Consider the following 288358-nt stretch of genomic DNA (forward strand, 5'->3'; position numbering starts at 1 on the left):
CATCTGGAGTATGTAATAAAATAATTGCAAATATAAATAAAAATGAGTTTCATCAGTTACTGATGTTAATTACATTCTGACTGATGCTATTTACAAATAATTGCTCTCTAAATATAGAAATGTAAAAACATGCAATTTTTTTAGGAAATAAGTATCCTACTCAAATTCCTGGAAGCAATTCAATGAATGTATACAGCAACCCTTCAGCTCCTCAAACAGGGTACAATCAAACACCAAGTGTGTCTACATTAGCAAGTGGGTATAATGTTCCAGCAGCATCAGGTACATTTAATGGAGCACCTTCTATCCCATCTTTTTCTGGTATGCAAGGTCCTGTTATACCTAGTGCGGTACCTGTAGCGCCTAATCCAGTACCAAATCCTGCTGCTCAACAATATATTCAGTATTATCAGGTATAAACTTTAAATAACAAAATTAATCAAATTCACTTAGTGTTTTTACTATACACTTAGTATTTTTTATTAAATATAATTGTTTTTCTTATGTGTACTTGTTTTTCTTTAATTCTTTTATTATTTTAGCAATGGTATGCATCACAGATGGTATGAGTTTTTTATTTTATTTTTTTGCTGTTGTTGTTAAATGTTTGAAAAATATTTTAAAAAAAAGTTTTTTAGGCAACTAACACACCTGAGTATGCATCATTAATGGGTCAAGTGTCGTCTTTTGCTAACCAATATTTTAGTCAAAGTTATGTTCAACCTGCTACATCACAAAGCCAAACTGTTGTTACCCAGGTATCCTTTGTTAAAATAAAGTTCACTTTTGAAATGTTTGCAAAATAGAATTAATAATTTTTTTTTAAAAATAAAATGCACAATATTTTCTTAATTTCTTTTAAATATTTGCATTTTTTGCCTTTAGTTGATTTTTTTTTTTACTTTATTTTTCTAATATAGGCTGTGAGTAATTCAACAATGGGATCAGCTGTAGCAACATCTGTACCAAATACTGCTACCTTTGGATCAATTCAATCATCAGCTATGTCACAATCTTCTACAAATCCTAGCATAGTTAATCCAAGTCAAACAACATCAGTTAGTTACAGTCAAGCTCAATCAGTCATACCCCAGATGCAACAACCACCTGTTCAAGGGTTTAGCATGCCGAATCAATGGCAACAACAAATGCAACAAACTCCATATCAGAGTAAGTAAATTATGCATATATATATACATATATATATATATATATATATATATATATATATATATATATATATATATATATATATATATATATATATATATTTATTTATTTATTTATTTATATATCTTATTTATAATTGTTTTCATTCATTTGTTTTAAAGTTATACAATATCACATAAACTGCATCACATGCAATCACTTTTCAGGTAATCAGTTACAAAGTACGCCAATGCCAACTGGTAAGAATATGTATACTCCAGCAGCTCAACAATCACAAGCTGTTTCACAGCCACCACAAGCTTCTCAAGTATGATTTTTACTTTTCTGCTGTTACTTTGATTTATTATTACTACAACTAGAACTTATAATCATACTCATACTTTATCACAATTATTTCATCATAGTTATTTTACCATAATTATCTTAGCGTAATTATTTTATCATGATTATATATATATATTCATGATTATTTCTTCATAATTATTTCTTTATAATTCTTTTCATCAGAATTATTTTAGCATAATTATTTTAGCTTAACTGTTTCATTTTACCAAAGTTTTTACCATACTTAACCATTTTTTTTCACATTGCCATTTCCCCTAAAACCCATGAATCAAAACTTTTATAATAAAAATTGTTTTAAACATTTTCTAAATTTATTTTGAGTTGAATCTCTGAATTTTTTTTTTATAAAAACTTTCAAAAAAAACAAAAAAAAAAAAAAAAACAAACAAAAAAACAAAAAAATATTAAGAAAGAAAAAAAAAATGGAGCTCAAAGAACATTTGATAATTTAGTATTCATTGTCACAGGACAATTCTACTTTTATTTGAAATTTTTTTATTAAAATTTTTTTTTTTTTTTGTAATAAAATACTCAAGGTAAAACAAATGCAAGGTATACTTTTTATTTGATATAAGAATTACCTATTGATTTTTTTCTTCTAATAACCAACCAAAAATCCAAAGAATTTCCTAACTACAACTACAACGTTTTTATTACAAATGCATCATATTTTTTCTTCGTATCTTTAATTATTATATTATTGTGTGATGATCGCCTTGTTAACCCAGCTAAACATCAAAGCTTTTCTAAGTTTTAAGAATATAAAAATGGTGAATAATGAGGTCGAAAAAAATTGTAAAAGAAATGTTGCTTTGGTAAATATTTTTAATATCGAATACTTTTTTAAGATGTTAGATAAATGTATTTCTTAAAGAATTGCTGATCAGGATCAGGTAATTTGGAACCAGCAAATTCTACACTCAAAAATTCAATGCATATTTGTTTATATTTGCATGTTTTAAATTCTTGTCGATGTGTTGTAACTAATTTCTTGCATCTTGTGTTTTTATTTGCACAAAGCAAGTTTTTTTAAAGTTTTTGCTTTTAAGGTTTTTAAATGTGATTTTTTTTTTTCCTTTTAACTAAAAATACAAAGTGAAATTTTCATTATTTCATATTTTTGTTGAAATGAAGAAAAATTTGAAAGGTTAGTTGCTAAAACTGAGAAAAGTTTGTTTAAAATCAATGAAAGTTTTTAAATTACTATGTTTGGATGTTGATGGCAGAATGTTTAATTGTGATTGGTTGCTACTAATTTGTTGAAAAATTTTTTTAATTAAAATTTTGACTCAAAAGTCATAATATGCAAAATAATTGAAAAACAATAGTACTGAAAATACAATTATATAATTATTGTTATTGCAATTATTTAATTGTAGAACTTAAATTTTTATAGAATCTGATTAACAGAAATCTCTTTCAAAATGTTAAATTATTTTCATGTTCTTTATCATAGTAAATTTGTTAGTGCAATTTTACTATTTAAATCTTTTGAAGAAAATCAATGTTTTGTTTCAATGTCCATTTCCAGTAATCAAACTATTAAGTCAATAATTACTACAATTACTGTTGCACAATTGTTCCAAATTTGTTATCATTCATCATATGCTTGTGAAATCTTTACAGTCTTACATTTTATTTGTAATGTCTCATGCTCTTCAAAAAATACTTTTAAACATTTGATATTAATCTAATAATTTAATTAAACAATGTAAGAGAGGGAGAAAAAAAAGATTGTAAGATTGTGCTATAGTTTTACCTTACTAATGTTGATGGTTTATATTGCTCTGTCATTTGTCTTTAAAAATTATGCTCATACCAAAATAACAAAATACAGGTGTTAATATTCATGGCCATTAATGTTTTTCTATTTTCAAAGAACAGCTGCATTCATTCAAATTATTTCTATCAAAAACTTCAATCCCTATCACAGTCAGTATTTTTATCATCATCATTTATTTTTCCAACTAAAATCACAGTTTTGTGTTTTATTTACTAAAACCACACTTGTGTGTATTCAAATAAAAACATTTACTCCATAGAATTCAGCTGCAGCGGTCTATTATCAAGAGAATCAAGGTTATTCCCAGCAGACAAAAAGACCTCGCTATTGAAACTAACAAAAATGAGCGCTTAAAAAGAAAAAGCAATCTAAGCTTGTGCATTGATTTAAATTGATTCTTGATGTTGTATTCATTATTGTTTTAAGCACGGAAATATTTTATATTGTGTTTATTTTCTGAGTTTTTATGATCATTGATTACTCATTTTTACCATCTTTATTACAGCCACCCACCCATCAAAAAAATAAAAAAAATAAAAATGGTTTTTTTGTGATTATTTCCCAGGATTCTTACTTTTAAAGCAGTTTTTTTCTTAAGCATATTATAGGATTTATTAGGATTCTATTTTCTTTTTTCTTTTCTTTTTTTTTTTTTTGTATTATTTTTAGCACCATTTTATTTCACATGCAGTTTTTGAGTTTTGTATGACTCTTGCCTTTAGATTTTATTTTAGCAGGTCAAAAACACAGGATTGTAGAAATGTGTAAAATATATCTCTTTGCAAAAAACTTTATTTTGCTATTTATAATCAATAAAATCAATGAAAAACTTTAAAAATTTTTAACAAAAACAAAAATCCCAATTACTTTACTTTTTTCCTTATTGCATGTCCATTGTAAGCCGTTTCTAGGTATTTTAGGTGATACAGTTCATTGTAAAAACTGTGGTGACACAGTGAACATTAAAAACCAATATAAACATGAGGAATTTTAAAAAGTGAGTTTTGAAAAGTGAAACTGATATATTATATATTATTATTGGTCTTTTTTAAAAATTAAACCTTTGTTTTTATGTGAGAAAATAATAAAAAAAAAAAGAGTTGTTTTTAATATTCTTTATTTTTCCCGCATTTTCAATTAAATGTTCCTAAAAGTTATATCTTTAAGGCACTGTCACTGACTGCTATGTTGGATTGACAGATGCTCAAGTTGCAATTTTTAACTTATAGGTGCAGTTTTGTTGTTCTGTTTAAATTCTAAATTAAAAAAAGTACAAAAGAAAACTAAATAGTAAAGAAAAATATGACAGTATTTGAATTAGCAAATGCTAAAAGCTGAGTTTAAATATTTTGCTAAGTTAATTTGTTATTATCACTGTAAAATTCTAAATAATGTCTATTTATAATTTATGCTTGGTAGGATGAATAAAAGAAGGAAGGATTTTGGTGCTTCATACTGTCTTTTTACCAATTTTTTTTCCATCAGGAGAACTTTAAGCTGATTTATTCATTCGTTTTAGTTCGGTTAAAATTTAAAATTTTTTATCTTTGTAGAAGAAACTATTACATATAAATATTTTAAGGCAAAAAAAAAAAAAAGTTAAATACTTGGTTTAAATTTCAAATTCAAATTTATTTTTAGATCAAAATTGAAAGATTTTTTACTTAAACCAAGTTTAGGTTTTAACTGTTTTAACAATTTTCAAATAGCTACACACACACACACACACACACACACACACACACACACACACACACACACACACACACACACACACACACACACACACACACACACACACACACACACAGATATACACACATATATAGATATACACACATATATAGATATACACACATATATTTATGTTCAAGGTTTATCAGATTGATTGAGATGTACAGATCTTTAGTTTTCCATATGCGTATTGTAGCATTAGGCTGTCAACAAAAAATCCCCTAAACTTTCAGTTTCTTCAATTTTTTGCTTTTTACTAGTTTCATGAAATTAGCAATACTTACTGCAGCTGAAGCCAAAGCAAGCTTAACATCAATAATTTTGATTTATAGTTAGGTCTATTTGAGGTTGTTTTTGTTGTATTTGTTGTTTTTGTTTTTGTTTTTTTTTACTTTAGGAAATAAATAATAAAATTGTTTTTTCAGGCATGCATGTTGTGTTTTTTATTATTTTTCTCCTGTAAATGATTATTTGCTACTGTGGCATATTTGAAACTATTACTAGTTTTTGCAGGTGTTTTAAAATTGTGTTTTAAAAACCACTTATTCTTTTTCTACATAACATAACTTGAAAAACTGCTCATCATCAAAGAATCATTAATTCAGATTATATATTTGTATTTGTATTTCGCTGTAATTAAAATTTTTATTTGGTTTTTAAGATTCAATCACACCAGAATGGATGCAGAGCTAGCTAGCCAGGTATAAGTATTTTGCTAGCTAAATATATCACACCTACCAAACCGCTAGAAAGGTAGGTGATATTGAAACCAGGCGGATATAAATTAAATTTAAACTATATGCAAACATTGATAGTTACCTTAGGAGCCTTTAAGCATTTTAAAGTTATTTTCATTTTAGTTTTCAGTTTTTAAAGGAGCAACAAAGACTTCTTATGTTGTTGTAACATTAATGAAAAATGTTGTATAGCTTTCTGCCTGTTTAAATTGCAAAAGTTATTTCAGTTTGTGAAGCTGTTTGCTCTTTTTGTTTGAGAAATGATACCAAGCAGTTGTACATTAACTTTATCTTGCAAATAAAAACTTTTCAGTAAATAGCTTTAAGTTGCTAAAAGAGAAGAAATTCCATAAGAAGTGTAAAAGTTAAAGAAAAAAATTTTGTGTTCACTATTGTTTTGTGTTCACTATTGTTTTGTGTTCACTATTGTTTTGTGTTCACTATTGTTTTGTGTTCACTTTAGTTTATAATTAGCTTATACTAGCTTATTTTAACTTATAATTATTTTATAAGTTTATAATTAAGGAACTATCTTCTTTTTTTATTATTCTTTTACTGTATTATGTTTTTAAAATCATTTCAGAAGAAAGTAGATAAAAATTATTTATTAGTAAATTACAGGTTATAAGATTTTTTTGAATATTTGAAGAAAGAATTTAAAATTTTTTGTTAGCAGATTATAAAATGAGCTGTTTTTATTATTACTATTATTATTATTATTATTATTATTATTATTATTATTATTATTATTATTATTATTATTATTATTATTATTATTATTATTATTATTATTATTATTATTATTATTATTATTATTATTATTATTATTATTATTATTATTATTATTATTATTATTATTATTATTATTATTATTATTATTATCATTATTATTAATGAATAAAATACAGAATTAAAACTTTAATGTAAAAAAACCATAATTACAAGAAAACAGCAAAATATTTTACTACTATTGTTTGTTTATCTTTATATTTGTTTTTTTAAACACCTAACTAGGAAGTTATCTATTTGAGTTTTTCAAATCACAATTTTGTAATACAAAAAGTATTACTAGTAATTGTATATCTCAAATCCATCCTACTCCAGTTTCAATCCACATTTTCAAAAACTTTTAAAGTATAATATCCTGATTTACTGAATGATCACTTACTTGATCACTATTTGAGTTAATATTCATTGAATGCATGGTCTCAAAATAAATTCTTAAAATTTTTTAACAAATTCTGCAATTTTATATCATAAGAACATTTTTAATAATTTTAATGATGATCATGATCTTGATGAGGATGATCATGATGATCATCATTATGATGATCATGATGGTGAGAATGACAATGATGATGATAAGGATGACAATGATGGTAATCATGATGATCATCATGATGATCATGATCATCATGATCATCATCAAAATATAAAAATGCTTTTTGTTAAAATGCTGTTTATTGATCAGTATTTTTTTGGACTTTTTTTTTAAAAAAAAAAAAAAGAAAAATTGTCACCATAGGTAATTAAAACTCTGAGAAGCAAAAAATTGATTTATGATTTATGATAATTTATATTACTTTTTTGCTGTAATAACTACTCAGATTAGATAAAAATATGTCATTTAAAAAAGTGGCTCCAAGACCTATTCCAACAATAATTAGCTCTGTTTCACCCATAAATAGTCGCAGTAAAGATAACTTATATAACTCTTCTGAATTTGATGATAAAAGTTGTACAGAAGTGCGTAGAAAAAATTCTAATGACACCAGTTTTGCTGCTTACAATTGTAAATCACCTGCAACTACACCATCCAGTCGTGACAATAAAGCTGGATGGTTTGAAATTCACCAAAAACATGCTGCTCTGGCTATTAGTTCAAAATCAGAAATTATCTTAATGGGTGATTCTATAATTGCTGGGTTATCTCGTTATCATAATGTGTGGAGAAAGCATTTCAATCCTATAAGGGCTCTTAATTTTGGCATTGGAGGAGATCGCACTCAGCATGTACTATGGCGTGCAGAGAATCTTACTCTAAACGATGCAATAAAATACATTGTTATTCACTGTGGTACTAACAATATAGATCGAGACCATCCACAAGATATTGCTAATGGTATTGTATCTATTGGACTTGTTTTCCAAGAAATTAATCCAAATATTAAAATTATAGTTACTGGACTTTTACCTCGAGATTCTTGCCACCGTTCTTATCGGCGAGAGAAAATAACAGAGACAAACAAATACCTTAAAAAGTTGTGCAGAGATAATTTAAGGAACTTTTACTATATGAAACAAGATATTGATTGGACCCTTGAAGGTGGTGATTTAAACGAAGAGTTGTATTATTCAGATTGTTTACATTTAGTGGAAACTGGAAATGATAAGCTTGCTGCCTCGATAGTATCCATTTTGAATAAAATACAAAGAGAGGAGGATGTTACATATTCATCAGATGATCTTGAGGCTGAGAGCAGTCAAAATTTGTTAAAAAAGAGACGACCTGGTAAACGCAGAAGAAGTTTATCGCCAGTTACTTTAAACCACAAGCGTCTTCGAAGCTATGAGTCTTTTCATGAGTCACCATCAAGACAGTCATCTGGAAATGAGAAAATTGATAAATTATTAGAAACCCCAAACAAATGGCGTTCTGTACGCAAACTTAGCAAAGTATTCAAGTCTAAAATTCATGATGCAACGCTTAACTTAAAAAAAGATCACTCAAAGTTTGCTAGTGTTGCAAAATCAATTGATATATCTAGTCTTGATGATATAACAAGGAAAGAAGCACGTTTGGCAAAGTTTGGTACAGATAGTTTTGACCAAAATCATTCAAACAATAAAATGCAAAACTCCATATTTAAGTCTAAAGTTAAAAGTACTGTTGCTTTAGCAAAAGATGGGGTGAAAAATTCTTTAGTTAAATGTATTAAAAACAATGTACAATTGGCAAATTTAGCATTACAAAAACAAAAGAAAAAAGAAGATCTTCAAGATGAAAATATAGCAACAGGTAAAGTTAAATCTTTTTCTGATACTTCTGGAAGTGATTTAGAATAACAGTTTATTTTGAAATATCAATCCTATATTTATTGTAATTACTGCTATTTTTTTAATTGTTTACAATTTTTTCTTTAAAATCTTTTTCTTAGGTTTTCAATTTCTGTTTTTTGAAATATTTTTAAAACTATACAAATAAGAAGTTTAAAACTTTTTATGTTTTTGGCATAAAAAAATTTCCATGCTTTAATTTTTTAGGTATTTTAAATATTTATAATTATTTTAAATTAATTTGGTTTCAGTAATATATACAATTATATTATGATAACATATTATATAGTATAGTATTTAATATGTATATTTGTATATGTAAAGCATACATTTCCATATATTATAAATTTTTAATATAGGTATGTATGTATATTATGTTTAATATATATAAGTTTTTGTATATTGCACATGCAATTTATCTTGCATAAAGTATGTTTTTTGCCAATGGGCAGAGTGGTTATAGGACCTAAAGTAGGGTCTGGACTGAATGGTGATGTGAGGAGTGAAGTCAATACTTCCCCTAACTATCAAATTTTATATTCTATTTTTATAATTAAATATTTGCAACTGTTGCTTTTGTTGTTCTCAAACTTTTTTTGTTTATATTAAGGAAGTTTTTAAAGATCTTATTTAAATTTAGTTTTCCTTCGTCTGTTCTTATTTTTAAAAGAATTTTAATTTTTCAACATAATATTCTACCCAGTGCAACTGTGTATATGGTGCAACTGTGTATATGGTGTTAATATGTATGTTATAAAAGTAGTTAATGTTAAAGTCATTTTAACACCAGTATTGCATATTAAAATAATGACGCTATATTTTTAAAAATCTAAGTGCAAATTGTAAACCAATGAAATATACCATAAAAGTAAAAAAACTTAGGTAAAATCAATTTATGGCCCCAATTGCACTTTTTTTATACAGCTTTAAAGATTCCTGTGACCATTTTTTTTCTTTTTTTTTTTTTTTTTTTATCATTTTTAGCTTTAAAATGAGTTTTTATTATAACTATGAGAAAGCTAGTATAATATATGATGAAGCTCGTGTTGCTGATGGTGCTGATTTTATGTGTGCACTATTTGTTGGATTATTGAAAAAAGATTTATCGCAGGTGAAGTTTTAATTGGTTGGTTTTTTTCCTGTCCAAGAATATTTAGTGATTCAGTCATTGAATCTCACAATGGCATGCAGCTGTTTTATTATAAAATGCAGTTGCACTCTTGGTTTTTTTGTTTGTGTTTATTTAGGATTTTTTTTTTTATTGTGTTTAATTTTTAATTTGTTAATTTTTAGTTTGCTAATTTTTGATTTGTTAATTTTTAATTCGTTAATTTAATTTGTTAATTTTTAATTTGCTAATTTTTGATTTGTTAATTTTTAATTTGTTAATTTAATTTGTTAATTTGTAAATTTTAAGGTCATAAACTTCATCGAGTCAAAAAGCTGGTTAACCAGGTATCTTAGCAAATTTATCTATTATTTAAATATTACATTTTTAATTTCTAGATCAGTCTTTTAGATGCTGGCTGTGGCACTGGTAATTATGGTGCTGCTTTTTTAAGAAATGGTATTGGTCGTTTGACTATGGTTGATGCTTCAAATGGAATGCTTGAGTGTGCAAAAAAAAAATGCAGTAGTTATGAAGGCAAAGTTGAATTCAAATTAACAATGTTACCAGTTTTAGATTTTCCATCAGCCCACTTTGATGTTGTCACCTTCACTCAAGTACTTCATCATTTGGATTCTCCATCTGTAAGCAATCCTAGTTTTTATGATTATCCTAAATGTGTAGAAGCTATACGTCAAGCCTATCGTGTTTTGAAACCTGGGGGATTGCTATTAATTGATGCTATGTTTGATGAAAATCTTGACAGTATTTGGTGGGGCTCTTTTTGTCCAGTTGCTTTTAGTGAGATGAAAGCGCTAAGAATGAACAAGCGCAATACCATCTCTCTTCTTAAAGAATGTGGTTTTTCAGATATTGCACATATTTTGAGACCAGCTGCCTGTCTTGCAGATCCTTCAGTGTACCATAAAATAGAAAATGTATCAGATGAAAAATGGAGATCTTATTTTTCACAGTATAAGCTTATTGAAAAAAGTGGTGAGTTAAGTTCACTGATTGATATAGTTGAGAAGCATGTTTTTGAAGGGACCATTGATACTTTTCGATCCAAAGTTTTTGAAAATTTTAGTTTGTACGGGGACCATTCAGTAATTGTTTGTAGAAAGTTGTAGTTCTTATCTATTTCCTTATCTATTTTTATACAATTGCAGCAGCAGTTTGTTTTATGTTGTTGTTGATTTTTATAACCTTACAATTATTTTGATTTTTAATCTTCACTAAATTTTACTTGTTTATAATTACTTTAATTATTTTTTACAAAAATAATTTTACTTTATCTTCTTTTTTTACTTATTGTTAGATGATGTATAACAAGTTTTTTTCTCGACATGTTTTTAGACTCTTGATTAATTTGATAAAAAATAAATTCCAGCTTATACATATGCATTCTTTCAATGTGCTTTTACACAATATGTGTTTACGATGTGTGTATCTCATATTATAGAGTATGCTTATTAATGAATATAAAAATTTAAAGTATAAAATGATAAGTTTGTTATTTATTGCTTTATAGTTTTTTATTGCACAGATTATAAACAAAAAATGACAACATTCAATCAAGACTTAACTTAGTCAAGATTATTCATAGAAACTTGCAAAGATTTCTTCTATGGAAGGTAAGATTTCTTCTATGGAAGGTAAGATTTCTTCTATGGAAGGTAAGATTTCTTCTATGGAAGGTAAGATTTCTTCTATGGAAGGTAAGATTTCTTCTATGGAAGGTAAGATTTCTTCTATGGAAGGTAAGATTTCTTCTATGGAAGGTAAGATTTCTTCTATGGAAGGTAAGATTATTCTTCTATGGAAGGTATCTTTTCAAAATAAATTTTTTTTAATAAAGTTTTTTTAAGAAATTGTTAAATAAAAAAAGGAAATTTATAGTTAAAATAGAACATGATATAAAGTGTAAATAGAACTAAAAAGATATATAAAATAGAAGTAGAAATAGAGCTATAAAGTCAAACAGTTTTTATATTCATTTTCACTGTACTTTTAGAGATGGATGAAAGAAGTTTTCAAAATGGTGAAGGAATGGAGTTACTATTTTGCTTTAATAAAAAGGTAAAAAATGTAAACTCTATAACTTTGGGTATTAATGATTACCAATACTATAGGTTTCATAATTCAGATAAAAACCCAAGCTGTAATATTGGTAATAGCCATGCATAAATATCTGACCAAATTTTAAACTTAACTATCCAGCTTAAAGTATTAGTCATATGATCCAAGTTTTATTTATTTATATGATGTTTATATACTGTCTATTGATTTGTTAAAATTTTTAAATATTTGTATTGAGTAGCTTGAAGAGAAAGAGGAAAGTTAAGGAATTTAACAAATTTAATGGTTAACAAATTTTTGAAAAACATCCAAAGTTATGCACCTGTGTCACTCCAATGGGGACGTAAATTGTAATTGATATAATTGATGTATTAATTACAATATTTTTGTGTAGATCAGCCCAAAAAACATTTTGGACTATTGGCCCATGGGGACAAGTTCCCGTGTCCCTATAGGCCAACCTGCCCCTCTCTGTGCCACATTCTATTTGCCACAGCAAACGTTCTTTTTATCTGATTTTGTTAAAAAAAAAAAAGAATTTTCTAAGGGCTGAACCATAAAAGCAAAGAATTATTTTTAGCAGCATTAGTTACAGTGAATGCTGAATTTATTGTTAAATATTTATTTCTTGTATAGTTTTATTTAATGGCTTTTAATTTTATTAAATGCATTTTAGTAACAGTATAAGGTTCTTTTTATTATAAACTGAAAGTAAGAAATCATTTTGAAGGCCAAGAATTTTATGTTAGAAAACACTCAAATCAACAATCAACAACTGAGCCCAAATTACCTTCAATAGATAATTCAATTTATAGTTTGTATGCTTTACTAAATCCAGAAAGAAATGCAAGCTCCTTATGTAGTTGTAAAACATGTTTAACAAAACTAGGAAGGTAATGACCAATGATTTAGAAATCAAGTTTCAAGTTGCAAACATTCAAGCATTTTGTTTACAGTCTAATAATAAAGTAAAATTTGAATCCAAGTTTGCAACCAGCTTTTCAAGCTGCGGCTTACCACTATGGTAGGTTATATGTTTTTTGTTCTATGGTTTTTTAACCGAAGCTGACCATAGTGCTCACTGTGATAAGATTCAAGTTATTATTCTAGCAATTCAGATGATGAAGATAGGATAAAATGTTTTTCAAAGTTCTTTTGTTATAAGAAACCAATGAGTATTATGCGCAAAGAAGTTAACAAAATGTCACCATTTTTTTATTTCAGTTTTTATAAGAAAAAAACTAAATTTGCATTAAATCAAAAATGCTATTGATAGAAAGATATCACTATTTTTGGTTAAAAATTTCAATTTATATAATGGGTTTAACTTTTACCCATATATAACTTTTAGTTTTGAATTATTTTGCAGGCAAAAGATGAAAAAAGCTATGAATTTTTCTGTTTTCCTTGTCAAAAGTTAATTACTGGACTTAATGAGTGTTCAAAACATTGTAACACAAGAAAGCATAAGGATGAAATAGTAAGTTTTTCTTTTGTTTTCATCATAAAATCTTTTTCTAATACTACTTTTGAATATAGATTTAATTTAATTGTTATTAAATTCTACTACAAGAAACTTTTGTAAGATTATCAAATAGTTTTTATGTTCCTTCCCTGGTATGTAAATGCTAAACAATATAATTTATTTCGTTTCTCTGAAGAATCTGGCATCAAAAACAAATTTTTAATTTACCATGACTTCTTTATTCAAAATTTGTCAATTTTGAATAAAGAAATCATGGTAAATTAAACTTTAATTTTAAAACAAGATATGTATTGATTCAGGATCGCTACAGTAAAAAAAAGAAGCATCTCTACAACTTTAAAGGCCTCAATAGTGATTGTGAATTACACCTCAGCAAGGTAATAGAACAACAGCTCCTTACACCACAGTTTCTGACAAAAGATGACTTATTGTTAAGGGAACAAGTTTGTAATCAATTTGAAGAAGTATTGAAAAAAATGATTGCTCCAGGTTTATTATATTTAAATATGGAATGTTTTCGATTTTTCATTATCATTATTAGCATTTATTGTTAATTATAGGCCTAAAAAATTTTCATAGTTAAATAAAAAATTTTTAAAATCTCTTTTAGAATTTATTGGCCATTCAATTTATAACAAAAAGTATTATAGTAACTATTGTAAATAGGATTTGATAAAATTTTATATTTTTTATTACAACATATACTTTGATTCTCAGTGAAAGTTTTTGATTTTTTTTTTTTAAAGATTTATATTGTCGATTGTATGGATCTTCATTGACATTGGTTGGATTTAAAGATTCAAATGTTGATATCGACATCAAATTTGATATACAGGTATGTTATTTAGTATCAATATCAAGTTTGATCTTCAGTGTATTTAATGTATTTGATATGATTTTTTTTTTATTATTTCAAACGAAGGACAAACTTTATCTTTATGTTAGGTTTATTAATGAAGTTTGAACCATGGTTTTCAAAAAATCTTTGATTTTTCTGTTGAATATGCTTGATTGTTTTATCTACTATTCTTGTTTTAAGTCTGCTATATTTTGGTTATTTAATGGATTTTATATTTTATTTGATAATTTATCTTAAGCAAAAGACAAACAAAAAAAAAAATTTTTATGTTAGATTTGCTAATGAAATTTAAACCATGGTTTCATATTTTTGTTAAATTGCTACTTAACACATGTTTAATCACTGTAAAAAAAACTCTTTCATTTTGCTGTTTATTATGTTTGATTGTTTTGTCTACTATGTTTCCTTGTTTTAAGTCTGCTATGTTTCGGTTGTTTCAGAAAGTGAAAGAGTTTAATCCATTAATAGCTGATCTTCCAACTTTCTTTTTTTTTGTGGTGGAAGCCATTCATAAGCAGACGAGTAAGTTTGCTCCTAACAATTTTTTTTTGTTTGTTTTATTTTTTGAATGTAAGATGATAAATTAAAACTTGCATGATTTTAATTTATTTGCTGCCAAAATAATTGGCAAAAATATCTGTATATATCATCTGTTTTAATTAAAGCAACTTTAATGTACTTGAGAAAAGTACTTGGGGAAAAATTAAAAAATCATTTTTATGAATTTAAAATAAGAGATAAAGAAAATAACGTAATGTATCAGAAAGCGTTAAAATAATAACTTGGTAATGGTGTTAGAAAATGTAAATTGCTGTTAATTCTTACAGTATGTGCCCTTAAAATTGGCACTAATTTTTGAAAATGGTAGGTCATAAAAGCAAGTAAAAAAAAGAAATACTTTTAGCAAAATAATTTTTGTCATTTTTTCAAGAATTTCAAATAAGTTACTCAATGTATGAACAATTAGCCTTTATCAATTCTAGGTCTGAACCTTTTACATGTCTTCAGGACATACCCCTTGGGCATGGGATTCCACTGCTTGATGATAGAGGCCTTTAGAGCTGCAATTCTGTTGTGTGGAAATGCACAGGCCTTTGACTCAACATATATGCCCATATACTTTAATTCAGAGGGTTTAAATCTGTTGGCCACAAAACTTTCTCTCAAAAATCCAGCATGTTTTTTCTCGTCGGAGTCACTCCTAGGTTTTTTGGCTGTATGAAGTGGAACCCCATCCTGCTGGTACACAATTTTGGCATGAGGGTTGAAGTTGATCTATGGCCGGTCTTGGTCTTCCAAGAATTTAACATACACACCCGTATTGATTTTGACCCCTGAATCAATAAAAATGGGAGGCATCTTCAGGCTATTAGAGACCACAACTCCAAACATCATCACAGTAGCAAGATGTTTGTCCTGAATTTAAACCTAATGGGTTCTGAAACATCTTCTAGCTATAAAGTGTTAATATAGCAATCAGTCCTGCTATTTGTTACAAAATCCATCGTAAAAAGTTTTTCATCTGAAAACAGAATTATTGGTTGACCTTTCTTAAGGATGGGCATAAGTGTCTTGCTTCCCTTTACTCATTTAGCCTTGAATTCTCCAGTAATGAGGTGCCTTTTGGATCTAGCTCTAGACTTTGCTTTCAGCTCATATTAAAAACCATTTCTGATTGTGTGCTCACTCACCAAAAGTTCCTTGTCTACCTTCCTCATGGATCAGACAGGATTTTGCTGAATATGGCCTTTGACTGCTTTAATAAATCTTGAAGTCCTCACAGTCTTTGTTTTCCACTTCCTGGTTTCCTCTCTATGCGACCAAATTTTTAAAATCAACTTAAAATATCATACACAGGTTGTTTAGCCTTTCCAAGTCTTGGGCATGAAAACCTAGAGATGAAGGTCAATCACAATCTTTTTTTAGGCATTCTTCATTAAAAAATCAAAATTTTAATTTTTTTAAAATTGTTTACATTTGTACATATAAAAGATTCCAAAACCATAAATCAAAACAATGATTCCTACAAAAAAATTTTAAAAAGGGCACCATATTTAGTGTTATTTATATTGTCACCTAGAGGTAAGAACTTCAAGCTTAAACTGATCTATGTGCCATGTGAGATGATTCATGATCTGTGGTATCTTGCATTCTTTGATCAATAGCTAATTTATTTCAATTGTGATTTAAAAGAGGGTATATGCTTTTGCTGATTAAGTATGTTTCTGCCTGACTCATTTGATCAAATAAATCCAGTTAAAGATTACCCTGACTTATCAGAAATAGATGAAAAGTGAAAAAGTTATTAAAATACCATTTGAACCAGTTTTAAACTGCTAGCATAGTTTCTCACATTTTGATAACAAAATTACCTGACTGAAATCCATAACTTGTTTGCACTTCAGGTACCTTTACATCTTAAACATCTTAAAGCTCCATTTTTTTATATAAATTCATCATCTAAAACATTAAAAAAAAAAAATTATGTATTATTGTCTTGTGCAATATTTATGCACATACACATACACACATTACATACATTACATACATTAAACACATTACATACATTAAACACATTACATACATTACATACATTACATACGTTACATACATTACATACATTACCTACATTACATACATTACACACATTACATACATTACATACATTACATATATTACATATATTACATACATTATATACATTACATAAATACATAAATACATAATAATTTCTACAAAATTTTGAGAATTGGGTCATTATCTTCTTGAAAAAGGAATGGTTCTCCAATTATTACACTTTCTGAAAATGCACCAATACACTTCTTTTGTTATTATTCCGTCTATTTTATGAATATCACCAGTATTATTACCAACAAAGCATTCCCACACCATGACACTACTTCTGCCATGTTTTACATTTGGCACCACACACTGTTTCTTCATCTGTCTACCAATTTTTCTGCTCCACAAATACTCTTCTTTTAAAACAAATTTGGAACTTTGAGTTGTTGGTCCAAAGAACATATTTCCAGTCATCAACAATCAATTTTTACCCACTGTAGTTTTTCTTTCTTATTTCGGGGCCAAAGAACTGGCTTCCTTGTGGCTATTCTACCACCAAGTATTGCTTCCATTAATCTCTTCTTCGTTGTTGTCACAGTTATTGGAGCTTCTCAGGAGCTATTCATACTATTTTTACTTTTGGGACAGTTAATAGTCAATTTCTTTTACTAGTGGTAGCAATTCTTCTGTCTTCATTAGCAGAGGTAACTTGCTGACATCCTGATCATTTCTGATTGATCACACTTCCAGTTTCTTCCTTTTTTGTAATATTCCATACTATTGAAATAAAAATTTTAAATTTTTGTTGCAATTTATCCCATTTAGTATTTTTCTTGCTGCAATGCAAATATAATTATGGATAGTAGTGTACATACACACATGTGCACTTACACACTCAAATGCACATATAAATTTCTCTGGTCCTATTATCTTAAAATATGCAGAAAAATCTACAAAAGCTAAACAGTACTTGATTTAAGAAAACCCACTATTAGGTACCATCGGTTCTATAAATAAATAAAAACTCCCATAAATGAATATAAAACAACTACGTAAGCAAATAACTGCAAATTTGTGGCTAAAATTATAAACGTGAATTAATAGAAAAAGAAAAAAAACTTGTGATTGATTTGATTGGAAATATAGCAGAGTGAGTAATTGTTTCATTTTGAATTGATAATCACTTTAAAGTGAACATAAGTTTTTGGGTTTTGATTGTTAAAGATTTTTGTATAAAAAGATAAAACATTAAAATTTTTTTAAGTTCAGATTTTTTTTAAGTGCATTTTTAGATTTAGTTCTTTAAACTATGCACCTCAACATTCTATAGGTGTTGATGTTGATAGGTAAATAAGTTTAGATGTATTGAGCAATCTTCGGTGAGCATCAAAAAGGTTTATAATGATCTAGTCTAGACATTAGGATGGTCCAGAATTGCATAGTAAAAATTAAAAGTGTTTCTAACCACTCTCCACAAGGCTAACTTTGTTCTACTATATATAAGGAATAAAATTGCAAAAAGTTGGAGCAAGTTGAGCAATTTTAGGGGTTAATAGGGTTTCAACATTTTGGGCAAGCACCTAATTTTACAGCATGCTCGTAGCAGAAATCAAATTGTTGAGTGTTTATACATAATTTTTAGTTTTGTTTTTCTGAACAGCCCTTCTGGGACACCATACAAAGTAATTGTTCTAGTTCTTTGTGCAATATGTAAACAACAGACATCTTGCCATCAGCAAATAATTTTTAAAAATTGAAATTTTTTCAAATATATAGTATTTTTGAATTTTTATTCTGACTACAGAAGAAAAGCTTAAAAGGTTTGTAATATCAATTTATCAGTCACATATTGAGGCCTTAAAACAATTGTTTTTAAAATGAAATGAACATTGAACATTTGAACATAACATTCATGAACAGTATGACAATATTTACTATTTAGTATTTTTTTTATATCCACAGGCAGGTACCTAATTACCTAATGGCAGCTGCAACAAGAAGTTCTTCTGAAGTTTGGCTTATTGGCAAGGCCACCAACCAATTCTCTTCAGCAAGATTGGCTACGAATGGTGATGCCATCCGCTGCCTCCTCCTTTACCACCTCAAAGAACACCTCACTGTGAAGGACAGTAATAATTGCACAAAGATATCAATATGATTTGGAGCAATACAAGAATTCCGACTCAGAGGATTGATTCTGGTGAAAGAAAACTAAAGAAGTTGTATGGTGAATATCAACTGTTGAAGGTGAATAGGATGAAAGCATATGAAAGCTGCAGATTTAAAGAGCAAATGTTCAAATACAACCTGATGGGATTTTTTGACTTGGCCACAAAGAATGCTTTGGACATCATCACGAACAATAAAGATAGACAATTCCTAATGATGCAGAGAGAAGATGTCACCAGTTCAAGCATTGCTGGAGTGGATGGTAATCTTGCAGAGAAAGAGATGAAGAAGAGAGCTTGTGTAGAAGCTAATGAAAATTGAAGACTGAAAGAGACAGAAAAGTTGCATCAAATAGAAACTTCTGATCCTGTTTTGGATATCAGTTCTTCTTCTAAGTCTGAAGATGAAGACTTTAGAGTTCCATCATCATCTGCTCAAACTTCCTCAAAGCCTAAACAACTGAAAAGAGTGATAGCAATTCCAGAAGTTGCAGTGGTTTTAAATAGAGAAAATCTTCCTGATCGTGGAGCTATGTATGTTGTTGTATCAGTAGCAAAGGCTTTAGGCCATCCTCTTGATGACCTGACACTGTCTAGGAGCACCATCAGAAGGTCACAGATGGCTACCCAAACAAAAGTAGCTGAAGCAGAGAAGAGTTCTTTTTCAACTGAATTTACTCTTCTTCTCCATTGGGATGGGAAACTGGTTGCAGACATAGCTGGTGCAAAAGAAACCGTTGATCGAATTGCTGTGATAGTCACTGGGATTGGTATCGAGAAGTTGTTGGCAGTCCCAAAAATTGTAGGAGCAACTGGGGAAGAACAGGCTGCTGCATGCTTAAAAGTACTAGTTGACTGGAATCTACAAGAAAAAGTTCAAGGTCTGATATTTGATACAACTTCCTCCAACACAGGCATCCATTAAGGGGCATGCATTCTTATAGAGGAAGCTATTGGCCATGAACTTGTAAACATTGGATGCCGTCATCATGTCCTGGAAGTCATTCTGAGCAGTGTCTTCACAGCTGTTTTTGGTGGGACAAGTGGACCAGAAATCGGTCTTTTTAAGAGGTTTCAGAAGAAATGACCATACATCAGGCAAACAGAGTATTGAAGACAAAATCTTCAATGAGGATACCAAAACTCTTCGGATGGAGATGTTTGTCTACTACACCAAAGCCATAAGACATCAGCAGCCTTGGGAGGATTACCTTGAGCTCCTTCGTCTATGTCTTGTCTTCCTCGGTGGAAGCAGTTTTAAAATGGAGTTCCAGTTCCGAGCTCCAGGAGTAATGCATCATGCTCGATGGATGTCGAAGGCCATCTATTCTCTAAAAATGGTGCTATTTGAAGGCCAGTTGGAATTGACTGCTAAAGAAAAGCAAGGTCTAAAGGAGCTGGCACTCTTCGTTTCTCTCATTTATTGGCGTTTCTGGCACAAGGCTCCACTGGCTTCATGCGCTCCCCTGAATGATGCAATGATGATCAGGCTTCTCAAGAAATATCCAAACTGTATAATTGCTGATGCAGCTTGAACTGCATTTGCTCAACATCTCTGGTTCTTCTCAGAACACCTCTTGGGTCTAGCTTTTTTTGACAACTGAGTACCTCTAGATGTTAAAAGAGCCATGATAGCCAACCTCCAGCTTCCAAAGGCTCAGTCAGCTTTGAAGAGATTAAGCACGTGTGGCACAGACTTCAATAATCTTGAAAAGTTTGTGACTCAAAGAACATTTCGTCTCTTCAAAGTACTTAGTATCACTGGAAAGGAGGAGGCCAAGAGTTTTATGTTGAAAGATCCAGAAGCATGGGAATCAGATGCTTGCTACCAAAATTTGAAGGATCAAGTCGACAAGATGTAGGTTGTCAATGATAACGCAGAGCGTGGCATTGCTCTTATCCAGAAATATAATGAAACCCTCATCAAAGGCGAGGACCAAAAACAGTTTCTGCTTCGTTTTGTCCAGCAACATCACTAGATTTACCCATCCTCCTCTAAGGCAGCCATGATTGCGGTAGATGACATTTGATGGGGCAATACTTATATGTCATACTTTTGAAATCAGTATTATAACAATTTTTTATTTTAAATTTTAAATATTTAAATATGAAAATATCTAATGAAATTTTTACTATTTTGACTTTATATATCCGTATACATGAAAAGTCAAAATTTTTATTGACCCCTAAATATTGTCTGATTTGCTTCAAATTTTTACAGAAATTCTCTAATATTATATGAACATGATAAGCCTTGTGGAGAACAGAATTTCCAAACTTCATTTTTTACATACACTGCTTAGTCTTGACCAGTGTAAGTAAATGAATTCTTTTTTTCAGGTTTGTATTCAGATGTTGAAGACAATCTTTGCATGAAAAATCCAATAATCAAGTTCAAACATAAAAAGAGGTTGAACTTTAGTTTGTTGCCATAAAAAAAAAAAAAAACACCCTTTATAAGTTATGAACTGTTATAAAAGTTTTTGTGTTTGTTCTCATTTTGGAGTTTAAGTTCATCTCTGTTTAGTGGTCTTTCATGCTGCATATTGCCTCTTTACAATAAGGTATGTTATTTTGTTGTTTTTTGAATAATAATAGAAAAACCCTTCTTTTTTAAAAAGTTGATCTTTTTGCTATGGTTATGCAATTTGTATAAGATTTATATAATTCTCTTGAGGACTAAAATGGCAATTCATAATGGTAGATCATAAATTAAAATCTATTTAATGTAGTTGGACCTTTCTTATAATAGACTTAGGCTGAAAAACTTTCTGTGCTATCTAAATTAATTTGATTTTATGAATTGACAATGAGTTAATAACAGTTGTATAAAGTAAGTTGTTTAATAAAATAGTTTTATGAAATGATTTTTTTTTCATGTGTACTATGCATCTAGTATGTACATGTATTTTTTATATACACTTAATTTATAATTTTTGATAAATTTTAAATGTTTTTTAAAGGATTTAGGTTTTATTAAGTTCTCTTGGTAATCATAACTAGATGACTATGGTGTTGAGCTCTGCCTTACTTTTAATTAACATATTTAGAAAAGAAAAGGTTGCAGTAAGATTCTCTGTATGGGGTGCTATTTTGGCCCTCAAGACTATAGTGCTATCAGTAACCTCAGTTTACCAACCTTCTATACTAGTTTAAAGATTTAACAAGAAACCTTTAAATTTATGGCTGAAAAAGTTTTCTTTTCTGACTTTAGTGTTTTCATACATCTGATTTAATCAAAAAGTACATGGATGCAGAGGTGAGATGTGCTAAACTTGCGCTGCTGATTAGAGTTTGGGGTAAGGTAAGAAATGTGTTGTCAAAAAAACTTTTATTTTATACTGAAAAATATTTTTACTCATAAAAAGAAAAAAGCCAATTTATCAGTTGTTTTTTTTTTAGTTAATATCATTATTTTATTGTGTTAACCTTTTATATAAAGAAATTGCCTTTTTAAAAGATGTGTGGTTTGGACAATGCTGATAGTGGAGGTTTGTCACCATACTGTTTTGTAATTATGGTCATTAATTATCTCCAGCATACCGTACCACCTGTTCTTCCTATAATAAAGGTAAGTAGCAATTAGTTTAGTGTTAATCTCCCAAACATTAGGTCTTTATAAATCCTGTTTCATTTTTGTATGAATTGCATCTTATTTGCTTTAGATACCTGATCTGGAATTTGAAAATCAGGTTTTAATTGATTTGGAGGAAGAAAAAAGTCATTTAATAAGTTTTAATAAGGTAGAAATGTAATATCATCATATCCTTTTAAAAGTTAGAAAACCAAGTTTAGTTTTTCTTTTAAATTTTTTAATTTTATAGGAAATCTTCTGAATATCTAAATGCTACTAAAAATTTAGTTCAAAGTAAAGTTGAAATTTCAATTTTTGTATGTCAACTAAGGTGTTTTATTGGAGTTTCAACGACTGGAAGGCGCATGTTCTGCTTTTAGGCATAGGAAAAGAGTCTCAAAGATTACTTAAAAAGATTTAGCAAAAAGAAGGTACTTGCGATAATGTTTCATAGAAGAAGAAATGTCAGTTGAAGAGTACAATAAGAAAAAAAAAACTAAAGATTTTTCAGTATATAATAAATTTAATGAAGAGTATTGCTTTGGAGTAGGCAAAAACTTCACTCAAGGGTTTGCAATTTAAAAAGTGAAAATGAACCGTTCATCATGATTTTTTAGGTAGATTAATAGAGATTTGTTTCTGTTAAGGTAGTTTTGACTTTAATTTTTACATTATTACTATTTTTCAAACAGAGTCAGCACTGGAGAAGCAAGAACACATCAACCATCACTGTTTTGTTTATTGGCTTTTTGCGGTGAGTTGTTCTTCAAAGCAAATATGCATTTCATTATAATTTAATTCTATTGAAATTTTCTAATTATACTTTTGATGTGCTAAACATTAATACTATTTCACTATATTTACATTTCATTACATTTATTTTATAGTTCATTATATTTATAGTTCATTATACTTTTATTACATTTCCTTACATTTAAATTATATTTATATTTATAATTCATAACATATTTTGTCGTTTTGTAATACAGTTCAGTATATTTAAATTTTATTTCATTAAATTATGGTTTATTATATTTATATTATAGTTTGTTACATTTATGTTATATTTTTTTATATATTATATTTTGATATACTTTTATTATAGTGCATTGTATTTATTTCACCTATAATACACATAGGGCATTTGCCTCTATAGTAATAAAAGGTTTTTTGTAATTATGATAAAAGTTAAATTTCAATTTTCGATGATTTTCTAACAAAACCTATTTAGCTATTTTTTATTATCATTTCACCACAAAGCAATGGTTATAAATATCAGACAATATGCACCTGTGCTACGTGATGTCAGAAAATTTGGAAATCGTCGACTGATTATTGAAGGTAATCAAAGCTCTGTAAAACATTTTTTGTTTTTATTGTAAAAATAAAGATTTTATAATTTGTTATGATAAAAAATGAAAATACTTTTTAATTATTTTTGAATTAAATTTTTTTTTTTTTTCCAAACTAAGAAATGATATAAAAGTGAGATGATGAGAACCATTTCTGAAATAATAAGTATGCAAAACCATACCTGTATACAAATACACTGTCTAGTGTATGTCTAGTGTTACATTACACTGTCTAGTGTAATGTAATAATGTAATAAAGGCTTATTTGGGCAAGAACTTAACTGGAATTTTTAAAAAATTCTTTGTAACCCTGCACATATATTGGTGATAATTTGATGTCCTACATCATGTGTCAACTAGAATATGCAAAAGAGCTGCAAGTTGTTACCCTTAGCAGCAAAGCATAATTTATAAAATATAAATAATTTTGTTTATAAACAGTTTTCAATTAGAATTAAGTTTTACTGCACTAAAAAAAATCCTGAAATTTGTAGCTATGTACTTTTTGTTGCTACGTACTTTTGTTGCTATGTTATCATATGCTATATTATCATATGTTATGTTTTGATGTTTATGTTATATTTTTAAAATTCCATTTTTGGTGAGTTGTGTAGAATTTACAGTTATAAAATGCTAAATAGTATCATTTGATCACAGTATTTTTTGTAATTGATATAAGATCAGCTGTCATATGATCACAGTATTTTCTGTAATTGATATAAGATCAGTTATCATATGATCATAGTATTTTCTGTAATTGATATAAGATCAGTTATCATTTGATAACAGTATTTTCTGTAATTGATATAAGATCAGTTATCATATGATCACAATAGTTTTTGTAATTGATATAAAATCAGTTATCATTTAATAACAGTATTTTCTGTAATTGATATAAGATCAGTTATCATATGATTACAGTATTTTCTGTAATTGATATAAGATCAGTTGTAGAAGTTTAGCATACTTAACATTATGAGATCACTGTGATGTAACATATATCCAAATGTACTTTTATAAAAAAAGCTTTTGTTAACTATTTCTTCTCCTAGGGAAATTTATCACAAATACTGACCAAAAAGTTGTCTATCAAAATGTAAAAAAACTATCAAAATGTAAAAGTATTTCTTTTTAAAAAATGTTTGTTTTTTCTTGCATTTACCAGTAAAATTATTTTTTTCTGAATTTGCTTCACCAACATTTTGGTGAAGCAAAAATTATGTTCAGCAGTAAAAACTGAGCAGTAAAAACCGAGCAATAGTGAGCAGTAAAACTGCAAACTTTTGTGATACCCATTTTTGTCTACCTATGTTTTACATGAAAAAGAGTCAGATAAAAAGGTAGAATTCTTTTTCATATAAAGCATTCTGTGCAAGGTACAAGTACTTGCTAATCTTCCTCAAGTTATCTTAGTTTTGACCTTTACTTCTTCAAAAATTAAATGTTTTCAATATATTTTATACCCTGCTACCATCTTTTGTTTTAATAGTCCTTTTTTTTTTTTTTATAGTGTGTAAGCTAACTTTTTTTGATTTTGTTAGGTAAGCTAACCTTTTCTTTTTAGATCCATTCATCTCCAACCAAAATGTTGCCAAATCTTTAGGATCACAATCTGGTATCGTTTTTTGTAATAATAACTATTGTAATAGTTACATTGTATTGTATTGTTGGAAAAAAAATTTTTATCCTAAAAAACATTTTTTTTTTTTCAGTGATGAACTTCCTCATGGATTGTATAGAGATAACTTACAAGTACTGCACCTCCTTTAATAGTATGTCTGCCTTAAAAAAACGATTTATAAAAACTTGTTGCTGTTGACAAATCAAGATTCGTTTGAAATTTTAAAATATAAGTTCTTTTGAAAATCTCTAATTTTTAAAAAAAAAAATCGTTTACCTTGAAAATTTAGAGCCCACCTAAAATAAATCCCAAAATGTCACAAAATGATGAAATATATTTAGTTGTATTATTATATTTATAAATATTTAGTTGTATTTTTTTACAATTTGTCATGAATTTTTAAATTTTGTTTGCATCCTCTTACCAATTTAATTTCACTTTGATGAATCAGGTGCAAAAAAACTGGAAGCTCAGAAGTTAAATTCAGAGCTGGAAACCAAGCCAAAAAATGCAACAAAAGATGATCACCTCTATATTGATCACTGCCAAAGTGTGTTAGAAGAAAATACAATTCAAAAGGTTGTAAACGAAGTTTTGACGACGTTGCTGGACACAGTTGTAAATGAGTTTTCTCTTCTGGATTGTTTTCAATTTCATGCAGCGAAATTCACACCCAAAAATCCATTTCCAAAATTTTGCTCTTCATGTAAATCAGATGGTCATAGCGCCTCCAATTGTGTTGTTGAGAATTTCATAATTAAACCGTTGCCTCCTGTTAACAAAGCCGCTATGAATATTCTTGATCAAGTGTGTGCACAAGTGATGGCTGACTGTGAGATGACTGGTGAAGAGTTTGATTCTCGCATGAAAATCTTGAAGAAAACAGAATCTCACTTTAAGGAAAATTTTGATGGTAAATATTTTTTTTTTATAATTTTTTTTTACTTAGAAACTGTTTTATTCATCTTTATGTTAAAATTTTTTTTCGTTTAGATACGTGCCGTCTTACATTATTTGGTTCTTCTGTAAATGGTTTTGGTTTCCGAAACTCTGATTTAGACATATGTCTTCGATTTCAATCTGATACACCACCGAAAGATCTGAACTATCAACGTACGGTTGGTTTCATTGCAAATGTTTTAAAGAAAAATCCTGATTTTCATAATATAGTATGCATAAAGTCTGCTAAAGTGCCTATTGTTAAGTTTCGTGTACGTCGCAGTGATATTGAAGGAGATATCAGTTTATATAATTGCTTAGCGCTTGCTAATTCAGAAATGTTAAAGACTTATGCAATCGTGGATAAAAGAGTGCGCATTATGGGATACTGCATCAAATATTTTGCGAAAGTTAGTAATCTTATAAAATGATTGTTCCTTTAATTATTAATGTAGTTGTTAATGTTAGCAATAAATCAGTTTAATTTCGTTTATATTCTTTGTACTTTAAATGAAATTTTTACTGTGTTTGCATCATTAATGTCTGCGTAATAAAATGAAGTAATTTTTTAAATAAATGACGTTTTACTGTGCTTGCATAATTAATTATACTGTGTTAGGATAAGTTTCTGTATGCACTTTTTAAACTCTTTTTTTTTAGCTGTGCGAAATAGGCGATGCATCTCGTGGCAGCCTATCGTCCTATGCATACATTCTGCTTATGCTGTATTATCTACAACACTGTGAACCTCCTGTTGTTCCTGTTTTACAAGAACTAGGAGGTGATAAACATGAACCGTTGTTAGTTGAGGGGAGAGACACCTGGTTTTATTCCGATATTAAAAGTCTTGTAAGAAATCTTTATATTTGTTAAAAATACTTTTTAATTTTTATTGGCAAAAAAAAAAAACCACTTTTTTTTTTTTTAATTTTATTTTTAAATCAACTTTTTTTATTGCAGCCAACTATTTGGAAAGACTACGGAAAAAACAAACAATCCATTGGAGAACTTTGGATTGGATTTTTCAACTTTTACTTAGAGAAATTTTCTTTCAATCGCAACGTTGTATCCGTTAAACAAACAAATCCACTTTTAAAGTTTAAGAAGTCATGGATGCGTTACGTCATTGCTATTGAAGGTATTAACTTCCATTCCTTAGTATTTTTAAATTGATAACCTTTTTATCAATTCTACTGTATGGTTGTGTAACTTGTAAATGGGAATCTCTTCATACTATTCCTAGTATTTTTACATTGATAACCCTGTTATCATTATTTTTGTATGTTGGAGTAATTTATAAATAAGATACTCTTTATAATTTTATGCATCGTTGCGTCTTAGATCCATTTGACGTAGACCATAATTTGGGCGCTGGAATTAATGATAATATGTTTAAATATATTATATCATGCTTCAGTCAGGCGCGTCTTCACTTTGGCTCGTCTTTAACAAAAGTTCAGAAGCGGTCTATGAAGGAATATTACTTTGATCCTAATTATCTTAAAAATGAGAAGAGTGTTCCAACTGATAGGTTTGGTTATCATATATTCTTACACCCAAAATATTGTCACTTAACTGCCATGACAACATGCACATTTATGAACTATGAAACGTTTTATTTTTTAGATGTTGTCGTCGATGCGGTAAAATTGGACATGTGGCATCAAGTTGCAGGGAAATGAGTGATGACGATGAAGAACAGGAAGTAGATAATTAATTTGTTTGTTGTTTAGAATAGCTTGAATATTTTAATTCTTAGTTTTTTTATGTTTTTTGTTTTTTTTTGTAAGGAACATGACGATCATGTTGCGCGATCACCAAGCAAAGAGGGAAATTTAAGATGCTATTTATGTAATCAAAGAGGGCATCGTAAACAAGATTGTGTTGTTTCTCAAAATCGACGAGAGAGATTCAATAGCAATTCAAAAAACCAAAAAAAAATTGAATCTCGCTCCCATGAAGGTATCTCAAGAAAGCAGAATACAGATGAAAAGGCAACAAGTATGACGCTAACAACAAGTATAGCGCCAACAACAACCATAGCACCAACAACAAATATGGCGCTAAGCCCAACAGTTAAAAAGAGTGATGAAAATAGCATTTATGAAAATGCTCGTGCTACGAAGGGTCATGCAAAAAATAATAACTATGCTAAAGATTTACATGCAACTTTACCAGTAACCATTACAAATAATCATCAAAAACAAGCAAAAACTAATTACTCTGAAAATCAGTCTCCTGCACGACCGCCTTTTCCTCAACAGGTCTCTTCTCTTGGGTTTTCTCACGGTTTTCTTCAACAGATGGCGAACCTTTCTCAACCTACTAGTAATCTAAACCCGGGTTTTTATTTAACAACACCTCAACCTCCTTATAACTTCAATTTCAATGGTCACCAAGCAAATGAGAAATTTCAATTCGGCAAACATCATGTTTTACCATCAGATTTTGACATTTCATTTAACGACCTTAATATTGCAATTAACAACCAAGTCCCATTTCCTAACCAATTACATGCTGTCGGCGTATCAGATCTTGTACTCCCAAAAACCACTTTAGTAACTGATTCTGCTTCGAACTTACCAAACAAAGTAATACCTCAAGTGCTCCTGAATTATCAATTACATCAGTTTCCAAAGTCACAAACTAATAATTTAAGCCCTAACACAATTAAGAATGGCCAGACTCTCGACAAAAAAGAACGAAATATTTTAATTCCTAAACGATCTTCAAAATTGACTGAAAATCCAAATTCAATGAGGGCAGGCGTAAGTATATAGAATGTTGGCATATTGTAAACTCTGACAGTAAGTCCTGAGCATAAAGTTTCCGAAAGAGAAAGCATAGATATAAAATTCTTTTTTTAAATTGAATTGTAAATCCTCTTTAAAAACTTAACCATAAACAGTGAGGCTTTTATTCAAGTATTTCTCGAAAGAAAATATCAAGAAATTATTTCTCGAAAGAGAAAAATATAAGAAAATATCAGTTTATATAAATTCATCACATGTTCAACGTCGGTGAAGATTTATTATTTGTAAAATCCTAAACTAATAATAAGCCTCGTATATAAACAGTCTGAAATAATTATCTTTTCTCGTATCCGACGGGCTTACGGATTTTCAATCGTTTGAGTTTTACAATACTCGATAATATTTTTTTACAGAACTTGGTAAATTTGTGTGTGTGTGTGTGTGTTTTAGCTCTGTGTCCTTGCAATATTTATTTTTGTTTGTATTTGGTTTATTTCCGTTGTTGTTATAGGTCTCTGGGTTGTCCTTGGAGGAATCTCACCGTGAAACTGCGAACTCGAAGAAGCCTTATTATTATGTTAAAAAAGGTCAACAAAGTGATAATGACAAAAATAAGAAATCATCCAGCAATCTACATGTGCATGACGGTAGACATGACACTAGCGGTGCTAAAGAAGCACTTGGTTCTAATAGTGATCAGGTTCTGTCAGGATTTACTTCATCAAGTTCCAATACGAGGCGTGATAAAAGTAATCGTGGAAAGCATCTTAAATAGTTGCATAAAGCATGTGACTTTTTTTTTTTTAATTTTTAACTTTTACCATTATTCTTAGAGCACTTCAGGGTTTTTATAAGTGCAGGAAGCCTTTTTTTTTCCCAGAAGAGTTCATAGAATTTTTTTTTTATTAATTTTTGTGCCTGAAAATCTATACCAATGACAAGTTCATGAAGATCTTTAAAGCCGAACATATCTTGAGTCGATCCTGACCTTTTTCCAATTCGCAAAGCTGAAATGATTTTTTTTTTTTCTCTCGTACTTTTGTTGCGTCAACGAGAACAACTCTTGAACGAAATTTTAAAAACATTTCGTCGAATGCTTATAACGGAGAATCTTTCCTTTGATATTAATGCTTATAACGGAGAATCTTTCCTTTGATATTAATGCTTAGAACGGAGGATCTTTCCTCTGATATTAATTGCATTAACATTAAGATTTTTTTTTTTTTTTTTTTAATTTTGCTCCATTTAATTTGCAGGTTGCGCACATTTTCAGAAATCGACTTTTATGAATTCGCTTTCAGACTTCTAAATCTCCTTTTTATTTAGATCAAAAGTTTTATGTAATGATTTTATTTTTGCTTTTTAAGTGATTCTAATGAATCAAAAGCAAAGGTTCAACATTTGTTAGCTTTTATTAGGTATATAACTTATTACCTATAATACATATAAGGTATATAATTTGTTAGGTATTGATGCTGTTAGGTATACAATAAGTTATTATATTAGGTATATAATAAGTCATTATATTAGGTATATAATAAGTTATAATAGTTTCTGTTAAAATAAACATCCAATATCGACACTTCAATCATTTCTGAAGTTTGAACAACGATCAAATCTTAGGTATTCATTAGTGTTTGTGATTTTTTAGGTATTCATTAGTGTTTGCTTTTTTAGGTATTCATTAGTGTTTGTGCTTTTTTAGGTATTCATTAATGTTTGTGCTTTTTTTTTTTTTTTTTTTCTAAATGTGTTTCATGCTTTTTGATTGTTGTTGGACACAAGATGTTTTTTGAAACATCAATTTAGGGTTTTTAGGAATACGCAAATCCTTCCTTTTGTTGCTCTATTAACAATCTCTTTTTTAAAAACTTTAATTTTAAAAAAAGAATATTAATTTAAAATCGTTTTTAGCCATATTAGCTTAAAATTTACTTAATATAAATAAAATCATTCAGTTTAAGTTGGGTGAATCCATTAGTTATTGGCCATGCATTAGTGGTTGCTCAGTTTCAAATTTACGCACATTTGTTAAGCAATCCGTTTTTTGAAAATAATAAAACTTTGATTCTTATAAATTGTAGTTCATTTGGTCAATTTCTAAATCCTAAGTGGTCATGCTAACTAAAACCTGGTAAATTATTTACAAAAGTAGTGTATTCAGCTTTAATTATTTTTGTTGTTCCCAAACTGCGTTCAGCATTTAATTCTTACAACCAAATGCTTTAGTAGAACTGGCTCAGTACTCAGCAAATCAAGATGTGGCGGCCATCAAAGGAAAACGATTGATCAAAAAAAGGCCATGAGTTGAGAAGCCAAGAAAATCAGAATGATTTCACCAACGAAATGTTTAGCAAGCAGCGAAGGATATCTTGACGTTCAATTGTAAACAAAATTCAAAAAACGATTTGTAAACAAGTGGTTATTATGACTGAACAGTGCGAAAAAACGTCTGGCCTGTAAGACCAAAATATTTTCTTTGAAACGTTGAGTACAGCGTTAAAGTCAAAAAACTTAACGGTAACGATTAAGCATAGTAGTGGTTCCGTGATGGTTTGAGGCTGTATGGCTGCTTTCTGGTGCAGAAAAGCTAGTTTTAATCGGTAGAAATTGAACAATGTCAACAAAGGCATCCTTGAACAAAATTTACTCTTGGATGCTCAATATTAAAGATTGAAATATTAAAGATTGAGTACAATTTTGTAATCCAACATAACAATTCTGTCAGAAAACATCAAAGATGTTCTTAAATTGGCTAAGATCTCCAAATCTTAATCCGATTCAACACCTGTGACATCATTTAAATCAAAAAAATGGAAAAAAGAAAGGGGTCTGGAGCTGATATCCCGAATGAAGTTAACAAAATAAAAACGTCTGCAGTTTAAGAAACAAAGGAAATCCGATAAAATATTTAATATTGTTTCTGCATTTTTGATTTTTTAATAGTCAGCTAAACACAAAATGCTCATAAAGTCACCCCAATTGTGACTAAATTAGCGCAGTAGCTAAAACAGCAATTTGCTAAGATGTATTTGCTGTCAGATGTATTTGCTGTCAGATGTATTTGCTAAGATGTATTTGCTGTCAGATGTATTTGCTGTCAGATGTATTTGCTGTCAGATGTATTTGCTAAGATGTATTTGCTGTCAGATGTATTTGCTGTCAGATGTATTTGCTGTCAGATGTATTTGCTGTCAGATGTATTTAATTTGTCAGATGTATTTTAAAGAGAATATTTCGAACTTAATAAGGTCTTTTTTTATACAAAAATAAAAAAACCTGGTAAAAACTATTTTTACCGAATGTACCTCTTAAATGACACCAAAATGCGTTCATTCAAGATGAAATGGTCTAAAATCTTTTAAATACTTTATACCTGTATAGATAAATACTTTATACCTGTAAATACTCGAATTCGTTCAATAATGAATGGCGTTTTATTGTTAACTCTAAGTTTGTTTGTATATCAATTAAGAAATAATTTGTTCTTACCTTTTTTAATAAATATTTGGAAATCTCAAGTACAGTGATTTACAACTAACTTCAATCGAAACAAGTTGTTAGCACCTAACAAACATTGAAATAAAGTCACATTTTTCGACAGGTCTAACTTACGTGTAATTTTAAGTATAAAAAAATGTTTCCAAATGAATATTTCTTACCAAAACTTGATGCAATTCAAGTAATCTATTGGTTGAGGGAATCTGCAATTTTTCCCTGAGATTCTGTCCCATTAAATATGCAAAAAATTCAGTTTCATTAAAAAAACTCAATTGCGAATAAATATGATAAATACGAATATTGCCGAGAGTTGATTAGCATTTTGAAAAATAGAGTTAGCTGATCTAAGCCTACCAAATATTGTAAATACTAATTAATATTAGACAGACTTTTTAGCATTTCAATCTGTATGCTTTCCACTACTTTACCAAGACAATATTTTGAAACGTAATTTTCTTTCTCTACTCAGCTAAGACAATTTGGTGGAAAAAAATATTCCCTTTAGAAAAAAGGACCATGTAATAAAATTTTTTAAGTAATTTTAAAGCCAAGTAATCATAAAATTTTTTAATTATCTCAATCGCAAACAATTTAATGACTGAGATCACGAACTTAGATTGTAACAGAGAATGGTGGTAAATTGTAAATAGATTTTGCTTCTAACATTTATATCAGTGCGTAGTGAAATTTTTTATTTCAAATTTTTTTGTTTTTAGGCGTAAGTCTTAAAGTAACTTTATAGTCAAAAATCAACTTAAAAATTTTTAGGGAAACTTTTTAACTTGATATTCTTAAGATACTACTATTATATGATTTCAAAAGAAAAGCTGAAAGGTTACCCCGATGGACGTCAGTTTAATGAAATCTAAGAAAAGTGTACATTACAAAGTCCGATGAAATCAAACAGTTGACAGGATTATAAATATGATTGACTTAAGTGAAAACTATAAAGATAAACGGAACTTTATACGTCAAAATTGGTTTTTATGAAGCTTCAGTAAAAGTATTTACAAGCAAAAATTTGGTTGCCATAAGCTTACCGAAAGACAAAGCAAGAAGCCTCTTTAGCACAGCACCTCTTCTTTTTGAGAGTTGAAAACATTGACTTTTGAATAAAGCTTAAATGTTCTAGTTGCCATTTTTGCAGACCTGTTCACCTGAAGCATAAAAGAGTGGGATGAGAGTTGTGTTGAGAGAAAGAAACAAACTTTCAAACACAAATTGTTCAGTTTAAACCTTTCTAAGAAGATTTGAATATTGCTGGTAACTTTTATAAGGCTACCTTTAAAATTGACGTGACCATGTTTAATGGGAAAGCATAAATTAATTTACTGACACAAAGTTAATATCAGTACCAAAATTTATATATTTCATGTTAACAAAAGTGTTACAAAAACACAGGTCATTGAAAATAGTGTTTCGCTAAAAAAATGCAAGGACCTAAATAAAATGAAGATAAAAATATTATTAGAAATAAATTAATCGTAATAAAAGCGATCAATGTCTTATGATGCGATTAAAAATAAATGTTCTGATTATTTTCACAACATTTATATAATCGCACCCATTGAACAAGTTTAAAAAAGATAAGTAATAATTTAATTAAATAATATAATGTATTCACCTTTATGCATATACAAATATACATGTACACAAATAAAAAAACTCTAAGACGTATATATACATAGAGAAAAAAGTTAGAGGAGTTAAGAATGAAGTTAAGCGCAACTTTCTAAAATCGCTTCACTTAATAGTATCTTAAGAATATCAAGTTGAAAAATTTCCTTAAAAATTTTTAAGGTGATTTTAGACTAAAAAGTTACTTTGAGACTTTTATGCCTAAAAACAAAAAAACTTTCCTTTTTTGTATGGATTTTTGCCATTTTTAGCTTAATCTGGGTCACTGCGGGACGTCCTTTTTAGGAAAAAATGATGGAGTGACTTTAAGAACAGATGCTTATACCTATGGATTTACTTTTAACGTGTTTTAGTAGGGTGTTGTAAAAAAAGATTCACTAATATGTGATGGAAAAATCCCATGTTTAGTTGTCTAATCGTTAAAGTAAATATGGAATACGGTTGGAAAGAGAGCTTCTTGTTACTCCCAGACAAATAGTTTAAAAGCTAGATTAGTTTATAGAAACAAAGAATTTTGGATCTAAGGTACAAGACATCACAAGGGAAATTTTTTGAACAGAAACAAATTCCTATTGCTCTATTTTGAAGTGAAGCGATTTTAGAAAGACAAAGTTTTTTTCAAAAATTACTTTAGATTGTCTCCAAACTTGACATGCATATTGTGGTTGTCACCTGAAAATGAAGTGATATATGGAAAGTAACGTTTCGAAGTTAATGCAATGTGGAACTTTTGTAAAACATCCCGTTTGAACGGCTCAATTTAAGAGTTACGTCATTGACGTATGTTTTGAACGGCTCAATTTGAGAGTTACGTCATCTTCGTATGTTTTGAATGAAAATTTCTCTTCTATTAACAAGATAAGTTATATTACTAAATAAAGACAGACCACTTATTTTAAAGTTCAAGTATTTTTGAAGATTCGTGTTAGTTTTCTCGGGAAAAAATTACTTTTTCTGTTTTTTTCAGTATTCAATAAAATTTTATTTGCTCGAAACCATTGAACAAGAGTTGGCCTAAGTAGTATATTTATTTAGATTGAGAGATCTTGGTATTAATTGAAGATGAGTATCATCAGTAAAATGATACGTATCTGAATGTTTGATAGAAAGGTTAGGATCATTTACATAGATAGTAAAGAGAGGTGAAGCTAATATGGATCCCTTAGGTATTTCAATGCAAACGCTTTTAATATCTTAGTAGGTGCCATTCAAGACTGCTGACAATTAGAAATATATGATTTAAACCCCTACAAAGATAATATGCGTGCACGGTCAGAGTTCTACTTTTATGGGAAAACTTGCTGATCTATGGTGTCAAAAGTTTTTTTACAAATCAATGAAAACCACATAAGAAAAGTTTCCATTCTCAAGAGCAACTCTTATACTTTATGTAACTTTATATAACTCTTATACTTTATGTAATTCCGATAAAAGAGCGTGAGCCGTAGAATGTTTTTTATGAAAACCAAACTGGCGCTTATTCAAGAATTGATTTTGATTTAAGAAGTCGTGTAATTTATCATACTTTACGTTTTCAAAGATTTTGCTAAAATTAGAAAGAAGAGAAACTGATTGCTGGTACAGTCAACCATAGATGCTTTTTTGTTAGACTGGAATAACCTCTGCCATCTTGAGAACATTAGGAAATGTTCTTTTTCGAAATGGATAGTCGTTTAGGTAGAATTCCTGACACCCAGTTGAACAAGGTTTTTCATTCTTCGGTTTTATGATTTAAATAATCTTTACAAAATTTGTTTTGTCTGTTATTGACTAGAGAATGACTTTCGTTAACCGTTTCATTAACCGTTTCGTTAAACGTTTTTTATTAGAACAAGTTATTCGCGTTTTCGTTAATAATTTAAAATTCCAAATTTGAATTATTTGACCATAAAAGCCCCTATTTTGATGTATAATAATTGTTTAGTAGACATGCAACTAATAGTTAGGTAATTTATGCCGCTTTTAACTTAATCTGGGTCATTGTGTGTTCCAGGAAAAGTTCATGGATGCGTGCGCCATCTCCCCCTCTAAATACACTCCTGCACTTAGCCCTACACCTCTAAATTTTTTTCAACAAAAAGTACGTAGCACACATAAACTGTCGCGAACTCAATATAACGAGTATACCCGTACGGGATCAGACTTAGCAATAAAAATACTATACCGAGAGTAATACAATAATATATCAATAAAAAGAGATTACTTCTTATAGCTAGGCTTTTTCTACTACTGGAAGTGTTAAATATATTTACAAAAGTAACCTCAACCTTCATTCTTTAGCAATCATTGAAATTGCAGTCATTGATTAATTGATACTAAGGGGAACTTTAGTATACTTAACTTATGAAAATGAGTAGTTTTAGAATCTGCCTCAAATAATAGCTAACCTTGTTAAAAAAAGACAAATACCTTGCTTAATCTTGGGTTATCCCCGACTAAATTTGTAAAGTGGTGAAAACGTAGTTTTTAAAATACAAAACCTTTTTTTTTTTCCATAAAGAATTATTATCTACCACTCCTTTACCAGTTCACTTTCTAGAGTTCTGAAAGTATTTGGTAAATAGTTTAGCGCTCCTGTTTATTAATTCGCCCTACAAGAATAGAGTCAAAGTAAATTTATGTGAAGGAGTTTATTGTTAAACTGTCCAAAAGGTCCACAAACTAAAAAGACCAATAAAAACCTTTCTTAAAAACAGATTAACAAATACATTTAGTTAAAAATTCTGTAAAAAATGTTTCTATATTTATGGGATATAAAAATTACATTATGAACATATAATATGAATATATTAGCATATAATATGAATATATGGGATTTTTTCTACATACTTTTTTTTCTTATAGGTACTAGTTTTTTTTCACTAATAGAATAATTCATGATATATGATATAATAGATTATGAATATATTACATTAGTGAAAAAAAAAAAAAAAAAAAAAACTCGTTTGCAAAGTGTTATGACAAATAATTTCCTAAACTCAGAAGAGGAAGCTGAGTTAAAGCTTCGTATAAATGCTCTAAAATCAGCATCACGAAATGGTCATGGAACTTCACATAACATAAAAGATGAAGATCCAGAAAATGAAGATGAAAATAAGTTACGTGAAATGGCACTCAAAAGTATTTCTAAAGACTCATCAAGAAAAATTGACAATAAAAATCATGTTTCTGTGGTTGAAAAAGGAATAAGCAAACATGACAGTGACGATTTAAAACTTCGACAAGTTGCATTAAAGTCATTATTGCAAAAGCGCTTGTTAAAGACTGAAGATCTGCTTAAAAAAGCAAACAGCAAGGTGTGTATTCTATTAATAAATATTTGTAAAGTTCAACAAAATGCAGAGAATCTAAGTCTCAAAAATTTTGTGTTCATATTAAATCCTAAATATACTGTATAAATAGATTCAAAACCCTATAAATATGTTACTTTTTATGTTTTTTATTTTATAATCTGTTTGTTATTTTAATATCTATTTTGAGGGTTAATAAATGAATTGCCTTAATTTCGTTTGAGGCTTAAAAACTTAATTTTAATTTTTTATATGCTTGTATTTATTATCTCCAGGTTATGCAACAGAGTTTTCAAAACAGAGCTGGGAAATTATTATCTCCAAAAGAAAATACTACAAAGAAATCACTTATGAAAAAAAAGCCACATATTACTGAGTGTATTGTAAAGTATCGTAATATTGTTGATTTGGAGCAGGATGAAGAAGATATTAATTCAATTAAAGAAACTGATATCAGTGATTTAAGCAAACAATGTGTTTTAACATCTCAAAATGAAGATGATCAAATCTCTCTATGTGCATCAGATAATGATGGTAAAGATTTATGCCTATCAGACCATGAGTCTTTGATTGATGATTTATCAACATCAGGGAGCAACCGCAATTATTGCAAAGATGATAACAAAGCAATTACAAGTTGTGATGCTAATTTAAAAATTCATGATTTTCAATCTTCATTATTGTTAGAAAATTCTTGTGATAAATCCCAGTCAAATATTGAATGTGGCAATTCTTTGAATACATTAACTGGTTTGGAACCTTCATGTCACTCAACTATTGATGTTAATGAAGATCTACAAAGTGATACTTTATCTGTATTTCCAGAAGTCAGTTTTGTGGAAGATAATAAAGATTGTTCAAAACAAAAAGAAATATTAGAAAAAGAAAAAGTGAGTATGAAAGAGAACTCTCTTGAAAATGACACTGTAGAGATTACTGTAGATAATGAGGATTTAAATTTATGTAAAAAGCATATGCAAGAACCTGATAAAACCAGTTCTTCAGTTTCTAGCCTTTATTTGGAAGCTAATGAACCAGGTCCTAGTGGTTACAAAAAACCATGCGATAAAAGCTATGATTCTGATGCTGAGGTTTCTATTATAGAAATTACTCCTAAGAAAAAATCTCCACTTGTTATTGAATTATCTAGTGACTCGGATAGCACTTTTGAAAAAACTGAACAAAAGAAAATCAAGAGGAAGTCAAAACAGAAAGTTATACAAGAAGAACTTAGTCATCAAGTAACAAAGTCACCTGGAAGAGAAGATATGAAGGATAGCATATGTTCAATCTGTCTTGGTCCATTTGAAAACAGATCATTTCTACTTGAATGTTTCCATATCTTTTCTAATGATTTTTTTTGAGCGATTTTTTATTTTTAAATCCTTTTGAGAGTTTTCTAACTGAAAATTTTTGTATAACTTTATTATAGTTTTTGCAATTTACAAAAAGCAGAGGGGGCGACCAAAGCTACGAGATATTAGTATTTTTTATAGATCTTATTTCTTTGTTTGCAATTTTCTTAACTGAGCACACATTCTTTTTGTCATATATGTATCATACAATGGTCAGAATTATCAAGAGCTTGTCCACTTTGTAAGACAAAATATAAGTCTCTTATCCATTCTGTTACGAGCGATTTAGAGTATGATCAGGTATTCTATTATTTTATTATGTTTCGCTTTTAATCTGTTTGTTTTTTTTTTGAATTTTATTTCATTGATATTTAGTTTTACTATTCCATATAATTATTTTTATTTTTTGTTTTATTGTGTTTTTTTTTTTTTTTTTTATACATATAATTTCAAAGTAATCTTGTAATGCCTTGCCATATTTAGCAGCAGATTTATACTCTAAAAATTGATTTCTGATGCTCCATAGTTTATTATGGAGCATCAGAAATCAAATTTTAGAGTATAAATCTGAGTACACTCAGATCTCATGCGCAAACAGTATTTGCATGAAAATCACGAAGATCACTTATAACAACAATTGATCTTATTAGAAAAACTTTTGAAATCATGTGCTGGAACTTTCAACATGTGAAATAAAAGATATTTTAACAAAGTTTTTAAATGAATTTAAAAAAAAATCCACAATGATCATGACATTTCAATCAATAAAATATCATTAGCAACTTTTTACACATTAGATATAATATGAGTTGCTGGCACTGCTTCATAAAGAAAAAGAAATTTTTTGATCCATCTTGACATTTTCAATGATGATAATTTTGATGCAACAGTCTGTGACATTTATGCACATAAGACTTGGCTAGCTTTCATGAGTAACCTAACATGATTTATATTACTTGGTTGGCTACACTCTAGAAGCTCCATCATAGTTCCCCCACTAGGCATCCTGAGGTGAATAAGTTTCTTAACCATACCAAAACATACAAGGTGCATTTAATCTAAAACAAACTGACTAACAAGACCAATATCTGTATCATGTAAGGTGACTAGCCACTATGATTTCTATTATTATTAAGGTTATAGAATAGTACATTGATTCTTAGGGATAATGAATTATTAACATTTACTGAAATATGACATAATTATCACATTACTCCCCTTTTTGCAAACATCACTTACAGCCCTGTATGTCCCTTGATACATTTAAAAAATGCTTTTGCAGGTACATTACAAGTGAAATGTCAGTTAGAGTAAAGTTCGAATACTAACCTTGAAAATGTATACCTTACCCATGGATCAAAAGTCCATAAATGACTATTTACAGAATTAAGGTTAAATTTTCCAATGAATATGCCTAATATTAACACACCTAGCATGGGTATTTCTTTTAACATTCCTAAGATTAGGAATGTTAAAAGAAATACCCATGCTAGGTGTGTGTTATCAGGTCAAATAGCCCAGGTAAAAAATGGACAGGGCCTATCTCAGTTTGTTGTAGTAACTGGGGTAGGGGGCCTAGGTAGTAACTAAAATGTAATCATTTTTAGAATCACTTTATATTTTCAGCAATGAAAACAATATGATAAATAAATATGAAAATAATATTTAAAAATTTTTGGTTCAATTTTATAACGACAAATAGTGTGTATATTGGAGGTTTCTCATGTTTGAAAATAATTTTTTTTACATCATTTCTGATTTTCGCTTCTTCTTCAGATAAAGATAGAAAACACTACTCAATAGCCAAGTGTTGACAGATAACTTTTCAAAGTTTAATTTTAATTTGTTTGATGTTTAAAACCTAAATGCTTAACTTTCCATGCCCCATTAAAACCCAAAAAAACATTTAAGGGCTTTTTAATGTGGTATCAAAACTGAATGTTCCAAATATTTAAAACACAGGTAAAATAAACACGAGTATAAATGCTTATGGTTTTAAGATTGAATGTCAGAAAATGCTGTAAGATATTATAAAGTTAGTAAAAAATTTTAGAAGATTTTAGTTTTAAAAAGATTTATTCTAATATTATTTTTCTTGTATCTAGTACACTTTTCCTGAAGAATCTAAACCGATCAATCAAGTCCAAACACTTAGAGTTCCAAGTGAAAACATGCAGGATGGGAGAAGGTTAGAAGATAGTTTTCACTTAACTAATTGATATTTAATTTTGATATTTTTTGTACCAAAATTTTCATTTAATTTTAAAAATTGACAAAGTTACAACTTTCAATCGACAAGAGACAAAAAGATCTTTTGAACAAAATTTTATTTGGATGCCACTGAAAAACTTTATTTGGATGCCACTAAAAACTATTTTCAATTTAATTTTACAGTAAAAATCTTTACTCTCATTTTCCCTTATAATTTAAGATAAAATTGTCAGTGATTTTGAAAAATGATTATCGTGAAGGTACTTAACCCTGTATCTGATTATGGTTCTTTTGCTCCATTAAAAATTGCTTAGTGTATGTTCTGCTAAACAAGTGTATTTGGCAAAACAACCTTTCCAGAACAACTATAGTTACCAAGTATACCTTTTTCACCAAGTTACCAAGTATACCTTTTTCACCACTATGTAGAATGCTGTCCTTGTTTACTAACATTTAAAATGGAGTTTATGAGAAGTGTTTCTCTGCTAGCAAAAAATGTGTTTAAAGGAATTTTTTTTTATTAAAAGTAGTTTTCATTTCCAAATCTAAAAAATCATATACTTTTGTTTTATTACTGATTTACTGAAGGAATCTTTGTTTTTCCACACTAAAATCATCAAAATATAATTGTAATGCAGTATGGCTTAATAAAAAGTGAAGATTAAGTTCATGTTAACTGAAAGGCACATTTACATAATTATAGTAATGATATAGTTCATAAAACTATAAAGTTGTATTGTAAATTACATGTAAGTCAATTCATTTAAAGTTAAATAAAAACTAGGCAAAGGATTTCTATTCAGTTATTTGGGTTGGGCAGGGTTTAAGACAAATGATCTAAAATTTTGAATGCATTCATATTTTGCCAAAAGAAACAAGATAAGACTTTCATCATGTAATTAAAAAAAAAAATTTTTTTCTTTTGCAATGGTCTACTTTATATTCTTGAATATTTAACAGTTATTATGTTATTTTGTTGTTGTTGGTAATAAATACTGTTGTTATGGGTTCTTTACTGGTGTTTCCATTCAATGTCTTCATTTTGACTAAAATTTTTTCAGGTTTCGTTACCAAACTACACTTGTTGATTATCAGACCTGGGCACAGAGAAGAGCTGAGCGCGAGAGAGCAGAAAAAAGTCTTTCACTTGGTCGAGAACAACGCAAAATGACAAGAAGATTAAAGTGGTCTGCTACAAAAGATAGAAGAAAGTATGAGATGAAGAAATTATGATATGATTAAATAAGTGTCGGTCTAAAATTTTATTTGAAAAAGCTTATATAAGAATATATGCATTCAATAAATCATTTGAGAAATATTTTTTTCCTTTGTTTTTTAGGGCTGTTTATCGTCTAAATATGAAAGTAAAAGAAGTAAAGCAGAGAGGGCGACCAAAACTACGAGATATTAGTATTTTTTTATACATCTTATTTCTTTTTTACTTTTTTCTCTTTACATAAAAAGTGATTTATTGTGTAAAATGCAAAGAACAATAATAAAGAGTTCTAATTCTTTAGGTTGTGAGTTTTTTAGAGAAAATCCTGCACTAAAGCATCGTTTAGTACCGTGGCTGTTGAGAGATTTGAATGTTCTTCTTGGTGATAATGATGAAAATATTAGATTTGTGATGAGCCTGATTTTAAATCTTATATCCAAGTAAACTTCTAATTTTTGTTGTTTTATTAAGATTACATTTAGTTTGGTGCTCTTTGTGTTTGTTTCGTTGCCTTGTTATTGATTAAGCGCTTATTTATAGAATTTTTATAAAAACTTAAGCCATCTGTTTGTGCTGTAAAAGACACAGATGTCTGAAATGATTTTTTTTCCTTAAGTATTAGAAGTAACTCCAAGTTAATAGTTAAATTATATGAAGATGAAAAATATTTAGAAAGTTGGAATCAAGTTTGTTTCGTTTTTTAATGTTGTGAACAGGTGCTGTGCATCCTCTGAAACTTTTGTGAAATTGGTTTTTTTTCTTTTTTAATATTCCCAATTTTTTAAATTTTTTTTAGTGTATCATTAGAAAGTGAAGAGTTTAAAAAACAGCTCTTCCCGTTCCTTTTTAAAGAAACCGAACATTTTATTGCAGAGTTTGCAAGCTTTGCACGCTCACCTTATGATATTAAAGGCTATGATGACAATGTTGTTTATGATATACCAATCCAGAAAAAGACTGATGGTGGGTTTTATATAAGTCAAATCCTTTTTTTTTTTAATTTTGTTACAAAAAAATGTTAATGGTGCAAATTTGCACTTTTTATTCTTTTGCGATTCATCATTTATAAGTCATTTGTGAATTCTATCTTTTGTTGTTGATCTTTCATAAATTATATTTTGAGTTTGATTGAGAAAAAAAATTCTAGTAAATGCAGTGAGCAATAGTTAAAGTAAAATAGGGGGTAAATTTTGTGTTAGAAAACAGGGGGTAAATTTTGTGTGAGTTTTGAAGCAGCTGCAGAATGTTGTTTTTGTCAGAAAGACTGAAAAAAAAAAAGTACTTTTGATTCAAATATTAATAAAGTTCATTTGAAGTCTTTTTGCTGGAGCTAATAAAAGTATGAAGTGAGATCTTTATTTAATTAATCGGGAATGTGAGTTGATGGATGTTGAACTTTTGAAGTTGACCAAAGTTTCCTGAAGTGTTATTGAAGTGAAGCATTTGCAGTGTGAATGGCAACCCATGGAAGTTTAGCAATTGGATCAACCAACGTAACAGAAATCTTCAGATATAACTTTAAATATAAGAGACCTTTAAAAACAGTATTTTTTTGGGTTTTTAATTGAATTTTAATTGAATTCTATTCAGTTTTTGCTACACCTTAAATTTTTTGTTTGATTATATAATTATTGTTAATTATTATTGTTAACAGGTAATTTTTTTTGTTAGTTTAGCTTTCTTATAACTTATTTTGTTTTTGCGTTCAACTCCTTCAGTCCATGTGATCGAAGATACGCTACATGAGCGACTGTTACATGAGGTTTTTAATGAAGGTGAAGAAAATGAAGCAGGGAATACTTCTGCCGCAAATAATGCTGTTGGTATGTTATTTTATTCCGAAACTTTATCCAATCAAATGCTATAAATTATTTTGTTTTATTGAACTTGCTAGAGGTATTTTTTTTATTATTATTGTTATCTTTTTAAACTGTTTTCAAGTTGGTTACCAAGAAATTATTCTTTAAAATGATCTTGGTTATGTTGTAATATTTTTGTAGTTTATTTTTATTTTTAAGAAAACACAGAATCAACGTCGGAAGACTCTCATTTGATAAGAGAGAAATCACCGGAGGCACCTGTTGAACCAGAAGAACCATTGGAGGGTAGGCTTTGTAATATAAACGACAACCTATTTTTGATTTGGTTCAATCGGCCATTTTTTAATTGGATGCTTCAATTATGCAATCATATTGTTATAATAAGATAAAACAGACTCATTTTTATTTTAACATTTCTTAGAAGTTGAGGAAAAACACTCAGAAGCAGATAATGCTGATACCTCCCATAGTAAGAAAAAGAAAAAGAAGAAAAGAAAGCACAAGAAAAGGTTTTAACAAAATTTTTATAAGATGTTTTCGTGTGTCATTAAAAAGTTTTTACATTTTACTTAAATTGCTGGTAATTACCTCACTTTAGCTCAAAAGAAGAAAGCACTAATGCAGTTGAGTTTGATGTTGATAATGGTGGTGGTGGTAGTGTTGATGCTGATGTCGATGTCAAATCAAACTCACGCAGTCATAAACATAAAAAACACAAGAAAAAGCACTCGAAGCATAAAAAAAGACATCGTAAACACATTACGGAAGATGAACAACATTTTTCTGAAGAAGCATCGAAACGTAAAAAAAAAAAGGAAGAACACGTGGATGATTTTGACGATGATTATAGTTCGCGTCATTGTAAAGACGGCAATCGTAGAGATCGAAAATCCTCTGATCATATTTCAAGAAAGCGTAAACGTCACGTTGATGAAGTTGATAATTCTACTTTTGACAAAGAAAAACTAAATAAAGAAAACTCATTAGGTCAGCATGAAAATGAAAAAAGGCATCGTACGACTGAACGTAAATCAGATCAAAGCCATAGAGAAAACTCATTAGGTCAGCATGAAAGCGAGAAAAGACATCGTACAATTGAACGTAAACCTGATCAAAGTCATAAAAAGAAATCAAAAAAGCACAAATCAAAAAAGAAACATTCAAAAAAGAAAAGACAAAGGAAAAACGAAGACAAATCCCCTGAGAGCAATTTTGATAACAATTTAGCGAAAGTGAACGATTTGCGTGAAACCGAAAAAAAAATAGAGATGCTGTTTGCAAGCATTTCGAGACGATACGATCTTCCTTTGACCATTTCTTCGGAAGAAAGGAAACACGAAAGAAACAATTTTGAAAAGGGACCCTCCAGGATAATGGATAAAAAAGCGAGGGAAGTACGCGACTATATTCATATTTTGAAACCTGAAAAACTATCTGTACTTGCAAAAGACAACAACATATACAAATCGCGTGTAGATATAGTTCGAGAGTTACTTCGAGTGGAAAAGGCGCTCGTAAAAAAGAAAGATCGCAGAGAACAATTTCTAAAAACAGAAAGTTTAAAACCTACACAAGCGGCTGCTGATAGCACTGTCTGTAACGATGACGTAACAGAAACAGTGACATATGAGCCAAAGAAACCGTTTCAACATGATAAAACCTATATTGCGTTAATGAGCGAACTACAAGAGATTGAGGGGCGGTTAAACTCATGCCGCAGTTCTTTTTTAAAGAATGACCAAATTGTTTAAGAGCGAGAAAAAAAAAAAAACTTTTTTTAAATAGATACATCAATAAAGGTTTCTTATTTTTGAATATTTATTAAAGTCTTGACAACAATCAGAACTTATCATTAGAATAATTCCATCTTAGTTTAAGCAGGGCCGTGCGACCATGTTCTTCAAATTTTTAACTTTTAAAACTCTTATTAAATTTAGATCACCTTGAAAATTTCAACTCCAAGATGGAGAGCCATAATTATAATTTACCTCTTAATTTCCTGTAACCTTCGCCGCCTAGAACTTTGTTAATAAATCTAGGTATCAAATTATAAATATTTTCTCTTTTTATCTGAAAGTTTGTACCTGGATGTAATTTAGGATGAAGAATCATTGGAATCAAGTTTTTCAATTTTTAAGAAAAACTGAAAAACTTGGAGCTCTTTATGCGGGAAGTTCAAATATGGCGTTGAATTATAATGTGCAATATAATGAAACAGTTTTCGTCCGAAATTTTCGTCCTAATTCCTAGTTTGTGAACAATTTTTTGCATAGCTTTAAATTTCAGTCTGAAAATCCAATTACGGTAAGAAAATTTTCAGAACATTATGAGCTATCCAGAGGATAGGTTTGGAGTGCCTTCATTTGATCAATGTGACAAATTATTAAATCGCAAGGCTGACCATGTGTCAATGGTCTCACCATGACAGTTTTGAAGTCATAAAGCACCTTCTCACCCTTACTTTTTTTTCCTAAAAGAACTCTACAGGAGTTGCATATTCCACTTTGTGCCTTTGGGTCAGAAAAGTTAGATGTGAAAGAAAAAGACTTTGATTTGTTCAATCAAAGGATTTGTCAATTCTCGTAAGCGTTTGCTCAAATAAAGAATACAATTAGTTTTCCTACAGTCTTCATGTTTTTTGGAATCGTTCGGCATTTTTATTTTGAGCATGGAAAAACAACTTTTTGAGAATGATGAAAAACCTGCCTTTTCCCGGAATTTAAGAAACTTATGCTGTTCAATATTATTAGAGTTGTGTGAAGTTTAAAAAAATATTGATGTTAGTCTCCCACAGTATAAAAATTTATAATGTAAATTCTTATTGAAAATATATGCTGCAAGAACCTCAAAAAACCTTTAGATTTTTAAGGAAATAAATGAGATTATTCCCTCTGTTATAATGAGCAGATAATGGAATTCATGTTCCGTTGCATTTTTCCTTGAAATTTTGCGGGCGCGATATAAGCAGATAGTGGAAATAATTCCTCGAATGTCTTCTGTTTTTTTATTTCTTAATGCAAAGCTCTACTAAAAAGCAAATAATTTATTCAGCATGGTCATTTTAACTTTAATTTTCCCGAATAAGTAATGCTCCTAGAAGATTTAGTTTTTAGCATAAAATCTTCGAGGTTTTTGTCTTGCTTCCTCGAATGTCTTCTGTTTTTTTATTTCTTAATGCAAAGCTCTACTAAAAAGCAAACTAGATAGTTTTTGGATTGGCACCAAAAAGTCGCAATGGTCACTTTTAATGGAAACTAGTTGAAAAGTCACTTTTAATGGAACAAATGAAACTTTGGACAATTTGCTTGTTACTTAACTTCTGCGTTGGTTTCAGTCTGCAATAATATTTTTAATGTATGTGCATTGGGATGCTCCACTCGTCTCCAGCTTTTATCTAGAAACTTTTGCTTGTTCGACTATCATCTAAGTTCTTTAGTGATTTAATACTACGTTGCAAGATTCTTTAGTGATTTAATACTTCGTTGCAAGATTCTTTAGTGATTTAATACTTCGTTGCAAGATTCTTAAAACAGTATGATTAACCAGCTTTTGATTATGCTTAAAGAATTTCGCTATGAGCTTGAATCTTATTTGAAAAAATGATTTTAATCTTATTTAAAAGTTAAAGGAAATCACTGAGTATATGCTATATATACTAAATGTATGCTATAAGTATTGCATTCTGTAAACGCATCTATCAATATGTAAGAGGCTTATAAAGCATATTTTGACAAAGCTGTGGGCAATCAAGGCAAGCTCCGGGCGCGTCATTTCTCTCGTGAAATTTGCAAGACAACTCTTGAAGATAAGTTAATCAATCCAATTGTTACTCTTTAGATTATTTTACTCTTTTTTTTTTTTTTTTTTTATTTTTTATTTTTTAGAATCTCGAGAACAAAATTTTTTAAGTTTTTCAACAAAATTTTAAAAAGTTGGATTCAAGAAAATGTATGCAATTTTCAATGTTTCCAAGGAAACAAAATTTATGCTCTATTATTTTATTGCACAATAGTTGAATTTCATGTTACTTTACATGATTCTATCTGCAATGTTTACACTGGTACAGAGGAAAAAGAATGGCTTAAAATTTACTATCCCAAGGAATTTAAAAACAAGTGAAATGAGAGAAAGCTATACATCCTTAAAGGGAAGGATTTCAACGATCGAATGAGGATCTTGGTCTCACCGAATCCAATGTTGAGCTTCTGACATTTCGACTCAAGCAGTGGAATTCATTGGATGAAAGATCAAAGAAAGTGTTACCAAATTCTTTCAAAACACTTCAGTCAGCAAAATAGGCGATGCTTGTTCAACATTTAACCAGTCTGTTCGAGTCTATAGGAGTTAGGCGTAATCTGAATAAACGGGGTCTATTCGTATACAGTTCATCCAGGAGCCTCAAAACAGTGCTTCTTCATAACAGGAACAAGTACCATTTCTCCCTTTGAATCATTCAGTACACCTAAAAGAGAGCTACAGTAGTTCAAGTCCCTTAAAGTGTGAGTCATAAAAGTATTAAAAATATAGCTAGGATGTTTTTGGAAGCTTAAAAATAGTCCCATTCCTAATATGTCTTTAAGGCTATTCACTTCATTTTCTTAAAACGATACAAAACAAAAGAAGAATTAACGATACTTTATACATACTCTTGCTTCTGTTTTAAAAAATGCGATACTTTACCAAAACTTTCAATAAGAAGACTAAACAATCATTTTTCTGAGGTTCAAAATGAAACCAAATGTACGTCACCAATACTTTTTAGGGGACAGGAGCAGATTACATTGGAAATGTTGTTAAGTGATTTTTTTTAAAATTTGTTAGAGTTTAAAGTTAGTTAAGCTTCAAATTATAACAAATTAAAAAATAATCAATTGGATCTCCATTCAGACAACTTTTAATAACCGTACGCGCAGTTGCATTCCAAAATAAGATTAAGGAGATTAAGATAGATAAAAATGAAGATTAAGGAGATTAATATGAATTTTAAATGCAAGAACTATTATCCATAATAGCTATTGTCGTTTAGTGACTAGACTTCACCAGTTATGAATGACGTTATTTACAACAATTATTAAATATCATTTCGACCAAACTGTTGATATTGATTTTGTTGAAAATAATTTGAAGAGTTCTGGAATAATGCACAACTGCAAAATGTTACAAGTTTAAAATATTTGCTCTGATGTAAAATATGTGTATTTATTATTCTTGTTTTAAAGCATTCAAAGATTAGTTTGGCTATTTCTCAATCAAATATTTTAATAGATTACTCTCGTTTGCAATTAAAAAAAATGAGACGAGATCAATTATGCCTCAGTTGAAAAAGTCACATAACAGTGCTTTTTGTTTCAAGACCCAGACTCTTACTGTTTTTAAATAAACAACGTTTTTCGTGAATATGAAATTCTTACATATATATATATATATATATATATATATATATATATATATATATATATATATATATATATATATATATATATATGTATATATATATATATATATATATCGCTGGTCTCAAAATTTTTTGAAGCCAGTTTTGGCCTCTCAAGATGGCGGTGGAATTAACAAAGGGCTATATGAAAATTAAGAGGCTGATGATAATGTTTTACATCTCATGTTCATATATTGATAAATATATTGATAAATATATTGATAAATATATTGATAAATATATTGATAAATATATTGATAAATATATTGATAAATATATTGATAAATATATTGATAAATATATTGATAAATATATTGATAAATATATTGATAAATATATTGATAAATATATTGATAAATATATTGATAAATATATTGATAAATATATTGATAAATATATTGATAAATATATTAAATATATAAGTTTTAAGTTAATATATTAAATATATAAGTTTTTTGTTGAACATAATAAAATTTTTTCTTAATAATAAAGGAATATTACGTATTTGCATAATACAATTTCCCTTCCAGAAAAATGTTAAAAAAATAGAACGTCAAATTTTCAAGGCCGAAAAGAAAAATGCACGGATTAACAATATTCTTATTTGAACTATTTCCATTTTAGAATTCTAACGTTAAATTTAAAACAAGCATTAGTCAAACTTTTATAAACAATCAAAGTTTAATATTTTATAGTTGTTTAGCAAAATTGACAAAATATATATGTTTTGCTTCAGCTGCATACCAAATGCTTTGTACATGTTTTAAATAGGATTAAAAAATTTCCAACGCGACGCGACGTTCATTTATTACTTTTTAACTTTGAGAAACTGACTTTCGAGAGTTTCCCCTTAATGTTTCCTAAAACTATTTGCCCTTGCCTAAAATGTTTTGCAGCAATGTTCTCATGTTCTTTCTTGTTTATGGCTGTTGAACCATCGTTATATATTCTTGAGATTGCTAGACAATCTGATGATGTTGGTTCATGATGCTCTTGTGGCAAAGTTAAACCATCTTCTGGTTTAACATCACAAACGGTTGGCTGATATATTTGATAATTTGAAGCGATCTCCTGATCGTAAAGAAAGGAATGATAAGAAGAAGACTTGGACCTACAAGAAGTGCAACTTGAACAATCCTCGTAAGATAGCTGATAAAGATTCGGTTCCGTATCATTAGATAATAATCCGTCTAGTGAAGCATGTTCAAGACGGTTAGAAAGTTTCTCTTTCATTTTCACATTTCGCAAATCGCATAAGCTATATGCTTTTTGAAACATTTCCGTAACCTGCTCTTTTTTTTTACTCAAAGATGTCATTTGAGGTTTAATAACAAGATCTTCAAGCGACAACGGCTTCTCCTGCAATTTGGAGTCCAATTTAACAATCAGATCTTTACCGTTTTTTGATTCTTCGTGAAACGAAAAAGTCCTCATTCCAGCATTTATAAAAGATTGAGATCTGTTCTTGAAAGAATTTAGAGCTGCAAGCCTCTCAGGTTTAAAGTAATGACTAAGAGCTTGCGGACCTTCAGGACAACTACAATTAATAGCACGGCTGGTAGATGAATCTGCATCGATTTCAATTGAACTGCCAGCAGAAATGAAATGAACTTGTGGGACGAAAAGCTCTTTATACGAAGAGAATAAACAATCGCTTTTATTATTGTTGCCAACATGGTTCCCGGAATCTTCTTCAAGATTTAACAGCAGCTCGTCTTCCTTCTTGTAATCATTTGTATTTTTTGACGTTATTTCTCCAAACTTAAGGTTTTCGTTTAAACAAATGCAATTTTTTTCGGTGTCTAATAATAAGTCTAAAGTTGGATGAACTTTGTTTGACGTTATTTCTCCAAACTTAAGGTTTTCGTTTAAACAAATGCAATTTTTTTCGATGTCTAATAATAAGTCTAAAGTTGGATGAACTTTGTTTGTAGGAACACAGCAAGATCCCACTTCATCATCGAAATCTATCAGCTCCTTCATTTTTCTTTTTAGCAACTCGATCATAAACTTTCACAAAAGCTTTTAATCTTCTTAAATATTTTTAACAATTCAAGTTCCAATTTTGTTTATTTGTCTTTGTTTTTTTTGTTTTGTTTTTCTTTAAAAAAAAAAACCCGTTTAGCCTTCTAGAAGTGTTCACAAAAAAAACTCTTAAAACCAGGTGTCACCTTTTTCTCGAGTGTTGCTTGAACTTTTTGAAACAAGTAGAAGTCAAAGGAATGGAAGGTTTCTTGATCGTCTGTTGTTGTTGTTAACACTTGTTGCTAAGTGATTTTATTAATATATATAGCGACAATTATCTTTTATCTTCTACCTACTAAAGGTAATTTTTCAAACTGTTATATTTTATTTACAAACTTTTGGGAGTGTAATTTAAAGTCAGCACCATAATAAATGAAAATTTTCATTTAAGAACCGTTTTATGTTGGTTTAGAGTTAACTAAAATATGATTATTTACTTTGTTCGGCAAACGACGAAAAAGTAATTTGAAACGCGATTGCGAAAGTTGCCGTCAATACGCGAAGTTACCATCACGTAATCGATTTCCAGAGCATTTTATTTGGTTGTCAATTTTCCACTTAAAGTTTTTTTATCGGCTTAAGATAACTTGAATTTGATAGACCATTCTAACTTATATAAATAATATGACGATATCCTGAAAACTTTATCGCTGCAATAAACTGCAATAACAAAAGAAAAAACTACGATCACGATTGATCTGTATATAAATCTGTAATAAAATTTAATTAAAATCAATGTTCAAAGGATAATCAAGGAGATGTCGAAAAAAAAATGACCGGTGGTTTTCTGATTAAAAAATACAAAAAATGCTTTTTTAACGTATTACTCATTTCTTTCTTTCTTATTATTACTATTTTTTTAAAAAAAAAAACAAAAAACAAAGAAACAATAAAAACAAAAAAAAAAAAAAAAACGTGGTTCCGTGACGCATTTGTGGATGTCAGTTTCAAAGTTGACGCTTCCTTTTTTCCAAATAATAAAACACTTTAAAAAAAAAACCTTTTTAAAAACTTTAAAGAGATTTTAAAATACTTTTTATAAATTGTACTCTACAACGTGGCTTTCTTTTAAATAAATTTGTAAAAAAAAAACAGTCAACACTTTATGAGTATTTTATGTAATCATTTTAAACACGTGTACCATCCGATAATATCATTTCAATTTAAGATGGACTTTCCGAAAATATCGTTTAGATAAAAGTTTAGTATTAAAAAAAAAAAAAATTCACACAAATCTTCTATTGATCAACATTGGCAAACTGAGCAAAGAGCTTGGCGCCGCAGATTATTTCTTTAACTTTGATTGTATTTTCATTGCCAGGGATCCTATTTAATAACGTCATCTAGTGACCATGACAACGTTTGCAACTTTAAAATTGTTTACATGTGGCTTTTACCTCGCTTGTATGCGACTTCTACCTCGTATTGGTAAACACCATCCACTCGATACGGTTGTGCTTTAGTTCTCTGTACTTTCATTGCATGTATTTCTATTCAAGTTGGCTTTTACCTCGTTTGTATGCGACTTCTACCTCGTATTGGTAAACACCATCCACTCGATATGGTTGTGCTTTAGTTCTCTGTACTTTCATTGCATGTATTTCTATTCAAGTTAAAGTGGATAACCAGGCTCGAAGTTAAATGTAGTTTAATGATTGTGGCAAACTTGACTTTTCGTTTCAAAAAATGAATAAACATTTTTAAGTTATTTTATAAAATACTCAAAATCCTTAGTTTTTTAGTTTTTTTTTTAGAAAACTCAACGATTTTGTTTTTTTGTGTCATAGAAGTAACTGAGGTAACCAATTAACATTAATTGGCATAGCTACCACAGTTGTAGGTGAATATCTGTTATATAATCCTCAGAAAAATTTCATGCTTGATGTAATCAAGGCGGTTTGTATAACCTCGATTACTTAAAAATAGATAACTTTAAAGGATTTATGTGCGTTAGGGTCTCTCAAAAAATGCTTCAAAAAAATGGTCTCAAATTAAGGAGTATCTACATTTCTTTATTTCAAAATTTTTTTTTCAAAGAAAAGCCATTCTGGGTATTAAGATCTGCTCTCTGTAAGAAATTTTCGCTTTTTTCTGCTCTTAGTGGAAAAATCACAAATGTTTTTTTTTTCCTATTCTGGTTTTGGGCAACTACAAAAGCAAAGAGAGCTTTGGAGCTTTGGTAGTTAGTCAAAGCTCTCAGTTGCTGTGTTTCTTTCTTAAAAATTTCTTACAAGTAAAAGCTGAAAGGAGTAAGTTAGATAATTAAAGAGTAAAAAATATAATAAATTTATTTAAATTTATCACAAAGGTTAGGGTTAGGTTAGGGTCAATGTCAGGTTAGTTGTAAATAGAGTTATTTACCTGTCGTTGGTAATGTTACATAACTACGAAATGATTATTTCAACAGAAACAATTATTTTAAAATGCAATGCCTGACGTCATCTTACGTCATTGAATTACCGTCCTTGTTCAAACATTGCACATATTTCAAATTTTCACTCTTTTGGTTTTCTATTTATTCCAAAGTTTATTTATGTAAAATAAGTGAAGTGTTTTTTTAACTGTTTTTTTTTGTGTTGTTATTTCCATTTCAAACATAAAGAGTACAAGGTTTGTTTCGTTGTTGTTTTAACTTTTGAAAAAACAATACAAGTAAAAAAACTTTCAAAAGTTGAAAATTTGTCTTTTTTTTTCTATTTTTTAATGATCGTGTGAACAAGTATGATAACTATGTGAGAAAATATGATAATTATTTGAGAAAATATGATAACTATGTGAGAAAAATATGATAATTATTTGAGAATATATGATAACTATTTGAGAAAATATAATAACTATGAGAATAAACTTCACAACTATTTGAATAAATAAGATAATTTGATTTTTATTACAGTGTAAATAAAGATCACAGGGGAAAAATCAGGCATGTTACAAATTTTGATACTACTTACTATTCCCCATTTTTTTTCTTTTTTAAATTCTCAAAAGTTCAGAAATGTTACATGCTTTTTTCCCCCATGGTCTTCATATGTGATAATTTTAAACAGATTTTCACTTGCGTTGTAAAAATAATGACCACGATGAAGGTTACGGTATTAAATTGAGTTTCAGTATGACTCCTAAGTAAATAAAACTTAGTTCAATAAATTTATGTCAAAATTTATATGTTTGCATTCAAAACTAGTGAAACATGCTAAAATAAAGATTACCAATTTTACATCGGAAGAATCTTAACGCATTGTGAAAAATATTCTCCATCAGCTAGAACAGAAATATGCATATATCTAATGTTGTCAATTCTAGATTCTGAATGAGTTAATCTGCAATGCAGTGTTTAGTTACTATAAACTAGTATAAATTAGTATAAATTTGAAAAACATTTAAAAGTAATCAAATAGAGTTTTCAAGCTACTTAAGTTTCTTTTTAACAAGCAGGATTTGTTAAATTCAACGCTTTTGAAAACAATGTTGAAATATGTTGACAAACAATAAAACAACATGTTATTAACCCTATGTTCCCAAGGGATAATAAACCAACATGTTATTAACCCTATGTTCCCAAGGGATAATAAACCAACATGTTATTAACCCTATGTTCCCAAGGGATAATAAACCAACATGTTATTAACCCTATGTTCCCAAGGGATAATAAACCAACATGTTATTAACCCTATGTTCCCAAGGGATAATAAACCAACATGTTATTAACCCTATGTTCCCAAGGGATAATATACGATGATGTTGTCCTAAGAGCAACCTTAGCATTTTGTTTATTAAAAAAAAAAATCCGATTTTTAAAATTGTTATTTGCGATAAAATTTAAACTTGCCACTGTTACAAAAGAAATAAAATAATATATAAAAAGTAATACATAATATATAAAATATTATATAAAATAAGAGATGAAGTGAAATGGAGCTCAAAATAACGAGCTTCAAAGTTGAAAATGAAATTTTTATTCCTGATAAAAAAGCATCTAACACTAAAACTCTTAAAAGAGGTGCATTGATTTTCTAGAAGGCCTTCGAGAAAGTTCTTCGTTAAGACTTCTTTGTATAAAACCTTTCAAGGATACCATCATAGCATCATTGCGACTGGCATCCCTTAAAATCAATCAAGAAAAAAAAAAAAAAGCAAGTTGTGAAATGGTTGTAAAAAAAAATTAGACCGATATGAATAAGTTACCAAAGTTTCATCGGTGCAAAGTTTTAATGAAATTCCTTTTACGGCTAAAAAATATGACGAAATAAATTGTAAATTTTTTGTTTGTTAATGTAAAATTATGTTTTAATGAAATACAAAACTGATTCTAACGTAAATGAACCAGGGTTGGCCACTAAGCAAGATTAATAGAACTTTTTCTTATTTCAGTTTAACTTTAAATCTTATTTTAAAAATGGTGTTTTTTTGAAACTAAGTAATTAGTTGTTTTTTTTTAAACTTGAATTATTATTCTTATATATTTGATGCACGTGTGTTTATAGCTTCTTATGTCAAGGCGCAATTGGTGGATTAATGAAACCAGTGAGCTTAGGGTTGTAAATAAATGAAATTTAACTTTGGTGTCTTGACTTTTAAATAAACCTTGGATGGGATTAAAAGTCACGAGTATACTGATCATTGGGACATCAAGACTCAAAAATCTTGTCCTACTACTTGTCTTTATGTATGCCAACGGACATTCAAGAAATGACGAAGTACCCTCTGTAACATTCTTGCTCTAAATTCTAAAGAAAGAGTTGTATCATTGGATAAATAAAATGGCACATGGAAAAAGCAACAGATTCGGAGGAATGGTTTTTTTTTTCCCAGTCAGAGGAGGTAGTCTGAGGAGGAGCCTCCCATTTGTTATTTCTGCCTAACTATTATCAAGGGCAATATCAAAGTTGCATTTACAGCAGCAACAAACTTTCTCAACGTGTCAATAAATGAGATAGCGACAAAGAATGAATAATTTTGAATCAATCTTTCAATGATGCCAAGCGGTCTCACCGAGGTTACCGTTAATGCTTCATACAATATCAAGAGAGGAATCACAGATTACTTAGTTTGTGCCAATCAATTTCCATGAGCTCAATCTTTTATAATTACTTCAACTTGAAAGAACGCGCTGATAATCTTTGAATGATAAGAATAACGTCAACAAGAAAATCGATCGGCGTTAAATGAAGAAGATAGCGTTCCAAAAAGATCCGCCCTACTTCATTTACACTGAATTTTATTTTAGTATTTGTATAGACAATATTAATAATTTTAGAAATAGAATTTACTAAATTGGACATTTATACAAAATTATCTTCTTCATATTTGTATACAATAAATAAATTAACAACTGACTTTATAAATTGTATATTGTCAATACATTAAAATTACCTCATACTTTTATATCTTTTTTAAGTATTTCCAATGGAAACAGACTCTCAATCTGTTTTTAACAATTTTCTTGTTAAAAAAAAAAAGTTGTTAAAAACAGATTTTTACAATTCATAGTTTTTTATGGGCAGGTGTTGATTTAAATGATGAAGGCTTCTTTCATGAAAATACCAAAAACAGAGTTTTTGAAAGATAAATAAATTAGTAGTAGTAATAATAATAACAATAATAATAATGATAATAATAATAATAATAATAATAATAATAATAATAATAATAATAATAATAATAATAATAATAATAATAATAATAATAATAATAATAATAATAATAATAATAATAATAATAATAATGATAATAATAATAATAAAAATGATAATAATATATTATTATTTATTATTAAATATAATAACAACAATATATTATTATTATTATTATTATATATAATAATAATATATTATTATTATTACTATTATTATCATTATTACCATTATTATTATTATTATTATCATTGTTATTATTATAATTATTATTATTATTATTATTATTATTATTATTATTATCATTATTATTATTATTATTATTATTATTATTATTATTATTATTATTATTATTATTATTGTTATCATTATTATTATTATTATTATTATTATCATTATTATTATTGCTATTATTATTATTATTTTCATTGTTATTATTATTTTTATTATTACTATTATTATTACTATTATTATTATTATTATTATTGTCATTATTATTATTATTATCATTATTATCATTATTATTATTGTTATTATTATTATTATTATCATTATTATTATTGCTATTATTATTATTATTTTCATTGTTATTATTATTTTTATTATTACTATTATTATTATTATTATTATTATTATTATTATTATTATTATTATTATTATTATTATTATTATTATTATTATTATTATCATTATTATTATCATTATTATTATTATTATTATCATTATCATTGTTATTATTATTATTATTATCATTATTATTATTATTATTATTATTATTAAAAAATTTTTTTTTTGCTTTCAATGTTCCAGTTGTTGCTATAAAGAAATGTTTTGGTGCTAAAAGAAGCAGACGTTCATCTCGTTTAAATAATTGGGTTGTTGGCTTTTTCTTAGATAATTTTGAAGGAGGAAAGCAATCATTGAATAAAACTGTATAACATAAATATCTTTCTGAGAGAGAAATAGACCCAAGAAAAGAAACAACTAATTACAAACCACCTAAATGACAATATCCTTTTAAAATTTTGGTCACCTAAACGTATTACAGCTAAGCTATGTAGGAAGGACTGATGTTCATGTTGATCAGTTTATTCGTTAAGTAGTCGAATATAAATCACTGTAAAAAATTTTGAAACAAGAAGACAAAAAAGAATAGTAAAACAGAAAACTGTCTTTTAAATTAAAACTTGACAGCCTATTTTGTGGCCAATTGACAGGGAATTCCCACAAAGCCAACAACAGCTCCTCCAAGTGGGCTAAATGGCCGGAATAGACAAAGGCCTTGCTAAAAAATGACCAAAGACACTACAAAAAAAAAACAAGGATTGTTTCAAAATAAGAAGCAGCGACTCAGAAACCCTGAACTTTACTCAACCATTAATGGCGATAATGAAGCCAATAACGGTGTGCTGCAATCGCTTCAGATGTCACTGAAGTCAGTTTATATTTTAAACTGATTGATTTTAACAAATTTCTAACCAAAAGCGATCAATTTATTTTTTGGTTTTCATATTTTCAGATATAATACCCAGCCGGCATCTTCACATTGTTTCAACGTTGATATTTGGTTGAAGCGTTGTTTCAACGTTGGTTAACCAAATCTCAACGTTAAAATAACGTTACTATTTAAACATTGCTCAGTAAACGTTTTTTCAACGTTATTTCAACGTTGACAAAAAAACTCCGTTTTTAAATAACTATGCGTTGTGTTGGTGTTTAAAGTAAAATAAGTAAAGGCCAAAAAGTAATTGAAATAATCTTTTAGTATGACACGAAATCGGTTAATAATCTTTCAGTATGACACGGAATCGGAAAAGTTTCCAATAATAAAAGTTAAATTCTCTTCTGGTATTCCATCTATTTCTCAAAGTTATTTTTTTTTAGTTAATGGGCTAAGAGAAAGAGCTGTTATAACTTTTTCATTTCCACAGAAAGCAATCAGGATTGTGAAAATTTTGAGTTCACAACCACAGAAGAAAAAAGTGACTATGAGGATGTTGATTTTCTTCGAAAATATAAACAAAGAAAATATAAACAAAGAGAATTTCCTGGTTATTTTCCAAGTAGGCATTAGTTTATATGCTGGAATTATCATACATACATACATACAATACATACATACATACATACATACATACATACATACATACATACATACATACATACATACATACATACATACATACATACATAAATATATATATATATATATATATATATATATATATATATATATATATATATATATATAAGTTTATTAAGAAATCATATATACATTGTATATATGATTTCATATATACAATGACATGTTATCATGTCGTTGTATTTATGAAATATATATTTTAGTAGTTTGTGTAACTTAATTTTACTTTCAATTTATAATTTTAGAGCCAAAAGTTGATGCGTATGGAAAGAACCTAAACTCACCTTGCCAAAAGTTTTTCCAAGAAGATATCAATTCTTCTTTTCAAGATAAAGGTTATTGTCTCATTAAATTTATTTAATTAATTTAAAATAACATTGTGTTATTTTAAAAAAAAAACATACAATTATAATATAAAGTGTAATATTCAACTGATAGTGTTACAAAGTGTTGACAAAGCTTTTTTAATCTATGTGTTTTAATTTCAATTTGTATAAAGAAATTAGTTAAAAACAATTTACCACACAATCAAGTTAAGAAAAATAGAAATAAACTACAGAAATTAGATAAAGTTGATAAGTTTCCAATGTCTGAAGGCAGTATGATATTTTATATTTTAAAGTAAATTTTTATTTAAATTTATTTTTTTTTGTAGAAGTATAAAATTCATAGAAGATTTAAAAGTTTTAAAAACTGAAAAATTTCTTTACTATGCAAATACTAAAATTATTTTGTAAAACTTAACAAAATTTGTAGAGTTTCAAAAGAAAGTGTTGTATCTACTTACCAATATAAGAAATGAGATGCGAAATCAAAACAGTGACTGAGCCTGCTTCTAATAGTGAATTTGTAAGCCAAATAAGGGTTATTTTATCAGAAGTGGAGTTCTCTGAAGTGGATAAAGCATTAGATGATGAAAAAGTGCGCTCATCATGGGTGAGTTATAATAAGTACTTTATTAAATAGTTATTTAGTTATTGAACATTACCCTTTAGTTAAAAAAAGATTGTTAAGATGGACAACAGTCCTTAAAAACATTAAAAAATTCATGAATTATATAGGAAAAAATTGTCCTGGAAAATACTTGGAACTTGGAATTTGTCCTAGAAAAATCCTGGATCACTTTATTAAAATTTGTCTTAAAGATCTGAAATAGTTCAATGTTTTGATATCATATTTGACCCAAACCATAATGTTAGATTTACTTTATGTTTTTTGTAGGTAAATCAGCTACAATTAATTGAAGGAACATCTTCAAAAGATAGAATACACAAAATTATGCTGAGGTAATTAACTGATAGCTCTTATCGCATTCATAATTACTTTTTACAAAACTTATTTGTTTAATAATTTTAGAAAAAATTTATTTGATAATAAATTCAATTTAAGTATTTGAAAAATTATTATTTATTTATAACCATTTCACAGTTACATTATCTTTTAAAAATTTAGAATATTTTCAAACAATTTTATGGCCTCAATGAATATGAAAGGCAAAGATGGAAAAATATGCTTTAAGAACACTAATTTATATGGCATTGTTAAAGGTATATCTTTATAAATTATGTGAAAATTTTCCTATCATTTTTTCAAATCTTCCTTTTTTGATTTTTACTTTATATTTTCTTTTTTTTTTACAGCTTCTACTATTACATCCGATGGAGCGACAGAAACTTTGATTGATGGAGTATTGTCTGACTTCCTAAAACACGCTCATTTTGAAAAGGTGGCAGTAAAGAAAAGAAATTTGTGTTGATTTTATTCAAATATATGTAAATATATGTAATATTTAAATATATATATATCATAAACAAATGTTATCTTTTTCTTTACTAATATATGTCTAACTAAACTTAACTAAAAATAGTCTAACTGTAGACTGAGTATATTTTATACGCTTAATATACATTGATAGTCCAATAGACACAATTAATTGAGTCTATTGAAGATTGATTTAACGTTGATAAATCAACGTTGAAAAAAACTGTCATTCTAAACGTTGTTTCAACGTAAATTCAACGTTCTTATAACGTATTTTGCGTCGATTGAACGTTGATTTAACGTTTGAACCGAACGTTGATTTAACGTTGATAAATCAACGTTGAAAAAAACTTTCATTCTAAACGTTGCTTAAACGTAAATTCAACGTTAGGTTTCAACGTTAATTCAACGTTATTTCAACGCTGTTTGCCGACTGGGTATTTTTTAAAATGTTAATTTGTTTTTTGCTATTCAGTTATCGGTTTGCGTCAATTTTACTTTATATTCATAAATTTCAACAATACAAAGCAATTGATAAATTTCAACAATACAAAGCAATTGATAAATTTTAACTATACAAAGCAATTGATGCCAAATTATACAACAGATAACGTACTAATCTTTTTTTTTTTTTTTATCAAAACCTTGAAGCTTTTAATAACGAAAGTTTATTTACAAATATCATAATATCACATTTAAAGTCATGTAAAAATTATTTATTATAATGGATTAGATGCTTGATTCAGAAACTTATAAAAGATTATTGCAAATGTCTTTCTATTTTTACAGATTATCGGATGACTTCGAATTTTATTTTTGAGTACAAAATTTCGTGATGAAATATAGCTTTTATGGCTTCTTGTTTTGTATCGATTTTCTAAAATTATGATACTTAAGATGATTTTAAGATGAAATTGAGTTGATTTAAAATTTCGCTTTTTTATAATACAACAAATCTTTAAATTTAATTAAACAAAAACGAATTTTTTTTCCTTTAATACTGCAAAGTAAACCCAAAACCTGCCATGGAGAGTCAAATTATTTTTGTAATAGTTTACAAGATTAGCATTTAATGAAGCAAAAAAGAATCTCTAATTGATATTCTGATAGTCAGCATAAAATGTAAAAAATGAAAGTTGTCGATTTAAAAGAAAAAACTGCAATGCAAATATAACAGTTAATATTATTAAAAGTCTGTAAATTTTAATTTTGTTTTTCTTGTCATAACTTATTTGTAAATTTTCCAAAAATAAACAATAACGAACAAATGATCTAATTAATGTAAATCAAAATGGTGCTTCGTTTTTAGATGTTTCAAGCAAACACATTTCAACTTGTTCCGCCAACAAATATGTTTTTCGCACGAGCAGAAACTCTTAATGAGATTCATGACAGTTTTTACTATGAAAAATACTCGATTGTTGTATTGCAAGGTATGTCTGGAGTAGGCAAGTCACAAATAGCTCGTAAATATGCAAAAGATTACGAATCGTTGTACAGCAGCATTATATGGTTTAATGCCAGTTTTTATGCTCTTTACCAATCAAAAACGAATCTTTGCCAGGTCCTCGGCTTGGAAATTCAAGACCCGAAAGGAAAATGTTTTAGTGAGGAAGTAAAAACTCAAAAAATTTATAACCATTTCCGCAATCAAAATACTTTATACATTTATGATGACGTAGACGATGCAAGTATTAAAAGCTTAAAAAAACAACTCTCCTATCAAAAGAACGCGTTTACTCTCATAACCACAAAATGGGGAGGCTGGAACTCAAATTATAAAATGATAAAGATTAAACCTTTTTCAGATGAAGAAGGCGTAATTTTCCTATCTCAAAATATTGCTTTCAGTTGCGAGAGAAATCAACTTCAAAATATAACTAGCGAACTTGGAAATCATCCTTTCGCACTTACTCAATCTATCAATTACTTAAACATTACACGCACTTCTTTAGAAGAATATGCCAAACAGATAAAAGAAAACACAATTGACATGATTAGTTCTTTTTCAGATTATGAAATTGAAAGCTTACCTTTGAAAAAATCAATCAATATTGTCTTAATGAAGCTACGAATTAACGCAGAAAATGCTGCTTTGGCAATATTGAAATGTCTATTGTATTGCGATGGAAAAAACATTCGAAGAGGATATCTGCATGAGATCGCTGAAGAACTAGGACTTCACGATTCCTATCAAGTAAACAGAGCAATTTTGATTTTGAGGAACTTTTCAATAATTGCTCTTGAGAGCGTTGATGATGGAAACTTTTTGAATGATCTTTTTACTCTTCATGAGCTCATGCAAAAGATATCCCTAAATACCCTCTTAATTGAAACTGGAGAGTTGAGTTTGTATAAAAATTTGGTTGCTCGTATATTTAAAAAAGGTTTGAAAAATTACAAAAACAAGGATTCTTCATCGTTTTGGCTGAATCATTTTCTTCACATGTTCTGGAACTACACGGAAGAAATGATTCACGAGTTTCAAGATCTACAATACGAAACAAAAGATTGTTTGTATGTGGAAGGTCGTGTCAGAGAAGCAACACAAATATTATTAAAAATTTTTGAGAAAGTAAAAAATGAAAATGAAGCCAACAGTATGGCTGTTATTGAAGCAAGAGATTGTTTATCTCAGAGCAAAATAAACGCAGGATTACACAGCGAAGCAATCGTTATGCTTGAAGAAAACAACTCAATAATGATAAGAAACTTCGGAAGTCGGCACCCGTTAACTTTAACCACTCAACACGATATTGCTCGTTGTATGATGAATATGGGATTGTATTATGATGCTTTAGAAAAATTTAAACAAATTGAAATATTACGAATAGAAACTCTTGGTAAAATGCACCCATCATCTTTAACCACGCAACATAACATTGCATGTTGCCAGATGGAGATGGGATTGTATAAAGATGCCATTGAGAAATTTAGAGAAACTGAAAAAATAAGATTAGAAACTCTAGATAATCAACATCAATCAACTTTAACCACTCAGCATAACATTGCTTATTGCCAGATGGAGATGGGATTGTATAAAGATGCCATTGAGAAGTTTAGAGAAATTGAAGCAGTTCAGTTTAAAAACCTGGGTTACCGACATCCATCAACTTTAACTACTCAGCACAACACCGCCCATTGCCTGATGAAAATGGGATTATACAACAACGCTATTGAGAAATTTAAAGAAATTGAAAAAGTTCGATTAGAAACTTTAGGGAATCGACATCCAATAACCTTAACTACTCAAAGTAATATTGCATACTGTCAGATGGAGATGGGGCTATACAAAGATGCTATTGAAAAATTTAGAGAAATTGAAAAAATACGGTTAGAAATTCTAGGTAATCGACATCCATCAAGCTTAATGACTCAAAGCAATATTGCATACTGCCAGATGGAGATAGGGCTATACAAAGATGCTATTGGAAAATTTAGAGAAATTGAAAAAATTCGGTTAGAAACTCTAGGTAGTCGACATCCATCAACTTTAACGACTCAAAGCAATATTGCATATTACCAGATGAAGATGGGGCTATACAAAGATGCCATTGAAATATTTAGAAAAATTGAAAAAATACAATTAGAAACTTTAAGTAATCAACATCCATCAACTTTAACAACTCAAAGTAACATTTTAAAATGTCAAATGAAAATGGAACTACACAATGATGTCATTAAAAGATTCAAAGAGACTTAGGTTTAGGGACTCAGTTTAATCGGCATCCGTCAACTTTAACCAAATGCTGTTACATAGCACGCTGTCAGATATTTATGGATTTTGTTACGAATACTGTTTACAATTCAAAAAAAGACATTTAGACACTCGGACGTAATACGCATTTCTATATCATGGAGAGATATATACTAGATATATATATATATACATACATAGAGATACATATACTAAAGGCATGTGTTAATTGATCAGTCTTAAATTCGATACCATATGATTAGAATGAATTCTGTATGAATAGGATGGATAATGTGTAACTGGTGTGGACATTTTATTATAAAGACTGAAGTCGTGTAATTAGAATGGATATTGTAACATTAGATTTATCATGTCGGCAATCAAAAATTTTTTAAAGATTAAAACTTTTTCATCCGTGAAATTGTTTTATGAAAAATTAAAACTTCTCCATTATACAATTTTCGTCAGTGAATTATGTAACGGAGAAGTTTCAACTAAGAGAAGCAAACTATTAATCTTAATAGGTCAGTGCTAAACCTTTAAGATTAATAGTTTATTGCTAGTTGATTGATTAATAGTTTACATGCGCATGATATTAATTTTTGCCTTTCAGAAACGAGATATGTAATAATGTTCTGAATTCAAAACAAATGAACCAATTAAAACCATTTATTGGTTTTAAAAAAAGTAGCATAGCATTCATTGCAAATTCGAGTTTCTTCATCAAGTGAATCAAATGACTGAAAAACATAATGTTATTCTGCTTTTTTAAAACCAATTAAAATCATTTATTGGTTTTTAAAAAAATGTTCCTTAAAAATGTAAGAACACGAAAATATTAACCAGTAAAAATACACCTCAACTTATACATATTGAACTACTCAGTTAAAAATAGAAAGCCGACTTACAAAACGATTTGATTTATACACTGATAACACTCTATAGCAAATTCTTGCTTTTTTTTCTTGTTCCTGAGTTAAAACTATAATTTTCCAGTTCTTTGTAACTAATTTTCATGAATGAAAACAATTCCGGTCCTGAAACTTCGCTTTTGTGATCAGGATGATGAGTTTTAAAATTTGGCTTTTTCAAATGATAATACAAGGTATTATTAGTTTTCAGGTAAGCTAAGAATCTTAGCAAAGCTTTGATGACAAAAATTTAGTTGTAGAATAGGGAAAACAAGTAAAGAAAATACAAAATATCATTAGAAAATAATCAGAAAATAATTAATCAAAAGAAATGAGATGATATTAAGAGGCTGCAATCGTTCTCCAGATGCATTCTGCAACACTTTTGGTTAAATCATTAAGACAAAGAAGTTCTCAATGATAACATCTAAAAAAATATGTGTTGCTTACAAAGCATACTTTGGTATACTAGTTGGGGACCATGATAAAACCTGGGCACCTCACTTTGCTTGTAAGCAATGCAAAAAAATCTTTAGAAGGTAAAAATAATCTTATTTTAATAATCTATCTAAAAAAGGTATAACATAGTTAACATAGATGTATTAGAAACAAACATATTTTATCTTTTCCAAGATAGTGTGAAGGGGAAAAAAGAGCCATGAAGTTTGCTGTTCCATGGATTCGGAGAGAATAAAGTAATCACGCAACCAACTGCAATATTTGTATGGTTTTTTGTATGGTTTTTTGTTTTTTTCAATTTTTGTAGATCCTTCCAAACTTTGAACTAGAAGAAATGCACCATTAGTTTCTTATCCAAACATTCCAGTACTACTCACTGCTTCTTTACTAAGAAAGATATGCTGTGTTATGATGCATCGGGCTTGTTTGAAGCTATTGGAATTGCATGTAATCCGAATGAATGTATGGAAACAAGTATCCATCCCTCCCCTTCTCTAACTCAGTGCAATTAAAGGATGACTAAAAAATTACCAAGCTTCTACACAGAGCAACACATTACGAGAAAAAAGATTGGCCTGAAGGGACTGATGTCTCATTTGTTAGGCACAATCTCCAGTATCCTAACAAGATTTTGTTTCTTCCATTGCAAATCAAATTAGGGCTGATGGGGCAGTTTGTTACAGGTCTTAACAAATATTCTTCAACCTTAAAGTACCTTCAAGACTTCTTTCTCAAGCTCTCAGAGGCGAAATTGAAAGCTGGTGTCTTCATTTTACTAAAAATTAGGAGAATTGTAGAGTGTTTAGAATTTCCAAAAGGAGCTTACAAAGAAAGAGAAGACAGCCTGGGAAAGTTTTACCGTTATGGTGTAAGGCTTTCTTGGCAACAACAATACTAACAATTACGTGGAACTAGTTGAGAACTTGATTAAAAGCTATGGCCAAACGGGTTGTAAAATGTCCTTGAAGTTCCATATCGTTGATGCTCATCTTGATAACTTCAAAGAAAATATGGGAGCATATTTAGAGGAACCAGGAGAGAGATTCCAACAACACATATGGACTTTGAACGCAATTACAATGAAAGCATGATGGAAGACTACTTTTTGGGGACTTGAACGAGAAGATATGATATTACATACTCGTAAATCTAGAAAAATTGAAAATTTTTAACATTGTAAAATTGTTTTAAACGAAGAAAAAAAAACTTGAACAAATTTTTAAAAAATTCTTCATTTTATACTCAAAGTCTTTTTTTGACCCACAAGCACAACGATACTTGGAAAAATTTGTTTGCATAATTATCACTAAGTATCTTTGAGTTTCCTACAAAATCATTCAGAATCATTCAGAATCATTTAGAATCTTTTTTTTACAATAGCTTAGATGTTGCTGGACGTTGATTTTCGTTTACAAGCAGTATAGACTTCTTCCAAAGCTATCAATAAATAGTCGCCATAAGTAAGTTGATGCATGATAACAATTGATCGAAACAGTTGCGTCGCATCTGCTGTAAGAACTTACCTGGTATAAAGTACTGAAGACAGGATAAATGTCTTGTTAGGTTCTTAAATACGTTAACACGGTTGGCGCAAGCAGAATTGCACCAGCCATCGGAAGATTAAAATGTGTAAGTAGATCTACTAGTTCCTGTTGATTGGGAAAGAGAGGATCACTAGATTGCTAAACTTCATCTTCTTCCTCTTCTTCATAATCATTATCTTCATCCAAAGTTTCCATGATGAGTTGATTTATAGTTAGTGAAATCGGAATAGATAAGTGGCACCAGCGCAACAGAAGATGGTATCAGTGCAACAGAAAATGGTATCAGCAGAAAGTGGTATATGGGTAGAGCAGCTTTTTGTTTTAGCTTCAAAGAGCAACCTGCAAAAGTAAAAGTAGTTCCAATTTGTTAGTTGGCATTGAAATCACCTGAAATTTAAGGGCTTTTTATTTTTTTTCAAACAAATTTTCTTTTAAGTTTATTTGACTAACATTTTTTTCTTGATTTTTTGACCATTTTTCTATCTGTGTTTTTACTGCTTGTTTGAGATCAAAAAATATTTTGCTGGAGAAACAGCTCAATATTTAAGAAGTTTTAGAGATTTGTCTCAAGTTACAGCTCAATTTTTGAGTTTCCAAAACAGGATTTTGTAATCTCGTCAGACGTTATGAAGAACGAAGCGGTTTGTTAAACAAAAATTGTACGGGAAGACGTCTTGTAGCAAACGAGAGGAAAGACAAGATTAGCACAAGGCTCACAAATGACGAACTACACTTATTTGAATTGGTTTCTTAAAACAATCATATCCCTTTAATCGAGTTTGCAAACCTTATCTTCACCGGATATTTTTCCAATCAAAGAAAGTTCCAACCAAATTATCTTGGAGCGGCTTCAAAGTCCAAATCTTAACCCAATTGAACATATTTGGATTCAAAGGTCAGCAAATTAAATAAAGAAAGCTATAAAAAAAAAAAAAATTTTTACACAAGACATAAAAAACAATGTAACATTCTTAAAGTTTTTGGCCTGATTTTCAAGTCCAAGTGTTGAGTTGTTCATAATTTAAAACGCCGCCCAACTAAGTGACGTATTTAATTCATTTTTTAAAGGAAGATCCTGGAACGAACGGAAAAAACCATAGCATTAAAAAAAAAAAATGTTTCAGTTTTTCAAAAAGTCAAGTCTCCTATTGAATTATTACAAATAAATAATCTCAAGTAAACAAGAAAGTAAACTAAAGACAAATATCAACCAAACAAGAAAGTAAACTAAAGACGAATATCAACCAAACAAGAAAGTACACTAAAGACGAATATCAACCAAACAAGAAAGTACACTAAAGACGAATATCAACTTAGTAAATATTAATCTCAATATAATACGCAATATTTCATACGAAAATTTTAATATAGTCAATTCTAATAACAAATAGTTGTAATGCCCTGCAATCAACAGTACGTTCAAAATTTTTTAGCTAATCCATTAAAGTCTCCTTCATTCTTCTCCCCCCCCCCCCCCCCCCCCCTTCCTTTTTTTCTCTCCTCGTTCTCATTTATACTTTTACAAAACCATTTTTGAAAGTTTTTGAAATGGTTTAACAACTATCGTCAAATTTTCATCAGTATCTAAATTGCAACCAATTATTCTATAGTGGTATTATTGCATTTTTACTGTCTCCTTCGCTGCAACAAGATGCATCATTTTTGTTGATTAAATTTTCATTTTGCAAAGTTGTGAAATGCACAATAAAAATGCAGAAAGACATGAAAATCAACAAGAAATTTTATTGTAAATAATATTATATATCTATGATAATATTATACCTTTATTGTAAATAATATTATATATCTATGATAATATTATACCTTTTTAATTACCTACCATAAAAATGTATCGATTTCTAAATAGTATATTTTAAAATTTGACGAAGCAAAATATTTATGATAAAAAAGGTGTTATCAATTTTTCAATATCCTTTTGATTATTATTGTATGGGCATTGGATCAAACAAGATTTCCGTTAATAAAAAAAGCTTGATAAGCTGCAAGCGCTTCTTCAATGAGACGCCAAAATCATTTGTATAGTTGACAGCAAACGTAATATAAAATATATATAATCATATAATGTATATAAATTGTTTAATATATAATTTTTTAATTATTTTTGAAAAAGTAGTTTAATTGATGAGATCTATTAATTTTTGACATCAAAAAAAAAATTACTTGAAAAATCCACCTGAAGAAACCACCTGAAGAAACCACCTGAAGAAACCACCTGAAGAAACCACCTGAAGAAAAAAATTAATTTTTATGGTTAATTATCAAATTAATCATTCACTAAATTTTCATTCTTGAAAATTGTTATTAAAAAATTATTCATTCTTGAAATACATTCACTATCATATGGCCTTATATCACATAACAATCGACATATGAAAATTCCCAATAGAGTTTTTGTATTCGTCGTGAATGCAAAAAAAGGTTTGAGATCAGTAAATCTCAAAAGTTAAACAATGCTGATAAAAGCAATAATAGCGATTATAAGAAGAAGCACATTAAAATACGAGGTACAAATCACCTAAAAACAATCAAAAGAAATGAATGAGCCAACAACTTGACTTCAAGTTTTTTTCGACTTGAAGAAAAAAATCGGTGGATCAAAAATTAAAATAAAAACTTGAAATTTTAAAAGTAAAAAATTTTAAATAAAGAAGAAAAAAAAAATGCGAACACAGAAAAGTATTTCATGTAAACAATAGCTCAAGTAAGGCTCAAAATCTTGCATAGTAATTACAGTTTAAACTGTAAGCAGTTTTATAAATCAATGATTAACTGAAAACGCAACAAAACACTCGTAACATGGTTAACTGAAAACGTAACAAACTCTCTGACCCTCAATATTTTCAAGAAAGTTACGTTTTTTCACCAAAATAGTTCAATTTGATTCGGATTTGGATGCACTGAGTGGATAAGAAAATATACTTTAAGACAAAGGCTCTGAAAAATCTGAACTGATGTTTTCTGTAAAAAAACATCAGTTCAGATTTTTCAGAGTCTTTGTTTTTGGGAATAAAGGGTAATGAAACAACGATGGAGAATCCATTTTTAGAGGGGAAATCCAAGAAAAGTTTTTTTAGAAAATTTAAATTGCGGATTTTTGATTTTTTGATTTTTTTTTTTATATTTTTTGTATCTCAATCATTCCGAGGATTGTTCCAAATATTACTATTCCTAATATAAGATTTAAATTAGGAACCAAGATGTTTTCAAGGAATGCATCCAAAAAGATATTGAAGTAAGAACTCTTCAAACCGCACTTAACTACGTTAACATCTAAAAAATTTGAAATGTTTCAGCAGACGATTTTTGTTTTTTGAACCGTATTCTGCGTCGGAAGAGGTGCTGGTCTTTGGCGCCATATGTTCTGCAATGAAACAGGTTGCCTTATGGATAATTTGCGAGGGAAAAATTTTTCTTGTTTGCTTATGGCAGAGTTTATATGTTTTGTTAAAATTATCAGGTGTTATTGTTTTTTGACCTGCCCTCAAAACAACAAAAACACCTGATAACTTTAGCAAAATTTCCCTTTGTTTACTTTACCTCTTCTTCTTTTTCTTTTTTTTCTTCTTCTTCGTTTCTTCTTCTTCGTTTCTTCTTCTTCTTCTTCTTCTTCTTCCTTGTTTCTTCTTCTTCTTCCATGTTTCTTCTTTTTCTTCTTTGTTTCTTCTTCTTCTTCTTCATTGTTTCTTCTTCTTCTTCTTTGTTTCTTCTTCTTCTTCTTCCTTGTTTCTTCTTCTTCTTCTTTGTTTCTTCTTCTTCTTCTTCGTTTCTTTGTTTCTTATTCTTCTTCTTCTTCGTTTCTTTGTTTCTTCTTCTTCTTCTCTTTCTTCGTTTCTTTGTTTCTTCTTCTTCTCTTTCTTCGTTTCTTCGTTTCTTCTTCTTCTTCGTTTCTTCTTCTTCTTCTTCGTTTCTTCTTCTTCTTCTTCGTTTCTTCTTCTTCTTCGTTTCTTCTTCTTCTTCGTTTCTTCTTCTTCTTCGTTTCTTCTTCTTCTTCTTCGTTTCTTCTTCTTCTTCGTTTCTTCTTCTTCTTCTTCTTCGTTTCTTCATTTTCTCCTTCCTCTTCTTTTTCTTTCTCTTCTTCTACTTCTAAGATTTTCTAAACCCTTCTTTTGGTATGTATCCGCAAGTAATTCTTAATTCAGTTGTTATTTTAGCATAGATAATGATCTTTATTTAACATGTTCGTTTAGTACTTTTATTTCGAGCTCTGAGTCATGGTTCTATGTAAAAGTTTTCTTTGGTCTCAATTTGTAAAAATCATAAAGTAGTTACAGAATTCCGCGAACCTTACTATTTAAACATCATCATATGTTTATTATATTATATTATATTATATTATATTATATTATATTATATTATATTATATTATATTATATTATATTATATTATATATTTTGAATTTCAAGTCATTATTGCGAAAACAATTGTGCAATTGTTTTATTTGAGCATGTGTTCACCTTGTGTTTCAACTCCCAATTTTCATCGTTCGATAAGTGATAAGCTTGGGTCGAGTAAAATTTAAAACTTATATTTGTAACTTTTTTATGTTTTCCTTCCTCACAGTATAGAATTTGTTTCTGAATGCATTTTCAGTTTGAATTATCTTTTTTTCAATTTACGGTCATTTGTTTCCGTCATTCGCAACGTCATGCACATGACGTTTTTTTTTCAATTTACGGTCATTTGTTTCCGTCATTCGCAACGTCATGCACGTGACGTTTTTTTTTGAGAGTGTTACTTCCTAACAGAGGCGGGGAATAAATCTGAGCTTTTTTATTATATCTTTATTTATGTTCTTATGTCGTAATATATTTTCATATATACCAATAACATCGTTGTTTTAAATTTTTGATTACTTTTGCTTGTCGTCTTACTGCTGTATTGTGAAAAATTATTACCTACACTCGACTTTCCCACTCGTACTGGCTACAAAGGTATTTTGTATATCATTTATAAACAAGAATTGCATACTCAAAACTATTAACTCTTATAGATTTTTAGTACAAAGAACAGTTGAACACAACCCTTAGCTGGTAATTGATAATAAAATATATTTCCAATCGCGGTTTTATTTGCGCTGGGTTTTTGTAAAGCAATTCTTTGCGAAGTTTCAACATTTCTAAATTTATGCAATGCGACACCTGCGCTTTTTTTAAGTGCAATCTTAAGGTATACAAAAATGTGGCTAGTGAGAAATTATGTCAGTTCCTTTGTTAGGTGACTTATATTAACACTTATCTCATTTACCAGGTTTGGAAGGAGGAGAAAGGGTTAGGAGCTACAAAGAAATTTAACTTACGTGGTCACACGTAAAGTTTTAAGGTTGCTCAGCTTGGAAATTTGTAACTATGACAAAATACAAAAAACGAAAATTTCGAAATTTAACAATGCGAATTGTTTGTATATTTCACATATTCCACAGCTGGTCATGGTTTTTAGAAATAGTACTTTAAGTGTTTCACTTTATGTTCCGCAAAATACAAATTTTACAGCATTTCACAGTGGCTAAACATCTGCATGTTTTCTTTGAAAAAAAACGAAATTGATTTCAAGAAAGCTTCTTAGCATAGAAATTGCTGCAGCGAAAAGCAGGTAAAGTAGTTTGCTGTCAAGTCTCTTTTTTAGCCACTTTTTTAAGGAAAATATTCAACGAACTTTTGATAGACAGTTTAATGCAGTATTTAATTTTGCAACAGTTAGAACTATATCTTTTCAGCGACTGCAATCTGACACATCCAAATATCTAGTTTCAACTCTTTGATATCAGGATTTCTTTGTCCACCTCTGATAAAATATAATGATGTAATATAGTGAAACAAGCAGAATGCAACCTTTGATGTAATGCAAAGTAGGTTCAGTAATAAAAAATAAAACCTTTTATTCACATTTTAATTATTTTTAAGACAATAAATTTTAGACAAACAATTTTGAGAAACTTTTTTTAAAATCGTTGACTAAAATTTTTTTGGTCGATGGACTTGAATTAATTTTTAAATGCTTTTAAAAAAAAAAAGATTTTTAAGTAAGCGCAATTTTTTCGTAATAAAAATTTTATTATTAAATTTTTTTTAAGGTTTGCTAAGAATTATTGTAAATATAAAAAAAGAATTTTGTTTTTGGAAAATGATTTTAATCTAAAAAAAAAAAATGATTGATAAGTCGACAATGCGAATAAGTAAAGATGTCAATGAGAAAATGTTGCTGCAACAAACAATACAACATATTCCTGCAACAAAACACTGTTTAACCATCTTTCTTGATATTAATAACCAATTTTTTTTTATCAACAGATTTGATGTTTACTGTGATTTAAGAATTTCTATTTCATGTATTTGACTACGGCCACTTTGAGAACTTATTTAATTTCAAATGTTAATACAGTTGAAATTAAATAAGGTTGAATTAAAAAAATATATATATAAAAAATATAAAAATTGAAATCAGGTTGAACTTGCGTTGAATTCACGCAGTTTATTTATGTCTTACTTTGAATAAACCATAACTTAATTCCCAAAAGTGGAATAAATTATGTATACCCATATTATGTAGAATAAATTATGCATATGCATACTGTGTGTTATGCTGAAGTCGTAACTACAAATATAATAAAGACGCAAACAAGTGTAATAATACAGTTCGAACTGTCACATAAAATTGTAGCTAGACAATCGCCAGTCTGCCGCTAGTTATTTTTTGATCTTATAATATTTCAAATGAATGATTTTTAAAAGTTGTTTTCTGTGTAAAAAATCTGCTCAATTAGGTTCTAATAATATAAATAGAAGACACAAAGGTAACAATTTTAAACAATGATTCCCAACCAATGTGTTTTATGTTAGCAAATTGTGAAAATAAAAACAGAAGTGTGGAGAAAACTAAAAATTTTCAAATGCAAAAAAATTCCCACGAACAGTAATACCTGATTTCAAAATAACTTGCAATTACCTCCCACAGATATGTACTAAGGTGTGGTATTTTTGTTTTGAAACACGCAATAAAACAATACCTCTAAAATGTTACAAAATTCAAATATTTATAAAAGTAACACTTCTTAACAACGATTCCCAACCAAAATCTTTATAAACGCTCCTCAATCCGAAGAGTGTTCTTTTAACAAATAGAATGAAAAAATTCTCTAATGTGTCATGGTTAAAATTTATTAAATTTAAAATCAAAATGTTCGTAATGCAGAAGCATTACGAACATTTTGAGATTACTGTCCGTGATGACTGCAAGATTACTGTCCGTGGGATTTTTTTTTGCTCTATTCAATGCTCTTTACAGCTTTATAGCTTTATACAATATTCTTTATAGCTTTGTAGCTTTATACAATGTTAAATGTTCAGAAGCTTTATAGATGTTCTGCATTACAAACATTTTGCATAATTGTTTTTTAATGTTGAATTTCAGGTCTTTTTTTCACACTTTTTTTAGTTTAAAACTTGTACAGGTGGAGATGTGGCTTGTGCAACTACAAAACTTCTGTGAAGTGTTTTTGCACATTACTTAGTACAACACAAGTTGACCTCAAAGCCAAAATTTTTAAAATTATTTTGTAGAATTATCTTTAAATAACAAAACTGTTAAAATCAACTGTCAAAGATAACGATTTTAATTAACGATGCAATTTTTTTTTTATTGACAAATAAATTTTTCACAAAAAGTTGCAAACAAATCAGACTTCGTCCCCTCAAATGTGAAAGTTTTTTAAGCAAAGTATTGACTTATTAATATTGGAACAAATAAAATTTTTATACAAAATGTTAGGTCAAATTAAAAACGGCCTTTTATTATATATATATATATATATATATATATATATATATATATATATATATATATATAATAAATGTAATAAATTATAATACATATATAATAAATTTTAATAATATATATATACATATATACCTATAATAAATTTTAATGATAATACATACATATATATATATATATATATATATATATATATATATATATATATATATATATATATATATATATATATATATATATTTATATATAAACACACAAATGCACTTATACACACAAACACACCAAAGTTTATTTTTAAGGCTGCATGATTTTTTTTTAAGAATTCGATAAAACTATCAACGATCTATCAACAAAATATATGTTAACAAATATAAGAACAATCGAACAATAAATAATAAATATGGCGAAGTATAGATAACGTGATTAAAATAATACATATTTTAATTCATAGAGATCGATGTCTAAAACCAATTTTAATAAGACTATGCAGATTGATATACGAGTTAATAATTTTTTGACGTCAAATTATAACACGTTAAGAGAGAGATTGTAACTTGTACAAAGATAAAATGGCGGAGTAATTTAAATACAAAATTCTAATGATAGTTTAAGTGAAGAAAATTCAACTTTTGATTTATAAATGAATTTACAACAATTATTAATTTATAAATTATTGATTATGTCTTCTGATATTTTCGAGGTAAAATGATCTGAAATGATTTTCATGTTGAAATGAGCGACTTTTTACCTTCGCTGAAGGCTACCTTGAAGCTTGATAACTTTTCGTTGCATTGAGCAAATTTTATTTTGAAGCCGCGCCATTTTTTGCTGTAACCTTATAATTTCACTTTGGCTCTCAATATTTTCATCTTCTTTTTTACTGAATGACTCCATTTTAGCTTCGGATATTTCCTCCAAATCTTCGTTTTCTTTAAGCTTCAATTTCCGTTGTATTTTATTTTTAGACTTAGGATTATTAACCGGAAGAGAAGGATGAAGAGGAGCAGCTTGATTTATAATTGGATTGGTTTCAACGGGATTTTTTTGAACTAATCTTTTATTGATTCTATGATCTACAAACTCGTCTTTTTGATCTTTGTGGGTCGAATCTTTTTGATCTGTTTTATAGATCGAATCTTTAGAATTCAAGTCTTCTTTAGTTACTTCATTTTCATGCACGAGTTCTTTAGCCGCCGATTTTCTCTTTGAGAGCTTAGTTTTAACATCTCTTTTTCGTTCTCTGCTGATTAACTTTCTCGATGTCGCTGTTTCTTCGCTGTTTTTTAAAGCTTGATCTGTATCACTCTGATATTCAGCTTCTAATGTTTTTTCTTTAATTTTCAGAGTATGTTTTTGTTTGTCTTCCCATTTTGTTTCGCTGGTTTTAAAAGTATCTCTTGTGCCATTTGATGGATTTGCTCTATTTTCAAGGTAGTTTTGCGATTTTAAGACATGCGGTTCCACATCGTCGTCATCGTTTTTGTCGTCGTCGACAACAACGTTATTTTTGCTGTCTTTTTTCTTTCTTCTCAAAATTTTTATTTCACTTTTACTCAAATCCAAATTTGCATGACCAGCAAATATTAGACCTTTATGATTAGACGCTCTTGATGTTGCTTTAGATAAGCGTTCAAATAAGCTCTCATTTTGAACTGAGCAGTTGATTTTCTCTTTTTTTTGTGGGTTTGTTACCAGACTCCCACTTTTTATTTGGAGTACGCCATTCTGGTAGTTCTTACATTGCTGTTGCTGACGATGCTGCTGTTGTTTTTTATGCAGTATAGGGATACTTTCCCCAAAAGATGAATCTGCGTCTTCAAATACTGCGCAAGACATTCAAACGTTTTTACTTGTTTAAAACGTCGTTACATTTAGTTCAGTGAAGCGAGAAAGTTTGAATCATATTCGGTAGCTCAACAAGTTCGAGCAAAAGAGATTATTTATGGCGCCTTTTTTAGCAAAAGAGATTAAATTTAGTATGAAGTTTTTCTATCTTAAAAATTTTAGTTTAATATTCTTCTTATTTCTGATTTTTTAAATTAAATGAGACTAAAAAGTTTAATTAAACTTAGTCTTGTAAATTTATAATGTATTTTTAGCACATTGGCCATTTTGTGACGTCAGTTTGTTGACTGTGTTTGATGTGTAGCCTTTTTGTAAGGTCAATTTGTAGACTGTGTGGTGTTTAGCCTTTTTAGATGAAAGTTAAGGAACTTCTTATGAAATTCTTTCTCTGAAGTTCACCCATAAAGTTGCAACACCATATAGTTTGATGATGTGAGTATGAGCAGGAGTTTACAACATGTTGTAAGTTTTAGCCCATGCATATTTTAAAAAAACAGTTCCAATTGATTTATCATTAAAAAAAAATAAAGGAAACTGTTAATTCCACTTCTTACATATAAAATGTGCTCACTCAAATTTGCATATCTTTCATCATTTGTTTGTTTGCTTTTTTGTACCTAAATTCGCTAAAGCCTCCTACAAAATGTCAGCTAGTGGTGAGCAAACAGCTAGTGCCTTAGCAGTATATAGTAAAAACTTTGAAATTGATATCTCCGTTAGAATTATTTAGATATGCAGGTGTAAAAATACAAATGACAAACATCAGACGTTTTTGTTCCAAGTAAATAAAGCCTCGTTTAAACAAGTTTTTGAATAAGGAGGCTGTTCACCAATAAATGAATTGATTAAATAGCAAAGAGACTATTGAACAAGATGAGTGCGTAAGATAAAATGCAGAATGTTTTTTTAATTTTATTTGCTCGGCTTATCTCAGAAAAATTAAACATAGAATGAAAAGCATTGAGATAAAGGAATAAATAATGAAGGCTATAATTAACTAAAACGCAGATTCGAATAGTTTAAACAAAAAAATAAAAAGTCCCTCTTAAATTTTTTCTTTAAAATCTCTTCAACTTTAAATCACGGTTAACTATAGCAGATGCCGCTTCATTCTCACCGTTTGCCAAGAAAATAAACTGCAGTCTTTTTACAGTTTATCACGACTGAATCGCTGGCTTCATAATTTGAATGGTGTTTCTGAATTTTTTTTTTTTTTAGCGAACTCGTTATCTCCATGCTGTCATTTCTCTAATCTAATTTTACTTTTTATTTTAATTTGAAAACTTTTTAGACATATTTGTGCTTTGAAATATATACCCTATATATTTTTAAATATGAGCTTTTTTAAAAAATGAGCTCCGTATGAATATTTTGCTATTCATACAATTTTTTGATCGCCTTCTGTTTTACAAGAAAACCAACTAACTGCACATGTCGACCGATTGTTGAATATCAACAATACGTTCTTGTGACTCGAATGGTATCCGCAGTTTTTCCGCCGGTTTTTAACGATTTCTAGACGTCATAAAAGGGCAGGCGTCCTTTTTTATTTTGATATCATTTATAGCTCTATTTCTAATAACAACAATGGTAATGATAAAAATAATAGTATTAATAAACATTATGTTACACAGAGTAAATAATACTAAATAAAGATTTTCTTTTAACAGGTGTATAATTTTTAATGTTTATGGCATGAATCTACTTTTAAGAAGAAAAACGAACACGACCTCGAAAATAATGAACGAGGATTCGCTTCGAGTTTTGAATTCTTTCGGGGGTATTTTACCAAGTTTTGGTAGTAAATTGAAAAACGTTCGGGGATTTTTTAACAATCGCGATAAAGAAATCCCAGAAATTTTAATTCAGCCTCCTACACCGAAAGGGCAAAAAAGCCCTGGTTCACAGATCGACACTTTGTTAGCGAAGTCTATCGAAAAGTTTCATCTGGTTTTAAAACGTCGAGCAGAAAATTACTCTTCTTTTAACAAAAAACATGACGACGAAAAGGGCGACAAAGAAAAACTCGTCAAATCTCGATCGCTTGGTTGTTTGCATAGAATGGATTATTTGCAAGTACCTCGAAGATCTGAACGAAGGAACCGACATCACAGTATGCCATGTTTAAGCAAATTAGCTGATTATAAACCAAAGCAATGCTGTGTTGATAGAAACGAAGTTTGTTACGCGTGCAGGTTTGAAAACGAACTTTTTGGAAGAGCAAAAACAGACAAAATTGATTACATAGAATTTAATCTGAATAGAAAAAGAGAGTTTAATTATGTGGCGGATGAAAATTCAAACGAAATGATCACGCCGAATAATTACCGCCGTAATTACACATCGGATGAGAGTTCAAAAGAAATCAAGCCAAACAGTTTCCACCAGAACCGATCGCAGTATTATGGTCTTTAATATTTCCCCAACAAACTTATGTTCTTAAGCTGATCATTTAAAACCGTGATACATTGTTGTTATTATCATCATCTTCCTCGTTATAAGATATAAGAAACTACAATATCTTGCATTTTATAACTTTGTTAAAATAAAGTTAATGAAAGAAGGAAGCCTTAGGAGAGTTTCAAATGACATTTAACAATGGAAAGCCACAAGAAATCAGTCTTTTTATTACTACGGTCTATTATCAGTATTATTACTATTACTATTACTATTACTATCATTATTATTATTATTATTATTATTATTATTATTATTATTATTATTATTATTATTATTATTATTATTATTATTATTATTATTATTATTATTTTTTAACAAATTTATTGTGGTATCCAAATCTTTTGTACTTACTATAAAAGAAAATTTAAATTTATGTCGTAATTTGAAGGATCAGGAATTTATGATGAAATTTTTTTTTTAATTTGGTATTGCAGTAAATATTTACTTTAAAATAAGTAAATGTTTTTGGTCTTGTTGTCCACGAAGTTAATGAACACTAAATGCAGCAAAGTTACATATGAATAGTTCAATGTCAACTCAACCAGGGGTTTTAACCAAATTTCTTTGATTTTGTTAAAAATTGATACGACTTCTAAATAACCCATTTAAGACCGGTTTACAAAGTTACTAAAAACATTAAAATCAGAATGTAAATATAGTTACCCAAAAAAAAACGAAATTATGCATTTTAGAATCATACTTTTATGAGGAATCTGTTTTTAATGGTTAAAAATGGTAAAAAGTTAAAAGGTTGTCAGATTCTTTAAATTTATTCTTGGCTAAGCGAGGTTTTACCCTGCTTTGTCAAGAGGCAAAAAATTTCGAAAAAGTTTTTAGCTTTTTCTCTTCGGTAGCTTCTAATAGATGCTATGGTTCAAATATTACGATGACGTCATTTATATTTTAGAATATATTTGGCTTGTAGTAAGAGCACTTTTCAACAGATTCATTTATCAAATAAAATAAAAAAAAAAACGATATGGGAAAAGTTTCAAATTTCAAATTTTTAAATCTTAAAGACAAGAATATTTAATCGTTATTTTACAATTTATTGTAAAACATAATTCGTTCGAATTGTAAAATACTTTTGTTACTGTGTTTAATACTTCGTTAAATACTTTAACATTAATGTGTTGTGCGGTGCTTTTTTTGATGACTAGAATGTGATTCATTGGGAATAATGCATATATTACTAAACTGTGACTGATTAAAAGAACGTGCAGGGCTTCGAGGATACGAGAATATAGTTTAAGCATACTGCTATTCATCTTTAACATTTTTGACTTAAATTCTAAATCGTTTTTTAACCTTAATCTATCAATTGCTAGAGTAAGTATAGAAAGTGTTCTAAGCTGATGAAAAGATCAGGGGTCTGGGATTGTACACAACTTGTCATATCTATTGGCTGAAGAATTCCTAACTTTTTGCATTCTTTCTTTTGAAAAATACGATGCGACACCATTTTAAAAAAAAAAATGCGAAAACATTTTTAAAAGTGCTATAATCAAAACTTAAACATTTGAAAAGCTTTGATAGTTACGCATGCGCACTATAAATGTTCCCCTGTTAAAAATACGTTTAGTTATCTTTTGTTTTCAAAATGTTTAACTTTTTTATATTTAAATAAAAAGTTGTTTTCCGATTCTGTTTACTAATTTAACATTATTTAGATGATTTCTACGAAACATTCTTTCTGAGGTATCTATGGAGGTTTATTCTTGGACCTGGCGAAACCCCAATCAATTATTAGATTTTATATTCACTTGAAACGTGTTTATGTATGAAAACTGGGCTCTACTCAACTTAAAAGCTAATATTTTTTACAGGAAAAAAATGGCAACTTAATTGTGAGAGATAAACTGTCTGAACGGCGTTGATCACAATACAAAAACATTTTTAAAAATTTAGAGTATAAAAAAAATCGCTAAGTTCACATAAGATCGGCTTGTTAAACCTTTTAAGTCTTTTTTTTTTTTCTTTGTTAGAAATTGGCATCGAATGAAGTTTTGATAAGTTTAACTTTATACATGATGCAAAGCCTTTCAGAATTAACCAATCAAAATTCATCACTAGCGCCAAAAACAAGATATTTTTTTTTTTAAAGTTGACAAAAAAAAAAAAAAAAAGTTTATTTCTTTCGTCAATTGAAAAAGATCATTTATGAATCAACTGATTCTCATTGAAACTCTTTTTGGATCGAAGCTGCTGAATATTCGAGTTTACACACACAACAACATGTCATAACGAAAATTTGTAAGGGGTTGGACTCGATTTCGGGTGCACAGACCGCTTGCTGAAACATTGACATTTCTTGAGCAGAACCTTGTTAATGTGTCAGTAAGCGGTCTGACGAAAATTGTCTCAGAGATTGCAAAATAACAAATTAAATGAAAATGTAACGAATCAGAGATTGCAAAATAACAAATTAAAAGAAAACGAATCAGAGTAAAAAACAACAGTAAAAAAGCTCGTGATTCTTTTTTCCCTAACAGGAATTGCACAGATTTTTTTTTTAACTAAAAGTATCCACATCCACCCTTTTTAGAAATCGCCATAACGCTTGACAAATCGCTGAAACTTGAGTCAAAACATGCTATTCAAAAAAATCATCAAGAAAATTCATTTATGTATTTGATACAACGTGTCATATAATTGTAAAAAGAACCATTTTTTTTTGAAGGATTTTTTTTTTTTTTTTTTTTGCATAAGAACAGCATAAATATAAAACTCAACTTTGAAAACATCGATAAAATGTAAAACTGTTCCCCTTCATAGCGCTTCATATCCGCAAATAAAGCGAATTAATGGGAATTTCGATTTTCGAAACAAAGATTTAAAAATGACGCACGTAAGTAAAGGCTACTTTGCTCGCTTTAATGGCGGTTCGTCGCTACGCATTAAGGTTTGGGATATAGGTTCTGATAAGTTGACAACTCTATTTTGAACGTGAGGTGGAGTTGCATTTCCTTCGTCATTAGAACTTTCCCCTTCATCATCATCGTCGTTGAAGCTATGAAGCATTGAATTGTTGACACATTCTGCCATCACAGACAACGGTGACTTACCAGTATGCGCCGCAACTTTATTCTCTATCAGGTAAAACATATATTCATCGTAAAGGAGCCGAATTAAATGGAAGGAGCCAAAGCTAGCAGCACTGCGAAGAGTAAGATCACGAATGATCATTGATGAATAAAAAGACCAGTTTAAAAGAAATTGTCTAGCCGCTTTTGGGTATGAGTCACGCCCTTGATGTTGCTCAAGTACCATCCCGACGACAGATTCCAACCATTGTGCCCATTCCTCTAGCGATTGCTGAAATTAAACATAACAAAACCATTCATTATACTTCATTTTTGTTAGGTACTTTTCAAACAAACCAACAAAAAACGTAACAAACAAGATAAAATAAAACCTGTTGTGAAAGCGTTCGTTTAAAATCTTCTTCGAGTTTCTGAATGAGCGCTTCATCGCATTGACAAACCCAGGAGGACTGTTCTTGAACATTATTAAAGTCAACTTTATTTAGATCGGACCACATCTGGTTAATTTGTTGCGGGTTTTGTAATACAGCACGAGCAGCTTGTGCTAAATGATTTAACGATGTGTATCTCCGGAGAGTTTGCGAAAACGCACTAACAGCAGCAACCTAAGATGATTTTTTTGTTTTTTAAAAAAAAGCTCAATATGAAAAATTTTTTTAAAAATAAATTTAAATTATAAAATTATAAAAATTATAAAACCTTTATATTGACAATTTCTTTCGGCATCTCTGACATACTTCCAATGAGCATGTTTTCAAGACTTTTTGCAAAATTTCTAATTGCTTGAGTCAATGTGCTAGGAACTGCACGCAGAACATCGGGAACCAGCAACGTAACTAGCTTCTGGTACAAAAGATAATCTGTCTCCTTAATGAACTCTTGCATTGGCCTGTATTTACATAATACTATAAGCATGGTTTTTGATATGTTATAGTCATGCGATTCCAGTGTACCATTGTCAGTTTTATCAGCTGCAGCCGGACTTCTGTAAAAGGCTTGCCATAAAGCTTCGACCAAATCGAATTGCAGATTAGAAATGACTTCAAGTAACGCCTACAGATGAGATAAAAAAAAAAATAGTATTCCCTTGAACATGATGAACCATTTTCTTAAACATGATGTTAAAGATTTAAAAAACTTTTCTTACCTCACAGTGACTTCGATAATAATTACCAAAAGATGTAACATCTACTTTAGATATGCCCTCAGGAAGTGATTCAGTGAGATCAATAGCAGGTACCTCAGGTAATCCCTCAGAGGTATCACCTAGATATTGCTGATACGATGCTGCTGACATTCCTTCATTATTTGTTGAAGATGTTGCTTCAACACGGGAACCTGTTTGATCATAAGATGTACTCCCAATAGTCCTAAAAAAAACCCAAACAAAATTATTTAAAGATAACAAAAAAAAAATTGTAAAGAGGTAAAGAAAAAAAAAATCAACAGGAACACAACCTCTTTGATGCAACAGGTTGTGCTCGCAATGCTACTTGAGTGTCATCTGTCAATCGGGACAATGGAGAGTTGGGTTTTACTCGAATCCCATAATAATGATATTTGGAGTTTCCCCTGTAAAATTAGTAGAAAGTAATTCAGTTTTATGTTGAAAGTATTTCTACGAATATCATTCAAAATTTTGTAAAACTAGGACACTGACGTTAACTAAAAGAGCAGTAATGAAGCTATAGGTGTACCTAGTCCCAAGCCTCCTAGTTTTCAGCCCAAGGAACACTGATCGGATTAACTTCCCAAAACTTGCAGCGTTGACAGCGTCTATCTTACTTTCAGAACAATGCCTCAAGTAGTGACTATACAAAGTACTGCGCGGTAAACTGACGCCGTCGGCTGTTTCATAGTTTTCTATCAACCACTGCACCTTAAGGATAAAAAAATGCTCATAACTGTTACATCATTACAAAAAGCAAATGTCAGATTTGAAAAAAAAAAAAAAACAACCTTTTCTTATCTTTTGTTAAAGCGAAAATATAGAATCAATTTAAATGCTTATAAATTCTTCTATAAGGCACTTACAGTCATAGGAGAAGCACGCGTTGTGTGTGAAATAGGCACTCGTTGATTTGCAGATTGTCCAGGTTGTAAATACTGAGCTTGATGCGCAACGCCGATCGCTTGCGCGCTAACTCCGACCGACATAGAGCCAGGATGGTTTTGTTGATTAGAATAACCTTGGTATAAGTGGTTATGCTGAACACCATGGGATCCTTCCATATAACTAGCCATGTTTGACGTCTGCGAATACATGCTGTTATCGTGTCCACTTCCATAAGTAAAACCACTGCCCCTAGAGTGAAACGGAAAAATATGCAAAAATGTAAATACACATCTAATTACCAGCTAATTAAATTTCAAGGAATACCTGCAATAATCCATTTTTTAAATGTTATGGACAAACAGTGTTTGACAGCATTACATTTGACTGGTTACATTCACTTAACTTCCTCAAGCCAAATAAAAATATTTTATGTTAAGGAAGCTGTAGAGGAAATGTTTTTAAGAATATTTGCGTTTTACGTTTCGAAACCTGCGGTGGAAAACATTGTACGAACATAAAATCTGATGTTAAAAAATGCCGCACGTTAAAAAACGTAGGAAAAACATATATATTAAGTAGAAGTTATAAGGAGATACTAATGGATAAAATGCAAAGTCGGATCGTGATAAAGTAAAGCATTAACGAACGTTATAAATAACTTGTATCCATGGTGATAATAATACGCTCGGCATTTTAATTCAAGCTTTCGAAAGAAACCATTAAGAATTCCGATTACGTTTTTATTATTTATCAACTTAGCGACAAAACGAGTTAAGTCAAGCATGCTAATAATAAAAAAACAATTGCAAACCAGAAAAAAACCACAAACATTAAAAAAAAAAAGTTATCAAATTGCAAACCAGAAAAAAAACCACACATTTGTAAAAAGCTAACAAAAAGAAGTTGTGAAAACGATGAAAATCTTTAAAATAGTAAGCTCCTCTCGAACGCATTGTGAACGCATGCGTATCAAAATATGTATGCATTAATATATTCCCGAGAAATCAAAAAGCTCTACCCACCGCCTTCCATTTCCCGCTCCAAACGTCCACGAAGCATGTAAGCCGGTAGTATTAGATGGTGGACTGTTACGGAGAATAGTCGATTCATTTTTTACATCAGAGATTTTGCCATTGCCTTGATATTCTGCACTGGAAGGAGATAAACGCAGCTGGTCACTACGATGCACATCAATTATATCAGAGCGATAACCAAATAAACCATAATCATTTCTGAAGTCATCCTCGTTTAGACTTGATTTAAAGGGAGGAATTCGTTCATATTCTATATCTCTTTCAAAAAGATCACGTTCCCTACGGGAAGCACTAATATATACAAAACTTGGCGTCGACATGGGGTTGCTTAGACGAAGCGCAGCTTAAATGTATCGTAATTTAGAGTCCAAGATACGTAAACAATTTAAAACTCTGGTTCATCTTCTCTCAGGGGGACAAAAATATGATGAAAAAAGAAGACATATTTGGAGTTGTAGAAAACCAAGAGCCCCCGGTTCGAAAACAATTTCATAGAATTTTTAATGAAAAGATTTCGGTGGCAATTTATTATAGCGGTTATGCATAAATAAAATGGATTCATCACCAACGAAACGTCGAGAAATGAACCATCACGAAAAGCATAGAAATGCGACGATCAATTCAACAGAAGAATTAATCAGGATTTATTTTTAAAAGTATTGAGACAACAACGATAAAAAACAGCGATTATCAAATGTTGAACTTGATAAAAAGTTCTTTTTTTGGTTTAACTTATATAAATCAGTGTAAGAAGAAAAAACGTTTTTATTACAAATAGCTTGTAATATTTATTTGCTAGTGATGGGGTTTTCATAAAATGCAAAAAAACAAAAAAAACAAAAAACAAAAAAAAAAACACGTCATTTTAGGATAACATGTATTGCGTGAGTATAAAAGTATGGTATGAATTTGTAAAATGCAAGTATGACTCGACTAAACTAGTGCGACGTATGAAGCAAAAAAAAACCTACCACACCTGAATCTATTGTCTAGAAATATCTTACCAACTAGACCCTACTACGTGCTTTTCGTCTCTGTTTCTCTCTCCTCCGGCTCTTTGCAAAGCAGCAATATAACCAGGATGTTCGTTTCGAGACGCAGGAGTACGGCTTATGAATTCTCTGTCTCTTGCTTCAAAATTGAAAGCAGAGTTTTGCGGCTGCTCAGATTTATCGTCACTTTCGTAACTGTGATACACTAATTCAGGCATATTCCGAAAAACCAAAAAAGAATTAACACAACAACACTACTCGAAGATGAATTTTACACTCGACTACTCAAAGATGGATTTTACAGTAACACGCTGATCTTAAAAATCTGACCAAAATTAAAAACGATCTTTATGCGAATCAAATTGAACATCCGGAATAGCGTACTTAGTTCCTTACAAAACAAAACATTTCAATCTGTTCATTTAAACTGAAATATTCTACACTTACTTTGTTGTACCTGATAAATGACAATAAATGACAGCTCTATTCAATAGACAAGATAGAACCTAACTAAACCTATTGTTAACATACACTGGATGTTAATTGCTATAGAGATAATGAATGGTTGCTATAGAATCAAGTTATATACTAATCTCCTAATATATAGAAATTTGAAAGATATAAAAATTTTCCGTTACAGTCTAATATAAAAATGCGAACAACCGCGAAAACCAACTATCGCTAAGGAAATGGCAATTGCATATCATTTGTTTCCATGGATACTTTCCACATACAAAAGCAGTAATTCTAGCAAATAAAAAGCTTACATAACAAAATAAAAACAAAGGTCTGTCGCAATTGTTTTTTTATAAAAATCATACTGATGGCGTTGGAGCTGTAACATCATCATGAATCTTAAAGAGAAAGTAGTTTTGGGCGCACCCAAAACAGAACTTATGCTTTAAACGCAATTCAACATCGATTGTAAAATACATGTAAAATGCATATGCGTCATAAACAATCACAGTGGTGATTTTTTAAAACCAAGCAAGGACCGATAATGCAAGACTTCCGTTCCGATTGACAATTTTATTTTTTCCCTACCAATTGAAAGAAAAATCTTCATTGATTACTTACATGTTAATAGGAGAGTTCTGGCTTGTGTAGCTCTGAGTTTCACTGTAACCTGCAACATATGTTAGAAAAAGATAAACGAGAAAAAATTACAGAAAAAAAAAATTATTCCCTTAGTCATTTCTTGTACGCATATTTTTTTACTTATTTCGAAAATAAAAAATTTTATCAATTACCCAAAAAAGCCTCAAAACCAAATGAAATTTTGAAATTATCTGACGGCGTTCATGAGTAATTTATTGACATAATTACATTTTATATTTTATTATTATATTTATTTTATATTATTGACATACTTATTTTTATAGGTTTATATTCATTTTTTAATGACTAGTTTAAGTTTAGAGACAAGTTTAAAGACACTACAAAATTTTCTGTAACATTAAAAACTATTGCTTTTTCAAAATATATGGATACCCTTTGAATGTCATCTAAGAGTTTTTATTATTGTGGGGATAAATTATTGTGGGGATAAATTATTGTGGGGATAAATTATTGAAATATAAATTGAGATTAAAATTATTGTGAAACTTTATACAATCGGAGAACAAATTCATAAAACATAATCAGAAAACATTTGAATGCCAAACAAATCCTAAAAAAAAAAGTTCCACAAATTTATCTTTATGTAATAGTAAACTGAAGTAAATTCAAGACCTTAATTTAAATGACCTATTAGCAAAGCCTTCTCAATGGTGTTTTTTAATAAATATAAATTTAAAATCTTTCAACTTTAATCAGTTTTGATTTTAAAAAGTAATAGCAAGTGAAAATTTAATTTTCTTTTAAGAATTATCTTCATTTGAATGAATAAAAAGAATAAACGATGAATAAGGTTTCTACAGATATTCTATGGTCCTCGATGATTTTTTTGGCCAACAAAAGAATAAAGCAAAAGTTCATTTTAAGCTGCACATCTTGGTAAAGTTCTGAGTGCTGTTTCAACAACAGTTGGATTTTTTATTGGAGCACAAGCAACTAGTCAAACTTTTCTCCTATTCAGTTGTTATGGAAATGCACCTGACAAATTTGTAATTTCTTTTTAAAAAGAGTAGCAAACTTCATATTTTAAAAATTACTTATATTTTATCAGCTATAAAGTTGAAAAAAGTGATTACAGATTGACTGGTAATTTTCCACTTAGCACTTAATACTTCCTCCATTAGGTTATACATACTTATGCATGCCCTACATAACGCCCTATATATTTGTGAATAGGCTTAATTTCCATGATGCTTGTTCTAAACCTTTTAATTTTTTCTAAAAAGTAGTTGCAGTTTTACTATTTAATTTCTATTTATTGAACTTCATACAGATGATAAGTTATGTAATAAATGACACGTGTATGAATAAATTGTGTGCACTTGCATACATATGTGATAAATAACACGTGTATGAATAAATATGTATACACTTGCATACATATTAACTACCCAACCTTATTAACAAAAATAAAACCGACCCCACAAAAACACAGCATTGCAAATAGTTTTAAAAAAATATGCTCAATAAGTTTTCTTAACATAGCAACCTTCTTTCTCTCTTCTTTCTACGGAGATTGGTTCTTTTCTCCTTCAATCAATTACTTTTTAGAACGTCTTTATTTACATTTAAAATGTTGTACGTGAGAAAACAGCCAAAACAAATAAAAGATAAAACAAGACATCAATATTCAGCATAAATTGTTTTAAACCAATAATAAACATAAAATAAAACTAATATTCTTTCACAAGATATCTTTCAATTGTAATGTAATTATTAACTTTTATCACTAACACCATCATTTTAACTAGAAGTACAACATAATGGTAACATTGATTTTTATAAATTTGCTAAGTATTTTTGTTGTTAGAGCGTTGATATATTTGACATTTTAAGCATTGGGATAAATTCTTATGAATAAGAATGTCAAAAGGTTAATGCTGTAAAAAAGAATATTTTCTTGGTTTTTTTTTAAAAATAAAACATCATATGAGCTGATTTAAGAATGGAACCTTTTGACCAGCTCATTGGATGCTGATAATTCATATTGATAGGTGTCAAAATTTGAACTCAATCAAATTTTGGTTTTAAAAGGTTTTTAACAACATTTTCTCTGTAAACATTTCATTATTTTCAATAAGAAAAAACTAAATTTTTTTTTTCTTTTTTTTTTTTCAAATAGCTTTTCTTTTATAAAACTTTGACCTGATTGTTTATAAGTTTTGAAGCAAACTTTATTGATGAAAAAAAAAATCAATAAAAGTCTTACCAGAAAACTCAAACTGCAAAATATGAAAGATAAGTACTATGATATTATCAGCTATATTTGTGGATCATGATTTATCAAAAGTTATTCCTCAAAAAATAAACCTCTTTTTCTAAGGTGTGTAGTCTGAAGAACCTACACCAGTTTTTGTTTTAGTAGAACTTTAAGTGATTTGAATAAGATAAAAACTATTACATAGTTATTTAAAAAAAAAAAATGAAAATGTTAGAACAAGCCAACTTTTTTTTTTTAAATAGATTAATAAAAAAAAAAATGCTTTCCCTTTTACAAAATAATTTGATTTTTTCTTTTCTTTTCTTTTTTTCTTTTATTTGTTAACATAAAAAATTATCAAATAAATTAACATATCTTATTTTTTAAAACTGCACCTTAATCAAAAAATTTAGTATCAATTAAATTAAACGCTTTTTTTTATTTAAAAAGAAATCTTTTGCTTAATGCAACAGTTTTAAACCTCTAAGCAAATATATAGTAGAATATTCACTGACAGCAAATTGGTTGAAAAACCCACAAATGTACAATACTATTTTGCAGACCTTTATACTGCTTATAAGGACTTTATTGAAAAGCTAGAAATACTGGTACACTTGCTAACCATTAGGTTATTGCATTACATTTTAAATTCAGTTAATTTATGCAGCTAAATTATGATTTCTCTGATAAACAAAAAAAAAAAGTATAAAAAACATTTCAATTTTTAAAACTCATATTTATATTTTTGTAACATTTTTTTTTCACCGGCAGAAGTACTGTTTTGAAAATAAAATTTTTATAAATTATGAAGTAAAACCTTAGCAGTAGACATCTTACTTGCTTGATTAAAACTTTTCTCATCTAATTTTCGGGTTTTTAAGGGATTTTCAAAGATATTGGTGCCTTTTTGCAAATCATTTTTTGTAGCAGGGTTTTTCACATAATATTTACTAATGCTAAAAACTTATGCTGTGCATTTTACAAATCTGTTAACTTTATATTAACACTTTATTTTGTCTAAACTTAAAAATACTTTTTTTCTTACTTCAACTCTGACTTCTTTTTCTTATTACAATTAATTAATACTGCATGCTAAAATATGTAACTGCAAAGGAACTTGTCTAAATACATCAACACAACACAACAAGTATTAATAACACGAGGTTCACCTTGTACGTTATTCAACTTTTGCATAATAATACTATTGCTTTTGGCCTCAACATCTGATTTTGTTCGCGGTTGCATCAAGTTACCTCCACTAGTAGAAGAAATATGGTCTTTTGTTCTCATTGAATTAAGGTTTAGTGGTATAACTTGACAATCTTCTGGGCCACTTTGAGAATTTTGAGGAATTGTAATAGCAACATAAGCCTGCTGCCCATTTGTTTTATTTGTTTTAATGAGGAAGTTTGCAGCAGAGGTGGTAGTTGTGCGGTTTAACAAATGCTGTGCCATGCTCACTGATTGCTGCAATGGAGTACTTGATGATTGTTGAATTAATGTGGGAGAGTTACTAATAGTTTTTTGAGGAAGAGTTATTTTTGCCATACTGGCTGCTGTAACTACTAGCGATGATGACAACTTTTGAGATGCTGCAGCTGGTAGGTCAATGATACTTTGTGAATCATAATCAGAGAAGTGAAAAGCCATAGGTTTTACATCATTATCCATTGTACTTGAATGATTTTCTGTCTCGTCAAAGTCTTGAGAAAACGAATTATTCTCCATTACTAAAGTCTAAATGAAAAAAACTTTGTAATTCATAAACAATTTTTAACATAGTTATCAGTAATAAAAACTTAACAACATTTTATATCCCTATTAACATTTATACTTAGATATTTACAAAAAACAAAATATTGATATAAATAAGAAATTAGAGATGGATTGGCTTAAAGTAAGAGTTGAACACTTACCTGAAATAAAATGTTAATTATCATTTGGTCTTGTGAGAACATTTGAAAATTGTATTGTTCTCGCGAAGTTTGCTGAATTTAGTAGTTTTTAAAAAATAATTAAGAACTGCGTTTAAATGCATTTTCCAATGCTGACTGACTATATTTATAGATCTATACAAATATTATGTCTTTAACAAACACCTTTATCTATATGCAAAAACTAGCATAAAAACTAGTATAGGTAAAGATTTGCATATTTATTCTAAATAGTGTGCATGTTTTTGTAATGCACGTATATGTATATGTATGTATATGTGTGTGTGTGTGTGTGTATATATATATATATATATATATATATATATATATATATATATATATATATATATATATATATATATATATATATATATATATATATATATATATATATATATATATTTACATATACTAATTTTTCATTTTTATTAGCACTGCAAGTTGCCTGTAACAGGCAAATGTTTAAATTTTAGGATTTAAAAATATATCTAATAAAAATAAACTGGTGACATGCAAAAGGTAGCTGGATTATTAAATGATTTCACGCTTTAAAGATCTGTGTTTGAGAAACTTGTGAAGCAAATTGGTACCTATAAAATGTACTAAACTTTTCTTTCTATGATCTAAATTTCTGGAAGTCTATCAAGAAAGCTGCCAGCTAAATACATCCAAATATTCTGAGGCACAATGGCAATTCTCAGTGTTTTTCTTTTTTTTTTTTTTTTCTTTTTTTTTTTTTTGTTTTCTACTTATTTTAGTTAATCTACTAAAATTTAAGGGGAAAGTAACAGCTCTTGCACTAATAATTACTTCTACATTGTTTAAAATAAAGTGTTGGAAACGGTAAGTCCATATATTTGGCTGAGTTGAATTACAACATACCTAGATAAAATGTGGAGTAATGTTTTCCTGGGGAAGGGATCGAATTTGTCGCCAAGTTACAAGTGCTGGTCACCAAGGTGAAAGTTCGCCTTTTCTTGAAACCAACAACAACAATGAAAATGGCGGCCCAACGTAATAAAAAACAATAATCCTTTGCGGAGCTTACGTGTTTTACTGAAAGCGAGCTCTTCTAAATTGTGTGATTTTTTTTAGCTTTAAAATCTTTTGGAAAAGATCATTAGATTTTAACTGAATTCATTTAGATGTGTATGTGATATGTAATCTGAGATAAAGCGACAAGATAAACTTTTAACCACAGGAACGGGTGGTATTTCTTTATAATCCAAAAAAAGGAGAAAATTAGAATAGGATCTACAGAAAAAAACTTTGTTTCAGCCAAATTGGCTTCTTATCTTTGTGGGTTAAGAACTAAGAACGAGTCAGTTTTAGCGGATTTAAACACAAATATTTGTTTCCTATGTATAAAATTTCATTAAAATTATTTATATTACCTAAAATTTAAAGCAATAAGTACAGCTGAATTAACAAAAAATTAACAGAGTAAAGAAGCGATATTTTAACGAAACGAAACTTTTGTTTTATGTTAAACTTTATTAACACGGACATTTTTCTATTTAAAAATATTGTTTTCTTGCTATGACGGACGAAAAAGTTGAAACGCGTTTGATTAAGTTGCTATCATTTTAATGCATAATACAAAGAAAAAACTTTCTACAAGTTTTTAATGATAAAATTAGTCAATATATAATAATTTTAACACAAAATAATGGTTAATTTTGTGGATCGGTTTTATCCACCATATAAACATACTATAGCTGGGTTAGGATTAAGATGTGTGAAGCAAACGCCCCAAAGTCGCTGAAATTTTTCGCCGAATAATAAATCTTTCAATTTAAGTTGCTAAAGGGATTAGAGAACAATCTGAGAACTATGACGCAGTGGATACTCAATGCAATTACAGCTGATGGCTTTGAATAGCAACAGCTTCATTTTATTTATTAGAACATCAATGTTGACAAACTTGCGATAAAAAAAGTTTGAAAAACCATATAGTAAAACTAAAAAGGACAATAAAAAAATGTTTGATGCTTCTTGTTGTACAGCAAGTGTTGTGGCCGATGTCGAGATAACTGTAAACGTCAAAACTGAAACCTCGCTAAAACTCGAATTAACAAATTACAAAGTATAATCTTTCGTGGATTGGCTTTCTGGAAAACGTGCTCCAGTTCAATCATAGAATGGAGAAGTGAAACATATATATATCTGGTCAAACATATATATATAACATATATCTGGAGTCAAACATATATATATAACATATATCTGGAGTTTCATGTTTAAGTAAAAGTGCTTTATGGTTAAATTTTAAAAAATTTTTCATTAACACATTTTTGATAGGAAGTGTTTAAAGTTGAATTTGTATCAAAACGAAATGTTTATGGTTATTTAAAACAAAATTTTAAAAAGAGAACCGTGAAAAGATTACTTCAATCATTTGATTTGATCTCAACGAAATTTTTTTTGAGCATTGAAAATACCTTCGTTCAAACAGAATACAACTCAATCGAAATAATCCTCTATTATGTGAACAAGAGGCTCAATCAGGTTTTTTTTATTGAGGGGTTCCTTTACTAAAATTCTTCTCTTTTTAATATTTAGAATCAACGGTGTGGTCTAAGATATCTTGAAAAGAAAGCGGAGGTGAGTGTGTGGACTATCCTTAGCATCCGACCATAGCGAACGGGCTAAGCCTAACGATGTATGCTCATTCGTTACTTATCTATTACCCTTCCTATAAATTTCCTTAATTAAGTTTTTTAACAGCAAAAGAAGATCTTGCGGAGTCTACTAAGCCGTTCAATAATTGCAACGTTTGTTGCAAGCAGCAGTTTTTATTGCGAATATCAACTTACATTATATTGATCTATATTTTAGGCTTTAAAAAAAATCTCATGTTATTGAACCATTTCTTTTTTAAAACAATGAATTAAAATATTAACAAAAAGTGTTTGAATTGCAAACTTGGGTAGTTGTCTGGATCTTCTAATTTACAATGCAAAACCGATGGTCGCGCCACAGAACCCTTACTACTGCACTCACATTCTTGGTCATTGAACTCTGATTTAAAATTCAAACAAATAATTAGCTGGCTTTTTTTTCAAAAATGTTTTTTTCGTTTTAGTACAAATAAATGACCGGGTTTTATGAAAACAGTTGATTACTGTTTAAAATGAAAAAAAAAAAAAAAAATCACAACTTTAAAAAAAAAACACAGCCTTTTTAACAAATAAAAACGAGTTTAACTGAATAATTGTTAAACAAATTTCCTTAAAAAAAATAGAAACCAGGTTAACAGGAGTAGTTAACAAGGGGATTCTAATTGTATAAAAAAAGCAACTATCTCATCAAGTATTCATAGAAACCTTAAATCAACTAAATTTTGATTCACATTTAAAAAAACAGTTTATCACGCATAAACAAAAAAAAAAGAATCGTATATACTTTGCTTGAAATAGAAAATGAGAGCTATACTATTTTAAAATATATATATCTTTAGTAAATTTGCATCAATTATTTTTTTAACCTTACAGCTTTCATTTTAACAAATATGGGTACACCTCTGAGAATATCTAATGTAAAAAAATGAAAATTAGATTTTTTAGAGTATGTAACCACAGATATCAGGGTTGTAAAAAAAGAGATGAAAGATTAAAAACACTGCATCGAAATTTTTTCTTTAAAAATAACAATTTTAAAGGAAAGTACTTAAAGGAAAACCAGCAGTTTAACAGATAAAATTGACTTGTTACATAAAAAAAATGTTTTGCAGCACTAAAGATTTTAATTTGTTTTATCGAGCATGATATTTTACTAATAGTATTGCTAAATTGAATAAAAAAAGATTAAAAATTGTGTTCTTTTTAGAACTAAACGTTTTTAATTTGATTTGAGAGTGGGACCTGCACAACTTTCTTCCATCAACTGTTATTTAAGTTCACTCAAACAAGTCTTACAAATTTGGAATTGAACTAAAGTTGGTGACGTTATATCAATTTAAAGATGCTTGTATTCGACTAGAGATTTAAGTATGTTTCGTGCAGATTCTGGATGATGTTGGTGTTGTTTGCATCTTTACTCCAATTACCAATAAAATCTCTACGCACTGCTTCTGCTGATCAATGAAATGATCAAGAAATTATTTTTAGATCTGAAGGAATTATTAAATGTAATGGAAAACAACACACATTTTTGGAGTTAAAGAAATAGGCAGCTCCACACAAGAATCCTTGAATTTCAAAATGTCCTCTCTGGAGCAGTCAACTAGCTTCATACCAAAGCAGCTATGAACCATATATCTGAAGTAGCGCATCAAACTAAACCAAAAGGTTGAACGTGAAAGTGATTTTGAAACTGAGATAATTCTTTAAGTAGACCAATACCTTGAAGGAATTCGTGACATCTTAGGCCATTAAAGCTTTCTCTACTATAGTAGACAGCATCTTGATATGCATAATCTCATTACTTACCTCAAGGGGAAGTAAAACTAATCAATATGGGGGTTGCCCTAAATAGATATCAGGGATCTTAAACCGGATAAAGGAAGTCTTCGTCTACTTCCTAAAGGAGAGGCAATATCTAAGACTACTGTCTACAAGGTCTTTTCTGGACAAAGAAGGCGCGAATGTCTATAAGACAATTATCTGGCGGAGATTAAGTTACAAAAGCCTCACGATCTTCCGCTGTATATATGGTGATGTGTGTACACGGAAAATGGAAAACAAAAGTACAAAATTTTTCTTTACAAATATTTTGAAATGGAAGATGTAATGAGAGAAGGTGAGGGTGAGAGAGAGTGGGTGACGTAAAGAGAGAAAATGGGTTGAATAATGCAAGCAACTTGCGGGATTAATTTCCATATACACGCATTATCATATATATGCCATATATATATATATATATATATATATATATATATATATATATATATATATATATATATATATATATATATATATATATATATATGTCTTATATTATCATATATATTTAATGTTTTCGGTAGAATAGATAACAAATTACAGAAAACAGTTTTTTTGCCAAATTTCGCAAAATACCATTTCTAAGAGTATCCCAGAATGCAATATGAAAAATGTAAACAATATATTCCAATGTAAGATTGATAACCTTATCAAATAAACAAATAAAAGTAAATAAATTCTAATTTGGTATAAAGTTGTATCGAATACTTTCTAGTTGCACTATTTTTCAATTTTATTTATAATAGTGGGTATTCTATTTGAATAAAAAATAAATACTAAATAATCAATTTAGAAAAGCATCTGCCTTAGAAGTATTTCACATATTATGCATCTTTTGGTTATAGGTTTGCCTTAATTAAAATTATTTTTGATTGTTTTATGGTTATTTTGTTTTTATTATTTACAAATTTCTAGAGGATGGGCACCCAAACAAAGATAGAGAATTGGGATAGAGAATTGTCACCTCCCGGATTTTTAGTGAACTTTTTTTGCGACTTCTTATCTAATCCACACACGTTCCAACTTCTGTAAGTATACTGCTAAATGGTATAGTTCTCTTTTTTTGGCCCTTACAATTTTTCCTCTTGGCGCCCATAAAAATGCATCAAATTTAAACTTACGTGTATTAAAAACTAAAGTTTACACTTTTCATAGTTAAAAAGCCAGTTATTGTTAATAACTATCATAAAGAGTGTTGACTTCTATCAGTTTTTCTAAAAATCTTCAGATAAATTGAAGATACACAGCTGAAAAACTAGCTTTAGAGCCAGATATAAAAGAGCTTGAACATTCAAAATATTCTTATTAGGAGTGTTACCAATTATGGGGGCAAATTTTGTAAAGAAAATGGTAAAAACCTTGCTGATGAAATCATAATAATCGTGAGGATCACCACAGACTATGCCAAGGAAATTGTAGATGACGGTATTAATAGAGAAAATGTCATGGCAGAAAAAAAGAGTTGTGCTATGAGTATATTCAACCATTACATTTTAGGTGTGCAGCACAAGCCATGACTTTGTTTGCAGGGAAGGATTTACTGAATATATCTAAAGAAATATTTTGAAAGTCCCAGATATTGTTGAGCAATTCTCAAATGAGCTCATTGTCAGCAAAAATTGCAATAGAAGCTTCGATAGTCCCAAACATCTCATTTGACTTGAATATCTCGTTGAATATTGTTCCTTGAGGAACCTTTTTGATATGTGGAAAAAGACTAATACCTTAGCCTTAAGGCACCCGGTTTCCATAAATAAAGCAAATGCACCTTATCGACAAAGTACATTATTTCGAGATAGACATGCGCAATGGTTACGATGGAAAAATGAAAACGAATTCATTTAAATCTATATATTTATCATTTAATCGAATAAATTAATAAACTTTTACGTTACAAAATTTAATAATTCTAACATCATTTGTTAAAAAATATTCTGTACAGAAAGCTTTACCAATCAGTCATTGTTCATTAGTAAACATATTCACATATTCAATATAAATGAAACGAAAACAAAAAATTTAATTGGTTAAATTAAAACTAAAAAAGTAACATCAAAAAATAATTTTACCTAAGACAAGCGTGAATACTGACTGTTGCACATGCGTCCGAACTAATATAATTACTTTTAAGCAATGATATATTATATATACTAGATGTCTAACTTGCGGGATTTTATTGGACGAAAAGTGAAGCCGCTTTTTTTTTTACAAATTGAATCCGCCATTTGTAATAAGGGCAAAAGCTATATCTGACGTGCGAAATTAAAGTTAAAAGTGCATGTTTTTGCCCAAATTAGAAATGCCTTCCACGGCTTCACTTTTCGGATCGAAGTTAGACATCTAGTATATATAATATATGATTGCTTTTAAGACAAGCGTGAATACTGAGTGTTGCACATGCGTCCGAACTAATATAATTACTTTTAAAAAAAACTACAAATATAATTTGATGTCTGTATAAAAAATGAAGTGAAATCATATTAACGTATTTTAAAATATTAATTTTTAAACAGCTTTAATCCTAGTTTTAACTAATTTTAGAATATTAATCATCTTTATTTTTAAGTACGAATTGGTTAAAATGGAATTTCTCGCAGCTGCCTATGCCGAGGGGCGAATATCATCACACACTTGATAAAGCTCGTCTTGCACGCCTTAAAATACGGTAACGAAATTTAAAGAAACATTTAAAGAAGGAAATATCGAACAATTAAAGCAAACGTGAAACTTACTTGTGTCAATAACTTTCTGCGAATCAAAACATTGTATCGGTGCGTTTTTAAAACCTAAAATAAGTGGATCAGTGAGTACAAATCACCAAATCGTCAATAAAACACTGAAATGTACAGATACAGCAAATCACAAGCCTACAAAAAACAGTGAATCATATCAAACAAGAACAGCAAATCAGAATCACACAATGAACACAATGAACAATGAAAACAATGAATTATACTGAAGCACACTGAAACCATTTCTTTGTGTTTTCAATGTGCTTCAGCATTAATTGTTAAAGAAGACAATGACCCAAACCATTCCTCAAAATTTATATAGACAAGAGTAAGTACAGGGGTGGGTAAAATTTAATCATTTTATTTAACGTTGGTGATCGGATGATTTTCGTGCGCCGCAGATGAAGGGCGAGACGATGAAGATAGAGAGTGAAAGTAGAGGTGGGAGTGGTGATTTTATAGCATTTCTTGAAACTGTTCCAGAACTTTCACTGGAAGTATGAAATCGAATTCCCTGAACTTTCATTCAGGTGAAATGACCAGGCCTGTGTATGCAGGGGCCGCACTTTTTAAATGGCCAGGTCTGTGTATGTAGGGGCCGCACCTTTAAATAATAACTTTGAAGTTTACTGAATAAAAAAATTTTTTAAAAAGTTTTTTACTATTTAATTTATGCAATGATAATTTATTTAAAATCAAAAGCACAAGTGCAACTCTTATTTAAAAAACAATTTTGGATTTAAGCTAATAATATAAAGTTAATAGATAGAAATATCTACCATCAATTTGAAGCTGAGGTCTTGGTCTCATAGACACAGGAGGAGCCGTATCTATTATTTCATACACCTCCGGTTTATCTAACTCATCTTCAGTTGGAATTAAACTAAATGTCATATTTAATAAATAACTTTTTATTTAATTGCAATAAATAAACATAAATAAATGTAAACTAACATAATAGCAGATGTAAACAATGATGTCATTTTAGACACTATTAAAAAAAAAAAAAAAAAAAAAAAAAGTTTTATAAAGTATGAGCGAGTAGAAGAATTTAAAAAAAAACAAAATTTGTTAAGCAAATGATAAAAAGCATAAAAACTGAATTTAAAACTTTAGATTTTATACTAAAATACCAATTCGTATTATTTTCTAACTATAATTTTCTTTACTATAATTTTTTTAAACTCATCTTTTGTGTCAGTTGCTGTTGGATAAGCATTACGTCATTTACAGTTATCATTTAAAGATTTTTTTTTTTTTTTAATTTATTTTTGAACATTTTAGAAAACTCAATTATCTTTTTAGCATTTAAGAGTATTTTACATAACTGAAAATTGACTTTGTAAGTAAAATTTGGTTTTATATTTAAAGTGGACCTGATTTAATCATTTTAAACAATACCTTGGTAGACGAGGTCTTTCATTCTCAACCTAAGAGTAAAGACAAATGTTAACATTTGATAAGATAAAGATAGGGGTAAGGATAATGTAATTTTTTCCAAAAAAAAAAAAGCAAAAATAGGATTGTATATACTTGAAACGTGATTTTTTTAAATCACAATAAAATTTAAAAGAATTATAAAAAGTAACTTTTTAAGCAAAAAAAAAAAAATTCCTTAGAAATGTTTCCCATTTTCATTATTTTTAATCACCCCCCCCCCCCCCCCCCCGATGATAATTTATAAGATTAAATGATAACCTATATGATTATAATCATTCCTGAAAATAATTTATAAATTCATAATCATCTTTGATGATTACTTATATGATAATAATCATCTCTGAAAATAATTTACACGATTATAATCATCCCAAATGAAAATTTTTTAAAACAATAATCATTTCCAATGATATTTTGTTCCTTATATGAATACTTATTGTAAAAATACCTTTTTCACTGTTTTATGTTGAATTTTAAAAAAGTCTTCAAAATATAATTTTTTTATATGATACTAATCTTTATAATGTTTGTAATTCTAAACTTTATTGTGTTATTTGGGTGCTAAAATCAAAAATCAAAATCAACTATTGGCATCTGAGAGAGAAAATTGCATTTAAAGTTTTGGCTATAATGGCAAAGTATAAAAAAAATAAAGTAAGACATTTTCATGACTTTTTCACATGATAACATCAGGTACAACAAAGACAATGCCAAATTGTTATTTGCCATTAAGGAAACAAAGAAAATAATTTGAATTTTTTATCTTCAAAGATTAAACTCTTATGGTTAAAATTTTTTGAAACTAGATATCCAAAAATTTGTATGGCGTTAATAATGTAACAACTAAAAGTGGATTAAAATTTAGGAAATGGGCACATTCAGCTTGTTTACGAAAAATATTTTGAAAATGTTTTCTTGAAAAAATCCCAAATAAAGCTTAAGACTCATAAAGAAAATCAAAAATGCATCTTTTTTCTTTGTCTTAAAATGCCATATAGAGCACTGACTGATGATATCAAACAAAAATCACAAATTATTCTACAGAAGCAGATCAATTTTCAAGATAATTTGGCAATCTTTCTCAAATTTGGCATTTTATTTACAAATTCTGGAGTCAAGAAACTGGCTTCAACCTTGAACAGTGTCACAGAACCACATTAAAGAGAAAAATTTTAGATTTTATTTTTAGTCTTTTAAGAAACAACTTGCATCTCAATTTACATACACAAAGTAATTTTTTTCTAGAAAACAAATCATCAGCAACAAAAGTAGTTGCACACTGCATTAGTGCAAAATCACTTCTAGAAGAAGCCCTTCTCAAACAAGGAATTTCACAAGATCATCTTTTGATGGTTGAAATTGATGGAGGAGGTGGTTTTCTCAAAGTCAGTTTGGGTTTCATGGATTTGCAACAACCTACTCAATAAGTAATAAGAAAACTTCTGCCTCATTAGACTTCAAAGGATTCAAGTGTAAAACAACAGCTTTTGATTGCTGTTTGCAAGGAACTTCCAGTAGAATGAGAATTGAAAAACCATCTTGGAACTTGTCCAAGTGAACCAAATCAGCTTCTTCTTATCTTGTCATATGAAATTTGCAAGCATTATATGCAGAATTCAGCTCCATGCTAGTTTACATCCCTGTATTTGGTGTGATACTGATGTCAATTGGCAAGACCATTTGCAGAAAGCTCTTAAAAAACATAGACTTGCTTTAACAGCTTGCTGAAAAAGAATTTGCATTCCAAATTTTTGGCTTTATTGACAAACTGCAAAAGTTCAATGCAGTTTTTGAGCCTTGCTTTGGAAGTGAGCTTAACAAAGCTGACTCTGAAAAAATTCAGAGTCAGCTTTGTCATGCTCATTTCCAAAGCAAGGCTTGGGTGGGAAGTCATTTTTTGGAACAGTGAGCACAACTACGCCAATGTTTATTAAATATTAAATTTAATCAACTTAAACTTACAAGTTTAAGCTGTCTAAAATAGTTTATATTTTCTAAACTAATCTTTTAGTTTAATTGCTAATGAGAGAACTAAATTGTCCAAATTTTACAGAAGTAATAATTCAACATTTCTCTAATAGTATATATAAGTTTATTTATCAACCTGATGGAAAAAAAAAGAAAAGTTTTTGACAACCAAAAAAACAAAAACTTGAATTACCTCAACTATTCCAAGCTCGTTTTTCAAGATGTACCCAACTGTAAATAGAAAGAAAAATAAATTTTAAATCATATAAAAAGAAATAATACTATAATTTTGAACTTATTAAAAGAGAAAATCAAAAATTTCTCATTTGTCCAAATTTCCAGAGCAACATCTGCAGTGGTATGGCATGGATCAGTCTATTTTCTAGTTAAAGGTGTTCATCAGATGTTGATATTAGAAGTAATAATGCTGTCATCTAATACTTGTTTATACAATATTAAACTAAATTTGAAACATTCAAAGCGTTTCATTTATTATAGTGTCACTATATATCACATAATTGGTTATTTCAGAATCACTATGCCATCACACAGTAGCAAAGGACACATAACCAGTCCAATATTTCAGTTGGCAAGTAACAGAAATATGAATCATTCTAAAACTTTAAAACTCTTTAACATTTAAAAAAAATTTTAAAATGCCTACGTTTTCCATCTGAGGTTCTCTGAACCAACACTTTTCCAGAAGGGCAGCTTGATGATTCAATAACACTTACTTCATCTCCATATTGAAAAGAAAGATCTAAGGTGTTTTTTTTTTTTGAGGAATAATTACTTTTGCAAACATACTGACCAATAATTTCCAACTCTTTGTTAACATCCAACTGTAATTAAAAATTAAATCAACTAGAGAAGAAATTAGTCAGCACAGAGGTTGAGAATAAGGAAAATTTCATCTTCAAATCTTATGGTTTTCTTTGCTTTAAAATACATTTTTAAATGCAATTGACAGTATTATTAGGTTCTAACAGAAAAATAGTAAGCATCAGCATTTATGTTAGTTTGTAAAATTACACTGCCAACTAAAGCTTGAAACCATTATGAAAAAAAAAGAGAACTAATGATTAAAGTAACATGGTATAGTATTTGCAAAATCAGACTAAAAATATATTAAAATATAATATACTGAAGTAAAAAAAATATATTAAAATTAAATTTGACTTATGTAATAAAAAAAAACAAAAAAAAACAAATAAAATTAAAAGGATAAAACAAAAGTGGATTTTGTATCTATTTTTTTTTGAGACAAGAATTAAATACTGAAAATCTTGACAACTTCCACTTTGTCTGTATTGCTGTATCACATGATGAACACAAGTCTTTGATATTTTCAGATTTGCTGCAATAGAATGTTCAGATTTTTTTTCCTTGTATAAAGTTGTTTTAAAGTTTTTATAAAGTTTCTGTAAAGCAGATCACTTTTCAGCTTGATCACTTTTTAGCTGCACAAACTTGCCCTATTTTTGTGATGATTTTATCTTAAAGAAGTCAATTGAAGTCAATAAAAGTAAATAAAAGTAACATAAGCATATGCTTAAAATTAGTTAACTAGCCAGTAATTAACAATAAGCAGAGATAACATTCAGTGGTCAAATTGATGAAAGCAAAAGAAATATTGTTATTTCTTCATCATCAACAATTTTATTGGTTGTCAAAGTAGTTTTACCTTTAAAAAAATGCCACAATATGTAAATAATTATATATTTACACATAATTCTCAAGTGGTCTAAATCTTTTAGATGGCAGCCAGCATTTACATGAAAACCCTGATAATTTTATTTGCATATCATTAAATAAAAATCCCACAGAAAACATACACATTTTTTGTATTATTACAAAATTTTAAAAAAACTTCTTTTAAATGTTTACATTCCATATAAATTTATTGGATAATTTATTACCTATACACAATTTTAAAAATTTCATATCTAAAATTATTTGAAGTTATATAGATGTACAAATATTATTCATTTATCACTTTTTTTGAACTCTGTATTATTTCATATATGAAAATTATTCATTTATCACTTTTTTTGAACTCTGTATTATTTCATATATGAAAATTATTCGTTTATCACTTTTTTTGAACTCTGTATTATTTCATATATGAAAATTATTCATTTATCGCTTTTTTTGAACTCTGTATTATTTCATATATGAAAATTATTCATTTATCGCTTTTTTTGAACTCTGTATTACAGTGGGTTGCATAAATATAGTCACTAATTTTTTTATGCGAAATTTTTGTTTTTTTAAAAATTATCTTTGAAACCAACAAACTTATATGATTAAAAGCGTATTACATGTGTTAATTAATTGATTCTCTATCGAATGGTATATAATTCGAACACTTTAGGTTAACCAGTGTTGAGTAATTATTAATTCAATTAGAACATACCTGTATTTCTAATGTAGCAAAAATATAGAGTCAGTTAAAATTTAACGACTTAAGTTGAAATATCTCAACGAAATGTTATCCAAGCGATCTAAAATTTGGTAATTGATTTCTTTCGAACGATATAAACGTTCTTGCAAAAATAAAATAAGTTTATCATTTTTATATCTTGAGTTAATCACATTGGTAATTATTTGGTAAAGTAAAAAGACAAAAATGGGCAGAAAAGCTGTTTCAGACAACGTACGATGGCAAATTGTAGGTCTGCTAAAAGATAAAAAAAAAAGCCAATGAGAAATAGCTCGAATGTGCAATCTTTTGCTTAAATGATTACAAACAACGTTGAAAAACCACGACTTACATAATGATGTTAAATATTTACCAAGGCTTGGTAGGCCTTTAAAGCTAACTTCAAGAGACCAAAGTTATCTCTATCGAAAGTTTAAACAAGACCCTAAAATTTCTTACCGCGAACTTGCTGAAGGGTTTACAAATACGCCTGGTAACGTTAGTGTTAGTAGGTGGACTGTACGAAGATACCTAAATAAGAAAGGCTTAGATTGCTAAGTCGCTGCTCGAAAACCACTTTTGCTGTCTCAGATCGCCTAAAAAGATTAAAGTGGTGTAGAGAAAGACTTCACTGGTCTGTAGAAGACTGGGCCAAAGTCATTTTCAGCGACGAATCCAATTTTGAGGTGATAAATCGTAAGTCAAGATTACTCATCAAGAGGCTGGCTGGTGAAAAGTTCAAAGAGCGTTTTTGTGTACCAAGGATACAAGGCAGAGGAGGATCAGTAAGAATATGGGAATGCTTCTTCCATAAAGGAACAGGGTCATACAACATTTATAGCGGCAGAATTAACCAGTACAACTACAGAGACCCTCGAAAGTAAACTTTTGCCAACAGCCAGAGCTTTTTATGGAAAACGACAACAATGGATTTTTCAGCACGATGGCGCAACGGCTCACACTGCAATCTTGGTTAAAGAATGGCTTGATCAGAAAAACATTACGGTCATGCCTTGGCCAGCTCGTTCTCCAGATCTCAATCCCATTTGGGCTTGGATAGACAAGAGATTGGTCAATGAGAGCATAGCCAGTGTTGCGCAATTACAGCAGGCCTTAGAAAAGGTTTGGAAAGAATTTCCAAGAGAATTATGCATCTGACTGGTTGAATCTATGCCTAGACGTGTTCGTGCACGTGTGAAAGTTCGTGGTGCGCATAAAAAATACTAAAATGCACCCTGACTCTAAATTTTTGCTCTGTTTTTTTTTTTTTTTTTTTTTAACAGTTGCATATATTTCTCATAAAAAAGTATCTTAAAATTTTTTTTGGAAGAAATTTTTTTTCTTATTTTGTTTATAATACTACTGTTAAAAAAAATTTAAAACAATTTAAATTATTAAATTTTTTGTTTGCTTTAAATTTTAAAAAAACATAAAAAAAATCATATTAAAAATCAACTGATTCTATATTTATGCAACCCACTGTATTTCATATATGAAAATTATTCATTTATCACTTTTTTTGAACTCTGTATTATTTCATATATGAAAATTATTCATTTATCACTTTTTTTGAACTCTGTATTATTTCATATATGAAAATGTATGGAATTATCTGCAAGTATATCTTTTATTTATGGCTATTAAAAACTTTATTATGGCTATTAGGAGCTTTTAAAAACTTTATTATGGCTATTAAAAACATTATTATGGCTATTAGGAGCTTTTAAAAACTTTATTATGGCTATTAAAAACTTTATTATGGCTATTAAAAACATTATTATGGCTATTAGGAGCTTTTAAAAACTTTATTATGGCTATTAGGAGCTTTTAAATACTTTATTATGGCTATTAGGAGCTTTTAAATACTTTATTATGGCTATTAGGAGCTTTTAAATAACATATCGTCTGTTGACAAGTAAAACTCATTAAGTACAATTTTATGGGAAATTGACTTTTATACATTATGATGCCCAAATATTAACAACATATTGCAAGAAAAAGTCATTAAGTGCATAAATCAATCCGAAATAGTAGTATTTTATCTAGAGATATCACATTGATATCTCAATAAATGGAATTTTAATAAAGTAAACTAAAACTTGATTATCTCAAATTAGCTGCAGTGTCACTTAATGAGTTTTACTTTTCAATAGACGATGTAATGCAACACATGCTAAATTTATTAATGAATAATTTAGTTGAAATTATGTCACTTCTAAGTACCCATAATGCAAGTGATTTAAACCTACATATTTTAGTTTTATTGTCTATTAAAGATGTTGTTGTTTTTTGTTTTTTTTTTTGTTTTTTTTTCAATTCAAATAAAATCATTTTACCTATATATTTTTTTATTTAATGTTAAAACATTTTTTACATACTAAAAGTTATATTAAACATCTTTTTAAATATTTTTAAATTTAGTAGTTTATTTAGTTGTTGCATTTAGTTGTTTACTTTGTAATATTATAATTAACTCAATTAATCCAATAATTTTAATAGATGGTGTTTAACTCCTCAGCATTAGCTGAAATAAGTTGATTATTTCAGTGTTAGCTGTTTTAGTACCTACATGTTTAAAGCAGTACTTACTTTTTTTTGCAATCAAACTTGTTAAAAGATACTCTCATATCTAATAATAGTGACAATTATGCTATTTGATCATATTAGTTTTATTTTAATTTTGTTTCTGATTTATTGAAACAAATCAGGAACAAAAATTAGCTTTCTTTCTACCCAAAGTGAAAATAGTAAAATTTTTACTTAGGCCAGTAATGTTTTTTTTAGCATAATTTATCAGATGATTATTTACAAGTACTTATACATAATTATATATATTTATTTAACTTAACATATTTCATTTAATTTAGAAATTGTCTTTGTATTCAAAATTTGTGAAATAATCTGATTTTTCTTTTAAATTTGTATCATTTGTTTAAAAATTGTTGAGTTTACTAAAAATGTTCAAAAATACAAGATTCAACCCTTTTTTCCAAATGTTAAGAAATAATAATTCACAATGCAACAGCACCACAGAACATCAAACAGTTTACTTCAAGTCTTTTTATAAGAATTTGAGAATTAGTAACTCTTACATTAAATTGTTTATACTCTTTCATTTTCTTTTTCTTCTCAGCCTTGTTGCGTTCTTCTAAGTCTTTTTTTTCTTTTTTAAGTTTCTTCTTATCTGTTACTTCCAGTATTTTTTTGTCTTTTCCATCTTTGATTTTGTCAGTATTATCAATAGTTCTAAAAAATCAAACAAAAGGTCACACTTACTATGCTAAACTAAAATATACAAACAAACTAAATTAAAAGTATACAAAAATAAACAAAACAAAATAAGTGTGTGTGTGTGCGTGCGTGCGTGCGTGCGTGCGTGCGTGCGTGCGTGCGTGCGTGCGTGCGTGTCTATGTAAGACCATGCCCCATAAAAAAAATCAAAATTTCATTAAGAAAAACATATTAATGTAAAAATTAATTTACTGAAGATAATATTTAACTTAAGTTGAATTTAAAAAATAATAGGAAAGTCTAAGGAAAGTTGACACTAGAAAAATTTGTTAATGTGTGCTGTAGAGAAGCTTCCTTATAATCAAATTTCTTGTAAACTTTTGTATGCTATTGTATATAAACAGGTCAGTAGGTAGTAAGTGATTAAAATCAGCAGTAGATTTAGGAGAAATTTATGCAAAATTTAACAACAACTACAAAATATCATTCCAGCATACCAAAAGTGAAAAAGGATATTTATGAGAAAATGTGTAGAATGCTTTTGAAAAGAGACATTATTGGTAGATTTTCGGGACTGTATGATGAAGTCTAAGGGTGAGCTGATCAAGTATAAAAGATTTTTGAGGAGTTGCTGAAGCTTTGGGAGAAGACGAGCTTCCTTTTTATTCCTAAGCAGCAAGTTTTAGCAAAGGTCGAAAAGCTTATAAAAATGTCTAAAAAATTTACTTCTCTGACATTACAAAATCAAGTGGAAAAATTGCGACGAAAGTGAAGACAAAGTGAAGACAAAGAACTTTATAGAATATATATTTATAACCGTGGTGGAAAAATTAATAATATCTAAACATTTATAAAAATGTGTTTTTTTCACAGTAACTGATGCTAACTGATATTAATTTTAATATTTGTATAAACCTTACTTTTAAAAATTGTATTTTTAAAAAAATTATGATTTTTTTTTCAATTTTTCTCATGTTACTAACAATTTTGTTTAAAGTAGCTAGAAATTTACTGGAAAAAATAATATGGTAATGATTAATCTTTTTGTTTTCTTTGATTTTCAACTGTTATCACTTTTCAAACATGTGTTTGACTCTGGTTATTATCAATACCTTGTAGGAAGAGGATTTGGAGAGGGTAATAGCTTCTCCCCCCATATTTATAAGAGGAGGGTCACTTCCCTCACCCTTCCCCTTCAAATCTCTAACCCTGGCTGTTTTAGTCACTTCCCCTCAAACTGATATGACCTTCCTACGCTACTGAATAAAAATAAATTACATTACTATAATAGCAACAAATTACAGAGAAGATAAGTTAATTATTCATGAAGATAAAAAAGATCCATTTATCTCCAGCAACACCATTAAAAAAACTTAGAGTTAAATGTAACAGCACCAACAATTAGAGGATGTTTAGTTGAAGCTAATTTGTTTTCAAGATCACCTAGAAGTGTACCTTTATTGAAAAAACGACATAAAAAAGCTGGAAAAGAGTTTTGTCATTAATATTCTGCATGGATAAATAAGTAATGGGGCACAGTTTTGTGGACAGATGAATCTAAATTTAATATCTTTGGATCATATGCTAAGCAGTTTGTCCGCAGACTACCATATAAAGAGTTTGAACCACATTACACTAAAAAAACACTTAAATTTGGTGGTGGAAGCATTATGGTGTGGGGATGTTTCTTGTCATCTGGTATTGGTCCTATCTATTTAATAACAGACACTGTGACAGCTGATGTTTATACTAATATCCTTGAAGAAATAATGCTTCCTTATGCTGAGGATAACATGCCGCTGCTCTGGATATTTCAACAAAAAAACAATCCAAAACATACAGCTTCTATCACAACAAGATGGTTCCAAAATAATGGTATAAGACAATTGAACTGGCCAGCACAATCGCCAGATTTAAGTCCAATAGAAAATTTATGGAAAATTGTAAAGGATGAGGTTGTAAAACAAAAGCCTTGGAACAAAAGGGATCTGTGGGAGGCTGTGAAAACATCATGGTACGCTACTCCACTATCAACATGCCATAAATTGGTCAACAGCATGCCCAAAAGACTAATTGAAGTTAAAAAAAAAATGACATGCAACAAAATATTAGCCAATTTTTGTAAATATTATATAAAGTGATTGATAAACTTTTTTCAGAAAAAAAGAAAAGTTTGTTTTTGTTCTTAATTGTTTTTAAATATTTTTGTTAAATTTTTTTTTTGCAAACATTGAATTTTCTTGATTTTTTCAAATATACGATCAAATTAACCACTTCTGATTTTTTTTTTTCCCAGTAAATTTCCACCTGCCTTAAACAAAATTATTAGTAACATTAGAAAAATGGAAAAAAAACTCATAATTTTATTAAAAATATGATTTTTAACAATAAAGTTTATAAAAACATAAAAATTAATATCAGCTAACATCAATTGCTGTGAATAAAAAGCATTTTTTGAAATATTTAGATAGTGTATTTGTTATTTTTTACACCACTGTGTGTGTGTTTTGGGATATATATGTATATATTCCAAAACCATAAGAGATTCACTATCATGCTTTAACGATGACTCCTTTGATAAAATATTCTAAAATTCTAGAGAGATCTAAAACAGCAACATAGAAATATAGAGGTTGACTTTTCTTAAGTGCATTTTACATTGGCTTTACATTTAATCGAATTACAGAGGTTTTTGAATTAAAGAGATTCCAATTAGAGATATTGTTCTGTGTGTGTGTGTGTGTGTGTGTGTGTGTGTGTGTGTGTGTGTGTGTGTGTGTGTGTGTGTGTGTGTGTGTGTGTGTGTGTGTGTGTGTGTGTATATATATATATATATATATATATATATATATACAGAACAATATCTCTAATTGGAATCTCTTTAATTCAAAAACCTCTGTAATTCGATTAAATGTAAAGCCACTGTTTTAGATCTCTCTAGAATTTTAGAATATTTTATCAAAGGAGTCATCATTAAAGCATAATATTGAGTCTGTTATGGTTTTGGGAGTTGTCAGCTACAATGGTGTTGGACACCAGGTCAAAAGAAGCAGAATAATGAATAAAGAATACTACTATCAAGTCTTTTTAGAAAACACCATTTTAGCTACACTCATTTAATCAATACCTGGATTCTTATTCTAACAAGATAATGATCCAAAACACACCTCAACAATCTGCTAGAACTATCTTACATTGAAAGAAGAGAAATATGTCTTAAAAAGTGATAAACTGGCCAACACAACCTCAGATATCAAACTAATTGAATTACTCTGGGATGAGATTAATCAACAAGTATAAAACATCCACACAACAAGCAAGAAAGCTTTGTGAGATGATCTAAAACAAGAGGCAATCTTAAAACTAGAACAGTTCAAAAACTGGTTGAAAGCATATTAGAATTTGCAAATCATATCTGGGTTTAAAGAAAACAAGATGAAATAACTTTCTTTATTTTTATCTAAAAGGTGCTTGAAGTGTAAATAAATACTTTCTTATACTACAAGATATTTATGTACATTTATACATATCATATATATCTTGTATTGTCATAAATAAAAATAAAATTGCATAGGAAATTATCAAAAACTTTTCAGTGGTACTGCATATATAAATAAACAAAACAAAAAGATAAGTAAAAAATTTTAAAAAAATACATACTTTTCATCATTATTCTTCCCAGAGATTTTGTCAACTTCAATTTAAAAATAAAAGATAAAAAATCAAAACAGAGATTAATATTATTGATCCTCTTCCTACCATCTAAGATTCCTACCTAAGATTCACTAATCATTTATAAGATCCTTGCTTTCTAATGTATTTCAAAGAATACGAAATATATGAAACAAAACCAGAAATAAAAACTGCAAAAAAAAGATTGTATTTAAATATGTGCATATATGTGCATGGGTTTGAATATATGTGCTGCATATGGGTTTTTATTTGATATTTGACTTGAGCTTTTGCGTTATTTAATACTTTACTTTATCATTTTTACATAACTAAATTTACTCAATTTTTAAATTAAAAAGATTTTGTTAAAACTTTCTATTAAGAAGGTAATATTTGCAATATACAAGAGATCTACTTCTTTTATGTTAAAAATTATTAAATATTTAATATTTAATATTAAAAGATATATACTAAAAAAGATTAAAAAATAAATATCTTTAATAACAAAGTGAAAAAAATTATCAACAAAAAAAATTCTTGTTGAGTGGGATACTCAACAAGATGTCAACCAAAGGTAAGTCATTTGAATTATCTCTCAAATCAGATTTATTTATCACACATCTTTGAATGAGTTACTTCCTTAGTTCTTTTAAGCAATAAATTAAAAGAAAATAAAACCAGCAGCACTGACATTGAATATCAGCACAGTGTTAGTGTAATTTATCAAAAGGATCTTCACTGAAAATAAGATTTTTATTCCTCTTAAACAATAAACAGAAGATAAAATAATTTCATAAGAAGTTCAGTTCAAACTTTTCTTTTCAAAGAACACAAAATAAAAAAATCTTTAAAAGAAACTTTAGCAATATACTCTATTAAAATGGCAGACAATGTTTGTTAAGTTAGATCTGACACTTGTTTTTGACAAACTTTTAGCTTCTGAATTGTAAAATGATCTTAGTTTTTCTCTACCATCTCAAATTTTTGTGTTACATGATACCATTTTGTCTCAAAGACCATAAAATACAGTATTTAACAAATTTGTGCTTATTTTACAGAATGTTTTAAAAGTTTATATACTCAATAAATTAAATAAAGAAAATGCTGTAATGCAAATTGATATTCAAATGATGTAAGTATTTATCAAAGGACTGTAAATATGCGCAATTAAAAAGTTATTTGTTAAGAATATATGTTTGATTTTTCTGAAATGTTCAATCATGAATAATTTTGCTTAATGGTTAATAATCACCCATCATACTTACATTCAATTTCCTCAAATAACATTCCTCTATGTTGTTTTAATAACATTTAAATTACAGATGTGACTAAGGTTTTCTGAGAAGTTATCAAAATGCCTATGCAGAGAATGCAACTTGATTCTCATTTTCAACCAAGCATTTTGTAGCTCTCCAATAGTTTCTTGACAACTTTGATAGAATTCCTTGCTTTTTATAACATCTTAAATGATAACCAAGCATTTTTTTAGAGCTGATATTGTTACAATAAAATGTTCATGATTGATGAGCTGCCAAATCTGCAGACTATCAAACACATATGGCTTGGATTTTTCAACTAAGTTGCTAAGAATCTGAATATTAAATTATTACATTGTTTCCAGACGTCTTGCTTTAGTGAAAGAGCGTTAAGTTAATAAATTTGATACTTGAATTGCGCTCTCCTCAGTTTAAAGAAGGACATCTGAGAACCCTATTATAAATAAATACCTCTGTCATCAGCCAAAAAGTCTCTGTAACAGTGTAATTTCAAGTCAATATCAGCATTTAATCATTCAGATTTTTTATTGAAATAGGAGGGTAGAAAATGCCAAAATGAGAAACAAATTATTTTATGAGACCTAGTTTTATGTTAAAGGTGGTTATGGCTGAGGTTTCTTTACATCAACAATATTGGGATCACCAAGTTCAAGTTCAGATCTTGTAAGTCAATTCCTATCCACATAATACTTCTCTCTAAGGTCCCTTATACACAGGAAACAAAGATATTTAGTGTACTATCTTTGCTGATAAAGAAGCAACCATACCACTTTACCATTACCACTTTAAGCAACCACACCATTACCACTTTAAGACCACAAATGACCGAATTGTGCTTGTGATATTTCAACAACTCTTTAAGTTTTTATGATCTTCACAAAGAAAAACTGAATGTCAATTTGGGACTTCAAAATATAAATTTCTATTGTAGAGGAGTACACACTTAAACCTATCAAAAGTCTCCACTTAGTTGGGTTAAAAAATCTAAATTCCCAATTTCATTATTATCCCTGTGTTACAGCAATACACAAAGTTACTGCAGAAATTCTAAAGAAATCCATTTTTTCTGGATCAAAAGTAGGATACCTTCACTTTTTTCAAGCAACTTTTTATCATTGAAAGATTGGTGCTATAAGTTTTGAAGTCTTTTTTGATAGTCACAGTTTGGATACAAAAATAATTATTTTTAAGCTGATTGAATTCCTTACAAACTCATCTTAAATTTCAATTTTTGGATAAATGCTGCTACTAAATTCTTCATCATAATCCAGTGTTTCAGAAGAGAGTTGTTAAATGAAAACTGTCAATAAGATTTGATTGGAAAATGCTGATGGTAGAATAGTTTACTCAATTTAAGATTTATTTTTCTTGCTGTTCACAGGCTGATTTTTTGTTTAGGAAATATTGCCTAAAAAAAAGTAATCAAAGTGCCATAATTTTTTTGCCAAGCCATAGAAAAAAATCTAAATTTATCACATGCTCCCTCTATCCACATCCATAAACTCTCAACGCACTACCTGAACAACTTTTAAGGGCCCCAAGACTCGCCTTATCACCAAGTTATACTTTGAAATATGCAAAAAAAGACTTTCTTGATAAATACTTTTTGCCTTTTGACTCTGAACAGTGAAACTACCAAATATATAACAAAATGAAACAGGGCTGTTTAAATAGGTATTTACAACAAAAAATAAGTAAGGCAGCCATGATCTGAACGAAAGAAATATGAAGATGCAAATACAAAATAAGTTGAACAATCATAAGTTTAGAAAAAGGAAAAAACTTCAACCCTCTTGTGTATGCATATTTTGAAAAATGTAATAGTACTCACCAATATATAGCAGTCAAATTGTTTAAACCAGTAAATCATTTGCTCTTTTCCTTTAGATATTTATGATTAATATAAAATAGATAACACAATAATAAAAGCAATCAGCTTACTGCTCTAATTACATATAGTCAAGCAATACAATTTTGCTTATGCAGAGAGTAAACAGTAGAGAAAAAACTTAATGTGGAGAAAACTAAGTGTATATTCAAGTGAAAAATCTAACTCAACAGACAAGCTCAAATTTGTTCCTCAATGTTATGCATCATGATGGGTTATTAACAAGGAGCTTGCTCTAGATGGGTTTCTTAATTGAGTATTTGGGATAAATATTTTTTAATATATATAATTAATATATATATAATTAATTTTAAATCATGGTATATATTTTTTATCTTTTACATTGATTATATATTCTAGTTTGTTTTAATAGAAAAGCTAGTTGTAAGAGGAAACAATTTGTTTTATAATAGAAAAAAACTACTAGCAATTATAGTCAAATTTTAAACAACTAATTTAACATTTACTTAAAAAAACTCTTAAATAAAACGATGATTTGTTTAAAACATTGCCTAAACTAAAGGGAATGATATGAGGATCTTTCTTATTACCTAACTGGCTTAGCTTTAAATCTTTTTGCGAACTAAATTTTTGAGCTTCAGTCACATTCAAATTGTTTAGTTGTTGGCCATTTTCATCAAGTAACTTTTTCAACCAAACTTCCAACCCAGTAGGAGTATTAAAGAGTAATGGATCAACACAAGAGAATGATTTTGGAGGCTTCACAGGAGCTGTCTGTATATCATCACAAGTTGTTTCAGCTTTCTTACATTTAATATCATTTTTGGCACAGCCATTATTAGTTTCTTCAACTTTAATATCATCATAAATATCATTTTCAGCATAGCCATTATTAATGTCTTCAGCTTTAATATCATCGTAAGTGTCATTTTTGGTACAGCCATTGTTAGTTTCTTCAGCTTTAACATCATCATAAGTTTCATCTTTGGCACAGACATGATTAGTTTCTTCAGTTTTAATATCATCATAAATATCATTTTCAGCATAGCCATTATTAATGTCTTCAGCTTTAATATCATCGTAAGTTTCATCTTTGGTACAGCCATTATTAGTTTCTTCAGCTTTGATATCATCATAAATATCTTCTTCAGCACAGACATTATTAGTTTCTTCAGCTTTAAAGCTAATTGGATTAATATCATCATAAGTATCATTAGTTTCATGATAGCTATTATTAGATTTTTCAACTTTGTTTGTAACTGCATTTATGTCATCATAATTATCATTATTCTCAAGAAAGTTATTTTCAGTTGGAACAACTTCATTGATAGGTCCGCTATTAACATTATTGCATAGCTTAACTTCATCTTTTTGAACAAGATTGCTTGAAATTGTTGCTTGCATGTCCTTTTTATACAAAGTATTATCTTTCATCAAAGAATTTTTCTGATCCTTTGAAATAATGGATTTTGATGTAAAACTTGATAAATTTGAATTTGAAGGCACTTTTAAAGGTACCAAAGGTTTATTTGCAATAGCTGGTTTGACAGGACTTTTCTTAAGAGTCTTTGATGTGTTAACTTCATTTGAGTTTGAAACATTATCTACCTCAGCAAGTGTTTTAACTGCTTCATTTATGGAGCTTGAAAAAGAAATTCTTCTGGTCTCTGAAATCTCATTACATTTTGAAAGTTCATTTTTTTTCATTAAACTTAGACCTTTAGGGATATCTTGGTTATTTATATGGTTGCTTCCTAAAGGTTTTTCACTTAAAGCTGTAGGACTAGTTTTTTTACGTAATTGAAACTTCTCATCTCCATTTATTGGTGTTAAGTTCAAAGACTTTTCTAAGTGCTTGCAAATCTCTCCAACACCACTCATTTCATTTTATTGAACTAAAACTACATATATATTAAAATTCATATTAATAAATTTGTAAAAATACTAAGCTGAAATTAACATCTTTATAAGGAATCTGAATAACTAAAAAATTATCATAATAAATTTAAGAAAGTAAAATAAATATTTTAGCAAAATTCATGAGTTTAAAATACATTTTTGAAAACAATTTTAAAATATATCTTAAAATCATTCTCTTAGATTACAGACAATAACAACAGAAAATTATGAACACTTTTAAGTACAAGAACAATAAAGCACAATACAATGAAATCACAATTCATAAAAAAGGCCTAATAATTTAATCCAAAATAATTATTCTATGCTTTGTGAGGTAACAAAGTTTGAATATATAAATATAAATATATATATATATATATATATATATATATATATATATATATATATATATATATATATATATATATATATATATATATATATATATATATATATATATATATATATATATATATATATATATATATATATATGTAAAACTTTAATTCATTATGATACCTCTTCTGGAAAATTTAATTTTACCAGTTAATTTTGAAATTATTTGCAGTTGTAGAAATTTTTTGTTGTTATTGTTTGTAACAAGTACAGTTTTTTACTCATGTCTGGAAATATTTAGGTCTCTGATATCTACCAGAGGTGATATACCATACTTTGTTTGAGAAACGAAAGTGAAAATAATTTTGTGATTTCTGTTTCAAACGGGAGTTTCCACCCAAATAGAGGAATTCTCACGCATGCGGCTTGATCATTTTTTATCTTAAACGTTAATGCTTAATGTCTTTTAATAAATGAAAAAATAGAACAGCTCAAACAAAATTTAATTATCTTTCGCTACAAGCACGCACATAAACTATCTGTCAGTATCCTGAGGTTTCGACATCAAGATAAATAAAAAAAATAATAATAAGTTTGGTTTTAATCCGGATGAGGCTTCTTTATTTCTCATTAGAAAAGTTAGCAATGAAAGCTTTGTGACAATCAACATTTTTCTTTTTAATAACAGCCACAAAAAAGAATTTAAAACGAGAGATTAAAATTTATACTTAAAACAGCTTGAGAAATGGGTAATATTTTTTAAATGGGTAATATTTTAGCATGCGCGAGGACCTTTCCGAAAGTATTGCTACATAATAATATTTTTAAACAACTTTAAGAATTAAAAAAATAAAAAATTAAAGAACAAAAGTAAAACAAAAATTTCAATGACAAACTTGCTCTTCTTGATCTCTTTCTTGTAAAAGCATCAATGACGCCATCAAATTTCAATTGATTGCAAATTTCAACCTCAGCTGATATCAGGTTGCCAATTTGATGCTTAACTGCGATTGAAATTTATCCTGTGATATTGAAAATTTCTAGAATGATTTAATAAGTTTTAGCTAGACCCAGTGGCTTAACTTCATCCCAGGCACCCGAAGACATGATACTAATAAGTGGCCCCTCTCTCTCCCTTCCTCCTTTCCTCATTCCAATCCACTCCCATCCCTTCCTTCTGCCCTCTCTCGCCCTTTCCTTCCCCGCGTTAAACGCCATATTGTCGCATAAAACTACAAAATACCGAACGCAATTAAAACTGACATATTAGGCAAAACAAAAAAAACGTAAGGATTGTTTCTCAATTTCTCATAAAAATTTACTATCATTGTACCTTTTACTCTTACCAGATGTTACGTACTATTTGGTACATTTCAGAAGAGTATTTGGCGGAACTTTGCGTCTGCAAAGTTGTCTATTATCTGGTCTATGTTCAGGTCGTAAAAGCGCTGACTCTAGATTGACAGCATTCCCAGAGAATTTACCCAAACCTGATATATCGTGCTACGCAAGTATGTCTTAGTTAACTTTAACTTGTAAAAACTTCTTTCCGCGCTTGCCACCGTAACCGGAAAGGTCAAGTACAATTGGCATGCCGTAATAACTTCTAAAAAGGTGGATGACAGTTCTGAATGCTTAATTAGTAGAAAATTAGCTAACTCCCTGACTAACCCAACGTCGGTCAATTACACGCCGAGCGTTAAGTTCAGTAGCATCATTTAGCCGCAGAGTTCGTCAGAAATATAATTAGCGTACTCCTTCACGAGAACGTTGGACAGTTCCAGCAGTTTGTTGACAGTCTTCTGCATTATGATCTTCGGTTTTATGCATTGGAAAAGTGCGTAAGTATCTCACAGGAACTGGAAGCCCTCGTTCAGCTGGCTACTGGTTATGTCGATAACTTGGTGTTGAACACTTCAACCTGAAAGCGCTTCTCAATCAATCCTAGAATCTCTTGAAAGTTCGTCGAAGAACTTCTTCTCGCGGGAAACCCTTTTCAGTAAAGTTGTACTCGATGTCCCAACTCTTGGCCAGCACCTTGGCACTGGAGAATGTTGTTTCCCAATTACTTTGCAGTGCAATCAAGTCACGCATAGGTGAGTCAAGCAGAACGGTGGTGGTAAACAGATCACCTGATTTTGACTCCATTTCCATAGAAACAATGTTCAATGAGCTTAGTATCGGAGAGAGTAGAACTACAATTACGACTAAGGAAAAGCGTTCAAAACATATCTGCAACAATACAGCCTCACACTTTTCCTCGTTATTCTTCCTACTGACTGATAACAAAGCCAAAAACTTCATGGCGTCAACAAATCAACTGCGAAGAGAGATCAGAGCTTGATTACTTGATGACCAACCGGTCGGACACAGTCGTTTCAACCTAATCAAATAGGTGCGCTCCTTCTGCAGACGATTCCACGGAGGGATTGCACTGAAGAATAGGTATAGTTTTTCCATTATGTCGGAAAAATTCCTCAACTCTAACATTTTTCACAACGTCGTTAATCATCAGACTTATTTTGTGCAGCACAGTAAATATATCTGGCATTTGGTGCTCTCTGCTTCATAAGCGTCTTGACTCCGCAGTGCACTCCACTCATGTTGGCCGCTCCGTCGTATCTTTGTCCTCTAATTTTCCGCATTTCTGTAACGCTCTCAATTTCTACAACTTCGCTGAAGTCTAAAAAAACTCATTGATGTTCAGAGCGACTGGCATTCCGTCATCATTTTTATTAATTGTTACATAACGAAAGACTTTACTCAGCTGATCAGTTTTTGATATATCCATAGTAGTGTCCATAATGACCGAAACAAATGGAGATTCAGCAATTTCATCTATAATCTGCTAGTTCAGACGAATGGCTTGAATTTCGTTGATTTCGTTCTGAATGGACCCACTAAGATATTTAGATGATCCTTTTGGCTGTTTTAGTTGGTTCTCGAGCACAGGGTCATACCTTACAATCAAATGAATAAGTTGTAGGAAATTTCCACGAAAGGCTTCATCATCATCCTGCTCACAGTAACCACGAAATGCCAGATTGTATCTAGATAGTGTAATGATGAGACGCACGATGTGGTCCAGTACGAGCCGCCAGTATTTTCGGTTATCTGTTTATTACTTAAGAGATCCGCAATAGTGTTATGCTGAAATGCTGCAATAGCAATACATACATACATACATACATACATACATACATACATACATACATACATACATACATACATACATACATACATACATACATACATACATACATACATACATACATACATACATACATACATACATACGTACGTACGTACGTACGTACGTACGTACGTACGTACATAAATATATATATATATATATATATATATATATATATATATATATATATATATATATATATATATATATATATATATATATATATATATGACTTGAATGTTGAGATCTAGTATAAGAGTGTATGTTATATTAATAAGTAAACATCAAATAATATGAATTATCATAATAAAGAACAATAAAATTCAATCCGAGTATGACGACCTACATACAGTATCATTACCGTGGATACCATCACTGTCCCCAAAATTTAGAAAAATATGAAGAAAAGTTGGATATAGAGTAGTGTTAAAATCTAATCCTAATTTAAGATCACTGCTAACATGTAAAAAAAAAAGTTCTAAATTACTACCCAATAGCCAACCTGGAACTTATTTAGTAATTTTTTTGATGTAACAGCCAACCTGGAACTTATTTAGTTGAATAAAAAATTTAAAAAAATACTTAAATACTTAAAAAATGCTTAAAAAAATACGTAGGCGAAACGAAGTTACAAATTAGAACTTAAAATCAACAACATCAAAAAAAGTTTAACTAAGGACAAACAATATCAATCTGCAATAGCCACACATAGTTAGTCATGTTCAGAGGAAACAAACTGGGAGAAAACTAAAACTCAAAGTAGAGACAAAAAAGGTTGATCGGAAGGTCAAATTTTTTTGTCTCTAAAGTGGTATCTCTCTTGAGACACAGAAGCACCAATCTTCCTCTCTAAATGGCGGTATTAATCTCTATAATGGCAATTTTTTTAAAACTAAAGTTTGGACACCATTTTTCACGCCTTTACGTAAGAATAATAAAGAAATAAGTCATCCAACTGCTGACATCAGTTAATTTTAAACTGTTTTTTTAACTTAAAATATTTTTACGAGCTGATGATGCTAGGAACGTTATCCAGAAAAAACTTTTTATAATAAATTAACATTTGTATTTAGAGAATTAGTATTATTTGATGTTTTCTTATTAATATATATATATATATATATATATATATATATATATATACGTTTACGTTATACAATCCACCATCAGATCTACATAAATTTTACGTAGGCTGTGAGAAACCTAATGTCTAAATGTGTTTTATTACAGACTTTTTTTGTCACTTTTTGATGCAAATTATGTAACAAATGATTTGTCCACAGTTATGCAAAAGCTGTTTTACTGTGTCAAATGTCCACAGTACACTGGGAACAAAAATGACGGATGTGGGGGTTTAAGAGACGGTAGAGACCGGCAACCATCCCCACGGCGTAGGCCTAGTAAAATAGTAAAATTTCGACTTACCAAATCATCCGCTCCACAGCGCTTACAGAATAAAGACTTAACAGTACACTTATATTTTTACATTACTTACTTATTCAAATTACGCAGTAAATTAATTATTGGCATCAAAACTAGAATCGTTTACGTCCCAAATGACAACAACAATAGCGTCATCAAAAAACTACTTCCGTCGCTTCTAAAACAATATGTAAAATATATATCCTTTGAGTGAGTGATGAAACATGCTTATAATGATGGCTGTTACCATCACAGTTTATTCAATTGCAATGGCTTCTAATTCAATTATACAACAATATTTTAGGCTAGGCACTTGGGTGTAAATTGATGGTCACTTTCACTCAATAATGTATATTCGCAAAAATAAAGCGCCTGGTTTCTAGCGCCGTCTACTACCTCCCGTAGTTTTGCAACTAGCTAGAGTAGCTTACTTCTCCAGTTGCAACCGACACTAAAATTGTTAAAAGTTCCAAACTAAATTTATAAACTAAGATACAGGTTGCTAAGATTCGTTTTTACATACAAAAAAAGCGTTGCTATGGGGCAAGTGCTGACTGAAGGGTAGGCTCAATAATGCGCAAGTCTTTAGTAAATGGAAATAACAGTTGTTTTAACTCAACAGTTCAAGAAAATAACATCACAACTATCTTCAGAAGATGAAGTTGGAATCCTCAGAGAAAGGTATCAGAAAAGTACCGTCTTCTTGCATTTCCACAATAACTAATTAATTTAAGTTAATTATGTTAATTAAGTTAATTAAATACGCTAATTCAGTTTACTATAACTTTGAATCGAACTTTATTATTTATCATAATTTCTTCATCTTCAAAAATATCAACTTTATTTTGGGATAATACTGAGGCATTTGAGTTAGATTCAGAATTATGACCTGTTGATCATTTTTCAGACTTGAACTGATTTATTTTTGTTATAGCAATTTTCTTCTCTTCAAGTTTTTTTCTTTTTCCTGTTGCTGTATTCCCATTTAGGTCAAATATCTCGCTCCTCCAAACATCTTTTCAAATCTAATATAGAAAATACAGATAAGCTAAACAATGTTTTCAGACTTTTCGAACGAAAAAATAAATGTTAGAGCGGATGAAACATTTCGTAATTTTCGTTATCTCGACGTAAGTCAAATTTTTATCATTGAAGTTCAAAAACTTCGAAAGTTTCGAAGTTCGAATTCCAATAAATGAAAAAAACAAATTCTTAAATGTTTCGTTTATTTTCGTTTATTTCGTTTATATCAGTTATAAGTTTTTGTTCTTATTCAGCGATAAGCACTTGTTTCTTCATGGCACTTTAACTATCGCCAGTTATTTAACATTCTGATTTGCGAAAGCTTTTTTCCAAGTTAACCTATTTTTGGAGTTTGCAATTGAGTTGCGTGATTGAACCAAAAGCAGTGCCAGATGAAGATCATACTGTCAGGGGAAATTCATGATTCATCAGTTTGACATAAAAATACAACTTATGATGCAACTTATGATGCAACTTATGCAGCTTTCCTTTCGCACAAATAAAAAATTATCAATAATATGCAGCACTTGTTTTTTTGTCGTTATTATTGTTTTTTTTTGCCAGCGTAGACAAGTTATATTTTTTACTATTAAAATTCTTTTCTTTACATCTAAAATTCACTGTATATATCTTTCATTACAAAAGGAAAACTTAAAGGCATAGACACGTATAAAAACAGATTTATTGCTCTTAGAGATATAATAACGTAAAATGCAGTTCATACAAAATATGTTTAATTGCGTCGATAACAACAGCCAGATCATGCTTAACTCTGTTTAAACCCGTTAATGCGGTTAAACTCGATTGTTAATGCGGTTTTGTAGTATTGTTGAATCTTTTTTTTTTTTTAATTTTATTTGACTTTAGCACAATCGTTCTTTTTCACAAACATTGCGTAGCAGGTGTATGATGCATTCAGCAATATCAAGATCTAGAAAGGTCTGTGACATCATTTCAAAAGATTTTGAGGCAATATTTTAAAAATTTTCATGATAAGGGTCATCAATTTGAAAGGATAAATATGTTCATGAAACTGAAACCATTCTCTAAATATATTTCAAGTCTCCTATATATACACTTTACTCGAAAGGTTTATTTGCCTTTTTAGAATATTGTTAAGATTTACATCACTGTAATCAAAAAGAAATGAAAAATTTATTTACACCACTACTTTGTTATTGTTTTTCCAAAAATTAATAAATTTCTGCCAATAAGTTCTTCATTTGCTATTCGTTGTTTAAAAATTGACTTTAAAATGAATTGATCTAGGTGATTCATCAATCAGCTGGTTTGAACAAATCTTCATCACTTAAATCGATGATTTGCCAAAAATATTCTTTCTGAAAGAAAAAATTTTTAAAATCTTTAGAAACTTTCTAACCAGCTGGGTCAAAACTGTATTGTTCATCAGTTAAGAGAACTTACAGAGCGCTGTAGTTTTAAAACACATTTGCTGAAATTTTTAATCACGTAAACCACTACTTTTTCCGGGTAATTTTCTATCTTCATCAGAAGATCATTCGTAAATGGGCTAGCATACTTTAATCAACTGGATCCACAGTTACAATTCAACTCTGGTACTAGTTTAATTGTATATAAACAGAAGCATGAACCGCTGCTTCTTAGTTCCTAGGCTATTGTTTGAGCCGCGATATTAACCAAAGTGTCCCTCACTTCTTTGAAAGTTGCAGAGGTCGAGCACTAAATGTAAATACAGAGCAATACTGCAAGATATTTCGAATTTTTTAGCTTCACTTTGCAACAGTTATAAGGGTTCAACACAAGAATATAGTTTTAACATTTGTACCACTTGCTACTCATCAATTGAAACTGTATAGAACTTATTCCCCAATAAACTGATTTTGCGGTGAGATGATATTAATCAGACACCACGCAGCCCAGATTTGAGTCCTCTAAACTATTTCCAATGGGGATTTCTTAGAGAAAGGGTGTATAAAAATATGTCAAAGAAATTAAATCAGATTATAACAGCAGAAACGGCTTCAGCATTTCAGGTTTTGTGCCAACGTATACTAAGAAATCTTCGCTCAAGATTAAAAGAGTGCCAGGAACATAACGGACGCCATTTAGATAATGTAATTATTAGAAAATAAATTTCTTGTAACCGTAGATTGAAAATAAAAGCAAAACGTTTTTTGAACATTTTTTTATTTTTAACTTCCATTACTTTTAAACTGCACCCAACCCTTTTGAATACCTTGTGGATAAAGTTTATGTCTTAAAAGTCTAATTGGTTGATATTTTTATTTATCTTGTCATCAAATGGTAGCGTTGTTTTATGCGCGAGGCCTTTTTAAGATTTAAAATTGAGATGCCTTCTTTGCTGTATTAGCTTTCCTTTTCTTTTTAAACTATTTTTATAGATTGTTTTTAAATACCAAACAACATTTTTACAAAATGACATTGAATTTATAAATCGTTGATTTAAATCTCATATATTTCACAAAATATTGCACCTCGTGGGTTTTTTAATTTTATTTTAAAAAAGTACAAACAATATTTTATACTGTTTTAAATTTAATTTTTATCAATTAGTATTGTATTTTTTACGTTGATTATATTAATTTGTTAACTATGTTAATTTAAGGTAAGTATGATAATTTATGTTAAATATATCAATTTATATTAAAAATACTAACTTATGTTAAATATGTTATATTCTGTGAGTTATTAGATTAATTCTTATATAAAGAGATTTTTTCATAGTGAGTTTTTACTAAAAATTAGGAGATTGTGGCACCATTTTTTGTTATATGGCATTTTTAAGTCAACTACTACGGCAGGCTGAAATTTTGCGAAAATAAATTTAAATAAGACTAAATGTAAAAAAACTCAAACAAAAATATTTAACAAAATTCCGCAAAGAAAAAAAAACCCTTAGCACTGCGAGATTAAAACAATAAGTGTCATAAAAGATAAATAGAGATGTAAGTAAAAAGGATAAATAAAGATATAAATAAAAAGGATAAATAAAGATATAAATAAAAAGGATAAATAAAGATGTAAATAAAAGGGATAAATGTTATTTAATCTGTTCTACAAGGTATACATCTCCATTTCTTCATTTTCGTATTGTCTTTAATGTGAAGCGGTTTAAACGCAGTTGTTATCATTAATGTAAAGGGGTTATCTTCAATCCTTCCATACTTTTACAAGTTTGAACATTTGAAATGGAATATTACGTGTCTTAAGAATTAGTCATTCTTTTAGTCTTTTAGTCACGTGACAATTAGTCATTCTTTGAAAGTTGCAGTGCATCAGAAATTGATGAAAATCAGGAAACAGCTGTAATTAAAATATTTTGCAATAAATAAACTGTTGTTTCTTCAATTTAAATCTCGAATTTATAAGCTTACTGTTCCCACTGGATTGTATCAAAATGGTGGTATAAGAATAAAGCGTAATATTAACATTACGCTTTAGAGAACCCACGTTTTGAAAAACATGATTTAACAGGTTTTGGTGTCGGTCAAGGTATGATGCAAGTTATAAAATTAGTAAGTATCGATTAAGTCCACTATATTTTGATTCAATTCTTTCCATAAACAAACACATACAAACTGGTTTTCAATTTACATTTATGATTAATATTTAATAATACGAAACATGCGTCATACTTTATTTCAATTCTAGCATTTCTTAATAACTCGAAACTGAAATAAGCCAGGATGCATTCCTTTCCTTTTAAATCGCGAAAACAATGCTAGAAAACTTTCGTAATCTTTGAGGCGGATTAAATGTAATTGGCGCATATATTCTGACCGTTCAATAGTTTTTTGTAAAGTATCTCTCACTCCAGCGTTGAACAACTCCACAAAATCTCTTATTTAAACCAAATTTTTCTTACGAAAAAAATTTTCATTTCTTGAAAAAAATTTATTGTTCGAAAACTTTTTTTCTCGTTATGTCGTTAAATCTTGTTAAAAGCGTTAAATCATTTCTTTCTTCTTTTTTTCTGCTTCACTTGCGTGAACACAGTCAATAAAAATAACAATTCGCTACGAAAGATCTATTTTCAAAATAAGAGGTCGCTTTTGTTTTATCCATTAGCTGAAATTAAGCTTTTTAAATTGAAGCGTATTCAACTCACTTGGGAAAAAGGCAGAAATATTCCAACACATCTATTTATTTATTTCATTTAAGGAAAAAGAAAAGAGAAAGCAAAGCTGTGGTAACTCTGTAATCAAATTGAAAGATCTTTCATGATTAGTTTCCATGCTAACGCATAATCAAAGAAAAATTTAAACCACACTGCTACACACAAGTAACGCATGTCTTTCGGGGAAATCGTAGTTGTGTAGCTAATGGGGTAAAGTAAATTCTTTAATAAGCATTTTTTTCTTTATTGGTTTATAACATATTTTTTTAAGTTCATCAATTCCGTTTTAAGAATATATTTGTTAAGAGAAAAAAAAATGATGTTTATAAAAAATTTTCCGAAAAGTAAATAAACGCTGCGTTTGTCTTTCAACGTATAGTTAAAGAAATTTTTAAAAATCTGTTCTTCAGAAAATAAACGCAAACCAAACGAGCTTTCCGCTGTTCATTTTATGATTGAAGCCCTCATTTATTCTTGAAGGGTTTTATTCCATTGAAATTGCCCCATCAGTTAATCCAAGAAAACGAAAAAACAGTTGATCGTTTTTTTTACTTTTTTTTACGCAGAAAGTAGTGCAAGGAGTGTGAGACTCAACTTTCGCAGTTTACGAATTTTAGGACTGCGAATTAGTAATGAGAGCTATTTGCAGTTCATTTATTTTCACTTTAATCAATAATATTTAATTATTGCCACCATCAACACTAGATATTCATTGATAGCACTCTTTAGAAAAGATAAAATCTCTTTCTATTTTATTTGTTTTTTATTAGTTTAAGCAAGGCATTAAATTACAGCATCGTTGTATGTAATATTGTTCAGCAAATTGTTTATTGACTTTTATGTAAACGAACTCGCCTCCAACAAATATCACACACAAACACATACACACACACATACACATACACACTCATACACACACACACACACACACACACACACACACACACACACACACACACACACACACACACACACACACACACGTTTTTGTTACGTAGTTGGATGCAAAAATTGAATTCCTTTCAATTTTTAGAAATTGATAAGTATGCATGTAAATATGCTTATAACACTCCAATCAACAACTTTTGATCAACACGATTTATCATTGAATTTATTAACTGTAGAATTGTATAATTAAAGCTTCCTCATTAAAATTGTATGTTAGTCCTGTGTTAAATGAAACCGATTTGTTTGAAAGTTCTTAAGGTTTTTCAGTTGTTGTTTTTATTTTAAAGATTTCTTATCTTGTACTTCACTTTCCTTCTACTAATACTTATTACGTAAATGAACTATCAAAGTCTCAATTTTTTATGCTAATATATGATAATATATGATAATATGCTTATGATAATATGCTCTAATAGTTTCACGCCTACTCAAAGCAGAAGTTTAAAGCTATCACTTATAGATCGGCGTCTGTGCTTCACAATGCTCAACAATGTAACTTGTAGGCCGGCGTCTGCTTTTAACAAAGCCCAACAAAGTATAACTTGTTGGTCGGCGTCTGCGTTTCACAATATTCAGCAATATGACTCTATGGGATGGAGTGATAAATAAATCCTGATAAAGTATTATCGTTTGACATATTGTGAAGTCAAGTTTGATAAATTGAATATGTTCAGTAGTAAACTCAATCTTTAGAAGTTTTTCAAAATATGTCAGTAGGACCTTGGGTTTTATTGCAGCAGTTTCCACTGATGTAAGAAAATGTTAATTTAGAAAAACCTTCTTTGTTGTTTTATACAAATTTCTTGAAAAGTATATTCATAAATTACCTGCTCCAAAGTTTTATGGTGTTAAAAAACTTCGTTTTTAAGCATAATTTATGCAAGGTTTTTTTTTTGTTTTTTTTTATCATTAACAATACTAATTAAGTACCATAGTTTTTATAAAACAAAGTAATTTTATCAATTAGAGTTCTTCTCAGCAACCTTTTGTCTTCTTAATTTCGATCGATTTCCTGCATAAGTAAACTTTTTGTTCAGCATAAAACTTCTGAGGCGATTTATTTCAAGTTACAAAGCTTTATGCCATTCTATCTGTGCCCCTTCTGTCTGTGCCCATAAAACAAGAGAACATTTTTTTTACGTTAGATGTAGAGCGGAAAGTTTCACATAGTAATGCAGTAGTGCCGAGATTGCTTCTGAGTTGAACGACTTATTAGCCCCAGACGCTGGTCTATCGCGTGATTATGTATCAATGCATGCCGATCCGTTACATTTGTAATTGATTTTGATTTTAGTGATTAACTTAAATTTGAATTATTAAACAGTAATTAATCATTTTCTAATCATTTGCAAGATTACCGTAGTCTTTAGCACTCGTTTGTAGTGAGGTTACAAGTATATATATATATAGGAATACAGTTACTTGTTAGAAATATATTTATCCGAGCAAGGGTTGCTGTGTAAGAAAGAAAAGTCCCTGAAAGAAGTTTAAATAATTTACTCATCCACGCAAATCATATACACGCATATAATACGCATATAACACGCAAACAATACACGCACACAAACAATCAGATTCACACACATAAACTTTAAAAGAGTGGAAAAATGTCTTTTTGTTTTTAGTGATTATTTTTTAACGAAAGAAAATTCCATATAGTGACCATCGTATGAACCACTTTGGTAACAGCAATCGCAACTTTGAACCAAAAGAAAGGAGCGCTTTTGCTACTCATCATAAGCGTCAAAGACGCAAATCGGTCGTTGGATCGTGCTTAAATGAGGTGAGTTTAAAAAGCAAAAGGTAAAAACTTATACATTTTTTATTTTTCTCAAAAAGGAAAAAGCGAAAAAAATCTAGACATGAACTCAGAATTGATTTTACTGAATGCTCATCGTCTGCAGCCATTTTTAATATAGTAAATTTTTAGTATTTCTTAATACCTCGAGCTCTCCTTTTTCTTATTCTATCGTCAGCACACGTTCCTCTACACACATTCCTTTACGCACATTTTTCTGCGCAATATTCCTCTGCATGTTGCTACTACTGTTGCTGCTTTTTTGTAGATTGTTTTGTAAAAACAACACTCAAATCTTGATACAACTTTTTATATTAACGATCGGTACAATTTAACGCGTTTTTGCGCTTCTTCATCTTCTCGTTTTTTTAAATATAAAAAAATGTGTAAACGCTTATCGCGCTCTGTTTTTAGTGACGTTCTCTTATATATCTTTTTCTAGATCATTTGTCTGGATAGGTTTTCCAGTTTTATAACAAACAAACAGGTTTTTTAAACCAAAATTTCTGCTCTTATTCTCAAATAAGAAATTTTTATTTCTTCCTCTTTAAAAATGAAATTAAATGTTACATGATTTTTTATTTAAAAACTGTTGATTTAATTGTAACAAAATCCTACACTATAATTTAATACTAATGGCTAGGTTTGAAAAAGTTTTTAATGGTAAAAATACACTCCTAATGTAAGAAACATTGCTTTTTACGACACTGTGATGTCAGTTTAATGACGGCCTATCTAAGTGTACTAGATATTTGATTGGCAAACTTAGAAATTAAAATGCGCAGATTTTTATTGTTTTGAAATAGCGATAATATCGGAGGTCTCGAAAGATATTGTATTTCTTTTGCTTTGTTATTTGAAATGCTCTGGTTTTTATTCAAAAATTAATTCGCTTAAATGGCTTTTTGTTGAATTTTTTTGTTGAAGCAAAAAATGCAGAAAAGAAAAAAAAAAAACTGATGTTTATTTTACAAATTAATAAAATTTGTGACATAAACATCTTCAAAAAAAAAATGGCTGTTATTCAATTTTAAAGAAATTGCAAATTTTAAAATGCGTCTGAAATAATAAAGATGAAGTAATAAGCTCACGCATTTGTAGAATGGTTGTTCAGAAGGTTTCTATAAAGATTTCGCCTGCAGATGTAGTAAGTGGCGAAAGTATTTCATTTGATTGCAAAAAGTTTTCAAAAGTTGGCTATAAAACTAGTGTTATTTTTCATAAACTAATTACAAAATTGTCCAATTTTTCGTTATTTGTTCATGCATATCGTTCACTCCTATGTTAGTAGTTGTTCCCTAGGGGATTTTATAATCAACAAAGGTCGTCATAAATTATATGATATTATATGATATATGGAGAGGATAAAAGACAACGTTCTCTGTTTACATTATACATATAATTTAGACTTGGAAGTTTAAAGTAATATTGTAATAGCTGACTATTTGACAAATAATCTTTTGTACTTCAATATTAACATTTATGTTAAGAGAATGTTAAAAAGATTTCTTTACTATTTTTGTAAATAATCCTGTATTAACTTTTCTTTGCACCTGGTTAGCCGTAAAACTAAAGAGCAAAAAAAGCTTCCAACACTTTTATTTAAAAGGTTAAGTTAAAACGATAAATTTAAATGATTTAAAACGTAATTTTTAAGGTTTGGGAGCCAGCAATTTTACACTTTTCATGGAAAAATGTGCTGAGTACCACTGTACCTTCTAATTTTAGGAAATCATTTGCTAATCAAGTTTACAAGAACTTACATATTTATTTTGAACTTCTTATATATTTATAAGACAGCAAATGAAAAGTTAGAACTTTTTTGTATTGCTTTCAGCATTGCTTATACGAGACAAACGCAAATTGAAGCAAATAAAGACCTTATCATACTTTTTTTTTGTTTCTCTTTCGATGTGTTTCCTTCTAATTTCATTTTAGGTATTTTAAACGGCTTTTAGCCAAATCACTCGCCTTTAGCCTAACAATTCGCCTTGCTCCTCTTTCGATGGAATCAAGCAGCCTTTACCGCCTTTACAGGGTATTGTCTTTTCAAAAAAACCTTCACTTGTAATGCTCGTTTGCATAAGAATTTTTCATTTGCACTTCGACTACAATCAAATCAGTGTACGTTAACGTATTACCTTAAGATGTGAGAATCATAAAGTTTGTCCAAAATATTTTGACAGACCAGCATGTTAATTTGATGGAAAAGGTGAGTTGCATATTGTTAATCAGCGGAGTTTACATACTGTTGCAAAACTGTTCAGAAAAGACTGGTTGCGTTTCGTATTTTGACAAAAGATTATAATCAATTTTCAAAAGATAAGAATCAAAGTTCATAACCAATTAACGACCGAGTTTGAAGTCCCAGTCCTTTGCTGATGGCAAATTTTTCTTTAAGTGGCCGAGTATATTTTATGTACAGGTAGAATATATCTTATGTACAGGTAGAATATAGATGATGTAAGATTTCGAAAAGCGTATTGACAAAAATTCTTGATAAATAAAGTTGCTCGTGCCATTTTAAAGTTGTTTCACCACAAAAAAAAAAAAAAAAAATTTCAACAAAAAAATAAAAGTCCCCACAAATTTAAATCTAAAAACCTACAAATTAACAAATTAAAACATAAAAAGTAACAAAAAATAACGAAAAATAACTTTTTTTAAAAAAAAGTTAAAAATAGTTTTAATAAAAAATTTACCTTTGAAAGATATCTTAACGAAAAATATTACAAACTTAAAAAAAAAAAAAAGCAACTTAAAAACAAGAAGATCATCTACTTCTGCTCACAACCGACAGCGATAAAGATGACGGCGACAATGATCATGGTCCATGTTCATCATGTCGTGATTCATTAGGCCAAAATGATGACCATGACGGGTAATCACAATATTAACTAATGATTACTCGTCATTGTAAATTTTAAAAAATTAGTTCAATAACGAACTTTAACGCGGGTTTTTGTTTATGTAAAATCTTCTATGTTCATAAGAATCCCGCGTAATTCTTAAACTTGAAAATTTTAAAATACAAAAATTTTTAACACTGCGAATTTGAAAGCAATAATTTGTGGGAGGATCTAATGTGAGAGCTTCATTTTCAGATTTAATATTTTATTAAGGTTTAATATAAATAAAAGCTGGTTTAATAATATTTTTGTATAAATATTATCTTACATTTGCTTTTGTTCGTGAAAAATTGCCGATAGAAGCGCAGGTGAAGAAGATGGAAATACACTATAACCATTTACTTGCAAACATTTCTCAACAAAAGGTTACATTGCGAAAACCAAAGAGATATATTAGTAATAAAGCGATGTAAAAAACAACACTGATGAACAGCTCTCACATGGCATCTAACAAATCCGAAGTTTTCAAACGTATTCTCTGCATTTTATTGATTAACTAAGAAGTTAAATGGAGAAGCGTTTAATAAAAATGGTACATATTTTAAAAAAATGGTATATATTTTACGGTATATGGTATATAAATTTTACGGTATATGGTATATTAATGGTATATATTTTGATAAAAATAGTACTTTATATATTTTACGTAGTTCAAGATTTTAAAAGTAGCATAGAAGTTCTAGAAATCGTGAGGTTAATCATTTTAAGAACAACTTAATTATGAAGTAGTTTTTCTAGGTATTTCATACAAGATTTACTTATTTTAACGCAACAAATTTGACCATAAATGCAAAGTTCCCAAGCTTAAGTTGAAGATATTTTTATGAACTTTAAAGAAGGGAACATGAAAAGTATTTATTTCAAGACATTCATCAGATCCACAACTAAAATGATTTTTTAGTAACATGAAACAAGTAAAAAAAAAAAAAAAACAAATAAAATAAATAAAATAAAAGATGTTAAAACACATTAAAAGGATTAGGGCTAAAGTACTCGCTTTTAGATGGACAGTGTAATAGATTACATTAAAATTCTTATTTCGTTTAGCAATTTTAGTAAAAGACGTGTTAAATTGTAACAACTTAATAAGTAGCGTTTAACTAATCAGGATTTTTTTTTTTTTTAACCGCTGGTCCTCGGCTAAAACGAACACTTATTTCTAAAATGTAACTAACATTCAAAAGACTTTACAAAGTCTAAGTTTCTAAGTGGTAGAAGGGCGTCTTTTTTTTGTCGTTCAATATTTTTCTCATATTTTTTTAAAACACAAACGATGCTTACTTTTTACAAGGAGTCTTCCAATTTTGTTGTTTCTGGAAGGAAAAACAATTTGTCATTTTGATTCTGTCAAACTCAATGTAATTATGGTTTTAAAAGGTATGTATATGCAGATGTATAGATAGATTATACAATATTTATTATAATAATTATATTTATTTGTATTTAGGACTCACGGTCTCGTTCTCCGTCTCCAACAGAGTGTAACTCGATTGGCAAGGAACCTCAAGAAAGTAGTTACATCAGTTCTGAACAAAATGACAGGATAGTAATAAACGTGGGCGGTTGTAGACACGAGACATTCCGTTCGACGTTGCGAATTTTTCCCGATACAAGGCTTGGGTGGATTGCAATTAAAGGGAAATCAAGCATCGATGCTTATGATCCAATAAGAGATGAATATTTCTTTGATCGCCATCCACACGCTTTTTCACAGATCATAAACTATTATAGAACGGGTTTGTTATTTCATAAAATTTTAAAACAGATATTTGACTAAAAATTACTCTTCAGTTATATATGTACCTAAAAAACGGATATTTATAACTTCCACTCTAGCAAATTTAAAATGTCAACATGATGTTTAAAAAAGATGTAAACGTATAGCAAATACATTTTTAAGGTGGGAAGAGATTAGTAGATGTTAATAGCTATAGTTCTAATCGTATATTTAGGCAAATTACATGCTCCATCAGATATCTGCGGTCCAATGTTTGAAGCAGAGCTATCTTACTGGGGTCTAGACGAAAAGATAATGGAACCTTGCTGTTGGTCTAAGTACACTGAACATAGAGACGCTGAAGAAAATTTAAAAGTTTTCGATAACCATATGCTAAGACCTCCGGAGGAACACAATGTACAAGAACTGTACTATTTTGAGGACAAAGGCACTAACGCTATGATAGAGTCTTTGAGCAGTGCCACCTGGAATAAACACAAAACGTCTCGTTTCTTTCGTTTTAAAAAAAAAGTTTGGTTTTTGTTTGAGAAACATAACTCATGTTTAGCTGCTCGTGTAAGTTTTACGTTTAGTTTTCATATTAAATAGTGAAAAAAACTCGTAAAATAACAATATGTGTAATTTGATAAATCTCGTATTGTTATAAATCATAATACAAACATTTTAATTAACGAGGAAAACATTCAAATCTAGAAAAAACATTCCTCGAGGAAAAATAACTCCTTTTAAAAAATTTCCTTCGTTTGAAAAAAAAAACACTTATGTTTACGATAGGTTGGGTTATGTTAGCGAGATATAATATTTTGTTACATGTTTCATGATGGTTTTTATAAATACATCAAGTTACATGATGAATTTTTAAAATTTCAAAGATTTTAGAAATTTATTCTACGAGTTTATCCTTTCAAATTGAAAAATAAACCTGAATAAAGGCTGAGAGCCCTTTTAAAATTTTCAATCAAATCAAAAGTAAGAAAAAATTAGAATAGAAAAAAATACTTTTTGTTTATTTCATTCTCATAAAAAAAAGCTTTTTACAACTTTTACAAATTTTTACCTTTTACAATTTTAAACGAGCGCAAATTTCGAAAAAAAATTCGTTTTTTGATCATAACAAACTTAAATTTAGAAACGCAAAGCAGGAGAAAAAATTTCATGAAAACTAAAAACTGGTTAGAAAAACATTTACAACGTTTTTATTCAATTTCACCTCCTTTTTTTTTTTTTTTTTGCATTTTCATAGATGCTAAAGGTTTTATGTCGACCCCCGAACCTTAAAATTTATTTTGCTTAAAAGTTGAGTAAAAATGCACAATAAAAATTCACAATAAAAAAATCTGTAATTGGGTTTAAATATTTATTGAAAAAACTTTTACAAAAATACTTTTATTCAAAAAATAAAAGTATAATTATATGTACTTGTATTTATATAAATATAATTATATTTGTATGTATATAAATACAAATACATCTTAAGTAACTATATATATATATATATATATATATATATATATATATATATATATATATATAATATATATATATATAATATATATACTTTAAATAAACCATAAACATGTATAGAACTTAAAATTTAAAATATTTTATTTACAGATAATCTCTATGATTTCCCTAATCTTCATACTTCTCTCAGTACTTTCGCTGTGTTTTCATTCAATCTTGGAACTTGCTACTCCCAATCAATTATATTCAGATCTTCTGCTTTCGCTCGATATCGCCTCATTTGTGTGGTTTAGTATGGAACTTTTTTTACGGTTCTTATCTGCACCAAATAAGGCGTCTTTTCTAATGAACGCCATGAATTTAATTGACTTTATTGTTATTATACCTTATGTTGGACATTTTGCATCTCTTGGTCGCAACGACTATATAAAAAAAAGGAGTTTAGGAAAATGGAATAGAGAATGGTTTCACATTTTTGCAATTGCTCGTCTGTTCCGTCTGTTTCGCTTTTTCCGCTTGTCAACTGGTCTTCAAATTTTAAAGCATACGTTAATTGCAAGTTCAAAAGAGTTACTCTTATTGCTTTTGCTTCTTGCTATTCCAGTAGCCATATTTGCAACAATTGTCTTTTACTGCGAAAATGCGGTAAGTAAAAAACACAATTAACTGAATGGAGAGAGGAGGTAATACAATTGTTTTTAGATGCGTTATAGTTCCCATTCCCATTGTTTTTAAAGAAAATTTTGTTAAATGATAAAAATTAAGTAATTATCTTATTTTATTATTTTCATTTTTTTTGGTTTGTTTTTTTTTTTAATTTTGCAGCAATAATTTTTTTGCCGAAATTTAGTTAAAAAATTTTGTTAACAAGTTTTGGTTGTGGAAAGAAAAAAGCAGCTTTTAAATCTTAACAACGGTTTATTTTATTTAAGTCATCAGAAGGCACCAAATTTAAAACTATACCAGAATCGTTTTGGTGGGCAGTTGTAACCATGACGACGGTAGGCTACGGAGACATTGTACCAACAACAACAATTGGAAAGTTTTTTGGTGTGTTGTGCGCACTTTGTGGTGTTCTTATTATTGCTTTACCGGTATCTATTATAGGTGAGCGTTTTTACCAAAAAAATCAAAAATTTAAAATGCTCATCACTTTAAACCAATCTCGTGAGGTTTAATTTCTTTTTTAGAAATATTTAAACGTTTCGTTTTGTTAATAAGTTAAGAAAAGAAAAAATTTCTTCATTTAGGGAACAACTTTAAGTTGTTTTATCATTATGCCCAAGCACGCTTAAAACAACCTATTCAACACCGAAGCGCTCTAGTGGGGGCTGCAAATGCATTGGTTTCAGAATCTACCCATCAAACTATTGGTTCAGTTGAAGAACCCGATGCTCCTATTTACCCAAGTACTCCGAATATCTTTAAAGATATTTCCCAAAGCAAAAGGTTACGCAATTATTTATTCTTTGTTTTCTCCTCCCCACCCCTTCCCCTTTACTCTATTCATTTGCAATAGCAGAAAGATACGCTGAGTAAAAAGGAATTTCAATAAACAGGAATGAAATCATTGTTACAAACTTGCATCGCTTAACTAAAAATTCGACTAGAAATCTCAAGATATATTTTTATTTTTTTATTTTTTTACGAAACAAATTTACTTTTGAATTTACTTTTTTTAAACATGTAATATGTTCACATATACAAACGCATTTCCACACAAATCTATTTTAGATTTCAGAGAGAACGTTCGTCACTGTATATTACCTCTCATACTCAAAAAATATCTCCTCGCCGGGCACTAAGCGAAACGTTCACAACAAACAGACCAGATACAGCCTATATAAATATAAACAAAACAGGAAAAAACATTCAAAGAGTAATGGAGAAATCCCATACAAACGGCGGCTTCTCTTCTAATGACAGTATTAATAAAATAAATTGTTTATCTCAATATCAAGGAATGAACTCACATAATTCCGATAAATCTCTTGATAGCAAAACAAGCTCCGTAACAAGTTCGGGCTTTTGCACAATTCCTATGGCAATATTGTCACCGTGTGAAAATGTTGACAAAATTATTGATGAATCATCTGATCTTCAAGAAGTATTATCCAAATCACAGAAATCCGGAATTGGACGAAATCTGGAAGGGCGTAATGGATCAAATTTAAAAACTGAACTTAATTTCCGTGCGCAAAATTTAAGTGACTTTCATTCCAAGGAAGATTTTGAACAAAACAAAATAATTTTATATAAAGACAATAGAAAACGAAGCAACAACCACTTGTATGTACCAGAACCAGAAGGACTCCACGAACTAATCAGTTGATAATTTTAAATAAATCTCAAACAAAAAAATAAAAAGCAAAAACAAAAAAACAAATTACGTTACTCACATTTTTATCTTTATCATCCATTTTTTCAGATTTATGATTTCAGTGATTCATCATAAAAAATTTTATCTAAAAAAAAAAAGAGAGCATTTTTAAGGGTCCAAAGTGCAAAAGTGCAAAGCAAATTAGTTGTTATCAAATCCTTAAAGACTTTTAAGCTTGTTTATAAGGGGAGACCGGGGCTAGTTGGCTACAGGGGTAAGTTGACACACTGCGTTTAACTTTGGAATTTTCCACCAGAAATTTTCAAAATTCACTTCCCACTTAACTAATTCATCTTTCAGTGTAGTACCAGGGCTATATGCGCATGCGCATTGAAGTTATAGCGATTTTTTTGTTTTTTTACTAATTTTTTAATTTTTGTAACTAAATTACTTTTTCAATTTTAAAAAGCAATAGCATAAGCTTCAAGTAAAATCGAATAAATTGAGGTATTGTATGGTTCACTCTAACCAGTCACATTTTGTGTTTCAATATTTTCGGGCAATAAAAGTTAATGTCAAAAAATATTGTTGGATAAAAATCATCAAGACTTTTCATATAAAAGTTGCGTTTGAGATATATGCTTAATGTTGCTAAACTTGTCTCTTTTTATATGGTGTGCCAACTAACCCTAAGAGTATAGGCAACTTACCCCGTGCCGGGATAAGTTGGCACATATTTTTTTCTTTTTTGGAGGCCCTTTTTGGGCCACCAATTATTAGTATTTTTAATGTTTGGCACTTGAATAAATTGCCAAATTCTTTTGAAGTGCAATTTGATATCCTCAAAAAAATTCACCCAGAAATGCACAGAGCTCAAAAGCTAAAACTGTAGCCAACTAGCCCCGGTCTCCCCTACGCATTATAAAAGAAGCATCTGGCTTTTTAGCAGAGAAGCAGAATATAGCAATGCCTTTTATATTACGCGGTTGGTTTACTAAAACTAAAACTAGATCTATTTTACACAAGCTTGTCATTGATTTTCAAAATAATAACAATGACTACACAGATTTAAGAACATAGAACATCCTTACAATTTTTTTATTCTATTAGTAAATACATTTCATATAATAGTATAACAACTTTCGTAAAAGTATTACAGTACTATTATTTACAGTAGTTGATAGCACCCACCCCCTAATGGCTGGTTAATAGTGGATGTTTCACCACTCCTGTAGAAAAAAGTTCGAAAAATGATTGTCAGATAATCAAGAATTGTCAACTTATTATTTAGAATCCAGCAGATTAAATAAAAATGATTGTTGACTTAAAAACTTATTTACTTTTAACATAAAAAAATTAAAAATTCGGAAGAAATTTAAAAAAATGACTTTAAATGAAAGTTTTGAAAAACTCGTTGGATCGATCTGTTTAATCAACTGGACGTAATATAATCACACAGTCTTCATTGTTCGACGAAAATGCCATTTCAATACTGCCAGGGCATGGAAACCGATATTAAGAAACTGGTTTTTCACCGGTAATTTTTCGGATAAAAAATTACCGTTACCGGTTTTTACTGCATCTGTTACCGCTGTTAATATAAAAAAGTTTTTAATAATTGGAATAACTATCAATTGGTATTTTAATTGTTATAACCGACTTTTTTAATAGTTAAACCATGAAACCATAAAACTATGATATTTACTTTTGGTTATATACTTTTATCCTAATTTTCAAACTCCTAAAAGACGTTTAACAGACTGTGAGAGATAACAGAATTGTTTTATGAAAAATGCAAAAAAAACAAGAAGAAGGGAGACAATAATTCTGGGGTATTAAAACACTTTCAAAACTTGTAGCAAAGAAATCAAGTGCAAAGGAGGATCACTGATCAAGTGCAAAGAAGGATCTATGAAGGAATGAGTTCTCATCTTGAATTAATACATCATATTATTTTAACTATTTATGCTATTATAAGGTCAATATAGCAAAATAAGTAGCAACCAAAATTGAAAAAAAAATTTGAAAAATCGATCACTTCTTTAGGAATAAAAAAAAGATTCCATAGCAGTTGTCCTGTCTGAGTTAGTGGTAATTGATGAATTACCAAATCATGAGCAAAAAAATCAACGTTTAAGAGTTCAAGGATACCACTTGTCAATAAAAATGCGAAACCGATCAAATCAATTATAAGAAGCACTGTTTTGAGGTCAAACACATTTATAAAAAAAAACAATTCGAAGAAATAACGAAAGACAAAACTCGTTTTAGCATTACTCTTGATGAATACACATCATATCGTAAAAGGAGATTTTTATGAATATCAATCTTTATGTAAAAAAATTGGAATTAGACTTTGTGAATGATAAGAATTTTGGCCTGCAAATTTTGTTGTCCTTTTAACAAATTTTGTTGTTTCTCTAACAAAAGTCCCAAGTGTTGGGGCGATTGTTAGAGAAAAACTAAAAGAATTTGAATTTGTCTGGACTCTGATACTTTGGCAGCTACAACTGATGGTGCATCTGTAATGAAAAAATTTGGAAAATTTTACCAATCCATCAATTTTGTTTGGCGAATAAGAATAAATGCATAAAATATGATATTTTTGCTAGTGAAAGTGTCAAACAAAAAGTCAGAAAAATGTTAAATTGCTATTATTACAAAAGTATACAAAAAAAAAAAAAAATTACCAGACTTTGAAGTATCATTTCTGAAAAAAAAACCGCAGAATAACAGACCACTTTGTCACATGAGACGTTACCGAAATATATATATATATATATATATATATATATATATATATATATATATATATATATATATATATATATATATATATATATATATATATATATATATATATATATATATATATATATATATATTGTTGTTCTGTCTGATATTGTTGGTCTATTGGCACCACCAAGGAAACTGAGACAAGGCGTTATGCAGTGTTCAGTAGACAATTGTGAATAGCATGCTTAAGTGGATAAATATACATTATAAATTTTTTTTCTTCCTGTACCAGTACTGTATTTGTGATGGGTAAGGTACCCAACTATCGATTGTAGCTTTATTGAACGATAGTGTTTAGTTGTTAACATATTGTTAAGGGCTAGTAGAAATTCACGGTAATAGAAGGTAAAATTCACAGCATCGTTCTTAAAAAATGCCGTGAATTCAAAGTAAAGCCACGGCAAATTCACGGTGCATTTCAACATCTTTTAATAGACTTATTAAGTGATCACACTGGACAATTAAAGGAATACCGTTGAAGAAATCGTTGAGTGTCCGTGTTTTCACTTGTTGTGGATCCAAAAGACGTACTGTCAGTAGAAAACGAACTGCTGGCTGGGTGAAACGCATTACCGTAGCAGGACAGTAATACTGTGTCAATATAGCCGCAGCATCTTGATATGCCATGCGCTGCCACGCAGGCGTGTCCGTTTCCTCAGACCTCTCAGAGTAAAATATCTAAATACATGCATAAAATATATTAATAAAACTCATCACATAGAGCCATAGTAAAATATAAAACTATCAAAATGATAAAGTTTAAAGCCGGAAATTAAAAGTGACGTCAACGATGTTGTTTGTTACATTAAGTAAGTAACCTCAACCACATAATGACTATGTGAGTGTGACTGTGTGACCAATAAAAATTAAAAAAAGAATTTACTTACAAAAGCTATGAATTTGATTCATATAAATTTCTCATTTCACAAAAAAACCACAGAAATTGACTGCATTTTTTGAAATTCACGGCATTCACGCAAATGCCGAAATTCACGGCATTCAGGGTTTCAGTGACATCATGAATTTCAATCGGCCCTAATAATGTTCTTGTTGATAAATGTTTATTAAAAATGTTCATTTCAAACCTTTTTATACCAGTGTTCATTTCAAACCTTTTTATACCAGTATGCTGGTCTACAAAACTATCAATTGTAATGTCACGGTACGATACCAGTGTACCAGGTAGTGTTTTAGAACCCAGATCTCTTAAAACATAAAAAACAACAACTGTCTGAACTCATCCCGCCCCGTGGGGTGAGTTCGAATTGAGTTTAACTAAAAACAGAAATTAAGTATCAGTTACAGCTTGTATACTAGACACAAAAGCTTGTAGGTTTTATGAAAGCCACATCTCAAAAAAGATTTTATGGTTATAGACAACCAAAAAAAGACCTTTTAAATTTTGGTAGATATAATAATCCTACTTGTATATTGTCTTATAATAACATTACATACCCTGATTACGCGGTATATCAATTTTTTAATAGCCTAAAAACCCCTTAAAATTTCCGAAATCGTTCCATTTGGTTTGCATAATTTCAAGCATGCTCTTACTCTTTAAAAAAAAAAAAATTAGTGAATCGGTTTTATCAGTAATAAAAATGCCAAAAACTGGGGTTTTACCTTTACCGGTAATTATGAAAAATATTATTCATTTCATGCCTTAAATACAGCCTGCCAGGATAAAATAAATCTTTATGTAGATGTTCAAGTTGTACTCGAATTTGCTGCACGTCAGCATTTTGCTGAAGTCTATTTACTCTAACCAGATAGTTGTTCAAATAAGTATTGCATGCATCATCCATAGAGCGCTTGTTACGCCCCTGATGCTATTCACACAACAAATGAAAATCTGCATGCAGCTATAAGCATTTGATATGCATTTATTCTTGTTGTTGAATTTCCGTTTTCAGCTAATACATCAATAATATTAACAAAGTGATCCGTAAAAAAACGGATGCTATTGACAAAGACCATCCAGTTTTAAACAATATAGAAATTTTAAAAGCTCGCAAAAAAAAAAAGTTAATTATCTCCTTAATAGTTGAAACCGGTTTTGAATTACTGAGATAATAATTTCACAACAAGGTTTAGGTTGCGCGAAGAGCAAAGGTTTTTAATAATAATATTTTATTACAATAAGGTTTTTTGTACTTTGCTTCAAGCTTGTCTGAACACACCCTTCCTCTTGGACATAGTGGAACATTGTTCGAAGTCTGAACAATTATCAGGATATAGGTCTTATTTGTTTTAAAATATTCAATGGTTTAGGCAATAAATAATCAAGTCCTTCAACTATTTAGAGCCACAAAGCTAAAAAATTTTTCTTTGATTTTAGTGTAAAATGCTTCTATTCATAGAAGAAACATAATCTAATAGATATCAGTATGGTTTTTTTAATCGTTAACCACCTGGTTCGATACTTGAGCGGAATAAATCTATAAAAAAGGCTTCATTCAAATTTTTAAATAATGAGGCAAACCATGTGTGCCGGAAAAAAAATGATGCGAAAAACAACTAAAGACAATGTTCGTTTGTTTTTTTCAATTATTTTTTTTAAAGGACTGGTTTCTTATCCGTTGGAGTGGCTTCCATATACGATTCAGTTGCAAACTAGTATCCCTGGATCTTAACATTTTTTTGCCATAATTGTGCAGGTCTTTGTAATTAGTGAAGGGTCTAAAGATGAAAGAACCCCAATTACCTCTCATCATACTACCTGATAGAGAAATAACACATAATATTTATGTAAAACTCCTTTGAGCCTCCTTCAGTGATCTAACAATGGTGAGTTCAGTGAGCTGACAATGGTGAGTTCAGTGAGCTAGCAATGGTGAACACATGTTCAGCTGCAGGTCATTGAATTTTCTCTCGAAGAGTTTTGAACCTGCCGTAAAATTGTAGATCTTCGAAGGTAACCAGCCATTTCTTAGAAGATGTTTTTTTCTTATCATAACAACCATCATTACTATCTGGCACCATGATTTGAACCATAAAATAAAATCCTGCTGCAGCAGTGTCTGAAACAGAGGCTGGTTATCTCTCGCTGTCCTCATCGCTGTTACTAGTACATTTATTTCATTTTACATTCACAGCACAGAGTGAAAAAATATTCAACGTAGACACAAATAAGAGATAACCAAGATAACCAATAAAAGATAACCAAAATAAAATCAAAGAAAAGTTTAACTTAGTCCAAAAAAATGCTAAAAACGTGAGCAAGGATGTGGTCTAACAATGCAAACCTTGCCATCTTAGATAAAAGCCAACATCTGGGTTGCAATCTATTTCGGCTTTTCTTATCATTTGATGATTCACATTAAGTATATGCATTTTGAACTTGGGCTACACTTTCTACTAAGGCATAACAATCTAGTTTTAACGCGAGAACTTCAACGCGCGAACATAGCGCGAAAACCTCTCTCTCTCAGGAACGCAGATGTGAATTGGTGAACATAGCATGTAGACGTGCCGATTTGCTGTATGTCTAGTAAGGGTCTGCATATCGTTTCATTTCTATATCGTTATCATCCGATATGATATCGGGAAAAAAAATCATCGGAATGACAAGAGTTCCGGTATATACCGAGATTTAAACTAAATTCCGGTATATACTGAGATTTAAACTAACTAAAATACCGGTTAAAATTTTTATAACGATATTACGTCGTAATCATTCCGATGACACTTTTTTTTCCCGATATCATATCGGTATGACAACGATATGGAAATGAAACGATACGCTAATGATATATTAAGAATAACTAGATGTCTAACTGCCGTAAATCGGCATAAGAAAAAGTGAAGCAAAAATCGGTCATTATGGGGGGCAAAATCTTTACGCTATTTATCAAAACAAATAAGAAGCTTAAGATTTTTTAAATTTTCCCCCCATATTGTCCGATTTTCGCTTCAAAAAATACGCGGAAGTTAGACATCTAGTTATTTTTAATATATCGTTGCGATACGCAGACCCTAAATGTCTAGCGTTTAATGCTTAAATATATATTAGAGCCTACTGCTGGAAGTTTTCGACCCTAAGTAATTAAAAGATACTGCCATGAATTTTTTCTAATTTTTTATTGTATATATAGCTATTCAAAGTATATTCTAATACTACAAACTTCATTTGAGATGCTTTGAATTTTAAAAAATATTTCCGATTATTTTGTACCGTTTGGTTCTAAAATAAACGCGCTTTGTTCAAAAAAAGTTAGAGCAATAGAATTGAAATATATATTTGACTATTAAGAAAGAATGTAAAATGCATAACTACTGGAGTTATACGACTTTTGAAACACTATACCCACCTGCTTTAGCAAGCTGTCGGGATGTACCCATTTCGATAACTATTTCGTGAATGAATGCGTTTGACGAATTATCATACACTAAAGATAACTTAAATGTTGTTTAAAGCCATAACTTTAAGTTTTTTTTTTTTTTTTCGCAAAATTAAAATTGGATCTGGCGCCAAGGATGGCAACAAATGATACAAAATTATAAATTAATTTAATACATACTATAATAACAATAATAATTCTGTAAAACGCGTATATGCAATAACTTTTATAAAAAACTTGTAAAAGTCTAAAAGTTATATTACTATTTTAATGGAATAAGCAATTACTATGTTTTTAAGAAAAGGCCAAACGCTTCATTTTGTTTTTGACCATGCCAAGATATGAATAAACCTGAGAATGTTCCGATTATTACTCTATCTGGTATTGCATGTTTATCTGAAAGTAAGTCAGTTTAATTATAGTGTGGATCATCTAATTATCAGATATGTTATATTTTTCTAACGATTTTTACTACACCGGTGCATTGGTTATTCCTAATTAACCATATTAAACATAGCTGTACTTCAAGCAGGTTCGATATTTCAAATTGCATACTTTAATTTAAATACAATACCATTTATTCCTGTAAAATTATGAAAAGCTGTTTTTTAAGACAGCCTTGTTAGCATGCAGATTTACAGTCAATTAAAAAAGTCCCAGTGTATGTGCAAAAATATTCAAAAAGTTAGAGGCTTTGATACAATATCTGTCATAAAAGTCTGCATCAAATTTTTAGTTGAGGCAAAATTTTTAATAAAAAATATGTTTGATAAATCATATTTTTGTAAGGTTATATGACTTCACAATTCAATTCAAGTTCAAAATGTAAAAACTAATCATAAATTATCTGCTTATGATTCAACAGTCACTGGAAAGAATGTGTGTGCAAAGAGTGTTAGCAGAATCATCATAGATGAGGATTTTCATGATAGAGTTCCCACAAGAAAATCTCTGATCTATAAAAAATCAGAAAAAAACAACTTTGCATAGCAGAATATCAGGCAAATGATTAGAATTTTGGGAAATTGTCTTATTTACTAATGAAAGGAAAAGCAAAAGGTTTGGAAATAATGTTCATGAATATGTTGGGCAAATCAAGAATAAGGAAATGACTTTGAAATATTTGATTCCAACAGTCAAGCATGGAGGAGTGAATCTGATAGTTTGAGGCAACTGACAGCAGTTTGGACTAGCTAACTCCATTCACCTCAGCCATTAGACTTAAATACACATTTGTTGGAAGAAATTGAATTAAAAGTAAAAAAACACAATTTTGAACAATAAATCATAATGCCAGCAAGCAGAAAATGTAACAAAAAAAAGCATAATGTCAGCAAAGCAGATAATATAAACAAGAAAGCATTATGTCAATAAAACAATAAATCATAATATTAGCAAAGCAGATAATGTAACCAAGAAGCATTATGTCAGGAAAGCAAAAAATACTCCAAATATAATAAAAATCATTGTTATGTCAATGCCCAGAGATTGCTAGCAATAATTAAGGCAAAAGCCTTTTTATTTTTATTTTAATTGCATGAGTTAAACTGTTTGATTTCATTATTAAAATGATGAAGACTTTTCTGACAACAGTTTTAAATGAAAACCTCAATTTGTTTAAATTTATTAGCTTGGTCATCATTATATCTTAATATGCACACATTATACATTTATCATTTCTGTTTACCTTTTTTGCATAGACATTTTGTAGGGGTGATGAAGACTTTTGTGACTGTATATTCAGTTAAACATTTGAAGTCTAAATTTGAAATCTTAAAGGATTTAGAGAAATGATATTATACAATTTTCTGTTAAAATTTATCTTTCTGAAAAATGATAAAACATTAAAATCTGTCAATTTTAACTTATAATCAAAACTCAGAAAAAAAATTTGGAAGTTTTTTATGATCTCTAAGTAAGCTGAAGCTTTTTGTGGTGTCATTAAATTTTTTAAAATTCTGTTTTTTCCATACTTCGCTTATAATAGTTTTGCTTTAAAATATTTAGTTGCTGGTGAACTTCCACTACCTTCTTCAGTGCACCAGCCATTACATTTATTTTCTACCCAACAGCAGTCACATGAAGCATTGCAACATATTTATAATGGGCCTGTAAACTCATTTGAAATTGCACAACTACTTTCAAGTGTGAATAATGCTTATTTGTGAGTTTATAGTATTTTTTGTATTTAATTTGTAAATAATTTTTGTTTGAATTTTAAGTGTAAGAATACTTACAAAATAAAATATTTCGATTATTAATAAATAATTTATGATATTTTAATTATTGGAATATACACAGACATAAATAGACTTAAAGTATTTTGAATAATGAAATTTCACTTTGTAATCCATCTCAAATTTTCTTGAAATTTATTATTAACTTGTTTAACTTGCTTAACTTGTTTCACTACTGTAAGCTGCCAACAAAATCATTTTAAATGGATCATGTTAAATGGATACATACATATATACATACATACATACATACATACATACATACATACATACATACATACATACATACATACATACATACATACATACATACATACATACATACATACATACATACATACATACATACATACATACATACATACATACATACATACATACAAGTATGTATTCCAAAAAAATGGCAAGTTAAGAATTTGTGTAACTTATTTTTAAACTATGACAAAGTTATTTTTAAACTATGACAAAAACTTATGGCAAAGATCGAAATTGGTCAAATCTTTAAATTATAATATTTTCGGGCTTAATCATTAGAAGAAATTTTAAATGTAGATTATTTTTAGAGAAAATGATCTTTTGGAGATGGATAATCATCATTAAAAAGCCAATTAGTTATGTTTTTTGTTTCACTTAATCTTCATGATCTATGAGCTATTAATAATGGTAAATGTTTTTGGTAGATTATGCACATCATTCCACTTGTTACAGATGCTCATTATGAGACTTGTTACAGAACCTATTTTGCATATGTCATCACATCACTCCAGCTTTCATATTTAGAAGCCAAAAACTCCATTTAATTTTGAGAAATAAAGTAAACATGAGTACCATTTAATATTCATCACCTTTTTAAATGGTCATTAGTTAATAAGTGACAAAAGTAATGAAGTTCTCTTGTCCTCTTGTTTTGTCACTTTAAAAAAGAATATTGTCTGTTTCTAATGTTCCTTTATCAAAATTTGAAATGTCATTAAGGCATATTTAACAGAACAGTTTTCACATCAAAAATCATGTGGGTTTAAACTTTTGAAATTTATCTTACTCTTGGAACAACCTTTTTTTAAGTCATCTTGACAAAGATCAGTTAGAAGAATATTACATCTTTTTTATGATGATGTAAAAAATGTGCACAGTGAAAAACAAGTTTAAGTAAGAAATTTTTTGGAGTAAAATCATTTTAAATGGACCATGTTAAATGGATCATGTTAAATGGATCATGGCATATTTTGGGTCACACTTCAAAAAAGTTAGTTAACAATTGAACCAAAAGTTAAGTGAAAAAATGAAAATATCATCAGAATCATAATTTTTTCCTCTACAAATAGAAGCAATTAATTACTTTCTTTTATATTCTTGATTAAACAACTTTTTTTATCTTATTTTTTTCTTGAATAAACAACTTTTTAAATTTTAATTTTTGTATTTTGGGGTCAATTTTTGGGTTTTATTTTGGCATCCTGAGAAAGTTTGGAGAAAAATAAAGGTTTATTGCTATTGTGTAGAATAAAATCATCTCTAGGGATATATTTGTTTTTTATGGAAGTAAAAGTAAAAAAGAAAATTTTAAAAAATGAAAATGTGTTATTTTTCTGGTGAAGTGAGACATTAACATAACCATTTATTAACTTTGACTTCACTAGAATGTACTTCTGATTCTTTATTTGTTATTTCCAGACCATCATTATTATGCAAGTATTGTTCATATGATCAAATAGTTCAAAGAAGAATTCATTTTTTTAAAAAAAGAAACTTGAGTAACAAAAAAAGGTGTGATTGATGTTTCATTAAATGATATAAAAACAGACCATCACTGAAGAAAACAGTATTTAAATAGAGGTATTCCAAAAGCAAGATTGACAAGACAGACAGACAATAATAATGATGACAATCTTACTAAATATCAGATTTCTGGCATAATAAAGAATTGCACATATGGAACACTGATGAAACAGGTTTAAATGGCAATCAAAGCAGGTATCTCTCTTCGTAGATAAGGGTCCATGTACATATCAAAACTCACTGGTAATAATTATAATACTAGTTTGCTGTGAATTATTGCTACAATATTGATGCGATCTTTTTACTACTATTTATTGTATACAAATCAAAGAGTCAATGTATGATACTCAGGTAAAAGGTTACCTACCAGTTCAAAAAACTCCTGGTTGGATGAAAGATGATATGTTTATTACAAGGTTGCTTGAAGTATTTCTACCAATAATTAGATGGTGTGCAGCATTTTACATTTATGGCAACAAAAACATGTTTTACCTTGAAATCTGTAGAGATTGTAATTATGTTTAATATGCCTTCCATCTCACTATACATATTTTGCAACTTTTAGATGTATGTGTCTATTGCCTTGTTAAAAAAATATGGAAAAAGATAATCAAGAAGTAATATACTGCAACTAAATGCAAGAACTCGGATAAAGAAAATTTTTCATTTTTGATTAAAAAACTGTTTGAGTGTGGCAAAGCTTTCTTTGAGCTGCATGCAAAAGCTGGACTTAAGCATGCTGGAATTTACCTACCAAATAAAAACAACATAAATCAAGGTAAATTAAACAAATTGCACAAGCTTTCAATCCTCTCACTAAAGTTGCATTACCGTTGCACAACAATTGCATAACAAGTGCATAACAATTGCATAACAATACCGTTCCATAAGAATTACATCATCTACATCAACAGCGCAATATAGTCAGCTTCAAGAAGAATTAAATCATGTATAATCAGAAATTGAAATTGTGGCAAAAGGTTTTCTGTGAGTGCAAAGTTAAACGCATGTTTAAATAAGAACTAAAAAAAGCTTGATGGCGCATGTGTGACAGAAAAACATACAATTCAATGGTCAAGGATTGAGAGGAAACAAGGTTCTAAAAGTCCCAGAAAAAGCAAATAATGTTGGTTAAGAAGATGATAAATATAAGCAATCAAAGCATTCTCAAATGAAATTCTTAAAAAAAAATTGTTTTTAGTGATTAAATGTAAGAAATGCAGAAAATCTTGTGTGTTGTCGTTGGCTCTGCAAAAAAGCAAAAAATGTCATTGGTGATGAATTTTTTTGTGCACAGAAATTTAAATTGTAATTTCAACATTTTTTTCACTGTTACTTTGCATGTAAAAAGCAATGATATCAATTTTTTTAAGTTTTGTTTTGATTTTTTTTTAATTAAAAAATTTTCAATTAAAAAAAAAAAATTAATTATTGCATAGTTTCAATTTTCCTTAATAATAAAAAGAAAATTTTCAAAAAGAAAATTTTTGCACAAAAGGATTTACTATGTCTTTTTAACAAAAATAAGCAATCCTTTAAGTTCACTTTAAGTGAAGTAATATTTAATGCATGTTTTATTCTTGTTTGGTAAAGTTTCTTCTTGTACTTTTCACCATAAATTCATTTAGCAAACATCTTAAGAAGTTAAATCATAGCTTAAAGTCACTTTAAGTTATGATTTTGACAAAAACCACTTAAAGTTAACCTAGTAATATATATATATAAATATAAAGTTAAACAGGCAATATATAAGTTAACCTAGCAATATATGTATATGTATGCATATATACTTTTAGAGATTTTAAAAACACTGCATTCAATCGACCATCCCAAGTGAAGGACAACCACATTCTACCTCCAGTATTAAGATCTGTACTGCAAAATAATCCAAATGTGTTTCAACCACAGTTTGAAACTTATCATGGTTTGTTTGGTTTTTAAATTTTCTCAATTAATTACAAGTAAAAACTATCTAAAGATTTGAATTTCTGATAAACTTAATGCAGTGCAAAATCAATCTTCTGTCTATAAAAATTCTTTGTTTCTAGGTTCACCTCTTAAAGGAAACAGTATGGAAGCATATTCAGTTAACCAAAGAAATGCTTTTATTCTGCATCATCAGCAACTCCAGCAACAGGATCATAATCGAATGCTTCTGTCTCAGTTCTCTAACTCAAACTTGCATTTGAATAGTTCTACTACAGATGATTCTCCATTGTTACAGGGATATACTCCAGCAGGTTCATCTGCTTCTCCAATGGCTAATAGCCCTAATATGCAGCAGTTTTTTTCGGTAAATATTTTTACTGTAATAATTACTTTTATATAATTTTTTTCTTCTTTATTCTTAAAAAAGGTCATAATGTATATTAATTTAGGTAGATATTTTTATGATCAAATTTTTAAATCTTCAATTCAAAAACCATTTAATTTCATTTTTACAAAAACTTGTTTTTTGCATGTATTTGAAAAAAGTACAAAAATAATTTTAATGGGCATTTTGATAATCTTACTTTAAAGTCAACCAGTCATTTTTTAAGGTCTTATGTGAAAAATTTTTTAGTGAAATCTTAGTTAAAAATTTTTCTTGTTTTGGATCTTGTTTTAGGATTTTTGAAAACAATTTAGGTGTGTAGGTAGTTCAGTGCTCCTATTTTCTCAAGCTGCATTACCATATTGTTACTGTTACTGATAGTTTTCCCAAGCTATTTTCTAGACTTATTTGATCTGAATGTATATGATTAATACATTTTGTGTTTTGTGGAAATAGGCAAATAAATTTTGCATTCTCACATGTAGTTTGTTTTGAAAGTTTGAAATAATTCTGTGCTAAATACATTATTCTGTGATAAATACATTCTGATAATTTCATATTCTGTGATAAATAGAATCTGAATTACTATGTCTACTATAAGTATAATATGCCTCACACTTATTCTGTCTTTTTAATAACAAATCGTCTAAAGTGATTAGATTTTTATTTCATGTTGCGTTTTTACCATTGAGATTATGGCAGTGAACTCGAGGCAGTAAAATCTAAGCGCAATAGTCTACCTAGTAGGTGACTTTAACCTATAATGTTTTTATAGATTTTCTAATTTCCAAAAACCATGAGCTAGAATAATTTTAATAAAAACAGACTAACCTTTTAAGCATTTCTTTGTAATCTGTATCATTGCACTTGTGCAGTGAGTAGAAAGAAAAAAAGATTAATCATCATAGAACATCATACTCCTACTAGATAATTATAATTTTCTGTTTTTATCAATAATTGACTGAACAGTCATTTGTATCATTCATTGAGTTTATTGAGGCAATAATTATCTTGAGAATCATCAATGTTAACTTGTGTAATTAAAGCATCATCTGTGAATTGTGCTCATTTTTTACATTCATACTTTTCAAAGAGTATGAAACTATCCTGTGAAGACCTGTTTCAGCAAACTACAATGAGGTTATCAAACAATTGAATACAAATTGCAAAAATCTTTTCATTTTTTCATTTAGGATTAGTTTTTTTTTTATAAAGTTTTATGGAGGTTTTTTTCTTAAATTTTATTTTTCAAGTAATGTTAAAAATATGTTATAGTAAATATAACTGTGATTGAATACTTTTCTACATTTTAAGTCTAATATGGCATGCAGTCCACAAGTGCAGTACAATAATATGACAAGTCCCAAATTCCAATATTCTGTAAATGCTGTGCCTTTATTTCCTTCTAATAATTCTTCATTTTACTCAAATGACTACTTGGCTAAGCAACAACAAACATTAAACTACATCTCCAATTTGCCTACAAATCATATATCTCAACCCAATCAACAGACGATTCCCTCAAACCAGCAAGTATCTCATTCAAACTACTTATTATCTCAATCAAATCAACAGATGACTAATCAAATGCACCAACAGCATACACCAAAATCTCCGTCGATTCATCTATTGTCTCACTCAAACCAACTGTCAGCTCAGTCACACCAACAGATATCTCCCTCAATCCACCAAATGCCTCAGTTAAACAAAGAACAATCACAGTCACAGCACATGGCACCTCTGTCAGAATTCAATATGTCGCAGGTTAGAGTTTCTTTATGTTTCTTAGTAGAATGAAAGTTTTTAGCAGAATATGCATTCTTGAGTTTTTGTTTTCTGTTGAATGTAGTTAAAAATGATTTATATTCAATTTCTTAGTTAGATCAGAGAGCACTTCTATTTTCTCCTCTCAAAACAAGAAATCAAAGATTGCCCAGCTGTATTGGTATGATTTATTTCAAAACTTCATTATTATTTTTTAAAAACATAAAAGAATTCATTTTCTTCTTAATAAATAACACCATATCCTAAATAACATATTACTATAGAACGCATAAAGTATATACATAACTGTATGATTTGTGAGAGGTGATTATCAATTATTTTATAGGTTAGTGAAGTTTGTATACAGTTTATGTGCTTTATATATACTATTTATATTTGTGTGTATACACAGCATACAAAAGTAAAATAATGCAGCATAATTTGCCTTTTAATCTCTTGAAAAATTTTTTTGTTTTGTTTTTATAAAAAGACTTTGATATAGGAAACAATATTTCAAACTTTGAATAAAGGAAATAGGAAGTTCCATTTAGGAGGGTTATAAGAATCTTAAAAACAATCATTAGTTTTCTTTTGATAAAGTTTTTGATAATTTGATCTTACCAAAAAATGAAAAATTATTTAACAGATAATGAAATATTTAAAAATTATTACAGTAATTTAAATACAATATAGTTTATTACCTTTAAACTTCTATCTTTAACTTATTGACTGCTGCATGCACAATCCACATGTACAGCCAGCAGCTAACAGTAACACATCTTTTTTGCTTCAAAACCCATTAAAAGATGATTAAATTATGCATCTTGTATCATCTTAGTATTGTAATTTTTTGATCATCTTGTAATGCTCAAAAATTTCAGCTAAATCTTTGTAATATATTTATGAATATAATTCAGACTATGAAAGACTTTTATTTAAAATTGAGGAAAATTGATTACATAGTTTTTGAGCAAACCAAAGTACTTTAAAACATGCTTGAAGTTTTAAAAATTTGATTGCATTTTTTTTTGTTTCTTGATTTGCTGTTTTCAGAAAAGTTTTCAAAAAAGTTTTCATGAAAAGCAAATAAAGCAAGAAAAAGTTGAGTACTTGAATTATTATGTTCAATCCAGTAGTCGAATAAAGAATGTTACAAACACAGGTCATTGCAAATAATTGTATAAACTCAAATCTTGTTTTAATCGATTTAATTGCTGTGATTGATACTGGACAAAATAAGGTCTGAAGTTTTTGAAGGTTAGAATACTGTAAGTTTAGCAATTGTTAGAATTTGTAGTACAATATTTTTTGCAATATGATTAAATACTTTTCCTAACAAATGAACACATTTTTGATGCACTACCACCTTGATACCCCACTACTAACTTGATACCCCCCACTACCACCTTAATGACTGATCAACCATTTATTTTTTTCAAACAGTTCATGTCGTTTTTTAACAAAATGCCAAATTTATTTAAGGCTTAATTTCATTAAAGCATGTTTTAATAAAAAAAAAATGTAATAATATTACAGTCTTACAATATGCAAATTTAAACTTAATTGATTTTTTTTTTTTTTTTTTTTTTTTATTAGAAACCAGGTTAAAACTTAAACTTTGAAAACTCATGAAATAATGAGCTAAAATGTTGTATAGAGTAAAATGGGGTCAAATGAAATAGTTAAGAATTTTAATTAATTTTTTTTAAGAGAAAAAGGTTTTTAATTTTTTTTTTTTTTAAAGTTGTAGAGGAATTTGAGCTGTATTTAAATATATAAAAATCAAGTAAAAAAAGTTTTTAGTTTTTTAAGAAACTTTATTTAATTGAAAAAAAAAAGTTATTTCATTCTACCCCCACGTTCGGGGAGAATGAAATATGCAAATCTATATGTAATTAAAACAACACTTAATTAAAAAAAAACAAAAAGCAACCAATAATAACAATTAAAAAAATAACCCATATTAACAATTTAAAAAACAACCTAATAAAAAAAACTTTATTCTTGTGATGATGTTGAGTCGTAGAGAGGTACTAGAGGCTGAGCTGAGTTCTCACTTTTGCGGCACTTTTTGGTGCAATAAAACTCAGCGCCTCTAACATATCGCTTTGGTATGCATTTTTGATAAAGCCAAGCCTTGCATTTAGAATTTTCACACTGGTACCATTCTATATTTTGACTTGAAGCTTCGCCTAAAACTTTACGGCACTTTTTACACTTGACTTGGTTTGTAGCTGTTAATGTTGTTGGAGTCGCTGTTATTGCTTGGTTTATTTGCTGCTCGTCATTAAAGCTAAGCTTGCGTTATTTTTTAGCTTGCTTTGCTGCTTTTTTGCTCTCAGCATCTTTCAATCTCTCCAGTATTTCAGGTTTACTAAGACACTCCACTTCAAACCTTGGTACGTCTACATTTTTTCGTTTTTTTGTGTCAACGAGTTGAATGCGAAACTTTTGTCTGGGCCACTTAAGCACCAATCTTTTTACAGATGTTTTTTTTGTTTTTTGGAGCAAGACAATTACCAGCAGAATTGATGCAATTTCCAACTGTATAGTGGATTTTTTCAAGCGGCTTTGAGTACTGAACTATTGCTTATGGCTCTAATGCTCAACTTATGACTTCACAAGTTTATGAAAAGCTTATACCAATTTCTCCTTGGTGTATCATTAGGAAACAAATGAGATTGACTTTGGTGTTGCAAATAGTCAGTAACTAGTGTGATGATGTCATTATAAGTTCTTCCAAAGCCCCAATTGGATAATTTGATGAGCGTATCTACCAAATTGATTCAAGTTGATGCGACAATCTCGTTTTCACCTATGCCATGGACATGCCTGTGAAGAGTTGTTACTGGTATGTTGAATGATTGAGTAGTTTTGTTAAATGAAAATTCACTGCTTTGTACTTTGGCCAGAGCAAGCCTAACTCTCTTCGGTGTATGGTTTTTCTTTTTTCTTTGAGAGCAACTTGTTTTGAGGCATATTTTATATTAGAATAGATTTAATAACAATCGATTTAAAATTTATCCACAAAGTTTATAGAGATTGATTGGTCACTTGAGATTTAATTAACAAAAGCCGCATTTAACAAGTGAGCAATTCGCGTATTTCATTCAACCCCACATATATCCGTTTTTGTTTTTATCTCATAACTTTTTTCCCTGAATAACAAATATAATTTTGAAAAAAGATTCTTGACCAGCGTAAAAAGTTTTACCAGAATACTTATTAAGTTCGATGATATCAAATTTAATTTCCAAGAGTTTTATGTCCATTTTTCAAAAAAAAAAAAAAGTATCATATCACTTTCGAAGACTTAACAAATTATAAAAAAAACTTTTCTTTAAAAAGTTTATTCAATAGTTAAAAGTTTATTCAATAATTAAGAACAAAAGAATAAGCTTAGTCATAACTATTTCATTCTACCCTCTATTTCATTCTACCCTGTTTTACTATGTGTGTTTTTTATAATAGAATAAAATAAAGATTGTTCTTACTTTGATTGATCAATTTCTTGTTTCCAAATTTATTTTATACTTAAGGTTTTTAATTTTTAATGATTTTTTAATGATTTTTTTTTTTTTTTAAATTTTTATTCAAATTATTTTTTATTCTTATTTTTTCCTACACATTTTTGTAAATTTATTTAAAAATAATTAAAATCATTTGATTAAATTATTTGATTATCTGATACAAAAAGAAAGTTGTTAAAAGTAAACACATCGGCCAGTTTTATTGTCAGTGTAATTGTAGTTTTATTGTCAGTGTAATTGCAGTTTTATTGTCAATGTAGTTGTAGTTTTATTGTCAGTGTAATTGTAGTTTTATTGTCAGTGTAATTGCAGTTTTATTGTCAGTGTAATTGCAGTTTTATTGTCAGTGTAATTGCAGTTTTATTGTCAGTGTAATTGCAGTTTTATTGTCAGTGTAGTTGTAGTTTTATTGTCAGTGTAATTGTAGTTTTATTGTCAGTGTAATTGTAGTTGGTAATGCGAAAGAAGTTTTTATTCTGAGTACAACAAAGATGATAATTATAGGAAGGGGATTTTTTTTAAAGATCTTTCTAAAAAAATTAATTGATGTCTTGGCTGTGAGCTTTGTAATCATGTTTTAGTATTCCTAACATATTCCATGAGTAACTCTTTAGTTAAGATTAGTGAATCATTGGCTATAAGATTTTTTACAATAACTAACTGAACTATTATTAATTAACTAACTGAATTAACTAACTGAAATAAAGTGGTTTCCAGTACTTTCCAAATTTGCAATTTGTGATATTCACAACAAAAGTTGAGCACAGATTGCACGTCACCTTCAAAGCTGGTAAAATTGATCGTGAAACAAAAATTCAGAAACAAATCTTACTGATTCTAATTATCTTATTCAAATTGAAATAAAAACAATTCTGTTTATGGGATTTTTTAAGCCTGCTGAATAACATAACTGAATAATATAACTTTTTTTTGTTAAAAGCTATTGTAAATGGTGTACTAGATTTTCAGGGAACCACTTTGTGGTTCCAGTGTACAGTGTTTGTACTGATATTTTTAGTAAGGTAGAATTCTCCTCCTACCAAAATTTTTTTTTTTAACTTTTTTAAAAAGAAACTTTTAAAAAAAACTAAAGTTTTGGCAAACATTTCAATCTCTATTTTCTACAAAATCACCTTGCCAGAGATATTCCAAAGAAAGGTTACCAACCCACAAACTCAAACAAAATAAATGTAAGTTTAAATCCCTACTTGCAAAAATGAAAACAGTAATGAAAAAATGGACCTTTTCTTAGTTCTCCACAGAATCTGCCTGCTTAAAGAAGCAACAGATTAAGTGACACATTTTGTCATGTCATAATTTCATAAAGATAAAAATGGATGCTTTTTATAGATACAATAGGTAGTTAAGAACAAAATAATTTTTAATAATAGAAATTAAAAATCTTGAAATATAAAAATCTTTTATGTTTTTTTTAAGGCCAAGAGCAAACAAAGTGTGTAAACCCACTAGAACAAACAGTAAAAAGACCCAATATACCTGCTTCTAAAGAAAAGAAGCATCAAAAAACCTCTGATTCACTCGACCATACTATTGATAGCATACAGGCTGAGAAAAATACTTGCAAGATAAATTTTAACCAATCAGAGCAGAGACTTGAGTTAAAAGTACCTAAACTCATTGTAAGAAAAGTAAAACATTTTGATGGTAACCAGGAAATAGAGACTTTAGAAGTTTGTAGTCCTGGAGCTCAAAAAGTGAATAATAAAGAAATTCAAATTTCTACTGATTCAAAACTAGTCTCGGATAATTATATTGGCTTGACATCTAGCAATAAGCGGAAGAAAAAAAGTGATTCCAATGATTTCTCATTATCAGATGAAAGCGATGATGGTCAAAGACAAGGTACATTATTACTAAGAACTATTTTGATCAAAAAGTATTTAAAATATCAAATATAAATTGTCAACAATTAAAAATTAAATTACTTCGAATACTATTGTTTTAGATTCAAAGAGGTTTAGACCAACAGATATGACAGAAGTTGATGGTAAGAATTTATATTTGGCAATGTTATTTTTTAACCAGCATTTTACTTTCTTAACTACAACTAGTTGAAGCTAAAAAGTAAAAATCAATTTTAAGTGGATTTTTTTACAACTACTTTCATCTTATTTGATGTTAGTATGTAATTCAAATTTCAATCTTGGTTTTTTTTGAAGGGTATTGATGTGCATTGACTTTTTTTGGTTTTGTTTGTTGATTTTTGCTAAAAAGCTTGTTAGAAGGGAGCTCACCATTTTGAAGATTGTTTAAATTTACTTAAAAGTTTGAAAAATTTTCAAAAATCAAGTCAAGTTGAATTTATAATGACTACTAGACAGTTTAAAAAATTTGGAATTCAGCTAGGAATACAACTTTACTCAATGATCTGATTGGTTTGAAATAATTGAAAAACATATTTCTAACAATAATAATTTGGTGACAAGCACTGAAATATAGGCGCTTAAACATTTGTTGTTGGTTTTAATTCAAGATGATAAAAATCTTTTAGTCTCTTTTCCTGGTCCTTTTGAAAATCTTCTTTTTCTTTTGAAAACTTTAAAGTATTTAAAGACCATTCAGAATTGCAGTTGCTAAGTCTTTAGTTAGTTGTTAGTTGTTTGTCGTTAACTTAAATTGAGCAGTATAAAATGGTTCATTTCAACATTTCAATAATGGTTTGTTTTAATATTTTATAATAACAAATCTTGTATATAATCTCAGCCTTAAGCCTTAAATTTGTATACTTAGAGGGGTAGCTAAGTAAAACTAAGCTAGCTAAGACATACTCAATATACCAATATGTTGTCTTTTCATGCATTCTACAGTTTGTTATATCTAACAGAGCAACTGTTTTTACTATTTTCTCTTTGTGTATCAAAATCTTTATCAAAGGTGTTGAAATTAAGGCTGAGGTGAAGAAATTTACATTTCTCTTGAATAAGTTGTTGGACATGGAGTTAGAGCTTGATGCAGATGGTGCACTGGATATTAACGATGATGCTGAGATACCTCCTGAATCTCTTTTTCCCAGAACAATGGTTACAGGTTTTTACACTGAAGTTGCAAAAATGAAAACATGTCAAATGCTCAATAAGGTAATAACTAAGTTTGCTTTTGAATAGCTGTTTGTTTGCTTTGTCTTGTTTGTTCGATTGATACCTCATAAAAATTCTTTTTTTAGTTTTTTTAGTTTATTTTCAGTCTTTTTTTACTCATTAGTTTTTTCATTTATGAATGTTAGTAATAAAAATTATTAAATGATTTTAGTGACTGAAATTAATAATTGTTAATAAAAAATCTTTATTATTAGTATTAAATATTGGTGTTAACAATTAATATTAACTATTACAATTGATATTTATCTAACTTAGATTTAAAGAAAACATTTCTTATATGAAATAAATTGAAATTAGTTTTACATTTAGGTGCCTGTTGATCAACTAATCCATATTATTTCCTCAATGGATCGTCATGTGCGGGATTCTATTCAGCTAACTCTCGATCAGGTGAATAGCTAACTCTGCAGTGCAAAGTCTGGCTTTTATTAAGACAAAAAAAAGTTCAACTTTGAAAATATCTAATAACAGTGTTAAATAACATAGTTGCTAATAAATTAGTGCTTGGTTAAATATGAAGTGTTAACAATAGGTTAATCTGCGAAAAATTTATAAGAAATTCAATTCAGTTAGTTATCAATATACAATTTAGATTATAGTGGTCCAGGGACATACTGTCCCCGCTTCACTATAATTTAAAAAAATACGTAAAACATAATAACTTTTTTGCTAATTGAATTGATCATTTGAGAAGAAATAAAATAATTTTGAAAAAAACTTGTAAATCTAAATAGCAGAGTTAAATGTTTTTATTATTACATATAATATTAACACCAAAGTGTTTAACAGGATAATGAAAAAGATGAAGGAGCAAAGTGGTTTAAGCTGCAAGTTGATCGTATCTTAAGATCTGCTGAAGCTGCTTGCATTATTCTTTGCTTAAGAACATGTCCAGAGATGCCAAAACAAGTGTATTTGGAAGAAGCACTCGATCATATTATATCATTTTGTCAGCATCATCTTGAAAATACTTTGTTTCCTAATTTTGACCCAATCTATAAATCTCCAGATGGTGTAAAAGGTATATATTTTTCTGAATGATTTTTATGATTATTTTAAATAAGTTTTTATATATATTATATATAGTTTTTATAAGCTTTAAATAAGTTTGCTAAAGAGTTTTGATCATCTATTTGTTTTTTTTTTTTTTTTTTTTTTTTTTTTTACAGAAGATCCATGTAATCCCAATTCTAAGAGATCTCGAAACCCTAGTGTTGACAAACATATGTTGCAAATTTATAGTAAATTCTGTCAGATAGTCTCCTTGCTAGCTGATACATTATCTATGGAAACTCTTACTGATTCTTGTATCCTGAAGTTATCTCAAATTGCTATATCCCCTTTTTTTGTTGATCGAGTCAATGTACTTCAGCTAAGTGCATTAAGAGTGGCACGTTTGATTTTCAGAAATTATATCAAACATCGTGATTTAATAATGGATGATATTCTAGCTTCTCTTGCACGACTCCCATCTTCTAAAAGAAACCTGCGCAGTTATAAGTAAGAAAGTTTTTTTTGCATTTTTTACTTATAAATTTAGAAATATTATACATTTTTGAAATCTACAAAGATTATATTTTTCTAATTTACAAAAAAATTGGAAATTCGATTTTTTTATAGGGTATTACCACCTAATACAACTTTTTCTGTTATAACCAAATCTAACTTTATTTTGTTATTTCCTCGCAGAAATTAAACTATTTAAAATAAAATTTTTCTAATTTTGTTTTATTTTGTTTTTAGTTTTAGTATAAATTTTATTAAAGATATTCAGCAGTTCTTTTTATTACTTTTTTAGCATTTGAAAAAATATTTTAGTATTTTTTAAAAACATTACTGAAAAAAAAAAAAAAAAAAAAAAAAAAAAATTTTTAATTGAAATATTTGTTTTTTGTTTTTTTTTTAATCATTTTTAATAATTGCTATTTTGCATTAATTGATTTGTAATTCTTTATAAAAGTTTTATGATTATTAATAAACTAACATGTACCATTATGGTTGGAGTTTAAATTTTGTAAATGGAAAATCATTTTTTTATGTGTCAACAAAACAAAAGTAAAATTATATTATTATTTTGAATGATGAAAAATGTGAATGTAGGTAAATAATTCTTTAGGTTGGAAGAAAATATTTGTATCCAGATGTTTACGGCGCTTGTTCTTCAACTTGTTCAATGCACAGTTCAAATTTCATCCGAGGTGAGAGATAAAAGTGAATCAAAGAATCTTGTTGATATGGACATTGTGATAGTAAAAAGTTATGAAGACGCATTAAGAGCAGCGCAGAACTTTTTGTCTGTCTTTTTAAAAAAGTAAGAATTTTATCAAAATAAATTTCAAGCAGTTGTTTTGTATGAAAATTCTATGTTGATTCCAATACATAAGTTGGGTATCTATTATTTAACAAAAAAAATATTTTTGTGGTGTCCTACAATACACATAGGGCATTCTTATGATTTGAGATTTGAATGTTTTTTAACTATCGGAAATGATAAAACATTTGAACAGGATTTTGCTCTAAAATCTTTTATTTTTTTAACATTTTTAAAAAAATATTTACTTGAAAAAAATAACTAACACTATCATTCAAATTGATGCAGTTGTAATTTACCATCACAAGTTGATACAAGTTGATACCAAGTACAATGGTACAACTTGGTACAACTTGGTACCAACTTGGTACAAGTTTATACCAAGTTGCTTCTAATTATTATCAAACCTTTTATTTATCTGTAGATGTTCAGTGTCTCGAGATGAAAATGATTATCGGCCTCTGTTTGAAAATTTTTTACATGACTTATTTACAACAGCAAATCTCCCTGAATGGCCTGCTGCTGAGGTTTTACTCATGCAACTCAGTCATTTGTTTGTTGTTACATTCAGCAATAGTAAAGCAGACATGACTCTTCGTTCTTCTTCACTTGATTACCTTTCACAAATCGTTACTTATTTGCGAAAAAATATGCTTCGAATAGAGCACGATGAACAAAAAGAAAAATTGAAATCAATTGTTGAAAAGGTTGGTCATCTTTTTACTAGTAATATAATTGATTAATGTTTTTATGTGTTTTAATATTAATGATAATATTTTCTAACAAAGAAACATTTTACTAAAAATAATTATTTTATTTACCAAATACAGTTTTTAAATATTTAAAATGTTTATTAACATTTACAATAATTTTAATAATTTCCTATTTTGTTTTAAGCAATAAAAAAACTTTTTTTTTTTTTTTTTTTTTTTCTTCATAGTTGATAAACATCCCTGGGTCTGCAGATGAAATCCCAGTTATTGAGGTAAATATAAAATACAGTTAGAAAGATAGGTTGTTTTTTTTAACAAAAATTTTGTCATGAAAGTTAAACTTTGACAAAATTTTTCAGAAAAAAAAAGTTTCTGATGAAAACGTTCATGATTATTCAGAAAGCAAATTTAATTGAAATTTCAGATCAATCAAAGATTTCAGATTACAAATAAAAAATAACATTAGCATTCTTTGCTCAAAACTTAATGAAACATTCAAATTTCCAGTGTTAAATAAGTGTCTGAACAGAAATTTTTGACATCAAGATTTTTTCCAAGGAATTGACTTGCATGACTTTTTAGTCTTGGGTTTGACCTGCACTGGCTTTAATGACTTCTGTGAGTCAATTTTGAACTGATTCAAATAACTTTCAACAAGCTCTTAAAGCAAGATCTTCAGCTCTTTTTTCTTTTTGAGACATTTTACATCAACCTTTTGATCCAATCCAAGCCATTAATCCTCACTTTATACTATTGCCTCCACTAGATTTCACTGCTCCTCAAATGCAATTAAAAGTTTAAATGCTTTGTCTTCCTTTCTCCATACCTTGTTGAGCTCCATCGGACTTTACAAGATTAAATTTTGACTTGTCAGTTCACAAAACTTTCTTCCAGAATGATAATAGCATGTTTTCATATTTCTTAGCAAATACAACTCTTTGCTCTCAATGGGTTTTTGAAAGGAATGGTTTCTTTCATGGAGCTCTTGCCTTATATCCAATCTCTTTCAATCAATTTCATGAAGCAAACAAGCTCACTTGATTTCCAATATCTTTTTCAAGAAGGTTTGACTCATTTGATGCAGATAAAAATCAGTTTTCCTGCAACATCTTGACAATTTGTCAATCAGTTCTGGGTACCATTTTGTGCTTAGCTCCTAATTTATGATGATTTTTCACATATCCAAATGTTTTGTATTTTTTAATCAAGCTGCTGATGAGTTGCTAATGCCATTCCTATTGCTTCTTGTATCTGAATATTTTACCTTGCATGAACAGTTGCACTGAGTTTGCAACCATTCCTTGGTTTTAACTTCCATTCTAGATGATATTAGTAGCTATTAGATTGATACGACAAATCAAATAGCTTTAAAAAAAAAAACATCAGTAGATTACTAGCAGTTACTCAATACTTGATAAAAAAAATACCTTCAATTATTGCTTAAAAATCTTTTTTCAATTATTAATCTAAAAACTTTGTTTAGATAATTATCTTTCATCGAGATTTTAGCATCCCTTAAGGAGTTGTTAAGTTTTGAGCAAATAAAGTTAATTAACATAATTTTTTTTTGTCACCTGAAATTTTGATTTAAATCACAAAAAAATAATCATAAAAACTTTTTTTTTTTTTTCTAAAAAGTTTTTTTTTTTTTTTTTTCATAAAAACTTTTTTTTTTTTCTAAAAAGTTTTTTTTTTTTTTTTTTTTTTTTTTACAATGAAATGTTTGGTTTAGATACTTATTGAAATGTTGATATAAAAGTTTAGATACTTATTGAAATATTGAAACAGCATAAAAGTAATAGTTTAAAATTAGTTATCCTCTTTTTTCTTGGTTGGAAATATTTTGCAAAGATAAGTTGTTGAAAGTTATTCTGATTATGATAAAGTTAATGAAGGGTAATGATCTTATTGTTAATGTTAATGACAGATGATGATCTTATTGTTAATGTTAATGACAGATAATGATCTTTTTTTTAAGTAAAAATATCTTGTTAAAAAGTTGCTAAAATGATTATCTAGTCAAAATAATAATTGTATATTAAAATTGAAAATTATATCAATTATTTTCTTTTCTTAATAAAATGTTACTTAAAACTCTTGGTATCTTTCTGTTGAGAGTATCTTTCTGTTGTTTTTCTATTGTTTTCTTGTTATTTCCATAATAACTTTCAGACTTTTAAATGCAAACATAATTAAGTCCAAAAATTCTGATTTATTGTTGATATTTTTTTTTTGATGTTTTTTATTCTTCTGTGAAGGATATGAGCATATATGAAGAGAAGCTTCGAACATGTTTATTGACTAGTTTACATTTGTCAGGCGAAGATGATGAATCTTTTAAGGTTTTTTAAATTTTTGTGATTTTATTTTCTATATAAGTTGCTGTCTAGAATTAAATCATTTTTTACACAAAGTAAATTAATTATTGTTAATATAATAAATTATTAGTAATATAAATATTTTTTGTGGATTTTAGTTTGCACGTGAGTTTTACATTGGGCAATGGATACGGGATATTCAAATTGAAATAGAGCAGTATATCATCTCACCAATGATATCAATTCCTGGTGCAGCCTCCAAGTCAAACATCAAAAATGAAGATGAAGGAAAGAATACCTCTGAAAAAGTACAAGCATTAGAAGAGAAAAAAGAATTCTATCATTCTTTAATAAAAAAACAAAACAATATTTCTACTTTGCAAAAGTAATTTTTTCACAATCATTTCTATTTGTATTGTTTTTGTTATTTTATTTGTTTTTTTGTTTTGTTTTGTTTTGTTTTTTTTTTGTTGTTTTTTTGAGGGGGGGGGGGGGGGGAGTGAGGGAAAAGGTGTTTTTATTTCAATTCTTCATAGAGTCAATACTCAATATCTTAAAATGAGTTATAATCTGCCTAATTTTAATCTTTCCATTAAGCACTTTATCATATTATTTTTATATTATTACACTATATTATTTGTTTAATAACAATCAGTATCTTCCTTGTTTTCTAAGGCAATCATTAATTTTATTTGTCTTTTAATTTTTTTAAACATAGAGCATGGAATACTCTGCCATATGAAAGTTGCACTGTAGTAGCTAGTCATTTGGCATCGCTTAGGTCATTTGCCCAAAGTTTTGAAGTATATTTGCAACAAATATGCAAGATGCTAAGTGAACAAGCAATAGCATTGCGCACAAAAGCAGTCAAAGCTCTAACTATGATTGTTAGTGTTGATTCAACAATACTTGCCAGAGTAAGTGGCTTGCAATTAAACTAATTATCATTAATTCAGCATGTAGAATAACTTAGGCCTGATATTTTATGACGTAAATTTTTCTCATTAGAAAGACATCCAGGATAGTGTTCATGGTAGGCTTCTTGACCCTTCCACTAATGTTCGTGAGGCAGCTATTGACCTTATTGGGCAATTTGTTTTGAGATCGATTGATCTTGTTTCTCAATATTATGATATGATCATTGCACGTATACTTGATACAGGGGTTAGTGTTCGAAAAAGAGTAATAAAAATTTTAAAAGATATTTGCATTGAGCATCCTGACTTCAAGTACATTCCTGAAATTTGTGCTAAAATTATCAGAAGAGTTGATGATGAAGTTGGAATAAAGGTAATTCTAGTGGTTTATTAAAATTTATTTAGTTGTTTAAATCTAGTCACTGAAATTTTAGAAGATTAATTTGAATCAAAGATCTGTCAAAGTTTTTTATAAGTAAGATAGGTATTTTAATTTTTGTATTTAGAAATTGGTGACAGAAGTGTTTCGCTTGATGTGGTTCCAACCTGTCTCAGATATCAACAAGTCATCTACAGTTCTTTTTACAAAGGCTGTAAATATTACAAAAGTTGTTTCATTATGCAAGGACACTGGTTTTGAATGGCTTGAAAATTTACTAGAAAATGTTAGATATTCACTTTTGTGATTTGCAATAACAAAATTCTAATGTATCATTTGTTTATTTTGAATTTAGTTTGATATTTTTAATACTGCTCTATGTTCACATTTCAGCTGCTTGATCCAAAAAATGCAAGTTTGCGCTCTTCAACTATGACAGCGTGCCAGCAACTTGTTGATTGTTTATTCCACAGACTTTTAAATCCAGATTTAAAGTCAGATACAAATTTGATTGTGTCATGCCTGATGACTTTGAACTTGTTCTGCAAAGTATGCCCCTATCTTCTTATACCCCATGCCACTAGTCTTCAACCTTATTTGAGCTCAAAAGTTAATTCACCATCAGATCTTGTCATCATTCAAAATGTCAGTAAAGTATTAGAGTTGGTTGTACCATTAATGGATCACCCAAATCCTAAGTTTCTGGCTGAACTTGAAGAAGATTCTATGAAACTGATGTTGCAACAAACACAAAATGTTGTGCAATCTTGTACAAGTTGTTTAGCTGCAATTGTAAATAAAGTAACTCATAATTACAAGTTTGTAATAGATGCACTCAATCAATTTTTAAGTAAGCTTTGAAACTTTTAAATTTTTTTTTTTTTTTTTTTTTTTGCAGTGCTGTAAGATGACAAATAAGTTATAAATATCAACATATAATATAGTTATTGTAAAGTTATTGATAAAAATAAACATTTAACTAAACTTACTAAACTTTATTGTTTTATATCATGGTATGCTCAATAAAAGAATAAGATCTATGAATTTCACAAGTAATATTATTATAGATGATTTTGTTGTTAAATCTTTAATTTTGTTGATCATTTTAGAGTTTTTAAATTGCTATCAAAAAGAGCACATAAAAGCTCCCACAAATAGTTCTCTAAAAGCTAAGAGATCTACATTGTTGCGTGCCTTATTTACAACCGGTTTGTTTTGTCGCTACTTTGATATTGATGCTCAATTCAAGAATGAAGGTGGTTCAAAGGTAAAAAAAACTTCAAAGTATGCAGTAGTTTATTTATTTTTTTAGTGTTTTATACGTGGCGTTTCATTTTCTGCTTTTTATTTTTTTGTTGTATAAACAAAGAATTATTCTATGGAATTTTTTTCTTAAAAATTAAGTTTTTCTTCTTAACATTTGTTGCTTTGTTGTTCTCTGTTGCTTTATGTTTGGCATTTTAATTTGTTTACAGAAGCATTTTTAAGAAACTGAAATAGTTCTCTAAGAAAGTATACTAAATGAAAAGATAACTATGCCTTGACATGTGATCTGAAAATCTTTTGAGTATTGTGCTTGTGATAGGTTTTTGAGGTTTTTGTGACACAGTAAAAGATTAAAATGGTGACTTTTTTTATACATCAATTAAATCCATTAAAGCATGACAACAAGCTTTAAAGTGATCACAATCAGAAAAAAAAATCACTAGAAATCACTGAAAATGGAAAGATATGGTTTATAAACTGTATCTTTTCATTTTCATCATTTAGCCATGATGTTTTAAATTGTTTTAAAAATTTTTGTTTGCATTTTTTGTTTTTTGTTTCTCTCTTTTTAGCCTATTCTTGAGAGCAAAGATGTGTTCACTGTGTGTATGTATTTTACAGACTTTGACGATGAAGAAGTTATGTTGAAAGCAATTCTTGCAGTTGGTGAGATTATTTGTAATCTATAGAAATATGATAAACTAATGTAAAATATAAACTAAGAAATAAAAAAAGCTGCTAAGTACCAAAAATCCCCCTCACCCTTTTTGGCAGTGGTAATTTACCATTAGACCATCAATGAATATTTTAAAGTCTTAATTTAATTATCTTTTGATTCTTTTAATTATTTTATGAATTACATAAAAAAACTTGTCATTTTGTTTCTCTATAATTTTAAGCATCCTGACTTTTTTAATTTTAAGCATCCTAACTTTTTTAATTTTAAGCATCCTGACTAACTTTTTTAATTTTAAGCATCCTAACTTTTTTAATTTTAAGCATCCTGACTTATGACTTACATTCAAGCGCACACAGATGTACATGACTAACAGCAAAATTATCGTTGATTTTTTTCAGATAGATATTAATGCTAAAAAAAGTGAATTTACCAATAGTTGTTGAATCAAAAATACAATACTTACATACCATAAGGGTGCTTTTGAGTGAAAGCTATCTCCTAGTTACTTTAACAAATAAGACATCTCCAACAAAGAAAATAAAAAAAAACAGATATAACAAACAGGCAACAAATCAAAAAGATTTGTTTGTAGTTAATCAAAATATTGAATTTAATTCTAAATCAATTAATGATAATTTATGAATTAATAAATGATAGCTACTTTCATAGATTTTACTAGTTGTGTATGTCCTTGTGAATCTATTTCTATATTTCTATTGTCCATATATATTGAAAATTAGGTTATTGTAACTCTCGCATTAAGTTTAAGCATGGTTCACATCTACTTAAAACAATTTTCTTACTGCTCCAGTAGCTACTTAGTTAATAACACCATATTTCATAGTTTATGATATTGTCACTATTTGCATCTATTATAGCATACAACTTAACTCTTAAAATATCTGCATTATAACTTTTTTACAAAAAACTTTCAATAGATGCTTTGTTTAAAAATTTATGATTTTTTTATTTTGTAATGTAAGTTTTCCTTAAATTTGCATTATAAGTAAATTAATTATATAATTTCAGAATTCTTAATCATCTCATCCTGTTTAAATGAAATTACGCAGGTGATTTACTACTGCTGTAAAAATTTAAAAAGAGAGGCTTTAATTTATGCAAATTTTTTTTTTTGGGCTGTTTGCCTGCTATAACTTTTCTACTAAAGAATTCTCATAGTAAATCCCATGAACCTGCTAAAAATCTAAATGTATTAAGTAGGTAAACAAACCACAACTACAGATTTTGATCTCAAAGTAAGAGTTGCATCTTTGATTTGATTTGACTTAGGTTTTATTGGAATGCGTCACCCATCTTATCTTCTAATGGATAATTGCAAGAAACTGTACCAAGAGATTCTCAACCCAAATGCCACTTCTATTAAAGCCAAATTTACTGTTTTGAAAAGTATGTTGAATCACTTAGTAGAAGAAGAATATAGGTTGCATAGCGCTGAAAAAAAGAAAGGTATTTTGTTTCTTTTTTTTCTAGTTGTAATTTATGGAACTCTTAAACAGAATTCAAAAGAAAAATTTATTGAGCCTATTATCTTATAGGGCAAATTAAATTTAAATGAATAAAATTAAATAAATTGCAGCAAATTCTGTTTAGATAAAATCCCAAAAGTTACAGTTGGGGAAAATAATGTTGAACGATTAGATATTAAAGAAATGGGAGATCCTATGTCAGGGTAAAATACATAATTTAAAATTGTTTGTTTTGTTATTAAAGTTGCATTGCTTTTAATTGAAATTTTCTTTACAACAAATTCTAAAACTTCCTAAAAGCGTGTCCATTCCTGTATTTTTTATACGTTCTAAAAGCGTGTCCATTCCTATATTTTTTATACATTCTAAAAGCGTGTCCATTCCTATATTTTTTATACGTTCTAAAAATGTGTCCATACTTATATTTTGCATAAAAGTAGTGATTTTCTGAGGTATTTTTTTAAAAAGTTCTATTCTTGATGATTTCCTATCTTGGCAACTGTTTCATCCTTAGTAAACAGAAATACTTTATCTGTAGCGAACTCTATTGATATTGAATAAGTGTAAAGGCAGTTGTCTATGGTAGTACACATCATTTGTTGTTTTGTGTAGAAGTATACATCATTTTTTGTTTTGTATAGAAGTACACATCATTTTTTGTTTTGTATAGAAGTACACATCATTTTTTGTATTGTATAGAAGTACACATCATTTGTTTTTGTATTGTATTGTTGTTTTTTAGTTTGTATAGGCACAAAAGCTCCTTCTGGTAGTTTTTATTTTAAATTTTTCTGTTAAGTTAAAATGTAAAAAAGACGTCACATGACAAAAAATTCTGCTGTTGTTGTCTTTTTCACTATCTTGCAAATGTTTTTTTGGTGCAGTTGGTGATTTCTTTCCACAGTGATTTTCTCTGGACCATTTGGAGTTTGTATCAGCTTGATGCTGGCCAGTTTTGGAAGGAACTTGTCACATTTAGAGCAAGTATCACTGTGTTGATAACAGATTGAGCTGTTGAATATCTTTTGATAAGACTTATAGTTAATACTTGCAGCCTGATGCTGCTCTTAAAACAGAGAAACAATTTGGTAATTTTCAAGACCAGATTTTCAGATCATCAGGCAAATAAAGTTTGTGTTTTTTTCCTGTGGAAAAATGTGAAAAATGATGAAGATGGCAGATGATATGTTTTTTTAAGGTGAACTGTATCATCTCCCAAATGGCCTGTTAATATGCTTTCCTCTATTAAATACATCTAAAAAAAATTAGTATTTGTATATGAAAAATGTGAAAAATATTTTGTTAGCAATGTATACTTAAAATGTTGATAAGAATCAAAACCGCTGCTTCTTGTAAATACAGAGAAATTAAATTATTTAAAAAATGATGAACTTTTGAACTGTGTTAGATACAATATTTTTAGTAGTAGTGTTTAGAGCATTCTTGATTGTTCGGTTTTTCATTTTGCAACTTCTCTTAATTGATACTACTAACACTAAAGAGGAGAGAAATGAATCCTGTGCAAGTTAATCAGACAGCATTTAATTTGGCCGATGAAATCCTTGTTTTTTCTACTTGTTGGTTATTTAAAAACATTTAAGCCTATCACAGTTGTAGTCTGAATCAATGATACTCTTTTTTTCTTCCTTCTGTCTAGGTTAGGAAAGTAAACTCTAAAAACATTATGTTACAAAAAAAGCCATAACCCTAGTGTATATATTTATAAATATACTATTAGTCATATTTGTAGCATATTAGTAAAACTTAAAACAGTAATTTACTAAAAAAATTTTTGAATTTAGAGCAACAAGTGAGTTAATACAATTTCTTCTTCCAAATATTATGAAAAGCTTCTTGCACCAAGAAAAAGTAGTGAGGGTTTCAGCACTTCAAGTTGTTGCAATGATATTGAGTCAAGGTCTTGTTCATCCTGCTCAGGTTCATTATTGTAATATTTCATGAAAATTAGTTCCATTTGACATATCTTACTTTAAAATGTAATATAAGAACTTTTACATTCTAATATATAATCAGGTGTGTATAAAAAATTAGCAAAGATTGAATCCTAAAAACAAAAGACTTTTTAAAACATTTTTTCAAATGTTCATTTAACAAATATAAAACATGCTTTTTCGTGTTTATGGTATGGTTTTTTAATCATGGTTTTTTTTTTTAATTTTTTAACATGTAAAAGACCTCATGCCCACCGGCAGGTCACTCCGCAACAAGATTAATGGCTCACCTGCTCACGGATGGGCACAAATAATATATATAATTAACAATTTAAAAAATGTCGGTCCATATCTGATAAATACTATATTGCAATGCGGTCTTCAACGTGTTAAAAAACTTGAAAATTTACTTTGAAGTTTACAAATTAAAATTTTTTATGGTTGTTTTATGGTATGGTTTTTTATTTCTTGCTGATTTTCATTGCTTTCTTTTCTTTTTTTTTTTTTTTACCGTGGTTTTTCACAACTTTTAAAAACGAAAGCTGCAACAATCAAGTTGATGTATCATATTGCAGCAAAGGAGAAAAAAAAATTTTTGCCTATAAATAACAATGTAATGTTAATTTGTGACAAAATGAAAGTGCAATGATGTCATTGCAGAATAATTGGTTCCAATTTGCATACCAAAGAAAATTGGGTGACATTTGAGAACAGTAAGAACAATGATTTAAAAAGTATAAAAGAAATCATCACATTTCAGCAAATAAACAGAAATTTTGTACACTCCTATATACTACCATCAAATATTGAAGTAAATTACATCAGTACTTAGTTGGATACCCATTAGCATTATAAACACCATGACAGCATCTCAATATGGAGTCCACAAACTTTATGAAGATATGGATGTGGCTTATAATAAACTATGAGAAGTTTTGTAGCCATGTTTTTTTACTTGCCACCTGTTGTGTGTGTGCATGTGTGTGTGTATTGTATTTTTCTTTTTTTTTTTTTTTTTTTTTTTTTTTTCGTTTTTCTTTGTTGAAATATTTTAATTTTTTTGTTCAAATTTATAGTGCATCCCATATTTGATAGCAATCAGTACAGACAATGAACGTGTTTGCCAGGCTAAAGCAGAACAATGTCTAAATGATTTAGAGAGTCGCTTTCCTGGCTTTATTCACATGAAAGCAATACACGGTGTCAAAATGGCTTACCAGCTTCAAGTAATTATTCAAAAAGTAGGTTGAATACTAAAAAAAAAAATTCTTCTAATGATATTTGAATAAGAGTAACACATTTGTCTTTAAAATCTCCTCTGGTATTTTGAATACAATTTGCCTTTACTGAAGTTTTTTACATTTGTATGTTTAGAGTAATTTATATTTATTTATAATTGTGCTATATAGTCACTTCTTTAGAATAATGGCAGCTATTTGGTAGGTTTTCGTGAAATGGAAAACAAAATATCATTAATAAATCATGTATATACTTTGCTGCGATCAAATAAGCAGCACCGACGTTCTTTTCTCAAAGCATTGCTTCAATTGATTGATCACCAGGTTTGAATTTATTTATAATTCTAATCAATTATTTAATTTTATCATTGTTATCTTTATCTATAAATTAATATGATTATTATGATAAATTTAAAGATAAAGTTTTTGCAAAAGATTGATATAATTGTAGTACAAGATTAATTATATTTTAGAAAACGTCAAGTGATTTGGCATATTTTCTTGTTGAAAACCTTGCATATTTAAGTTATAACACAAGTGAAGAACCATTATTTATTATACATAACATTGATAGTGCGGTTTCAGTCACTGGGACAAATGTGTTATTTAATTTTAAAGAGGTTCTATTATATTTGCAAATTTGTTTATTTGAGTAAACAACCATTCAGTTCTTCGTCTTCAAGATTTTTTTTAATATACTTCTGTTGTTTTTTTTAATTTCAAGTCATTATAAGTTTGTTTTTTTGTTTTTTTTTATACATTACACTTACTTTTTGTTATATTTACTTTTTAATATTCTATTCTCCTATTCTTATTCCTTTTTTCCTTTAATTACACTTTCCTAGTAAACAAATATACTCATTTAGCTCAAATTTTCTTTTGTATAGCTGCTTCAGTGTCATAAATCTTCACACAATGATGACGACGAGGAAGAACAAATTCAAGGTATGCACAATAATAAGAATATAAATATGAGAATGAAATATAAGAATGTAAATTTACTTAGTATTGTTGTAGAGTAGTGTTTTATGCACACGGTTTTTGACTTCCAAACAAACAAAGACAAAGAAACCATGTGCATAAAACAGTACTCTACAACAGAAGTTGTAGAGTACTGTTTTATGCACATGGTTTCTTTGTCGGTTGCGTCAGCTGCATGAATGGTCTTTTGTTTATAGTACTTGATATTTCTGAAAAGAGTATTTCTGTTTTGGTGACGTCATTTGGAAGTATGCTTTTGCTGGAACTAAAACGATACTTAAAATCCATATATGGGCTGACAGAGAGGTTCGTATTATTTTCATTCTATTTGTTGTTGTTTTTGTTTTTTTTTTTGTTTTTACATATCTTTTGGCTAAACTCAAAGATTTAATCTTTCACAATTGTTTAAAAAATTTCTATTTTTTATTCTCTATGTTTACTTAACAGCAAGTGTCAAAAATATACTCCATCTGAATCTTCCAAACTCAATGATAAAAGTCTGAACAAAAAGACCGATATGGATTTTCATTCTGAACATAAAGACCTCATTTTCTCAACCAAAAGAGAGAAAGCTGCCATGTTTAAATACTATAACTCGGTAAATAGATTTGTGCTATGGCTGCTATTTTTAAAAAAAATCTTGTTTGTAGCTTGATAAACCAGGTTTTTTTAAATTAAGATTCTTTTTTTTTTTTTTTTTTTTTTTTTTCTTTTTCTTTTTTTTTTTAATTTCTATCATTTTGTTTTCAAGTTCAAGCAGCACATAATGAATCTCGATACAGAACTGCATAGTGACAATGAGCAAGCGAACGAGAAGCAGAACATCAAAGTTGAGGACCAGCTTGATGACGTCAAAGACAACTTAATGCGCCCTGTAACTAAGTTAGATTTTCTCGGGTCTGATTTATCTCTATCTAGATGTTCTAGTTTGTCTAGTGAGGTAAGTGTTTATTCTAATTGCAATTTTAAATTGATTTGTTTCAAAACCTCGGTGTTTCCATAATAAGATTGTGAGTTGAGAATAAAATTTACCGATAAAGTAGCGAGGAAGTCTTCACCTAGTTTCTCGCATAGAAATCTTAGTGTTTATATTTTAGGATGTACAACCAGCTTTAGCTCTGCGAAGGAGAAGTTCGCGCTCTAGTAAAGGATCTGGGCCCGAGCTTTAATGGTTAGGAACTAATCTAGGGAAGAAATTAATTTATTTACAGTTGAACGTCAGTTCTAATAATCATTTCAACAGAGTTCCTTCGTATGATTAAGTTATGCAAACCTGATAGTATGTAGGGGGGGGGGGGGGGGTAGTTGTGTTTCTAGGACGACTTTTTTTTTGTCACTTGTTTGTAAATTTTGAAAGATTTTTTCACGCAGCTATTTGTTTATCATCAGATGTTGACAGGCCGGAAGAATTTTTAAAAATTCTTTTAGTTTCTTTTAGACCTTTCCTATCTTTTCAAGTGCCGAAACTTACCTCAATCTGTTGATAAATTTTATTTATTGTACATTATTAAAAGAAAGCAAAGTTTTACCTTTGTATATAAAGTTATTTGATGCATAATTATTTTGCGTTTTAATTATTTGTAATTATTTTGTTGCTTATGCTCATAAATAAATAGAAAATCTAATTAAAACTTATCATTATTCCCACGGGTATAGTGGGCCAAGACGAGATACGAAAAATAATCTTCTAATATAAGCATGTTTCAACTTAAGTCGTTTAATATGCAACATTTAATTTTTTGCCTGAACGAGAACAAGTTTTAGCTCATAAACCAAAAATCTTAACGATGATAAAATAAGTAACGACTCACTGAAGCTTAAAATTAATTTGGAAAGAATTGATTGAATACTTTTAATTATTGAAGCAAATCGTAAAGGTATCATAGAGATTATATTATGAAAAATAGATATTGGTCTTTAAAAAAGTTATATTTAAGCTTTAAGGAAAACGGCCATTTAAATTTTAAATATATGTTTTTTTCATCAACTGATAATACTTATTTTTAATTTTAAAATGTATACTTTTTAAGTAAGCTTGACAGGCAATGACCACGTGACTATACTCAACACGTGCAGATATCTAGTTTAATCGAAAGTATTCAGCATCATCTCCTTTATTTTAAATCAGGAATAATTTAAACTAACAGAATTGCCAATGCTACTATAATTGTATAAATTTTTGTTATAATTCTCTATTTATTATTAAACCATTTATTATAAATTTAAAGAGTTAAGCAAAATGATAGTAACCTAAATTTGGTATTCAGCTAAAACATCTTTCATTAACCCCTTTAAACACATTTCATAAGCCATCTAATTCATTCATTTCATTAATCCTCCTATCACAATCATTTAAAACCATCCAATTGCATTTCATAACTAATTGCCTTTTTCATAATCATTTTTTAAATTGGATCTTTTCTATTTCTCTTAGTATCATTTTGTAAAAATTTTTAACGAATCTTATACCTTAATTAGTTTTTTGTAAATCTCTAAATGTGTAATGAAGCTACTTTCAATTTTTGTCTCGAGAAAATTTTCGGAAGAAAGAAAAGTCTTTTTTTAAAAAAAATTATTACTTGTTTAGTTATTGTTTGTTTCTGGTATATTTATTTGTGTATTTTTCTAAGTACTTCTTGTTTTAGTTCTTGTTTCGTAAGAAGTTTTTGAATATTCAAGAAGGTTGATGCTTTTATCTTAATTTAGTCATATAAACTATTAAGGTCCAGTGTTCCCTAATGTCAGGTTCGAAGAATCTTCTTATAATCAATTAAACACGTTACTTAACTAAAACTTCGTTCTTAGTGTCTTTCCTTCTGCAATCTCCGTTTTGCCCTTCCACTTTTTTTTAACGACTATTTCTTTCAACGGCGATTAAATGTTATTTTATGGCCGTCTATGCGGATTGCCATAAAATACAATTTGATCGCCGTTAAAAGGATATATATATATATATGGAAAAAAATTTTTGTATGAGATTAAACGGAAAAGTATTTTTGATAAAACTTATTATAGATAGGTTTTCTGTATTGAGATTGTTACTGTGATGAGGCGTTATTCCTCTGGGTGAGTCTGTTCTCAGTACATAATAGGTAAATGGATAAAACAGTTTAAACTAATGGTTGTGTAAATGAAATTTTTCGACCAAATCACAAAAAGTAACTAACGGTAGGGAGGAAGTCTTCCTCATCTTCAAAGTTTTTATGTCCCAAATAAACAAACACAAAGTATTTTATTACTTATGAAATTTCCCGCTGGAAACGTGGAGGTGGGGGATATTTAACAAAATCTAGGCGTACATGTTGCCGCTATGAAAAGAAACCAAAATCCGATTATGAAGAAATTTACCTGAGGCTATTTACCAATATATTTGAGTAACGCAGTGCTAATTGCGTCACACTTCAGAACTAAATGCAACAACTTAATTTTAAGGGAGGTTTGAACTTTTTTTAAAAGAAATTATGACAAAAATAGAAAACTGTATACTAATGTAATTTTTTATTTCTTTTTAAATAGAAAATTTTAAGTTTAAAAAAAAAATCAAAGTTAAAGTTTACAAAATTGACCCGTTTTAACAGACGAGTTTTAGGGTAAGGTTGCTAAAATTGTACCGATGCCTATATTGTACTTTTAACATAACTCGTTATTTTTACAACCCACAAGAAATTTTTTGACTTATTTTTTATCTTTGCTGATTGAAATTATGTAGTCAACTGTTTTTTTTTGTCATCCAACTGCATTAAGGCCAGAGTAAGGTCTTGTTGGTTTGTTATTGGAGATTTCTTATTTTAGTTTTTTATGGATAAGCATATTTCACTAAAAAAAGCAGAAGATATGATTTGTTCAGTGTATTTATGTTAAAGCATAATTTATCTAAATTCAAAATAAATATTCCTAGAATTTAAAATATCTTATTTTTAGTTGTCAAATTTTTTTATTAACTGAATGTCAGATTAGTTGCGTAAATTGTACCTCAAGGCATGTCCTAAATTGTACCGACGCAACCATTCTGACCGCTAAAAAACGCGTGTAAAGTTTAACAAATTCCTTTTGAGATTTCAATTAGAGAAACATCCATACTTACAATACGAGCTTCACCACTTAAACAAAAAAATACAAATTTTAGTATTACTCTTGTATTGACAAGCAGTCCTTAAAAAGATGCACTCTCTAGTTCAGTTTTACCAATATGTCAAGTCTGGTGTTATGTTGGCTGTGCAGGTGTTAATCAAAAACAGACACAATATATCTGAAACTTTTGCCAAAAATAATGTTTTTATGTATTTTATTTTACAATATTTAGTGTGGTTGTTTTTAAAACAGATATAGTATATATTGTTTTACATTATTTAGTATAACTATCTTTAATACCTACCTTCCTCCTCTGTTCTAATCTTAGCTAACCCATTGGTAAACATACAATTTAAATAAAAGTTGTGCCATATGTGGTGATACCTGTTTTTGGCATTTTCCAGAAGAAAAAAAGTTCAAGTTGCATAGAGTTTTTTAAATAAAAAACTTCATTTCATTATATTATGGGCAGTTAGGTGTTATGTTATGTTATATCAGAATATTTACAATTGCTGATTTTATAAAAACCATTTCTTTTAATCAGTTCTTTAAATCCCTTAAATCTAAAATCATAAAATATTTGCAAAGCTGTAAGGTAATTGAAATCAAGAAAGTGGTTCAATATTGGATTATAATGGTACAATTAAGGATCTAGTTTCCTTAATTGTACTCTTAGCGCTATTTTTTTAATTTGATTCTTCGAGACTTAACGCTTTTTAAATTTTGAGTTTTTATAACGTCTTTACAACAAACAATCCCTAAATTATGAAATCCAATTGAAAATCCATGTTTTCACTCAGTAGATTACCTACATTTTTTAGTTTTGTCTTAGGGGGTACAATATTGGCAACCTTACCCTACATGTAAGGTAAATTCATCTCTGATTATTTAAAGTTACATGAACAAATCTCTTCTGTTAAAATGTATCTTCACGAAACGTTTTTTTTTTTTGGATTTCTTTTGAATGCTTCGCTCACTTATCATTATTTATCACCTTTGTCATCAACGTTCAACGTTAGTGTTCGTTTTTTTTATAACTTTGTTTACTTTTTCTGCGACTTTCAGTAATCTTATTTCTTCTCGATTCTTGAGCACTGCAATGGCATCTTCTTCTGTCACTCATGTTTTTTTTAAGTTCGAGTTTTTAAGTTTGTTTTTTTTCGTTTTTTTAACAGACGTTTGGTTTTGCTCTTGCAGAAAACATTTCAATTTCCGATTTTTTCTGATTAAATGCTTTTTTGAATTATGCTGTATAGCGTCGCAGATGATGCCGCTGGTGTAACTGTTATTAATGATATTGTAGCTTTATTTAGTGGATTGAAAGTTTGCGTAATCTTTAATTTATACTGATTTATGTTGTTTTTATTTAGAGAAAATTAATAACAAGTATTACACTACCACTAAATACAAGAACTTGGATAAATTATGCCCTGTTTAGCTCTCCTTTACTCTTGTATATTGGTATATAGCCTGAGATGAATTTCTTTATAACCGCATTTTGGTTTCTTTTTATCACGGCAACACACACGCTTACATTTTGCTAAATGCAAGAACTTTATCCAAGTTCATCTTGAATTTAAACGTCTCTCTCTCTGTCTAATTGGAATATAAGAATAATTAATTGTAATATAAGAATAATTAATTGTAATGTAAGAATAATTAATTATAATATAAGAATGATTAATTAGAATATAAGAATAGTTAATTGTAATATAAGAGTAATTAATTGGAATAAAAGAATAATTAGATTTATTAATATTCTGGGCTCTGAAAAACTCATTTTAAAGCAGTGATGGAAAATACCATATAATTACTTAATTTCTGTATCCAGTCTTTCATGCTTCTTTGATATCGTGGTCATACTAATGATCCATTTGATCAGAAAAATAACACCTTTTCATTTTTCACTAGAATTGAAATTTTATTCTGCACAAAAATAGTTAAGAGCCTTTTTTTCTCTCAAGAAAAATTTTCAGTATGAGAACCCAAAATAAAGTATATTTTCGAACTTTTTTTGACAAATTGTTTATTCAATTAAAAGCACCAAACAAATGATATATATATATATATATATATATATATATATATATATATATATATATATATATATATATATATATATATATATATATATATATATATATATATATATATATAAAACGAAGAAACAACAACTATGTATGGTACTTAAAGTTTCATGCCTAGCGGCAATCATCAGCCATGAAATACAAATCAAAAATCTATAAAAACCGTTACAAATTGCAAAAATTACTGTATCGTGTGCTCTAACGTCATATTAGGAAAAAGAGGAGGAAAATACAATACAAAATATTGAGCACTCTTATACGAACAAGAGATATTGTATTTGAAAATAATACAACTTGAAATAGCTATATATATATATATATATATATATATATATATATATATATATATATATATATATATATATATATATATATATATATATATATATATATATATATATATATATTGCTACATTTTATTGAGGAAAAAAATTTTGATTTTAATGAGACACTAATTTTTTTACTTGAACTTTTGGTCTGATAGTTAACTTTTTTTGAAGTGCGACCCAAAAGTAGAGATAACCGTATTTTTAGCCGTAACGCGTTTAACACTGATTTACTATATATGATATATAAATGTTTGGGGCGAGAAAATTATGATATTTCAATTCATACAATTGAAAAGTAAATATCGAATTTAAATTTGATGACCTTCGAATATAATTTTCTCAAGGCATAAAACCCACACTGTGCTCTCTTTTTGTAACTAGCATAATGTTTAGGCTCGCGTGTAAGAAAGCTAAAATATTCAAACGCATAGCATTTAAGCAGCTTCACGCCTTAAATGCAAGCTCCATTTCTGAAATTGCATGAAATTTAAAAACCTAAATATGAAATAATTTTTCGATTCCATTTTGGTTTTGAAATTCATGTCTTGAAATTCGGGTTTAAATTCGGTTTTTGTTAACAAATCAAAAAACGATTTAAAAAGAGAATTTTATTTTCTTTACTTTACTTCTTTTAGAGAAAAATATTTACTCTAATACTTTATATATTTACTCTTAAAGAAGTTAAGTTTGTATATCTAAAATTTATTTATTGTAAACTTAAAACATTTTATGCTAACTGCTTTCAAAATTTACCTAATAGTAATAATATTATTAATAATATAAGCTAAGAAAATCAGCCAGGGAACTTAGTAGGAAACTCATTTTAAAAGCATGACTTTTAGTTTTGATGATGCGCGGGAAAGGGCCAACTCCAAACTTTCGCCATGCAATTATTTCACATCTATATAGTGAATTGCGTTGTAGTAGAGATAAATGAAGTTTTATGCCTAAATAGATAAAGCTAGATATCTACATTTATTAGCTATGTACTGACTCTCTATATACTAACGTCTATGTAATGTATATTTGGTTGTTAGTCAAATCTGTATGTATATGGCATTCAGATTAAGCCCATACTTGTGTCTGCTTGGTCAGCTTTATCATAATAACCCAATTGTTACTTTCTATAACCCAAATGTACTATAGTATATATATATATATATATATATATATATATATATATATATATATATATATATATATATATATATATATATATATATATATATCTGTGTGTGCATGCTTTAATAGCTTTTAAAACTTATAGAAGTTTTTTTCCTCATATTGTTTAGATTTTTTATTTATGACGTAAATTTCTTTACAGGATAAAAATACAATTTGAAGCATTTTTTTATGGCTGTTTATATTTTAAAAGATTAAGTTTAAAAGTCTTGTCCTTGAATTATACTTACTATCGTTCACTTCAGTAATAAAAATCATTTCTCAAAAATAAAAAAAAATTTCTGCAATTGAATTGGAGACAGTTTGGGTTTTAAGTATTGATTTCTTTTTTTCTTTAGTTTTTCTTGAGTTCGAAGTTAACCTAAAAAAAAAATATTTAAGGTAGTAATTTTTTAATCAATAATTTAAAATAACTAAAAATAATAATTGTAATGCAAATGATAAATTTTTCTTTTTCTGCATTCTTTAACAGTTTAAAGTTTACTAGATATTTTTGTAAAAATAACTTCAAAATACTAAATTTTTTTTGAATATTTTATTAATAAGTTAGGAAATTTTACATATTAAGGCAATTTTAGAATATACTGTTTTATTGAAATAAGGGAGCACTCTTAGCGTTTAAAGTTAGAGTAAAAAGTTATTTTCTAATAGAATCAGAAATTTTTAATAAAGAATGTTTTTAAATGGATTGTTGCTTCAACAAATTAGATTATTCCACTCTGTCACTTCAATATTCTAGAATTCTTTTACACCAAATACTTAGAATATTTTCATAGTATTTCTGTTCGTAAAATTGTTAAGTTATAGGTGCTAGATTTTGTCTTGTTTGCACTGTATAAATTTTGGCAGAAGATTTTTGTATAAATTACCTCACACTTTATTTCTTTTTAAATGTTGCGATCAAACAAGCAAAGACCTACCAACTCATCTGACAAATACCATAAAAATTCCAACTCCTTTATTACTGCTCAAAGTTGCTCACTAAATATCAATATTTTCAGAGAGTAATTATCATTAAAAATGTCGTTTTGATTACTTGATTTTCTTACTCCAATAATTGACCACTCCTTTGAGATTTTATTTGACCATAACTTTAGCTCATTTTTTTCATTCTGCGTCTTCATATTATAGGTCAAGTCTTGTTTAAAAATGAAGTTTTGAAATTGTTTTTTCACTATAAGCAAATTGAGAAAATTGTGAAGAATGCATGTCATGCCAAATACCACTTAAAAGTATGGAATAAAACTCATATGATAGCAATATTACATAAACATGTTATTGGTAAGGTGGAAAGTCTGTTCAGGCAATGTGAAAAACTCCCCAGAAACAAAGAAAATGAAATTAATTGGTCAGTGGATCTGCAACTGAAGGTAAATAAATGAACGGAAACAAACCCTGGCAAATTTATTTGACATAGCTCAATTCTAATGCTATGAAACTCATGACTATAGAAAAGGATAGAGAGTTCCTCCAGTTGCAGTGCAGACAAGAATGTCAAGGAAAATTGGACTGCTTAATTTTGCACAATCTAGCCAAAGTGATTGGCTGAAGCTGCAGTAGTTGTAATGGTTGTACTTCAGAGTGCCAAACGAGGATGAAACATGGGCAGTCGACAGCTGAATGTTTAAAAAGTGATTTCAATCCAAATGCCCCATCAATTATCCACTAGGATGGTAAGATACTTGAGGTTATAACAGTTAAAGAAAAAATTGACAGACTGCTATCCTTGTGTCTGTTTAAGGAATTGATCAGTTGCTAGCTGTCCCAAAGTTGCTGAAAGGTACTGGCATAGCTGCCGTAGATGCTGTTCATGTATCAGTAGTCTCATGAAGAATGAGTGACAGTATCAAGATTTGTCTTCTGATACAATCTCAGTTAATGCTGGGGATGTGTCACTTGAGCAAAAGATGGAAAAAGAAATTTTGTGGTTGGCTTTTATTATTATATTCAAGAAATTGTTTTGAAAGCAGTGATCATGCATTTAATTAGGCCATCAAACAGTCCTGAGATAGCAGTGTTCAAATGATTCCAGGTAAAATGATCTTTGATTAACCAACAGTTTTTTAGATTTCAACAATCAACAAACTTGCTGTTAGCAAATTTTCTAATATCAATAATGATTGTATTTACTCAGAAACAGTTAAACAAGTTTCAGCCTCATGACAATTACAAGGAACTGCTAGATTTAGTCATTATTTTTATGGGAGTTACACCATTTCATTTAAACAGTCAGCCAGTTTTGATTGTGCCAGGAAAGACAATACTATGCAGTTATAGAGCCTATAGATAGTTCATTAAGAGTTGTGAATGATATAGCAGTATATAACAAGCTTCATACTAATAAAGAAGAACAGAAACACCATTTGATGTTTCCTGTGAAATAGTATAGAAAGTGCTACTCAGATAGGAGTAAGGCAACAATTACTCTATAATGATGGTGATGGCCAGTAAACATTAGCAGCATACTAAATGCATAAGAACATTCTCTTCAATTTATTATTTAATTGTTTTTAAATAGTAAATAAGACCATAACTGCAATACATATTTATCATCTCCAATAATAAAATATAATTGTTTTATATTATATTGCTTAAAATCAGTATTGCTCAGAGTTTCACAGGTAGCAACCTCTACTGTTTGTTGGAACTTTTCTGGAGAGTACCCCTTCATAATTTTCTTAGAGTTTGTATCACCAAAATGATACTCTGTGTGTATACAATATATATATCACATATTAATAGTTGTAGTGTTGGAAATAATATGAATATATAAATTCTAACATTACAACTTTTTTTTAAATTTTTAAAACTGGTTGAAAAACTAAAGAGTTATTAATTGGAAAAAATAAAAAAGAAAAAAAAAAGAAAATTAGAAAAAAAAAATCATTTTGTAAGTTTTTTTACTACAATTTTTTAGGTATAAAAAGTGTTCATAATGTTTGACAAAAGAAAGTCCCTAGTTACTGAAAAAGGTGCCAAAAAACGTCAGAAATTAGACTCAGAAGAGTTTACCCCAAGTAGTTTTGAAGAAGATCTTGCTTTAATTGAATCACTAGAAAAAGAAAGTCAATCTACAAATGATGGAAGTCAGCAGGATGAACTTTTTATTCCAACAAGGCGTTCAACAAGTAATTCAAAAAAATGGCAACGTCCTAATTTACCAAATATTAACCCAGATAAAGATCCAATTATTTTTCAACAGTTTGAGGTTGATCATTATACAGGTTGGTACATAAAGCACAATATACTTATGCAGATTGTAAAATAATACATAATTTGTATGACTATATAATGATGCACAGTTAAGAAGATGTTCAGTTGTTTGTTCAATGAATGAGTAGAGGCTTTAATTTTCATAAAACATTTTCAAGTAAATTGAGTGTTTTTTTTTTTGTTTGTTTATATTTTAGGGCCTTATCTTGAAGGTATGCCAGGACTAAAAAGTGGGCAAACACAAATTGTTCGTTTTTTTGGTATTACTATGCAAGGAAATAGTGTTTTGTGTCATATACATGGATTTGTGCCATATTTCTATATTGCTGCTCCAAATAATTTCAAGCCAGAAGAGTGCAGCATCTTTCGTGACTGTTTAAATGAAGCTATACTTAATGATATGAAATCTAAAAAAGATCAGATTACTAAAGTATATAACATATTAATAAGTATTTTATGATTAAAACAGGTCAAAAAAGTTTTTTTTTAAGCATAACTTTGTTTTTATAAAAATGTTTCAAATATGTAGGCAGTAGTGAATGTTGAGTTAATGATGAAAGCAAGTATTTTTGGATATAAGTTTAACAAGAAGCGGTTGTTTCTGTGTGTTACTGTTGCTCTACAAAAACTTATTGCACCTGCAAGACGAATTTTAGAAGGGGGTATTCATATTCCTGGTTGTGGAACAGTAGCAGACCAAACTTATGAAAGTAATATTGATTTTGAGGTTTGCAATTATTTATTACTTTTAAATTTTTTGAAAAAAATTAATTAGAATTTCTGAAATCAAACTATTTATATATGTATGTATGTATGTATGTATGTATGTATGTATGTATGTATGTATGTATGTATGTATGTATGTATGTATGTATGTTAGGGTGACAAATAAATGCATTAAAAAAATTTTTTTTTTTTATTCTTACGCTCTCAACCTCTTATTTGGTTCCATTTAGTAAAAAAATGATATTGGGAAATTTTGGATACATATTGTTAATGCTAGGAGTTGCTCAATCCAGTTTTTTAATTTTGTAAGGCTGTTTGAACCCACATTTTTCATATTTTATCATTTATCTTTTCTATTTTACTAATTAAGTTGAGAATGTTATCAATATTTTATATGTATATATTTTATATGTTATCAATATTTTATATGTAATATGACAGTATTGTGGCACTCTGTTTTGATACTACTTCAACCATACAGATATATATTCAGGTGCTTGTACCTTGCTGAAAAAATTAATTGGAAAGTCTTTATTATAAACAGCCTGTCGACACCATGTTCATGAAGTGATTTTATCCCATGTTTACAAAACTTGTTTTGGAGCATCTTTTGGTCCAGAGGTTAAGTTGTTTTAATGATTCCATGATCAGTGGAGCAAACTTAATTTTGAATCATGGCTCTTAACTGATGCAGATCTCAAAGTATATGATTCACTTGTACCACCAGCAGTAGAATTTTACTGTAAATATGATGCAAGGATCAAAACAACCTTGCAACAACTACAAAGAATTTTAGCAACTTTTGATAATTTTTTTAGGAAAAACTCCTCCAGGTCAAAGGGGAATAACTTTTTGTTCTCCTGGTGCTATGCACCAAGCATGATGGATGGCAAAAGCACTGTACTCTCTTAAAATCTACTTGTTTCAACATCAATTTTATTTAGCAAAAAATGAAAAGAAGAATCTTATACGACTTTTGATTTTTTCAATATTGATTTACATGGAACATTGGTTTTGAGCTCCCATCTTTTCATCTGCTCCTCACAATGACCTGACACTGATTAGGAAATTGAATCATTTTAAAATATTTGATAAAGAAGTGGCTGAATCTGTCATAAAAGCCATTGCAGGACATTTATGGTATTTAACTGAAGACCTTGTGAGTCTCTCTTTTTTCACAATGATGTTGAGAACCAAACCAAAGAAAAAATGATTGCACATAAAAAGCCAACCACAAAAACCCAGCTAAAAAGGTATGAAGGTAATGGATTAATAGATAAAATTGTAAGCATGAACTTAGATGACTTTTTAACAAAGAGATCAAAATATGTATTTGAATTGCTTGGAAGAAATTGGATATTTATGAAGGAAGATTGCCCAGACAAGTGGAGTACCATAACCGAATACCAGGATGCACATAGTTGTGAATGACACAGCTGAATGATTGGTGAAACTCGTTTCAGGTCACACAAAAATCTTGACAGAAGATGAAACTCAACTGCAATATATTTTACAAACTGTGGAAGAATATCAACGTCGAATTCCAAATAAGCAAAAGTCCACAATTGTGAACACATTAATAAAAACAAATGAACAATCAACAAGTGAAAACAAGTGAACACAACCTGATTCAAACATTGATTAAAATCGTATAAATAACACTTGAATAACATTTGAATAAAATAATTAAAACTTTGTAATAATAAAAAAAAAAGTACATTCGCTTTTGTTTTATGTTTACCCTTAAATCTGACAACCCCTAGATATGAAAATATCCTAATAATATTTTGCACAGTTTATTTTTTAGTTAAAAGGAGCACAATAAAGGGTTGAGAGTCCAATTTTGAGCACTTTGATTTTTTTTTGTCACCCTAATGTATGTATGTATGTATGCATGTATGTATGTATGTATGTATGTATGTATGTATGTATGTATGTATGTATGTATGTATGTATGTATGTATGTATGTATGTATGTATGTATGTATGTATGTATAAAATCTGACATTGCAGTTACTTTTGCTAATGAAATATTAAAGGTTAGATTTATGGTTGATACAAATACATTTGGATGCAATTGGATTGAATTACCAGCAGGCTCATACCAAATTCGAGAAGAATCTAAAGTATCTCGTTGTCAGTTAGAAGTGGATGTTGCATATGATAAATTTATCAGTCATAAGCCAGAAGGTAAATTCTTATTGAGTTTTTCTTATTTAAAAAATTAACAATAAATTTTCATCTCAAACTTGATTCAATTAAGCATTATTCATGTCTCGTTTGTTATACCAACAAATTCCAGATGAAGCAATAAATGTGATATTGTGCTATTTTACCACTTTTTTTAATATTGATTTTATTCAATGAAATTTTTTGTATGACTGCTTTGTAACATAAATACTGGAAATCTCTCGAAAGAAATTGTGAAAGAAATTTATTCCACACAAAATAGTATTAAAAGATGAATAAATCTAAAAATCAAGCGTAAAAAAAACAGTTGAAGGTCAGAAGCAAGGGATCTAGATTTTTAGATTAATTATTTATCATGTAGTTGAAAGCACATAAAACAGATTTTTTTTTATAAAGGGTTGTAAAAAGGAGTTCCAATTTTTTTATTTTTACTTACCCATGTTTTTTACAACAATATTTTTCAAAAGAGTCATATTTTTAAAAGTAACATTTTTAAACCTTAAAATAGCAGGTTAATTACATTGTATAGTTAATTCTCCCCATTATTACTTGTCATTATTACTATTATGTCATTATTACTTCATCTCATGTTTGTATACACCGTATATACAAGTGTTTAAGTTGATCAAGTATGTAAATTGAATCTAATATATAAAGCCCAAAGTGTGTATGTGGGTGTATTCTTTATACAAATCCTCGCCAAATTTTGCACACAGGTTTCAGTCCAGGTTTGAACCAACCGGGACTCCATGTTCAGGGTGCTTTTAGCTGGATCCAAGTTCCAGCTACCTCCAAACCTTCCTAACCCCTGGCGAGGAGGTGACAACAGAGCTATTAATTTTAATAATTTTTACCAGTGAAAACCAAAAAATTGTAATTACGTGTTAGTGGTTTTTTATGACGATTTTTGTATACAGTATAAATGAACAAGAAAATTTTTAAAGACAGGTTTTTGTTTGAGAGAAGATTACTGTGATTTATGTTTGTTTCAAAAAAGCTACATCATCACAGTGTGGTTTAGTTCCCAAAAACATGACTACATAACTATGATTGCATTCCTGATTAATACAGTTTTTTATCTAAGAGCTGGAAAAACCGGCACATTGCACTGGGTATTACAGCTAGTAACTATATATTAGGGGTGAGATATTTTTTTCCACTGTGACCATTGGTGGAGTAATACTCACAAAAACATAAAAATATAAAAATATATATATAATAAAAATGCAAAAAAAAATCTGCTCAAATTTTAAAATTCTGTCAAAAATATGAAAAATTGTTTAAATAGTTCATATTATTTAACTCTAATGTATTGTATATTTTTAAATCTAAATTATATTCTAGTTGTATAAGATATCAGAGAATAACTTAATTAGAGAAATTGATCGCCCTTTCAATATTTCCAAGCCAAGAAATTGTTTACATGGAAATTTAATTAATTAGTCACTGATGGATTTTTCAAAATTATGTTAGAAGAAGCATATATTAGGAAGATATCATTTTCTCTTAGAATTGGGAAATATTTCTAGGTCAAGAGATGTTGTTAAAGAAGTCTCTACTGAAGTTTGTCAATTAAGGAATAATATGATGATACCATGTTTTCTGGAAAAATCAATATGAAGTAAAGAAGAGACTGCCATTCATAATTATAAGTTTGTGATTAAATCAACACTAAATATGATTAAGAAGACAAGTATTAAAAATAACTGGGATAAAATATTTGACTTATTGGCCAAGAATGCTAAAAATCTAGAAGACAAACTCTTTTATGAACTTCAGAAGTCTTTTGATGGGTGCAAAGGTCAATGCAGTACTTTGACAGAGCCTATTACCCCCATAAGTTTGCTTTGATCTTATATTGAGTTGTTGAAATAAATATGGTGCTTACATTTTGATGGTAAGAGCATAAACAAACAATATTATTAGAACACTTGCATTTTCAGCAAGTCTAAATCTTTTGTTATATCTTTGAAAGTACTAGAGAAAGGCAATGTCTCTATAATGTGTTACACAAAGTTATTTGGGAATTCATTCAATAAAATTTCTGTTTAAATGTGATATCACATGAGTAAATACAGGTTCAAGAAATGGAGTAGTTAAATGCTTGAGAAAAATCAATCCAGGTTTAGTGTATCATCCTTGTTGACTTCATGTTCTGGACCTAATATTTAAGCACTTTATGAACTCAAAGGTTGCTTCCTTGTCAATGTCACCTAATATTAATTACTGTTTCATTAATGAGTTAATTAGTAATTACCATGATTTAACTGAAAAATACACCAGTTATTAAAAGTAGTAAATATGGCAGGAATGATTATACAGAACTGGATTTGTTATGTTAAGGATACAAGTCTTATCGAGACACAATAAATTTTCATTTTTTCTAACCAGGACCTATTTGTAATACACAATGGAATTCAAGAGCAATCTATTACTTGAAATATCTGATTTTGACCCAGTCAAAAAATGAATCTGTAAGAGAGGAGTGCAATTTTATTGGGCAAAACCATGGTTCTCTAGCAGAAGAAACACTGACAATATAACACAATTAAAATTGGCATTAACTGATAATTGCCTTGAGTGTTTGGAAAGACACTATGATATTTGGAATCATTTTCCTTTAGACACCAATTACACAAATGAAGTGTGTCAAAGGTCACTTGGGAAAGTTGAAAACTTTTTTCAAAGGAACATCACCAACCTTGAGGCCAAGTTTTTAAAACACTGTAATAAACTTTGATCTACCTTTTTGTGTTATTGTAATAAAATAGTTTAGCGTTTGACCTATCATTCATTTCATGATGCTAGTTTTGAAGGCCTTTAACTGAAAATGCTTTTAAATTTGATTTTAAAAAGTTTAATATAAAAAAAGTCAATTTAGCAAGTTAAGGTCTTTTTTGTATTTTCGAAATGGGTTGAAGTCTTGATTTATGCACCAGTACTTTAACACTTTTTTTGCATTAACTTAAATTAATGCCTGATGATTGTGGAAATCCACAATGTTTACAATTGACAGAAAATATTCACAAATAATATTTTTTTTACTTTTTATTTATGAAAATGTTTTAAACTTTTATTGTAATATTTTTAAAAATATCCTTTTAATGAATTAGTATGGCTGCTTCCTTCGTTAAATATTTCTAGTATGTTTGTTTGTAAGTTATACCACATTAGATTTTATTCCCACTTAATCCTATAAATTTCTTTATTGAAAAAGTTTTTTAAAATGTATTTTTTTTAACATTTGTTTAGGTGAATGGGACAAAGTAGCTCCAATAAGAATACTTAGTTTTGACATTGAATGTGCTGGTCGCAAAGGTATTTTTCCCGAACCTGATAAAGACAAAGTCATTCAAATTGCTAACATGGTTATTCATCAAGGCGAGAAAGAACCATTTATTCGTAATATTTTTACACTGGACACTTGTGCCCCTGTTGTCGGAAGCCAAGTCCTTTCTTATGCAAATGAGAATGATCTTTTCATGGTGTTTATTGATTTTAATAATTAATTTCCTCCTGTTTGCTGCTTTATCAATTTTTTCTAAAAAAAGTTTTATGTCAATCAAAATGTTGGCTTGAATTTAATATCTATATTTAGTGAAAAAGATCCTTCACTGTAATTTTACTTATTATGTTTCGATGTTTTTTGCAATTTTTATTGTAAGATAAAAACTTGGAAACTGGAAAACCAAAAGCATATTAACATAGGAACGCGTTAACAGAAGTTACTCTAAAGATCCTGAAATAAAACTCAGCGCTCTAAACAAAAATCCAAATACATCACCAGCCAACTTTGAGCTTTTGATTAGAATTTTAACGACGTTTTGTTGGTTGATTTATCATTAAAAAAAAAAAAAAAAGTGACATCCTGTTCAGAAGTCTAAGTGAACATCTTATAACAATTCTATAAATTTTAAAAATTACCCCTTTTCTTGTAATAACATCTTTTTTTTAAAAGGAATTTATAACGAAATAGTTGGCCATTTTTAAACATACTTGTAGTAAAAATTTTCCTCTTTCAACTTTTTAGGCGTGGTCAGATTTTGTAAATGACGTTGACCCTGATATGATAACAGGATATAATATAGTTAATTTTGATTTCCCTTATCTGCTCAATCGTGCCAAAGCGCTCAAAGTTCATAGTTTCTCTTACCTTGGCAGAATAAAAGGAGAAAAAACAACAATGTCAAATACAGTGTTCCAGTCTCGTGCATATGGCAAACGTGAGAACAAAGTAATTAACATTACAGGTGTTGTGCAGTTTGATCTTTTACACATATTGTTGCGTGATTACAAGTTGCGTTCATACACACTTAACTCAGTGAGTTATCATTTTTTAAAAGAGCAAAAGGAAGACGTACATCATGCAATTATTTCTGATTTACAGGTAATATGTTTTTAAAGTTGTTTATCACCTCTGCACATCTAATCCTGTGATCTGATTGAACATCTAGATAATGATCACGAGTTAAATCTTTACAAATTTTAAACTAGAGTGTTAGGATGCTGCAGAATGATTGAAATTCTAATAAGTTTTTATAGTTTTGTAAAATTTAAAAGTTTTTAAACTTCAGTTCTTAGTTCAATGATACCCAGAAATATCGTTTTATCAATAATTATTGTAAACTGACATCCTTTTAGTCAATTCAAATTAAAGAAAATATGCTAAACCCAAAAGGTTTTTTAAATCAGACAACAATTAATGTTGTTCCTCAAGCCTTGAAACATTCAAATTTGAATTTTTTATTGAATTATTTGATAAAAATAAAAACTGCATAAAAACATTTGCTTGTACTGCTTGATTCTACTGCTTGTACTACTCACTATAAGGGCCCTGTTTTTTACAATTCAGAAAAATTTGTCATTCACATAGACTATCTTATGAATGAATTGATCCTTGGTTTTAGTTTTTTTTTTTTTATTAAACTCATGAGTTATTTAAACCATTATCTTTTGTTTACTGAAGGACTTTAAAATTGCTATAGTATATGGAAATAAAAGTTAAAATCATTTTAATCTGTTCTATTAGCTTCATAATGAGATGGCAACAGTTTAAAAAGAAGAAAAGATAAATTAGACTAATTTTATAAATCCTTTAGTTCATCATCTTTGTCAGTTAACTTTGTTGCACTTAAATGACTTTCTTATTCTCTTATTGACTTATACTTATTCATTTATTATTCTATAACTATATTTCTATAACATCGCTTTTGCAAACACAACAGTTTCTCCTCTGAAAAGGTTTATCAATGTGTTGAATTTATTTACTTTACATCCTTCATTTTACCCATTTTTTTTTATTTTTACTTTCAACTTGAAGCTGGTACTAACTTATCAGTGCAATCCTTAGCTGCTCTATTTGCCCAGTCTTTTCCCAAAATTTCAAAGCAGCTTTTTGAATGATGCAGAATTAACCTACAACATAATGCAGTTCATACTGTCAGTTGAGCCTGGTTAAAACTAATTTACATCATCTAATAAATATATACACGATTCCTTACACAAAAAAATCTATTCTAGCACTTCCTGACTAAAAAAAAGACATTACCATGCTGTTTTAAATAATATACAAACATTTTCTGTGATATCGAATAACTAAAAAAATTTCTCGATTTTTATTTAAAATTTTTTTGAGATATTTTTAACTGGAGCCAACCAGGGAGTCCGTACATGATTTCCGAGTTTTGATCTTAAGTTAATTATTTAAAGCAGAAATGTTGCGTATGAATCTGTAAATATACTTAATAATATTTTTTTTATTTACCTGAAATTTTTTTTTAAATGTGTAGTTAAAATATGCTGCTTATATTACAAGTGAACTATTTTTCTAATGTAGTGAACTATTTTTCTAATGTGATTGATTTAAATTGATTTTTTATAAACTATTTCTGTATATTGTTATAAATTCAATTTGTAATAGAAGATAAAACTACAGGAGGAATTGTTAAGTTTAAAATTGCTTTTGAAGTTTTTCAAATGTTCCTGGCTATCACCTTAAATACATTGAACATCTTTTTTAATGTTTTTTTTTCTTTAAGCTTATAAGTAATATCTTGATAAGTTTTTAAAGATATCTACAAACATAAATTTTTGTTGTTGTTGCATTAGTGTTATTATTTTCTAGAATGGTAATGATCAAACACGGCGGCGTCTTGCTGTTTATTGTATGAAAGATGCTATTCTACCATTAAGGCTTCTTGAAAAGTTAATGTGTGTTATTAATTACATGGAAATGGCTCGTGTAACAGGAGTACCTTTATCATACCTACTTACACGAGGGCAACAAGTGAAAGTTGTTTCGCAACTTCTTAGAAAGGTATACTGATTAAACATTTTTCAAGCAAAATAATTTCTTCCATAGGATTCTTAAACAACAATTCCATAAGAATCTTTAAAAAGGCCTCCATAGGAATCTTAAATACTGATTTTTTTGTTTTTTTATTCAGAGGATTTCTAAGAAAAGTAAGTCAAGTTTGGCTTCACATCCTTGGTGAAAAATCTAAAACATTTTCATGTCTGAATTTAATGAAAGTAGTTCCCTTTTTTTATCTTTTTATTTGCAATTTTTATTTTCCCTAGGCTAAGCAGCAAGACCTTATATTGCCGGCTCAAAAAATAGAAGCTGGAGATGAGTATGAAGGTGCAACTGTTATTGATCCCATAAAAGGGTTAGTCGATTATAAGAAAAAACTATTCATTTGTTTTATGGTCATATAATATTGTTAGATTTAAGTAAAATAAATTATTTTATGTGAATAAATAATAAATGAATATATATTTATGACTAAAATCAGTTATTTGGAGTAATATGAAGAGTTAATGGACTTTTAAATGCCTTTAGCTATTACACAAAACCAATTGCCACACTTGATTTTGCTTCTCTCTACCCATCAATCATGATGGCACACAACTTGTGCTACACTACATTGCTCAATAAAAGTGATTTAGAAAGGTAAAGCATTCAATTTTAAGTTTTGAAATTTAAAATTTCATTGAAATTTTTTAAATTTCATATTTATAAATTTCATAAATATTAAAATTCAAAATTCAAAACTTTTTTCTCGAAAAATTTTATTTATTATATTGGCATATATAGTTAATATAGTAATAAACTCATCAATGTTTTGTGGTGTATCAAACATATCAATAATATAGTTTATAATTTATTATAATTTATTAATTATACATAGTTTCTGCCTTCTAAAAGTATGAAAAACAGTATTAGTTTTTTTCTATAGAATGAATCCTGATGAGTATATTATTACTCCGAGTAACCACTGTTTTGTCAAAACAAGTGTGCGCAAGGGTCTTCTCCCAGAAATCTTGGAAAATCTTCTGAGCGCAAGAAAAAAGTAAGTTTTTTCCGCTAAATTTTTGTTTTCAAACTATTGCTCAAAGGTTTGTAAGAGTTTCATCAAAATCTGTAAAGCTTCAAATTTATTTGTGGAAAATTCATCTCATCAAATTTAAATATTAATGCTAAAATAAATAGAATATAAATTTCTTTTTCCACACTTTGCAGATTTTTAAAAATTTTTTACTAAGAATAAGTAAAAATTAGTAAAGGTTTCCTGTTATTGAAAAAGATTTTCTTTTAAATAATAAGCAGCTTCCATTAATCCTAAAGTTTTTTTAATCAGCACCTCCTAAGGAGGGAGCAATTTTGAGCTGTTTAGTTTTGGTTTTTTTCTCTGCTCGACAAGTGATAACTCTTGAAGTCTTAAAGAACCCAAAAGGATTTTTTACATAAAAATACTCTGAGGATGGAGAGTTACTTGTGCACCTTCATCACAACAACAACAAAATGAAAATGTCACCAATGTTTGTTAATTATGGTTACTCTGGAAGAATTAATATTAATAACTGTTACTAAAAATTCCAATATGCAACTAATTATTTTACGAGATTACTTGAAATTTTGCTTCAACATTTTTAAAAAAGGATAACTTTGGCAAAAGTTTCTACTTTTAACTGAAACTGAAAGTGTGTTTAAGTTTTGAGGAGTTGACTTAAGTGAATTAGAACTTCCCGAAGGCATTCACTGCTCAGTCTTGACCAAACAAACCAAACATAATACCCTAATTGAAAATATAGTCAGGTATAATTCATTCCAAAATATACCCAAATACTAACTCATTCTAAAATATCTAACTTTTAGCAAAAAGATAAAATATTTCTCAACTTGTTCCTAAAATTAGCTGTGTAGTTCTAAATTGAAAGAGTGATTAAGGATCCTATGGGCTAAATCATAGTTAACTCTAGAACAGCTTGGAGTTGGAAGCTGAAATTTTAATTTTGAATGCTGAAATATTTAGGGTTATCTAACATTAAAAAGAGTTTTGAAAGTGAAAAAAATCAACACATTCTGAGATTAATGGCTGCCTGGTTAAATTTACTTGGAATTAACCGATTGCATAAAGAAATTTTCTGCTAAAAAATTTATAAATGAACACAAAAAATGTAAAAAAAGGATATTTAAATTATTACATTTTAAAAATATTTTGTATTTGTAGAGCAAAAGATGATTTAAAAGGAGAAACAGATCCATTTAAAGCAAAGGTTTCATTTTTCTTCTTCTAATTCTTTACATGTTGTTATTGTTGTGTCTTACATTCTCTGTATTTTGTGTGATGCCTTCAAGCTGATTCATAGACACTTTTATATTGGTTTAAAAAAAGTTGAGTTTTAAAAATGAAGTAATCTTGCAACAAAAGTTAAATGATGACAATTTTAGGTTTTAGATGGTCGTCAACTTGCTCTGAAGATAAGTGCAAATTCAGTCTATGGATTTACTGGAGCTCAAGTTGGGAAGCTTCCTTGCATTGAAATATCATCAGTAAGTTCTTATTAGAAAAATTTGATAACACAGGATAAAACTCTGTATGGCAATTTCACATAGATGTACAGTAGTTTGAAAATATTTTAGAGTGTCACTGCATTTGGGCGTAAAATGATAGAGAGGACTAAGCAGCTGGTAGAAGATACATACAACATTAAAAATGGGTACAAGTATGATTCTAAGGTAAGTGAACCATGAAAGAATTTTCCTTTGATTTATTCTCAGATTTTTGTTTAAAACATTTTGAAACAAAATTTTTGTTTAAATTTTACTCTTAGGTTATTTATGGTGACACTGATTCTGTAATGGTTTGTTTTGGTCCTGATAATGTACCAGATAGCATGGTACTTGGAAGAGAAGCTGCTGCATTTGTATCTCAACAATTTATTAATCCTATAAAACTAGAGTTTGAGAAGGTTTTAACTTTATTGTGATTTTGTGAAAGCATGTTAAGTTCTTTGGTCAGAAATAAAAGATTTTTTGTTTTATTTACAGGTTTACTTTCCTTATTTATTAATCAGCAAGAAACGATATGCCGGCCTTTACTACTCCAAGCCAGACTCATATGACAAGATGGATTGTAAGGGGATCGAAACAGTAAGTTAATAATATGCCTTTTTTATGTGTAATGCTTTTATAGTTAATAGAAAATCTGTCAGTTGTTTGCCATCCCAGGAAACAACTACCTTGAAGGGCAGCAGTAAGCTTTAATTCTCTCAGCAATTTCAAAGTTGACAAAGTATCAAAGGTGATAAACAAAGTATACAAAGTTATATACAAAGGTGATACAAAGATAATAACTGTAGTTTTTAGTAAAACAGCAGATGAAGCAAAACAAAGTGGAAAATAACAGCTGATCAACAGTCTACGACTGGTTGGAATGACAAAAATTGCTATTTTGACTTTTTTTTAAATGAATTCTTGTCAGTGACAGGTTGATTACAGGTTGATTTTGGAAACTAAGGATTACAAATAGATTTTTGAATATTAAGGATAATAATACATAATAATAAATAAATATAAATAAAATAATATATAATAATTAATTTTAAATAATTTCATTACATCATTCAAATATTGGAAAAGCATCTAAAATATTTTTGCAGTTTGCCAAATGTTAGCTTAGTTTGTTTTACTAATGCATTTTTCTCTCTGCTATATTACTCATTTGTACATGCTTTCTAAATAGCTCTTTGACAAAAGTTTGTTGAGAAGAATTTTTCAAAAAAAAACCTTTTCTAAAATCAACACACTCACTAAGTCAGCAGGCAAAGTTAAATGATTTGATAGAACTAAAAATTATAAATATTATCGTAAGTAAAATTAATTCATTTGCTCAATTAAAAAGAAACTCTGCACCTGATGAGCTTTTCATTTTAAAACTAAATAAAATTTCACATATTTGTCAATTAAAACATTAGTTTTTTTATTTGAGAGTTTTCATTTAAGTCTAAAAGTTTTTTTTTAATGATATTATTTAAGTAAAATGTAACCTTTTTCAGATTCAGGAACCTTATCCCCATTATAATACTGTTCCAAATAATGTCCATTCAGCAGTGTGCTGCTAGCATACTAAATATAATAAAATCAATTTTTTTAAAGTGTTTAACAATTTTATTAATATAGAAGATTTATTAAATTTTATGATGAGTTACAAAACTTACATAAAAAATCACTTACATTGAAAAAATCATCCATATTTGCAACATCAAATGCAGAATTAGAGCCAGTTATTATTTTAATGATATTATTTAAGTAAAAATTATTTTAATGAAATAGTCTTTTTTTTATTTACAGAGTTCATCAATATTTTACAAAGGTAAAAGTTAATGCAAATTAAAAAGTTTTTTATTTGACTGTTCAAAAAAAAAAAAAAAATGGCTACCTAGTCTTGGTATCAGTTGATCAAATTGACAAGACACCTTTTTTTTTCATTTTCCATGCTGAGTTAAGCATTTTGTGGTTTTCAATTTGATTATGATGAAAGTTGTCAGCTTCTAATTCATTTTCTTTTCTGTCAACGACAGACTCTGGTTAAATTTTTTATTAACATTTTTTGATCTTTTACTTTGCTCAGCACATTGCTTTTCTTTTGATACAAGTTTCATATACCCAGATTCATAAAAACAGATTCCTGTTGCAACTGGAATTCTTTATCTTCTTCTTTATTAACTCATTTGATCATGATTGATTTAGCATGATGCCAAACAATTTTTGTGTGTATTGAGTCAACAATAGGTTGTTTATTTTTCTAATGTTTCATCAGACCTGTTTGTTGATCATACAAACTCCATATCTTTTTAATAACATTGGTTTTTGTTGTTGAAGTGGAATTTTGATATTTATTCCTAAGTACCAATTTTGTACTCATTAGTTAACAGTTTCTCTGGTGTACAATGTAAAGTTTTATATTGTAGTCAGATTGGAGAAACCAATATTGTCTCTGAAGCTTACCCAATTATCAGTATTTTGTCAAAAGGTTAAAATAAATTGTTATTGCTTTCATTCTTCTTCAGAAAAATAATGTTGCTTGTTGCTCTTAAACTTAAGTTAAAACCAAAGCTTCTTACTAAGTAATCAGTAAGCAATAAATTGTAATAATTATACATAGTTGTAAACAGTCAAATGATAATAATTAACTGTTAGTTACAGTTAAATAATATTTAGCTGTTGCAAAAATTTTGTAAAATAATTTAGTTTTAAATTAATAACATGGAGAACAAACACCCAGACAAAAAAAAAAAGCAAGGTTTTCTTTTCTATGGAGTACATTAAACCTGCCTTACATTTAAATAAGTACTTTTAAATAAGTACTTTTTATTTATAAATAAGTACTTTTTAGTTAAGTTATTGACCTATAGAAATTAAATTTTATAATATTTTGACTTTCATTTTATATTATTGTAATAATCATACATTTTATTGCAAGTATCTTGTACTTTTAGGTTAGAAGAGATAATGCACCATTAGTTGCAAAATTAATCAACACCTGTCTTCAAAAGCTACTTATTGACAGGTTCTCTTTGATTATTTTTTAAAACATTAATGTTTTTTGGTTGAATAATATTAATTTATAGCATAAATATGTATCACATATAAAGAATTATTTAATGCTATGAAGTTACATCAGTGTTATTATTACTATGCTCTTTATCATAGTTGTAATCTTTTGTCAAGTATTCTCTTCCATCAGTCTTTTTTGATCTTACTTAGAAACCCTACTGCTGCTGTCGACTATACAAAACAAGTGATTTCTGATCTTTTGTGCAACAGGATCGATATCTCAGAGCTGGTTATCACAAAGGAATTAACAAAAACAGAAGATGAATATGGTTCCAAGCAAGCACATTCTGCTCTTGCTGAGAAGTAAGATTATGTTGTTTGTTTTTTTGGTGCTGTTGCTGAACTTGAGGTTTTAAAGAGTAGTAAAAAGTCTTTAAGTTTAAAATTATAAAAAAAAATTTAGTTAAAACAAAAAAAATTACAAATTACATAACATTAAAATGATGAGCAGTTTTAATGATGATAAATAATGAGCAGTTTAGTCACATAGGAAAGACTCAAAAACCAATAAGCAAAGCAACATAGTGACAGAAATAAGTACGAAGGATGGCTCTAACAATCAGCAACTGAGAGATGGGAGAGTATTAATCTCTGAGAATTACATCAAAAATACCCTGAGCACATTTCAAATGACAGGTGACATCCTTTCAAATGATAGGTGACATCATTCAGGAGCTGGAAAAGTTATTTTTTACTTCATCAAGTAATAGCCAATCCTAAATTAACTTAAAAACTTACCAAACCTTTAATAAAAATGGTGGAAAACATGTTTCTTTAAATACCGTTAGAAATATTCTACTTAGGAAAGCTTTGATGTTTATGCAGCCATTAGAAAACCAATGATAGTGGCCAGAGATGTTGGTGAAAGGAGTTGTGTGATCTATAGAAAAGTAGAGCCAAGTAACTTTGTGGAGAAAAGTTCCATGAAAATCTTTGATGATAATAATTTATGTAAAAGAAATTATTCACTATTATTGGTATTGTCGTCGTGTTGTTGATGTTGTCGTTGTCAGTGTTGTTGCCGTTAGTATTAACATTTAATTGTGTTTTTTATGTAACTTTTTTTACTTGACCACAATCTATTAATAGTGTAAAACCAACTTTTATCAACTCCCAGAATCCCCATCTTAGGTATTGGATAGAGCTTTAATATTCTGATGAACAGATTTTAAAGCTCTTTCCAATATCCGAGTTCTGAAAGTAGCATTTAGCCCTGAAATTTCAAAATAATTATTTGAACAAAAGTGAAATGTTTATATTTAAAAAATTTTTTGCCTATTTTTAAGTACATTTTCTCTAATGTATTCTGGCCTCGGTATGAGTATGAGGCTTATCACACATGTTTTAGAGGGACTTAAATGTATTATGTATGTCTGGCCTGATTGATTCACGAAACAGACTGTTTGACAAGTCAGAAGCTTGACTTTGGTGTTTTCTGACTCTGGAAGTGGATTAATCTTGTACAAACCTTGATAAGAATCTAGAATGTTTATAATTTTCATTAGCAGAAAAAAAAACCAGCTACAGATTCTTATGAGCACTGTAATAATTTGTTTGCCGTTGATGAAAAAAAAGATCTCTTTTTCTATGGGGTTTTCTGATCAATGGTTTATTAATGATGGAACAAAAATATCTTTAAAAAAATCTGACCACCTTCCACCCTTAACATTACGCCAACATTGTCTAGGTACATTAAACTTTGCCAACTATTGATGATGCCAACTACTTATCTACAATTCATTATCAAAATATATGATGCATTAGTAAAATGATATTGTTAGTGAAATATATTGCTAATAAATTTAGATTTTGAGTTAATTTTACATACTTTCTTGTCCCCAGCATCAATTACATAGTCAAAGACCTGATTTAAACAGGTGAATAAGTTATTTATTGCTTGACTTCTTGACTCAACAGACCTTCTTTAACTTTTGATTTTGATTTTCAGAACCACTTCTACTAAATAGCAGTCAGCCATTTTCTTTGAAATGGCTGACTGCTATTTAGTAGAAGTCAATCATTAGGTTCCAAATAGTAGGTTCCAAATATGGGTACCAAACCGTAGTCTTAATGATCTTCTGGCTATCAGTGTATTTACCTTGCCACTCATTACATTCATTGTATTACATTTAATTACCTTATATTACATTATATTATTACATTCATTAAATTACATTCATTTAGTTATATTACATCATTACATTACATTCATTAAATTACATTTACCTTGCCACTATAAATTCTTTTAATACAAGCTATTTCAAAAAATTTTAAAACTGTAGTTTAACATAACAGCAAAATATTTTCTTCATAATCTCATCACAGTATTTCATAAATTTACATAATCTTGTTATATAGTTTTTTCAAGTAAACAGTATTTGATATATAGGATTTTTTAACAAAGCAATTTCCAAAAATCAAGGTCAAAAAATTATAGATATTGAGAAGATAGTTTTAGAAGTTGTAAGAAGATAAAATGGTCCACTCTTATATATCATATTAAACATTTTACAAATGAATATGATTTTTTTAAATTCATCTTACATATAAAAATAAAATAAAAACATAATTGCAATTTACAGATACTATGTACTAAAGATGAATAAATGTTTAGTACAAATAATAAATATATATATTTTAAAGTAATAAATATATTATTTAAGGATGAGAAAACGTGATGCAGGTTCAGCCCCTAAACTTGGGGATAGAGTTCCTTATGTTATTGTTGCTGGTGTAAAAGGAGCTAAGGGATACGAAAAAGCAGAAGTAAGAGCTTTTAATCTTTTCAGCTTCTTTTTTTATTTATAATCTCTTCAGTTGATATTTTTTATCTCTTCATTTGCTTTTTAGGATCCAATTTATGTCCTAGAAAATAACGTTCCGATCGATACAAACCACTATCTTGAACATCAACTAATGAAACCATTGTTACGTATATTTGACCCAATACTTGGTGAAAATAAAGCAGCAGATCTTTTATTTAGTTGGTTTTTTTTTTTTGGTTTTTTTTTTATTGGATGTAAATTGTTTGAGATTAAGAGTTATCTAATAAAATTGATAGCATTTATGTCAATTGAACTTTTTTATTGTGATATTTAGATAATAGTGGAAATATGAGTTGAGCTATAATGTCATGTTCTTTATAGAGGGCGAACACACCTTAGTAAAAACAGTTATAACAGCAAAGGTTGGTGGTTTGGCAAAGTTTGCACAGAAAATGCCTACTTGCATTCATTGCAGAACAGTACTCACAAAAGGAAAAGGTTAACATAAAAAACTATATATATATATATATATATATATATATATATATATATATATATATATATATATATATATATATATATATATATATATATATATATATATATTAAATACATACCCAGCTAATGTTGGAGCAAATATGTTAAAACTTACTCAGAATTTTTTTCAGGTCAATAACATGACTTCTATATCCTATTCAAGTAAAGTTGTTAAAAAATCGAAGTTTAAAAAAATTGACCAATTATGATCAAAAGTCTGTTTAAAATCCCATATAATAAAAGCTAATGCCATAATATTATGTGATAATAATATGGATGTTTTGTTCAAAACTGCAGTTGTTCATCATGCTAGGTTTTTAACCAAGAGCCTATACTACCTCAAAACTTCAACTTTTTTTTCAACTACCTTAAAACTTCAACTTTTTTCAGCAGTTGAAGTTTGTGCAGCAAAACAGTAAGCTACAGATAGATTTGAAACATATCAGTGAGTTTGTAGGATGTATTAAAACAAAATGGTATTTTCAAGCACATGTCATTCAAGCTCCTTCTTTTGATCTAGATACAATTGTTCAGATAAAAGAGTGTAGGAAAGTTTGCTTCAAACCTGAGGCAGTTGACTCTGTGTTAGTATCTGTTTACATTCACATACTATTGCATCAAAAAATCTCTAAGAAAAAAGCAGTCATTTCAGATGCTTTGCTTTCCTCTCAGATGCTGTATTCTGATTTTTTCAAACATAGAAACAAAGGTCAAGGAGATATGACCAGTGTAATTGAGAAAATAAAGACACCAACCCATGTTCCTTTGGTAGATGATATTTCTCATCTAATGTTCATAATGATAGGGTTGTATGATCAGAGAATGAGATACTGTTTGTCACCTCCAACCCAATATTGGCACACACAGTCCTCATTTCAGAAGATTCAAAAGTTTGCAAAAACACTTAATTGTTGTGAATGATCATTCTAAAAGTTGGAATGATGCAACATGGTATGAAAAAAAAAATGTGCACAGCCATGAAAAAAAAAGATGAGAAGCAGAACTGACTACTAACTGTAGACAAGGTAAGGTCAACTTTCAAAGTTCCTGATATCACTCAGCAAACTGGAAAAACAGGATTGGCCATTACTTGATGAAATAAAAACAGGGTGATAAAAAAGAAGTTATTGATCAATTTAAAATGCAAAATTGTAAATTTTTTATAATGGTTTGATTTTGCATAATGATTTTTATAAATAGTAAATGTCTTATTGATTAAGTAAATCTCTTATTGAGTTCAATACATTATGTTTTTTGCTTTGTAGTAACTATAGCAGTCCCTTTTATTTGTAAGATTGGTTATTTGAAAACTAAGATTTTATTTAACTTTAAGAAAATGTTAACATTTTTGCCAGCTGTCCATCTAAATGAAATTTAGGTGCAAAAATGTAATTAACTGATTCACTTGACCACTTAGATAACAGAAAAAGAATTTTTTTTTCCTTTTGTAAATATCATTTTACTTGAAAATAAGCAAAAGCATGAGGACAAACTAAGTAAAAATAAATTTGAAATAAAAATATAGATAGCAAATGATTAAGAAGAAATAAAATTCATTAAAGTTTTTTCTTTTTGATTGCCTTCAAATACCCTGAATTCATCTTATTTTTCTAATTTTTCTAATTTTTCTATTTTCTATTTTTAACAACTTTGCTCTTGAGGAGAACATAAAAGTCATCTGATCAACCTGAAAAATGTTTTGAGTAAGTTTTAGCTTATTTGCTCCAACTTTGGCTGGGTATTTACTAGAGTTTTTATGATTCCCCCTTGAAACCAAAGTAGTGTCATTTAGATTAGCTACTGCTTCCAAAAATAACTTAAATGCATAAATAAGTTTGTCATTGCTTAACTAATTGATGAATTAGTGACCTTGAAAAAATTAATTAAAAAATAATTGAATTGAGTTATACCAAGGATTACTTTAATAAGAAGCATGTAAACTTACGAAAAAGAATTATTATATATAGGTTTACAAGAAAATTTAATTTTCAGTGTGTGGGTGTGTAATCATGTATTCAATTGGTTGCATAAATATTTCCCTGTAAACATAAAAATGTGCAAACATGCACACATATCAGTTAGTTTAGATTTTGTGGGTTTTTCTGCTACTTTAAAAGCACCAACACTCACCAGTTGTTTTATTTAAAGGTTTTTTAAAATAATTTGCATTTAAAGCTTTGGTAAAATTAGTTATGACCACCAATATGGTTTTCTCAAAATGGTTGCTTCAAAGATAAAAAATTTGATGAGAGGTCTGAGACTTGAGTTATGCAGATCACTTGTATAGTGACACGTGAAGGTGTCGAAAAATGTTTAGGTAAAATCTTGTCTGCGACAATTGATGATTTTTTACATCTGAAAATTAAACAGTGTAAGAAAATTTTTGTACACAAATTAAAAAATTGAGATGCGAAGTAATAATTTTATAATACATTATAGTACTGTGTAACATTCTGACCTTAATTACTTTCTGACCTTAATTACATTCTGATCTTAATTACATTCTGACCTTAATCTCATTCTGACCTTAATTACATTTTGACCTTAATTACATTCTGACCTTAATTACATTCTTACCTTAATTACATTCTGACCTTAATTACATTCTGACCTTAATCTCATTCTGACCTTAATTACATTTTGACCTTAATTACATTCTGACCTTAATTACATTTTGACCTTAATCTCATTCTGACCTTAATTACATTTTGACCTTAATTACATTCTGACCTTAATTACATTCTGACCTTAATTACATTCTGACCTTAATTACATTCTGATCTTAATTTCATTCTGATCTTAATTACATTCTGATCTTGATTACATTCTGATCTTAATTACATTCTGACCTTAATTACATTCTGATCTTAATTATTGATACTTGACTATTTCGGAGATCTTTGTGTCATAACAGGCTTTTTATGATTGACATGACAAATACTAGAATTAGTGGGAAAATTCATAAGTATATTCCAAAGTTGAAACATTACAAGCTGGCAATTTTTCATCTTAAAGAATACAAAAAAGCAATTTCTGTTGTCTTTTCCCCTCTTAATTCCACAGTTGCTGCACAAAATGATTACATTGTTACAAATAAGCTCAGGTTATTTTATAAGACCTTTTTGTCAAGTTACTATTTTAATGAATGATACTAAGATATGGCATTTCAGATAGTAATGTGGTATTGATTATATGGAGATCTAAATAAATTTACCAGGGTAGATGTTTCAGGTTTGCTGTTGTAATATATTTTAAAAATAGTTATAAAATCAAGTAAGAGTAATGGTGTAGATAAAATAAATTAAAATTTTCAAAAACTTTTCATTTGGCAGTATAAAAGTATACTTTTTATAGATTTATTTAAGTGCAGTAAATTTCAAATAAAGAAAAATAAAGAAATTTCGTGTTACAAATATAAAAAAATGGTTTCAAAAAGAGTTTTTATAAAAGAAAAACTTAAAGCTTTGAGACACCTCTTTTATTATTAAAGTTTTCAAATTTCCAGTTGTTAAAAAAATTACGTTAAAAAATAGTTTAGAAAATTTCCACTCTCAATTTAGAAAGTTCTCATTTGTATTTTAGAAAATTCTGCTGTTTGTGACTATTGTAAACCAAACGAATCTGAGTTTTTCCAAAAGGAAATGGCAACACTTCATTCTTTAGAAGAAAAATTTAATAAACTTTGGACAGAGTGTCAGCGATGTCAAGGAAGTTTGATTGAAGAAGTTCTGTGTACAAGGTTGCTAACTAAAATTTTTTTCTTTACTATATTTTTTTTATCAGATGCTTGCACAAATGATTTTAACACACAAATGATCAGAAGTGTTACCAACTGTAAAGGAAATAACATTAGTTACACATTCTCTTTAGTCGTGACTGCCCAATCTTCTATATGCGCAAAAAAGTGCAAAAGGATTTGACCCATCAAGATGAAGTTGTACGACGATTTGGTGACTTCACTTGGTAAATCCACAGCAATCGGTCTGGCATGAAAGTTTTTTGTTTAAAATACTTTGGAGAACTATTTATTTCATTTATGTTCTATAAATATAAATGAAAATCTTTGTTTTAATATAAATATTAGAAAAATAAGTTTCTTTGCTGTCTGACATGAATATTGACATTGTATTAAATGAATATCACTGATTGAATATTATTTATTGAATATTTATAATGTGAGCTAGTAGTACCATATATTGTGACTATGAAATTTGGCAATATACTGTTCTGTAAACTAAAAATATAGATATTATGAATGTAAATATGTTGTAAATATAACTTTTTTTAGGTTTTTTTTGTTTTGTTTTAGTTGTTTAAATAAATAAGTTGTTGCTATGAGTGACCTCAAACATGGTGGTATAAGTGGTCTTAAAGAAAGACGAAACTCTCTGGAGCGTTATCAAGCTAAGGCATTTGGGGTAGATTTATTAGCTGATGCTGTTGGTGAAATAAACATCACACATGAAGATGTTCCAAAGAACAGAAAGCGTGTAGTTAATAATCACCTTTATGGGCACAAAAGTCACAACAATGATAAAAAATCTCCATCTAAAACTCATAATGTATATTCCAGTGGTGTTGAGATGAGCAGTGATTCAAAAAATATCTGGTTCAAAGACAACAAGTATGAAACTATCGAAACACAAAAGCAACAACAAGGACAAAGAAATGACTACCATCATAAGAACGAGTTCTCATATAAGAAGAACACAGAAACTTTTAAGCCTTCACATAAACCCTCTGATATGCGGATATTGGTATGTCCTCCTGCTGCTATCAGGTATCCTCGAGAAATAACCATCAGAGATCTTCTTATTGTAAATGATCTTTTTTGTAAGTCTGATGACTTAACTATTTATGAAAAGCTTTTGTCTGAAACTGAAAAATGTGGAGTGGAGTCTGTGGATTTGTGGCAGTTGTGGCATGGCGATAGTCATGTGATTGCTGATGACAAAAAAAAGTGGAAAGAAGCTTGCCCTACATTTCGTATGGTGCTTGATAAAATAAAAGATTTCTTTCAAATGGATATAAAAGGCAATTTCCTCATTGTAATATGCTGACCAATAAATCATTTTACATTTATCTTGTATAATTCATTGTAACTAAAACTTCTGTCTGTTATAAGTATGAAGATTCCTTTTTTTAAATTATTTTTCTGTGTTTTTTACTTTTTTTTTAAGTTTGATCTACTCCTATCTAGCTACTCGTCTCAACTGGTATCGAGATTCTAAAGAGTGGAAACCTTTTCATCATGATGCAGCTGCCGTTAAACCTGATAAAGCAAAAACTCAGAATTTAACTGTTGCTGTTTCATTTGGCGCAGAAAGAGATGCTGCTTTTGAGCATGCACAGACAAAGACAGTTATTTCTATGCCACAACCCAATGGAACTATTTATGCATTCAGTAAAGAAGTAAATATTATATGGCGACATGGAATTTTACAAGTAAATTTTCATACTTTGTTAGATTTTATTATTTTTAAGTTAAACATTTTCTTTTGTTCTCCTAAAGATCTCTTTTTAAAACATTTTGTAGGTTCCTCCAGATAAGTATCACAACAGAGGGCGAATATCAATAATAGCATGGGGCTGGATTGATAACATGGTCGATGTGTAATATTTGTTTTAACTTATGCAAACATTTTTTTAAATCTTAATGTTATTTTTAATAGTATTAAATGTAAAATTTTTATCGGTATACTGTATTAATATTAAGGTGCCTTTTAGAAATATTTATTGTACCTTAGGGTCTCTCTACTAAAGATTTTTTTTAAAGGTTGGCTTGTTAGAGCTAGCATTTGAATCTTCAAATATTAATTTATTTTTACTATGTAAATAATGTTTGTTTTTTTTTTTTTGCAGCATATTAGAATTTTTATCACAATGACATTCCCTTCTCTTTATTTATATTTATTAATCTCACAACAAATTACAAGTTTTTTAAATTTTGAAGTTTTGATGTTGTCTGGCAACACTCAATTGTATTTAAATTGCAAAAAGAAATTTTTGTGCAAATCAGGGAAAAAAATTTATTACTGAGCTAAAACTGTGAAATACAAATGGTAATCTTGTTTGTAATATACAAGTGCATAAATGGTGGTTTTGTTTATAACATACAAATATATAATAAGATAGTCAATATAATTTTAACAGGTACAAAATCCTTCAGCAACAAGTTTAATGTGATTAATTTTTTTGTTAGAGTTTGTTTTTTTTGTCTCTGTCATCAATGTATTATGAAATGAAATGTTTTATATGATGCTGATGTAAATTATAATTAGTAGATGCTCTGTGCAGACATAGCGTATTCATTTAAAACTTGTTTCTTTACTTGATATTTTTAAAAATATTTTGTGTGTGTGTAATAAAAACAAAGACAAATAGTTTTTGTAGCTGCATTCTCTCACTAAGTCATGAGAGTTTTGTAAGGCATCTAGGATTAATGTTCGATGCTCTTTTACAGCTTGAAAAAAGAACTGTTTTTGCTCTTCATCATTAGTCAGATTCATAATGAAATACTAAGTTAATTTAACTCCTCTTTTAGTATTTATCACTAGCTGCCATCACAATTCTTTTAGCGGCTGTTAATTCTTCACATTCATTCAGGGTTCCACTGGTTGAGAAGGGTACATCTCAGTTAAGCTATGAATTTTAAAAAATGCCTTGGTAATTGTAGTCACAAGGGTTCACTGATCTGTAACAGTGATTTTTGTATCCAGCTCAGTTTGTAAAGGTGACTTATTTTCATTATTAATCTCAACTGCTAAATCATCATAGATTGTGTTTTTTTTTAAACATTGCCTTGAACCTGTACAAAATTCAGGCCTTTTATTGGTTCTTGAAAAATTTTATCTGATTTTTTCTAAACCATGTGTAGTATTCATCTTAAAGAGGAGAAAAATTAAGATGGCTGACAATCACATGTTACCACTTTAAAGATATGTTTAGCAAATATAGGAGACAAATTAAGATGGCTGACAATCACATATTACCGCTTTAAAAAAACAAAACAGTTGTAACCATTTTAAAATAACAAAAGTAAAAATATTTGGCTATCATTATAATATACTATCTGAGCCTTTAAAAACTATATTTAAAGGGTTATATAGTATATTGTGTTGATAGCAGATGCTAGGAGAATTGATAATGGAGCTTTGTTAAAGACATTCTATTTTATTGAAGTAAAAAAATTTGAAGAACCAAAGATGAGATCAAAGTTTGAGTTTCCTATTTATTTTTCAAAAGATATTTTTTACAAAGTTCTTCCATTTCATATGGTCAGAGGTGACAGTTTTTTTTTTCTTAAATCTTAAGTTTTTAGAAAAATCAAAATAATTCATGAATATTCCACGAAGTTTCTGTTGTTTAAGGTTTTTGCAAAGTAGCATCTTTTTCTTGTTAGGTTTGCAAATCATGCGTGCAAAAGTGAATCGATGTGATTGCGTTATTGAGATTCGTGATGCTAGGGTAAATTTTCTACAAAAAAAATTATGACATGATTTATAAAAATACCAAAAACCTAACAAAAACAAAAAAACTGCATCTAAAGTTTGGATTTGCTACATAATAAGATAATGTTTTATAATTATAATTATTGCTATTCTCAAATGCATTTGTAAAAATATTTATTTTCAGGTGCCTCTATCATGTTCAAACCCTGATTTTGAAGATTTGTATGTGCGGAAGCCCAGAATTTTACTCATCAACAAAATAGATTTAGCTGATGAAATTAAAACACGTGTAAGTTCCCTTATTAGAAATTTATCCACAACAAACAATTTAAACTAAGCAAATGTTTTTTATATGTGATTTTGTTTTATAGAAAATAAATTGTTTTAGAAATCCTTTTTTTTTTTGTCTTTTTTATTTTTCAATGATAATTCCCCAGACGTCTCTCACCACTGTATCATCTAGAATACTGACAAATTCAAGTTAATTTTGGCTGATGCTTTATTAATGTTTAAATGCTTTATTAATGTTCTCTCTGTTTAATTTCATTAATTGGTTAATAAATTATAAATATTTATACCATAAAATATAACTTTATATATAACTGATATAACTTTTTATTTCAGGCTCTTGCAACAGCTATTGCTCCAGAAAATGTTCCTGTTATATTTACAAATAGCAAAACTAAATTTGAGGAATCTGCAAATCAGGTATTATTAGCAACCTTAGTTCAAATGGAATGTGATTTTATCTATAAAAAAAAAAAATGCAGCATTTGTAATTTTAGTTAAAGTGTTTACCATTATGTTTTACACTGGAAAACTTATGTTGGTATATTTTTTGTTGTTGCATTTGAATTTTATCAGTCTTAAGTTGAAAAAACTTAAAATTTAGATTTTTTTTTTTAAAAAAAAAATTTACCATTTAGATTCTTCCTTTGTTAAAAAATATTTTTACAAAGTCTAATGAAGCCATTGCAATAGAAGTACGTTATTTGATTTGTTGAGTTTTTTTACAAATACATACTCTCTCAACATCGTTAGTTTGAATTGTTTCAATATCGTCTTTTGTACTCCAAGAGGTTTTTCTTCTTTTAGACGAATACTGAACTCATAAAACTGCGCGATAAACAGTACCAAGTTTTATTATGCGGCATACCAAATGTTGGCAAATCATCATTTATTAATGCTGCACGAAGATACTATATGTCATGTGGTAAGTTTTTTTTTTTTCAAAATTAGGATTGTATTTTTACATTTTTAATTTAATGTACTTGATTTATGGCTAATATATTAAATGCAGATGACTTTATTATTTATTTATCTTTTTATTTATTTATTTACTTATTCTTTTTTTAAGTCTTTTTATATTTTAAGTTTGGCCTAAAATAAATAACAAATTTTTTAAAGTTGTTTGTGATATTTTTTACATGTGGTTTTATTTTCAAATTATGCGATTGAATGTGTGTGAGTTGAAACCATGACTTATCTTTTTGTGATAAAAGTTCAGATGATGCTAAATATTGTTTAAGATAATATCATATTGTCACCTTAAGTGGTTGGAGAAAATGTATAAGAAAGGAAGCATTTTTAAGAACGGCTCTCGTTGCTTTTTACCAATTTTTGATTAGTCGGCTCAAATTTTCAAAACATATCGTCATTTTATTTTAGAAGTAAATTTTGCATTATATTTCTCTTTGCCTGAGGATTTTTATAAATTTTCATGCGTTATATTATCCCCATAGAAACCCTTTTTTAAATGGGAGGCAAAGACTTTAAGTAGATTTTTTTTTTTTTTACATTTATGTGTTCATGTTTCTTCTATTTTGCTACGATTTTTAGGTGGAAAAGCAACTCGAGTAGGAAGGTTACCAGGGGTTACAAAGTCTGTGTTGAATTTTATCAATGTGCGTGGTTCTCTACCTTTATTATTTAAGCGGTTTTAGTTTCGAGTTTAATTTAAAATAATTTAGAGCCATTACAAATTCAAAGATTTCAAAATAATTTTTTTTTTTTTTTCAGTTTTTTTCTAAATTTCTGTTATTAACGTTTGATAAAAGTTTTATTAAATTTTGTCAAATTTTATAAAAGATTTTGTTAAACGTTTTATTAATGTTATGCAACCTACAAGATTTCTCGCTCGCCACGTATTAGAATACTTGACACGCCTGGCATTGCAGTCCCTCACATCGAAGACCCGATGGTAGGGATTAAATTAGCTCTGACAGGTTTGTGGAGAATACTTTTCAAGAACTTATTCCTTATGTTTTTGTATATATCTTTAGCGCTTGTAGGGTCTATAAATCCTAAACTCAATTTCAATAAATTTTAAAATTTTACTATCGTTATTGCATTAAGTTTTACGTAATTAGTTATTTTAAATTACAACAGTTTTTTTGTTGGTGTTGAGAAAATTTAAGACAGAATGATTTAAATCGTTTTAAACTCTTGGACCTTAATTTTTATACATGTGTAACCAAAACTTTTTCAATGTAAAGGAACGTTTCCAGATCACGTGGTTGGAGAAGAAATAATTGCAGACTTTTTGTTGTACACACTAAACAAAGAGAATAATTCGCAGTAAGAACACGTGACAACAATTTTTGTATGAAAATTGAGCTTTTTTTCTCTTTTTTGTTTAGGTGTTGTGTAAGAATTTTGCAGTTTTGAGAGTCTAAATGGTTTTTTTCTGGGTCATTTTTTTAGATATGTTGATTTTTGCGGTTTAGACGCCCCCTGTGATGAATTCGATATAGTTATGGCGAGTTTAGCATCTAAATACAATCTAAAGAAATGTAAGTTTGTATTTATAAATCTGCAACGTGTTTCTTTTAAAAGCGTTACTTATGCGTGAAGATTCTCAAAATGATCTTTTTTGTCTGTTAGATAATGGCGAACCCGACCACCGAAAATGTTCTATCGTTTTTGTGAAGGCGTTTCGTGAGAAGCTTTTCGGACGCTTCACATTAGACTCTTAAACGACAAAATGAGTTTCGAAAGAGAAATGATAATCGAATCGATAGCGAAAAAGCTTATCGAAGCTTTATTTATGCTAGTTCCGTTTCTAATTTCAACATGGCTACATTGAACATTATTTCATGAGATATTTAAATTAATTTTTTTTTTTTTCTTGTAAATATTTGCTTTAGCTAGTCAATTCTATTTAGAATGTCGTTTTTCTTCATCGTTAAACGATTTAATTCAAGAAAACTATTTTTTTCAGTAACTCTGATTATTTTAATTCTTTTTTTTTAAACCCCAAGAGTAAAATAATCGGAGAGTTAATATCTCATTTTATTAAAAACCTTTTATTGATTTCATGACAAAAATTAAATTCTTTTTCCCTGAAAACATATTTTCGAATTCATAAACTTCATTGTAAGCGTTAATTTTATGCCAAACATTCATTCATATTCCTCTAAGCAATGAAACGCGTTTTACAGTCCACAAAAGCAATGGAACGCGTTTTATAGACTTCAAAAGCAACGAAACGCGGTAAATAATCGAATTTATAATTAAACAGCATCTTAAAATAATTGAAGATTGTTGAAGTATTAAATAATTATACGTTGTTTTTTGTTTTATAAATAGAGATATAAGAAACAAGTTTATAAGAAACTAGTACTAGAATCCCTAAAACCTTAAGAAACTGTTAGTTACTTTTCGATAAAAAAAGTGTTCGACGAATATTTTCTAATCTGTGTTCTGTTCAAGGCCAAAGCTGAGGATTATATTACATTGCATGATGGTAATGGAATTCAAATAATTTTATGGCATGTTAACATATTTTCAAATTGTATATTTTTTGTTTGTTTTTTTGTTAGTTTTTTCTCTCTCTTGATAATCTGAAAATTAAAAGAAATTCTTAAGAAACTTTTAGCATTAGAGTTGTAAAAAAGTGCCTAGTACGAGACCAATTGCTTGGTTACTTATTTTTCTTTTAAAAAAAAAAAAAAACTTAGTTGAAATGCAAAATAGTTCTTTTTCATTGATTTTTGTTGAGAAACGGACACACAAAAAATAATATTTTTCATTAAAGTAAAATTTTCGCATTTTAGTTGTTGCAAATTTGCTCAATCATGAACTGGATTATGTTTTAAATAAATTTTTTTGTTTCTAGATAAGTGTTTAATAAAGTATTGTTTGTTTGGTTTTAAACGCGCATTTGGTGCCAAATTTTATGACTTAATAATTAACAATCGCTTTTTTCAAAATGTAAATATACTTTGCATTTTGAAAAGAATGCAACGAATCACGTACGTTTCTAGTTCGAATTTGTTTCGGATTTCATTTTCAATATTACACATTTAAAAGACTGTTCATACCAACGTGGGTTTTCTGAATTATTTTCCTAACGCATCGTTTTTTCTTAATGCAAGCGAATATTATTTATGCGGTTAATTAAAGTTAACAAATGTCTTTTACGTTAATTCTTTTTAAGATTTTCTTTCGTTTTGAGATACGATTTAACTTGAGTTTGTAATACGAAAGAAAATTAAACAGTTAATATTGAGTACTTGTAAATTTAGGTTTGGCTAAAACTGCGCCCCTAAATCTATAAATCATTCGATATATGCATACTATATGTTTTGTTGTGCGATTGTTTCTTGTTCCGTTTATATGCCGGTGAATAAGTTTAACTCATTGGTAGTTAGTTTGCAATAGCGACTTTTAAGCGACAACGAAGTGAGCTTGCTTTATAAATGAATAAGAACAAATTGAAAAGAACATTCCGAAGTGAGAGAAAGTCCGCTTGGAATGTTACTTTCTTTTGTTAATAATAAAACCTGTCGTAAAAAACATTTTTTTCTTTTCTAAATTAGAAAATATATTTTTGTCTTGAATATTTTGAAACAAAACATTGCTGAAAAACACGTTCCCACAATTCCACTATTAGGTTGTTTTTTTTAATAAACTTTTTTAATACTTCATTTAGTTGATGAAAGAATCTGAAATTTATGTTCCATTGGTTTGAGTACTTTGTAGTGCGGGCTCAGTTGATTGTTTTTATAATTATGTTACATGTTAATTTTAAGTTTTTTGAATCAAGGCGCAGCCGGCAAAATGTTTGATTGTGGTTTATTTCAGAAAAATTTTTTTAAAAAAAGTTAACGTTTCATTTGCTCAAAAGCCACCAAACTGATTAAATGAAATACAAAGAAATCATTCTTAAAGCTTACTAATGTATTGTTCTTGATGGGTTTGAGTTCTTTTCCATCTCCAGTTGATATGCTATCAAGCGTTCGGTACCGTAGAAAAGTTTCAGAATCTTAAGTTTCACGCAAGTAAATGTAATAAGATAAATGCGTTTATGGCTAAACTACAGCCGATACCTTATTCAGTTCAGGTTACTGTTGAAAACAAGCAAGTATCGTGGTATTATATTATTTTCAAAATGCATTTCCTTTGGTGCACTGTATATTTATTACAAAAAAATCAATTTTTGTTGTTTTTTTCCAGAACTCCTTTAATGGATCTCGCTGAAGTTTTAAATGGAAAGTATTTAAAGTTCCTCTCTCCTTTTTACTCAAATGATCTTACTTGGTTTATGCTATTTTAAAAGCATTTATTAGTTAGTAGATTAGGCTGTTAAAAATTGTCGTTTTGCAAAAGAAATGACAGTTTTTAACAGCCAAAAAAACCGTAACATCAAATAGACTTATAAATAACTATAGCTAATTAGTAAGACATATTTCAAATCCGCTTTCTGAAAAGTTCCATTTAAAACTAACGATGAACACTGCTTCTGCTTTCCTTTGAAACGGTGTTATCTTTTTGTAAGAAGCATAAATCACTCTTTTAACATTTTAAACGAAGCGCCTTTTTTTTGCAGGTTAAATTAAAAATATAAAACTTCATTGATGAAAAAATTTTTTAATGGATATTTTATCACTTTAGAGAACGATCATTCATAATCTACAAATAAAAAGGTTTTAAAACTTATTAACATTAAAAGCATAAATTTACCCGTTTAAAATATCCCGCTTAAAGTTTATCTTTAATTTGCCTTTTATATTGGCTTTTAACACTCATAATTATTCCCGTGTGTCTGTAAAATGGCGGAATTTTACAAGTGTTAAAAAATTTCTCAAACCAAAATTCTTAAAAATTTTCTCGTTTACGTTAGTAGAAAAAAATCCTTTAAATTAAAACCGAATTCCACATTTTTGTTTGTCTAAAAGCTATCAAGCTAAAAAACAAATGTAGATCTCCAGCTTGACAAAGAAAATTTATTTTCTTTTGCGTACAGAGATAAAAATCGTCACCGTCTTTAAATTTGTAGTTAGTGGCCTCTTTTAATATAGCTTTAAATAAAACTAAATGTAAATAAACTTAACGAAAACTAAATGAATGAGAAAAAAAAAACTTAAACGAAAACAGCAAGGACTTTGTTGTAAACACTTTAAAGAAATTTTTTGTTTTTGATTACGTTTGAATGAATTTTATTTATCCCGATAATATGGCGTAATCCATAGTAGATCTTTATGTTTGTTCGATATTAGACAAGAATAAAACCAGCTCTAAGAGAAAGCTAATGACACGTTTTTACTGTGAAACAGTTAAGTATCCACGTGGTTAAATAATTTTCTTACTTCCTTAGAAAATCTTCTTCAGATTATGAAGTATCCAAAATCTTAATAACCTAAATTTCCTGATATATTTTTGTTGCTGTAATTTTGTAAATCGAAAGGTAAAAAGGTAAATATATTTTTATCGGGAAAAAAAATATTTTTATCGAAGAGAACGAATGTTTAGTTTATTTTGTGTTTATAATGTTTAATTTATTAATTCAGTTTCAAAAAATACTAATTCATAATAAAATTAATCTAGAGAAATGTGCATCAAAATATGTGATTTAGATATATTTGTCCACATTAAAGTTCATTCATCACCGTATTATTGTTTTAAGCGTCTAAATTAATTAAAATACGTCAAATCCATTCTTAATGTCAAAGACGGTTTAAGTGAAAGTTCTGGGGAGGTTGTTTCGAGAGTCTCTTCCTGATCTTATGACTTTCTGAGTTCTTTCTGATTTTTGTATTCTCCTAAAGTTTTATTCTGTTAAGAATAAAAATCTTAAAAATGATATATTCAAGTATAGAGCATATCAAGATTCGTGATAAAATTTATCTTGTGAGAACTTTGTCACTGAGTGTAGCACAACGCTTGTGTTGTTCAGATAAGATTTTAATTAGTGATTAAATAAATCTAGAAATTTTCACACTAGCTTTAGTGTATATGTCTAAATAACAAAGTTAATTAGATATTTAAATTATTGAGTAGAATAAGAAGTTTATTGCAATCTTTTTGTAATCATTTTGACACTTGCCATTCAACAGTCTTTGATAAATCAGAAAAGTTGGTTTTTTAATTTTCATTAATGAGATATTAATGATATGTAAAACATTACAGTGCACATTAAAGTTTTTATTCGAAAATATTTGATAAATTTTGCTAGTTTTATAGTTTTAGTGTTAGCTAACTTTTTACACTTATAATTTGAATGCCAAGTTTTGGATGAGTAATTTTTTATAGGATTTAGTGATTTAAATGCTTGTATGTTGTTATTGCTTTATTGCATTACCTACAAAATAATCTTACATATGTATGTAATATACTGATGCCTATTAAGATTGATATATTATTGCTACTTTTTATTGTTTAATTTTTATTATAACATTGTTATTGTTTTTATTATTATTATGATTGTTCATATTGTATGGTCTTTTTTTTAAAGATATTTTGCAAATTTCTTAATAATTGTATCTTTAGATGAATGTTTAATCAAGAGTTTAAAGATCAAATTTCAAATTTCAAAAAAGAGATTTTTCTTTAATAATGTGAGTCAAAAGGAAGATTTGATTAAAAAAAGTAAAAGTTTAATGATGAAAAGTTTTGGTTGGATTTTAGCAGCTCTTATGATTAATTTCCAAAATGTCAGTAAGTATATCACAAAGTTAAGAAAAATTATGTGTGAATCGAAAATAATTATATAAATCTTGCTCTAAAAAAAATTTTTTTAGATTTTGAGTTTTTTGTTGTTGTTCTAGTAGCTAGAGAAGATATTATTTTCGATCATAATCTTTGTTCTTTTATTTAATTTTTATCATTATGTATTTTGTTCTTTATAAATGTCATAACCTATTGTAGAATATATATATATAGTGTGTGTGTGTGTGTGTGTGTGTGTGTGTGTGTGTGTGTGTGTGTGTGTGTGTGTGTGTGTGTGTGTGTGTGTGTATATGTATATATATATATATATATATATATATATATATATATATATATATATATATATATATATATATATATATATATATATATATATATAAAGATAAAAGACTTAAAAAAAAAAATTTTATTCTTAAGTTTGCTCATTTTCCTACACCAGTTAATTAATTTTTTTAGCAAGTAATTGCCTTACAACACGTTTGTCATCAGTCGTAACTGCTAAAACACAATTTTCTACTCCACTGGATGAAGTCAATTTTAATGTTTCATATATTACTCAACCAAACAAAGCTTTTTGTGCAACTGTAGACAAGAAGTTCACAATACAGGTTAGTAAAGGTTTGTTCATTTTTGTTGTTTGATTCACTAATATTTTCATCAAAATATAAAGCTCTCAGAGTCAGAAAAGTTTGTTGATAATTTTGTTAGTATCAGTGAAATACCAATTTTGTATTACATAAACCAATTTTGATGGCAAATCCTTTTTCAGCTATCTGGAAATGCAAAGGCTGAATATATATATATATATATATATATATATATATATATATATATATATATATATATATATATATATATATATATATATATATATATTCAGCCCTAAGAGCTTAACTAATTAAAAATATACATATTTAACTGAAATAATTAAAATAAAAAAACAAAATTTAAGCTAAAGTGAGTCAAAGTTATAAGACTTTAGTCTTTAAGTAAATTTTTTCAATTTACTTGAAAAAGACTTAAAAAGACTAAAAAAAATTGTTAATGTTTACCACTAAAATAGCAGTATATAAAATTTAAGTTAATTCAGCAAAAATAATGTTTTTATACAAATACTTTTCAGTTTGACTTCTCCAAAATCAAAACTATTACAAAATTAGACATTCGGGGATTTGAACTCAATGGGAAAATGTTAATGCTTCATGGCTTCACTCTTCATTTTAGTATTGATAAAAAATTTTGGTTTGATTATTATGGAGATTCAGATAGACTAAAGGTACAGATTATCTCTTCTGTTTAAATTGTAAATGTTTATTGCAATTTTGATTTATAAAACAAAAAATGTATTACATAGTTGAAATTGATATCATGATTAACCTATTTTTTGTTATCAAATTATATATATATATATATATATATTATTAATGTTGTTTTACATGTAATTAAAGTTTGAAATATATTAGTTTAACAATATTTTTGATCATAATTTTAAAACAAAGTTTTGCATAAATGTTTTAGGTTTTTGATGTTGCTTGGTTGTTTATTAGCAGTAAAAGCAAAGTGCTTGAGCATGTTTTACCAAAACCAGCTGTTGGGCGTTTTATGCAATTGCGTCCTGTTTTAAATAACAATCTTGATTCGATGAGTATTTGTGTGAATATTGCACTTTATGGTTGTAATCAAGGTATTGAGATATGATAGTACATACTTTTGAAATTTAGTTTTGTAGTATTGAAGTAAACAACTTAAACTTTTCTTCCCCTGTTTTTTTTTTTCACAATTTAAATGGCATCTACACTGATCAATTTATTGTATTTTTCCACTGTAGTTCTGCCGCCTACAGTAGAATCTCGCAAAGAAGTGAAAGTTTACTTAAATAGTCAAATTGATGTAACTTGTCAAAGTGAGGGAACAATGAACTACACTCTTAGTTTTGGCAGGCAAAAACAAACTGCATTGAAAACATCGCTCTATCAAGAACTCAGTATTAATGAAGTCATTTTTGTACAGTTTGAAGACTTGAAGGATTATTCTTGTATTACTACTGATAACCTGCTTCTATGTAAGAAAACTTTGATATGCTCTGCACAGCACTTATTTCCACCTTACCAAAATGCAGTCTCTGAAACTACTCTTATAATTCAAACTGGTGGGTGCATTTTTGTGTTTAAAATGCTGCAGTTTTTAAGTTTTACATCATTAGTTTCTTAACTTTTCATAAATTGTTTTTAATTTTATTTGCTCTTTTTTTAAATAAGACAATCTTTTTCTAGTATTGCCAGATCAACTAGAATCTTTTGTAGTTTCACGGAAAACTATATCTTCCGTGTTTCTGAACTGGACTTTACCTTTTCTTGGAGACATTCCAAGAAAGTATTTGCGTCTAGAGCTTATATGTAGTACACTGAATTATTCAGGTAATTGTTTACATTATTAACTGTTGTAAATAAGAGTAGTCTGATTTGTTATCTTTTATTTATTACAAAACTATTTATTTGCTTATTAATTGTAGACTTAACATTAGATATACACAATCATTCTTGTATTACCTGATGCAGTAGTACAAATTAATTCTTTATATGTTGGAATGGTGTGTAATAAATTAAGAATAAAGGGGGAAAAATGACACATTTTTGTGGTTATGAGATCATCAATTTTTAAAGCTGGGCCAAAAATAGGCTAAACTGGTTGTTTATGGTTTTTTCTTTTAAAGTTCTCTTTCGGACCAATTTTTTCATTTAACATTTTTGCTACCAACTACAAGTTGGTAGCAAACTGGTATGCCAAAGTTTGTTATTAGATGCCAGGCATGAGTTAAGTTCTAGGATGTTCTTTTGTTATCGATGCTACATGTTTAAAATAGTAGTATACTTATGTTCTTTGAATGTATCTGGTGTCAGGGATTAAAACAAATAAAAGTTTAGAAACAAATTTTGTACTTTTATAAAAGTAAGTTGACATGATAAAAATATTACTTGGCAGTTACGGTGTTAAAATTTGATTATCTTTTAGACAGGAGTAATAATTTAAAAATTTTTTAAATCTGACTCCCATTATTTTCTATGCAGTTTTTAAATATGAATGACATTATTTGTAGTGACATTTAAGTGTAATCAAAAACACTACTTATTTTTTTAGCTGGAAGTATTTATATTACTTGTATTTAAAATTCTATTAGTCATAATTTTTATTCTTAAAAAATCATGTAAATGCACTAATATTTTTTTTCCCCTTTTAGTTGTAATGCCATCTAAAATTAGAACCTTTGAGCTTAACCCCCTTACTGCATACAAATCATGCAGATGCTCTTTGGAGTTGCAACTTAAAAGTAATATGTCTGTAGATTTAAAGCAGAAACCTGTCATTCTGGAATTCACCAGCCTAAGTGAACGTGAGCATTATTTATTTTACTGTAAAAAATATAAAAATGAAAGCTTTTTTGCATATGTATTATATTATTATTTTTATGTAATAATATAATATATATATATTCTTTAACATGATATATATATTTATAAATATATGTTAACATTTCATATATATTATATATATATATATATATATATATATATATATATATATATATATATATATATATATATATATATATATATATATATATATATATATATATATATATATATATATATATATATATATATATATATATATATTGTATAGTTAATTATATATATAATATTTTATATATATTATATAATTATTGTATATATGAATATAATTTATATATATATATATATATTTAATGTAATACTTTTAATATTTTAATTTTTACACATTTTTTGATATTTTATATTTTAAGATACAGCTTGTCTGTAAATTTTCAAATTTTTTACCCGTAAAAAAATTCTATTTGCTTCAAATACAATTGAATTTTTAATTTCAAATTCCTTTATTGATCATTTCCTAATAAATCTTTTTTTTTTTTCTGGTTTTATGCTGATATTTTGAAACATTGTTTTTGTTTTAATTTATGAGAAGTCTTTTTTTTAATAGTTTTTCTAAATTTGTTATTGAAAATGGACTTATGACAAGTAAAAAACAAAATTTAGGTCCTGATATTTTGCCAAAAATCAATGTTACTCGTCAAGGATCACGTAAATTAAAACTGTCTATAGAGGTAAGAATATTTTTTAACTCAATAGTTAAAGAAAAAATGCAGCAGAGATAAAATATTTAAATGATAAATAATAAGTATGGAATATCAATAGATTGTGATCAGACTATTGATACATCCAATAGATTTGTGACCTTTGAAACCTTATAACTAGTAATATTTTGGTGTTTAAAGCTTTTGGTGAAAAACTGGTATTTTACTTCCGAATTACATTTTTCAATTTCAGTTTATAGTGTCCAATAAAAAATCATGATTTTACTGACCAACAAAATATCAAAAAAGTTTATTATTAGTTTGTTAACTTATACTAATGTTAAAATGCTATCCTTGGGAAGTTTTGTAAAAAAAATTAAAAATTTAATAATTATTTAAGAAAATTGCTAATTGAAGTAATGCATCTAAACTAAATTGTTGTTAAAGTGGATCTAGAAAAACAAATTGTTAGTTACATATGTTAAATTTTTACCCATTTTATTTGTGTTAAAAAAATTTTCAAACAAAATGACTGAGTAAAACTTGACTATGAGTAACATTGTTGTTTTTTTTTAAGGCAAAATTTGAGAATCCAAAGTTTGGAAAATTGATTGGTTGTTATGTTCATGCTACCCAACTTCGCGGGCGACAGTTCCAAGGTACCCCTCAAAGTCAGAATTGGACATTTCCTGCAAGTGACTTTGATGAAATTCAGTTAAAAGATTTAATACCTTGGACTCATTATAATATATCAGTGGCAGTGTTTAATGATGACTTTCTTGTCTCGAACACCAGTTATTTGGAAATAAGGACTTTAGAGAGTCGTAAGAGCTTGTTTTTTAACCTTTTTCTTTTTTTAGGAAAATTCTTTAGGAAGGAGATGTTTTCCAAATGGAAAGTTAAAGCGAGTTTAGCCTGTGTAGATGCAGCTTTTATTTTTTTTATTTTTTTATTTTTCTATGATTTGATTGTAAGGATTTTTTTTTATTTTACATATATATATATATATATATATATATATATATATATATATATATATATACATATATATATCACTGCTATGAAATTTAACCGCCAGGTTGAAGTTTGTGTCAATTAAAAAATTCTGATTAATATAGTCTTTACTAACATATAGTAATGGGAAACAGTTGAGTTTGAAATCAAAACCGCGTGCTAAGTATAAAAAATAGTCAATTTTCATCCTTTTTTTCAATTCATATATTTTACAATAAAGATTACAACATGGATGATACTATTATCAAACTCTTCTTGTGTTAAAGTTGACAACAGTCTTTTTTAATTTTTCTCCATGTTTAATATGTTCTGTGCTGACTTTATATCTTTTCCAGGTAGGTTTAAATTTAGCATGCACTGCCTCGCCAGCCTGTTCTGCAAAATTTCCCAGCCCCATGTTATAATATTTTACAAATGGAACAATGTGGCTCATAATGATATGTATTTTCCATGTTGTAGATAAGGTTAATCCCTCTATGTTTGCATTATGGATGTCATTTTGCAGGGATTTAAAAGTATCAACAAAGTTATTAATAGTTGTTTCAAATTCTGGTTTTAAATCTTTACCAAAAGCAGCATCTTTTACTGATTTAAAAGCTTGCAAGCAGTTAATTACAGCTAATATCAGATGTTGGTATATTGGGATTTCCTCAATCACAGCTTGTTCAAGATAATCTAACTTTTCAAGTATTTTGTTGGAGTTATTTCCATCCCACCCAATTCCATGGTAGCCTCGAAAGATAATATTATGACCAGTCAACCAAGTTTTAAAACCAGGTTTCCAGAGGAACAATAATACTTTTCCTAAAACTCCAACTGCCCCTATCATCAAGTGTAATTCTGGTGGAGCTATCTTATGAATAACTAATTTTTCAGGATTCTCATCCAAATAAATTAATCTTTTATTAATTACATTGTAATAATTTGACATTTTTGTGTGTGGGCATCCATCATCTTTATATTTCTGAGCCCAGTAATCAAGACTTCCAAATGTCCTACAATCTCCAGAAATTAAAGAACATAATCCTGTACAGTATAAACAGGCATATTTTCCAGAATGTGTAGACAGACCCAGTACAGCATTTGCACATTTTAAGTCAAAAGCTATATAATAGTTTACTTTCTCCAACTTAAGTTTTGATAGAATCAGTCCTAAATTCCAGTTGGATTCAGGAATGTCCTCAACTATAGCTAAAATCTGGATACGCTGAACTCCACTATCTTGATACTTTGAAGAACAGGAATGCAGATTTTCAGGATCAAACACATTACATGCATCCTTCAGGAAACCTCCTCCTCCATCCACAGCTATATTCACAAATGCTTTATAAGGGTTTAGTTTCCTTTCGTTTATAATATGCATTACAAAATCACTTGTATTTTTAACAAAAACCAGATTACAGCCTATTTTTGACCCTGCCTTTCCTCTAAACTCAACTAATTCTGCAGAATAAAAGGATTCAACATATGACTGAAGTTCTTCAAGTTTCCTAAATATATTTTTGGTAATGCAATTTGGTCCGAATGAACTCTTTAGACTGGAAACCAAAACCTGAGTTCCTGCTTTGGAAAGTTCTAAAACAGTCTGTAAAGTCAGCAGGATCTGAAAAGGCATCATATTTGCAGATTTGGTTCTATCCCTTGTATTAAATTTTCTTTCTCCATTTTATTCTTAATAATATTTGAACCCAACTGTTCTGCCTGTAAAGCTCCAATACCGAAGGCTAAATCAGTAAGGTTTACAACTGCTTGACTTTTACAGCAATTATGAGGTCTTCCAGCACCTTAAAAAAAAAATTGACAAGAATTTATAAAAAAGGAAATTCACATACAAAATAAGAACAATAATCAAATTGAAGATTATCTCTAACTTTTTTTTAATTGTGTAAAACATTATATTTACAATTATGCAAGATATAAGAATTATCTTGCTGAATTAGAAAGTTAAAAAAAAAGGTATATTACAAAGTTTGTAATTTAAAAGTGAATAAAGAGTAAACTAAAGAATGATCAAAGCTTATTACATTTTTTGTTTCAAATAATGTATATATTACATACATACATACATACATACATACATACATACATACATACATACATACATACATACATACATACATACATACATACATACATACATACATAAAAACACACACACAAACATACATACACTCATACATGCATAATTTGATATATTATAATCTAAATAATTTTAAAACATCAGATTTTTACCTAAAATACCAAAACATTGACGGCATAAATTTGTATTTCTGTCATCAACAGTTTCAGGTTGTGTAGATTGAATAGTATCTAACATATCAATACCACGTCTGGCTACTGATTGTACATGAATCTGTAAAGATAAATTTGGTTTTGTTATTTCAATGATTTAATTTTAACTGTAATTTTATTAAATCAGTTTTGATGTGATTTTTTTTTTGAAGAATATTTGTTGTTCAAACACAATACCATTTATAACATATTTTTGAATAACCTTAAAGTAAAAGGGCTTAAAATAAAAAATTTTTATAATTATTTTGATACCTTGGATACTTTTGATAACCAAGAACTTCTTGCAGTACTTTTGTCTGAGTCAAGTAGGTAAAGGTTTCTTTGACAAGTGGAGCAAATCATTGTAGAGTATGCTTCTAAGTTAGGATCATATTTGTAATTAACAAAAGGATTTATTTTCTGAATGAAAATAAATGGTTCAGAAACTGTAGTTAACTTCTTTGATCTTGCACATTTATGTTCTAGACAGACGCAGCAAACACTAAATCTTGTCGCCATTTTCTGTGAACTTTGTTTTGTATTTTGTATAAAACTGTGTAGTTCCCAGGATTTTTCAGCGCATTTTGTTAATTTGTAACAAATAAAAAATAGATGAAATATAGCATTTATTTTTTGAAAATGCACTAACGCGATTTTGATTTCAAGCTCAATTGTTTCCCATTACTATAAGTTAGTAAAGACTATATTAATCAGAATTTTTTAATTGACACAAACTTCAACCTGGCAGTCAAATTTCATAGCAGTGGTATATACATATATATATATAGTATTGTAACTTTAAAATTCTACTTTCCATCTGTTTTTATACAATTTAAGGTCCAAGTGGTGCTCCAATAATAGAAGTTACTTCTAAAACCGCAACTACTATAACATGCTCTGTAATTAGTGACAAACAGTTTCCAGACAATGGTGTAATTACAGGCTATGAGTTTGAGTATAATCCAGGAAATATTTCTCAATTAATTAACATTGATAAATATCTCGGTGAACACCAGTTTTTTCATATGCAAAACTTGAAGCCATTTACTTTATATCAAATTCGCAGTCGTTCAAAAAACAGCGCAGGTTACGGACCATATAGTGATTTCGTTTCAGCAGTTACAGAAGAGCATACGCCTAATCAACCAACTGATATTGATATAGTAAAAAAACACAATAGCAAAAATTTATTCTTAACATGGAAACCACCTTCAACCCCTAATGGAAATATTACAAAATATGAAATTCAGATAACCTTGCGCAACCGTACCGTTCTTACAGCATTTACTTCATCATCCACTGATTTTGATACAAACATCCCATTAGGCAGTGTACTTGCAATTGCAATTAGGGCGTATACATCAAAGGGAAATGGAGAATTTAGTTTAGTTGTACAAGTATATCAAATCCAAAGTGAAACAGCAAATTCTGATTACGGACAGAATAGCAGAATGTTGATTATAACATTTTGTATCATCCTGCTGTTGTTAGTGGCGCTAGGCATTTGTGGTTTTGTATATTATAAAAGGTAAAATTCTTTTTCAATTTTAAGAGTTTTTAAGACTTTTACTAAGAGACTTAAGAGAACCAGGGGGTAGATATTTTTGTACAAATTAAATACTTTTAAATTTGTTATGAAATTCTATTTGGTTCTTTTGGTTTAAATCAATATTTGTTTCAGTTTAAATCAAGATTTGTTTTTTTAAGCTCATATTTAATAATAAATTTGAAATTAGAACATCAAGATCTTTTTTTTAAATAAATTTCTAAATAAGTTACTAAATAAATTTCTAAATAAATTACTAGCAGCTGTTGAGAGCTGTATCAACAGCTAACAGATATCTCTTATCTCTTTTCTATTATGGTGATTGTGGAGTCATGAAGAAATCTTAATTAAGGAAATTATCAAATTTCTTTAATCAGAGCTACTTGAACCAGACACATTTTTATTAAAGAATGTTAACATTCATCAATGGAAAAAGGAATAGAGTAGCTTGAAAATCATAATAAAAAACATCAGTTAGGATTTTTTATACAACTGCACGTGCAGTAAGTCACCAAATTGTATATATATATATATATATATATATATATATATATATATATATATATATATATATATATATTGTATATATCTAATATATATCCAATTGTATATATTTAGTTATGTAAGGTGCACAGGATACTTGGGGCTTTTATGTCATCATAACAATGGTGGACCCTTAGCTAATTTAAGTGATTATAACTAACATAGCAATTTAGATCTTGATTTTAAAATGTTTACCTGTTACACAAATAATACAGTAGCAATTAATAATAGTAGCATTTAATAATAGTAGTATTAAACTAAATAATGATGCAGTATTTACAGTATGTAAATACTGCATCATTAGAGAAAAGAAAAATTTAGTGAGTACATAAGTATGTAAAGTACATGTAAGTTTACAAAAATATTTTGGTATCAACAACATAAACTCGATATTTTTGATAAATTACAGAAGGGTAGATACTTTAAATAATTAAGATAAATTTGAAGATTATTGTTTTCAAGGTGTCATTCTCAGCCTCAACAGAATTCCCCTAAACAATCTTTGCTACTGACCTATGTTCCATCAACTCCCAATGAGAATGAAGTGTTGCTCTTTCAAGAAAACTCAAGATTGCCGCGCGAAAGTTTAGGTAATATGTTTTTTTTTTTGTAAACCTTTTTTATGTTCTGATGTTTTTTTGAAGTGTAAAATAGATACCCTGACTTTAGGTGACAAACCAAAGATACTGGTTGGTTTACACTTTAAGCAAATTTTTCGATATTGGCCTAACATATTTGTGACAAATACTTGTAGACCACTTTTATTTTAAGATTAAGTATCATTAGATTAATCTTAAACTCATTTATGATTAGTCTAAAGAGTCATCTTAAAAAAATACCCATAACTACATTTTTTTAATTTCGTTTATTGTGAGCAAATGAGCCTTTGATCCACTTTAATATTGTTTAGATACTAAGAGAAATCTTTCATCCTCATTTCATGTTATTTGATTTCCTTGTTTTAAAAGTTATTTTTCAACTCTTTGTTGAAAGTTTATAAAGTTTATTCTCTTTAAATATTTTTTTTCAATTTTTTTTACTGAAGGTAAAACCAAGTTTTTTTTTAGTTTGAACTTTGCATTGAGCCATAAAATCTTTTTTGATGACAATAGCTATAACATGCTTTTCAGAATGGCAGCCCACTATCTTTGGACAAAGCAACTCTATTGCTCATTTTAAAGTTGTCCATTTAATGTTTTGCTTTAAAGAAATTTTTTTGTAAATGTTAAGAAAAAAGTTTTCCATACTTTTTATTTAAATCCAATCTCCATTCTTCCCATCCATCATCGCTTTGTGTGACTATTTCATTAATTGTTCTAAGTTTATCCATTAGTGCATTAATAAATGATTAAGATAATTGCAGTTTGTGCATGGTTTTCGATGTTCGTACTATTCTTGCAGGTTTATTGTTTTGTTTTTTCAAATAAAGTAAGTTATTCAAGACAAAGTTAGACTTTGCAAAAAGATTTTTCATTTTACTGTTTTTTTACAGCTGATCCTGTTAAAAGTCATGAACCAGTTCCAGTTGAAAGTTTTGCACAGTATATTAATCGCATTGAACAGCATGACTATGAACTTCTTGCTTGTGAATTTAAGGTATTTGATACAAAAGTTATAGTTGGCAAGGTTTATTTGGCCAAAATACTGATTTTTTGTTTACTATGAATTTGTTGTTTCTATGGAGGTTAAAGAATGGGTTTTTACATAAGATTAATTTTTTTTATTGATACGGTGAAAAAATAAAGTGTTTATTTAGTCTGTATTTATTGAAGCTTTGTATTTAATGTTGATTGTCATAATAAAATAGTTTTAGCTACAATTTAATTTCTAGAATGAGGCAATGAGTGGAAAATGCTATCCTTGGGAAGTAGCAGACCGTCCAGAAAATCGGCCTAAAAACAGATATGGAGATATTGCAGCTTGTAAGTAAATTTTTTTTTTTTAGGTTAATTGATGAACTGATCATAAAACAAATGAAATTAAATTGTTTAGTTAGAAGGCTAAAAAAGGCTCCCAGTTAATGTACATATGTTTATCTTTAACTAAAATTGACAATATATAGCTATTATGCTGCCTACTTTCTCCTAAATTGATATTTCAAATCCAAAAATACAAATGATTTAAACTTAAATTTATTTTCTATTAATTTGATTTGTAATTTATTTCATATATTGATTTCACATGAAAGTTCTTGTGTCAAATGAATTAAACTTAAATTTATTTTCTATTAATTTGATTTGTAATTTATTTCATATATTGATTTCACATGAAAGTTCTTGTGTCAAATGAATTACAAATTACATCAGCATAATGCATCACTTGAAAAAAAGTTAAAATTCTCCAAAGCATCTAAATTTGTTATGAAAATTTCTTGATAGTTTTCTGCACACTCAGCATATTTATCTTTTTATCTTAAAAGATATTTTTTAAAAATTGGAACAATGAGCCCTAGATATTAGTACTTTTTACTAAATATTATAAGCCTTTGAGCTTAAACTAAAATGCTTAGTATACAGTATGTGTTGTAATATTTTATATAGATATATTTATACCAGGCCTATTAAGGTTGGAGGGGGGCTTGCAGGGATTTTGTCCTACTTATCTGTTATGATAAGCATTCAGATTGCATAATTTTTTTTTTTTACTTGGGGCAAATAAGAAAGAAATTGATAATAAAAAAAAGGTTCAAAGTTGGATGAAGAATGAAGATGAAGAAAGTATCAGAAAGTTAATTCAGATGGTAAGTAAAGTTAAGAGGAGGATCAAATTTGATTTAAGACAATTGCTTGTTTGATTTAACTAATTTAATAAATCATTGACATCTTTAATTGCGTAAAAATTCATTTACTAAATCTAATTAATGTAATTGAGTAATTTAGAATAAAAAAGAGGTAAAAGGTTTGTGGGTGAAAAAAAAAAAAAGAAATTGTGTAATGCATTATGCTTTTAAAACAAAAATTATGTTATCCTGTTTTTTTCAAACATAATGTATGTATAAATAAAATGAAAATTCAAAACTTTTTTCAAATAATGTAATAAACAAAAATTCAAAAATAATTTTAAATGTTGTCTATGCCATCACTGAAAACTAATTGCTACCATCACATTTTTATTGCAGCTTTAGAAAACGTTTTCTATTACAACTTTGAAAATTTTCTTCTGTTTTCTTAAACTTTACATTTTAAGTTTACACTTCATATGCAGTGGTTTCAAAAAAAGTAAAATTTTTCTTTTGTTCTTTAAATCTAAAGTTTCATGCAGAAAAAGAAAAAGAAAAATTAAAGTGGATAATGATTTATTTTTATTTTTGTTTTCAAGAAAAACTTTTCTTAATCAAATCTTGAGTCAGGGTGTGATACTAAAACAATTATATCTGATTTTTTTCTTTTAAAATGTTTTAAAACTTAAAATAACATGATCTTACCTTAAATTTCGTCCCTAAATTTAATAATACACTTGACAACATTGACCACTTTAAGATGACTTTCTTAAATTGTGGGGAAGACTGCTATTAAACTTCTCAGTTTTTTCCAGTCATACTTGGAAAAAATAGTATGACCCAAATAGAGAAGGGAGCTTGCTGAGCTAGTTGTTGGGTACCTTAGTTATTCTGAAATCAAATCTAGCTATTCACTATGTTGAGTTCTCTCCAATGAAATTGAAGAGTACTTAACATAGTGAAGAGCTAGATTTGTTTATTTAACAATGCTGAGTTCTCTACCAATCAAATTGAGTTTATTCAACAAGGCAGTAAGCTTAAGGAGGAAATTAAACTGATAGGAGAACTTGTAGAATATACAAATTTGTACTCAGATCTCCAAAGTTGTTGTTAGTATTGGTACTATTGTTATTGTTGTTATTATCTAATATCTGTGTACTTTTATTTACAAAATAAAGTTGTTTTTTATTGTTATGATAAGTGCAATACCTTTAGATGACCATTCTCGGGTTATACTCAAATTTGATTGCAAGCGAAAGCAATCTGATTACATCAATGCATCTTACATTCAGGTAATGTTGATAATTTTTAATATTTTAAATCTGTAATCATCTCTAATTGTTAGAGGATGTCTGATTTAACAAGTTGAGGCTTAAATAGTTTTTTTTTTAGAAAATCTTGTTTTACTTTTGATGATTTTAAGATATTTTCAAATTGTTTTTAATTTTTTTTTTCTTTGTTTAATGAAGCATTTTTTCTTTTACAGGGATGCAACTGTAAATCAGTTTACAAGTATATCTCCAGTCAAGGTCTCATAAATATTACTATTTTTATTTTGTTAGCTATTTTTACTTTTATTTTATCTGATATTTTTACTTTTATTTTATTGGATGTTTTTACTTTTATTATATTGTTTTTGACTTCTTTTATGTTACTTTCTTTTAAATTTTGTAGGTCCCATTGAAAATGGAGTCAATGATTTTTGGCACATGATATTTCAAGAGAACATTAAAATTATTGTTATGTTAACAAATCTTATTGAAAATGAAAAGGTAAAATACTTTGAATTTTAGAAAAAATTTAATGAACATATAAAAAATTAAAATGCAAGAGTTAAAAAAATGATCTGTTATCTGTTCTTTAAATTTAACAATAATTTAAAATAACAGATAATTAAATTACTGTTTTAATATCTAAAAAAAAAATTTTATTGTTTTTTATCATGAGTGCTATTTCATATAGTGTTTAGTTGCTAAAAAAGCCCCAGAAGAATACTATTTGTCTGATGGCAAAGTTGATTTGCAATTTATCAAAGCTTTTAATTTTAGAACAAATGTTATCAATACTGGCCTGACGAAGGTTCTATTAAATATGGTTCTGTCACAGTAACTTTGGTTAAAATTGACAAAACAGCTGACTATGTGATTCGGTTGTTTCATATACAAAAAGTTGGAGTAAGTTTTAAAAATACATTTTATTTTGTTATTTTGTTACAAATATACATGTTGTTCGTTAGTTTGTTACTTTGTTATTTTTTTTTTTAAGATTAACAAATAGTGAGTAGTGTTTGAAGTGAAAATAAAAAAATCTGTTAAATATACTTTAAATAACTATCCACAATTTAAAAATGCAAAAAACATTTGTTGAAAAAGTAATTCTATAAAAAAAAGTACAGGGTGTTTCATAAGTTGTGTACATACTTTTGATTTAAAATATTTTTATAGTTTTTATTTGATAGTATATTTATCAAAATAAAAAAATAGTATATGTGGCTATGCAACTTGTTTACTATGCTCTTGACTATGCTCTTTACTATGCTCTTGGCAGTGTATTAAACCACTACATTTTCGCAGGCTCTTCTAACTCAAAACTCTGTCTATCGCTGCACATACTTGTTTATTTACAAAGTACACCAATTGTAGAGGGTCTGTCCTTGTATACATTATTCTTCAAATAGCCTCAAAGAAAGAAGTTCAAAGGAGAAAGGTTGGAAGAACAAGCAGGCTACTCAATTGGATGTTTAGGAAATTTTGATCAAGCCAGCTTCTTACTTAACAGGAATAATGGGCAGATCCCCCATCTTTGTAAAAGTATATACCATGCTGTTTGAGTTGAGGCCGTAGAAACTCTTCAAGTATTTGTAGATATGAATCACCTGTGACTGAAACTTTAAAAAAGTAATAGACCAGTTAGGCGATCTAAAGTTGTTTGTATATATATAGTTTTTAAATAAATTTATTACAATTAGGAGCAATTTTAAATCAAAAGCACTACTTATATAGCCCCCTGTATAAAAAAATCATAAACTTTTTTTTAAGAAATATATCCTAGTTAATTTCCTTTCTGTAATTTCTTACTTTACTGAGTTTTCCTAATTTACAGTCTGTAAGTTACACAGCGCGTTCATCCACACAATAAAAAATTCTTATTAAAACAAATTAAAAAAGAAATAAAATTTTACCAAAAAAATGTTTTCTCTTTCTTTTATAATATTTTTGTTCTTGCTTTGCAAAACTGAAAAAATTTTATGTTTTTAAGTGTGAGATAGAAGAAATAAGACTAGTTCGCCAGTTTCACTTTGTTTCTTGGCCTGACCATGGCGTTCCAGATTACCCTACTGCATTATTGTCTTTACGGAGAAGAGTTCGTCACTACTACAGTGATGATTCTCCAATGCTGGTGCATTGCAGGTTGTTAGTTTTTTTATATTGTCAGAAAAGTTCTTAAGAAGAACTTAAAAGGAAATGATTATTCAGATTTTCACAGGTTCAAGTCATCGCAGAATTCTTTTTTTATATGATGGCTAAAAACAATATCATTTTCAATGTAGATTTCATTGCATACAATTTTTAACTCTTGTAAAGTAGTTATTTTTGACTTGTGCACTTTTAGAACTTCACTGACATTTGTAGAAATAAATTTTTTTTTTAATTTGACTTCATTGTATCCTTTCATTCATTATAAGTACTGAAAAAGAGTTTCATGATATAATTTTTCTGAATTTGAAACAAAATATTGCTCAATAGATTCTCACATAAGGTTAATTTTATCCATTCATTTAACATATTTTATCCATTCTTTTTTTAGTGCTGGAGTCGGTCGTTCTGGTTGTTTTATTTTAATAGATAATATGCTTGATAGAATTGATCATGAAAGAACAGTGGATATATTTAACTATTTGCAACATTTAAGAAGTAGAAGAATCAACATGGTTCAAACTTTAGTAAGTTTAAAATCTCTTAAATTTTTTTCTGTTTAAAATGATTGAATTTTTATTAAAAATTAAAAATTTTTATTTAAAATCTTATGAATTTTAGTCAAAAAGTAAATAAAAATTTTGTATAAAAATGTTCACTGAATATTTTACTGCTTTCTTTTTATTACCAATCTTAATAAATATATGACATCATTGTTAAGAAATGAGTTTTGTATTCCCAGGAGCAATACATTTTTGCACATGAAGCCATTTTGGAATATATAATGTTTGGCAATACAGAAATAACATTAGATGATTTGGATAAAAAGACAAGAGAGCTTATGAAGGGCACTGGAATGGCTGATGAGTTTTCTGTATTTATGATTTAAAATTTTTTATCGATTTATTATCAGCTATTATTTTTACTGATTTATTTTTGTTAATAGCTTTGTAAATATCAATTTAAGTATGATTTATGCATGTTGTGATATTTTTTCATTATCTCTAAGATCAAATTTTGTTAGATTTATAAAATTCATCCATAAATATATTTAGACTGAAATCTCTTTTTCAGGTTTTATGCCAAAGTACTCAATCTGATATGCAAGGAAGTACTCTGTACAAAGTATTGCTCCGTGAAGGAAAATACATAGATGCTTCTTTTGTAGACGTAAGTTTAAAAATAAAAGTTAAAAAAGTTTTCATTTTAAAATCTTTATTTTTATTGTTCATTAAAAGGTCACAATAATTACTTTTTTTTTTTTTTCTTTTTCTCACAAGCTGTTTTATTTCTAATAGGGTTATAAACAGCGCAACTCATTTATCTTAACCTTGGCACCAAAAGAAGATTGTGTAAATGAGTTTTGGAAAATGGTACTAGAACAACAGTGCCATACAATTGTAATGTTGAGCAAGTCTCAAGAGGGTATTCAGGTAAACCAATTGTGCTTTTTTTTTTGAAAAACTTACTAAATTTACTAAAAAACCTTTTCAATAAAAGCTAGAATGATAAATGTGTTAAGATCTTAAATTGTTTTTTTGTTTTGTTTAACTAAAAATATTATTTCAATGTATTATTATTTACAATTCTATGCGTAATTGGAAATTTCTCAAAAAATTTAAGTCTCTCAAAGGCTAACAGTTTCACTTTTATGTTGAAAAGTTTTGTTTAATCATTTTTGTTTACAAAACTGTTGCTGTCTTTACATTTTTTTACTTTTTTTATTTTTGTTGTTTTGTTTATTTTAGGATTACTATAGATACTGGCCTGATGTTGATGGAGAATGTAGCTACCATGATCTAAATGTATTTTTGAGTTCTGAGATTGCAAATGGCAACATTATAACAAGAAAGATTAAAGTGACAACAAGCAAAGTATGAAATGATTTCTCTTTGTTCTTTAAAGGGATCCTTTATCCTTTAAAGGGTAAAATTGTATTTTGATATTGGTTTACAGTATTTAAGGAAATATGAATAATAATAATAATGATAATAATAATAATAATAATAATAATAATAATAATAATAATAATAATAATAATAATAATAATAATAATAATAATAATAATAATAATAATAATATGAATAATAATAATAATAACAATAATAATAATAATAATAATAATAATAATAATAATAATAATAATAATAATAATAATAATAATAATAATAATAATAATAATAATAACAATAATAACAATAATAATAATAATAATAATAATAATAATAATAATAATAATAATAATAATAATAATAATAATAATAATAATAATATGAATAATAATAATATGAATAATATGAATAATAAATAAAATGAATGTGAGTTTCTCAGCATTTAAAGATCCTGAGTTTTAACATTTGGTTGTAATGAAATTTTAATATTGTTTCTGATATGAAAATGTTTTTGTGTTTTGTTTCAAAGTTTTTTTATTTTTTGTTATGGTATGATTTGCAAAATAGTAAAGGAGCCTAGAACACATCCCTTGTTTTTTTAGACGCATTCTTAAAAAAACTACTACGATTCAACAGTGACAAAATATTACACTATAATTGTATCATCTTATACCACAAATGAACAAACTTTAACCATAAATATATGATCTTATTCTATAGTATCTTGTATCATAAATGTATAAAAAGAATCTTTTTTTTGTTTTCTATTTCTATTTTTATATTTTATATTTCTATTTTTTAAGAATTATAAAAGAACATTTCCTTTTAAGGGTGTGTAAAATGTTGGGGCAAAATATCCATAAAAATAGAACAAAATAACAATTGTGAATGATAAAACAGGCAAGCAAAAAAATGAGTAGTTTTTCTAAAATACCTTAATTGTAATTTTTCCGATAGTTCAAAAGATAATATAGCAAAAACTAATTAAAACTTCAAGATATTTATTTACTGTATATATATATATATATATATATATATATATATATATATATATATATATATATATATATATATATATATATATATATATATATAAACTATATAGTTGCATCATTATTTTAGTTATTAAGTTGATGAATATCAAAGTTACTATTCATATTTGTAAAAATGTGAATTTAATAGAGTGGGTTGGATCATCATCAGAATTTTGTATCAGCAAGTTTTGCTTGTTACATGCATATACAGTAGCATGTAAAAGTTTATAAACAGCAAGTTTTTTTCATCATCGATTTTTTGATTTTTCACTGAAAATAAATGAAATTTTCAGCAATTGTTCCTATGTGATTACATGGTATAATTTACTCAAAAAAAATGATAACTTTTAACAGAAGGGAGAAACTCAAATTTTATTGAAAACATAATCGTGCAAAAGTTTATAAACTAATGAAAAAAAGAGTTATTATTTCTAATATCTCCACAATTTTTAATCACACCACATTTGTATTTTGTTGGATAGCCTCTAGATTTTAACATTGCTTAACAATAACAACATAGAGAGTCAACTAAGTTGATCAGAATATCTATGGGGATATTTGCCTAACAATCTGAAAACATCTGGAATAAATCATTTATATTGGTCGGTTTTTCGCATTTCAATTGACGATCAAAATGTTCCCAAAGATGTCCTATTGGATTTAAATCTGAATTTTGAGAAGGCCAGTCCAAAGTAGGAATTTTTTTCAAATTGAAAAAATTTTTGATAGAATTTGCACGGTGCTTTAGATTGTTGTCTTGCTGGAAAATCCAACTGCGAAGCATTTTGTCCTTACCATGTGGCAGCATAATATTTTTGATTATATCTAAATATACATTCTTATCCATTATGCCGTCGATGCAATGAAGAGGATCAAGAACATACAAAAATTTGATTCGTCACTGAATAAGACTTTGGGCCATTCTTTTGAAGTCCAATGCAAACGATCTTTTGCAAATTTCATTTGGAATGAGCGATTATTTAACATTATTAATAGATTCTTGGTAGAACAATGACCAAACAAATTATGCTGACGCAGGCGACGTTTTGTAGTATCTATGCTGTACTTAACAACATAATTATTGCTCAAAATGCTATTTAATTCGACAGCACCTCTTCAGGGAAACTTGTTTTGATTTTCTTACCAAAGTTCCATCTTTATGCTCTGTAGTTATCTTTGGCCTGTCTGGATGCTTGTTTTCAAGTGTCTTTTGGTCTCTATATCTCTTAACTAGTACGCTAATTGTTGATTTAGCCAAATCATAAGGCTCAAAAATTTTGTTTATAAAGAATCCTTCTCTACAGCACGTATTTCTTTTCTCTTGACGATTCTTTTGACTTTCCCATTATTTTTAAAGTTCAATTTAAGTTAAATATTATGTCCAGTAAATTAATTTTAATATAAATACATTTTTCTTAATAAAATTTTGATTTTCGTAATGGTGCATGGAATTGTTTAGAAACTTTTGCACGGTTATGTCTTCAATGAAATTTGAATTTCTCCCTTCCGTTACAAGTTATCTTTTTTTTTTGAGTAAATTATACTATATAATCACATTATAGGAACAATTGTTGAAAATTTCATTCATTTTCAATGAAATGTTAAAAAATTATGACAAAAAAACTTGAAAAATTTAGCTGTTTATAAACTTTTGCACGCTACTGTAGTTTACAGCTATAAAATGTTTTTAAAAGAAGAAATGTTTGTGCTTTTAGCATCGCTGTGAAGTGAATCATTTCCAGTATGTAGATTGGCCGAACGGTGATGTTCCTCATCGCCGATCTTATCCTAATATATGCACACTTATGCAAAGCGTTGAAAAATCACAGCAGCAGTTAGGAAACGGCCCGATTATTGTGCACGCGGGGTAATTTTGAATTTATTTTAAAATATTTAACTGTATTAAAAAAACATTTTTTGTAAACTGAGCTTGAAATGTGAGAACTTGAATTCAGATCGATACATAGTGTGATATCTTCGTGAGTGAGGCACTGATTAAGGGAATGGTTTAGATAATTTGTAATTTTGCAGTTCTGTTGACAATAGGAATGACTACGGACGCAGCGGGACATTTGTAGCAATTTACAACAGTACGGAACGTCTGAAAGTGGAACAACTGGTTGATGTTTTGCAATGTGTCCGAACAATAAGGATATCTCAACCACTTGCTGTTGATAACGTTGTATGTATTTTATTAACTTTTACAAAGTTCTTCTAATATAAGTTGGTAGTTTTCTCAAACTCATTTCAGTGTAAAATTACTTAAATTTTTTCTTTGAAATCTAAAAAAAAGTTATACATTTTTATTTAGTCACAGTACCAGTTTGTGTATCAGTTGCTCCGTATTTATTTGGAGGGTTTTGAAAACTATTGGAATTACAAAGATTACAAAGTGTGCAAGTCTCCGAAAAACTCCATCTCTGCTTGTTAATATATTATTTTGCGTCTACTAAACAAAAAAAGAAGGAGAATGACAAGCGTGAAGATCCTTAATCGCTTGTGTTTGTGTTTTAATGTGACTATCGAATTTAAATGCGTTTTTATGTTGGGGCGTTTTTACGTAATGCTATATTTTAATATTAATATTTATACAGTCTTGTCTATTAATTTGTTTATATTTTAATAAACGTTTTTTTTTTTATATATATATATATAAAGAAAATCTTGCTGTTACCGATATTTTCATATTTTCATTTTTTAAATAGTTTTTCTTAAAGTTCTTTTATCTTTATTTTTTGTATGTGGTTTTTATTAGGAAATTTATTTAATTGTTCAATATTTAGCGTTTGTTAGAGTTATGACTACATTTACATTTAACTGCGTCAAAATTTTTGAAGTTTTTTAACCTTAAAAATGCTCGTGACGTAATTTGTTCGAACATTTTTTTTTAAAACTATCATCATTATTTTTATCATTATTAGTATTATACTTTAAAATAAATGTTACTGTGAATTTTGTATAAAAATAAACTTAAACATTAAACTATTTATTTCCAGAAAAAAAACATGTTTTCCGCAATCTCGTTTCCCAAGGTTACATTAATGCGCAGTGATTACTTGAAGGCACAACCGCTGTGCTGCTAGAAGTAAAAATTAATGCGAAACGTCATTATTAAAACAAAAAAAAAACTCGCTGAAAATATCTAAATATCTAAAAGGTCCAAAAACTTTTAGTGGTTTTATGCGGTTCTCAAAATTTCACTTGTTATTTATTATTTTCTCACCAAATTTAATGTTTTACCAATTTTCAGCTTTTTAATTCTTAATGAAAATGAAAAATTGAATCGGTACATGCTAAAAGGCCTTTAATCCAAATCAGCTGGTTTTGAGAAAAACAAAAAAAATTGTTTAATCCAAATATGACTCAACATTTGTTTTTGTAAAAAATGTTAAAATTTAGTACTAAAATGGTTTGATTTGTAACTAAGAAGCCAGGTTTTTAAAATTTTTTTTTGCAATCAAAAAATAATAGTAAGATTGCTTGACTGAGGCCCTTTTAGCATGTCGTAGGCAGTGAAAAATAGATTGTCTTAACTGATTACATACGCTTTATTATGCATATTATTTAAAACAAAAATATTTTGTCAATACAAGTACGTATGTAAGTCAAAGACTAACTTATTAACAATAAAAATGTTAAAAAAAGCTCTCAACCATCTTCGCTGCTGTTGTGTTGAGCGTGTCCTTCAAGGTTTCTGTTCCATTCCAAGATTTCATTGTAGAACTGGAGGTATTCCTCGGGAATACCTCCAGTTCTACAACGAAATCTTGTGGCACTTTATCGAGTGGATAAGCAATCGCAGTGGATAAATTTACTTCACTAATTCCCGGTTGTTTTAAGCTGAATGTGTGTGCCACGATTTAGTCTATGAAATGCCTTGCAACAACTTGAGAAGAGAACTTTGAACCATATGTGAAGTGCGTGAACGTACTTATTAAATAGTTAACTTTTTCGTCTTTCGGTACAGTTTTGGTCTTAGTTTCCTCAGATATTACCATTTTCTTATAAAACTTCGGCCACCAAGTTTTGAACTCGAGTACTTCGTTGGTGTCTAATTCTTTAACAATGAGCTTGTATTTTTTGCTTGACTGGATAAAAATGCCGGTTAGTTCATGGAAGCTGTAAATCCTGTCGTGATTTTTTAAAGCTCTTTTCATTATACCGAAATCACAGTCACAAGGTAAGAAAGAGTGACCTCTGACAGGGAAAAATTGCTCAATTTTTTCAAATCTTTTCGTATCTGTCAAAGCCATATCTGGTCTATGAAATCTGGTCAATGCATGGTTTTTATCTGGTCAATGCATGGTTTTTATTTTGTCCTTCACAATTGTCTGAAAACACACGAAGCTCTGTATAGTGAGATGAAACACTGTTCAAGTAGTCATAAACTATTGAACACACCTCATTGGGACCTTTTTTGCAGTCCCTTCATTCTCAATAATTTAGTGGCAAGTATCTATGCCACCAGTGTGTGTGACTGAGATTCTTTAAGCATACAGCAATGGAGCTATCTTTCAAGATGTGGTTTCATCAATAACTTAATTTATGTATTTTTTTGACTGAGGCCCTTTTAGCATATGCCAATTCAATTGTAATATTTTGCGTGTGGTTTCCATTTAAGATTGTATTGAAGCATTTTAGACGTAAACAAGGAAATTCGGCGCGAAAAAAATCTATTCAAAAAAGTAAAATTGGTGGACTAAAATTTTAAAAAGGCACTTACAAAAGTACTCCATATGCCTTTTTTGTTAAGAAAGATTCAATTTTTTGTACCGTATTGATATTGAAAGAGAACCTTTTGCATATTATCATATATTTGCATATATTATCATATATTTGCATATTCAGGCGTTAATCGAACGAACAACCCGAAAAATAAAGCGTCTAAATAAAGAAATCGATGTAAAAAAAAAAAGTCTAAACTCGTAAAGGGCGGCGAGGGTAGTTAAAAGTTAAGGTTATAGAGGCGCAAGAAGTTATGAAGAAAAGTTAAAGTTAAAGTCCTAGAGGTCATATATTTCCATCCCCTAAATACCTTATATGAGGGTATTTAGGGGATGGAAAATTCATAGTCAGGTACGTACAGATAAAGATTAAAACAGAGGAAGACGTAAGAAGCATTTTTACTTTTGTTTAAGTTTTAGACTTGTTACTAATGATAACGTTTATCTGTTGGAAAAGGTTGTTATTATTAGATAATAATTTTAATCTGAAACTTCTTCAAAATTGTAAATTTTCACTCAGGAAAAAAAAGCTAGAACTTAAGCGAAGAACTTTGGGTAAAGAAAACTCAGTACATGACACAAAACCTGAGATACTGGAGCCAAAACATGATTAATACCCTCTTGAATATTTAAAAAAATTGGTTTTTGTAAAAAATGTAAAAAAAAAAATTTCAACCACAGCTTTTATATTATTATAGGTAAGGTTTCTAATATTGTACCGATGGCTATATTGTACTTTTAACATATCTCGTTATTTTTACAAAGCGCAAGAAATTTTTTAACTTTTTTTTTATCTTTACTGAATGAAATTAAATAGTCAACTGTTTTTTTTGTCATCCAACTGCATTAAGGCCAGAGTAAGCTCTTGTTGGTTTGTTATTGGAGATTTCTTATTTAAGGTTTTTATGGCTAAGCGTATTTTGCTAAAAAATAACAGAAGATATGATTTGTTCAGTGTATTTATGTTAAAGCATAATTTATCTAAATTCAAAATAAATATTCCTAGAATTTAGAATATCTTATTTTTAGTTGTCAAATTTTTTAATTAACTGAATGTCAGATAAGTTGCGTAAATTGTACCTCAAGGCATGTCCTAAATTGTACCGACGCAACCATTCTGACCGCTAAAAAACGCGTGTAAAGTTTAACAAATTCATTTTGAGATTTCAATTAGAGAAATATCCATACTTACAATACGAACTTCACCACTTAAACAAAAGAATAAAAATTTTAGTATTACTCTTGTATTGACAAGCAGTCCTTAAAAAGATGCACTCTCTAGTTCAGTTTTACCAATATGTCAAGGGTGGTGTCATGTCGGCTGTGTAGGTGTTAATCAAAAATAGACACAATATATCTGAATTTTTTGCCAAAAATAATGTTTTTATGTATTTTATTTTGCAATATTTAGTGTAGTTGTTTTTAAAACAGATATAGAATATATTGTTTTACATTATTTAGTATAACTATCTTTAATACCTACCTTCCTCCACTATTCTAATCTTAGCTAACCCATTGGTAAACATACAATTTAAATAAAAGTTGTACCATATGTGGTGATACCTGTTTTCGGCATTTTCCAGAAGAAAAAAAATTCAAGTTGCATAGAGTTTATTAAATAAAAAACTTCATTTCATTATATTATGGGCAGTTAGGTGTTATGTTATGTTATATCAGAATATTTACAATTGCTGATTTTATAAAAACCATTCCTTTTAATCAGTTCTTTAAATCCCTTAAATCTAAAATCATAAAGTATTTAAAAAGCTGTAAATTAATTGAAATCAAGAAAGTGGTACAATATTGGATTACAATGGTACAATTAAGGATCTAGTTTCCTTAATTGTACTCTTAGCGCTATTTTTTTAGTCTGATTCTTCGAGACTTAACGCTTTTTAAATTTTGAGTTTTTTTAACGTCTTTACAACAAACAATCCCTAAATTATGAAATCCAATTGAAAATTCATGTTTTCACTCAGTAGATTACCTACATTTTTTAGTTTTGTCTTCAGGGGGTGCAATATTGGCAACCTTACCTATACACAAAAAGGTTTAGGCATTAGGTTCTTTTTTTTATATGGAGTAGGTAGTTTCAAGAAATATAAAATTGAGCCCTGGAACTGTACAGCAACACCTAAAATTAGGAATTGGCTATTTACTTCATCTTTCAAATACATAAAATGGTATTCAATCAGACTGCCGCATTCATATTAGTCTAGTTTGTAACTTCGTCGTTTTAAAAAAGCCACTTAAGCTCGCAACTATGCAAAATGAACGGTTGCTAGGCATTTCAGGTGGCCCTTTCAATCAAATAAAAAGTTTAACAGTGTCACTACATTCGTAGTATGTAAAATACTCAACCTGGAAATTATGGGAGTAACACGATCCATATATTAAAAGTTATTACTAATGTCCAGTTAATATTGATTTTGGTAAATAAAATGTTGCTAAGCAATTTAGGTATCCATAGCAAGCAAGAATTTAAACTGTCACCGTTAAAACCGCAATCCTCAAAATAGTAAACAGTGCAAAAATGGCTCTTTAATTTTTTTTATATACGAGTTATTAGTTTTGTCCAGTGAAAGTGAGTTCTGACCCACCATGTAGTGGTTTGAACCAAAATTTCGGCCGAAACTGAATAAAGAAAAAGGTTGTCGAAGCAGAAATTTCGGATTCGGTTTCGGCCGAAACCGATACCGAAAATTAGCGGCAACATTTCAGCTAGACGATATTTTAATTACATAACAAATGTTTATTATTAAAAAAGTGAATTTACTTGAATATTAATTGAATTAACCGCAATTGTTATAGCTATTTAAAAAAAAAAACTTTCATTAAAAAAAAAAATTTTTTTTTGAGTGCGTTTGTTTTTATTAAAAAAGATAAACAAATAGTTGAATTGTCCTCCTAACGTGCTGAGCCGTTTTTAACAACTTAATCTAAAAAATGGCGTTAAAAAGTAGGCGATTTTTAATTTTTATCAACATCTTAATCAATAGATTAAGAAAATATATTGCAAAATAAGTAAAAAAAAAAAATGTTTTTAACTTAATATTTAGTTATATCTAATACAAAATATAGTGAAATGTCGAAAAATTTCGAAAACCAAACGATATTTTATCGGAATCATATCGAAACATATCGGATCATATCAAATTATATCGAAAGACATCGTAAAAAATATCGGTTAGTTTCCATATTTCGATAACGATACGCAGATGCTTAGTTAATAGCGGGGTTGAAATTTATGTTGATTGCGAGGTTGATATTTAAATAGTGTTAAAAGTAACTCCTTTAAGGCTCATTAAAGTTTTTGTTTGCATTTTTTAGGAAGTCCGGTACTTATAAGAATGTTAAGCAGGAATGTATTAAAACTAATATTTTAAAAAAGAAATTGTTTGACAATAAAGGGGTTTTTAAACCTGAAATTTACTCCCCCCTCAAAGTTGAAACAATCAGCTAAAATAGCATAATAAATTTGAGCATTTATATTTTAATAATAGCATGATAGTTCCATGCAAACTTATTTTCTCAGTTATCTTCTTCCTTACTTACTTTCAAAGCAAATGCAAGTCCATTTCGGCGATCTTTTCTAAAAAAATGTTCAAAGTAAAGTAGAAAATCTTGAACTTAATGGTTACTTAAATTGCCACAAAGAACTTGTAAAGTTTGTATATTTTCTGTATGCGTGGAAACTTCCCGAAAAATGAAACCGAAATTGGGTGGAAGAAGACCAACCCCAGGGTTGCAATTTTCAGCATAAGCTATAGAGTATGCAGGTTTTTTTAACGAAGATTTCACCAATTTTTGTAAATTTTAAAACAAATAAGGTGATCAAGTTTTAATGGTTCAAATTAATAAATGGTTTCATATATTATACATTTATAATAAATTATAATAATTAATAATATATTATATAACAATTTATAATAATTATATAATATACATTAATAATAAATATATAATATATAAATGTATAATAATTATATAAATATATAATAATTTACAATATATTACAATAAATCATAAATTTTATGATTGGAAATAGTAAAAACAGAAATAAATTAACGAGCTAAAAAAAAAAAAAAAAAAACCTACTAATTAGTAATTTAAATTAGTTAGAATTACATAGTTATTAAAGGTATAATGATAAATTTAACATTTATCCATTTTGTTATCATTTTATATATGGACCGTCTTGTAACATTTTTGGAAAGACTGACAACAATTTGTGTCATTCCTTGCACAGTGGCAAAGTCCGGTAAAAAAGGCACCGACTGAGAATCTCTTGAGCTAAAAAATATTTGGCAGAAGATGTAGACGTCTGTTTCGTGAAACAACAAATGTCTTGAAGTTTATATAAAAAAAAAGCTGGCGCCACCTAAAGAATTTTTTTTTAAGCCGCAATGAGTAAATTTTATGGCGGGTATTTATTTTTATTCGTGTAAAAATTACGTCATGTGTTAAGGCGATAAACTTTATTCGTATTATGTTGCATCATATACGGAAATAAAATGAAAGTTTGAAGGAAAAACAAAACAAAACCAAAAAAAAAAACAAAAAACGAAAAGAAATAAAGATAAAAAAATGCAACGAATTAAGTTTTGTTTTGAGATACTATTAAGTTATCTAGGTGACTATCAGAAGAAGGCGACTGTTTGCAAAATATTACACTATTAATGATACGCTATCACTAGAAAAACGTTGACCTCTTTTCCAGAGCAGATTTTCGCGTTACCAGGAAATATATTTAGAAATAAACTTTTGGTCAAATATTTTAAACGGTCCTGCACACGAGGTTAAGATTTTGAAAAAAGTGTCTAAAGTTTGAAACCAAATAAAACTCAAAAAAAAAAAAAAAATTTAAAAGTACCATACAATGTTATCTTAAAATACAGAAAACGTCTTAGGAGCGTTTTTTTAGCGCCTAACACCATTTTATACTGCGGTTTCAAAGTTAAACGTTTAAGCTAAAAAAATTCTTATCAAGTTAATTTATAGAATATGAAGATATTTACAGTTTTATAAAATATGAAGATATTTACAATTTTATAAAATATGAACATACTTAAAACTTTATAAAAAATGAACATATTTACAATTCAATAAAGTCAATTACAAATTTAAAAATACTTGATTACAAATCAATTGTTAACAACTTCCGTAGGCCGTTATTTGCAAGCTTCCTTTAGAACGTACGCTTCTTGTTTCCTCACGAAAAAAGCCTGGAAATCTTTTAAAACAGCTTTTTGTTGAAAAGCATTCTTGGTCATCAACACGTAGCCGAACACTTCTTTATGAAAGCTTTCCTTCCCATCTGTAAGCATGCTGCATTGAAAGTTCACTAAGACTTTTTTTTCGTGCTCAAGGGTGACAGGGTTATTTTTAGAACTGATGATTTCTTGGTTTGGGGATACTTCCAACACTTTGATGGTTCCTACTTTTGAGTTGAGTTTAAAGATATCATATGTTTCACCGGCGTTTAAGACATTAATTGCAAAAGCAAAGCCGTTTTCAAAATTGCTGTCTGACCAAAAAAAGTTATTGTTATTAAGTATGTCATCACTCTCAAAAGTAAATCGTTTGCCGTAGCCTTGACCAATGCTCTCAAGCAATAAGCTTCTGCCACCAAACAGAAATTCTGAAGAATTATTTAGACGAACGTTGTAATGGAATCCAGGTACAATGTCTGGGTGAACATATGTTCCAATGACTAATTTTTCATGGTGTTTCATTGAGGGAACTGTGTACGAGGTTGGCAGATCACCGATAGATTTGCCAGATACAACATTCTTATCGGAAATTTCAACAGTTGTAATGTCGGGAAGGACATCGCGTTTTAAGTTTTTCAAGTTAAGCATTTTGTACGGGTTTCTTGTTTAAAGTACAAAGATAATAGGCTGTCTTTATATAACACTTTTCACGTTTCTGACACGTGTAACTTGATAATTAATGCATACCAATCGTCTCAAAAACAAATACCATTCCGCTCAGCGGATTAATCACGTTGCGAACACGATTATTTTTCTTTTCCAGAGAAGATTTTAAGATTTTAATTTAAAAAAAGTCTTTATCAAAGAAATTGATGTTAGTTACAGTTCCTCCAAAAAATACTATTTTAAAGCAAGAACACAATTTATAATGAAAGATATAGATGAACCAAGATATATATGCGCAGATTTCTTTTTAACTAAAAATTAGATTTCCTCTTTACATTCACAAATGACTTTTTTTTTTTGTTCGTCAAAGTTAGTTTTTACACTCTGAAATTTTACGCAACATTATTACGCGAATTAAAATCGAATTTCTAAAATTTAAAATGAATATTACTAATTTTAATTTCAAGTCAAGAATAGACAAATCAGGGAAATATCTTATTTCTGAAATTAACTTGTTAAAATCATAATGTAAACGTGATAACAGAAAAAAATCCAAAAAAATAAAATTAGTCTAAACACGAGTAAGATTTCGTCTGGACCAGATTATTTTAAATAAAATATTTAAAATAATGATTAAAAAAAAAAAAAAGGCCATAAAGGTGCTTTGTAAGAAAAGAGGTAATTTACAAACCTCAAGTTATAGGTTTCAGATGATTGTTTCAGGTGAAAGTTTCAGGAGACGTTGCAAAGACCCTATTCAGTATTTTAAAACTTTTTTTAAAAAAAAACGTTTAGATGATATTTGTTTCAGATATTTTTTACACTTAATCAAACTTTACAGTTTATAACTTAATATGAAAATTGATATGAAATTTAAATGATGTTAAAAATAAAATGATTAACACATATATTAAAAACACTACACATATATTAAAAACACTACACATATATTAAAAACACTACACATTAAAAAATCGACTTATAAAAACTTTTTTTAATGTTAATTTTAAAATTCAAAATTTTTTTTTTGTGTGTGTGATAAAATTATAAACAGATTTTCGAATTCCCGCGCTAATAAATACGCGTGTATCATCGTTTCAATTACAAATGAAATAGTGAGCACGAAATTATTGTAATTTAAACAAGATTCTTAAAAATAAGAACTGCAAGCAAGTAAAATGTAAATGTTTTAGAGAAATATTTAACAGCGAAAAATCGCGAATAAATAAGACACAGCTGTGTTAATGTAATTAGGGTAAGAGAAAATAAATTCAACATTTGAATCAAAATCTCGATGAAAGTTATAATAAGTTCATAAAAGAAGATTTGTCGTTATATTCGTGGCCATGCTTTATGTTTTTCTGCTAGATTTGTTATTTGAGCAAGCTTTTGTTTTCATTTGCATTATTGCTAAAGCAATATTTAATAACATTGATTTAAATTATATAAGATAAATACTTAAGTTCTAAAGTTTTGCTTTGCAACTACCTTTACGTTTTTGTAAAACTGAAGCTGTTGTTATAGCTTTTGTTGTGTTTTTAAGATCTTGTAGTTGTTGCTGTATGTTACATGTTGCTGCATTTTTTTTGTAAAAAGTAATTTGTAAAATTACTTCTCAGCTCTGTAAAAACACTGCACGTGTGTTGCACGAGGTTTTAGAAAAGTATTTTTATTATTATTTTAAATGTAATGAGGTGATTAAATAAAAAGATATCCATTGTGGGTCGCCTCAAAAAATAATCCATGCGTTTGAGTTATTTCAGACCATCAAACATAAAAATTCCATACAAAAAACTCCACCCATAAAATCTTTTAGAGTTTTTAGAATTTAGATTAATGAAAGATAACAACCATAAGTTGAACATATTTTACACGACAATAGATGCAATTAATCTCTGTTTGCGAAGGATTTTGTTGGGCTAATCACCGTGGTAAATAATATTGGATTAAACATAACTTGTTGTTATAGTTTTTCAATGTTTTTGGGTTTACTTTAAACTAAAAACAAGAGAAATAAAAAACTAAGATAGGAGAGAGTGCTTTACCGAGTTAATAATTTATAGACCGTTTTAAAAAGTTATTAAACCAAGTTTGTAAAGTTTTTACAGCTTTTAATGTTCTTCGTTAAAATTTTGTGTTGTTTAATAAACAACCAATTATCCTTGCTAATTAATTAAGCTTAAGGAAAAGAAAATTAATTTATTTTGTTAAAAGCAATTTATATTATCTTTTATCTTTAAAGATCATGTCAGACGTCATGTCAGACGATACAATTTCAGATTCAATATTAGTTACAATTTACCTATATTAACTAGAAAAATTGCATTTATAAAGAAGACCACTTTATGATCTTCTTTTTTTTTCAAGTTTTCAGTTTGTGCTTCTTCTCTTTGCAATTTAAATGACAGAAAATATATTTAGAATTTCTTTAAATGTCAATGCTTCAAGCTGGAATGTTCACGAAAATAAATATATATATAATCATTTTCTAATAAGTTTTGTAAATAAGTAATTTATAACAAAATGTTGTTTCCATTTTTTAGAGAAACATACTTCAGACGTATCAGAAACAGAACAGTGCCTGGCTTATATCTGATCACATAATCCTGAGTCTCTACATCAGTGATCATAGTTATAAGATATCTCAACTGGTCAGATCAAGATGTCTCAACTGGTTAGATCAAGATGAACTGTTAACACAGTTTTGAAAGTTAGAGGAGATTTAGATCGGGGGATCAAGAAAAAAGACTTCAGTCAACTTTTTTGAATTTTTATCCCCAGTTTTTAACCCCATTTTATTGCCCAATCGGGTTGTTTTGGAAATTTTGGATTATAATGACTCAAATGTCTGTAACACCACACAAACTTAGACATTGATTAAAATTTGGGGCTGAAAAATTGCCATTTTCGAACTCCAATTTGGGAATATTTTTTTCATATACTTACCATTATTATTTTTTTTATAACAATATTAAATGTGAATTTTTAGAAAAATTTAGTATAAGTATTAACACACTTCCGTTAGCCTTTATTTATTGTATGATAGATACACATGAAAGATACCCATGAGAGATACCCAATTGCAATAACGCATTATGAAATATGCATCACGATGTCAGATGCAAAAGAGTCAAAAACACTTGCAAATTTATAAAAAAGTTTAATTTCTATTGGGCGGCAAGACACGCCAGGTTGGCTTTAATTTACATTGCTACTTTAGACTTTTCTGAGATATAAAGCTAAATTTGTTTGTTTATTGAGTTTATTTATATTTTTTATTTTGTTTAACTAAATTTAATTATTAGGATTACAGAATTCACGAATTTTCCACTGGATTCAAGTTAAGTGTTAAGTTAGTGCACATTTTTCGCTAATTAAAATTAAGCTAAGTACTTCAAGAAACAGGGAAAAGATTTCCGTCGCAGTTAAAACTGTGTGCAACAAAAGCATATTCCATTTTCCGCAAATATTACTGAAAGATTATATTTAATTTATGTCATTTGGTCAACAAACATAAAGTCAACATCGATCAAATATTTGCAGAGGGATATATTCCAAGTTTATAAACAATATTTTTTTTACTAAAACAGTTTTTATACTTTCAACTGGATGAAATTTTTCGATTGGCAATAACAGTCAACTGTTTTGTGCAATTTTTAAAATTTTTTTTTTGTGTGAAGATTTGAAATCTGCCTTTTTTATGAAGATAACTGCCTCTCAACTCATTGCTCAAAAGAATCTTTTTGAGCAATGAGTTGAGAGGCAGATTTCAAAACTTTATTTTTGAAGATTCAAAAATACTTCTAAAACTAATGATAAAACTTTTTGGAACAGACTTCATCTTCAACTTCATCTTCCGCTTTATCTTTAACGTCATTTTCAACTTCATTTTCAACTTCATTTTCAACTTCATCATAACTTCATCATCAGCTTCATCATCAATTTCATCTTCAACTTCATCTTCAACTTCATCTTCAATTTCATCTTCAACTTTATCTATAACTTTATCTATAACTTCATCTTCAACTTCATCTTCAACTTCATCTTCAACTTCATCTTCAACTTCATCTTCAACTTCATCTTCAACTTCATCTTCAACTTCATCTTCAACTTCATCTTCAACTTCATCTTCAACTTCATCTCCATTTTCATCTTCAACTTCATCAGACAAGAAACATTTCTAATAAAGTTTGTTAATCACATAGTCATATTTATATCATAAAGTTTTACTAAATGATGAAGTTTTGAAAGTTCGTAATTATTTAACGATAATGAAGGCTTTAGAAAAGCAATTTAATAAGTTTCTGCTTCAACATTTTAATATTTTTAAAAGATTTTTTAAACGCTAATTGTAAAATAGGATTTAGTTATAACAAGGACCCTAATCCAAATATATTGTGTTTAAGAGGACCTGAGTAGAGCTGTTCACTTATTTAGGAGCCATTTTACGCTTCAAATATTTAATATTTGGAGTAAAAACTATTCTATACCAAAGTTATTTCAAAGATGCAATTTCTTTCTTTAAAAAGTTTATCTTTCAGTTTTTCGGTGGTGGTGGTGGTGATGGTGGTGGTGGTGGTGGGGAGATATAGAGAAAAAAGGGTGATAGGGGCCGTCGTTCACGCTTACATAGAAAAATCATAGCTCTCTCCAAAAAAAAAGGCGATATTTAGAGTTTACAAAACTTTACCATTTACCATTTTTCACTCAATGCAATTTTTTTTTGGAGCCAAAATATTCCATGGTTGGTCCAAAAGTTATAGAATATATATTTAGCATTTTATGCAGAGAACAAACCTTATAGCTAGTCTTCTTTTTTTGGTAAGGTATAATCAGTTTCTATAGAACCTCATAACGGGACTGCCATGTGAGTAGTTCAGGATGCAGTCCAAAGTGGCTTAAAATGTGATAGAATAGAAATTTATAATATAAAAAAAATTTATAATATAATACATTTTAATAAAGTAATCAAAACTTGTTGCAATTCAAAAATCTTATAAACACATTTTATTTACTTTAAAAAACTCTTTTATTGTTGTTATATATTGATATCTGTTGTAATATATTGATATCTGTTGTAATATATTGATATCTGTTGTAATATATTGATATCTGTTGTAACATGTTGATGTCTGTTGTAATATATTGATATCTGTTGTAATATGTTGATGTCTGTTGTAATATATTCGTGTTGTTGTCTTTTAACGTATTCACTGTTTATACATTTTTAAGTTTTGAAATTTTAGATAAAAAATTGAAATAAACGTTGGAGACAAAGAAAAAGAAAAATACAGAAGAGAAAAACTAAAATGATGAATCAAATTTTCTGAAATAAATTATAAAAATTGTAAACCTCTTTTTGGAAAAGTTTTAAAGTTAATGAATCACCATCTATGGAATCTTTAACTTGTGATTCAAAAGGTTCGATCCTTTGGAACCCTCTGTCGTCCAGTCTGCCATAACCCCTCGCTGCGACAAGAAGATACTGGCTGATTGCTATAAAATGATGCATTTAAAAAAAAAAAAATGACTGCCAGTATTTCAAATTAATCACCAAATTATTAACACCAAACAGACAATTACCAGTTATTATAGAGAAAATACAAATATGGATATTATTAATACACTGTGAACTAGAAAGACCAACAAGTGGACCATATAAACCAGAGAGACCAACAGGTTTAAAGTCATGTTTGAGTAACATGACTTTCAATCTTTTAAAATTCAAGCTTAAATGAATAATTTAGTAAGTATAGAAAATTGACTTAATAAACCTATCAAATAAATCAAACATAAGTCATCAATTCATCTCAGAGATAAAAATCATTGGTTACCTTTCTGATATTTAAAAAGAAAACAACGCCAGCCGATGAGATCAACGCAAAAGATACTGACTATATGTAACATGTTTCAATCAAAACATAAACCTAACAATAGTGACCACCTTAACCATAAATGAAATTCTAAAATCAAATCGAACAACAAAAAAACAGTACGAAAAAATATTTACGTCATATTTATTCACAATAAATAATTTAGAAAACTACTGTTTGTAAGAAAAGCATATGTTATAGAATTGAATACTGCCCTATTAGAGTTAAGTATAAATGAAACTCTTTCCAATCACTTAATGCATTGGAGAAATTCGCGTTAAAAAAAATTCTCTTTATTGACTTTCGAAGGAAGTCATTAAATTCTGCGTTTTGAGTTCATTGAATCGCTTTTGTTAATTCAAAATAATTAATTTGGAAACACACCAATTAGTGTAAATGTCGAATGTAAAAAAGATGATATTAAACCAGACACCAATCTTATAAACAAATGGCAGACTTAAATTTAAAAGTCTCCATAAAAATTTTATAGCGATTTTAAAGACAAAAAACATTGTACAAACAGAAATTTTACAGGCATTTAAAAAATTCCCCAATTATTTTTTTTATGTGTTTTTTATTCTGAATGCTAAATTAATAACTAAAGAAATTTTATTCCAGTAACTAAAGAAATTTTGTTCCAGTATTAGTTTTATACGTTTTTAAGATTTATTTTTTTTGTATTGTTAAGATTTCATAATAAGAATTTTTAAAAATTATAATAAAAATGCTGCGTATACTATATCATTGGATAATAAGCCATTGTATCATAAAAGTATAGAAATATGTAATCAACAATAGCTCATTTTTATTGGTTAGGCATTGGACAAATTTAAAGGCATCCAAATAAACGTTTTGGATTCGTTTTTTAAGCGTTCAAGTTTGTTATAGTTTGTTTTATAAGCGTTCAAGTTTGTTATAGGGAAAAAAAAACCGCATACAACTTAAACTCTTTTTTTTTTCTAGTTTTTGCTATTTCGATGGAGACATCAACTTAAAGTTAAGAATTGTCAAAAGCTACGTGTCAAGGTTGTATTTTAGTTCTTTGCTCGAGGAAGCTGGGGAGTAGTGCTGCACTATAATCTCTAAAAATCATTTTCCCTATTTCAAAAACTTTCATATTCTATGTTTTATGTATATATTTCAAATAACAAAAATCGTTTGCTTTCTCTATATAACAAGATGCCATCAAAATCTGACTACTCTGTTGATAAAAAACCATAAGAATTTTCCTTATGGACAAAACCTTTATGCCTTACAAACCCTTCTGGTATTAATACTTTAAAATATAAACAAGAACATAACATCAACATCCCAGAGATAATGTATTCAGTCAGAAAAGGGCAAAACCTCATATTCAAAAAGTATTGTGAACGGTCACTGTTTTTGAACAAACCAGAGTTACTTTTTAAGAAAAAATTTCCTGAATGGAAAGTAGTCTTACATTTTTAAGAAAAAAATTCATTGAAGAAATTGAAACTTTGCTAAAACCTTGAAATTTTATTGGGAAAAAAAAAGTATCGTCCTGAAATGTTTCGGATGGCTGTCTTTGTCTCCCTTACGGATGTTCATGATTTTCCGGATGGCTGTCTTTGCCTCCCTTACGGATGTTCATGATTTTAGTTGCTATTTTAAAAAAACATAAAGTATTTGAAAAAAAAGTTGACTTTGCTTTTTATTATAAAAATTAAAAGAAGATTTCCAGATTTCAAAAGAATTCATTAAGTCTTTTATTGAGCGATATGAAAAGTTTTGTTAAAATCAACTTTAGAAGTTATTTCGCATAAAGAGCTTTAACGTCATCTTTTAGATTCGTTTTTGCGCCAAGCAAAATGATACATGTTGGTTTGAAGCTTACCCCTCTTTTCTGAAGAACAGTAACTTAAAAAGATAAACTAGGGACGATTAGCAATATATATCATAGTAAAAAACAAGTTATTTACTTTAGAGCTGCGACTCGCACTAAATTATTTCTTTAATTATTGTAATTTCTTTTTTGTAAGCGACTGATTTAAGGCTTTAGGTAAGCACTGACAGCTTATATTGCATAAAAAATAGACGCTCTCCTCTGCTTTCAAAAACTAGTTTGCTGCTTTCACATTCCTGCATACAGAGACAAGTTTATTATTGCCAGAAACAAGGCTTAGTTCTTAGGGCTAAAGGTACCTAAAAAATTCCTACCGACTACCCATAAGCAGATATTTATGAATTTGACTTTAAGGTACAATCTGTACAATCGGTCCGGAAAACAAACGGATGAATATGAAACTCAAGGAGCGGAATATTACCATGTCTTTGATTAGAAAAAAAAAAGATTGGCTTAAAAAGAGTAGTCTAAAAGATTACTCAATGTCTTACTTTCATATGTTGTGTATTATTGTTTTAAAGGAAATCAAATAAAAAGAAACATATCTGTCTAATTAATAGTATAATGAAAAAGGTATTTGCATTATTGCAAATCTATCTTTTTTTAAGATACATTCCTTCTCTATAGTGGTTGCGTTCTCTAAAAAATGTAGGTTGTTAAATCAAGTTTATAACTAACTGCTACTATAGAATACATGCCAAATTTAAAAGTTTAAATTTTATTATTAAACTATTCTAGTTCCTCTGTCAACTGCTCTTTTTTTTAAATTCAGACTTGAGTTTTATTGATGCAATATTTTTTAAAAAGGAACTGTTAAAAATAACAAATAATTGTGCCTCAATATGTATATATACTCTTTATGTCTTTTACACAGTATCATGTAGTGTTTGCATCTAATCAATAATTTTAATGGTTTATTTTCAAAAATTAGCCAATACATAGAAAGTATCAATTGCAATTCTCCATAATTCTATTACACTTAAAATTATTTTTAAATCTATTTTTATCTACTTTTTTAAAATTTTAAACTTTTGATGCTATTTTTCTAAGAATATATTTACATGCAATATCTATTTGTGTCAATTAGCAATATATTACATGAATCTGTTTTGAATATTTTAAATAATTCATCAAAATGTCACTGAACATGGGGAAGGAACGAGCTTTTGCACAACGGCTGCACAGGTTTGTTTTATAAACTCTTGTATATACAATTTAATATTTAGATAACCTTAAAAAAACTTTATCTATTCCAGATTTTAAAGAACAACCAGGATTTAACTTTTCAGTTATGTATTTTCTGAGATAAAAATAAGGGATAAAAACATAATATAATTTATCTTGTATTTATCTAGAAACCAAACTAGTTCCATTGGATCTTCTATGATGGTTCCTGGTAACCGTCAATCACAAATCTCAAAGGTTTCTCTGACAGAACTTGCAAGTTTTCAGGGTGGTGCAGCGGTAATTTAAATAAACTTGAATTTGTTTAAGTTTTTATATCACATATGACATGGCATGATATGGTATGATATCATATATGATGCCGTATCATATCGTTGTCCTAATTCATTAGTATAATATCTCAAAAATAGTCAAAAATGTGTGTTTATTCTGAAGAATGAGGGTATGGTCATTCCAATGCAGCTCTACATTAAATCAAAATAGCTTATTTTCCATGGCTTTTGGCATATGTTTTATTATGTTCTTCATTTGAAAGTTATTTTCTTTGGATTTTATAACTTCAGTCATTTTTCTCAAAATGTCAAATTTTTAGATGTTGCACTAATGAACTGGGGCAGTGATATGTGATACGAAATAGTTTGATATGATTTGATACATATACTTTTAGAATAATATGTGTAATTATGCAATAGTTTTGTAAAAATATTAAAGTGCCTTATGTACAGCACTGTGTGTTTGTGTTTAGGGAGTCGTTTTAAAGAAATTTTAAAAACTTAAGTACATCCCTAGCTATAGTTGGAGCAATTATGCTAAAACTTAATCAAAAACTTTTCAGGTTAATCAGATGGCTTTTATGTCCCCCTCAAGAGCAAAGTTGTTAAAAACTTGTTCTTCAAAATAGGAAAAATAAGCCCTCAAATACCCTGAATTCAGGGTATTTGAGGACAATCAAAATGAAAATACTTTTTTGAACTTTTTTTTCTTCTTGGTCATTTGCTATCTATATTTTTATTTTAAAACAGCATGTCCTCAAGTTTTTGCTTATTTTCAATTAGAATGATATTTACAAGAGGGAAAAAAATAAATTTCTTTTCTGTTGTGTAAGAGGTTAAGTAAATCAGTTAACTAAATTTTTGCATACGAGGTATTCCATGAGAAAGTGGGACAAATATTCTAGGCATATAACCCACCATCTCAGATCTTTTAAATACTTTGTCAAAATGATCACCATCATCACATAGATTACCTTGTAAAATTTCAGCACTGTAATCAAATGGGTTTTTGAGATATCGTTATTTCAAACTCACCTATTCTGGAGGATTTTCTTCGTTTGGTGGCCATCTTAGTTTTCGTGTTGTTTTTGTTTTACATGTCATTGTAAAATCATACATGTGATCAAACTGAAATTTTGCACCTTAATAGTTTTGAAGATGAGGAATCAGAATATGTTTACTTTATATAAAAGCAATCAAAACAAAGTAAAGATAAGAATTGTATTTCACCTGTAGTCACTCTGGGAAAATTTAATAGACCAAGAAAGGTGGCCTAGGAACCAAGGAGCATTATAATTTTGTCAATTTTTTTTACTCTTTCTTAGAATATATATTTTAAAGAGTTGTTTAAAGAGTTGTTTTGTTAAAAAATAAGAGGTGGGTTTTTTTGAGTGTTTTTTTGTAAACAATCAAACAGATTTGAGTAATAAAATACCTTTGGGTGGTAGAAAATGCTTCTTTAGAAATTCTTGAATCTTATCCATTATCAATAGTGTACTACTACTATGGCTGAGTTAATTTAAAGAACGGGCCTAAGGGAAATCTTCTGTGTCTATCTGGTATTTGTGGTCTGTTGTTAAAAATGACAGTGTTTTTAGCATAATTAGGATATGATGTTTAGGAACCCAACAAAAATCATCTCTGCTAGGCCAATTGGAAGAAGCATTGAGTAAATGAGGATGCATGAATTTTTGAAAGGCATCTTCATTGTTTCATCAAATTCTAATACCAAGCTGACCCACTTAAGCATATCGTATTTGCAGATACATTTTCCTGCTCTAATTTCTTGGAGATATTGCATTGAGCCTGTAAGGTTGAATGTTAAATTGAATTCATTCTGCTCAGAGACTCTTTTGACATTTATGTTTGTTGCATCCTGTGGAATAAATTGATGGAAACCTCTTGTACTAGGTAAACAAATCTTTTAACTGTCCCACCAATGCTATCACATGGTGACTTTCCATGTCATGTCGCAAAGAAATTCCATTCACATTGCTTCCCAAAATCTTTAGCATGATAGCATAAATTTAAGAAATGTTTGCAATTTTGTTCTGGCTAGCACAACCATCAGAAAAATAGTGGATTTTTTTTGTATTGGGGAACATTTCATGTAGAAATGTGACAGTTCTTTTCATAGTAATAAACAAATCCAACATCATGTGCTAAGTTATTAGATATAAATTGTAAAGATGTTGGTTGACTTTCAGTAGCACTCTGATCATGTTTTGTATAAATAACTACAGGATGTAGTATGCATTATTGTTGGTTGCAGCAGTAGCTCTGGATTTCATCTTGTATGACAAATTTAAAGTTTTCTGCAAAATCAACCAAAACAATAGTTTCATTTGGCGGTATCGATAATTTTGATTTATTTAAGTATTTACCTTGTGCTTTAGCAATATAAGAGTTGGATGTTATGGTATCAAGCTTCTCACAAAAACTTCCTATGAATTCCCCTACTATAGATGTGCAACTTAAAACCTCTACTCTATCTGTTGTAACCCACTGTTTATACTCAATTTTTTTATCTTCATAAACTTCAACATTCTCTTCAATTATCTTTCATCTTCTAATAACTCTAAGGTTACATGATTGGTTATGTTGTATAGTAGACGGTTATGTTATATGCAGACGGTTCCTTTTTGCCCAGTATAGATACATCATTATGACTTCAACTGAGCAAATTTGAAAAATCCTATTTTACAGTGAGTGTTTTGTAGTTTAAATTCAGCATATAATTCTCTACTGTTACAAAGAAGTTATCATTTTGATATATGTTTGTTTTTGGATACACTTACAAAGTCCTTTTTCCTGGCAATTGCTGACAGAACTGATCATTATAATAAAAGCTTTCCACTTTACCCATGACATCTGGGTTAATTCTGACAATATTAGTTTTTTCTGGAAGTGCTAATATCCCCTTTTTAGCTCTAAGCTTCCTTGCTTTAGCTATGACTGATCTTGATGTATTAAATACTTCAGCTGCTTTATTTAAAGCCCGTGAATTGGGGATCAAAGTCAAAACCTGAATGTTTTCCTTTCTGTTTGCAGTTTTTAGTTTTCTTGCATTGAAATTATTACCTTATCTAGATCATCAGCTTTCTTCTGATATTCAACATTGGGCACTTCAGTAACATCATTTCTCAGGTCTGCTGTATTAACATTGAGGATAATGTAAAGCTTTTTTGACATGACTTCATTAGCTTGCATTAACTTTCTTTTGCCTATAGAAATCTTTGCAAGTTGTGGCATCTCATGATGTTTTACTTGTGATACATCATCATTGTGGTCCTGTAATTCAGACCAATCATCTATTTTTTGTACCACTACAGAAAATTACCAAAAGATGTGTTCAATTGTGTTGTTACCACACCAATTGAACACATATCTTTTGGCAGTTGAATATTGATTTTTCTCAAACCACCTATAATTATTAAGAGTAAAAATGGGCTGAGAAAAAGTAAAAATTGAAATGAGAAAAAGGAACTAAAAAATTGTCAAACTATTTAAAAGCATAGTTTATGTACTCTTTGTAAAAAGTAGTTGCATAATTGATTAAAAGCAAATAATTTTGCCTTTTTTAAAGATAATTTTTCTATATTTTTTACAACAAATCCGCAAAAAACCCACATCTCATTTTTTTACTAAAGCATTCTTTAAAACATGTATTTTAGTAACAGAAAAAAAATGTTAACAAAAAGGCAATCTCGGTTAACAGGCCTCTTTTCTTGGTCTATTACAATTTTACAGATAAATTATAAAAGAAAAACAATTCTCAATTTGACTTAGAGTTTCCATTGTTTTTATGAAAAATAAAAATGTTGTATTTTGATTCCTCATCTTCAAAACTGAAAAATTTCAGTTTCATCACATGTGTGGTCTTACAATAGCATGTAAAAAAAAAAAACAACAACCAACTCATTCAGTCTGTCATTCCTCACATTGAAATTTTTAGTATCATAGATCTGACAAGAATCTAGAGTTTGTCTTGCAGCAAAAAACCATTTCAAAACCATTCCTTCCATGGACTTTTAATCAAAAGATTTCAGGTTTGCTTTTTCATATACAGGAACTTCAAATAGATTTTGTCAAATTATACTACAGACAAGTGTAGTGGTTAAAAAAAAAAAAAAAAGACAAACAAGATTGTTTTAATCTTATTTAAAATACCTTAATATAAAAACTAAAAAAATAGTCAAATTTTTTTTTTTTTTTTTTTTTTTTTTTTTTTTTTCAAGAAAAAATTCTTAAATAATTCTAGCACCAGGGTGTCATGCTAAAACACACAATTATATTTTAAAACTATAATGATAATATAAAATTATTATATTTATTGTTAAACAATTGTTTGAAATTTTTGAATAACAAATTATCAGGTCCAATGCTATTCTCTTTGGTTACTGCTTCACAGAAGTGAATTATCCTAACCTCAGTGATACCTACAGGCTTGTAGATGGAGGTATTTGTTTACCTCTTTACTCTCAATCTTCCATCTGAAGACGATGTGACCCTCCCTCAATTTTCACAAACAGAGCTAATCTTTCATTTTTCAGTCTTTTTCCTTGATTCATTTCAAACAAAGTCTTGCTGTCAAAATGAAGGATACAGGGATAAAGGGATTCTTCTGCAGCCCTCTGATTGAGTGATTTCTGCAGTCTCATCAATAGTTTTTTCATCTTCCCTAAAGCAGTTGAAGCACTGGCTTTGCAATTAGTGGTATTAACTCTACAACCTTAAAAAATTGCATTCATCACTTTTTGTAAGACATTTGAGGAGATATCACCCACTGTTACATAATATATGACATATATATGATTATATGACAGATACATTTCCATCAAAAATATTTTCAAAGACATGTGGATTAAATTTACAATTACCTGGTCTTCTATGATGTCAACTCTGTGGTTCAAAATCTTACTTAAGAACAGCACTATTGAGTCAGCAGAACTAAATTCTAGTTTTGAGGTAGCCTCAGTTTCCACAGGTTCATCTTGTGGTCTTGTCCTCTTCCTCACACCTTTAAAAACCTAAAAGTTATTTGTTTTAATATATACAAGGTGTATATATACATTACTTGTATATATAGAATTTGTATATATTAAAATTATACATAGTATATTTTTAATACATAAGTAAAGTAAACCTACCTTCTTGCAGAATTTTCTGTCTTCTAATTCCAAAACGAGTTGTTTTAGTCCTTCCTGGACTTCTAAAAAGTCCGATCTAAAACAGCCTTTTCAAAAAGGCATTTAAGTCCCCTGTATTTGTTTCTACTCAAATCTGAATACTTCTTGCCCATCTTCATTAGTTGAGAATGTTCTTATCTGATAATGCTTGAGAATATTCTTATCTGACATTACTTAAAACCCTGCTTTGACCCAAGGTGTTTTGACCAAACCCAAAAAGCATTCACTGGCTCCTTCACATCTCTTAAAACCTTGAATCTTGTTAGGAGGGGATAAATGAGTTGCATACTTTTTATGCGGAAGTAAAAATTTTTTGTAGAGATTTTGTTGAAGAATATCCATTCCATTTTCAAACACCTTTTATTAGTTGAGGATTCTCATGCTGAAATGAGAGTGCTCAATATTATGTATAAATAGAGCGATCTAAAAAAATTGGTTCACTAAAAAGAGGACATGGTGAAGTTGACTATAAAACATGGCTTCTATGAAAAGGGTATTTCATGGCTGATAATTGCTTCAAGGCATGAAACTTTAAGTATCATACACAGTTGAAGTTTCTCTGTATAAATATATATATGTGTGTGTATATATATATATATATACACATTTCTTTTCTTTAAAGGCAACTTTTCAAGATATAGTTGAACCACTTGATTTTGAAGAGTTTATCATGCAACAGCAAACACTGGCTGATGATAATAATCCTTTGGCTGTGCTGTCTGAGTTTCCTGATGATGATATAGAGGTAACTAGCATCAAACGAACATATCGAACTATTGGATCTTCTGTTCCTGAAGGCTACATGTAGGTTCTTTGTTATGTAAATGAGCTGTATCATCTCAATTTTGCTGCTCTAAACTCTTTAAAGACATTACTTTTTTGCTTTTTTTACTAGGTCTACACATGACTCTTTTGTAAAAGACTGCATAAAATCGTATACCAGTGATTGGTCGGTTGTGAACAGAAAGTATTACCTTTATCACTATTTTAATTAGTTTTAAACTTTAAATACAAGCTTTTGAAAAGAAAAAAAAAAATGCCATTTGAATTGCCCTTTAAACAAATATTTACTAGGTATCAGGTGAAGGGCTTCCAAAGTAAGCGAAAAAGCAAGCAAAATAACCAAGAAAGACATCAGCATCGACATGAGTATGAGATTGACAGTATCAATATAAATGAAGAAGAACAAAAGAAAACAGAATCATTACAAAAAGCCATGCTAGAGACACCTCGTGGAAGCTGGGCCTCTAGGTTGTTGATTTTTTTTTAATCTAAAATGATCTATTTCTATATAATTAAAGGATCATATGGAATGTACCAATACAATTATTTAAAATATTATTTTATATAAGTAAAATTTACATCATTTTATACACTCTTTTGTTTTTAGCATCTTTGACTTGCAATCTTGCCCCCCTGATCCTTTGCTAGAAGGTTTATTTGAAAACACATCAATTGAAGAGATTGATAAACAAAATGAAATTTTTCGCCATAAAAAAAGATTAGATTCCATGTTTTCTTTTTTTGCACAATCTGATGTAAGTATTTTTATGTATGATTCATGCATAATTTAAGTGGAGCTAATCTAAAATTTTGAGCAAAGTTTTGTGACTTTTCTAAAAGTATAGAATAATTAAGTTTTTCAAAAAATTTCTTAAGTTTTTATCTTATTCTTAAATTATTATTTTATTTGTCATTTTCTAAAAAATATCAAAAATTGATATTTTAGTTGATGCTGCAAAAATTATGCAATTTTTAAAAACTTATGCTTGTGTGCAATAAAAATGTTAAAAAAATATTGTAAATGAATTGTATATTCTTATTTGAATGACGAAAGAAACCTAATAATAAATGATTTAACAACTGTAATCATTGTCATTCTATAAACATTCCTAAATCCTTTTTTTCTTTTTAATAAGGATGTTCAGTTTGTTACTCGTACACCAGCTATCATTCCTCAGGAGCATGTTGGACAACGAATCCTTGTAAGATGTACAGAGCTTAAGTGAGAAAGATTTAATAACTATTTTTTTTTAAAGTATTACCTTACTATTTAGATTCTTATTGTTATACATAATTTAGTTATTATTATAGCATTATATTTATTAGTATTATGAGTTTAATCTTTATCACAATTTTATCACAATTTGATAATCAAAATTCTGTTTATAGTTTATATTACACACATTTTATTGATATTAAATTATTAGAGACATTATATTTTTTTAAAAGGCTGGATTTAGATGTTGAGCCTATATTTGCTACAATGGCACTTTATGACTATAAACAAAAAAAAAAGGTATTTTTTTATGAAAGCTTTTCTTTATTGAAAATGACTCTAATGGTCTCTAGACTTAAAAGGACTCTAGAATGAAAAGACTGATAAATCTGTATTTTTGTTTTAGATATCTGAAAATTTTCACTTTGATATGAATGAAGATGTGCACAAAAAAATGATATCCTCTCACTTGAAAGGAAAACCTGATGTGTCTACACTTGCTAAATCATGCATCTTTTCAGTTACTTATCCTTCAAATGAAGTTTGTCTTGTCATCAAATTGGAAAAAGTACTTCAGCAAGGTGAGATTACAGATTGTGCAGAGCCATACATCAAAGATTCTGATAATCAAAAGGTTAGTAATTTTGTGTGAAGTGTGAAGCGTCAATTTAATATGTGCAATTTTCCAGTTTTTTAAGTAATAAAATAAATTGCTTACAATTATTGATCTGCAGTCATTATCTAAATCACCCTTGTCATTTTATTTTTTCTTCATTATCTTGATCACTATCATCTTAATTTACCTTTATCATCTCAATTTACCTTTATTCATCTTGATCTTAACAATCATAATTCTAACACAGTGATCTATCTTTTTTGCATACAATTATCAATGCAATGTAAAATTAGAGTATTTTTTTGTTTGTTTATTCCTTATTTTAATTTATTATAACTTTATCTTCTATAATCTTTTATTCTTCAGGTTAAGGAGAAAGCTCGAGCACTTGCTGAACAATTCTGTGAAAAAAATGGAGCTTATAGAATGCCATTTGCATGGACTGCAATACATCTTGTAGATGTTATTACTGGGGCTAATGCAGGTGAATCAAACACTCAAGGAAGCAATGAGCAATTGTCCAAAGATAATGGAGGGAAAAATAATGTAAGAAAAGATTAACTTTTTTGTGTGTGTTTTGTTATCCTCTTTATCTAAAATCAATTTAAGACTTGTTGCAATTTATAAGAAAAAGTTTTAGTATAGTATTTAGAATGTTTTTTTTTCTTATTTAAGGTTTAAAATTTAGCCTGTTTAATTTTAAAATGTATTTTACTCTTAAGTCCCCTGATATACCTAGTGGAATCAGATCTTCCATGAGGCGTCAAGGTGATGCATTAATTCGAAGATCATCTAATAATGCAGATATTGCTCGCCCTGCCTCATATCGTTATGAACGCACTCAAGGGGATCCAGAAGAGCATATTGTTGATTTGACGAACTTCAGAGCAATTTGTTTAACTGTCAGCACTTTCTTCAAACAGGTATTTTAAAAAAAAATTTAATAACTTTCATTTTATTTAAATAATTTCCTCTGTAAATATATTGGTGTATATTTAACTTAAGCAGTTCATAATCATCATTCATCTTTAATCTCTGCTCCCTTTCCAAGTTATTTGTAACAAAACTTTTTGTACCATTCTTTTAAGGAGTCTGAAAAATTAAGTGATGATGATTTGATTAAGTTGCTGGTTGATTTGCGAAGACCTAATTCTTTACTTAAAAAGCTTAAATGTATTCAAGGTAATTTGTTACTTTCTCTATTTATTGTGTTAAGTGACTATATTAAACTATGTTGTGTATTTAACTAGTCTGAACAGCAAGACTTTTTTTACATTAACTTAAATTGATTTTTAAACCAATATACAAAAATATTTTGAATAGTTATCAAACCTGAACTTATTTGAAAAAAAGTTGAATCTTGCAACTTCTGAGTTTTTAAAAAATGAGTTTAAGTGAATTGTTCTTATTTTCAGGAATTCTAAAGATGGATATCACTCCTCCCCCAGACAACATAAAATATAGCCTCACTCCTGAGTTACAACCGGTAATTTGTTAAGAAATTGTTCTCTACTTTTTTGCTTCATAATTTTTTGTAACTGATTACAGGAATAATTTATACTGTTAAAATAGGTTCACCCGTATCCAGATAAGCAAGGGGCTCCAGTAAAAGAAATTCAGGAGTTTGCACCAAGAGAAGTTTTTGTTCCTTATGTTACATATAGGTGATAAATGTTCCTGTAGAAACTAATTCCATAATTTTTTTCCTCTTCAAAATTATGTGTTGCCTACTTTACTAATTTGAGCTCATTTTTTTGTAATATTTTGTAATTAAGTAACATTTTATATTCAATTAAAGAGAAATAGTGGATGACATCACAAATTATTGCTGTAAAAATGTTTGTAATATCATCATTCTTACACTTAAAGTTTTTTTTTTTATTTCAGAAACACACTTTATGTTTACCCAATGTCATTGAACTTTACAAACAGAGCTGGTTCTGCAAGAAATATTGCCGTTAAAATTCAATTAATGGCTGGGGAGGACCCAACTCAGGCATTGATGGTATAAAAAGCTAAAAATAAAAAAAGACTTTTTTCATTCTTACAATAAGAATTATTCTATGAAATGGTTTTGCTAACTGTTGGAAAATTATTTTTTCTTTATTTAGAGCATTTATGGTAAATCAAGCAGCAAAGAGTTTGTTACAGAATGCTTTACTCCAGTTGTTTATCATAACAAGTAATAATTCCTTTTTTTGAAGATTTTTTAAAGGAGGTTTTTAAAGATTTTTAATGTGCTAATGATCATTATAAGCAGGGAAATGTATAAATAGATTTTACCTACAATTAGATCTCCATACTTTTATGAAGAAGTGAAGATTAAACTTCCGATGAATCTTGATGATCGCCATCATTTACTGTTTACATTTTATCATATCAGTTTTAAAGCTGAGACCAACGGAACTCTAGAATCAACACCTGTGGGATATACTGTAAAGTTTTTTTATCTGATAATTTTTCAAGTAATTTTTTTGTGGGTTTTATAAAAAGTTTTATAAAAATAAACAATTCAGTCAATCACACTAAAAAATTGTTTTTTAGTGGATACCTTTGTTAAAAGAAGGTCGTCTACATTTGGGGGAATTTAACTTACCAGTAGCTGTTGAAAAGCTTCCTAGTAGCTACAGCATGCTCTCTACAGAAGTACTTTTTATATTTTTGTAGTTTACTTTTAATACTTGAGTGTTGTTAAGTTGTCGTTTATAAAAGCGCATGATATCTGCATAAGAAATGTATTATAAAATTTCATTTTGACAGGTTTTTTTTTTATTAAAGATAATTTTAGATGAAATATTTATAAGTTAGTAACTTTTAGACTCAACTTCCAAATATGAAATGGGTTGATGGTCACAAGGGAATATTTTTATGTGCTGTACGAGCTGAAACGTCTCTTCACACTCAGGTCAGCAATTTTTAAGTTTAATGGTTTTAACTTTGTTAGTTTATTTAACTTATTTTTATTATTAGCTTAATATTTAAAAACTATGGCTATTGTTACATGGTTAAATCTACATGGTCACTGCTACATGGTTAAGCTTATATGGTTAAAACCTATATGGTTAAAACTTATATGGTTAAAGTTACACGGTAAAACAAAAACTCACCATATTATATACCATGTTATGTTATGGTGATAAATTTCAATTACAATTACATCATTAGGTTTGAAGAATTTTTTTTATGACAGAAACAGCAAAAATTGTAGACTCAATTGAAGAGTTAAAAGAGAAAAAAATAAAAAAAACATGTCAACACCCCCTGCAGATCTTGAGACTTGATTTTTGCATTCACCTTAACTTTTTAAAAACAACACTTTGCTCATGAAGTTTGCTTATCAAATCATAACTGAAAATTAGCCATGGGACTTAGCTCACCTATAAAATTTATCTGCCTCTCTACAAAAATAAATTTTGTATTACAACAAAAAATCTGTAAGTTTAGTTTGTTATGCTTTTGTATATTATGAATAAAACGATTTAGTTGAAATAAGAACCTATATACAAAAAATAATAATAGTAATGAAAATAATGATAATAATAATAATTGGTCAAAAACATTTATCAGCAAAAAAGTTCTGAAATGTGAAAAAAAAAATTATTTCACTGCACATATTTTTTTATTGTTTTTATTAGGAAATCTACCTCCACCGGTTTTTTCAACTTTGTCATTCCATAGAAGGCAGAACAAACGCTAAAAGTACTGATATTAATATTGAAAAAAATTTGCTCAGAACTATAAAAGATTTAGAAAAATGTCAGCTGGAGCCTCTCTTGAGGTTTCTCCATCATATTATCGACAAACTCTTCATGTTGCTCGTGAGGCCGACAAGTTTTTCAGGAACTGTTGGTGAGCTTTTCCGATTTCAAGTTTACCTTCTTACGTTTCTTGTGAACTTCTTAATTTTTGATTAACTTTTGTTTTTCTTTGAAATGTTGCTCTTATTGGAAATTAAGTTAAATCAAATTTTTTTACAGTCAATATTTCCCAATGTGCTTTTGAAGCATTAACCCAAGTTGTGTATCGCGTCCATGAAATACCAAACTGCTCACAAAATAAGCATGGGCATTCCAACCTCTTGTCCTCTTATGTGAGTTATGTTTTCAATATGGCTGGATCATGCACTCCTTCTGTCACTCCCACTAGTTCACCAAGTAAAATTTATTGCTCAGTTTTTTATTGATAGTCAGGATGATAATTTAAGTAGAATTAATTTGAGGCATTTAAAAAGTGAATAATAGAAGTAAATAAATAAAATGGAAAAACAGTTTTGGTTTATTAATTTTTTCAGAAAGAGAATTTTTTTGTTTGGCTTTTATAGATTTTCAAAAAGAGCATTCATCTCTCTTGCAACAATCAGCCTTGAGCAACAGCAACCCTATGATTCATGAACAAGCAACAAAGGAACTTGCTAAGGAGTCTTGGATGGATGATATCATGAATGAATATAATAATTTAGCAGGAAACAGGTAAGGATTGTTTAAAATAAAATCAAATTAAAAGTTAAAACTGGTCATTTATTTTACAGGGCATGCTTATCATTATTTTTGTTATTATTGTTGATGAAAAAATTTTATTATTGTTTGTTTTACCATGAAAATATTTTTTTTTATAAATAATAGTTTATTTGTAAATATTTTATTTATAAATATTTTATTTATAAATATTTTATTTACAAATATTTTATTTATAAATGTTTTATTTAAAAATATTTTATTTATAAATAATTTATTTATAAATGTTTTATTTATAAATATTTTATTTATAAATATTTTATTTATAAATATTTTATTTATAAATAAAATATTTATAAATAAAATATTTATAAATAGTATATTATTTCCAAAGATAATTATTTTACCATGAAAATATTTTAACTATTGTTATTGTTTGTGTTTTTTGAGTCTTAGAAAGCAACCATTTTTATTGTTTTTCTAAGGCTTTTTCAAAATTTCATTCCTTAATTATGCAGGAATAGTGTAGTAGAGCATACTAAAGCTCCAAATCAGCGACAGTTTAGTCATAAACTTGTTCATGAGGAGATTGCTATGCAATGGGCCGTAGCACAAAATCCTTCCAAGGAGTGTGCAATGAAACATGCATGGTTTTACTTTGATATCATGGTAAGTTTATTGTTTTATTGTATTTGTATTGTAAAAAAATGCAATAATAGACAAAAATATGGTGACACTTCCACATACATACATACATACATACATACATACATACATACATACATACATACATACATACATACATACATACATACATACATACATACATGTATGTATGTATGTATGTATGTATGTATATATATATGCATACATATATGCATACATATATACATACATACATACATACATACATGTATGTATGTATGTATGTATGTATGTATATATGTATGCACGTTAGAATTAATTTGCTGTTACATGGTACATATGTACCATGTAACAGCAAATTAATTCTAACGTGCATTAAATATTATTGGTTACATAATCTAATATTAACTATTTATTAAATATTAAATGTTTACATTAAATTTTTTATGCAAAAACATCTCAAAATTTTACATTACATTTTTACATTAAATGTTATTTATCTTATATTATTATGTAACGCTTTATGAATTTTTCTGTTGAGCATTTTTATGGTGTTTTCACAATTTTTTTTTTCACAATTGCTAAAAACTTTACAAGGAGCTGGTTTTATAAAAAAAATGCTATCACCAATAACTTATTGTGACTTTGTGCAAAAGCTTTTTTACTGAAATATATAGTAAATGTTGATTGTGTTTGTTTATATGCATATATTTATTTGCGTATATATTTATCTGTATAAAATGTGTAAAGTGAAAATATGTGGTTTTCATGGTTTTTTTTAGGCAAAAAGTATGGCTCAGTACTTAGATTTAGCTGATAGATTATTTTGGTCACGCAAGGAAAGATTCCATGAAAGATTTCTTGATGATATTGCTGCTCTTGTCACTAGCATCACTACAGAAATTATTAAAGATAAGGTTAACCTTGTTTTGATTATTTTTTTTTGGTATGAAAAAAACACATACTCATAACTCAATTACTCATGAGTTATGAGTCAATTACTTATGGTTCAAATAAAGTCATGAATATCATAAGTAATAGTACAAAATAAGTATTCTCATTAACTTACTTTTTTTTTTAAAAACTTATCTCTTGCTGTGTGAACAAAGTCTCTTGTATAAGTTTTTCACTTTGGTCTCTTGCTGTGTGAACAAAGTCTCTTGTATAAGTTTTACACTTTGGTTAGGTATTGAGTTGCCCAGTGTGTGAGATGTGCTGTTTGGGATAGGGTACTGTGTTTTTATATTTTGGTCATTAGTTCTTTAACATGAGTTTTTACAGTGTTAATCTACTAGCCTAACCTCAATTTAGATTTAGGGACTAAGATAGCACTTGCACTATGTTAGTTTTGTGGTCTTCAAACTATTTTTTGGGATCATTGTCCTACATAAACTGCAACTTCTTCAAGTCCCATTCAGTATATGAGGGAATAACATTTTCCATATCTCTGCATAAAGATACTGATCCATATTCTTATTGACAACCAACTCTGTACCAAGAGAAGTGACCTTTAAACCATAAATGTTTTGGTGATAAATTGCAGAGTGAACTTTGGGTTTGTGCTTCAATTTTTTTCAGCAAAACGCACAAATAGATTTCACTTTTACATTTGTATTTTTTTTGTGATGATTATTTGATAAATTCAGGATGAATTCTTAAACAAGTTTCCGCTGTTTTTTTTTAATGTAAAATAAAAGACAACTGTTTAAATGAAGACTTGATTAATATTTATTCAAAGTATTTTTAGTTGTTAACTATGACCTTTTTTTACCAGGTTACTAATGGGATTCCCTTTGGAAGAATAGGTTTCTTTTGAAGTTATCTATCCACATCCCACTTAATTGTTGTTTATCCGCTTTAACAGTGTCTAGTCCTGCAATATCATGTTGAAAGATCACCTTTTGTATCTGTTGACATATTCATAACAACTTTCTTTTAATACTTGGCTTAAATCGACTTATTGTTCTCAATAATAAAGAGTATGACCTTACACCCATAAATACTTCTTATTACTATTAATGCTGATTGCTGACCAGGTTTCACCCATGATTTCTTTTTTTAGGGTTACTGTAATGAATTCATTTTTCATCCTGGATACAGTTTTGTACAAATATGACTTCATTTCTTACCTTGGAAGCAACAATTTGCATATTGATAATAGCCTTTAAATGACTCTTTCTTTCAATTCATGAGGTAGCTAGTTTCCATTTATCTAAAAGACTTGTTTACAGTCCATTCTTCAACAATTAATTACTCTGATAGCTCTTTAAGTGTTTGGCATTGATCTTCTTGTACTCATTTTAATTTATCATCTTTAAATTTTTATAGTTTTTTATCTTCAACATCTCATCAAGTCTTTGTTACCATTGTCTCCAACTTCTTTTGGATAAAGAATTGTTATCATAAACATCTGTGAATGCACAGTAGGCTACAGCAGCACTTTTATGTTTCAAAAAGTAACGCATTAAAATTTCAATAAAACAAACACTTGAGTGATTATTGTCATATATCAATTACCAAAGTTTATTTGTAGTACAGCTATTCATGAAAGTTTAAACGATTGTAGAATTTTCAAATCTAATCTTTGGTTTTTCTTGAATAAAAATGTAATGGAAATAGATATCAAAATAATTATTTTTCCAATTTGGTAAATAGGTTATTTGTTAATAGAATAAAAAAAAGTAGGTTTTGACTCATTACCGTTTACTCAGAAATTTCATTTAAAGGTAGGTGATACAAATTAAGAGGTTTCACAAAAGTTTAAACGATTTTATTTAGGATCAATTATTTGTTAATTAATTGATAAATCCGCTGCAAAATTTTTTTTCGCAGCGAATTTATCAATTAATTAGCAAATAATTGAGTAGTTTTTCAATCAAAAAATTCATCACAACATCATCAGGCAGCTTTTAATTCATTAAAAATCAACTTAAAATATTGTGAATTTCAAATAAATTTCAATTGCGTGCAAATGGGTCGAAAATCAGTTTTTAGTGACATCAGATGGCAAATATTGGTATGGCGCGGACAAAAAATCACACAAACGTTCAAATAGGCAAAATACTTAACATTTCTGAATATTGCGTTAGAAAAACCATCAAAACCTGGGAACTTACCAAGGACGTTTCCGACATGCCATCCAAACTCAGCAACCGTGACAAAAATGGTATATTCAGAATGAGCAGAGAAAACCCCAGACTCAGCTACAAAAAGCTAGCACAAATCTTCAATGAGTCAAAAAATAATCCAAAAGTTAGCAGAGAGCTCGTGAGACGAACATTGTCTAACAAATGTATTGGAATGTAAATAGCTGCTAAAAAACCTATTCTTTCAATCACGGATAAACGTAAATGACGGGTGTGGTCCAAAGAAAGGCTGGACTGGCCTGTAGAACAGTGGGCAAATGTTATTTGGAGTGATGAAACTAACTTTCAAGTTGTAAACCGCAAGGGAAGAATCTATGTCAAAAGATTTCCTGAGAAATATTCAGACAGGTTTTTGCAACATCGTCGACAAGGCGGTGGAGGTTCGGTTGGCATCTGGGGATGTTTTTCTCACAAAGGTATAGGCTTCTGTGAGCTGTATGAAGGCCGAATTAATCAATACACCTACAAGAACACATTGGAAACGTGTTTAGTTCCATCAATCAGACACTTGTATGGCAGAAGCAAGCAATTTATCTTTCAACAAGACGGGGCTTCAGCTCATACAGCACACTCAATCAAAGAATGTTTTTTGAAAAAAGAGTTCAATGTGATGCCCTGGTGCCCTAGATCACCAGATCTCAACCCAATTGAAAATATTTGGTCTTGGATCGACAATCAACTGACATACCATGAAATTCAATCAACTCAGCATTTGAAGCAACTTTTGAATGAGTACTGGCTGAAGGTACCTCGCGTGATGTGCATGAAATTAGTTGAATCAATTCATAAACGAGTTTATCTTTGCTATAAAAACAAAGGAGGACACTTCAAATATTAATTTCGCTTTTTTTTTTATTTTTTGTTCGAATGTTGCAATTCGTTTAAACTTTTGTGCTTCGTATTTTTCCTATAAGATTTCTTGTAATAGCTTTTTTTTAACTAAATATTAAAATTTTTATAACATGTTCATATACATTTTAAAGCTAATTACTTTTTTTTTAATAAATAAAAAAAATTAAGTCGATATCGTTTTACAGTTTTTCTTTATTAAACAAAAACCAAACATTCTTGATAAAAATTCTGTAATCGTTTAAACTTTCGTGAATAGCTGTATCAAAGTTATTTATAGTAGTTAATAATAACTGTGTATCAATTAAAGTGATACCAATTTAAATGATACACAGTTATTGTTAACTACAACTTTGATTAGAAAATGGCAGAAACTAATTTAAGCACTTGATAAAAAAAGTAAAGGAGAAGTATAAAGTTAAAGAAAAATGTGATTAGGGATCTGATGTATTACTTTTAGTATTGCTGCTGTGTTCATTAGAAAGTTGTGTAAAACCTCAGATTGATGGTATCAGCATGTTATGGATCTGTCCACATTTAAAATGGAAAATACATTTTAAATATGGACAGAAAATAACACTTGCATAATTATGTAAAATTATTACCAGCACAGTAATAAAGCCATAGTTAATTGTTTTAACTAATTTTTTAGTAGGCATACAGTAGTAATTTGTAAGATTTAAATTTTCACAGAGTAAATTTTTATAAAAACTTTTTTCTCTCATTTTTTAGAATTATCAAAACTCACAGATGTTGAATATCAGTTTAGCATTCTTTTTGAATGACTTGTTTTCTTTGATGGACCGAGGATATGTTTTGAACTTAGTGAAAATTTATTTAAAAGAGGTACAAAAGTGTTTCTACTTTTGTTTTTTGTTTTTTTTTCTTGATGAGATATTTACATTTTTATTGTTTTTTGGTTTCATGAAATATTTGTAATTTTGCCTTTATTTTTATTTTCAATATATGTTTTTTTGATGTCTTAGATGTCTGACTCAAGTGGCTTTATTGATCAATATCTTTTGTTTTTCAAAATGGAGTTTTTAAGAATTCTTTCTAGTCATGAACACTTTGTTGTTTTAAACCTACCTTTTCCTGTCATGGAAATACCTTCATTAAAATCACCAACAGTGTCTGTAAAAAGTGCGATGAGTGACACATCATCTATTTACTCAATGATGGTGCATGATACATCTGTGGGTATTGCAGAACTTTCAACTGCATTTCGTGAGCAACATTATTTGATTGGAGCATTACTCTGTGAAATTAAAAACAGCTTTGACACTAAGTAATTTTTACACTTTTTGAGAGCTGTTCATCGCTTTGCACCTATTAAACTTTGTATTTTTATACTACGTGAAAAAAAATTATATATTGCATTTACAAAAGCGATATTTAAAAAAATTATAATTTAAAATATATTGTAGTTTAGCTATTTATAAAAATTTTGTTTTTTCAGTGACTATGATGCTATGTCTCAAGCTGTTGATATTGTCAAGGATGCTATTTCAATGCATGATATTGATAATCGTTATGATTCACCTGATTGTCGAAGTCGTATTGCAGCCTTGTATTTGCCATTGCTTGCTATTATAATGGAGGTTTTGCCGACATTGTATGGTTATGAAAGTGAAAAAGATGATTTAATTAATGAATCAGTAGCCAATGCGATTGCAACATCTAGTGTCTTGCAGAAAAGTAGAGATGATCGCCAAGACTTACAACCTCAGGCTAGTAATATTTTTTTGTGTTTATTATCATGTTGGTTATCTGTATTATATTGTATATATCATTTATACTCTTAATTATGTTGTATATAATATGTACTTTTATAAAATATTATAGGATTATAAGTTATAATAAATTTATTATAACTTATACTTAAGTATAAGTTATTGCTTTTTGTTAACTGCATTATTTTAGTTGTATTTATTTAATATTCTTGTTGTTGTTTTTAATTTTTCTGTAATTATAATGACTGGTTCCATTTTTTTATCTTTTTTTTTTTCTCTTTTTAGATGTCTAGGGTATCGAAACTTTCCTTAGATTCAACAAAAAGTATACTCATGTGTTTTGCATGGGTGCTAAAAAACTTGGGAACTGCTGCACTTAAGAGTTGGGTAAAAAAAATGTCGGCTACTAGGTTCAATGACTTTTTATTGTTTTTTTTTTGTAACATTTAGTAAAACCATTTTCAGTAAAAAAAATTTCTGTTCATTTTCTCAGTTTTCTTTATTTTACTTCTTTATTTTGTTACTTTATTTATGAAAAAAATTACAAAAGGTGTTTCAAAAAAAAAAAAAAAAAAGTTTTATGTTCAACTTTTAAATTTGAATTTGGCTTGTTTTAGGTTGGTTCAACTTTTGGAAGTTTTAGACTTGACTGTTAAACGGTTTGAGTACCAGACCTCTAAAAAGAAGAAGAATCCTAAGAATAAAAGTGGTAACGGTATAAATCTTCCTGCAAAGTCTCACTCGGTAAAAAATATTTCATCAGCAACAGATTCTAACAAGGAAAGATTGAAAAGTTTGGAGAATGCCATTATGAATCCAAGTGCCTCACAAGAAATGCGTAGGAGGAAAGAGGCATCAATTGGTATGTTGAAAAATGTTCTACTACTATTGATGCTACTATTAAAATTTTATTATTGTGTTCTGTTTAAGTATAAAATCATGTAATATTTGTTTATTAAGATTTACTAAATGTCATTTAAAATATAGAAAGAAAAGAAGATCCACCAAAACTCAGATGGAACAAAGAGCAAACTGTATGGAAAAAAGCCAATAAACCAAGCTTAACATCTGATCAAAAGTTAGATAATCAAGTTGAAGGAAACTTTAGTGCAGAGATGTCAATGATTGTGCTTGACACAATTGAACTACTGGTTCAGGTTATAATCTTGACCTTTTTTATTCTTTGAAGAATTAACTTTCAAATCTTTAAATTTGAAATAAATTATTTTGTAAAAAATATTTTTTTAAATGTTTTAATTTTCTTAAAAACCTAGAGTGTGGAGAACAATGATATGATGAAAAGTGTTGTTGACAATTGCTTGAGAGTGTTGTTGCATTGTCTCTCTTGCAACCAAAGCATAGAAGTATTACAGAGTATGTTTGCAACTCAAAGATGCATTGTTAAAAAGGTTTTTTCCTCTAATTTTATTTTTATTTTTTTTTATTGTTATTATTACTTTTGTTGCTATTGTTACTATTTTATGATTTTTTTCCATGCAAGAATTGTTTTTAGTTTCCAGAACTGGTGTTTGAAGATGAAACTGAGCTATGTGCAGATCTTTGCTACCGTTTGTTGACACATTGCAGTTCAAGTTCTCACCTCATCCGTGCACAAGCTAGTGCCTCATTGTACCTTTTAATGAGGCAAAACTATGAAATTGGCAATAACTTTTCTCGAGTAAAGATGCAGGTTACTATGTCATTATCAACATTAGTAGGTAATTGACTTTTTGATAAATTTATTTCCTTTTATTAATAATTACATTTTATTTTACTCCAATTATTACATACGTTTTGTATTTTGTTCACAGGTTCTGCAGAATGTTTTCGTGAATCATTTCTTCGTAAATCTCTTAAAACTATCATAACTTATGCACAGTCTGACCAACAACTGAAAGCTACACCCTTTCCTGAACAAGTTCGTGAACTGGTCTTTAACTTACACATGATACTTACAGACACTGTCAAAATGAAGGAATATGAAGAAGACAGAGAGATGTACATTGATCTTCAATACAGAATTGCAAAAGGGTATAATTTTGGGTTGCAATTACTTTTTTTTTTACTTTTTAAATTAACACTAATTTATATATTTTATGACTTCACACACACAAACAGATCTAAATATATTTTATCTTTTTTTTTTTATCTTTTTATATAAAGGTATCAAAATTCTCCAGATCTCAGATTGACTTGGCTTCAAAACATGGCTAAGGATCACACAAAATACAATAACTTTACTGAGGCTGGAATGTGCATTGTTCATTCAGCTGCACTTGTATCTGAATATCTATCTATGTTTGAAGATAAGAGACATCTACCTGTTGGCTGTGTGAGTTTTCATAATGTTTCTACAAATACTTTAGAAGAATCTGCTGTTTCTGATGATGTCATATCAGTGGTGAGCTATTTACAAAAATTTATGATATATATTTATTTAGTTCCAAATTTTATTGAATTTATCGTAAGAAGTTTTTTTCTTTGCAATAAGTTCTTTTTATTTCAACTTCTTTTTTGTTTTCATTTTTTAATAATTATTTTATCACTTATATATTATTTTCATCATTTATTAGGATGATGAAGGCATTTGCAGTGGGAAATTTTTCTCAGAATCTGGTTTGGTAGGTCTTCTTGAGAATGCTGTCCACATGTTTAAAAATGCTCAGATGTATGAGTTAGTAAATGAAGTTGATAAGCTGCTCATTCCAATTTTGGAAGCCCGAAGAGACATCAAGAAACTTCACATGCTTCATTTGAGACTTGCAGATGGTTACAATAAAATCATGCAAATTGTAATTTCTATGTCTTTGTTTACTAAATTGTCTTTCAGCTTTCACTGTCTGAAACTTCTCAAACATTTTTTTTTGGGTAATTATTCGTGAATATCAATAATGAGATTCAAAAAATATTTACAAATAATAAATTTATCTTTTTGTTTGTTTGTTTAGGAAGGTAAACGAATGCTGGGGACATACTTTAGAGTGGCTTTTTTTGGTTCTATATTTGGTGATATTGACACAGAAGAATTTATATACAAGGAACCAGCAATTACAAAACTGCCTGAAGTTTCTCACAGGCTATTGGCAAGTTGTTTTTAAAGGGGTTATATTTTCTTAAATTTCTATTATCTTATAGTAATAGATGGCTTCCTTGTTTGAAATTTGATTGTTTAATATTTGGAGATCTATCAGAAGCTTTTTATGAAAGAAAACTTTGTTTTGTAGAACTTTTACAAAGACAAGTTTGGTGAAGATCGGATAGAGATTTTAAAAGATTCAAATGTTGTTGACTCTCGAAAACTAGATGACAATAAGGTAAATGTTAGATTACTTCAAAATTGACATCACAGTAAATGTATCATTAATTTTGATCTAGAATGGGGTACTGATCATGATCTTCAACATCTGAATACCATATCTGCTCTGAGGAGGAAACAAAATGAATTATCTATACTCTAAAAGTTTAAATCCTTTTTATAAGAAAAATTTTATTTTCGTGCCAAAAAATGATCTTAGAAAAAAATATCCAATAATTTTACACACATTATATTACTGTTATCTTACTCTTATCTTTAATCAGTCAGAAATTTAAAAAATTCAAATCAAAAATGAGTCTTAAGACTCATTGTGTTTGAGATTTTCTATGTTGCATTTCAGATTATGTTTGTTTTTGTTTCAGGGATACATTCAAATTACATACGTGGAGCCATATTTTCTTGATTATGAGTTGGAGGAGAGAGAAACCTATTTTGAACTAAATAATAACCTGCGTAAGAAATTTGTAAAAATAAATTTCCACTTATTTTTAAAGGTAATTTTTGGTTAATATTTTAGTTAGAAAGTTTTACTTTGACTTTTAGGTCGATTCATGTTTGTAACACCTTTTACTCCCAGTGGTAAAGCTCATGGTGATCTGGCTGACCAATATAAGCGTAAAACTATTTTAACTCTCGCAAATGCATTCCCATATATTAAAACAAGAATTAATGTTGTTCAACGAGAGGAGGTATTTAGTCTGTTATTACAGTAAAATATATTTTGAATAATTTTTTCTATCTGTATTTTGAGATTTTTCAAAATAATGTTTTTTTATCTAATTTCCTTTTAAGATTGTTTTAACTCCAATTGAAGTGGCCATTGAAGATGTTGAATCAAAGACAAATGAATTAAAGAAGGCTATGTCAAACTCAAAAACTGATGTCAAAATGTTACAAATGGTGCTGCAAGGTTCAGTTGGAACAACTGTAAACCAGGTGTTTTTTTTTATCTTTGTTGTTGTTATTAGTACTATAAATTGTTCTTGTAGATAAAATAATAACTATTTTATTTTTTAAACTGGTAACTAGTTAAAAAATTGAATTAATAAAAAAATTGAATTAATAAGTTAATAAAACTGTTTGTGAATAGTTTTAATAATGATAAAAAATTGTTTCAAATTTTCTTATAATATTCTTGAAAACTTCTGTAGGGTCCATTTGAAATTGCAAATGTTTTCCTGTCAGACTTCGATAAAGACAGAAATGGTCTGTCTACTATTACCAGACATCATCATAAGCTGCGACTATGTTTCAAGGAGTTTGTGAAGCGGTAAATATCTTCAAAGACTTTTTTTGGAAAAATACATAATAAACAAATGAATGCTTTTTTTTTTTTAAAGTTGTTACATTTAGGTGTGAGCAGGCATTGGTGAAGAATAAGTCATTAATTACATTGGAACAAAAAGCATATCAAAAAGAATTGGAGAAAAATTTCCAGACATTTGTCGAAAAACTTGAGCCGCTTCTCAAAAGCAAGTTTGGTAATCTCCGGGGCTCAATTCGGAAAAGGTATCTTCTTTAAATAAGTTCTTATGCATTAGAAAAAAGACTTTTGTGGAACCCAAAAGTCTTTTTTCTAATGCATAAAAACATTATCATAAAAGTACTTTCATAAATGCACTTTCATAAAAACATTTTCATAAAAACATTTTTATGAAAATCACAGAAAATGATATCACAGTGTCGTAAATTACATCACAGTGTAGTAAATGACATCACAGTGACGTAAAAAGCAATTTTTTCTACATTAGGAGTGTATTTTTACCATTAAAAACTTGTTTTAAATTTTAAATTGTTTTGTTTTAAATGCTCCAGCAGTATTCAGTCATCAGGTTGATAAGAAATCAATCTGGTTAGCCAATTGGCTTAAATAAAAAATCTGACACAAACAGGATATTGGATCTTAAAACATAAAGTAAATCTTTTTCAACAAAAGACACAAGCACCATAACAAGCACCATAACTAACACCACAACTTTAAAAGCTTAGAACATGCATGGGTTATAAGACACCTAATCGGTATGTTTATCCCCATAATCATGAAGCATGCTGTCAAAAAGATGCAAAATTTGTATTGACATTTGTTTTTTTGTTTAAAACAAATAAGTACAAAAAAAAGCTACAATCTTCTATATTATACGCTTTTGAACTAAGTTAAATTTAAAAGAATTTATATATTTAAACAAACAGTGAAGTCATTTGAAGGAATTTGTATTAAAAAAAACTACTAATACCAAACACATACTGCCTTCTGTTTCAAAATCGGCTTATTTTGTAGAGTTTTGATTTTCTTGTTTTTAGTCATGATTCGTCTCATTTTAAAAATTTCAATATTCAATCTGAGGGATCCAGTCAAGCGTAAGTGGTATACCAAACATGTTTTGAAAAAACAAAAACTGTTGATGGAGAGTTAAACAAGAAGCCACAAAAGAATTTCACTGTTGGCAATTCTCAAGTTCAAAACACAGAAAAAAAGCATTGAGAAAAAAATGTAAATATACATGAAGTTTCTTGCTTGACAAAGTTCAAATTTATTACTCTGTTGAGGCAAGTATTTAGAATTTCACTTCAAAGGAGGTGTATGTAGAAGAGTTTCTCTGCAAAGAAAATGCCTGTAGGAAGATTCTCCTATGACAAATATAATTACAGAAGAATATTGGTATATGAGACCAGTATTCTTGCCCAGTTTCATCTCAAATTAAATTGTAATATTTATCACATTATTTGTGTTTCAAAAATAATAATTGTAAATATTTTTTAGTTGAAATTGGTTGATGGCTATAATAAAATGATTATTTTATAACTTTTGATGATCTTTTGATGATTGTAGTGATGCTGATGATGGTGATCAACCTTTTTTATTAGATAGGAATAACAAATTTTTATTCAATTTTATTAATAAAAATTTACAAGTTTTTCCATAATTTTCTTATTTCTTTAAAACTTAAGTGTGTTAAATATTGTTTAGTTAAATTGTAATGATGACAATGATCGTAGTAATGGTGATGATGACGGTGTTGTTTGTTTTTCAAATTAAAAAATTCTTCTTCAGCTCCTTTTGATAATATTCTCTTTGTAATTTATATAACTTAATTTTTTCTTTAGTTCATTTTATTGGATCTTTTATAAAATCTTGTGGAAGATCCAATAAAAGATCTTCTTTCTTTTATCAGTCATATTTTTTAAAATGGAAACAACAAAGTTAGATAAATTATTTTAAATATTTTTAATAAGAATGGTTTAGGTTAATTAGTAATCAATTTTTTTACTACCTAATCTATATTTTAAAGTTTATAAACTAATTTTAGGCTTGTAGTTTTTAGATTTTTAATTAAATAATTTTTTAAATCTATATAAAATGATTTTTATGTTTGGAACTTTATGTTTTTTCAACTTTCAACTTAAAAGTAAGATTTAAAAAATAGATTCAGATTAAAATGGACACAGATGAAAGTTTAAAACGGAAAAATGAAGATGATGGAGACGAAGAGAGTTTTATAGGACCACCAATGCCAATTTTAAAAAAAAAGAAAAGTAAGTATATTCCTTTTCAGTGCTAACAACTCTGATCATGAAGATGATCACTGATCACTGATCACAAGTCATCTTTTTACTAAGTTTGCTATGAATTTAAAATGTGAATTTTTTTCATCTATTGGTCATTATCATCAGCATTAGTTTTCTTTTTTCTTTGATTTGTTTCTTTATTTATTAATCTGTGTATGTTTCTATTAAAGTTTACCTAACTTAAAAAAATGTTGTAAAAATTAATTATGGAAATATTTACAAGTTTATTTTACATTTAGAATTAGAGTTTGAACAGACTTATTTAAAAAATCTTCCTTCTTGTGAAAATTATGAAAAAAGTTATATGCATCGGGATGTAGTGACACACGTGGAAGTAACACCGTTAGTTGTTTTTTTTCTCTCTAAACTTTATTTTTAAATGATACACACTCGCACACGCACAGATATTTCAGTTGACATAAGCTTTTTCTTTTCACTAATGGTGCTAATCTAGTTGTTCATAACTCGTTTGCATGAGTTAAACAACTCTCCTGAAAAAATTCACATTTGTAAGGTGTGTGAGTGTAACAATATATTGTTGCACTTTTATAACACATAGTATATTAAATGAAAATAAATCTCTTATTTGAGCCTTGGTAACTGCACAACATCCATCCAATGTTTTGTAAAAAGTGTGTACTGCACTTAAATTTGAAAAATGTTTGTTATAGAATTATTTCAATAAAATTTTTTTGTATATTCAATGAATCAGGGTTAAAGATACTGTAAACTGACAGGTCTCATTTTTGCACACAGTTCCACTTGATACAATATTTCAGGGAGAGATGAATCAAAAAGTATGGTGTTACCTAGATGTTACCTAGGTGGTATGGTACCTAGATGGTACCTAGGTGGTATGGTGCCTAGAAAGTATTAATCCGGAAAGGCCATATTGATAATAACAATTTTGTTAATAATAATGTTTAAAGATCAAAGTGTCATCAGATGAAGCTCAATCCTAATCTAATCTGCTATGCTCTTTTTAATGCCTTGTTTATTGCAATTTTTATTCTTTATTTTCACTTTTTTATTGTTTTTGAAATTTCAATTAAGTTCTATATTTCTTAAAAGTTCAGTTTAAAGTTTTCTATTTTTTTTTGTTTTGTTTTGTTTTGTTTTAGGAACAATTTTATTATAACAGCCAGTAATGATGGCCATGTTAAGTTTTGGAAGAAGAAAGAAGGAGATATTGAATTTATCAAACATTTTCGTGCACATTTAGGTAATATTTTTAATATGAGTTAAAGAAAAAAAGCCTTAAAATATAAATGTTTTTTGCATAATAAGTATGAATAATAATTTTCATGTGAGTGAAAGTAAAAATGAATTCTTCTATTGTATTTTTTTTCTTTTTTATTTCTTATTTTTATTAATTTACTTTACATATTTTGTTATTTTTTTTTTATTTACTCATTTCTGTCTTTTTTTTTTTTTTTTTACATTTCTCTTTAAAATTTTCTTACTTTTTCAATTTTTTAAACTTGACTTTGTTTTCACGTAAATTTTTCTCTGAACCTGATGTACCTTCTTATTTTTCTTTGAACCTGATGTACCTGCTTCTTTTTCTTACTATTGAATAAAATATTGTTTAGGTGCTATTGAAGATGTTTCATCAAGTGTAGACGGGGCTTTATATGCAACAATTGGTGTGGACAAGGCCCTTAAAGTTTTTGACGTTATCAACTTTGGTATAAAATTATTTTTTTGTTTTATGTTGTTTATTTTTAAATAAAGATATTATTTTTTTAGTTAGCAGTTGAAAACTAATGCAACATTTTTAAATTTTAAATTAGCTTTATACAGTACTGTGAATATGTTTTAGACCACTTACATTTTTTCAAAAGATCCGGAGAATTCTTCTCTAATATTAAAGTTTGTAGTTCTATATTATAAACTTATTAAAACGCATGTATTTCACACAAAAATATAGAACAATAACAAACTATTTAATGTCAAACTTCATAAAAAACTCTTAATATCTACTATGTCCTCCTTTTGCCTTAATCACAGCCGATATTTGCCGGGGAATAGATTCATACAAATTAGTTATAAATTCCTGGGGTATGTTGTGCCATTCTCTTTGAAGTACTTCAAAACATTCTTTAGCATTTCGGGGAGCATGTTCAACCTTCTTTCTGTCCAGGTAATCCCATATATGCTCAATTATATTCAAATCTGGACTCTGGGGAGGCCAGGTCATCAATTCTAGTACTCCTTCCTCTGCAATTTTATTTAAACAATTTTTTGCCACTCGGGAACAATGTTTTGGGTCATTGTCCTGCTGCAGAATAAAATTATGACCTACTAGTCTCATTCCGGATGATACAGCATGGTGCCTTAGGATATCTACGTAACATTCCCCGGTGAGTCGCCCCTCTATTTTGATCAAATCACCTACTCCAGATGAAGATAAACAGCCCCAAACTTGTAAAGAGCCTCCTCCGTGTTTAATGGTAGGGTTTAAACACTCAGGCTTATAGGCTTCTCCAATTCTTCTTCGAACATATTGGCGTCTTTTTGTTCCAAAAATTTCGAATTTGGACTCATCGGTGTACAGAACCCGATTAAACTTTTCTTGGGCCCAATCTTTGTGTTGTTTCGCATATTTAAGTCGTTTTTCTTTATTACCACGCCGTAATAATGGTTTTCGAATTGCAACACACCCTCTTAATCTCGATTTGAGTAGGTGTTGTCGAATACAAGAAGAGCTGACATTTTTCCCAGTTGCTGTGTTAATGTCCTTTGCCAAATCGGTTGATGTTTTTTTCCTATTTTTTAAAGAAAGTGTTTTTAAATATTTATTGTCGTCTTTTGTTAGCTTAGGAGATCTACCACTTTTCTTTCTATCTTCAAGGGAGCCAGTTTCTCTAAAATTTTTAATGATTTCTGTAACAGCAGTCTTTGAATATCCTGCTTTGGACGAAATTTGGCGCTGAGAATAACCTTCTTCGTAAAGCATAATAACTTTTTGTCTCTCTATTAAAGATACTTTACCCTTTTAATTAATCTAAAAATGCAAACTTAACATTTAAAAATGAAAACTAATATATAATTTATCTAAAAATGCATATTAATAACTTTGTTTAAATATTTTTAATGATTTGTCTAACTATGTTCATAAAAAATAACAATTTTTTAAAAATGTACCAAAACCCATAATTATTGTACTAAATTCATTCTATCACTGCACTTTATAATGTCAAAAACAAAAAATGAAGGAGTATGAACCCGAATCACTATAAACCAGTTTATTTTTATTTCTTATTTAGATGAACGCTTGGTCGGTAGTTATTATGACACATCGTTTTAAAAAATAAACAAACAAATCCCTCATGTTCTCTCATCAATTTTGTTTATTTATTCAAAATATTATACTCTTTCAACTTTTCTTGTATATCATTAAACTTAAGTACGCTTTAAAATAATTATATAGGAAAAAAATTGTAAATACGTCTAATTATGGAAGTGGTCTAAAACATATTCACAGTACTGTATATCATAAGAGTGATAAATTCTTATTCAGATATTTCTGTTTACCCATCACAGATATGATAAACATGATGAAATTGAACTACCATCCAATGTTGTGTGAATGGCTGTTTAAAAAAGGTGATGCAATTTCAGCAATTGCTATGTAAGCTCATTTATAACATATTTGTTTCTTGGTTTTGTCAAGTTTAAAAATGAAACCATATTATATTTAATTTCTTTTGTAAACCAAATTTAAAATGCACTTGGTCTTAGCCATTGTTCATGTTCTGTCTAGTTTTATGCATGTTGTAGTATTTGTAATAAATGTATCTAGTCTAGGTGAACTAAATTCGCCTTATTACTAAAATGTTGTAATGCAGCAGTTTTACTAGATATTAAACTAACCAACACTTGTATTTTATTGTGTTTTAGCTCAGAAAAAGATGGCAGTGTTATTTACATTTATGATGGAAGAGGAGAAGCTAAGCTTTTAACAACGCAAACAATACATTCTAAACCTATTACAGCAATAAAGGTAGTTGTGTTGAAATAGTGGTTGAGTTTGTTGCTTTTATGCTACAAAGTGATTGGATTTCATTTTGGATTGTTCAGATTGGTATTAAAACAGTTTGAAAAAGGATTGTTTTTAAGGCAACATCCAACCTGACTAATGATTATATATTTCTTTTTTAAAGTACAATCCAGTTTACGATGTTGTAATATCAGCTGATCAAGCAGGAATGCTGGAGTATTGGAGTGGGCAAAAAGATGACTTCTCTTTTCCTAAAAATGTTAAGTTTGAGTTTAAAACCGACACTGATTTATTTCACTTTGTGGCAGTAAGTTTTGCTTCATACTTTTTAGTTAAACCTTCACTCTAATGCAAGTAATCCATTTGACTCATTTTGCTTATTTAGATTTGATAGTTTTTTTCAAAGCTAAAATTGGCTGATGGAAGCTTTCTAAAAAACTGACCAATTGTAAAGAAACAATATTTTTCAAACTCTGGAGTTTTTCAAAATATCAGTAGATCTATTTCGAAGACAAAATCTTTTTCTAATTTTAATTCTTCATTCAGCGTTTAACACTAAATCTAAAAAGTATTTAGCAACAATAATAACAATTAATAAAAAGTATAATAAACGAGTCTTTATTTTAAAACAAAATTTTATAGTGATTAATAAAATTTAATTTTGAATTTTCAAAGTTTATTTTAAAAAAACTTTACATTGGTTGTTTTTACTTTGTATTATTTCAATTTGATGTTAGAACAAGACTTACGTGACATCGATAAGTTATTCAAAAGATGGAAACCAATTTGTTACAAAATCGATGGATAAAAAAGTAGGCACTTTTTGCTTTCTGGGTATTTTTATTTTACTCTTGAATTTTAAGGTTGGTTCTTTGGATCAAACTGTTTTTAAAAATGTTCAGTTTCTATTTAAGTGTCCAATTAAAAATGTAAAAAATTGGTTGAAATAATAATTTAGTTGACTTCCTTCTGCACAAAAATTAGAAAAATCTGTTAAGTAGTTTTCGAGTAATTAACGATTAAAGAGTGCTGAATTTCATCAGGTTCAACCCATATTTTTTATTTATTAGATATTTTTACTATTGAATTTTAAGGTTGGATTTAAATGTTTTGTTAACTTACCATGTGTACTAAGAATTAATCTGTTCTTTTTTTTTCATTAGGTGTGCGTGTTTCGCTTTCTGACTGCAAAGAAAACAAAGGTTCTGGTTGAAAGTTTAAAGACATTTACTGCAACTCAGCAGGTTGGTATTTAATATATTCAACAAAATCTTTCTCTCGTGCTTCTACTTGCTTTATTTTTATTTTATTTTGATTTGGTGTTATTTTGTGCTCTTT

At 28.5% G+C, this 288358-nt stretch overlaps 22 protein-coding genes, 3 long non-coding RNA genes and 2 pseudogenes across 55 annotated transcripts in view; 18 read left to right on the forward strand and 9 right to left on the reverse strand.

Annotated features, from left to right (window-relative positions):
* Window positions 1-5934, forward strand: part of LOC145194604 (uncharacterized) — a 13696-nt gene extending 7762 nt beyond the window's left edge. For 2 of the 3 annotated variants that reach the window (XM_090070977.1, XM_090070978.1), the window contains exons 9-14: window positions 145-413; window positions 543-563; window positions 639-758; window positions 921-1170; window positions 1377-1477; window positions 3558-3750. In XM_090070977.1, coding sequence (XP_089927103.1) covers window positions 145-413; window positions 543-563; window positions 639-758; window positions 921-1170; window positions 1377-1477; window positions 3558-3629 — 833 coding nt within the window. In that variant the 3' untranslated portion in view covers window positions 3630-3750. Of the gene's footprint in view, window positions 1-144; window positions 414-542; window positions 564-638; window positions 759-920; window positions 1171-1376; window positions 1478-3557; window positions 3751-5693 lie in introns of those variants that run through there. The other variant, XM_090070979.1, reaches the window with a different exon arrangement.
* A 732-nt stretch (window positions 5935-6666) lies between these two features.
* LOC145195143 (uncharacterized) lies at window positions 6667-8895 on the forward strand. The gene has a single exon (XM_080072931.2). The coding sequence runs from the start codon at window positions 7390-7392 to the stop codon at window positions 8833-8835; it is 1446 nt and encodes a 481-aa protein (XP_079929057.2). The 5' UTR covers window positions 6667-7389; the 3' UTR covers window positions 8836-8895.
* An 874-nt stretch (window positions 8896-9769) lies between these two features.
* Window positions 9770-11111, forward strand: LOC145195394 (uncharacterized). The gene is made up of 2 exons (XM_080073227.2): window positions 9770-9937; window positions 10333-11111. Exons 1-2 carry the CDS (start codon window positions 9818-9820, stop codon window positions 11062-11064), a joined length of 852 nt encoding a protein of 283 aa, XP_079929353.2. The 5' UTR covers window positions 9770-9817; the 3' UTR covers window positions 11065-11111.
* Window positions 10258-30727, forward strand: LOC145195268 (terminal uridylyltransferase 4-like). Of its 3 annotated transcripts, XM_090070980.1 has the most exons (24): window positions 10258-10281; window positions 11481-11568; window positions 11949-12013; window positions 13383-13493; window positions 13799-13988; window positions 14246-14334; window positions 14799-14880; window positions 21429-21498; window positions 21616-21652; window positions 22303-22392; window positions 22549-22659; window positions 22754-22831; window positions 23355-23416; window positions 23894-24003; window positions 25579-25629; window positions 25727-25786; window positions 26087-26548; window positions 26629-26984; window positions 27235-27423; window positions 27535-27712; window positions 27916-28105; window positions 28201-28279; window positions 28365-29342; window positions 29839-30727. In XM_090070980.1, exons 2-24 carry the CDS (start codon window positions 11562-11564, stop codon window positions 30100-30102), a joined length of 3909 nt encoding a protein of 1302 aa, XP_089927106.1. In that variant the 5' UTR covers window positions 10258-10281; window positions 11481-11561; the 3' UTR covers window positions 30103-30727. The 3 variants fall into 3 exon arrangements, with proteins under 3 accessions (XP_089927106.1, XP_089927107.1, XP_089927108.1); XM_090070981.1 differs by lacking the exons at window positions 10258-10281; window positions 11481-11568 and adding an exon at window positions 11752-11759; XM_090070982.1 differs by lacking the exons at window positions 10258-10281; window positions 11481-11568; window positions 11949-12013; ... (7 more) ...; window positions 22549-22659; window positions 22754-22831 and adding an exon at window positions 22965-23093 and having other exon boundaries at window positions 29839-30284.
* Window positions 30728-36523: 5796 nt separating this feature from the next.
* LOC145194794 (uncharacterized) lies at window positions 36524-46165 on the forward strand. The gene is made up of 12 exons (XM_090070312.1): window positions 36524-37762; window positions 38032-39094; window positions 39293-39411; window positions 41217-41299; window positions 42384-42533; window positions 42662-42732; window positions 42840-42978; window positions 43335-43501; window positions 44257-44361; window positions 44557-44643; window positions 44780-44867; window positions 44957-46165. The coding sequence occupies exons 1-12, from the start codon at window positions 37343-37345 to the stop codon at window positions 46107-46109; spliced, it is 3645 nt and encodes a 1214-aa protein (XP_089926438.1). The 5' UTR covers window positions 36524-37342; the 3' UTR covers window positions 46110-46165.
* A 4215-nt stretch (window positions 46166-50380) lies between these two features.
* Window positions 50381-51799, reverse strand: LOC149879967 (uncharacterized). The gene is made up of 2 exons (XM_090070758.1): window positions 51653-51799; window positions 50381-51559 (listed from the first exon to the last, which is right to left on the reverse strand). Exons 1-2 carry the CDS (start codon window positions 51797-51799, stop codon window positions 50594-50596), a joined length of 1113 nt encoding a protein of 370 aa, XP_089926884.1. The 3' UTR covers window positions 50381-50593.
* A 6943-nt stretch (window positions 51800-58742) lies between these two features.
* Window positions 58743-61369, forward strand: LOC149879968 (uncharacterized; annotated as a pseudogene). The gene is made up of 7 exons (XR_016446319.1): window positions 58743-58889; window positions 59348-59513; window positions 59839-59928; window positions 60350-60529; window positions 60815-60879; window positions 61046-61140; window positions 61234-61369. The product of XR_016446319.1 is annotated as an uncharacterized LOC149879968 (transcript).
* A 1070-nt stretch (window positions 61370-62439) lies between these two features.
* On the forward strand, window positions 62440-65447 carry LOC145195032 (uncharacterized). Its single transcript, XM_090070883.1, has 2 exons — window positions 62440-62546; window positions 62664-65447. The coding sequence occupies exon 2, from the start codon at window positions 62664-62666 to the stop codon at window positions 65055-65057; it is 2394 nt and encodes a 797-aa protein (XP_089927009.1). The 5' UTR covers window positions 62440-62546; the 3' UTR covers window positions 65058-65447.
* A 2339-nt stretch (window positions 65448-67786) lies between these two features.
* Window positions 67787-78386, reverse strand: LOC149879969 (uncharacterized). Its single transcript, XR_016446343.1, has 3 exons — window positions 78156-78386; window positions 70160-70211; window positions 67787-68304 (listed from the first exon to the last, which is right to left on the reverse strand). It is a non-coding gene; the product is annotated as an uncharacterized LOC149879969 (long non-coding RNA).
* LOC149879970 (uncharacterized) lies at window positions 73474-80217 on the forward strand. Its single transcript, XM_090070749.1, has 2 exons — window positions 73474-73575; window positions 79272-80217. Exon 2 carries the CDS (start codon window positions 79297-79299, stop codon window positions 80014-80016), a length of 720 nt encoding a protein of 239 aa, XP_089926875.1. The 5' UTR covers window positions 73474-73575; window positions 79272-79296; the 3' UTR covers window positions 80017-80217.
* LOC149879971 (uncharacterized) lies at window positions 76026-78157 on the reverse strand. The gene has a single exon (XM_090070748.1). The coding sequence runs from the start codon at window positions 77590-77592 to the stop codon at window positions 76501-76503; it is 1092 nt and encodes a 363-aa protein (XP_089926874.1). The 5' UTR covers window positions 77593-78157; the 3' UTR covers window positions 76026-76500.
* Window positions 80218-82523: 2306 nt separating the features above from the next.
* On the reverse strand, window positions 82524-93603 carry LOC145195031 (DNA-binding protein RFX2-like). Of its 8 annotated transcripts, none has more exons than XM_090070436.1 (10): window positions 93320-93576; window positions 91673-92240; window positions 88265-88313; window positions 85140-85410; window positions 84803-84978; window positions 84564-84677; window positions 84253-84475; window positions 83805-84158; window positions 83477-83710; window positions 82524-83376 (listed from the first exon to the last, which is right to left on the reverse strand). In XM_090070436.1, exons 2-10 carry the CDS (start codon window positions 92229-92231, stop codon window positions 82921-82923), a joined length of 2436 nt encoding a protein of 811 aa, XP_089926562.1. In that variant the 5' UTR covers window positions 92232-92240; window positions 93320-93576; the 3' UTR covers window positions 82524-82920. The 8 variants fall into 8 exon arrangements, with proteins under 8 accessions (XP_089926562.1, XP_079928916.2, XP_089926565.1 ...); XM_080072790.2 differs by having other exon boundaries at window positions 84803-84984; XM_090070439.1 differs by having other exon boundaries at window positions 84803-84984; window positions 87200-88313; window positions 93320-93431.
* Window positions 93604-97671: 4068 nt separating this feature from the next.
* Window positions 97672-98541, forward strand: LOC149879972 (uncharacterized). The gene is made up of 3 exons (XR_016446189.1): window positions 97672-97907; window positions 98189-98304; window positions 98377-98541. It is a non-coding gene; the product is annotated as an uncharacterized LOC149879972 (long non-coding RNA).
* Window positions 98542-98719: 178 nt separating this feature from the next.
* LOC149879973 (uncharacterized) lies at window positions 98720-117455 on the reverse strand. Of its 2 annotated transcripts, XM_090070344.1 has the most exons (10): window positions 116628-117401; window positions 116061-116573; window positions 112333-112366; window positions 108534-108687; window positions 103684-103861; window positions 103213-103250; window positions 101013-101041; window positions 100391-100494; window positions 99612-99665; window positions 98720-99533 (listed from the first exon to the last, which is right to left on the reverse strand). In XM_090070344.1, the coding sequence occupies exons 1-10, from the start codon at window positions 117349-117351 to the stop codon at window positions 99481-99483; spliced, it is 1881 nt and encodes a 626-aa protein (XP_089926470.1). In that variant the 5' UTR covers window positions 117352-117401; the 3' UTR covers window positions 98720-99480. The 2 variants fall into 2 exon arrangements, with proteins under 2 accessions (XP_089926470.1, XP_089926469.1); XM_090070343.1 differs by having other exon boundaries at window positions 116061-117455.
* A 9969-nt stretch (window positions 117456-127424) lies between these two features.
* Window positions 127425-138714, forward strand: LOC145194865 (potassium voltage-gated channel protein Shaw-like). Of its 12 annotated transcripts, XM_090070410.1 has the most exons (9): window positions 128982-129162; window positions 129557-129685; window positions 130071-130194; window positions 134566-134854; window positions 135071-135411; window positions 136471-136965; window positions 137253-137427; window positions 137571-137769; window positions 138055-138714. In XM_090070410.1, the coding sequence occupies exons 2-9, from the start codon at window positions 129663-129665 to the stop codon at window positions 138650-138652; spliced, it is 2244 nt and encodes a 747-aa protein (XP_089926536.1). In that variant the 5' UTR covers window positions 128982-129162; window positions 129557-129662; the 3' UTR covers window positions 138653-138714. The 12 variants fall into 12 exon arrangements, 8 of the variants coding, with proteins under 8 accessions (XP_089926537.1, XP_079928694.2, XP_079928695.2 ...); XR_016446214.1 differs by lacking the exons at window positions 128982-129162; window positions 129557-129685 and adding an exon at window positions 127425-127673 and having other exon boundaries at window positions 130037-130194; window positions 137260-137427; XM_090070411.1 differs by lacking the exons at window positions 128982-129162; window positions 129557-129685 and adding an exon at window positions 127425-127673 and having other exon boundaries at window positions 130037-130194.
* A 7170-nt stretch (window positions 138715-145884) lies between these two features.
* On the forward strand, window positions 145885-176391 carry LOC145195271 (nipped-B-like protein). 2 transcript variants are annotated; one of them, XM_090070302.1, is made up of 35 exons: window positions 145885-146178; window positions 147784-147940; window positions 151589-151716; window positions 151841-152085; window positions 153421-153870; window positions 153985-154051; window positions 158838-159263; window positions 159367-159408; window positions 160296-160498; window positions 160829-160909; window positions 161309-161540; window positions 161689-162019; window positions 162636-162830; window positions 163255-163537; window positions 163771-163815; window positions 165802-165885; window positions 166020-166246; window positions 166580-166778; window positions 166870-167151; window positions 167285-167443; window positions 167551-168007; window positions 168267-168424; window positions 168996-169089; window positions 170393-170569; window positions 170714-170792; window positions 172392-172527; window positions 173618-173782; window positions 173963-174103; window positions 174253-174399; window positions 174667-174724; window positions 174958-175066; window positions 175208-175358; window positions 175512-175700; window positions 175858-175931; window positions 176199-176391. In XM_090070302.1, exons 1-34 carry the CDS (start codon window positions 146118-146120, stop codon window positions 175927-175929), a joined length of 6030 nt encoding a protein of 2009 aa, XP_089926428.1. In that variant the 5' UTR covers window positions 145885-146117; the 3' UTR covers window positions 175930-175931; window positions 176199-176391. The 2 variants fall into 2 exon arrangements, 1 of the variants encoding a protein (XP_089926428.1); XR_016446179.1 differs by having other exon boundaries at window positions 173951-174103; window positions 175858-176391.
* Window positions 148381-151216, forward strand: LOC149879974 (uncharacterized). Its single transcript, XR_016446352.1, has 2 exons — window positions 148381-148420; window positions 148461-151216. It is a non-coding gene; the product is annotated as an uncharacterized LOC149879974 (long non-coding RNA).
* Window positions 176392-185347: 8956 nt separating the features above from the next.
* Window positions 185348-208024, forward strand: LOC145194792 (DNA polymerase delta catalytic subunit-like). Its single transcript, XM_090070985.1, has 22 exons — window positions 185348-185653; window positions 185840-186072; window positions 186172-186369; window positions 188408-188558; window positions 191811-192043; window positions 192589-192945; window positions 194683-194874; window positions 195138-195226; window positions 195400-195510; window positions 195797-195910; window positions 197072-197117; window positions 197293-197394; window positions 197485-197580; window positions 197676-197813; window positions 197893-197994; window positions 200343-200413; window positions 200611-200763; window positions 203124-203226; window positions 203311-203443; window positions 203607-203723; window positions 207345-207501; window positions 207633-208024. Exons 1-22 carry the CDS (start codon window positions 185365-185367, stop codon window positions 207727-207729), a joined length of 3282 nt encoding a protein of 1093 aa, XP_089927111.1. The 5' UTR covers window positions 185348-185364; the 3' UTR covers window positions 207730-208024.
* Window positions 208025-208031: 7 nt separating this feature from the next.
* LOC145194793 (uncharacterized) lies at window positions 208032-210073 on the forward strand. Its single transcript, XM_090070986.1, has 3 exons — window positions 208032-208796; window positions 208963-209207; window positions 209299-210073. Exons 1-3 carry the CDS (start codon window positions 208097-208099, stop codon window positions 209377-209379), a joined length of 1026 nt encoding a protein of 341 aa, XP_089927112.1. The 5' UTR covers window positions 208032-208096; the 3' UTR covers window positions 209380-210073.
* Window positions 210074-210882: 809 nt separating this feature from the next.
* On the forward strand, window positions 210883-214376 carry LOC145195016 (mitochondrial ribosome-associated GTPase 1-like). Of its 6 annotated transcripts, none has more exons than XR_016446468.1 (11): window positions 210884-211046; window positions 211165-211229; window positions 211398-211502; window positions 211838-211921; window positions 212140-212196; window positions 212309-212426; window positions 213053-213117; window positions 213342-213413; window positions 213709-213790; window positions 213940-214005; window positions 214097-214228. XR_016446468.1 is itself a non-coding variant. In XM_090070987.1 (11 exons), the coding sequence occupies exons 1-11, from the start codon at window positions 210968-210970 to the stop codon at window positions 214186-214188; spliced, it is 933 nt and encodes a 310-aa protein (XP_089927113.1). In that variant the 5' UTR covers window positions 210891-210967; the 3' UTR covers window positions 214189-214376. The 6 variants fall into 6 exon arrangements, 2 of the variants coding, with proteins under 2 accessions (XP_089927114.1, XP_089927113.1); XR_016446467.1 differs by having other exon boundaries at window positions 213342-213438; window positions 213709-213815; window positions 213917-214005; window positions 214097-214118; XR_016446466.1 differs by having other exon boundaries at window positions 210885-211046; window positions 213342-213438; window positions 214097-214376.
* Window positions 214377-217656: 3280 nt separating this feature from the next.
* LOC145194816 (uncharacterized) lies at window positions 217657-240404 on the forward strand. Its single transcript, XM_090070984.1, has 27 exons — window positions 217657-217909; window positions 218984-219151; window positions 219620-219771; window positions 220287-220439; window positions 220682-220847; window positions 220992-221312; window positions 221437-221580; window positions 222402-222554; window positions 223234-223301; window positions 223849-224095; window positions 227394-228084; window positions 229108-229235; window positions 230138-230241; window positions 230477-230567; window positions 232580-232656; window positions 232851-232893; window positions 233039-233136; window positions 233413-233538; window positions 234623-234774; window positions 235172-235307; window positions 235523-235654; window positions 235855-235950; window positions 236079-236213; window positions 236529-236654; window positions 239422-239573; window positions 239753-239888; window positions 240018-240404. Exons 2-27 carry the CDS (start codon window positions 219094-219096, stop codon window positions 240135-240137), a joined length of 4005 nt encoding a protein of 1334 aa, XP_089927110.1. The 5' UTR covers window positions 217657-217909; window positions 218984-219093; the 3' UTR covers window positions 240138-240404.
* Window positions 225900-227140, reverse strand: LOC145193509 (uncharacterized). The gene is made up of 3 exons (XM_090070600.1): window positions 226830-227140; window positions 226518-226638; window positions 225900-226069 (listed from the first exon to the last, which is right to left on the reverse strand). Exons 1-3 carry the CDS (start codon window positions 227073-227075, stop codon window positions 225900-225902), a joined length of 537 nt encoding a protein of 178 aa, XP_089926726.1. The 5' UTR covers window positions 227076-227140.
* Window positions 240405-246859: 6455 nt separating the features above from the next.
* LOC145195352 (uncharacterized) lies at window positions 246860-249538 on the reverse strand. The gene has a single exon (XM_080073181.2). It carries the CDS (start codon window positions 248289-248291, stop codon window positions 247602-247604), a length of 690 nt encoding a protein of 229 aa, XP_079929307.2. The 5' UTR covers window positions 248292-249538; the 3' UTR covers window positions 246860-247601.
* A 2540-nt stretch (window positions 249539-252078) lies between these two features.
* LOC149879975 (uncharacterized) lies at window positions 252079-253009 on the reverse strand. The gene is made up of 2 exons (XM_090070671.1): window positions 252995-253009; window positions 252079-252489 (listed from the first exon to the last, which is right to left on the reverse strand). The coding sequence occupies exons 1-2, from the start codon at window positions 253007-253009 to the stop codon at window positions 252079-252081; spliced, it is 426 nt and encodes a 141-aa protein (XP_089926797.1).
* A 3424-nt stretch (window positions 253010-256433) lies between these two features.
* Window positions 256434-282253, forward strand: LOC145195387 (dedicator of cytokinesis protein 7-like). Its single transcript, XM_090069934.1, has 43 exons — window positions 256434-257231; window positions 257402-257510; window positions 263315-263496; window positions 263588-263659; window positions 263767-263943; window positions 264083-264230; window positions 264612-264697; window positions 264925-264991; window positions 265098-265325; window positions 265674-265853; window positions 266030-266230; window positions 266396-266489; window positions 266723-266793; window positions 266880-266971; window positions 267195-267312; window positions 267419-267489; window positions 267601-267742; window positions 267852-267953; window positions 268126-268212; window positions 268943-269156; window positions 269285-269461; window positions 269629-269776; window positions 270280-270430; window positions 271189-271323; window positions 275134-275247; window positions 275388-275689; window positions 275861-276131; window positions 276420-276544; window positions 276752-276996; window positions 277122-277291; window positions 277409-277543; window positions 277648-277852; window positions 277946-278165; window positions 278298-278535; window positions 278708-278926; window positions 279083-279217; window positions 279359-279448; window positions 279813-279903; window positions 279994-280139; window positions 280243-280386; window positions 280602-280720; window positions 280804-280959; window positions 281752-282253. The coding sequence occupies exons 1-43, from the start codon at window positions 257182-257184 to the stop codon at window positions 281810-281812; spliced, it is 6288 nt and encodes a 2095-aa protein (XP_089926060.1). The 5' UTR covers window positions 256434-257181; the 3' UTR covers window positions 281813-282253.
* LOC149879976 (uncharacterized) lies at window positions 259036-263034 on the reverse strand (annotated as a pseudogene).
* Window positions 282254-282834: 581 nt separating the features above from the next.
* Window positions 282835-288358, forward strand: part of LOC149879977 (peptidylprolyl isomerase domain and WD repeat-containing protein 1-like) — an 8609-nt gene continuing 3085 nt past the window's right edge. Inside the window, exons 1-9 of the mRNA XM_090069935.1 lie at window positions 282835-282984; window positions 283257-283359; window positions 284139-284239; window positions 284610-284705; window positions 286564-286651; window positions 286921-287023; window positions 287184-287327; window positions 287758-287832; window positions 288184-288264. Of these exons, the coding sequence (XP_089926061.1) occupies window positions 282888-282984; window positions 283257-283359; window positions 284139-284239; window positions 284610-284705; window positions 286564-286651; window positions 286921-287023; window positions 287184-287327; window positions 287758-287832; window positions 288184-288264 (888 nt within the window). The 5' untranslated portion in view covers window positions 282835-282887. The remainder of the gene's footprint in view (window positions 282985-283256; window positions 283360-284138; window positions 284240-284609; window positions 284706-286563; window positions 286652-286920; window positions 287024-287183; window positions 287328-287757; window positions 287833-288183; window positions 288265-288358) is intronic.

The sequence above is a fragment of the Hydra viridissima genome, unplaced genomic scaffold (genome assembly GCF_058129835.1).
Source record: "Hydra viridissima isolate aposymbiotic clone 2 unplaced genomic scaffold, HvirCarnegie_v1 scaffold_13, whole genome shotgun sequence".
Classification (NCBI taxonomy): domain Eukaryota; kingdom Metazoa; phylum Cnidaria; class Hydrozoa; order Anthoathecata; family Hydridae; genus Hydra; species Hydra viridissima.

Bases quoted from the DNA above. Each gene is read 5' to 3' on its own strand.
- LOC145195143 (XM_080072931.2), top strand. From the start codon at position 7,390: ATGTCATTTAAAAAAGTGGCTCCAAGACCTATTCCAACAATAATTAGC.
- LOC145195394 (XM_080073227.2), top strand. From the start codon at position 9,818: ATGAGTTTTTATTATAACTATGAGAAAGCTAGTATAATATATGATGAA. The intron at 9,938-10,332 runs GTGAAGTTTTAA...TTTAATTTCTAG, and splicing joins TGAAAAAAGATTTATCGCAG to ATCAGTCTTTTAGATGCTGG.
- LOC145195268 (XM_090070980.1), top strand. The intron at 13,989-14,245 runs GTTTATTATATT...TTTTTTTTAAAG, and splicing joins GAAAAAAATGATTGCTCCAG to ATTTATATTGTCGATTGTAT. The intron at 22,393-22,548 runs GTAAGAAATGTG...CCTTTTTAAAAG, and splicing joins TGATTAGAGTTTGGGGTAAG to ATGTGTGGTTTGGACAATGC.
- LOC145194794 (XM_090070312.1), top strand. From the start codon at position 37,343: ATGATATATGATATAATAGATTATGAATATATTACATTAGTGAAAAAA. The intron at 41,300-42,383 runs GTTAGAAGATAG...AAATTTTTTCAG, and splicing joins AACATGCAGGATGGGAGAAG to GTTTCGTTACCAAACTACAC. The intron at 42,979-43,334 runs GTAAACTTCTAA...AATTTTTTTTAG, and splicing joins ATTTTAAATCTTATATCCAA to TGTATCATTAGAAAGTGAAG.
- LOC149879967 (XM_090070758.1), bottom strand. From the start codon at position 51,799: ATGATCGAGTTGCTAAAAAGAAAAATGAAGGAGCTGATAGATTTCGAT. The intron at 51,560-51,652 runs CTTAAGTTTGGA...TTAAACGAAAAC, and splicing joins GCATTTGTTTAAACGAAAAC to CTTAAGTTTGGAGAAATAAC.
- LOC145195032 (XM_090070883.1), top strand. From the start codon at position 62,664: ATGTTTCAAGCAAACACATTTCAACTTGTTCCGCCAACAAATATGTTT.
- LOC149879971 (XM_090070748.1), bottom strand. From the start codon at position 77,592: ATGTCTTGCGCAGTATTTGAAGACGCAGATTCATCTTTTGGGGAAAGT.
- LOC149879970 (XM_090070749.1), top strand. From the start codon at position 79,297: ATGAATCTACTTTTAAGAAGAAAAACGAACACGACCTCGAAAATAATG.
- LOC145195031 (XM_080072790.2), bottom strand. From the start codon at position 92,231: ATGGAGAATAATTCGTTTTCTCAAGACTTTGACGAGACAGAAAATCAT. The intron at 85,411-88,264 runs GTAAGTAATCAA...GTTTCACTCTAG, and splicing joins CAGAACTCTCCTATTAACAT to GGGCAGTGGTTTTACTTATG. The intron at 84,678-84,802 runs GTACACCTATAG...CTAATTTTACAG, and splicing joins ACTAGGAGGCTTGGGACTAG to GGGAAACTCCAAATATCATT.
- LOC149879973 (XM_090070343.1), bottom strand. From the start codon at position 117,351: ATGAGTGGTGTTGGAGAGATTTGCAAGCACTTAGAAAAGTCTTTGAAC. The intron at 108,688-112,332 runs GTATGTATTTTT...TTGATTTTTTAG, and splicing joins GGGAAGAATAATGATGAAAA to AACTATTGATAATACTGACA. The intron at 100,495-101,012 runs GTATTGTTTAAA...TATGACATTTAG, and splicing joins GAAAGACCTCGTCTACCAAG to TTTAATTCCAACTGAAGATG.
- LOC145194865 (XM_090070409.1), top strand. From the start codon at position 129,119: ATGTCAGTAGGACCTTGGGTTTTATTGCAGCAGTTTCCACTGAT. The intron at 134,855-135,070 runs GTTTGTTATTTC...TCGTATATTTAG, and splicing joins CATAAACTATTATAGAACGG to GCAAATTACATGCTCCATCA. The intron at 136,966-137,252 runs GTAAGTAAAAAA...ATTTTATTTAAG, and splicing joins TCTTTTACTGCGAAAATGCG to TCATCAGAAGGCACCAAATT.
- LOC145195271 (XM_090070302.1), top strand. From the start codon at position 146,118: ATGAATAAACCTGAGAATGTTCCGATTATTACTCTATCTGGTATTGCA. The intron at 161,541-161,688 runs GTATATATTTTT...TTTTTTTTACAG, and splicing joins ATCTCCAGATGGTGTAAAAG to AAGATCCATGTAATCCCAAT. The intron at 170,793-172,391 runs GTAAAATACATA...TTTTGAATTTAG, and splicing joins ATGGGAGATCCTATGTCAGG to AGCAACAAGTGAGTTAATAC.
- LOC145194792 (XM_090070985.1), top strand. From the start codon at position 185,365: ATGTTTGACAAAAGAAAGTCCCTAGTTACTGAAAAAGGTGCCAAAAAA. The intron at 203,227-203,310 runs GTAAGAGCTTTT...TTTGCTTTTTAG, and splicing joins AGGGATACGAAAAAGCAGAA to GATCCAATTTATGTCCTAGA. The intron at 203,444-203,606 runs GTTGGTTTTTTT...TGTTCTTTATAG, and splicing joins AGCAGCAGATCTTTTATTTA to AGGGCGAACACACCTTAGTA.
- LOC145194793 (XM_090070986.1), top strand. From the start codon at position 208,097: ATGAGTGACCTCAAACATGGTGGTATAAGTGGTCTTAAAGAAAGACGA. The intron at 208,797-208,962 runs GCAATTTCCTCA...ACTCCTATCTAG, and splicing joins CTTTCAAATGGATATAAAAG to CTACTCGTCTCAACTGGTAT. The intron at 209,208-209,298 runs GTAAATTTTCAT...AACATTTTGTAG, and splicing joins GGCGACATGGAATTTTACAA to GTTCCTCCAGATAAGTATCA.
- LOC145195016 (XM_090070987.1), top strand. From the start codon at position 210,968: ATGAGATCAAAGTTTGAGTTTCCTATTTATTTTTCAAAAGATATTTTT. The intron at 211,047-211,164 runs GTGACAGTTTTT...TTTTCTTGTTAG, and splicing joins TCCATTTCATATGGTCAGAG to GTTTGCAAATCATGCGTGCA. The intron at 211,922-212,139 runs GTATTATTAGCA...TTTACCATTTAG, and splicing joins TTGAGGAATCTGCAAATCAG to ATTCTTCCTTTGTTAAAAAA.
- LOC145194816 (XM_090070984.1), top strand. From the start codon at position 219,094: ATGATGAAAAGTTTTGGTTGGATTTTAGCAGCTCTTATGATTAATTTC. The intron at 228,085-229,107 runs GTAAAATTCTTT...ATTGTTTTCAAG, and splicing joins GGTTTTGTATATTATAAAAG to GTGTCATTCTCAGCCTCAAC. The intron at 235,951-236,078 runs GTAAGTTTAAAA...TATTTCTAATAG, and splicing joins TAGATGCTTCTTTTGTAGAC to GGTTATAAACAGCGCAACTC.
- LOC145193509 (XM_090070600.1), bottom strand. From the start codon at position 227,075: ATGGCGACAAGATTTAGTGTTTGCTGCGTCTGTCTAGAACATAAATGT. The intron at 226,639-226,829 runs GTATCAAAATAA...TTATCTTTACAG, and splicing joins GGTTATCAAAAGTATCCAAG to ATTCATGTACAATCAGTAGC. The intron at 226,070-226,517 runs GTAAAAATCTGA...TTTTTTTTTAAG, and splicing joins TCAATGTTTTGGTATTTTAG to GTGCTGGAAGACCTCATAAT.
- LOC145195352 (XM_080073181.2), bottom strand. From the start codon at position 248,291: ATGCTTAACTTGAAAAACTTAAAACGCGATGTCCTTCCCGACATTACA.
- LOC145195387 (XM_090069934.1), top strand. From the start codon at position 257,182: ATGTCACTGAACATGGGGAAGGAACGAGCTTTTGCACAACGGCTGCAC. The intron at 263,944-264,082 runs GTTGTTGATTTT...TTTTGTTTTTAG, and splicing joins CGTGGAAGCTGGGCCTCTAG to CATCTTTGACTTGCAATCTT. The intron at 278,166-278,297 runs GTATAATTTTGG...TTTTATATAAAG, and splicing joins CAATACAGAATTGCAAAAGG to GTATCAAAATTCTCCAGATC.